Consider the following 288,358-nt stretch of genomic DNA (forward strand, 5'->3'; position numbering starts at 1 on the left):
AACTTCTTCTTGGTAGGGCACCATCCATCAATCACTTTCCTTCTTTCTTTATCATGTCATTGCTTCCTTTGTGGAAAGTGGCCTTCTTGTCACATATCAGGTTCTCTTTTGATCTGCTTATTCCTTGTAATCTTGTCTATGCTTCGGACTACTCTTCACATGGATGCTTCTTTGTTCTTGCTTGTTCCCATGCTTTGATCTAGTATCCCTTAATAACTTGATCCTAATATTTCTTCAACATTAAATGGTACATTTTTTGGATGGATTATTCACCATGATATCTTCGTAGATTAGAGTCAGTTGTATTCACCTTTCATATCTCCAAGGCCTTCATAGGTGTCAAGGGTCCTTTGATATTTTTCTTTTCTTAGTCAGAGTTGTCCTGCCTTCTTTCGGGAGTGTTACACTAAAAAATGTCACCATGACTACTTACAGTTAGTATGGCTCAAATCAACAGTCATGCTACCCTCTTAGGCAAGTCTTATGTCTCTGTTATCCATCTCAAACTCAAAGAAGAGAGAAAGTCTTGTAAAAAATATGTTTATCTCTGGGGTTGCAGGTTCTCTCTAGCCTTACCTGCAGGGACGCTGACCATGTTCACAAAAGGTGCGTCCTTGGACGCTCTGTATGTTAAGGGACAGGTGCGTCTTTCTGTAAAAGGCAAAATGCGCGAGTTTCATCTTAAAAAAGTTACTTGTGGTTACTTCTAGAACTTTCTAGAGGTCGGTTTGATGAATTGGATGCGCCTCCAGTTGGTTCATGTATCTCTATTAAGGGGGAACTTATCCCATCAATAAGGGAGCTATCCCACCCAAAGAGGGGGATTATCCCATTGATGGTGGACCTGAATAACCTCTTTACAGCACTATAAATAAAGACATTGAGCCAGAGGGAGGGGAGGTTGAAGCTATACATTTTCTTTGGGTAAATGCTGCAGGAATTAGGACTCCCATTTAGAACCTTGTGAGGAGAGATTGTCTTTGCTTGATTCTACTTGGAAGTGGGTGAGCTTTGTCAAAGTAGAGGAAAACCCTTGATGGACCCTGGGAGGAACTTGCACAACACCAAGGCCAGGTTGTAAGAGTTTCTTTGTTTCGTTATTAATACAAACTGGTTTATTTTTCTCAATAGCTTGTGTTAATGAGTTATTTCATGTGTTCCTTGGTCTGCATGTTGAATATATGTTTTATTATATGAGATGCAAGTGCTTGGTAATTGTTTGATTGTTTGTGGTTGCAGGAATTGACTTGAAGGAGGAGCTCATCCGGATCGGCAAGGACGGACTACAACAACCGCGTTTTGGAATAAGGTAAGCCTAAACACTTGTAGTTTTCATGTTTTAAAAGGTATATTTAGAGAAAGATCACTCCATTTTGTCTTGTTTGTCGCTAGAGAGTTTAGACTCCTAGGGAGGTCAGTTGTGTCCGCACAAACGACTTTTTCCGCCACGACAAATTGGCGACTCCGCTGGGGATACCATTGTTGAGAAAAGTCTTTTCCTTTATGTGAACTTTGCTTTGAGAATATTGGTTTATTTTTCTGGTTTTGGCTCTGTGATTCTGTCTCTGGGTGGGTTAGCTTAGGATTAGTTTTATTTTGGTTTTTCTTGAGTTTTTCAGACGGACGCACCCTCTGAGTACTGCACAGTGCGTCTTTGGACGCGCTGTTGCCGTTTGCACAGAGCGGGCCCGCGCCTGTTCTAACGGGTTGCCTGCGTCTTCCTGTAAAAATTTAGGAAAACTCCATTTTTGCCTTTTTTGCTCTTAGATTTTGTTTTTTCTTAGTTTTTTCTGCCCAGATTCATTAGTCCCTTGTCCAGAATCTTCACCTAAGCTTGTTCCTGCTCTTAGCTTTCATCAATTGGGTGTTTTGAGTCTCTTTCTTGAGAAATTCTTGATTTATTTTCCTTTGGTCATTACTTGGAGGTTTCTCTCAGTCTTTTCACAATTTTGCATCTTTTTGCTTTTGTTTTTGCAAAAAAATTTCCCCCTCATTCGCCGGGGGGGGCTAAATTGTGTATGAGTGTTAATCACCTTTGAGTGTTTTTATTTGATCTTTGGAACTCTCACCCAATTTTCTCAACTTGCACTTGATTGGTTCTTAGATCACATTAGAATCGTCTTGTGTTTGAGAATTCTCTTGCATAGATCACATTTGCATAATTAGAATTCTCATTTTCAGAATATGAATGAAAAATGTGCATAGATTACATTTGCATACTTTTCAAGTGAATTGTGCTTAGATTACAATTGCATAGTTTACATTCTGAAAAATCAATCGTAGATTTAGATCAGCTTTCTTTGATTTGAATTTACACAAAAATAAAAATAAAAATTGGTTTGGAATTGATTTGCATTAGTTTTTCTTGATGAAATTAGTGCATTAGAGAATTTGTTAAATTTTCTCTTAATGATCAATTTTTTGCATTGTTGGAAGTGAATGGAAACTCTCTCCTTACTTTAGTTAGGATTCATCGAATTGAAAGGATTGCATTATCATATTTGATTGCATTCAGTTGAGTCGGGTCATAACACCATTGGTTTCATCTCCATTTACCCCTTTGAGTAATAACAGCCTTAATAACACAGCGCTTAATTAAAATTCATTTAGTAATTTTTACATTTCTAGGGCTCTGAAACACCAACATAGCTTAGGCTAGGGTCTTGGAGTAGGTGAGTACTTAACTCTCCAAGACTACAAAACCAAACAGATAGTTTATCTTGAGTAGAATAAATCCAATTGTTTCAATTGCACTCTGGGAAAGCTCCTCTTAAAGGAGAAGCACGAGCTCGTGTCCGAACCAGTGAGGGGATCATTCCTCCCTCGTTGGGAACGACGCCAGACAGTACGTATTACAAACGGTAAACCTCGGATTAACCATTGTCGAGGAGCCAGGGGTCACTTATCGGTAAACCTTGGATTACTGTCAAGGAGCCGGTAAGGGGATTGAGCTTGTTACTCTGCCCTTGCGTGCTGTCGGAGTTTAGACTGTTCCCCCAGGTGTAATTGTTGTGATTGGTAACCTTAGTGACCATAATCTTTAGGATTCTACCCAAGGTGACGGTGGAGGGAAGGTCCCACTGTACCTGGAGCAGACGTCGGTTATACTCACTTGGATTTTCCGGGGGGTTCGCTTCACTTCGAGACGGTTAAAGTGGAGGAACTTGGTCCGGTCTATTCATTAAGCAGGTTACCGGGGTAACTGTTCCACCCACCACTTCTGTACTGAATTCGGCGATGTTGGACTTCATCACCAACTAGTGTTTTCGGTCCGGAAGGCTACTGTTTGTGTATGGTTGACTCCTAGATTTGATAGCGCGTGTTAATTTGTTTGTTTTTACTTTTAGAGACCATAGGTGTGAATTGTGAATTTTAGTTGTTAAGTGTGAATTGTGAATTGTTAATTTTAGTTTTAAATTGTTAATAAAATTCACTGAAGTTGAATATAATGGCAAATGTTCCGGAATTTATCAACCTAGGAACCCCTCCTAATGAGAATCCTAGTACTTTTCCTTACTTTGGAAATGTTGGTCCTCCTTATATGGCTACTTTGTCATTACCTGGATTTACAATAGGTTTACCGATATGGTTATTTTCAACTTCGTTGGCCCAAAATACTCCAATTGTTCCATCTCAACCGGATGCTTCACCTCAACAGAGTTCACCATCTCAACATCACCAACCTTCTGTTGACCCTTTACCTTCTTCGCCTAATTTTTCTTCCTCCATTTCTTCCTCTTCGCCTGGTAAAAGCCTTGATGCTAGTAACCATGAGGTTAAGAAGAAGAAGAAAGGGAAGAAGAAGAAGAAGAAGAAGAAGAAGCAAGATAAGAAAGAAGTCAACCAACCAACCATGGCTGTAAGTGTTAGTTGTGTTGAGGAAAATTCCGACATGCATCGTAAACCCAAATACCCTTGCAGGCTTTGTAAGGGTGACCACTTCCTTGTCAATTGTCCTGGTATTCCAAAGGTCTTGGAAGTATGGTCAGAAAAATCTCATCAACTTTCCATTGATCCATCAACCAGTGATAGTCAGGTTCCTGGGAAAAAGGGTAAAGTTAGGTTTCCTTGTAAGTTATGCAAAGGGAGTCATCAAACTCACATTTGCCCTCACATGGATGAAGCCTCAACATTGTTGGAAAACCTTACTGTTCCACAGCAAGAATTTCCAACTGGTTACCGTAAACTTTCTCCCAACCTACCGTCAACTGACGGAGTGATTGATCTAAATTCAAGTACAGTCGATCACACTCTCCCATTGGAGAGTGAAACTCATGTCACTCAGGTTGATGATCCATTAGTTGATCAAGTGGTCGATTCAATTTCACATTCGGTCGATCACACTCTCCTTTTCGAGAGTAAATTTCATACCGCTGATGTTCTTCTTGTTACATCGGATTCTTCTATGCCGGGGGGCATTTCACCTGTTTCTACAGAACCCCCTCCAAGTACTGAGGTCTTTTCCTTTGATTGGAATAGACTGACAGAACCTCGTCTTCCTTCCTCCATCCCTTTCCAAATCATTGTCAAGGCTGGTGGTAGGGACATACATCGTACTCAGGTAGATGAAGGTGCTTCTGTTAGTATTTTATCCTCAGCTGTTTGGAAAGCTTTGGGTTCCCCTCCGCTTGCGCCTATTACGCAGAATCTGAAAGCTTTTAACAGAACAATTAGTGAACCTTTAGGGATCCTTCCTAAGTTTTCTATTACCTTGGAAGGTAAAACTGTTTGTGTTGATCTTATGGTAGTTCGAGGTCCCTTGGATTTCAATTTACTCCTTGGGCGAGACTATGTTTATGCAATGAAAGCTATCGCATCGACACTCTTTCGCGTGATGTCTTTCCCTCACAATGGCAGTATTGTGACTGTAGACCAGCTTTCGTTCCCTAGTCTTTTTTCAACTACCAATAATATGACACCCCTAAATGTTCCTGATTCTAAAGTGGTATCTACCCTGCCACGGGTTAATTATGTGGCAACCGGTCCCATGATTTCAGTTACCGATGTAAGTGAGCCTCTCACTGTTTGCTCATCTTCCTTTGATTTAGCTCCGGTAATTGACATGGAAAACTCTATGGGATTACTTGAACACGATGTTCTTATCCCTTTTGAGTCCCTTGACATGTGTTCCTTCCCAAGAAGTATTCTTCCTTCGGATGAAGACCTCTTGGAAGCCATGATCAAGGTGTGTCCATTGACATGTCTTTCCTCCAGTTGGAAACCATGATCAATGTTACGAGGATAGTTTTTTCCTGTATCAACCTCGTTAAAAAATGAAATAGGCTAGCATGAGGACAGTTCTTTTACTGAGTCAACCTCATTAAAAAATGAATCAGCTAGATTTTAGGATATGTAGGTAGATTGTAGAAAGTAGGGTTTGAGGACAGTTCCTGTTACTGAGTCAACCTCATTAAAAAATGAATCAGGTTTGAGGATAGTTCCTGTTACTGAGTCAACCTCGTTAAAAAATGAATCAGGTATGAGGATAGTTCTTTTCTTGTGTCAACCTCTTTAAAAATGAAACAACTCCCTTTTCAAGTTAAATATTGAAAGTAAACCTTCATTTCATCCAGCCGGTTGAATGCAATGAAGCCTGGGGGGCATGTACCTCATTTCGCATCATTATGCTGGGGGCATGCGAACTTTTTGAGCATAGTTCCTTGTCTTGTGTCAAGCTCGTTAAAAAATGAAACAAGGGTAGGTTAAATAGGTAGATTGTAGAGTGTAGTCATGAGCATAGTTCCTTGTCTTGTGTCCAGCTCATTAAAAAATGAATCAAGGATTTTAGAGCATAGTTCCTTGTCTTGTGTCAAGCTCATTAAAAAATGAATCAAGGATTTTAGAGGACAGTTCCTTGTCTTGTGTCAAGCTCGTTAAAAAATGAATCAAGGTTTTTTAGAGTATAGTTTTTTGTTAGGTAGATTGTAGAAAGTAGTTATGAGCATAGTTCTTTGTCTTGTGTCAAGCTCACTAAAAAATGAAACAACTCCCACGAGTCTTTCCAAGATTTTGAAAGTAAAGCTTCATTCCATCCACCTAATTGAATGCAATGAAGCTTGGGGGGCATGTACCTTGATTTGCATCATTATGCCGGGGGCATGTGAACTTGTAACAAGCATAGTTTTTCGTTTCAAGCTTGTGTAAACATGAAACCGAATCCGAGCATAGTTCTTTTCCTGTGTCAAGCTCGTTTAAAAAATGAAACAAATCCTCCTCTACTTGAGTCGAGAGATTGACTAGATCTCGTAAATGTTAAGTTGTATATTTAGGTTAGTTGTTTCGGTGTTTTGCATAATTTTCTTACAGTTTTAGGTCAAAGTCTTTTAAATGATCTCGTCACTAAACCTTCATTTCATCCAAATGGTTGAATGAAATGAAGCTAGGGGGGCATGCACTCTAGCAGTTATGCTTAGGGGGCATCAAGCACAGTTTTATCTCTGTTTCAAGCTTGTGTAAAAATGAAACTACTCTGAAGCATAGTTTTTCTCTGTTTCAAGCTTTTGTAAAAATGAAACCTATCTCGAGTCAATTTCAGTTATTTTCAAGACTCGTTAAACTCATGAAAATACCGAGATTATTTTGCTATCTTTCATTCTCGTAAAACAAATGAAAATGCCGAGATCTTTCTGTCTTTTCCTACTCGTAAATTAAATTGAAAGTCGGCCATATGAGTACATTTTTATCATTTTTTCGAACTCGTTAAAACTTACGAAAACGTGAAAACCATGAGTACATTTTTATCCCTTTTTCGAACTCGTTAAAACTTACGAAAAAGTGAAACCTTGGAGTTCTCTTTTAAGCCCTTTTCAGACTCCTAAAACACGAAAAGATCGCCGAGTTTTTCTTTTAAACTCGTTAAAACGGAATTAAAAGACGGTCCCCTTATAGCCCTTTTCTGACCGTAAAAAACAGGAAAAGATTGCCAGGTTTTTGTCGTTTCAAACTCGATATGGAAATAAAACGACGTGTCCTTGATCGCTTTTTACTTTTCAGGTCAGTGGCACTAATTATGAAAGTACTCCTTGGTCGCAAGATCAAGCGGTTCCCCCAGGTATTATTTTCTACTTTTTCGGGCTTGAGGGACACAAATGTACGAAAAAGTTCAACATGGAGTCTCCTTTAGTTTTTTTAGACTCTCTAAAATTGAAAAACGCCGAGTTTCTCCTATACTGGGCTCGTTAAACTTTTACAGTAGAGGACCTGTTCAATTACAAACAGGAACGAACCACTCCTTCCTAGGGTTCGAATTTAAACTAGGTTGGACTCGTCCGAAGGATGAGCTTATAATCAAGCATATGTTATCCTCCTCAAGCTTGTTAAAAATAAAGAGGTACTTGCCAGAAATGGTGGGGGAAAAGAGAGAAGAATGAACCTGTTTGTTACCTTTTGTCTCAAAAGAAACTTTATTACCACTCTTGAACACGACACTTTTTCATTCACCTGGGTTGGGAAATCTTTTACCTCACAGTTGATCAAACCACTTTGAAAGTCTTTAACCGGGTTCCGGGGATTAACTTTGAGTTATTCGTCACCAAGCCATCTGTCGTGTCGTTATGTGTTCAAGAGGTCTGCAAGCAAAACTTTCATCTGCAAAATACTTGTCATCCATTTGACCATCCCTGAGTCAGTCCTCACAGCAACATTTCTTCAACTTGAACAATGATTTCGTGTTGCGGGCTTGCCTGCAACGGGTCGCTTTCTATCGACATCAGCACATTATCTAGAAAGATGACTTAGGAATCGACAGTACCTTGAAGTCTGCATGCATCAATGGCAGGTTTCTTGCCTTTGACGTCAGTTTACATCATTGACTTTCGATCAAAGGATTCCGTGAAGTGTTCGACATCAAAACATCTATTCACATTTCACGGGTTGTGCTTGGTACTTTGAGAACCATTGACATTACTGGTGGTCTCTCTCACGCTTGTTAACAGTTTACATCATCGACTGGTAATCAAGTGGTTTCTAACATGTTCGACATCAAATCATTTAATCACATGGCTAGAATCGTACCAATTCGGGAAGTGGAAGTGAAGACCCTGGATCTAGTTTCTACCATCCAGGCTGTGAGGAGTTTTGTATTCATTATCTATGTAGACTAATCATAAACAGATGGCTATGTCCATACTGTGTCTACAAAAGTCTATAAAAATGATGTACTGCAAGATCATTCCTGTATCAGAGTAGTTAGTCCATTAGTTAAAGTTTTGAATCTGAGTATGGGAATGCCTACCTCAGTGATGATATAATCTTATACATGTATTTTGTGTTGAAAATTGCAGGTTCCAACCAGGTCATCCACAAGACAATCCTTGAAATGATAAAGCGCTTCACCCTTCCTAGAATTACAAAACCCTAATCTATTCCAGGCTTCGCACTTTAGGGGGCAATCTGTTACACTAAAAAATGTCACCATGACTACTTACAGTTAGTATGGCTCAAATCAACAGTCATGCTACCCTCTTAGGCAAGTCTTATGCCTCTGTTATCCATCTCAAACTCAAAGAAGAGAGAAAGTCTTGTAAAAAATATGTTTATCTCTGGGGTCGCAGGTTCTCTCTAGCCTTACCTGCGGGGACGCTGACCATGTTCACAAAAGGTGCGTCCTTGGACGCTCTGTATGTTAAGGGACAGGTGCGTCCTTCTGTAAAAGGCAAAATGCGCGAGTTTCATCTTAAAAAAGTTACTTGTGGTTACTTCTAGAACTTTCTAGAGGTCGGTTTGATGAATTGGATGCGCCTCCAGTTGGTTCATGTATCTCTATTAAGGGGGAACTTATCCCATCAATAAGGGAGCTATCCCACCCAAAGAGGGGGATTATCCCATTGATGGTGGACCTGAATAACCTCTTTACAGCACTATAAATAAAGACATTGAGCCAGAGGGAGGGGAGGTTGAAGCTATACATTTTCTTTGGGTAAATGCTGCAGGAATTAGGACTCCCATTTAGAACCTTGTGAGGAGAGATTGTCTTTGCTTGATTCTACTTGGAAGTGGGTGAGCTTTGTCAAAGTAGAGGAAAACCCTTGATGGACCCTGGGAGGAACTTGCACAACACCAAGGCCAGGTTGTAAGAGTTTCTTTGTTTCGTTATTAATACAAACTGGTTTATTTTTCTCAATAGCTTGTGTTAATGAGTTATTTCATGTGTTCCTTGGTCTGCATGTTGAATATATGTTTTATTATATGAGATGCAAGTGCTTGGTAATTGTTTGATTGTTTGTGGTTGCAGGAATTGACTTGAAGGAGGAGCTCATCCGGATCGGCAAGGACGGACTACAACAATCGCGTTTTGGAATAAGGTAAGCCTAAACACTTGTAGTTTTCATGTTTTAAAAGGTATATTTAGAGAAAGATCACTCCATTTTGTCTTGTTTGTCGCTAGAGAGTTTAGACTCCTAGGGAGGTCAGTTGTGTCCGCACAAACGACTTTTTCCGCCACGACAGGGAGATGTCTTCAATGGATATTTGTTAGATAGTGATTCTTTGTGATCATGGTGTTCTTCACATGCTTGATCTATTTCTTCATTTTCTTCTTCATGGATAGATTAATCAACCACCTTATGCTCCTTGTGGGATCACTTCTTCATTTCTTGCTTCTATGACTAGCCAACGTTCCTTCTTCACTTGCTTCTTAGTCAACAATCTTATACTCCTTATGTGAATATTTCCTTTTGTTGACCTCCATTGCATTGTAGTACATTCCTCCGAGCATGTAATTGGTGAAATATATTCCTTCATACTTAATCATGTCATAGAACTATTTCCATAACTCGATAATATACAGATAATAACATGACTAAAATTTGATGCATATATACCTCATCTTGATTCTCTTTTGATCATCTTAACTTCATTTGGTTGTCCTTGATGTGGCCCTTCTTGCTTCATCTTAGATTGCATGCATATCATCCTTTTCTTGAATCCCATGAATGGGATTCCCAATGATACATCTGCTTTTGTTTATCAATCTTCTTTTAAAGATTCCATAATAGGACCTTGAAGAAGACCTTGCAAATGTTTCTTTCCTTTTGATGATGGAGGTCTTCTAATATTCTTAATCATGATCAATTTTATTTCATTTTGGATGAGGTCCTATACTAGGTATGCTCATTCTACAAGAATATCTTGAGTTATGTCTACCATGCTCCTATATTCTAGAAGATATTTCTAACCATGCATTTTATTTTATTTATAAATTCTCCTTCTACATGAGTATCTCAAACTCTATGTACAACATACTTCCAGATTCTAGAAGATGTTTCTAGCCATGAAATTTTATTCTATTCCTACATGCTCCTATACTACTCAAAACTTTGAAAAAAGACTTTAAGTAAATAAGTAGACTTAGTCATAGTAGAGATCCGGAGGAACTTCATTCTTTTTCTTCTTTTCTTCTTATTTCATTTCTTGAGTCACATGAGCTTATTCCCTTTTTATTTTGTTGTTGTTGTCCTTATTTAGTTTAGGAAAATTCCTTTTGTAGTGTCCATATCTTGGCATCCATAGCATTATATTTTGGACATATCTTTGTTGTTTGATCTTTGTGGACCAAATTTGCCAAATTTTCCCTTTCTCTTGGTCATGGTAGAAAATTCTTTCTCCTTTGATCCCACATATTCCTTTGCTTTAAGTCTTGTTTCCTCTATCTTGCATAGAAACCACATTTCACTTAGTGGGGTGGCTTCCTTCTTGGCATAAATGCTTGATGTGAAGTTGCCCCAATGCTCAGGTAGAGAATTGAGTACTCTGGTTGACATTTCTCTGTCATACATGACTTCCCCTAGCTCTTAAAGTTGATCCCTCATCTTAGAGATCTTCATGAAGTAGGGAGCTATTCCTTCCTTTGATATATTCATCTTGTATAACTCATTTCGAAGAGATATCACTTTCCAACTATGCTTACCGAGAATAGCTCTACTAGTTTATCATAGATTTCTTTTGATGTTTCAAGTTTGGAGACATAAGGAATGAGAGAGTATTTGATGGATTCTATTAGAATCCTTTGATCTCTTGTCTCATCCTTATTGTACTTGGCTAAGTCTTGAGTTTGTTCCTTAGCAAGGATAGTAAAATTCCCTTTGATGTGTTCTAGGAGTTCATTCTCCTTGAGAAGTAAATTAGTCCTCTTCTTCCATGCAAGAAAGTTATTGGTACCTATCAATTTATTTCTTTCCTTGCAAAAATACATTGATGTATATTCAGAAGCGTACATATACTTACCTTATATACTTTGATATGTATTAGACTTTATTTCTCCTTAAAGACTTGATGGCTGGACTTCCTTAGATCTTGATGTTCTCCAAGTTGCTTTCTCCAAGTGGGCTTTACTTGATGATGAGATTTGCTTAATGACTGGTAGCTTGATGTAGGTCCTTCTTTGATTTTCTCTTGTTGTAGGTGCCTTTGTGTAAGGTTCTTATTCTTTCTTTGTAGTCCTTCTTGATGAAAGATATATGGTATAACTTCTTGTCCTTGATGTGATAGAAAATTCTTGGCTTGATTCTTCAAGTTTTGTAGATGTCCTTCCTTGATGAGTGTTCTTGAGATTCCCTTTCCTTCATGTGTCACCTTAGCACTAATTCCATGTTGAAGAATCTAGGGCAATTTGGTGTAGAGTGATTCTTCGGCAGAAGATAACAATTTGTGAATTCTTTTTACAATTTGTCTTTCTTAGCTTAATCTTCTTATTCTCTTATTAATGCATGTGTGTGTGGTTCATCAAACTGCTATCAAAACATAAAACAAGAACATAAGATGTTGTCTCTCTGCCAGCGCCAAAATCTTTCTTCTCTTGAGAGGAAAACCCTTCAGTAAGTTTTCTCTTATTGAAGCTTCTTTCTTGATCAATACCAAACCATAGACCCTTGACCAAAAGATTCTCCAAGCACAAGTCAAGTCCTTCCTTTTCTCTACACTATCTCTCCCCAACACTTTGTCCACCTTCTTCCGACACTTTTTTCCCTGACACTTCATCCTCCTTACGACACTTCTTTCTTCCTTCCACTGTTAGTAGTCCTTCTAGAAGAGACACTTATCTTTTGTACTTAGTGAGATCGTTCGCCTAAGGATATTCCTTCCTTCTCTTGACCAATAGAGTTCCTTCTTGATGTATAGTTGTAGGATTTGTGTGACAACACTGCAGCCCTAATTCTCACACGTGTGATAGGTCTTGTTGATGTTATATGTCTCCTCTTTCCTTCGCTTGCAGACTTCCTTCTTCGCTTGGATAGGAGCCCTAGTAGGCCTAGTTTGTAGCCCAAATTATGAGAGATGAGAAAATTTGATGTTGTTGTTGTAGTGACCATAGAAAATCCTCCTTTTCCTCACACATGTGACTGCAATTCAACCTAAAACAATCCTTTAGACTTCGATTATATCTCCTCCTTCTTTGTTGCACTAGAGGCTCCTTTAAACTCGACTTTTCCACCTTTTATTTGACGTCACTTGCTCATTGATTTCAGAGATTATTGTGTTATATTTGGAGGAGTGGACAACCTCTATATATAGAGGATTGTACCTCCTTTAGGCCGACTTGGCTTCCTTTACTTCGATGGGGTGGTTTTAATGGTTCCATTTCTTCTTTTGATGGTGTCTTTGCTAGGAGGAGACTTGACTTTGTTTGGAGGTGACTTCTTTGACTCTTGTACATAATGTAACATACCCTTAAGGTCTTCGACATAATTCTTTTGACTCTTTGACTCACCTATAGCACTTTAACATGTGTTAGACCTACTTCAATGAGAAAGAAACTCATTGACATATATTATAAAAATAATATTTCTTTTCTTAAATAAATACAAATATCAAAAGTACATTTTTGAAGACCGAACCTACTTACATTTCCTTCAATACCCTCCACAGGGGCTTCACCGGGGGAGCAATACCATACCATGTGTGTTCATATTGGGGGATATATATTTAGAAAAAAATGACATAATATATTGAGCATATCATAGGGGGTAAAGGGTTTCTATATGTTGTGTATAAAAAATGGAACTCAAAGTTAATGAAAAATTATAAATGGGTATTAAAAATGCCAAATGAAAAAATGGATACCTACAATATCTAGTGAAAGTGGGGGTTTTTTAAATTGGGAAGGTGTATTGGGTTTGTATTGGTAGGGGGTTAAATAAAGAGATTTTTAGAGGTATTTTCCAATATGTAGACAAATTAAGGGTATTTATTAGTATGTCACGAATGCACGTGCTATGTCAAAGTTTCATTGAGTGAAGCCCCCGTGGTTCTCTCTTGCTGATATGTAGTATCTAAAATTGGAGGTTGCAAGGACTGCATTATTTCTGGAACCTGATGTTGAAGTACCCATAGTTCAAGTTCCCATTTTCCTTTATTTTCCAACCTCTCTATCTTCGGTTTCTTTAGGTGACTGTATGTATTTCAACCATTTTTTGAACTTTTATTAAGGGGCATAGATCCACAATTCTCCCTATGAGAAATTCATCTCCTTAAGAATTTTTTCCGCCTCTTGCAAAGCTAATATAGCATTGACTATAAATGTTCCAACTTCCTTTTTCAGCTTAAAAGTATCTTGTTGCTTCTTTGAGACAAAATGAATTTGGTTGGTCTCCATTTTTTTCCTAATATACTCTCGAGAAAATATTCTCTTAGTAAAAAAGGTTGGAAATTGATATGGTGAAGACTCAAAACAATTAACTATAATTTCAGTTTGGAGTTGTAAAAGATATCGATTACCTACTTTAGTATCTAGACCCAGTTGAAGAAGTTTCTTAATTTTAGGAAAAATCCTAGGAGGTGACTCTTCATGAATTACATAATAGAAAGAAAAAAACATGAAGTGGTTAATAAATTTAGAACATCCTAAATTTTGTGGCTTTTCCTAATTAAAGGGTTTTAATGAATAACTGAAGACGGATTCCCATAATCATCTTGTAGGTTTAAGTGTAAACTTGAAAATTGATCAACTTGAAAATATATAATAAATGCACAAGATAAGATTGAAATATTAAATATCTGGTTGCATTGGACTTGGTTAATTGGAATTTTATTACATTTTCTAAGTTTTCACTGTAATGCAAATATAATTAAGGGTTTGTTAATAGGGAAAATAGTAAACATGAAACCTAGTGTTGCTTCATCTACTATCATCTCATTGTCAAAACCCAAAAGTGAACACACCATAGAAATAACTTGTTTCAACATATCTGGAAAAAGTTTGGTTCTGTATGGTTGTGGGCTTTTAGGAAGGATGACATTTAGAGATAAATATCACTAAATCAAAGTTTCCTTTTCTTTAATTATTAACTCATGGTAGGATGAAATTAAGGATTCTTCCTGTAACAACTAAGTTTTAGGGGGTGTAGTTACTCTTAGCATTTCAAGAATTGATTCATAATTTATCATGAAGAGAGTGATATTATTCCTCAAAATGAGTATTCTTGCTTGGAACATAGTTTTGTGTACACCACATTACAAATTCGAGGAAAGGGTAGGTATGAGCAATGCAAAAATTGGCTGAATGGGATTCCCACGCATGAAAGTAATATTGGAGGTCATGGAAGTTAGAAAAATCTTGTTGATGTAAGTCATATAGGTAATACTAGGAGATAACATTGAAAAAAACATTAGTATCACGGTCTACTAGGCTCGATTATTCAATAGTTAAGGTACTGGTGGTTTCGAAAATTATAGGGTTTGAATTCTTCATTTTCCCTTTGCAAAAGAAAGGAAATGATATGATAAATAATTACAAAATTGATGATGATGACTGGAAAATTTGTATTTACTTTAGTTCAGTGACAACTTTCTGCACATAATTTGTTATATTTTCTCTCACAAAGTCTCGTCTTCTTGCTAACCGCAAATTGTGACAATTTACCTACCTTATTACCCTTTTATTCTCAAAGTTGAAAGTTTAGATACATGGCAGACATTGATTGGATGAAAAGAAATTGAAATCTACTTTCCCAAAAGTTTGAGGGTTATGTCAGCATATATCATGTTGACATCATCTACCATGTCACATGCCTTGTAAACTACCACATCAGGTGCCAGGTTAGTTGTTGTAGCTACTATGTTTGCTAACTCATCATCTTTGTTAGCACCTACCCTAAATTTCCTATCACTCCTCCTGACCACTGCATGTCCCATTGTCCATTCCACAATAGTGTTTTCTGACACCACCATTCCATTAGCAAAGCAGTTTCCAGGGGGGTCCTATGGTGGTTTTGGAATCATCTGTGGGGAGGGGGGAAAACCCAATACTTTGTTGACATGTCAAGATCACAATAGACTAATCAATTTCCATTTCGAACCCCCTTGCCCTATGTCTCCCCCTCTCTATTAACCACCGATGAATAAAAAGCATAGATCGATGAGCTCTCCATTAAATACGTGCACCAATATCAATAAATAAATAAATATATAATTATAATTATAATTTATCAAAGAAATTAAAGACTAAACCCTTACTTTTCAAATATTTAAAAACTTTATTTATTAAAAGCCTATTAAAAAATTCCTTACTATTTTTGAATATGTTATTATTAAGTATGATGATCATCCTCTTCAACTCTTTAGTGGCGAAACCCCAATTAATATATGATATATAATATAATTATATAGTACCATTAGAATATATGTGTTTTGGATAGGCATAAGTATTTAGGGAAATAAAAGGTTGTAACCTTAAGATATGAAGGTCTTATCAAATCCACCAAAATTAACTGAGATGATAGAAGAATCTACGATCAATAAGCATGCCATTCAAAAGTATTTAAATACAATATTTTATTAACAACAACTTAAATTAATTTATTTTCTTAAATATGCATTCAATTACCTAAATATCATAATGACATATAGCTATTACACTTAAACCCTTTTGATAATGGCTTATCTTAATTATATTCAAGTAAATGCCACTAGTCATATCAAATAATATTATTAGATATGATGATAGTATCAGTTTATCATCCCACCAATTAAATACATTATTGCTGGCATGGAAATCTTTGTGAAAACATATTCCAAGATTATGAAAATAAGTCTCTGGTCAACCTAGTGGGAGGGTTTCTATTACATCAAATGTTTCTTTTCTTCAATGCATTCTTATAAAAATGTATTGAATTTCCCAACATCTTATGAGTCGACAATGGTCATGGGTTCGGTGACATAATACCAACGCAATTAGTAACCAATGATAATCAAAATGAAGCTAAATCAAATGTCTCCCCATCCTTTGTGGCTTCCAAAAATCAATTAATTAAAATATTATGTATCTCATATTCAAAATAGTAATTTTTTACTACATGAGAGATTCTTGAATTACAAAGACCTATATATTAGCAAAACACTTTTATCATTGTTTGGAAAATCATATGTATAGTGTCATTTAATAAATCCAACTAGCCAAAATATTGTAGAGCAAGTCAAATTGATGCCCTTTTCATTTCATTTAGATTTAAAAGACTCGACATTAGCAATAAAATCTTCCAAAATCATCTACTAAATGCATCTTTAAAATTTGGTACTTATGTTTATTGATTTAAATATAATAGTTTGATCATTAAATGTCATAGAAAAAATTTATGTAGAGAATTCTCCACCATCTTTGTATGGACACATTTGGACTTGAGTTCACACATGCCAACACTCACAACACAATCAAACAATATATTTTTTGCAAAGATGAATCAACACAATCATGAAACATCACTACAAAAGAAATTGGTAAAACGGATAGCATTCCATCCACACTTATAAATAAATGCTTTATTTTGTATGTTAAAAATACATAGTCACTTGAAAGTGAGTAAAAATAGGATTAGGATGATATTTTGAGTTGACAATCAAGTGTAATGTTTTTTATTAAAATGTAACAAGGGGTTGGCACTCAAGTGTGAAATTTTTTACACCTAAAAAAATTGTTTGGTTATGGACTAGATGATGTTGTAATAAGTTATTATCTAAGTTCATTAAAGTTTGATATTTTTGTTAAATCTATGAGTATGTGGATCATGAAGTTTTAGAGGCAATAGTTAAGCTATGCCCTAATATATCATCTCTTTGTGAAGGGTTGGATAATCTTAATTTTCAGTCTATTAAAGTTAGGGAAATGATTTTAAAAGGCAAGTACTATTGAGATAGCTCAATTATGACACTAAAGGACCAAAATATATTGTTTGACACCATGTAAGAAAGGGAAAAGATCTAGGGCCTTGTCAATTAAGCTACATTATATGCCTTTGGAATTAGGGTTGCAAAAGGGCTCTTACCTTGATAGGAAACATGTTGTGGAGAATTATGGACATTAATGAGAAAGCAAGGTCTTTGGATAAAACATCCATGGCTAAGATTTGTGTGGAAATAAACTTAGGTGATGGGTTTCTACTTGGACTTGAAATTTTTAGAATAGGTAGATGACAAGGATAAACTATGTCAAGCTACTCTTCATATGTCCCATTGTCCATCTCTATAGCCCTTTTGAAGAACGTTTCTGAAAAAGGAAACTCTAGATAAAGAGGAAATTTTCAAAACAAGAATGGAGCAAGATGGCCAAGCCACCTTGAGACGTGATGATTTCATATAATCTAGGTAAAGGTTAGCTATTGCAAGAGGATATAGATAATTTCACATCAAAAACACCTTCTTCCTCTCGTGTTGTAAAAAATATTTAATGATATTTCCATATTAACATATACTTCTCCTTGTCCTAGGAAAGGACATATATTTGGGGTTGATTAAGGGGAGAGAATGATGTATGGACATAAATATGTTTAGCAAGTTCTAAATTCAAGAATAAAGAAATTACATTCACTAAAGTAATCCAAAAAGGTAGTCTTATTTGAAAAAGATAAAAAAACACACAATAATGCAACTGCATAGTGTGAGCAGTGTGGTCAGCAGTGAGAGCAGCGAGCAGTGAACAATGAGCAGTGTGAGAGCAGGGAGCTTTTATACAGCAAAAGTATCGAGCAGCGAGCAAGGAGCAACGATAACCTGAATAGCAAGGAGTAGTGCAAAGTAATCTTGGCATTTTATAGACCTACATATTTCTCGAAATAGGTTGGATGACAAATGCATTCAAACATGACAAAGAAACAAGAAATTTTAGAACATGTGGAGACAAATGATTTAGGACAATTGAAAATTGCCTCATACGCCAAAGTTGAGAGGTGGTTTTAGGTCAATGCCAAACAATATCGGGGCATTTTAAAATGAAGAATAGCCCATCTAAAATGGGAGCAAACAAGGAAGAAATGGCCTAAAAAGAAAAGTACTCGAGCCCTTCACAAAAAGCACTCAAACAAGTCTCCTCTAAAAGCATGTGGCAACAAGAATTCCAGAGGAAAAGTCATTGATGATTCTGCCTTATCTAGTCCCACATCCACACCTCTCACCTGGTCATCTGATCTTTATGTGAAAGAATTGTTAAATGAAAAACAAAGGTTGTAGGTTTTGGAAGCTAAAGGGCAGGAAAGAGATCATAAAATTCATATAATAATAGCTAAGAACAAGGCTTTAGCAGAAATCCATAAAGTTTTAAAAGAACAAGTGGCATTGCTACAGGAATCTCTCCTGATAGGGAAGACAAAATGGCAATGCATGAAGGCGGATGTGCAAAACATAAAGAAATATGTAGTGGAAAGTACAGAGGTGGTGAATGTGAAATCATCCCAGGATAAAGGGAAAATGATTGCCCAAATAAACAACCATGAAGAGAACGCAAGAGAAGAAACGAAAGGAGATTCCACCAAAGTTTCCAAAACTTAGGCTCAAGTTATTAGCAATTCTTCTAATAAGGAAGGAGAAACAAATATTCAGGTTGACAACATGCAAGATAGTGAAGTCAAGGAAAGACAAAATAGGGCAGCAAACATAATTATTAAAGGGGTGAAAGATTATGGGAAAAATGAATGTACTCTTGACCTTGCAAGAGACTTCTTGAAAGACAAGTTGCTATGGCAAGGACAAATATGCCAAGCACGGAGGGTGGGTAAGTTTAACGGGGAGAGAGCCTGGCCCATAAAATTCATTATGCCTAGCTTGCATGATAAATATATCATTCTAATCTAGAAACATCTCTTGAGGGGTTCTCATTTCTTCCTAGAAGAAGATTTAACTGTAAAACAACAGGAGGAAAGAAGGGAGGAAATTTTAAAGGTTAGGGAAACAAGAGATGAAGGCAAGAGAGCATGGATTTATAAAGGCAAAGTTGTGATAGTGCGATTTGGACCTCCTTCCAAAACAGAGCAGCAAGATGGTAACAAAGAAGAGGAAACAAACTCTTCAACAAGAAATCAGAAAGCAAGGTCAGTATGGGAAAGCAGGGACAAAGACTCAAATGTGAGTCTTGCATGTCAAAATAAATAACGATCAAGTCATACCCAAGTTTCCTTAAGATTAGTTTGTTTGGAATTGTAGAGGTTAACTGTGGAGACAAGGACTTGGGTTAGGGCCTATTGCGGAAGATAGAGACATAATTTGCCTCATAGAAACACATGAGCATGAAGGGTGCAAGACACCTCTGTTTGAAGGATACTGGAAGATGGCAGTGTGGAACAAGGAAGCAGGGAATGGAAAAGGGCACGGGGGCATCATGGTTTTAGTAAGGGAGAAAGAAGGTCGTCTCATTCAGTTAGAAAAAGAAGACTCAAATAAGCAATTCATTTGGCTTAAAATATCGGAAAATGGAAACCACATCAGAATTGCAACATGTTATTTTGCGTCGCGGGTTTCAAAAATCTACAAAGGTAGAGGGCTTGACCACAAAGATCCATTTTCAGCCTTAAAAGTAGATATTGCAACATATTTGCAGCTAGGTGAAGTCCTTATAGTGGGTGATCTCAATGCTAGGACTACAAGTGAGCAGGCTAGCATTCTTTGTTGTAAATATGATTGTGACCCTATTTGGCTTACAAAAGAAAGTAATCATCAGTGGGAAAGAATTTTAGAGGACAAGGGCTGCAATCTCTTTGGTGAACAATTTCTTACTCTATGTGGGGCCTTTGATTTAGTCATTTGTAATGGCTTGACTAGATGGGAAAAATCCGGTAATTTCACTTGCAATACTTACAATGGAGCAAGTGTGGTAGATTATGTAATTTTCTCGCATGGTTTGTCTGAGAAAATGGAGGAATTTTTATTGGAGATCAATTGTGGGACTTGAAATCAGATCACAAGCCAATTTATTTATGTTTCTCTTGGATTGGAAAGAAACAATTAGAGTCAAAAATTCAGCATGCCCAACAAAATTTCCCACATGACAGAATTATTTTAACCCCAGAAAATTGTAATACCTTCGAAATGATGCTAGAGAGGCTCTTTGAGAAGGAGAAAATTACAATTCACAGCCTTAATAGTCATGAATTAACACATTTAATTCAATGCACACTTGCAAAGTGCAAAAGAGAAAAAATTAAGAAGTCTGAAACAAACTGCTTTATAGTTAATGCTTGGTTTGACGAGGAATGCAAAAAGGCAAGGAGAATGTGGAAATAGTCAATCAAGGATATAATAAATATCAAAGCTTACAAGCAGTTATTAAGCAAGAAAAAGGTCGATTTCATGGTTTCAAGGAGGGAAGAACTAATCTTCCTTGGGAAAAATAATCCCAAATTATTTTGAAAGGAGCTCCAACCGAAAAAGATACAAATTGGAAATAATATTACAGCTTCTAAATGGTTTGACTATGCAAGACAACTCTATGAGCAGGTTCCCAAGGTTGACCCTCCCCCCTTGGACAACACTGATACTGAACTCTTCACGGTACAAGAGGTAGATATGGGTATCAAGAAGTTGGGTGTTGGAAAAGCAAAAGACTTAGTTGAACTCCAAGCAGAATATCTAAAGTGGGGATCAAAGATTCTTGCACCTCACATTACAAAAATCTTCAACAACATCATACAACAAGGCTCCCCACAGATTGGACAACTAGTCTGGCAATACCTCTTTTCAAGAGCGGTGACATCCATAATCCCTCCAATTATAGGACCATCATGATAAACCCTTTGTTTGCAAAGCTATTTGGAAGCATGCTAGAAAAAAAATTAGCAAGTGGGCAAAAGAAAGAGATAAGCGTGCTAAAGGGCAAGCAGGTTTTAGACCTAAACATTTCCCAGTTGATCATTGTATAACTTTAAGGCACATCATTGAAAAATTTTGGGAGAAAAAGGAAGAAGTCTTTTGTTGCTTTGTTGATTTCAGAAAAGTGTTTGACTCGGTTCCTAGGGATAAGCTTTGGCACAGAATGGAGGAACTTGGGGTTCCTAAACATTTGAGAGCAACTATGCATAGGTTGTATGAAGAGGTGAAAGTCAAAATTAGAACTTCAGCAAGAATTTTTGAAAGTTTTAGAAGCAATATCGGGGTCAAGCAAGGTTTCCCACTGTCTCCTACCCTTTTTTGTTTATATATCGACAAGCTTGAGGAGTGGTTAAATTCGCAGGGGGTGATGGTATCTATTTGGGCAAGTTTTTTATAAGGCTTATTTTGTATGTATATGACCTTATTTTGATTGCTAAATCAACTCTTGGTTTGCAAGAGCACTTACTATCCCTTGAGCATTTTTGTAGAAGTGTGGGGATGCAAGTCAATATCAGCAAAACAAAAGTAGTGGTTTTCTCTAAGAAAAGAAAACATAACCAACATAAGTTCTACTTTGAAGGAAACATTCTGGAAGAAGTTTCGGATTACAAATACCTCGGATTTGACTTCAACAAAAATCTAAGTTGGAATGGTTTTAGAAAGAAAAGAACTTTGAGGGGTTGGAAAGCATTTTATGCTTTTCAAAATAGGTGTAGAGAGGCAGAGTTATGGGACTGGAAAACCACTCAAACTCTTTTTGGGCTTCTAGTGATTCTGGTGATTCTCTATGGTTATGAACTATGGGCCAGCAGTACATCCGACATGCAGTGGAGACAAATTGAGAAAATTCAGAAGCGTTTGATTACAAGCAAATTTAAGATTAAAAGTGCAGTTCCTTATGATATCTTGTTAAGTGAAACAGGGACGGCTCCTATTGAAGCAATTGCTATGGTGCGAGTCATAAGGTATTTAAAAAAAATTGAGCAAATGCAAGAGGGTAGATGGCGTAAGGTTGTCTTTAATGATAGATTGTGCAAGAGCAAAAAAACTTGGATGTAGCAAAATAACAAATGGTTTAGTAAATGGGGTATTTTCTTGAATGCGTGTCCCATAAACAGAAAAGAGATAAAAGCTTTTGTTATAGAAAAGTTCCACAAGCGTACTTGGGATAAAGAGCTAGGAAGAAAGAAAAATTAATATATTGAAGTGTTTAATCCCACTCATAGTCATCAACCAAAAGCATACATAGAGGCCAATATCTATTGCAGAGCCAAAATTCTTATTGCTTAGTTAAAGACTAATTCTCATCAACTCCATTGTGAAACAGGGCGCTGGAAAAGGCCAAAGGAAGTGTGGGAGGCAAGAGTATGAATTTTTTGTTCGTCTCAAAAAGTGGAAACAGAAAAACATTTCATTTTAGAATGTGAGGCCTTTAAAGACAACACTAAAAGTTATGAAGATATGCTGGCAGCGAGCTCTTGGGATAATCTATTTATTGAGGGGTTTGTCGAGAAGCTGGGAGCATTTATTTTGAAGTTTCACAGAAAAGGGGCCAAATACATCAAGCAGATGAAGAAGCAATTTGTTTCATAGGCTATCTTTAGCCTTATGGGCATTAAAATAATTTCTTTCTTCTTCTTTCTTCCTTCTAAGAAGAATGTAATGAAAAAAAGGTTTCTATGAAGGTTACTTTACTGGAAAGTCAACAAACTACTCCTATTGAGAGGAAAGGTTAAGACAATAAGAAAAATGTAACTATCAATGAATTAATAAATTACCCCTATTGAAAAGAAAAGTTGGCACGGTAAGAAAATAGTTACTATCAATGAATTAATCTCAAACAAAGCTTAACCAACAAATTTTATAACATATTTGAAACAACAGTCCCGATGTTTCTTTTATCAAAGCTATACCATTATTATAGATTAAAACACTAGTTCACAATTACAATCAAACATTATACGATGAGAGTATAATGTGATACTCTCATAGCTCTTTGACTTACATTATACGATGAGAGTATAATGTGATATTCATAGCTCTTTGACGTGTGCTTACTCTTGACAGGATTAAAAAGCATAGTTCATTTTTATTGGCCACTCTTTTCTTATAAACAAACTTTGTTCAGCACAAGCCTTACACTCATGAGCCATTTTGGCCCTTGCAAACTAAGCATACTATATTTGCAACAAAGCCGAGAACAACGAACCAAATGTTATTTATAAAAATGTGGTTAAAACTTTATTTATTTATGGCATTTTCACTAAATTTATATCATTATTTATTTAATTAAACAACCATCAAACACTAGGGTAAAGTTTAATCATTTTATATTTTTTTTAATTTAATAATATAAACGCTGATTTTATATATATATATATATATGCTTAGTTTAATTTAGGTGTGGAATAGGTTTTTTTCATCAGAATTCATTAAAATTTGGCAATACAGTTTCAAGTTTTTTGTTGTTTAAAATACATTTTTAATGTATAAATGGATTCAACATTTTTGAAAGCCCGTGGAACACTCAAATTATGCAGATTAAACAATTTAAACTCAAGTTTTACAAATCTCTATTGGATTTCAACTAAAATTAACGAAAAAAATGGTCGTGAAAAATGTTATTTTGTTTATAAGTTACACTATACCTCTCTCTATATATGTAAGTTTAATTTTTATTTATTTTTATAAATTGTAATTGTTTAAATTTATTATTTTAATGTTTATTGGGTATAGAGTGGATGGTGACAAAATATTTTATGAAGATATTTTATGATGTGAAATTTATTGGTTCTAAATTCCATGAGCAAAAAACCGACCATGTTAAAGGTTGGTGTGACCCAGATAATATGCGATCCATAATAATTTTTGAAGGCTTAAAACTTCATTGATTTTGAAGACTTAAAATTTCATGGCTTAAAACTTCATAATTGTGAAAGCTTACAATTTCATAGACAAAAATCCAACTATCTTAAAAATTTGTGTGGCCCAATCTCCGAATAATTTTAAAAGTTTAAATACTCAAAACATTTAAATTATATTAATGTTCGCTTAATTTAACATAAATGTATTTAGAGTGAATAATTTTGAATACTTGCGGACAAAAATCAAATCATGATAAAAATTGATATGACCGGGATTAGATACGATGCCTCCATGAATTTGAAAACTTCATGGCGAAGCTAGGAAAGAGACAAATAATAATATAAACGGCCATTAATATAAATGGGGAATAAAGATGAATTTAAATTAAAGATAATCCAAGTGGGGAATAAGAGCGTATTAACAGTGAACAAAATTCGAGCATTTATTTTATTCGTTCCGTTCAAAGGGTCTATAATTTCATTTCAGATGATGAGGTTACTCAGAATTCAATTTGCAATTTCATTTCAGATGATGAGTTTACTCAGAATTCAATTTGCAGGCGAAGTGCTACTCTATATTTCTCTCCCAGGAAAGTTTTTTCAAGTGTGATTCAGTTGTTCAGAATGTGGGCGTTCTTCGTATTATCGATCGGCGTTGCCATCATTGGAGTGGCCCTCCTCTCCGTGCGCTCTTCTGAATTACAAGGTTGCCCTGTCAGGCAGCAGCCCCAATATGTATATGAGGACTGTTACAAGAAAGATGAGTCTGATAATGATTCTGATGATTAGTGTTCTGCAGATTCTAGATGTGTAATTAAGATTTTATCCTTTCTCCACTTGTAATATGTTTGAAGGTTTGAGGCATCACCGTGCCTTAAATTTTAAGTCTCCATTACATAAAGTGAAGGCAGGCTAGAATAACCTTGAGCTTGACATTGAACAAATGAATTACTCTACTGAATAATATTGGCCAAAAAGTCTTCATTGAAGAAATACCACTTCAATGTATTTTATGTCAAAGCTTTAACAGTGAAGAAATGAATTTGATATGCAGATATATGTGTATTTTATCTAAGCTTATCTTGGGATCCAATTTTCCACTTATAACCTCAATGTTGCTTTTGTAGTTCAGATATTTGATTTGAAGAATCTGTAATGGATAAGTCTGGTTTTATATTTTTTTAGTGATAATTTTGTAATTTTGAGGTTTATATATAATTTTATAATATATATATATATATATATATATATATATATAACTTTGAGGTATATATCTATATATAATTTGAGTGGGTTTAATCATCATGAATATGTTTTTTAATAAGAAGTGAAGGTGTAAAGTATGTATATTTTTATAGAATTTAGCATTTAAATTACTACAAAGGTGGATCTTTCTGCCACAAACAAGAGGATGTCATATACCAATTTGGTACCTAAATGACTGTAACATTAAATAATAATAATTTTAAATTATTAAATGTTAATTAATATTATTAATTTGTTATGTAAAAGCGAAGTCCTTACTTCACAAACAAAAAAAATCTCATACACTAATTTAGTGTCTAACTTAACATCAACCTTAAATAATAATAAATTTTAAAATATTTATTACCAATTAAAATCATTAAATTACTTTAATATCCAGTTAGATAAATCTATTCATGGCCAACCTATAATCTAGGACTAAACAAAAACAAAAGACTTTTAACTAAAGTTTATTTTCTTTAGATTAGAATTTGGTTGAGAAGGTTCTTTTATATGAGAATTTGGTTGAGAGAAGCCAAATAGCGTTTATTTAGGAATAGGATATGAGCTCACTAGTTGGAAGTGAAAGACTTTTTCTTTAATATTAGTACAAAGAAATTAATTTTGGATAGTTAAGGAATATAGTGTGAAGAAACTTATTAAATAGTCTCTAGCTTTTGTCTCAACAGGGATTATAGCAATCGTTTCGTTTTTTGCAATTTTAACCAAAGTTTCAAGAAAATGCTTAACATTCTTATTTTCCTGTAAATTCAAAAATAATATTGCAAGTTTCTGGAATTCTTATTTTTAATTTTCGATTGTCTGAGTGAGCTTTGATGGGACATAATTCCCCTGGAGGAGGGTGTTTTATTTTTTATATTTGTTGGTCATGACAAATAATTTTAAAATCGAAAATTAATTTTGTGAGCCGTCATTATGCCTGCCAGTAAGTGCTTTGACCACTATTATGTCACTGCTTTGTCCAATAATATAAACATTGGCATGGTTGTAAGTCCTTAAGTGCTTTGACCACTATTATGTCACTGCTTTGTCCAATAATATAAACATTGGCATGGTTGTAAGTCCTTTACATAGACGGACAAACGAATAAAAAAACTGAATAAATCTCCAATTAATATTATTATATTTCTTTGTATGAAACTTTCACTCTAAGGAGAAAACTTCCTCCACATAATAAAAACTGCATCGAAAGAAAGCTCTACATACCCATCTCTCTTAATAAGACCATCTCTTTTCGGTATGTGAACTTATGCTAATTAAAATTCTGCTTTTGAGTTTTGTTAATGAACTCTGCTTGGTACTGAATAATGAGAAAACGTGAGAATCTGGATTATTTTGGATAACTTGACAAGCTCAATCTGGGAAGGATGAGTATAGAGAAAAGAAAATTTTTGTGCATAGAATCGTTAAGTATATTGATCTTTGCAGAGGAAATGTTAAAATATATGCATGTATTTATGTTTTTTTTAATTTATTTCTGTAAATAATTTTTATTATTAAAAAAAAAATTACATTGATATCTATTATGAAAAAAAAGGGTTACGTTGATATGTAGTATAACCGGATCTTGACTTACCAAAACCCAACCAGCATGTATTTGTGTAGCATATGCATGCATATAATACTTCTGTAAAAAAACAATGTATGCGCATTTGATTTTGTTGGAAAGTGTGAATTGAAGATATACAAGTGGTAGTTGTTGATCATTTTTTTTGGATTGGTTGGAATATATGTGACTTATAAAATCATCTAAGGGTTCACACAAACTCCTAACAAACTTAAGACATGGTTGTTTTTTTTATTATTAACCAAATTATCACAAACTCCTAACAAACTTAAGCCATGGTTGTTTTTTTTTATTAATAACCAATTTATCACAAACTCCTAATTTTTCTTTATTAACAATCATTTATTAAAAGCTAAGGGTAAATATTTTAATTTTTTATTAAAAAACTAGTAATTAATTTTTTATCCTTTCTCCACTTGTAATATGTTTAAAGGTTCGAGGCATTACTGTGTCTTAAGTTTTGACTTTGTATTTTTTTTTTATTTTCTTGTTCATTTCATAAACTGAACGCAGACTAGAATAATAATCCTGAGCTTGACATTGAACAAATGAACTACACTATTGAATAATATTAGCGAAAAAAAACTTCATTGAAGAAATATCACTTCAAAATATTTTAGGTCAACTTTTAACATTGAAGAAATGAATTTGATATGCAGACATATGTGTATTTTATCTGAGCTTATCTTGCATCTAATTTTCTACTTGTAACGACGTTGTTTTTGTAGTTGAGCCATTTGCTTTAAAGAATTTGTAATCAGATAAGTATGGTTTTACATTTTTAATTTCAGTGAGAGTTTTATAATAATTTTATATATAATTTGAGTGGGTGTAGTTATCAAGAATATGTATTTCTTTATAAGATTAGGTGAGGGGTGTAAAGTATGTACAATTTTATAGATTTTAGCAATTAAATTACTACACAGAGGTGGATCTTTGTCCTATAACCAAGAGGATCTAATATACTAATTAAGTGAGTTCTCATCCAACAAACAAGAGGATCGCATATACCAATTTGGTGTCTAGCTTGACGATAACATTAAATAATAATAATTTTAAAATCTTTATTATTAATTAATATCATTAATTTGTCATATAGAGATAAGACCCTTGCTTCACAAACAAAAAAAGTCTCCTACACTAATTTAGTAGCTAACTTAACCTTAACCTTAAATGATAATAAACTATAAAATATTCATTACAAATTAATATCATTAAATTGCTTTAATATCCAATTAAATAAATCCATTCATGGCCAACCCATAGTCTATGACCACACAAAAGTTTCTTAACTAAAGTTTAGTTTCTCTTAGATTAGAATTTGGTGGGAAGATTATCTTATATGAGGATTTGGTTGAGAGAAGCCAAAGGGCATTCTTTTAGGAATAGGATATAAGCTCAATAGTTGGAATTGAGAATACCTTTTCTTTAATATCAGTACATAGAAGTTAACCTTGCTTAACGAAGGAATATAGAGTGAAGAAACCTATGGAATGGTCTATGGTCCAAATTTATAACGGTTGGCAATCATTATTAGTCCTTGCCTCACTAGAGACTATAACAATAGCCTTGCATCAAAGTGCCTTGAATTTCTAATATTTTTCTGATTTTTTTGCAATTTTAATCAAGTTTCTAGAAAATGCTTATATTCCTATTTTCCCATAAATTCAAAAATCTTTTTTTAATTTTCTGGAAATTTTATTTCTAATTATTAATTGGTTGAGTGAGCTCTAATGGGATATAATTCCCCTCGTGGAGGGTGTTTTATTTTTTATATTTGTCAGTGTCTGACAAATAATTTTAAAATTAAAAAAAGGTTAATTTTGTAAGTGGTCATTCTATCGGTGAGTGCTCTAACACTGGCATTATTATGCTACTGCTTTGTTCAATGACGCTAGAACTAGTGTGGTTGCAATCCCTTTACATAGATGGGATGGATGAAGGGGGTGCTAAATAAATATCCAATTATTATTATTATGTTTCCTTGTGTGGAGCTTCATAGTGCAAAAGAACTTCCTCCACACAGAAAAATCTCCACAGAAGGAAAGTTATTCAGACCCACTTATTACATCGTTCATCAATATATTGCAGTTATGGGTTTTGCAAAGCTAGAGAACATGATAAATAGTTTGTAGGTTATAGGGAGAGTGAGAATGGCTGCCACGTGGAAATGCAAACCAGACACATAAGCTCATATGCATACGTGAAGATCATGTCAGTCATTGTAGTTGGTAACTTATTTGGTACAGATAGAGACATATGGGAGATGGGGGCTAGACGAAGGGCTATGGCGAGAGCTAAAGGTTGTTTTCAATTCCTCACTTCCCCCAATCCAACATGTAACAACGAGAAGATGAAATTGATTTGTAAATGATCGATCTGGAAATAATGGATATTTATATAAATACCAATTCAAATGAAAATCCATGCATAAAGCGAGAACAATAACTATAAATAATAGAAAACTTTATTACACCAATAGTGTTCAACTTCCAGCCACAGTTAAGATTAGAAAATGCATGGATCAATTCATGGAGAAAAAGCACTTTTGGCCTCGGTTGGGTTGTTTCAACATAACCACTGCACACTGCCCTAGCCGAAATAAAATAAGAGCACCATAAGCACATTTTCCTAGTTGTTGGCTTAGGTTGGGCAACGACCTGCAAGCAGATCGCAGTCTCACACGAAGTGATTATGGGAGGTTGCAGACCCGGGTTTATGCAGCCTGAGGGATGTTGCGATGTGTGACACTTGTGTATTTTCTTTACGTTTTAATACTTATAAATTGTGTCACATATATCAACTACTTCACACTTATAAATTACTTCGCAAAATTACATTCATCACGTAAACATAACATAATTATCCATAAACTTCACTTCATTGAAAGAAAGTGCAGATATTAACCAAATAAACACATGAGATATAGATTTTACTGTGGTTCGTCCCATTGTGGGACTAAGTCCACAACAATTGTTGCTTATAATATAGAATTGCTACAACAAATAGTTCTTCCCTGTGCACACAACTGCAGACGGTCTATGCACTTAGCTCTTGACATAGGCCTCTGCGCACTCAGCTGCGGAGCCTTTCTCCTTTCTCTGAAGTACAGATTAACAAAATACAACCAAAAAACATAGATTTCTGATCAATACCCCTCCATTTTTATTATTCATGCCTATATATACTATTACATTGCTATATTACCATGGACCCGATACCATGGTTTCCAAACTACAAGGGACTATGGTCCAAAACCATCAACGTTTTACAATATTATATTCCTTTTACAAAAAGGGAGGGGCTTCGCCACGAAGCCCCCATACTATGCGGATAGTTTGTTGCGCAGTCTTTGTTGTGCTCCACTGCTCTACTAGGCAGTCCACTTCATACTCTCCGACATATTTTCTATTGCGTGCTCCACAAAACTCAGGTTTCTTGCCCAAAATCTGGCCAAGTTGGGTTGCGCCCAACATGCCCCCAACACTTACCTATGACTCATCCCGAGTCACTTAGTTTTTGTGCCTTTGATATTTTTTGCAATGTTGTTATAGGCCTGGTTGAACTGTTGGAGCACTTCTGACATTTGCTTATCCTCGCGACGTTATTCCTCCAACGACGCTTTTGTTACATGCTCTGCAACCTTCTATAGTAATGTTTCCTCCTTCTTTCGAATCTCCTGAAGCTTCTCATCTACTGTCTGCGAGAGTTAAAGGACCTCGTCTTGCCAAGGCTGAGTTATTTCTATCAATTTCTACTCTTCCCTCTTCAACTCTTCAATCCTCTTATACAGCACCTTCGCTTCATTGATCTTTGTGAACTCTTGTGATATAGGAAATGTCTTCCCAGCTGCTCGAATTTCCTCTAACTGTTGTTTCTTTTGCTGCATCTCCTCCTGTAGTTTACGAACATTTGGATCTTACTGCAGCGAAGTCCAAATATGCATACTCTTGTCTAGTAGTTTGTTGTATTCTGCTAATGCTACGGAGATGCTAACCATGAATAAATTTAATTCAACCTCCCTCTAGTCTCTTACATCCTGTGCCATGGTTGGCTGCAGCTTCAATTTGATCTCACTAATTTTGACTTCGTCTTCAAACTGTACCACGAAAACATTGTCTTTCTACTCCTTGATTGCAAGGCTAAGCTTTGTGACCTTTTCTTTTGCAGATTCCTCTTCGCGGACCTCCATGTCCAGGATTCCCTTGCATGTTGTTTCCACTGCATCCTTTAGCTGCTGATATTATTTTTCTATCTGATCTCTCTCTTGTATTGTTTGGTCGAGCTTTTGTGATAGCGTGACCCATTCCTTTTCCACCTGTATGTTGAGTTGCGATGTGCACTCTTCCCTTAGCTTCAATTCCTATGTAATCTATTCATGCAGCTTACATAACCTTGGCAGCGGCACTGCTGCGAAGTTCATATTTATGTTTCCACTCCTTGGCCTGCTGCTAAATTTCTGCTGATTCAAATTGTATAGCCCTTGCAAGTATCAATGTTAGCCTCGCTGCAAGGGTAGGCATGATCGACCTTCCTTCTGCAATCCTTTCATGTATTTGTGTAGGCTATCTAATTCACAATGCCAAAAGCTTCAACTCCGCAATCCTTTCCTACACACTTGTGATAAGCTCGTCATAGTGGTCTTCCACCATGTTCCATGATTTTTCTATGATCTCCAGAACCTTGTCTCCAATTTGGTCTAAATCTCCCTCAGTGAGAACCATTGGTGTGACCTCCTTTGACTTTTCCACCTTATGCTTCTTTTTGGCCTTGGAAGCTTTGCCCTGGCTCTTCCTTTTCTCCACATCAAATTTCTTTATTTTTTCCTTCTCTATCTGCTTCATCATATCCTTGCCTCCTTGAGGATCCTCTTCGTCATGATGTTCTTCTTCATAGTGTTCTTCTTCCTCTTCCTCTTGCTCTGTATTTTCCACTTCCTTTTCCATGGTGCGAAGTGTCTAACTCTTCTTATTATGTTGCGCTATCTCCTGCCTCCTCCAGCGGAGTCATCCAATCTGTAAGCCATGTCTACAGTACTTCTACTAGATCATCCTCTTTGACCATATATGGAAATGCATGACATTTCTTCTTCACGTCTCTGTGTGCCTGTATGTATAATCTATGAAAATCTGCCTTGAACCTTGCAACAACATTTTATTGTTTGTGCAAACTCGGTGAGAGGCACAGATACTAGTTTACAAGCATGTGTAGGTCCATCTGGTATAGTATAAAATATATCTTGCTTTCATGTGTGTGCGATGGTTGAGTGGTATGCCATAGCAAAGCGTACCTCATGACCTCACATACATCTTATTTTATCAGAGGAAACTGTGTATCCTCTGGTTCCTTCCATGTCAACATAGCAATGATCAATAGTAACTGAGCATAATGGAAAGATGTACCTTTCTCCTGGACCTTGCGGTAGTCGTCCAAGAATTCCTTTCATAAATGCGCAACACAATTATATAGGACGCCATTTGCGCACTACGTGGCTAAAGCCACCACCAATGTAGGGAATTCATTTGTGCAACACTTCCTCATACTTTTTCTAGCCAGAATATGTGCCACGAAGCAAAATTCTTAGTTGCTTATGGATTTTATGTCATAGCCCCTATTGCCTTTCACCAACCCATACTTATGCTTCATGCTTTCTGCCAAGGCACGGTCCTGGTCCTTCCCAATGAACTCCTCTGTGGGGTTCCGCCCTTGGTATGGTAATCTCATGATTCTCTATATTAACATTTGTTCTATGGGGATTTTATTCCCCATCCACAAGTGTCCACCATGTACTAACATCAACAATTGTTGAACACACGTTGTGTTTGATGAACTCCTGCTGAAGTGTGGTACATTTAACATATTGAGTAGTCCTGACTTCACCAACCCATTCACCCATCATTGTGGTTCTAATCTTGTCACTCTGCTATCTGGGTAGTGAATTTGCTACAAGTATCGGCTTTGCGCAAATTGCAGGTACTTCCCTCGGTCATTAAAATCATTATCTGTGAGTTTTAACTGCAAGATTTTTCCTAAAAGCTCTGCTTCAAACGACACATCCTCTGGTAATAGAGGTGTGAATGTCCCATACTTCACATCTTTGGCATCCTTTATAAGCTTAGCTTTTGGCTTCCTTGGCAAAAAATATGCGGGTAGAGGTGAGATGAACGTTGCAACACCTTCCTCTACCTGAATTTCCTCCACTTCTTCTTCAATGTCCACATACTGAGATTTCTTCTGAAGCTTCATAGCCTTGGCAGGCTTCTTGTCATTCTTTTCATGGTTCTAGCTTCCTTGGGTTGCTTCTGCCTCGGCGATTTCCACGGATTCTATTGCGGTGGTGCCACTACTTTGGGTGTTGTTGCTATGGGTGGTGCCATTGGTGATGTTGTGGGTCTATCAATTGTTGTTGTGGTGGCTGCTTCCATAACTCCTTCTATACCTTTCTCATTAAGAATCCAAAAAAATTCTTTAGTCGACAAGATATTCATGCAGGAAATCTATTGAACTGCTTCGCACGATTAATCTCTCAATATTTCGATTCAACAAAGTTATTAATCTGAGCGGGAGTCGACTATTTATAACAATTCGAGCGTTCGGACCTCATCATTAGATTTGATTTTGTCCTGATTATGTTCAAATTGCATCATTAAATGCATATCTATCATTAAAGTTTTCCAACTATAGTCTTAAATTAAACTTGACACATGTATTTCCCCTTTAATGGTCATATTTCTACTTTTCTGGCAAACTTCAACACATCCCCTACTATAGCGCACCTTTGTCTTACGCCGCGGCTTCCTGCGAACTTCAAAATATTTCTTATTGTAGCAAAGTAATTTCTTCATTGAATCTCTCTTTGTAGCGTAGTTTATAGTCCAATGTCCACTTTCAACTTCATGTGACACTAAGACTTTCCTTCTTTCTTCTTTAGGGTAAGTATTAGGGACATGTTTGTACATGTACAACTTCAATCTACTGCCATTTACTTTTCCTTTAATTAATTCTCCATTTAGCTTCGCTAACTGCACTATGCCTCCATCAGTGATATACTTAATAACATATGGGCCTAACCAAGGTGTTTTGAATTTCCCTGGGAATTTCACAAACTTACTATCATAGAGGAGAATAAGGTCTCCTACTTGAAACTTCTTTTGCTTAATTTTCTTGTCATGCCAAGCCTTTTCTGTTGATTTTTCACTTTTTGATGAAATCCTTCTATAAACATGTCTTCTTATAGAGCCAATAACTGTGACATTCTTTCTTCCATTATGTCAGGGTCTGCCATATTTGTAAAAGATACAATTCTTAGGCTAGGGACAATGTATTCCATGGGCATCACAACTTCTTACCCATAAACCAACCTAAATGGTGTCTGACGTGTCAAATTTTGCATGTAGTCCTATAAGCCCATAATACTGCTGGAATTCTAAGATCCCAATCATCCCTATTCACATTACATACCTTGGTCAGTGCATTCTTCAAAATTTTATTGAATTCTTCCATAGTTCCATTTTCCTGAGGATGATAAGGAGTTATTTTTTGTGGTAAACTTGAAATTCCTCAGTTAATGCTTCAGTGGTCTTATTCAAGAAATGTTACCCTTGGTCACTCATCAATATCTTTGGACACCCAAATCTGGACAGTATGTATTCAAAGATGAACTTCATAGCAGTTTCTGCGCTGCAATCCTTCATTGGCTATGCTTTGACCCACCTTGTCAAATAATCAGTTGTAGTGATTAGATACCTTTCACCAGTCCTTTTCCCTGGTGGATTGATAGGTCCAACAAAATCAATATCCCATTTTTCAAAAGCCTACAAAGTTACTTGTGGCACTAGTGGTGTCTCATATCTCCTTGAAGGTTTTCTTGTCCTTTGGTAGATATCACAAGCTCGAAAATACTCCTTTGCATCTTTGTGTAGTGTAGGGCACCATAGTCCTACTCTTAAAAAAAATTGCGCAGTAGCTTTCCCTGCATAATGTATACCAGTTGCACCACTATGAGTTTTTGTTAAAATTATGTCTTTCATGCTTAGGAACATACCTGTGCATTATTTCATCTGGTCCCATTTTATACAAATGTCCTTTTATTAGTGAAAAAACAGTTGTGCATTAGGAAGATTATCCTCTATATTCTTTGGTTCTTCTCCTATTTCTAACCTTGACAAATGATTAGGTCTAGAATTTAGTCTTCATGTCTTAACAACACCTTCAAAATCATACTCCTAAAATAATAATATCCATCTGCAAGTTTTTCCTCTTAAAACAGGCTTATTGACCAGGTAATTTAGTGTGGAGTAGTCTGTAAACATCTTAAAATGTGATCCCAACAAATAATGTCTGAATTTCTATAAAGCATATACTGTAGCTAGTCCTTCTCTTTATGTAGTTTTATAGTTCTTTTCTGCTTTAGATAGTTTCCTACTTGCAAAAGCTATAGGGTGATCGATTTCTCCCACACCAGGTTATGCCAACACCACTCCTAAAGCTATGCATGAAGCATCCACATGAACATGAAATTCCTTATTCCAATCTGGAAATGCCATTTTAGGAATAGTTACCATCATTTTTTTTAGTGTGTCAAGGATCTTTCGACATTCTTCGTTCCATAGGAAAGTAACATCTTTCTTCAGCAATTTTTCCATTGGCTCAATAATATGTGCATATCCTTTGATAATTATTTTGTAATATCCTATATGTCCCAAAGTGGTGTGAAGTTGTCTCACTGTTTTTGGGGGGGATAAATTCACAATAATAGCAATCTTTGCAGGATCCACCATCAATCCTTTCTTGCAAACAATATGTCCTAGCAATATACCAAAAGGTACACAGAATATGTACTTCTTAATATTCAGAGAAATTTGATATTGCATGCATGTGTCGAGCATCAACCTTAAGCTCGCAACATTTTTCTTCAATAACCCAAATACAATCCAGTCATCGAAGTATACTTTTAAGAACTTGTGAATATATTCTTTGAAAGCTACAACCACCACCCTTGAGAATATGGTAGGGGAATTCTATAGCGAAGGTAGTCTTATGTCGATCTTCTGGTGCAATTATGATCTGATGGTATCCTGAAAATTTGTCTGTTACTGAGTAGGGCTCCTGTCCACCTACATTATCCGACACTTCATCTGTAAAGGGTGTAGGGAAGGGATCATGCACACATGCATCATTTAATTTCCTTAGATCCACACAAATCCTGATTTCTCATTTAGCCTTATTTCCTTGGACTACCATGGGACTTACCCACTCTGATTCCTCCACAAGTTCAATGATCCTTGTTGCTATCACTTTATCTACTCTTCTTTTACTTTCTCCTTATATTTTGGATTCAATCTATAGGATCTTTGTTTGATAGGCTTCACATCAGGCTTTAAAGGAATCTTCATAACTCCCAAGTCTCCTACTATGCCCTTCATAACTGAGAACATAGTGAGGAATAACTATTGGTATTCATGCAAAAGAACTATCACTTTTCTGGCTGTTTGTTCATCCCAGTAATCTCCTATAGTTGGGAATTTTAGCTCATCTTCTGATCCTATATTCACCTTCCTTGTCTTTAATGGCTTTGTTATATCAAGCATTTATAATTCATGTCCATTCACTTCATGGTAGCCTTCATATTCTTCTATGTCAATATTGTCAGGGTCTTCATATTCTTCTACAACAATATTGTAACATTCTAGTACATTACGTAGCTGCGCAACCCAATCAGATTGCCAAGTGAGTGGATTTTCATTCTAAAAAATATCCTTCTAATCTTTCTGAAGGGTTGAATTTATATATAGACAATCATCCTCAAAGCTAAATGTCAATATAAACCCATCAACCATATTTTCCCAACTCATAGTACCATGTCGAAGTTTTGTTTCCAAGTACCTGTTTTGAGGAATTGTCTCCAATGTAAGGATGAACCCATGCACCCATTCTTCTTGTGGAATCTCCTTCCATGTTGTCATACAAAGCTAGATGTTCTCTCTAGGGTCTGTTTGACCATAATATTTATCTTCCAATTATGTTTCCACTTGACCAAACCTTATCCATATCAACCTTTGAAATTCCTTCCAAGTTCATGTTTTCTTCTTATGTGTACCCCACCATCTAGCAGGAGTAGCTCTTAGTGCTAGATCTAGAGCTAACAATATTCGACACTTTGGTACCTTTTCCTCATATTCTTCAAGAAAATTATTTATATTACCCAACCCATCATAAAAAGGTAAGTCACATACCTCAGTTGTCATACAACAAACTGCTTTAGTAATTTTTTCACATTGCCTTGTAGACACTTCATTTAACCTATTTTTCCAATTTTCCAATTCTTCTTATGAATCTGAAGTGCAGGAAATGTCTTGTTCCCAGCCCAGTTTTCCATCTGCAGTGGGATTATTCCTTTCTTCCTATTTAGTTGTTATCTGATAAATGTTGTCTATGTCTATTGCGTTGTACTCTTCTTTAATTGGTTCAGTATACCTTGCTCCTTCTGATGGATCTAATGGAACAATGAATCTCATATTGTTTCTTTCAAATATCATTTGCCTCTTCTTTAAGTTGATTATAGCCATGTTAGAAAATTCCCAATCTAGTCCAAGTAGTGCAGGCTAGGGGTTACCGTCATCCACAATTTATATCACTTCAAAGTCAGTGGTCATGCGCACCCCTTCAATGTCTACTGTAATGCTTGATAATCTTCCTAGAGGAACAATATTTTGTTGGCTCACAATTCTTAACTGAAGAGGTGACCATTGCAACTTCGGTTTACCCATTAATTCCCATGTTTTATTTGTCAAGATATTAGCTTCATATCCTAGATCTAAAATAACTTGGTCCGTGTCATATTCTCCTATTTGTGCACTAAGCCTCATTTCTTTTCTAGTCCTCTTTTGTCTATGTAAATTGTTAACTTTGTGCATCTCACTCTGCGGTACTTCTTTAGATGCACAATAATTTATCAATTCCTGAATTCCTTCTATAACTCTTTGATCTTGCAACAATTTCATACAAGTTTGAAGAAAAGATTTTAGAGTATCTACTTGATATGCTGCATATTGTTCCTGTATTGTCAGAGCTTGACATTGTGTCGAAGATGGTAGATCATAGTTATTCTTCTAAGTTTGTTGCGCGCTAGATGTCGAAGCTCCTGCACCCATAAAGCTTTGCTTCGCTTCCATAAAGACTTCTTTTTCCTTTTGAATATCAAACCCAGGGAATTTTTCAGTAGTCTTTCTTACCCCTGTAGCTTCGCCTTCCTTCTTCCCATCTTCTTTATCATCCCCAATCACAACTCCACTTCTTGTTACAATATTTATATGAGTTTCATCGCTCCTTGTGATCAGCCTCATCATTGGGTAATTATATGGGCCTTAATTCACCCCCTAGCTTAGTCAAACCAACTTTTCTCATAACTTATTACATGCTTTTGATTATATTTTGTTTATGAGGTGAGTTAGAGTTGGATATTATGCTTAGTGGACTAATATGCATGGAATGTAGGGTTAAAGGAGAAAATCAAGGAATTTTTGAAAATACTAAGGTCAAAACTCGAATGGGACAGGGGAGAGGGATTGTAGGAGGTAAATCCTCCTCATTTACTACTCCATTCAAATATTTTTCCATTCATCACATCAGCTCGGAGTGCAAACAGCTAAATCATGAGGATTAGAAGGCAATCGAGAAAGTGAGAGACAAAGCACAAGTTTATCTCAAGTTTGGGAGCTGAGCCTCCCTAATTTTAATGAAGTCATTGGAGACTTCATTTATATAAGTAGAGAGGCCTAGGACCTCAGTAGGATTCAGATTTTGATTGTAAAACTCTAAGCTATTTTCGAGCTGCAATACTTGTGAAAGGTCTATTGATGTAGTTTGTTGTTGTGGTAATAAGAATGAGTTTTGTTTTGAGCCAACACTGAGTTAACTCAGAGGGCTGAATCTATTGGGTAGGGAACCCACCCTAGCATCCAAGGCTCCTCTTTCTTGTACATGTATGTTTAGTGTAGTTTCAGAGCTTCATTGTTAATTTTCTTTTTAGATGTAATTCCATTACAAGTAGTGTAGATTAGATTGGTTGTTTATTAGTTTGCTTCCATTTGTGCCTGAATCCATTAGCAGGTTAGTAAGGATAAAAGGATCACCAAAAGGTTGTTAGTAGGTGTCTCGGCCTCACTTCCTCCCTCTGGAATCATGACTTGAGGAAGGGACCCTTAAGTAACCCCAAAAACACAGATTTCTAATTCTTTTATGAGCTTTGGAGTTTGATGTCTTTAAATTAGTATTTGGTTAGTTTTGCAAGGTAGATTTCCATTGTCATCTTTTTCATCTTCATTTCTGCATTAGATCTCATCCATGCTTTCATTCCTTTCAGCAACTTTCCTCATGCATAGTGTAGGCAATTAATTCATTAATTCTGCTTTTCTAGTTTATGAAAATGTTTCTTGTTTGCATAGACTTTTGGAAGATATACATGTTTTATGCAGAGCAGGTGCTTCAGGAGAAGACTAAGACTTCATATCCAGCAGACATCTTCCACTCCATCCATCTTATCCATCCCTTGTTTTCACCATCACCTTCACTAGTTTTTCATCATTTTTCATAGAAATTCTTCCAAGCACATTGAGCGAATCTAGCCATCTACTATCTTGGATGTTGACTTCTGAGTGATCCTAGACCTTCTCCCATTCCATTCCACCCACCACACACCTTTCCTAGGCCTTCCATCACCTATAACACCTCACATTTTTCTCTCGGCTGTATCTTGTAGGTTTATAGGGAATCCTGTAGGTTTCTTGTACATCCTGTAGGTTTTCTTGGAATAGCCTGTTTTAAGGCCGAATTGATGGAAAACCTCTAGGAAGTCACCAAAAGCCTCCTAAGGGTCCTCCACACCATCCAACCATCTCATAACCCTTCGAGCCATCCTCAAACATCCTCAATTCACCTGCCACATCAAGAGAAGCAATTAGTTTGCATACTTGATTTTTCATAAAAAGACAAAAATGCAAAAACAGATTTAGTTCAATCTATTTACTTGCACATTAGTAATGTTTGATGCTTCTTACTTCTATAACTTAGATAGTAGCATTTGGTTCATGTTGATTTAGCATTTCTGCCAAGCATAGTTTCTTAGTGTTTAATTAGGAAATGGTGAGAGTTAGCATTACAGGTCGACCTTCTCCATTATTGCAGTACAGTGGCTCTCTCTTAGAATAGATTTACCTTTCTTCCATCAAAGAATAAAGCTTCTTATGACTCCATATAAGTTTGGCTTGAAAACCTAGTGGTCTCTCACCAACTGAATAGTGACAACAGGAAGAACCATCACTTTTACTTGTGTATACAACACTGTCACCTCCAAGTTTGTACAAACCCCGGGTTGATAAAGTAAAGATGGTAACCCAGGAGTTGCAGCATCCTTGCTGCAATATTGGTGCTCATCAGTTTTTGGTGTCATTGGCGGGGAGGTGTCTGAGTAAAATTTGATTACTTCTTTCTTTTCTTATATTTCTTGTCTTCAATATTCTGCCATTAGTTTATTTATGCAAAAGTAATCTAGTTGTTTCCTTTCTTCCATTTTTCATTTTTTGCTTTCCTTTCCATTTTGCAAGAAAGATTTTAATTCAACAAATAGCTTTTTCATTCTGTTAGTAATCTTCATTCAATCAAAAATTTCAATTGTACAAAATACTTTCCAAGTTTGAAAAAATGCAAAACCAAACCAAAAATATTTACTTTCATGCCTCGTAGGAATAGGGACAAATTAGGGAAATTTTTTCCAAATACCCCCACTGGATTAGACAGCCAAGTTACCTTCCCTCTTCTTCGGTGGTTGTGAACTAGAGGAACCCTTAGGTGAGAAACCTGACATATTTGAGGAACCTACAGGGGGAAGAAGAAGAAGAAGAAGAAGAACCCATTTGTACTGAACCAATGGTTGAAAACAGAAATGACAGAGGGAATAGAGAGAGAGTTGAGGGTGCATTCTCCATCAGGGAAACCAATGAGGACACTAAGATGAAAAATATAAGCCCCTCTACCCAACCTCATTTCCATGGCCCGACCGCAGAGGACCCCGACACTTTCCTATTTGAGTTTGTTGTTATATGTCGAACCTATGACTACATAGATGATGAGAAAAAGTTAAAACTATTTCCATCTACCCTCAAGGATGCAACATTGCGTTGGTTCATGGGTTTACCTAGAGATAGCATCACAACTTGGGCTCAGATGTAGCAATCCTTAAACAACAAATATTGGGACTACTTTCGGTCAGAGGATTCTAAAGAGGAAATTTTTAGGATGAACATAGGCAATGATGAATCCCTAGAGGATTACGAAGAAATATTCCAGCTTAGTTACAAAAGGGCCAGGTGCACACTTGACCCTAAGTCACTAAGTTTGGTCCTACTTAGGGGAGTAAGGGAAGATATTTTGGATACCCTACATTTGTTAGCAGGAGGAGATATCTACCAATTACCCTATGAGGATATCAAGGCTATCTTCAGAAACCATTCTAGGGCATCTAGGAAAAAGGGTAGGGGTAGTCAACCTATGGCCAGTACACCGTCTTCCAACTCATCCATCAGGGGTGAAATTGGAAACATGCTAGAAGATTTCAAAAGTGAGATTCTGCAAACCCTTGCCTTACAAATGGACACCATGCACATTAAGAGGAAGTAGAGAGAGCCTTGGCCATTTTTTGTCCTAGATACAATAAGAGGCATCCTAGGAATGAATTTCCATTGAATTCTATTGAAATTTTCTCAATCTGTGAAGAAAACCACTCCACAGACAAGTGCCTTTATTTTCCTGCACTCAAATCTATATATCAAGGACATGAAGGGGTCATTGAGTAGCTCTGCTACATTAACCAAAGGAGACCTCATGGACCTAGACCATACCAGCAGGGCATGCAAGGGTCATCCCATGCATACTAAAACCCCAACCAAGCCATAGCCATTCCTTCTTGGGGACCCCCTGCTCATCCCTCCTGGTATACACCCCCTCCTTGGTCCTTTGCATCTCAATATCACTCCCAACCAACCAGCCAGTCATTTCGACCTTATGCTCTGCCACAAACGCAGTGGAATACACTACCCTAGGGGTGGAGGCCCCAATACAACAATTCTCCGGCTCTATTGCCTCCACCACCTGCCCAACCATAGATCCTACACTCTGTTCCACCCAAGCAACCCCATATGTCTGCCCAGCCAAATCTGAACCCGAACAACAGGCAGGCTCAACAAGTATATAGTGGAGAGACATCATATCCAACTTATGCTATGGAAATCCAAGAGATTAACCTAAGATCTGGGAGAGTTCTCCCGAATAAACAACCTCCACCTCCACCTCCACCTAGGGAGGTTGAGGAAGAAAGAGACGAAAGAAATCTTAAAGTGAATCCACCCTTTCCTGAGAGATTAGCCCAACCACTCCAGCCTACCGCAGAAGAGACTGAACTTTTGGGAGAATTGAAAAATCTATGTGTAAATATTCCACTTCTCCAAGAGATAAAATATGTTCCTATTTACATTAAGTTGATTAAGGGGAAGTGCTTCAAGCATCCAGGGAGGTGAAGAAGGGATGCCCCTACCATTAATGTCATTGGGTAGCTATTCGAATTAATGTTGGGGTAGGTAATCTATCCAAAATATTTGGACCCTGGAAGCCCTGTAGTAGATGTGCACATTGATCGATCTTGGGGCTGCCATTAATGTGATGACTAAGGACACCATGCTCAAGCCCAACCTCCAAGGTTCATTGAGGAAGACCACAATAGTTATGCAACTTGCAAACCGTTCAACAGTAACCCCTGAGGGGATTGCGGAGGATGTGATGGTCTCCATTGACTCTTGGGAGTACCATGTAGATTTCCTAGTTCTCAAGCCTAAGGCTAAGCTTACTAGTTACCCTCTCATCCTTGGGAGATCACGGTTGGCCACTATCGATGCTTACATTAGCTGCAGAGCTGGGAATATGACCATCAAGAATGGGCATATGTCCAAGCAGTTAGTCCTATACCCTCCTGCTCAACCTTCACTAGAGCATGATTTACCTTTATGGTTGGACGAGGAGGAAGAAGATGAAGTTTATTCCGCCCAACTTTATACTTTAGAAGCAACCATGGGAGGAGGACAGTGGGATGAGGATGACTTGATTGAACACCTACTCCAAAGTCCAACTCCCAGTTCATTGCCCTTAGAAGAAGTAGTAAAGGAAACCCAGAAAAATCATCCAATTGACTTATTCTTGGATGATTCCAACCCACTTTATGTTGAAACCATAGAATTCGGCCCAGAAAGAACCTTGAAAATCAATCCATCTCTTTCTGCTCTCCAAGAAGAGAAGTTATGCAACATGCTAAAGGAAAATCTAGAAGCATTCGCTTGGAGTTACAAAGAAATGAAGGGAGTACACCCCTTAGTGTGTACTCACCTCATATACATCAAATAAGGTTGCAAGCTGGTCTGACAACCCCAAAAGAGGATGAACCCAGCTCTTAAAGATATAGTCAAAGAAGAACTGCAAAAACTGTTGGATGCAGGATTCATTTACTGTATCTCTGATAGTGAGTGGGTCTCTCCTTTGGTGTTAGTTCCAAAGAAAAATGGTAAGTGGAGAATTTGTGTTGATTACAGGGAGTTGAACAAAGCCACAAAGAAGGATCGTTTCCCTCTACCCTTCATTGAACAAGTGCTAGATGGCTTGGCAGGGAAAAGGTTTTTCTCTTTCCTAGATGGATTCAGTGGGTACAACCAAATCCAGATCAACCCAGAAGACTAGGATAAAACCACCTTCACTTTTCCTTGGGGTACTTTTGCCTATAGGGTCCTTCCTTTTGGCCTATGCAATGCTCCTGCCACTTTCTGGAGAGCAGTCCTGAGTATTTTCGCCGAATTAGTTCATGATGCGGTGGAAATTTATATGGATGATTTTACACCTTATGGCTGTGATTTTCAAGAAGCTCTGTCTAACCTAGGAAAAATACTGCACAAATTCATTGAAATGAACCTATCTCTCAATCCTGAAAAATGTGAATTCTTGATGACTGTAGGGACCGTGCTAGGTCATTCAATATCTCAGCAAAGATTGTAGGTGGACCCAAACAAAATAGCTATCATCCAAAGGGTCCCGCCTCCTTAAAAGCAGAGAGATGTCAAAAGTTTCCTAGGGTTAGTTGGGTACTACCGAAAGTTCATAAAGGACTTCAGCAAGTTGGCCTCTCCTTTATTTGGTTTGTTGGCCAAGGACTTTAAGTTTATATGGTCAAAAAGATATCAAGAGGCCTTAGACAGCCTAAAGGGAAAGTTAACTAGTGCATTGATTCTCCAAAGCCCAAATTGGGCCCTCCCCTTTCATATTCATGTTGATGCCTCACACAAATCCATAGGAGTAGCCCTAGATTAGATAGATGAAAAATTGCCTTATACTATCTATTTTATTAGTAAGAATCTGTCAAAGGTTGAACTAAATTACACAGTGACCGAAAAGGAACTCCTCGTTGTTGTGCATTCATTGAACAAATTCAGGCATTATATTATAGGCTATCAAACATTTGTGCATATTGACCATGCTGCAATCAAATATTTAATAAACAAACCAGATGTGAATTCTCGGATTATAAAATGGTTACTTTTATTAGAGCAGTTTTATCTAACTATTGTTGATAAGCCTGGTAAGGAAAATGTTGTTGCAAACTTTTTTTCTAGAGTGAATTTGCCTACAGGTGAATAAGGAATGGTTGATGACCAGTTACCGGACGAGCACTTATTTTCTATTTCAGTTCTCTATTCATGGTTTGTTGATACAGAAAACTATTTGGTATCGGCACAGTTCCCACCATACTTGTCCTCCAAAGAAAAGAGCAAGATAGTAAGGAAAAGCGCCCCCTTCACTTGGATTGGGGGAAATCTCTTCAAACTTGGCCTAGATCCAATCTTGAGAAGGTGTGTTAGGTAGGAGGAAGTCTTTGTCATCCTTCTGACTTGTCATGATGGGCCTTGTGTTGGTCACTTTGCAGCAAAGAGGACATCATTCAAAGTGTTACAAGCAAGCTATTATTGGCCCACTCTTCATCAGGATGTGAAAAGATATACTAGTCAGTGTGATTGGTGCCAAAGGATGGGAAGGCCTACTCTAAGAGATTAAATTCCTCTATAGCCTCAAGTGACTTTCGAACCATTTGAAAAGTGGGGCATGGACTTCATTGAGCCTATTGATCCTCCTTCCGTGCAAAAATAGTACATCATTGTGTGCATTGATTATTTGACTAAGTGGGCTGAAACCAAGGCAATTAAGGCAGCAACAAAGGAGAAGGTGGCTGAATTCCTAAGGGAGAATGTATTCTACAAATTTGGGTACCCTAGAGAGCTGGTCACAGACCAAGGCAGCCAGTTTACCTCCAACATGATTGAATACTTTCTCATCCAGCACAAGATCAATCATAGAACCTCCACTCCCTATCATCCACAAGCTAATGGGCAAGTGGAGGTGACCAACAGAGCCTTAGAGGGCATCTTGACCAAAGTGGTAATCAGTAGCAAGAAGGATTGGGCAGATAGACTAGTTGAGGCCACGTGGGCCTATAATACCACATGGAGGACCACCACTAGATTCACACCCTATAATCTGGTCTATGGGAAAAGGGCCTTGTTGTCCATTGAATTTGAGTATAACACATTAAGGATGGCAACCCAACTAGACCAAGATCTCAACAGTGCATAAAAAGATATATTGCTCTAGTTGAATGGTTTGGATGAATTCAGAATGCAGGCCCTCCTACATACAGAGGTAGTTCAACTTCAGAGGAAGATCTGGCATGATAAAAACATCAAGGAGAAGCAATTTCAGGAAGGCAATTGGGCGTTGCTATATGATTCTAGGTATAAAGACTTCAAGGGCAAGTTAAGGACAAGATGGCTAGTACCTTATGTTGTAGAAATATGCCATGATAATGGTTCAGTTCAGATCAGAACTATATATGAAGAGGCCATCCCTTTACTTGTTAATGGACACCGATTGAAAATTTATAAGAGACCTTTATCAAAACAAGAGTTCATTGATGATATCAATAAAACAGTGATGATAGTGGAGCAAGTTTTAGCTCCTCCCTCATCAAATCACTGAGAAAAGAAAAAAGAAAAATAAGGACTCAGGTGAAAACCTCCATGAGGTGCCTAAGTCCCACCATTGGGTTGAAAGCCTCTTGGGGTGGCCCAGTGGTATCAAAAAAAAAAAGAGAGAGAAAAAAGATAATAAGAAAGATCCCTGGGTGAAAACCTCTCTTGAGGTGCCCAGGGAAAACAGCTAGGGTGAAAACCTCTCAGAGGCAGCCTAGTTGTTTTCCCAAAAAAAAAAAGAGAGAGAGAAATCATGAAATTTCCGTTTGCAAGTCACCAAGAAGGATGGTCAAAGCGCGAAGGAGGATCACAAAGAGGCCCCTGGCACTCACATTTTTATTTTACCACTCATTACCATTCATTCCTCCACCATTTCTATCATTGTTTTACTCCTTTACTTCAGTTTACAAAGGGACTGTGTTTTCTATAGGATCCCCTGTAAATCTACAGGATCCCCTAAAAACCTATAGGATGATCTTGTAGGAATTACAATGACCCAAAAATTCTACAGGAGGCATTCCTAAGGTAAGAAAATGACTTTATATGCCAATAAAATGCACCCCCTTCATCATTTAATCACAATACGTTGTCCACCATCATCACCCCTACACTCACCCTTAAAAACAAAATCAGTTTCAAGAATATTTTTTTTTTCTTTCTTCAAAAAGAAGGGAAACATGGAGGAATAGAGAGCATCACCTGAGTATTTCTTATTATCCACACTTGTAGCCTTTCTCTCCATCCATGTCACCATCCTCACAACCCCAACAAAAAGTATGATTAAGAGTTCTGAGGGAGAAGCAGCTAGAGGACATCCTGTAGGAAATCTTGTAGCAACCTATCCCATAGAATACCAATCATAACGGTAGCAAGCCTCTAGCGTGATGATCCAGGAGCTCCAAAGCAGCAACAACACCACCATATTCAACCACAGGTGCCTGCACAAACAAAGGAGTCATTAGCAAACAACAAGAGGAGAAAATGAATAGCATGCATCCAATACACACAGCAACACCTCTGGTCTTCGACAACTGTTCCAGAGCATTGGAAGCACAGTTAAGTATCCCGCTCGCTCTCTCATATGCATCATGTAGTCAAAAAAATGTAAGGGTTACAAGTAAGTTGGTTTGTAAGTGAAAAGGTGGCTAGTTAACTTGGCCACCTTCGTTTAGTCAACACATACACAACAGGGTGTCTTCTTACACGTGGCAATAGTCAACTCAAAGACAGAGAAGGAGAAGGACAAAAGCGGTTAAAACTACAAATGCATAAGGTGGGAGCTAATTACGAGGAGTGGGGAATGATGAGGTGGTAGTGGGGACCAACAGTCCAAAAATGGAAATGTACCTTTGTTTCCAGCACACCACCTCACCCTGAATAACCATAAGAGGAAATAATCAGCGTTCCCATGCTTTCATGCATTCACTCCCTCGAAGCTCACTCTCACAGGTCGCTCTTATACCCAGGCAGCCTACCGGAAGCAAAAATCCATCGATTTACTGCACAGGGATTCCTACAAGATCATGCACAGGAATTCCTACAGGAATTTCTACAAGATGATAGGAGGGTTTAATAGGAGGGATCCCAATAACACTTTGAGAATCCAACAACACCCCCAAGTGCTTGAAATCTTCACAAGACATAATTGGATGGGGTTTCTCAAAAAATTTAGATGGTATGATGATGAGGTGGCCTGAGAATTTTCTCTCTCCCTCTTTCCACTCACCAGGATCCATGCCACTGTTGTGATAAGAGGCCTCTCCATAGAACTCAACCCTGAGCTCATCAGCAGAGTCACCACACTTCCCCTAGGAATTCCATGGGGGAAAGAAGACAAAGGAGATAGCCAGGTTTCCAAAAGGAAATTCTTTTTAGAAGGTGAGGAACCCACTGAAGACAAAAATGGAGTAAGGATGGAAATTCTGCCATATCCATGGAATGAGGTAAGCTACCGATTGATCAAATACATTTCATGTGAGGGTAGGTATAGTGTGGTCTATGGCTATCATTTTATGCTTCTTGAAGAATTGAGATTTGGAGCAAAAACACCCCCTCACCAAAGGCTTAGCATACCATACTTCTTGCTGCAATCACTAATAGACTCAAGCATCAAAGTGCAGGAGGAAAATTCCCAACAGTTAGATCACCATGGGTTAATTAGGATCCTTATAGAAGATGCCCTCCAAAACCTCAGAATTCCTATAACATGGTTGGTTTTCAAAGACATGATAGCAGAGGATGACATCAAAGCTCTCACATATGATGTTAGTCCTACTATCAGTGAAGAGGGAGAGGAAAAGAATAAAGCAGAGGAAGAAGAAGTAAAGAAGGAAGAGGAGAAACAGAAGGAGATGAGGATGAGATGGATGAAGAAGGAGATGAAACAGAAGAAAATGAGGATGATGAAGAAACAGAGGAGGATGTTAAGGAGGACACTGATAAAGATGTTGAAGATCTACAAGAGGAAGAATAAAGGAATGGCATAGGTGAAGAAGGCAATGGAAAGGATGGGAAAGAAAACAAGGAGTCACCTAGGGTGTCTCCAAAACCCACGAAGAGAGAGGCGACAATTTCCCTCACTGCTCTTAGCACCCCCATCAAGCAAAAAGGAAAAAGATAGAGGCAGACACCCTTGTATTTTAGGACAAGGAAAATCACAAGAATAAGACAGGGGAAACCCCAAACATCAACCAAAATTCCCATTGTGATTGAAGACTCCCCTACACAAAAGGAGAAAATGCCTTCCCCTAAGTCTCCTATCACCTATGTGAGAAGGCCTACTACTAGAGCAACCTCCTCCAAGGGAAAGGCAATCCTACAGGATACACAGTAGAATCTATAGGAAGTAGAAGCAGTCCTATAAGATAATCTGCTGAACCTACAAGAGGCACAAAAATTGGAAATGGAGGTAGGGGAGCAGTAAGAAACTAAAGAAGAGGACCCATAGAAAAAAGAACCTAGACCCCAACCTAACCTAGACTCCTACTACAAGTTTATTGAAGGAGGTAGGGTCATACCTCAAAAAAATTCTATCCCACTGTTCTTCAAGCTTGAGAAGGAGAGGGCCAGAACTCACTGATGGATGCAGATTTCCAAATCAAAGGGGGTGGAAGACATTGGGCACATGGAGGAGAAACTCAAGGAAATGGGAAGAGATCTAAGTGGTTTGAGAGATAGGGATGCTATAATGAGAAACCAAATAGAGACAGAAAATGCATGGTTGAGAGGATAGCTGCAGGAAAGAGAGAATAAATTGGAATGTATGGACAGTCTCTCTTTGGAAGAAATCCAATGTAGGATGCCACCTAAATCATATTCCCTATAACTCAAAGAATAGTGGTTGCAGTTCTAGATTAAGACCCTAGCATAGAGAGGAACCATGCCATTTCAGGACTATAGGGAGTTCATTGATCTTTGTGATCATAGCACACTAGAAGATAGGGCCAAGATGGCTGAGTTTTATTTGCACAACATGGCCTTAACATACATGAATATATGGGACCCTAATGCCAAGCTAGGAGATTTACAATTGATGTCTTTGGCATCATGGATGAACCATGAGGAGTCAAGGGATGCAGAGATGAAGAAGATATTGGCAAGAGAGAAAATTGAATCTCTTGTGATCAGAGTTGAACAATTAAATCATATGGTCCTGACTAGTACCCATAATTTGATTGCAAATGATCCTTAGCTTGCACCTAGATATCTTGCTACCCAAGAGCAAGCAATTTCACATTTTGAGGACATGTTCAGGCTGTTAGGAGATGATAGCATACATGCTTGCTTGAGGAGATGGAACACACTGCCATATAGCTTAAAGATAAGGGAGTGCCACTCTCCTCAAAGGTTGAGAGAGGAACTAAACAGGACACCAATGTATAAGAAATCTATGCAAAGGCTAAAAGTCAATTGGATTGGCCTAAAACTCAGTCCACCACTACTCTTAGGGATGCTAGAAGGGAGAAAGGAAGAAGAAGAAAAGAGGAAATGGGAGGAGGTAGAAAAGAAAGCATGCTTCTATGAACAAGAAGAGGAGACCATAGTAGAGGCATGGGATGTTAGAGAGGTCACTAGATCCATGAAGGATATAGATATTGATTAAGTTGCTCAGAGGATGAGAAACACTTTCAGTAGGGGGGTGATGATGAGCCTCATCATTGGGTAATTATATGCGCCTTAATTCACCTCCTAGCTTAGTCAAACCAACTTTTCTCATAACTTATTACATGTTTTTTATTATATTTTATTTATGAGGTGAGTTAGAGTTGGATATTCTTCTTAGTGGACTAATATGCATTGAATGCAAGATTAAAGAAGAAAATCAAGGAATTTTGGCAAAGACTAAGGTTAGAAATTAGCTGGGACAAGGGAGAGGGATTGTAGGAGGTAGATTCTCCTCATTTACTACTCCTCCATTCGAATATTCCTCCATTCATCACATCAGCTCAGAGTGCAAACAACCAAATCGTGAGGATTAGAAGGCAGTCGAGCAAGTGAGAGACAAAGCACCAGTTTATCTCGAGTTTCGAAGCTAAGCCTCCCTAATTTTAAGGAATTCATTGGGGACTTTAGTTGTATAAGTAGAGAGGCCTAGGACCTCAATAGATTCAGATTTTGATTGTAAAACTCTAAGCTATTTTCGAGCTGCAATACTTGTGAAAGTTCTATTGATGTAATTTGTTGTTGTGGTAATAAGAATGAGTCTTGTTTTGAGACAACACTGAGTTAACTCAGAGGGTTGAAGCTCTTGGGTTAGGTCCAAGCATCCTCTTTCTTGAACATGTATGTTTAGTGTAGTTTCATAGCTTCATTGTTAATTTGCTTTTTAGATGTATTGCCATTACAAGTAGTGTAGATTAGATTGCTTGTTTATTAGTTTTCTTCCATTTATGCCTGAATCCAGTAGCAGGTTAGCAGGGATAAAAGGATCACCATAAGGTTTTTAGTAGGTGTCTCAGCCTCACTTCCTCCCTCTGGGATCATGACTTGAGGAAGGGACCCTTAAGCAGCCCCAAAAACACAGATTTCTAGTTCTTTTATGAGCATTGGAGTTTGTTGTCTTTAAATTAGTATTTAGTTAGTTTTGCAAGGTAGATTTCCATTGTCATCTTTTTCATCTTCATTTCTATAGTAGATCTCATCCATGCTTTCATTCCTTTCAGCAACCTTCCTCATGCATAGTGTAGGCAGTTAATTCATTAATTCTACTTTTCTAGTTTATGAAAATGTTTCTTGTTTGCATAGATTTTTGGAAGATATACATGTTTTATGTAGAGCAGGTGCTTCAGGAGGAGACTAAGACTTCATATCCAGCAGCCACCTTCCACTCCATCCACCTTAGCCATCCCTTGTTTTCACCATCACCTTCACTAGTTTTTCATCATTTTTCATAGAAATTCTTCCAATCATATTGAGCGAAACCAACCATCTACTATCTTGGATGTTGACTTCTGAGTGATCCTAGACCTTCTCCCACTCCATTCCACCCATCACACACCTTTCCTAGGCCTTCCATCACCTCCAACACCTCACATTTTTCTCTCGGCTGTATCCTGTAGGTTTACAGGGGATCCTGTAGGTTTCTAGTACATCGTGTAGGTTTTCTTGAAATAGCCTGTTTTAAGGCCGAATTGATGGAAAACCTCTAGGAAGTCACCAAAAGCCTCCTAGGTGTCCTCCATACCATCCAACCATCTCATAACCCTTCCATCCATCCTCAAACATCCTTAATTCACTTGCCACATCAATAGAAGCAATTAGTTTTCATACTTGATTTTGCATAAAAAGACAAAATAACAAAAATAGATTTAGCTCAGTCTCTTTACTTGCACATTAGTAATGTTTGATGCTTCTTACTTCTATAGCTTAGATAGTAGCATTTGGTTCATGTTGATTTAGCATTTCTGCCAAGCATAGTTTCTTAGTGGTTAATTAGGAAATGGTGTGATTTAGCATTACATGTTGACCTTCTCCATTATTGTAGTAGAGTGGATCTCTCTTAGAATAGATTTACCTTTCTTCCATCAAAGAATCAAGCTTCTTCTGACTTCATAGAAGTCTGGCTTGAAACCCTAGTGGTCTCTCGCCAACTGAACAATGACAATAGGCAAAACCATCACTTTTACTTGTGCCTACAACACCATCACCTCCAAGTTTGTATGAACCCCGGGTCGATAAAGTAAAGCTGGTAGCCCAGGAGTTGCAGCATCCTTACTGCAATAATGGCTCTCATCACCTTGGTTCCATAATATCATTTGGATGTTTTGTGTCAGTTTCTGGTTCCGCTTTTCTTGCATTTTTTCCATAAGTATTGGACATTCTTCAATTACGTGATCAAAATATTTGCAATACTTACATGTCATGGTAGGATTCTAACAATCTCTCGCGAAGTGTCCTTCCTGGGCACAATTATAGCAAATAATCTATCCTCTTCCTCAACCAGCTCCACCACCTCGACCTCAGCCTTGATAACCACCTTGACACTATGATGTCCATGTTCTTCATCTTGCATCCTATATGCATCAGCACTTAGATCTATGATTAGTTCATAAGTTCGGTAATTGTTTTCATCATGTCCCACTAATTTGCAGAACTTGCAATTCAGGTTCCTTGGAGTCTGTACGTACTTTTTCAACAGATAACATTCTTCAGCATGATGTTCACCCCTAGTTTTACATATCTCACACCATAAGTTGGATCCAGGCTTCAAGGGATTTCGTGCTCCATTAGCCATGTAGTTTTTGAAGAGAGGACATTGTTCCTTAAAACGGTCTTTTCCTTTATACTTTGCACACCATACTTCTCCTCAAACTTCTTTACTTTTCTTCATATCTTGTATTTGCAGAGTCAAATTTTCTAGCTGACTCTAGATCTGCTACATACCTGCATTGGTATCCCCTATTGGTGAAGCTTCTAACTTCATCGCAAGTTCTAAGGCTTCTGCTTGATTTTATATCTTCTATTGTGACAAAGGAAATATTTTATGTAGAAGCAGTGCAAGTATAAACCACTATTTATGTTGTTGCGAAGCTATTTTGAAGCTCACATGATCCAATAGTATCTCTAATCTTTGATCAAATTCCCAAACAGACTCAGTAGGCTTTTGTTTGATTTCTTTTAGCTCTGTGATGCACTACGACTTGGACTTCAGCTTCTTGTATTCTTTTATCAACGTTTTTTAAATGTCTGAAAATGGTATGTTCTGATTGCTCAAATAATTCATGTACCATATCAGCACTCTATCTTGAAATGTTGTAACAAGTTGCGCTTTCTTCATATTTTCATCATCGACTTGCTTCGAAGTCCATACTGCTTCGCATAAGAACCATAATTGCTCTAGATACTTTGATCCAATCCCTTTAAAAACATGCAACTTAATACCATCGGCCATATTTCTTCGCAGTGGGGTAGGGGGATTCGTAAGGGGAGGGGGGTAAGCGGTAGGGGGTGTTAAGGCTTGGTTTTTCCTAATTTTGACAGCTTTTCTAAACTTTAACTCTCCCATTTTGAACTATCCTTGACCCCTATTACACTTATTTTGGTTATAACATCTAGGTTTTGGCCAAAAGGGTGCTATATGCTTGAGGTATGCAGATTAACATAAAAAAGTGTCTTTTACCTTAATCTTAAGCATTCCTTAAGCTAGTTGTCTCCTTATTGAATTATCATGCCAACTAATCTAGAGTTCTTGTGCAGGTTTGTTTTGATTGGAAACAGTCCCGCATTTCCTACAGACAGCTCATGTGATCCTATTTCCTACGGATGCTCTGAAATTTCTGTAGATGTGGGTTTCCTGCAACCGCCCAGATTTCTTGAAGAAAAATTGGCGATTAGCTATGTTGCATTTATTTCCAAATCAAACGATAACATGGGTTTTGTGGGGAATTCATTGTACATGGATGCTATCGTATTGGTTGTTTTGAATCTGCCAACGAAACTACCAAGATTTGCAGACCTCTTCTCGTTGGTCGTATGAAGGAAAACTCCAACTATGTAACAAATTTTGTCTAATCCATGCTTTCAGTCATTGATTAGACTCAGTATAGATAATTTTGATACTTTGTACCAGTACTGTTAGCTAATAGCTCAGATTAGTATTTTTCTTTATTTTGAGCCACATAAAGGCTTTTGAACTTGTATAAATTCGACTCTATTTTATATTGTAACGGGTTGTTGGGTTGGATTCACTGATAGTATATATCATATTGTACTCGACTATGAAATTTTTAGATTAATATAATATTGTATGTTCTGTATATCTTACTGAGCAAGATCTTCTAATTTTGAAGGGGCTGTGAGTGAGGAGGGCCTCGTTTGCTCACAACCCCCTTAGTGTAGTGTGTGTATTTTAAATTTTGTTATGCAGTAATAATTTGTTTACATAGCTAATGTACTCTTTCTTATATATCAACATCAAATGATTGAATGATTAAGTTTCATGTTAATATGTTGATTTCATTTAATCAAGATTTGATTTACATTGTTGAGTGATTTCTTTAATTGATGTAAGTTTGATTTCTTATCTTTTCTAATCAACATTAGCAATACTAGAGTTGTAGAGGGATGTTTCAATCCACTCCATAGCCTTTTGCTGCTAAATGTTGATGCAGAAAAGAGGCATTAGTTATGTTTATGGTTGATTGGTTAGATTAGTAAGCACTCAAGGTATTAAGCTTGCATATATTTTGTGCAACATCTCACAAGCTTACCTGCCCTGGGTTAATGATTTATGTTGAAAAATTATAAGTCTATAATTTGACTCAACATTTTGGGGCCGTTGCCAAGGAGGTGCTAAGGGATAATACTAAAGTGTTTTAGTATTATGTATATTGTTTGAAATTTTCAAGAGTGGGGGAGTTGAAGTGGTAAGACGAAGGGAAAAGCCTTTGCACCTGCAAAAGTCATAAATTCGCCAAAGGCATGTCCTGATTGTTTGGTAAGTAGTTTTATTTGAATTTGTTTTCATAGTAGATGGTATGGTCTAATGTTAAAAAATGTATTTCGTGGTGGTGTGAGCAGCACTTCACTTACTAATACACTGGCAAGGAAAAATAAGTCTACAAGAAACAAGGCAGCAAGGGAAGAAGAGTCCAGACAGGAGGTCTGTGGTCCTGAAAAGAGCCCAGAACATATTCCTACTTCCATAGTAGCAACTTCTATAAGAAAATATTCTGTTGTTGCCCATTTCGAATCTCCCCACACAAGGAAGACAACATCTATGCTTAATGGGCAGCCTGAAAAGGAATTCCTCGTTAATCCTATTCAAGAACCATAATTTCAAACCATTGATTCTACAGAATCTATAGTTTAAAAAGGTCCTACTTCTTTTTGGTCTGGAATGGTTCATGAAGAGGGAATTGGCAATATAGATGGAGGATATGATGAGAAGGAAGAGGAACTAGTCACATTTGAATTCCCTATCAGGGAGATTGGTGGAGAAAATCAGATGAAGAACATTCCTCCCTCAGCCTTGCCTAACTTTTGTGAAGTCTTCGGTGAAGATCCTGATGCCTTTCTATTCGAGTTCGACATGTTATGCAGGATATATGACTATTCTTCCAATGCTCAGAAATTGAAGTTGTTTCCTGCAACACTGAAGGATGTAGCTCTTAGGTGGTTTATGGGGTTGGATTCAAACTCCATTACAACCTAGGATGAAATGAAAAAGGTATTCTTGAAGAAATATCAAGTTTATTGCAAGACTAGGGACCTCAGAGAGGAAATTTTTGGTATGATTCAAAAGGAGGGGGAGAGTCTTGAGGATTGGTTGGAAATATTTTAGTACAATCTGGAGAGATCTAAGATGAATCAACTAAGCAAGGACACCAAAAGAATAATTTTGCTCAGAGAAATCAGACCTGAATCTCTAGAAATTTTGAACTTAATGGGAGGAGGTGACATATCAAAGTTAGGATATGATGAGGTATGTGAGCTATGTTAACGATATTCAAGAGGAAATTATAAAATTGGAGGAGGAACAAGAGGTACTTCTTCCAGGTTTGTTAAGTCAGTTGCTGGAGTTGGAGTAACCAGAGCTGAAATGGGTAATCTATTTGAAAATTTTAAAACTGATATTCTCAGTACTTTATCTTCAAAAATAGATGTTTTGTAGGCTAAGAAGAAACAAGAGAAACAGGAGGAACTGGAGAGAGCCCTCGCTGTGTTCTGCTCGAAATGAAGGAAGAAGCATGCCTTGACGGAATGTCCTACAGATAGTATAGAGGTATGCTGAGTCTGTGAAGCTGAGCATTCCACTGATCAATGTCCTTCACTTCCTGAAAAAAAAAAGCAGCATATCTAGCAGACCAGGGGGCTTTCAATGCACTTTATGCAATGGCACCTCAAAGACCATGGTAACCACATGTTGTAGGTATGTCTCAATCGCACTATCAGGTTCCTTATACTCAGAATCAGATGTGGAATATTCCAATGCCCTGGCAACCTTGGCCTCCACAACAGCCTTGGCAGGGGAACTTCTCTTACCCTACTGCACAGAATTTTCCCTCTCAAAACTTTTATCCACCGCAGCCTGCACAACAACAAATTATTCAACCTCAACAACAACTTCAGTTGCCTACCACATCAAATCAACCTCATCCTATGCAAATTCCTGCCCAGCTAGTGTCTAACCCCAATAATAAAACCATCCAATCCGCTCACAACATTGGATTAGTCACTTATCCCACTTTTCCTACCTATTGTATTGCACCACAGTCATTGTAGGGAATTTGTGTTCCTATGTTACAAGAATTACCTGTGTCGCTATAGGAAATCCAGCTTAGATTCGAAAAAGTGGTGACTCGACTAAAAAGAATTGAAGAGATTGTGGAGGAAGATACTCTAGAAATGCTTGAAGTTGAAACTACACTTGAACCAACAAAACAATCTACTTCAAGGCCACAAGAACCTTCCTCATCCTATATGGTCCAGCATCGTTTTCCAAACAGGCTGGAAATGAAACTAAAACAGCTCGAGTTTGATCTTGTGTCTGAACTAAGAAATTTATGCATTAAGATCTCGTTACTGCAAGAAGTTAAGGATATCCTAATTTATGCAAAAACAGTGAAGGATCTATGTACCAAGAGGCCAGGAAGAGAAAAGAGAGAACTCTCTAGAATTCAAGTAGGTAGAAATCTTACAAGTTTAATGTCTACCAGATTTGTTACTGAAAAATGTGTAGACCTCAGAATCCCTGTGGTTACCAACTTTATCAATGGGCATCCCATAAAGAACGCTTTATTTGATTTGGGTGTAGCCATTAATGTGATGACTATGGAGACTTTATCTCGTATAGGATCCTTTGACTTATTACCTACTCCCACCATGTTAGAGTTAGCAGACAGGTCTAAGGTAAAGCTAAATGGGGTATTAGAGTACATTTTCATCTCATTAGATTCTTGGGAGTAAGTTGCAGATTTTTATTTTCTTCAACCCAAAACCAACTTAGGAGGGCATCCTTTGATCTTGGGAAGGCCGTGGTTAGCCGCGACAGATGCCTACATAGGGTGTCGGTCTGGAAACATGACCATCACTCATGGATATGAAACAAAACGCATTAATTTGTATCCCCCTACTCAACCCCTCTTAAGATTAGAAAATACACATTGGGTTGAGGAAGAAGAGCATGATTCAGAATGTACCTGACTAGTTTTGACAATAGCCCGAGCTATGAGCCTTAAAGAAAATCCAGAAGAAAATTTGATAAATTGTTGTATTTCTAATCCTGATTTTTTGTAGCAAGAATAAGGGTAGTCTAGTCATAATTTAGATATCATTACTAATATGTAGGATTTTCATAAACATAGTACAACATCCGAACTACATTTTGCCCTATTATCTGCATTTCCTGCATATTCCATGACTGAATGGGGGTGTAAGTTAGTTGAATTTTTTCCTAAAAGACCTTTAAATATTAATTCTACCTTAACCCATGAACAGGAAAAAACAGTTAATTCAAGCATTGCAAAATTTTTTAGACACATTTTCTTGGGAATATACAGATATAAGAGGCATTCACCTAGACACATGGATTCATCATATTTATGTAGAAGAAAATGTTAGGCCTATGAGACAACCACAAAGGAGGATGAACCTCGCTTTAAGGGAAATTGTGAAAGACGAATTGCAGAAATTGTTAAATGTAGGGTTAATCTATCCTATCTCAGATAGCCAGTGGGTATCTCCACTGGTTATGGTCCCAAAGAAGAATGGTAAATGGAGAGTGTTTGTATATTATAGGGAACTAAACAAGGCTACCTTAAAAGATCACTTTCCCTTCTGTTTTATAGATCAAGTGCTAGACACTTTAGCAGGGAAAAAGTATTTTTCCTTCCTAGATGGTTTCAGTGGTTACAATCAGATTAGGATAGCTCCAGAGGACCAAAAAAAGACAACATTCACATGTCCCTAGGGTACCTATGCACATAGGGTATGTCCATTTGGTCTATGCAATGCACCAACCACATTCTAGTGAGTGGTTCTTTGTATTTTATCTGACCTTTTACATGATTGCATAGAGGTCTATATGGATGATTTTACAGTTATGGGTGATGCTTTTGAAGAGGCTTTACATAATCTTGAGAAAGTTTTGCAAATATGTAGAGAAACTAATCTTTAGTTAAGAAATGAAAAATGTTTTATGATTATGACTAAAGGTATTGCTTTGGGTCATCAAGATTCTGCTACAGGAATTAAAGTTGGTTCGACAAAGATTCAAGTTATTGCAAATCTACCTCCACCAATTAATCAAAAGGGAGTTTGAAGTTTCGTTGGACATGTAGGCTACTACAAGAGGTTTGTTGAAAATTTTACAAAGGTAGCAAGTATCGGCTTTGTGCAAATTGCAGGTACTTCCTCCGGTCATTAAAATCATTATCTGTGAATTTTAGCTGTAGGATTTTTCCTAAAAGCTCTCCTTCAAATGACACATCCTCTGATAATAGAGGCATGAATGTCCCATACTTCGCATCTTTGGCATCCTTTACAAGCTTAGCTTTTGGCTTCCTTGGCGAAAAATATGCGGGTAGAGGTGAGATGAACATTGCAACACCTTCCTCCCCCTAAAGTTCATCCACTTCTTCTTCAATGTCAACATGTTGAGGTTTCTTCTGAAGCTTCACAGTCTTGGTAGGCTTCTTGTCATTCTTTCTCTTAGTTCTAGCTTCCTTGGGTTGATTCTGCCTTGGCGATTTCCACAGATTCTGTTGCAGTGGTACTGCTACTTTGGGTGTTGTTGCTACGGGTGGTGCCATTGGTGATTTTGTGGGTCTATCAATTGTTGATGCGGCAGCTGCTTCCATAACTCCTTCTATACCTTTCTCATTAAGAATCCAAAAAAATTCTTCAGTCGATAAGATATTCATGCAAGAAATCTATGCAACTGCTTCGCACGATTACTCTCTCAATCTCTCGATTCAACAAAGTTCTTAATCTTAGGGGGAGTCGACTATTTATAACAATTCTAGCCTTCAAACCTCATCATTAGATTTGATTTTGTCCTGATTATGTTCAAATTGCATCATTAAATGCATATCTATCATTAAAGTTTTCCAACTGTAGTCTTAAATTAAACTTGACGCGTGTATTTTCCCCTTTAATGGTCATATTTCTACTTTTCCAGCAAACTTCAACACGTCCCCTATTGTAGCACACCTTTGTCTTACGTCGTGGCTTCCTGTGAACTTCGACATATTTCTGATTGTAGCAAAGTAATTTCTTCATTGAATCTCTCTCTGTAACATAGTTTATAGTCCAATGTCCACTTTCAACTACATGTGACACTAAGACTTTCCTTATTTCTTCTTTAGGGTGAAGTATAAGGGACATGTTTGTCCATATACAACTTCAGTCTACTGCCATTTACTTTTCCTTTAATTAATTCTCCATTTAGCTTTGCTAACTACACTACGCCTCCATAAGTGATATACTTAATAATACATGGGCCTAACCAACGTGTTTTGAATTTCCTTAGGAATTTCACAAACTTACTATCATAGAGTAGAATAAGGTCTCCTACCTGAAGCTTCTTTTGCTTAATTTTCCTGTCATGGCAAGCCTTTTCTGTTGATTTTTCACTTATTGATGAAATCCTTCTATAAACATGTCTTCTTATAGAGCCAATAACTATGACATTCTTTCTTCCATTATGTCAGGGTCTGCCATATTTATAAAATCTACAATTCTTAGGCTAGGGACAATGTATTCCATGGGCATCACAACTTCTTAATACTGCTGGAATACATTGTCCCTAGCCCATAATACATTGTCAAGGAGATATGAGACACCACTAGTGCCACAAGTAACTTTGTAGGCTTTTGAAAAATGGGATAATGATTTTGTTGGACCTATCAATCCACTAGGGAAAAGGACTGGTGCGAGAGATTGTAGGAGGTAAATCCTCCTCATTTACTACTCCTCCATTCCAATATTCCTCCATTCATCAAATCATCTCGGAGTGCAAACAACTAAATCATGAGTTTGGGAGCCGAGCCTCCCTAATTTTAATGAAGTCACTAGGGACTTTAGTTGTATAAGTAGAGAGGCCTATGACCTCAGTAGGATTCGGGTTTTGATTGTAAAACTCTAAGCTATTTTCGAGCTGCAATACTTGTGAAAGTTATATTGATGTAATTTGTTGTTGTGGTAATAAGAATGAGTTTTGTTTTGAGCTAGCACTGAATTAGCTTAGAGGGCTAAAGCTATTGGGTTAGGGACCCACCCTAGCATCCAAGGCTCCTCTTTCTTGTACATGTATGTTTAGTTTAGTTTCATAGCTTCATTGTTAATTTTCTTTTTAGATGTAATGCCATTACAAGTAGTGTAGATTAGATTGGTTGTTTATTAGTTTGCTTCCATTTGTGCCTGACTCCATTAGTAGGTTAGTAGGGATAAAAGGATCACCATAAGGTTGTCAGTAGTTGTCTCGGCCTCACTTCCTCTCTCTGGAATCATGACTTGAGGAAGGGACCCTTAAGCAGCCCCAAAAACACAGATTTCAAGAGCGATGACATCAATAATCCCTCCAATTATAGGACCATCATGATAAACCCTTTGTTTGCAAAGCTATTTGGAAACATGCTAGAAAACAAAATTAGCAAGTGGGCAGAAGAAAGAGATAAGCGTGCTAAAGGGCAAGCAGGTTTTAGACCTAAACATTCCCCATTTGATCATTGTATAACTTTAGGCACATCATTGAAAAAGTTTGGGAGAAAAAGGAAGAAGTATTTTGTTGCTTTGTTGATTTCAGAAAAGTGTTTGACTCGGTTCCTAGGGATAAGCTTTGGAAAAGAATGGAGGAACTTGGGGTTCCTAAACATTTGAGAGCAGCTGTGCATAGGATGTATGAAGAGGTGAAAGTCAAAATTAGAACTTCAATAGGCATTTCTGAAAGTTTTAGAAGTGATATCGGGGTCAAGCAAGGTTGCCCATTATCTCCTACCCTTTTTGGTTTATATATCGACAAGTTTGAGGAGTGGTTAAATTTTCAAGGGGGTGATGGTATCTATTTGGGCAAGTTTGTTATAAAGCTTCTTTTGTATGCAAATGACCTTATTCTGATTTCTAAATCAGCTCTTGGTTTGCAAGAGAACTTACTATCCCTTGAGAATTTTTGTAGAAGTGTGGGGATGCAAGTCAATATCAGCGAAACAAAAGTAGTGGTCTTCTCTAAGAAAAGAAAACATAACCAACATAAGTTCTACTTTGAAGGCAACATTCTGGAAGAAGTTGCAGATTACAAATACCTTGGAATTGACTTCAACAAAAATCTAAGCGAGAATGGTTGTAGAAAGTAAAGAACTTTGGGGGGTTGGAAAGCATTTTATGCTTTTCAAAATAGGTGTAGAGAGGGAGAGTTATCGGACTGGAAAACCACTCAAACTCTTTTTGGGTTTCTAGTGATTCTGGAGATTCTCTATGGTTGTGAACTATGGGCTAGTAGTACATCCAACATGCAGTGGAGACAAATTGAGAAAATTCAGAAGCATTTGATTACAAACAAATTTAAGACTAAAAGTGAAGTTCCTTATGATATCTTGTTAAGTGAAACAGGGACTACTCCTATTGAAGCAATTGTTATGGTGTGAGTCATAAGGTATTTAAAAAAAATTGAGCAAAGGGAAGAGGGTAGATGACCTAAGGTTGTCTTTAATGATAGATTGTGCAAGAAGAAAAAAACTTGGATGCAACAAAATAACAAATGGTTTAGTAAATGGGGTATTTTCTTGAACGCGTGTCCCATAAACAGCAAAGAGATAAAAGCTTTTGTTATGGAAAAGTTCCACAAGTATACTTGGGATAAGGAGCTAGGAAGAAAGAAAAATTACTATATTGAATTGTTTAATCCCACTCATAGTCATCAACCAAAAGCATACATAGAGGCCAATATCTCTTGGAGAGCCAAAATTCTTATTGCTCAGTTAAACACTAATTCTCATCAACTTCATTGTGAAACAGGGCGCTGGAAAATGCCAAAGGAAGTATGGGAGGAAAGAGTATGCATTTTTTGTTCTTTTCAAAAAGTGGAAACAAAAAAACATTTCATTTTAGAATGTGAGGCCTTTAAAGACAACAAGGAAAGTTACTCAGATATGCTAGCAACTAGCGCTTGGGATAATCTATTTAGCGAGGGGTTTGTCTAGAAGCTGGGAGCATTTATTTTGAAGTTTCATGGAAAAAGGGACAAATACATCAAGCAAATGATGAAGCAATCTGTCTCATAGGCTATCTTTAGCCTCGTGGACATCAAAATAATTTCTTTCTTCTTCTTTCTTTCTTCTAAGAAGAATGTAACAAAAAAAGTACCTATGAAAGTTACTTTACTAGAAAGTTACTTTACTAGAAAGTCAACAAACTACCCGTATTGAGAGGAAAGGTTAAGACGGTAAGAAAATAGTGACTATCAATAAATTAATAAATAACACCTATTGAAAAAAAAAGATTGACAAACAAATTTTATAACATATTTGAAACAACAGTGCCGATGTTTCTTTTATCAAAGCTATACCATTATTATAGATTAAAACACTAGTTCACAATTACAATCAAACATTATACGATGAGAGCATAATGTGATACTCTCATAGCTCTTTGACTTGTGCTTACTCTTGATAGGATTAAAAAACATAGTTCATTTTTATTGGCCACTCCTTTCTTATAAACAAACTTTGTTCAGCCTAAGCCTTACACTCATGAGCCATTTTGGCCCTTGCAAACTAAGCATACTATATTTGCAACAAAGTCAAGCACAACGAACCAAATGTTATTTATAAAAATGTGGTTAAAACTTTATTTATTTATGGAATATTCACTAAATTTATATTATTATTTATTTAATTAGACAACCATCAGGCTCGTGAGGGTTTGGGTTAGGGTTTTAGGTTCTCTACAGGTCATAGTAACCATGCAAGGCTATCGTTAACCTGCATCTCTGTCGTTTACTACTCCGCCCTGTTCATCACCTTTCACCATACTGCGCTCTAGTTGACCTGTCGGGATCTTGGGGGGGTTATGCTGTTTCACTATCTCTCGGTTGACTACTTGTCGACGGTTTGTGTTACCTGCTGCAGACGGTCCGTTTCCTGTGCACTATTTTACTCTCCGTTTTTTCCTACTATCTGAGGTGTCCGCCGTTCCAAGAAGTAGCTGGCATCATGGAGGACCTTGAAGCCGTTGATTACTCTGAAGACCTGCTGGAGGGGGTCTCCATCTGGCGCTCCTCTTTCTCCACATCGGAAGGTATGTACAGCTCTGGCCTCACCGAGAATTACCCTTCATATTCCTTCGCGGAACCGTCACGGTTACAACCTGTGGTCCTCCTGGATGACCCCCCTACCTGGCCATCGCTTTCTACCCCCCCCGGCTCCCCGACAACCCTTGGTTTCGTTTCTGGATGTTTGAACCTTAACCCTGCTTTGGACCTCCCAGCGACTGGAGCATTTACCCGATCATTTTTTCCCCCATCGATTCCCTTGGTTTCGGTCAGTTTTACCCCTCAAGTCTCCTTCGCCCCTCCATCTGGCAGCTTTACAGCAGCTCCACCGCTCACTGGTTCCCTCCCTATCTCTGTGGGCATCCTTAACCCTCCCTCGTCTAACCCTTACCCACCCCCGGCTATTTCAGACCCTCCTCCGATCCAATCTCATAATCAGCTACCTCCTCAGGGAAATAAGAAGAAGTACAAGTGCTTCAAGTCCAAGGCGAACAATATCTTTCTCTGACTAGAAGAGGACATTCAGTGGGGAGAGACTATGGACTTCATTGACAGGGTACTGGTCGGGCACATCAGAGGTCGGAATTACACGGCCGCCCGCTTGAAGACCTGGGTAGCTGAGGTTTGGGCTCACCATCTGGTTGACATTCCCTTCATGCAAACTTTCATGAGGGGATGGTTCGCTTTGAGATTCGCTCGTGCCGACCCTACTAATTGGGTATTGTCCTCTTACTGGCATTTTGAACATGCCCCGGTGCTCCTCAAGCGATGGACGCCCCTCTTTGACCCTGAGATTGAGCAGATAGGCATTGAACCAGTTTGGATTCGACTCCCAGGCCTTCCCTACAACACCGGTCTGAAGACATCTTCTGACAGATTGGCAATGCGATAGGCTCCTACATGGATTATGATAAATCCTATCATCTCACATGCATGATGGCTTATGCACGGATTCTCATCAATCTGGACACCAGGGGCGGATTACAAGAATTCATTACTATCCAATGGAGGGACACATCTCGCAAACAGATCATTGATTATGAAGGTATTCCGTATCGCTATCGCAGATGCCACAAAGTGGGGCATTTATACAAGGATTGTCCTCTCCTTCATAAAATCAGGGAAAATGCATAGGGCTTGGAGACCGAACATCCTATGGGAAATCCCTCTTGGAAAAATAAATATAATGATCATGAGGAGCGCGACAAGGATGCAGGGGAGTCCCAAGGAACTCCTGATAAAGCGGACGCGGTCAAGGGTACCTCAGCTTCAAACCCTCCACCACCTCCTCCACAAGCAAGCACCGCTCCTGATCAGGAGGACAATTCGATGACGGGTATGTTACTTTCATCCTCCTCTCATATTCCTCTTGTGTCTAGCATATCTGATGTTATTGCATCTCATTCTATCAATTGCACATCTTCCCCCTATCGTCGCTCATGGCCTCCGTGGGTATACTTAGAACCCAGGACCTTGCTCCTCCCTCCTCCCTTATCTATTCCCTCCCCCTCCCCTCACCCGCCACTACCCCCTGCATTCCATCCCTGTCATCTTCCTCCCTCCCTTCCCACTCCATCCCCTCCCCCTCCATATCCCCCCGGTACTCACTCCGTTCCAGATCGAAGGAAAGAAGCTACGATGCGATTGGTCTGGACCCTGAGGCTACCCCTGTCTCCCATAAGATCTCAAGGGGCCGACCCTCATGCCTCATAAAAGCCAGACGCACAGGGGGAGAAGAAGTTAACCTCGAGCGACAACGAACCATTTACAGGGCCCTTAGAGATAGGAATGGCTCGCAGACTCATCCTTCATGAAGATCCTATCATTCAACTGCAGAGGGTTTGCTAGCCCGCCCAAAAAACTAGCGCTTAGAAGACTGCTCACCTCGTCTCAGACGGACATTATATTTTTACAAGAAATGCTCTGTTTAGCTGAACCTCTAATTCACACACTAAATTCCTGGCTGCCTAATTGGACCTTCCACGCTCTGGATGCGTCAGGGAGATCTGGGGGTTCTGCTATTGGGATAAGTAACAAAGCTTTGGAGATCAGGAACATTTGGGGAGGCAGAGGCTTCATTGGCTTGGATATTTTTGCCCAACCTATAGAGATGGAAATCCGCATTATGAATGTTTATTGTCCTTGTACAGACAGGGCAAACTTTTGGAGATCCTTACTGGACTCTGACCTTCTTCAGGCAGAAAACATCATTCTAGGAGGGGACTTCAACTTTTCTTTGGGTTTTAGTGAATCTTGGGGACATTCGGCCCAGGTAGACAACTTATCTGATACTATCTCTAACCTACTTGAGGAACATCAGTGGGTTGACATTCCATCTGCCTGGATTTAGTTTACTTGGACTAATAATTGATGAGCCCCAAATTTGGTAACTTGTTGGGCTAATTTGGCCTAATTATCATTGTTCAATCCTTCATTTTTCATAGCTTATGCATTATTTTTCAGTATGTTTATGTCATTTGTACAAATAAGGGTAGTCACTCTTCCTAGGTGGCTAACACGTGCTCATTTCAGGTTTTTTTTACACATGTTGGAGCAAAACTGAGCAATCATGGGCTGGAAGACAGCCAAGCTTGGGGTGAGGATTCGTAGGGGGGTTGTCTATGGCATTAAATAGCCTTCCTTGGGATCTTCATCCCCAACTCCGAGCTCCAAAGGCCACCGAAACTGGATCTAGAAGGCAGCGAAGCAGATTTTGGAAGAAGCTGTCTACTCACAGTTTGGGCAGCCAAGTCCCATAGATTTAGGAGGCCAGCTAGGGCCCTCATGGTGTATAAATGTTAAGGCCTCAGCCTTCGTGAGGGACTTTTGAAACCATTGCATTTTTTCACTACAGTGCTGCTAGCTTTACTTTGATCTCTTGTAGCCATTGTGGCATAACTCTTGACTTATGACTATTTTTTGATAATGAGAAGCAGTCCGATTTTATATCAACTCTGAGTTTCCTATAGGAGCCATAGCTCTCGGGGTTGGGCCCAACCTGAGAGCCTAGGGCCTCCTTCTTTGTACTGTTACCTTTCCTTTATGCATCGTTGTTCTCTTTTTATGCATTTGAAATGTATTTCTGTTGGGAAGATTTAGGTGTGTTGGTTAAATAGGTCACTGTTTATGAATAGAATTGCTTCAGATGTTTAAAATGGATTGGTAGGATAATAACAGGAAGAAGCTCCAAAAACTGGGTCAACAACACTCTCTGTTTCGCCTCATCCTTATGGGTTAGGGGCTGGAACTGAAGAAATAGTGCTGCCTTGACAAAAACACTAGTTTGCTTGACCATGCAATATTTAGTGTACATTTGCAGAAGTTAATTATGGGTTTAGATCTCTGAAATGTTCTCTGCAATTGATGTACATGGTTTTCTTTCCCAATAACACTGTTCTTCATTTGTTTTATTGACAGTTAGATTAGATTAGTTAGGACTTTGATTATTTGTAAGACGTTGTTGATTCGGTTAAATGTACATTGTGCAGGGCATATCGACCACTCTTTCATCCACCTAAGCCTCATCAGAGCCAGTTGTTCCATCTCCTAGCTAGGTTCCTCATCTCACATCTTTCCTCTTGCCCACGTAACCCTACCTTTTTGTGCAATCATTGTTCCAGCCTCCTTTGAGCCAATTTAGCCATCTACACCTTCTCGCCACTCCGTCCACCAGTCCTTGGGCCACTACCAGACCCATATCCTACCTCTATATCCATTCATGCATCTCCCCTCACTCACCCATCCACCAAAAATCCAATTTTTAACCATCCTGTAGAAATTTATGAGCATCCTGTAGAAATCCCTGAACTTCCTGTAGAACCCCTGCAGACTTCCTGTAGAAGCTCACAAATGAGGTTTCTTGAGAGCCAACTTTTTGAAACTCTCTGGAAGGGTGTTAGGGACTCCTTAGACCCTCTCTGAACCTTCCCGACCTCTTCCAAGCATTTCTCCTCCTTGATCCACCCCTGCACATTAAAAAGCCAGTCAAAGGCACATGCATGATAATTCTAATAACTTATTCAAAACTACAAAAAGATGTTTTCTTCAGGTAGAGGTAGTCTAGACACATGTATTTTACCTTCATAGAAGTAATGGCATTCCTTTCATTAGTTTGCGTTCTCTCCTTTGCATCAGTAGGACTAGCTGGTAGAATTAGGGGTTGCTAAGGTTTGCGTTACTTTTTGGCTTTCAGTTCTTTCCGCGAGTAGATTAACTTCCTTTGAGTTAGCTTTCATCCATCAGTTAAAAAGATTCTTCTAAGAGCTCATAGAAGTTGGCTTAAGCTCCTAGCGGACTTGTGCCAGCTGACCAAGTGACAGCTACGGCAAGAGCTAGTACTTGTGCATACAGCACCGTCGCTTCCAAGTTTGTTATGAACTATTAGGTTGATAAAATTAAAGAAGGGAGTTCCAGGAGTTGCATTGCAGCATTATTGCTGCAATATTGGGGCTCACCATCTTTGTGGCGTCGTTGCTGGGAAGCGTCAGAGTATTTGTGATTGCTGTTATTCTTCTATTTTTCTACTCTCACCTTCTGCTAAATAGTTTATTTCATTTCCATTCTGCAATTTCGTTTCTGCAAAAGTAAACTAGACACTTCCTGCTTTCATAGATTAGACTTTCAATTCTGCAAGCGTAACATAGAATTTCAATTTTGCAAGCGTAGTCTAGTATCTCTTTCTCGCAATTTGATTTCAGCAGAATAGATTAGACCTTTCCTGCTTTCATTTCAATTCCGCATTTTCATTCCCGCAAAATAGATTCTAGTTAGTTGCAATTCCATCTGTTTTAGTTTTGCAGGTACAAACAGAGAAAAAAACAAAAGCAATCAAAAGTCTTTCCATTTCATGCCTCGTAGGAACAGAGATAAAACCGGCAAATTCTTACCCAATACCCCCACCACATCACTGAGTCAACCTTCTCTCTTCTTTGGTGGCAGTGATCCAGAAGAACCTATAGGTGAACCTCCTGAGATATACGAAGATCCTATAATAGAAGAAGAGTTAGAGAACACTCCCTCTGAAGCCATGGCTGAAAACCGAAATGGTAGAAGGGAAGATGAGAGAATAGAAGGTGCCTTTCCCATCCGAGAGACCAATGGAGACATGAAAATGAAAAACATAAGCCCCTTCGCTTTACCTCACTTCCATGGGTTGACTACTGAAGACCCTGATACCTTCCTGTTTGAGTTTGTTGTCCTTTGTCGAACCTATGATTATACAGAAGATGAGCAAAAATTGAAACTCTTTCCCTCTACCCTCAAGGATGCAACACTATGCTGGTTCATGGGGTTACCTGGAAACAGTATCACCACTTGGGCTCAGATGTAACAAGCTTTGAATACCAAATACCGGGACTACTGTAGGTCCAAGGAAGCCAAGGGAGAAATCTTTCGGATGACCATGGGAAACGATGAGTCTTTAGAAGATTACGAGGAAAGGTTCCAACTTAGCTATAAACGGGCCAGGTGCACACTTGACCCTGAATCTCTAAAGCTGGTCCTGCTCCAAGGAGTCCCTGAAGACCTTCTAGATACCCTTCACATGCTAGCCGGAGGAGATATTTACCAACTACCTTATGAGGATATAAAGACTGTGTTTAGAAACCACTCTAGGGCAGCCCGGAAAAGAGGTAGGGGAAACTCACTTTCAACTAGTACTACTTTCTCCAAGCATGAGTTTGCTAATCAGCTGGAGGACCTCAAAAGCGAGGTGAGACAGACATTTCCATGCAACTTGATACATTCATAATCCAGCAAAAGAAAGAGGAAGCTGAGAGGGCTTTGGCCATCTTCTGTCCCAGGTGTACAAGGAAGCACCCTAAGAATGAGTGTCCATTGCACTCAGTAGAGGTATGTTTCATTTGTGAGGAGGACCACCCCACAAACAAATACCCAACCTTACCAGGATTTAAAGCCATATACCAAGGGACTGAGGCACCCACTGAACCTCTCTACTTCCTCAACCAAAGGAGGCCGCATGGACCTAGACCTTACCAGCAGGGGATGCAAGGGGCATCCCAAGCTTATTATAGCCCCAACCAATCTACTCCTATGCCTTCTTGGGGTCCCCCTACTCATCCTTCCTAGTTTACACCTCCTCCATGGTCTTACCCACCTCAATACCATCCTTAACCCACTACTCATTCGTTTCACTCACATGTTCAGCCACAGCCTCAGTGGAATGCACCTCAACCAGGGTGGAGGCCCCAGTACAACACTCCTCCTGCCATTTTGCCTCCACCATCGGCTCAACCACAACCATTACCTCCTGCTCCTCCAAGAAAACCCCAAATTCCTGCTCAACCGAACTCGAACCCCAACAACCGACAGGCCCAGCAGGTATATACTGGGGAAACAACATGCCCTACCTATGCTATGGAGATCCAGGAGATCAACCTACGATCCGAGAAGACTCTTCCAGATCGCCAACCTCCTCCCCCAGAGGATGAGGAAGATAAACAAGAAAGTGAACCCAAAGCCATTCCACCCTTTCCTGAGAGACTAACAGTAACCACACAACCCAACCCAGAAGAGAATGATCTTCTCAGAGAACTCAAACAGTTGTGTGTGAAGATACCACTTCTCCAGGCCATCAAATATGTACCGATATACAAAAAACTGGTTAAGGAAAAGTGTTTCAGGAACCCAGGCAGGCGAAAAAGAGATGCCTCAACTATCAATGTCATAGGGCAGCTGTCTGATCTTATGTTGGGGCAAGTAATCTGTCCAAAGTATTTGGATCCTGGGAGTCCTGCAGTTGATGTCCACATCAATGGCACCATCATACCTCACACCTTGATTGATCTAGGGGCTGCCATTAATGTGATGACCAGGGACACCATGCTCAAACTCAACCTTCAGGGTTCCTTAAGGAAGACCTCGACAGTCCTGCAGCTGACAGATTGCTCGACCATGACTCCTGAAGGGATTGTGGAGGATGTCTTGGTCTATGTTTACTCTTGGGAGTATCCTGCCGACTTCTTGGTCCTTCAACCAAAGGCAAAGCTTACTGGATACCCCCTTATTTTGGGAAGGCCTTGATTAGCCATTGTGGATGCTTACATAAGCTACTGAGCGGGAAACATGACCATCCAAAATGGTCCTATGTCCAAGCAACTAGTCCTATACCCTCCTGCCCAACCTCTGTTAGAGCATGACTTACCACTTTGGTTGGAAGAAGGAGAAGAGGATGAGGTATACTCTGCACCCTTGTGCACCTTAGAAACCATCAGGGGAGGTCCTCAAACCGGGGATGATTTAATTGAGACCTTGATTCAGAATCCACCTCCTAGTGCATTGTCCTTAGAGGAATTGGTGGAGGATACTCAAGCCAGTACCTTAGTGGACCTCTGTGTGACTGATCCAACCTCTCCCAGAGTTAAGAATGTGGAGTTTGGTCCCGAGAGAACTTTAAAGATCAGCTCCTCCCTATCCCCTTCGCAGGAAAAGGACCTGTGTAGCTTGCTGGCCAGTCATCTAGATGCTTTTTCTTGGAGCTATAAGGAGATGAAAGGAGTCCATCCTTCGGTCTATACCCATCACATCTACATTAAAGAAGATTGTAGACCGGTCAGGCAACCTTAGAGGAGAATGAATTCAGCCCTTAAGGACATTGTCAAAGAAGAATTGCAAAAATTGTTGGATGTAGGATTCATCTACCCCATCTCAGACAGTGAATAGGTTTCCCCTCTGGTGTTGGTACCCAAGAAAAATGGGAAGTGGAGGATCTGTGTGGACTACAGAGAACTGAGCAAAGCCACCAAGAAAGACCACTTCCCTCTGCCTTTCATAGATCAAGTGTTGGATGGACTGGCAGGAAAGAAGTTTTTCTCTTTCCTAGATGGGTTCAGCGGGTATAATCAAATCCAAATCAGCCCGGAGGACCAAGATAAGACCACCTTCACTTGTCCTTTGGGTACCTTTGCCTACCGAGTCCTTCCCTTTGGGCTATGCAACGCTCCTGCCACTTTCCAGAGAGCAGTATTGAGCATCTTTTCTCAGCTGGTCCATGATTCAGTGGAAATCTATATGGATGACTTCACTCCTTATGGGTCCAACTTCTAGGAAACATTGTCCAATCTGGGAAAAGTTCTAACCAAGTGCATTGAGATGAACCTGTCCCTCAGTCCTGAAAAATGTGAATTCCTGATGACTGAAGGGACCGTGCTAGGACATACCATTTCTCGCCAAGGATTACAGGTGGATCCTAACAAAATTGCTCTCATCAAAAAGGTTCCACCTCCTCAGAAGGTAAGAGATGTTCGGAGTTTCTTAGGCTTAGCAGGATATTATAGAAGATTCATTAAAGACTTCAGTAAGCTAGCCTCGCCATTGTTTGGCCTCTTAGCAAAAGATGTTGAGTTTAAATGGACTGACGACTGTCAGAGGGCTCTGAATGAACTAAAGGATAAGTTGGTGTCCGCCCCGATATTGAGAAGTCCAAACTGGGACCTACCTTTCCACATCCACATTGATGCCTCGAACAAAGCCATAGGGGTAGCCTTAGGAAAAGTTTAATCAAAACTTCCATATGCCATATACTTTATCAGCAAAAAATTATCCAAGGAAGAAATGAATTATACTGTAACTGAGAAAGAGTTCTTGGCCGTAGTCCATTCCTTGAACAAGTTCCGACACTACATCACTGGATATCAAACATTCATACATACTGATCATGCTGCAATTAGATATTTAATAAATAAACCTGATGTGAATTCTCGTATTATTAGATGGTTACTTTTGTTGCAGCAGTTTGATTTGAATATCGTTGACAAACCAGGTAAAGAAAATGTTGTTGCTGACTTCTTGTCTAGATTGGATTTACCTGCAGGTGAAGAGGGGACAGTGGATGACCAGATGCCAGATGAACATCTGTTCGCTATCTCAATACTCTCTCCCTGGTTTGCTGACATAGAAAATTACTTGGTCTCAGCACAGTTCCCTCCGCATCTATCCTCAAAGGAGAAGAGCAGAATCGTGGGGAAAAGTGCCTCATTCACTTGGATCGGGGGCAACCTGTTCAAACTTGGCCCTGATCAGATCTTCAGGCGTTGTGTAAGGGAGGAGGAAGTCTTTGACATCCTCCTAACCTGTCACGATGGGCCTTGTGGAGGAAATTTTGCAGCCAAGAGGACTGCCTTCAAAATTCTACAGGCAGGCTACTATTGGCCCACACTTCATCAAGATGTCAGAAGATATATTAGCCAATGTGACCGATGCCAAAGGATGGAGAAACCGACTCCAAGGGACGAAATGCCTCTCCAACCTCAAGTGACTCTTGAGCCATTTGAGAAGTGGGGTATGGATTTTGTGGGTCCTATCGACCCTCCTTCAAGGCAAAGGTCTTACATCATTGTGTGCACGGACTATCTGACAAAGTGAGCGGAAACCAAGGCAATAAAAGTAGCGACAGAAGAAAAGGTGGCTGAGTTTTTAAGAGAAAACATCTTCTACAAATTTGTCTACCCAAGAGAGTTAGTCACCAATCAAGGAAGCCAGTTCACCTCCAACTTAATTGAAGACTTGCTCGCTCATCAAAAGATCAAGCATAGGACTTCCACCCCATATCATTCTCAAGCAAATGGGCAGGTGGAAGTCACCAATAGAGCGTTAGAAGGGATTTTGACTAAGGTGGTGAGCAGCAGCAGAAAGGATTGGGCAGATCGCCTAGTTGAGGCCACTTGGGCTTACAACACCACCTGGAAGACCACAACCGGTTTCACACCTTATGAGTTGGTCTACGGGAAGAGAGCTTTGTTGTCAATCGAGTTCGAGTACAACACATTGAGGATGGCAGCTCAGCTGGACCTAGACCTCAGCCATGCTCAACAAGAAAGGTTATTGAAGCTGAATGGGTTAGATAAACACCAAATGCAGGCCCTCCTTCACTCAGAAGTGGTTCAACTTCAGAGGAAGATATGGCACGACCGGCACCTCAATGACAAAACAATTCTAGCCGGGAGATTGGGTGCTGCTGTATGATTCCAGACATAAGGATTTCAAGCGGAAGCTGAGGACAAGATGGCTAGGACCATATGCAGTGGAGAAGTGTAATGACAATGGTTCTGTCCTTATCCGGACCATTGATGAAGAAGCCATCCCCATGCTCGTCAATGGGCATCGACTAAAGATCTACAGGAAACCTCTTTTGAGGCAAGAGTTCATCAAAACTGTGGAAAAATTAGTGCTGGTCATAGAGAAGGGTTCTGCCTCTGTTTTGGACATACCCTGAGCATCAATAAAATAAAAAAAAAAAAAAATGCAAATAAAAAAAAAATCCTTGGGTGAAAACCTTTCTGAGGCGCCCAAGGCAGATGGTAGGGGTGAAAACCTCATTGAGGCGCTCCTGCTATCTCTCTGAAAAATAATTGGAACAAAAAGATCCTTGGGTGAAAACCTCTCTGAGGCGCCCAAGGAAGAATAGTAGGGGTGAAAACCTCATTGAGGTGCCCCTGCTGTCTCTTAAAAAAAAAAAACAAAAAGAAGAAACAAAAAGAAAGGAAAAGAAAAAGAGGAAGGAAGAAACAAAAAAAAACAGGCTTAATCTCTGGAAATTGTTGCAGGTTGTAGGCACACCATGCAAAAACGAGGCCTCTCAATTCAAGGACAAGGGTCCCTACCAGGCTACCAGGTGACCTCACATACACTCCCTCCATGAACACTCATTTTTTAAGGTTTGGACACAATCTGGTCATGGTTTAGCCTTCTACAAGAAGCTACAGGACTTTCTACAGGAAGTTCTGTATTTCTACAGGAAACATCCTGTAGAGCCTTTGGGCGGGCCAGGATCGATTATGAAGAAGAATTTAAAGCTTGAAGCCCATTGAGGAGGCATGCAACCGCTCTTTTCTTCCATCCTTCACCTCCTTTCACCACCATTGCTGCTATATGGCTGAATATACCTACACAGTCATCCCAGAACTTTGTTTTGTCAGAGAAAAAAAAAAAAAATTAGGAGGAAATAATGCATGCAGAGGCTCACACACTTTACCTGTCAAGGCAATCTCAGGACCCTGCACCTGTGAACGCGACTCAATTCTTTCGGCATGCACCCCAGGGGGAGAAACGACTACATGATGTCCTACAAGAATCCTGTAGCAGCTGATCCGGCTGGAGCACGTACCATGGAGACACCAGCAGCTCGTAAAACCGGTGCATGCAGCATACACCGTGAGGAAATCGGGTCTTAAGGCCTCATAGCCAGTAGCAGCAAGCAGATCCAGCATTCCTCGTCCTGAAGCCTGAAAAAATCCACGTCCACGGCTGCACAGGTAAGTGCCTAACCTTATTTCGTCAAATTACATAAGCTGTACTCTAAATGTGCACGACTGTGAGAATGAACGGATTGAACAAGTCGGGTAGCCATTCAACTAGCCACCACAACCAGTTCGACGGCCTCGTTGGATCCGAATGGCCTTGGTTATGTCGAAAAGACGGGAAATTGACACGTGGGAAGCGTCCAGTCAGAGAGAATCGGCAGTATAACAGGAATGGCGGTAGTGAATGTAGAGGGAAGGATTCAGCGGTCAGGGACATGCCGCGGAATGATGGTTGTGACGTCGGCCAATGGATCGACTGGGACAGCTCACCCCCGCGCCATGAATTCCGTAGCAATTCAAAATCAGCCGGCTAAATCACTTATGATACACTGCAGTCATTTACTCACAACCGTTTGGCAGCCGAGTACACGTCCTCAATCCTCTGAAGGTTGTTAGCCCGAGTTCTCGGCCTGTTCCAACGTCCTGTTGCTGCTCAGAAAGTCCAGAACCACTGTAACGTTCTCCAGAAGCCGTGCACGATTTCTACAGGAAGCTACGCTACAGGAAGCCCGGCATTGCGGGGAAGCTTGGACTGTTCACGTCGAGGGTGGCAATTCTTAGTGAGGTAGGCCTGAACATAACTTTCCCATGCAAATAATTCAAAAGGTGGTGAATTCGACGTGTTGAGAGTGTGAATCAAGTCTGTTTATGAATTCAAAAGTCGTTTTCTTATTGCTGCATGAAATTGTCGTCGTAGTCTGCATGCGAGATTTTCTCCAGGGTGTTGAATTAAAATTGAGCCACTGTCAAGGCTCACTAGTGGGAAATTGTGAATTTTATATGACTTTTTGCATAACAGAGACATAGCTCTGCGCTCTCTGTAGAAAAACCCCGAAGCTCTCCTTCTGTACATGAGCAGGCAAGTTCAGAACAACAAAAGAAAGTTTTTACCATGCCGGGAGGGTTCATTCGAAAAGAGCCTTCGGATTCCAAGAAATTACGGGAAACCCCTGAGGTGGTGGACTTGTTTTCCTGTGCACACTGGATGTCATTCTGTGACAAGCTTCAAGGTCACGATGACGAAATTACAGAAGAATTCCTAAGGTCCTTGAAGCCGAAGTCAAAGACATTGGCCGTTGTCAACTTCAGAGGATTGACCCTTAAACTCACCCCACAATTCATTAGGAGAGTAACTGATCTATCGATGGGGGTACCCTGGGATACGGAAGAGAGGAAATTGGGTCAGAAAGCTAAAAAAGAGTTCTTCTTGCCAGAGGAACAATTTTTAGAGGACAAGAATGGAGTTCAAAGAACTAGCCTATAGCCGTTCTGGAGTGAAGTCAGCCTCCAAATTATGAAGTATATTACGTGCGAGGGGCAATTTAGCATCGTGTATGGCTATCATTTCTGGTTGCTCACAGAACTCAGGCACCAAATGGACCTACCCTCAGAGAAAAAGTTGAGCATTCCTTACTTCCTCCTGCAGTCCATGATTGAGTGTGCCACCAAACTGAGAGAGGGAACGCCATACCAGCTAACCCATAATGGGCTTATCAAGCTCCTCGTGGAAGATGCACTCCACACTTACACCGTCCCTCTCTCCTGGGAAACTTTTCGGAATCTGTCTAAGGGTGATGACATCCGAATTTTGGCTGAGGAGCTCACTTCCTCCAGCAGCGAGGAGAAGGAGCACACTCAGGCAAAGAAGAAAGTTAAAGGACAAGAAACCTCGAGAAAAACACCAAAGAAAGAACAGAAGGGAACACAAGAAAAAAGCGAAGCTGCCAAAACAGGGGGTGGTAAAATTACTCCAACACCCAGGGAGAAAAGACTACAGAGCAGGGTAGAAAGGACTGAGAGAGTCCAAGCCAGTGAGGGCACCCCTAAGGCAGCCTCAGCCAAGCTAAAGGAAAAGGCACCCTCCGCCAAGCAGGCTAAAACAGTGCCATCTGCTTCTACAAAAAACCAAAAGGATATTTCTATAGGAAGTTTAAAAACGGCTTCTACAGGAAGCCAGAAACCAGCCACTATAGGACTTTCTACAGGAAGTCCGGAAAAAGGGAAGTAGAAGGAGAAATCAGCCGAAATTCTAGCTAGGGAGGCAGCAGCTATGCTGGCCACCCTAGGTACCTCTCCCAAGCCAAAGGAAAAATGAAAGAGAGAGACTCCTCTCTATTTCAAAGCGAGAAGAAGTGTAAGGATTAAAACCACCAGACCCCAACCTCCATCCAAAGACCCAATTACCATTGAAGACACCCCTACCTCACCAAAGGATAAGTCCCCCTCCAAAGCATCAGTCACTTATGAGCGGGGGAGCCCGAAGACATCTACCTGGAGGGAGAGAATGGAAAGATTGGCTTCAAAAACCTCTCTACAGGATGCTGAAGATGTTCTACAGGAAACATTGGCTAGGCTCAAGGAGACCGAAAGAATGGAAGGGGATGCAGCCAAATCACCAAAAAAGGAAGAAGAGGTAGAGCACATTATGGAACCTAGCCCCCAGCCTAGCTTGAGCTCTTATTATAACTATTTGGAGGCCGGAAAAATCATTCCATAGAAATTCACAGTGCCGCTCTTCTTTGCACTGGAGGAAGAAAGAGTGAGGACCCACACATGGATGAGAATAGCCAAGTCTAAAGGAGTAGCAGATATAGGTCCCTTGGAGGAACAACTCAAGGAGGAAAGAAGATAATTTGCTATGGCAAAACATGTGGGAAACTGCCAGTGAGTATTTCTACATGAAGAAAATGAGCAGCTCAAACGACAGCTACAGCTATAGGGACAGAGGAAAGAAGAGGACACAGCAGCCAAGGACACCACAGCAGAACCCCAAGAAAAAGAAGGAGTGCAAGATGATCTTGAGGAACTAAACCGGCAACTACAGGAAAGGGAATTGCAGGCAGGCATACAAATACAATCTCTAAAATAGCAGATGCAAGAAAAGGAGGCACAACTGGCCTGCATGGCCAGTTGGGAAATGGACGCTCTGCAATGTAGGCAGCCAGCCAAATCCTATGGCCTATACCTAAGAGATCAGTGGCTGCAATTCCAAATTAACACATTGGCACAGAGGGGTATCTCCCAAATCTAAAACCCCCAGCAGTTCATGGATTTATGTAACAGCGGTTCATTAGAAGACAAGGCCAAGCTATCAGAGTTCTACCTGCATAATTTGGTCCTTCCAAATGTAACCTCATGGGACCCCAACACAGCAGTAGGGGATATGCAGCTGATGGCAATGACCTCATGGTTAAACCACGAAGAAAAGAGAGCAGCAGAGGTCAAAAATGTCATGAACCGAGAACTACATGAACCACTGCTGATTAGAGCAGAGCCAGGGGACCCCACAGCATTGATATCAACCCACCAGCACCTAGCAACCAACTCTCAGGCTTTATTAGAGTACATGGATCGGCAGGCTCAGGCTATAGCACACTTCGAGGATATGGAGCGATTATTAGGGGACAATTGTGTGCATTCTTGCACCCGTAGGTGGAACACATTGTCCCACAACCTCAAAATCAGGGAATATCACACTCCAACTAGAATGAGGGAGGCCTTGGCATGAGTGCCTCCCTACAAGAAGTCTATGCAGAACCTCCAGGCCAGCTGGATCGGCCTCAAGCTAAGTCCACCTTTGCTTTTGGGATTGTTAGAAGGAAGCACAGAAGAAGAAGAGCATAAGCAGTGGGAAGAGGTGGAAAGGAAGGCTGGATTCCATGACAGTGAGGAGGATACTACTTCAGAAGCCTGGGATGTGAAGGTGGCGATTAAAGCAATGAAAGACGAGGAGTTGGACTAGTTGCTCAGAGGATCGGCAACCCTTTTAACAGGGGGGTGATGATGAGCCCCAAATTTGGTAACTTGTTGGGCTCATTTGGCCTAATTATCATTGTTCAATCCTTCATTTTTCATAGCTTATGCATTATTTTTTAGTATGTTTATGTCATTTGTACGAATAAGGGTAGTCACTCTTCCTAGGTGGCTAACACGTGCTCATTTCAGGTTTTTTTGACACATGTTGGAGCAAAACTGAGCAATCATGGGCTGGAAGACAGCCAAGCTTGGGGTGAGGATCCGTAAGGGGGTTGTCTATGGCATTAAATAGCCTTCCTCGGGATCTTCACCCCCAACTCCGAGCTCCAAAGGCCACCGAAACCGGATCTAGAAGGCAGCCAAGCAGATTTTGGAAGAAGCCGTCTACTCACAGTTTGGGCAGCCAAGTCCCATAGATTTAGGAGGCCAGCTAGGGCCCTCATGGTGTATAAATGTTAAGGCCTCAGCCTTCATGAAGGACTTTTGAAACCATTGCATATTTTGCACTACAGTGCTGCTAGCTTTACTCTATTCTCTTGTAGCCATTGTGGCATAACTCTTGACTTATGACTATTTTTTGATAATGAGAAGCAGTCCGATTTTATATCAACTCTGAGTTTCCTATAGGAGCCATAGCTCTCGGGGTTGGGCCCAACCTGAGAGCCTAGGGCCTCCTTCTTTGTATTGTTACCTTTCCTTTATGCATCGTTGTTCTCCTTTTATGCATTTGAAACGTATTTCTGTTGGGCAGATTTAGGTGTGTTGGTTAAATAGGTCACTGTTTATGAATAGAATTGCTTCAGATGTTTAAAATGGATTGGTAGGATAATAACAGGAAGAAGCTCCAAAAAAGGGGTCAACAACACTCTCTGTTTCGCCTCATCCTTATTGGATCAGGGGCTGGAACTGAAGAAACAGTGTTGCCCCAACAAAAACACTAGTTTGCTTGACCATGCAATCCTTAGTGTACTGTTTTCATTTGCAGAAGTTAATTATGGGTTTAGATCTCTGAATTGTTCTCTGCATGATTGATGTACATGGTTTTCTTTCCCAATAACACTGTTGTTCATTCGTTTTATTGACAGTTAGAGTAGATTAGCTAGGACTTTGATTATTTGTAAGACGTTGTTGATTCGGTTAAATGTACATTGTGCAGGGCATCTCGACCACTCTCTCATCCACCTAAGCCTCATCAGAGCTAGTTGTTCCATCTCCTATCTAGGTTCCTCATCTCACATTTGTCCTCTTGCCCACGTAACCCTACCTTTTTGTGCAATCATTGTTCCAGCCTCCTTTGAGCCAATTTAGCCATCTACACCTTCTCGCCACTCCATCCACTAGTCCCGGGCCACCTACCAGACCCCTATCCTACCTCCACATCCATTCATGCATCTCCCCTCACTCACCCATCCACCAAAAATCCAATTTTTAACCATCCTGTAGAAATTTCTGAACATCCTGTAGAAATCCCTGAACTTCTTGTAGAACCCCTGCAGACTTCCTGTAGAAGCTCAAAAATGAGGTTTCTTGAGAGCCAGACTTTGTGAAACTATCTGGAAGGGTGTTAGGGACTCCTTAGACCCTCTCTAAACCTTCTCGACCTCTTCCAAGCATTTCTCCTCCTTGATCCACCCCTGCACAGTAAAAACCCAGTCAAAGGCACGTGCATGATAATTCTAATAACTTATTCAAAACTACAAAAAGATGTTTTCTTCAGGGAGAGGTAGTCTAGACCACAGAGGACGGTTCGAAATGTCGATGCATAAAAATAATAAAATACGATGGATCCGGAAGATACAACCACACAGAGAGGATCATATTGAAGGCTTTAACAGGAAATTAACTGAACTAAAGAGGATCTCTAAAATTTGGGCTCACCAGAAATGTATGAATGATGACAACTCTTTGAGGGAGACAGAGAAGGCCATTGTTGCACATGAGGACACCTGTAACGGCACCTTCCCTACACCTGAGAGCAAAGAACTCTATACCTCCCACATTATGAAGTGCTCACAAATTCTGAAGGAAAGGGAAGAAAGCTGGATGCTCAGGAGTAGGGCAATATGGCTTACTAAAGGAGATGACAACACAAAGTTCTTTCATAAATTTGCCAACGGTCACAAAGCCATCAACACTATTTGGGAATTGCGCAATGATCAAGGACACTTAGTATCATCTCAGAGGGATCTGGCTAGATTAGCTATTGAGAATTTCAGGAGCATATACAAGGCACCTAGAGCTGCGAATATCATGGAAATCATGCGGGTGGCTGAACATTTCCCCAGATTCGTACAACAGGAAGACACGGAGGACCTGTTGATGGAAGTATCAAAGGAAGAGTTGGAGGCAACTATAAAATGGTTTAAGAAAGACAAGAGCCCTGGTCCAGATGGGTGGACCATTGAGTTTTACATAGCTTTTTTTGAGATCCTAGGGGATGACCTTCTCAAGATCGTGGAGAACTGCAGAAGGAGTGGCAGAATATCCCCGGCCATCAAATCCACCTTCATAGCCCTTATACCGAAATCAGACAATCCTGCCTCATTCAACGATTTTCATCCCATATCCCTTTGTAATTGTCTGTACAAGATTATTGCAAAGATCATCGCTAATCGCCTGAAGCCTATCCTCTCTCGACACATATCATCTGAACAATTTGCTTTCCTTCACCACAGACAGATTCATGAAGCCATTGCTACAGCACAGGAACTCCTCCACACTATGAAAATTAAAAAGCAGAAAGGTATGATACTTAAGGTGGACCTCTCAAAGGCCTTCGATAGAGCAAATTGGCTCTATATCAAACTATTGCTGACCCACCTAGGATTTCCTTATGCATATATCAAGTGGATTATGAGTTGTATAACAGATGTATCTTACAGTGTGCTACTTAATGGGGAAGCTACATCTTTCTTCAGCTCGGAGAGAGGACTCAGGCAGGGATGTCCACTCTCACCCTTACCTTTCTTACTTATCATGGAAGGATTAAGTAGGACTATTACATCTTCTCGCGATAGAAATCAAATGTCAGGCATCAAGATAACTAAGAATTTTTTCCTCACTCATCTATTGTTTGTTGATGACATTCTCATTTTTTAAATGGCAGTATTGGGGATACCACGGCCCTCCAGAACATCTTCAATCTTTTTCAACAAGCTACTGGGATGGTAATAAATGATAGTAAATCCACAATTACTACAGTTGGTTGCACACAACATGAGATCACATACACATCATAGCGCTTCCCTTTTACCTCTCTGAATCTGGCAGAAGGTATAAAATATCTAGGATTTAGATTAAAGCCTCACGGATACAGGATAGCGGACTGGACATGGCTCATTGTGAAAGTGGAAAAGAGACTTCAGGTATGGTACCATAAATACCTATCTCGGGCAGGCAGACTGATTCTCATCAAAGCTGTGATAGAAGCCACTCTAGTTTATTGGATGACCCTGGCTTGGATACCAAAAGGTATTTTGAACAGACTACAAAGTATATGCTGCAAATTCTTATGGAAGGATAATCAACCGGGTAAGCTTTTTGCCTGGGTCAAATGGGACACTATTGCAAAACCCAAGAGATGGGGAGGATGGGGCATCAAGAGGCTTGATCTATTTTCCAAAGCACTGGCGGCTAAGCTCGGCTGGCAGCTTATTACCACTAATAGTCTCTGGTCCCGAGTTGCACAAGTGAAGTATATCTGGCCTATGAATTTGATGGACTGCTTCAGACATCAACATGGAATGAGAAATAACATATCCAATATCTAGAAAGCGGTCATCTGTACACTTCCCCTCCTGCGTGAAGGAATTACGTGGCGTATCAAGGAGGACAATACTATTCGTATCGGTTTGGACCAGTGGGTAGGCTGTTGCAACGCACATAGACTATATGCAGACTTAATAAGGTATCTACATAGCAAGGGTATCACCCACGTCAAGCACATTGGTGACAATAACAACTCCTCTTTTCTTCAGCAGGCATGGATATCGGCTCGTGAATTGGACATCCCGGTTTAGTGGCAGCAGGAATGGCAGGACTACATGGATGCCCTTACCCAGGCACACATCCGTCTCACTGATGGACCGGATGAGATCATCTGGGCTTTTGCCAAACATGGTGTATATTCTCTGAAACAGGGGTATATTAGACTAATGGAACCTCACATGCCTCAGAACATTCTTCCAACTTGGAAATTACTCTGGAAGCTCAATGCAGCCCCCCGCTCTCGATTACTGATGTGGAACATCCTTTTTGACAAGATTCCTACAGGGACTAATCTGATGAAAAGATCATTTCATGGCCCATTCTGGTGCCACCTGTGTCGCAATGATGAAGAAAGCACAGAACATCTTTTTCTAAACTGCCCCACAGCAAAGGAATATTGGAACTCCATCATTGCTCACTATCCTTCCTTAAAAAACTGGCATGGGCACAATATTATGGATGCCTGGAATACATGGTGTCAAAATCACAATGGAAAAACCAAAAACATGCCTCTTCTTGTCTGTTGGTCATTATGGATTGCCCGCAACCAGTCTATATTCAACCACAGATCCCCCCATTGGCCTGCCATCTTGCTCCATACTATTGCTGATTTCGACCTTCTTCCAGCAGAGGATTCCAACACCCCTCTCCGCACCATCATACCTGAAATCATTGACAAATCTAAGCCCTGGGCATACTTCGATGGCTCTGTGCAGGAGGCGGGATGTGGGGGTGGAGCCATCCTTCACCTTAATGAAAATCATTGCTTCAAGATCCAAATTAATTTAGGCAGGGGAACTAATAACTTTGCTGAACTATGCACAACAAAACATATTATCCATTTTGCATTGCAAAAACATTGCAGACACCTACAGTTGTTTGGTGATTCTAAAATCGTTTGCAATTGGTTGAATGATGCATCACGCTACAATGCATTTTCATTGAGGCATATTTTAGAAGAATCTAAAAGATTGATTTCATCTTTTGACTCCTTTGTCTGTCGACACATTTACAGGGAGCAAAATATAGGGGCAGATCACCTATCCAAAGAGGCAACGCATAGACAAGGAAACGACTGGTTGATACAGGAAGAGATTGATGGGACCTACTACCAGCATTATCACAGACCATTTGAGGAACCTAGAGACAATGGGCTATAAGGCCCATACATATACAGACTATCCTTGTATTTACTGTACATATTTTACTTACTTGGTACTGGTTACAAACTAGTTTTGGATACTTAAAGTTTTTTTTCTCTCTGCGAAGAGCCGGATATAATTTTGATCTTGCTTTCTCTAGTCAGCAAGCAAGCATAGTCATAGTATAGTAGTTAACAGACTCCCTGCGTGGAGACACATCAGTTTTTCTTTTTGGTCAAAAGTTCATGAACTCGTCAGGCATCTCTGCCTCCATATGCATATGCACCTGGCATCTACAAAATGTAATTTCTTTATATCAATAGAAATTACAACTTTTTCCATGGGAAAAAAAAATTAGACAACTGTCAAACACTAGGGTAAAGTTTAATTATTTTATATATATATTTTAATTATATATATATATATATATATATATTAATTATTTTATATATATTTTTTAATTATATATATATATATATATATATATATATATATATATATATAGTTTAATTTCGCGTAGTCTAATGAGGCGGAGGAGTTGCCCGAAATGTTAAGGAAATTCCAGCCATATTTAGAGAAAAATCCAAGCTATAGTTGTTAAACTTCAAAATTTTACCTATCCTAGACATTTTTCATGGTGCTGAATCCATTTCCACCATCACGTAGTCTAATGAGGCGGAGGAGTTGCCCGAAATGTTAAGGAAATTCCAGCCATATTTAGAGAAAAATCCAAGCTATAGTTGTTAAACTTCAAAATTTTACCTATCCTAGACATTTTTCATGGTGCTGAATCCATTTCCACCATCAACAACACGATTCAAACACTGCCTCTACAAGATTTTTTGAATTTTTTTCCCCAGATTCCGACCACTTTTGGCCATCCAGGCAATTCCTCTGCCTCGTTAAACGACTCCGTTTAATTTATGTGTGAAATAGTTTTTTTCATTGGAATTTATTAAAATTTGGTAATACAGTTTCAAGTTTTTGGTTGTTGTTTAAAATACATTTTTAATGTATAAATGGATTCAACATCTTTGAAAGCCCGTGGAGCACTCAAATTATGCAGACTAAACAATTTAAACTCAAGTTTTACAAATCTCTATTGGATTTCAACTAAAATTAACCAAAAAAATGGTCGTGAAAAATGTTATTTTGTTCATAAGTTAGACTACAACTCTCTCTATATATGTAAGTTTAATTTTTATTTATTTTTATAAATTGTAATTGTTTAAATTTATTATTTTAATGTTTATTGCTTATAGAGTAGATGGCCACAAAATATTTTATGATGTGAAATTTATTGGTTCTAAATTCTATGGACAAAAATCCAACCATATTAAAAGTTAGTGTAACTCATGCGATCCATAATAATTTTTGAAAGCTTAAAACTTCATTGATTTTGAAGGCTTAAAATTTCATGGGTTAAAACTTCATTGATTGTGAAGGCTTAAAATTTCATAGACAACAATCCAACTATCTTAAAATTTGTGTGGCCCATCTCCGAATAATTTTAAAAGTTTAAATGCGCAAAACATTTAAATTATATTAATGTTGGCTTAATTTAACATAAATGTATTTAGAGTGAATAATTTTGAATACTTACGGACAAAAATCAAATCATGATAAAAGTTGATATGACCGGGATTAGATGCGATGCCTACATGAATTTGAAAACTTCATGGCGAAGCTAGGAAAGAGACAAATAATAATATAAACGGCCATTAATATAAATGGGGAATAAAGATGAATTTAAATTAAAGATAATCCAAGTGGGGAATAAGAGCGTATTAACAGTGAACAAAATTCGAGCATTTATTTTATTCGTTCCGTTCAAAGGGTCTATAATTTCATTTCAGATGATGAGGTTACTCAGAATTCAATTTGCAGGCCAAGTGCCACCCTATATTTCTCTCCCAGGAAAGTTGAAAAAAGTGTGATTCAGTTGTTCAGAATGTGGTCGTTTTTCGTATTATCGATCGGCGTTGCCATCATTGGAGTGGCCCTCCTCTCTGTGTGCTCTTCTGAATTACACAGGCAGCAGCCCCAATATGAATATGAGGACTGTTACAAGAAGGATGAGTCTGATAATGATTCTGATGATTAGTGTTCTGCAGATTCTAGATGAGTAATTAAGATTTTATCCTTTCTCCACTTGTAATACGTTTGAAGGTTTTAAGTCTCTATTACATAAAGTGAAGGCAGAGTAGAATAACCTTGAGCTTGACATTGAACAAATGAATTACTCTACTGAATAATATTGGTCAAAAAGTCTTCATTGAAGAAATACCACTTCAATGTATTTTATGTCAAAGCTTTAACAGTGAAGAAATGAATTTGATATGCAGAGATATGTGTATTTTATCTAAGCTTACTTTGGGATCCAATTTTCCACTTATAAGCTCAATGTTGCTTTTATATTTCAGATATTTGATTTGAAGAATTTGTAAGGGATAAGTTATTTGATTTGAAGAATCTGTAAGGGATAAGTCTGGTTTTATATTTTTTAGTGACAATTTTGTAATTTTGAGGTTTATATACAATTATATAACTTTAAAGTCTATATCTATATCTATACATAACTTTGAGGTATATATCTATATATAATTTGAGTGTGTTTAATCATCATGAATATGTGTTTTTTTGATAAGAAGTAAAGGGTGTAAAGTATGTACATTTTTATAGAATTTAGTAATTAAATTACTACAAAGGTGGATCTTTTTGCCACAAATAAGAGGATGTCATATACCAATTTGGCACCTAAATGGCTGTAACTTTAAATAATAATAATTTTAAATTATTAAATGTTAATTAATATTATTAATTTGTCATGTAAAAGCAAAACCCTTGCTTCACAAACAAAAAAATCTCATACACTAATTTAGTGTCTAACTTAACATCAACCTTAAATAATAATAAATTTTAAAATATTTATTGCCAATTAAAATCATTAAATTACTTTAATATCCAGTTAGATAAATCCATTCATGGTCAACCTATAATCTAGGACTAAACAAAAACAAAAGCCTTCTAACTAAAGTTTAGTTTCTTTAGATTAGAATTTGGTTGAGAAGGTTCTTTTATATGAGGATTTGGTTGAGAGAAGCCAAAGAACTGATTGAGAGAAGCCAAATAGCATTCATTTAAGAATAGGATATGAGCTCACTAGTTACTAGTTGGAAGTGAAAGATTTTTTCTTTAATATTAGTACAAAGAAGTTAACTTTGGATAGTTAAGGAATATAGAGTGAAGAAACTTATTAAATGGTCTTTAGCTTTTGTCCTAACAGGGATTATAGCAATCTTTATTTTGAGTTTTTTGCAATTTTAACCAAAGTTTCAAGAAAATGCTTAACATTTTTATTTTCCTGTAAATTCAAAAATAATATTGTAAATTTCTGGAATTCTTATTTCTAATTTTCGATTGGCTGAGTGAGCTCTGATTGGACATAATTCCCCTGCTGGAGGGTGTTTTATTTTTTATATTTTTTGGTCCTGACAAATAATTTTAAAATGGAAAATTAATTTTGTGAGCAGTCATTATGAGGGTGAGTGCTCTGACACTTGCATTATTATGTTTCTGCTTTGTCCAATAATATTAACACTGGCATGGTTGTAATTCCTTTACATAGACGGACAGACAAATAAAAAAACTAAATGAATCTCCAATTAATATTATTATATTTCTATATATGAAGCTTTCAATGTGCGCAGAAAACTTCCTGCGCATAGTAAAAACTCCGCGGAAGGAAAGCTCTGCATATCCATCTCTTAGTAAGACCATCCATCTCCATCCATCTCTTTGTGGTATGTGAACTTATGCTAATTAAAATTCTGCTTTTGGGTTTTGTTCGTGAACTCTGCTGGGTACTGAATAATGAGAAAACGTTAGAATCTGGATTATGTTGGATAACTTGAGAAGCTCAATCTGGGAAGGATGAGTATAGAGCTACAGAGAATCGTTAAGTATATTGATCTTTGCAGAGGAAATGTTAAAATATATGCATGTATTTATGTTTTTTTTTTAAATTTTATTTCTGTAAATAATTTTTATTATAAAAAAAATAAAAAATTACATTGATATCTATTATGAAAATAAAAATAAAAGGTTACATTGATATGCAGTATAAGCAGATCTTGACTTACTAAAACTCAACCAGCATGTATTTGTGTAGCATATGCATTCATATAATATTTCTGTAAAAAAAAATGTATGCGCATTTGATTTTGTTGGAAAGTGTGAATTGAAGATATAGAAGTGGTAGTTGTTGATTTGTTTTTTTGGATTGGTCGGTGTATATGTGACTTATAAAATTATCTATGGGTTCACACAAACTCCTAACAAACTTAAGATATGGTTGTTTTTTTTTATTATTAACCAATTTATCACAAACTCTTAACAAACTTAAGCCATGGTTGTTTTTTTTATTATTAATAACCAATTTATCACAAACTCCTAACAAACTTAAGACATGGTTGTTTTTTCTTTACTAACAACCAATTTATTAAAAGCTAAGGGTAAATATATTTTAATTTTTTTATTAGAAAGCTAGTAATTAATTTTTTATCCTTTCTCCACTTGTAATATGTTTAAAGGTTCGAGGCATCACTATGTCTTAAGTTTTGACTTTGTATTTTTTTTCGATTTTCTTGTTCATTTCATAAACGGAAGGCAGACTAAAATAATAATCCTGGGCTTGACATTGAACCAATAAATTACACTATTGAATAATATTAGCAAAAAAAAACCTTCATTGAAGAAATATCACTTCAAAATATTTTAGGTCAACTTTTAATATTGAAGAAATTAATTTGATATGCAGATATATGTGTATTTTATCTGAGCTTATCTTGCATCTAATTTTCTACTTATAACGACGTTGTTTTTGTAGTTGAGATATTTGATTTAAAGAATTTGTAATCAGATAAGTATGGTTTTACATTTTTAATTTCAGTGAGAGTTTTATAATAATTTTATATATAATTTGAGTGGGTGTAGTTATTAAGAATATGTATTTCTTTATAAGATTAGGTGAGGGGTGTAAAGTATGTATAATTTTATAGATTTTAGCAATTAAATTACTACACAAAGGTGGATCTTTGTCCTATAATCAAAAGATCTAATATACTAATTAAGTGAGTTCTCATCCAACAAACAAGAGGATCACATATATCAATTTGGTGTCTAGCTTGACGATAACATTAAATAATAATAATTTTAAAATCTTCATTATTAATTAATATCATTAATTTGTCATATAGAGATAAGCCCCTTGCTTCACAAACAAAAAAAGTCTCATACACTAATTTAGTAGCTAACTTAACCTTAACCTTAACCTTAAATAATAATAAACTATAAAATATTCATTACAAATTAATATCATTAAATTGCTTTAATATCCAATTAAATAAATCCATTAATGGCCAACCCATAATCTATGACCACACAAAAGTCTCTTAACTAAAGTCTTTTTTTAATTTTCTAGAAATTTTATTTCTAATTTTTAATTGGTTGAGTGAGCTCTGATGGGATATAATTCCCCTCGTGGAGGGTGTTTTACTTTTTATATTTGTCAGTGTCTAACAAATAATTTTAAAATTGAAAAAAGGTTAATTTTGTAAGTTGTCATTCTATCGTGAGTGCTCTAACACTGGCACTATTATGCTACTGCTTTGTTCAATGATGTTAGAACTAGCGTGGTTGCAATCCCTTTACGTAGATGGGATGGATGAAGGGGGTGCTAAATAAATATCCAATTAACATTATTATGTTTCCTTGTGTGGAGCTTCACAGTGCAAAAGAACTTCCTCCACACAAAAAAAGCTACACAGAAGGAAAGTTATTCAGACCCACTTATTACATCGTTCATCAATATATTGCAGTTATGGCTTGTGCAAAGCTAGAGAACATGATAAAGAGTTTGTAGGTTATAGGGAGAGTGAGAATGGTTGCCACGTGGAAATGCAAACCAGATACATGAGCTCATATGCATACGTGAAGATCATGCCAGTCGTTGTAGTTGGTAACTTATTTGGTACAGATAGAGACATATGGGAGATGGGGGCTAGACGAAGGTCCATAGCGAGAGCTAAAGGTTGTTTTCGATTCCTCACTTCCCCCAATCCAACATGTAACAACGAGAAGATGAAATTGATTTGTAAATGATCGATCTGGCAATAATGGATATTTATATAAATACCAATTCAAATGAAAATCCATGCATAAAGCGAGAACAATAACTATAAATAATAGAAAACTTGATTACACCAATAGTGATCAACTTGCAGCCACAGTTAAGATTAGAAAATGCATGGATCAATTCATGGAGAAAAAGCACTTTTGGCCTCGGTTGGGTTGTTTCAACATAACCACTGCACACTGCCCTAGCCGAAATAAAATAAGAGCACCATAAGCACATTGTCCTAGTTGTTGGCTTAGGTTGGGCAACGACTTGCAAGAAGATCGCAGTCTCACACGAAGTGATTATGGGAGGTTGCAGAACCAGGTTTATGCAGCCTAAGGGATGTTGCGATGTGTGACACTTGTGTATTTTCTTTACGTTTTAATACTTATAAATTGTGTCACATATATCAACTACTTCACACTTATAAATTACTTCGCAAAATTACATTCATCACGTAAACATAACATAATTATCCATAAACTTCACTGCACTGAAATAAAGTACAGATATTAACCAAATAAACACATGAGATATAGATTTTACTGTGGTTCGTCCCATTGTGGGACTAAGTCCACAATAATTGTTGCTTATAATATAGAATTGGTACAACAAATAGTTCTTCCCTGCGCACACAGTTGTAGACGGTCTATGCACTTAGCTCTTGACCTAGGCCTCTGTGCACTCAGCTGCGAAGCCTTTCTCCTTTCTCTGAAGTACAGATTAACAAAATACAACCAAAAAACATAGATTTTTGATCAATACCCCTCCATTTTTATTATTCATGCCTATATATACTATTACATCGCTATATTACCATGGACCCAATACCATGGTTTCCAAAATACAAAGGACTATGGTCCAAAACCATCAACGTTTTACAATATTATATTCCTTTTACAAAAAGGGAGGGGCTTCGCCGCGAAGCCCCCATACTATGCGAATAGTTTGTTGCACGGTCTTTGTTGTTCTCCACTGCTCTGCTACGCAGTCCACTTCATACTCTCCGACATATTTGCTACTGCGCGCTCCACATAACTCAGGTTTCTTGCCCAAAATCTGGCCAAGTTGGGTTGCGCCGAACATGCCCCCAACACTTACGTATGACTCATCCCGAGTCACTTAGTTGTTGTGCCTCTGATATTTTTTGCAATGTTGTTATAGGCCTGGTTGAACTGTTGGAGCACTTCTGACATTTTCTTATCCTCGCGATGTGATTCCTCCAACGACGCTTTTTTTACATGCTCTGCAACCTTCTATAATAATGTTTCCTCCTTCTTTCGAATCTCCTGAAGCTTCTCATCTACTATCTGCAAAGTTAAAGGACCTCGTCCTGCCAAGGCTGAGTTATTTCTATCAATTTCTACTCTTCCCTCTTCAGCTCTTCGATCCTCTTCTCAACAACTTCGCTTCATTGATCTTTGTGAGCTCTTGTGATATAGGAAATGTCTTCCCAACTACTCGAATTTCCTCTAACTGTTGTTTCTTTTGCTGCATCTCCTCCTGTAGCTTACGAACATTTGGATCTTACTGCAGTGAAGTCCAAATCAGCATACTCTCGTCTAGTAGTTTGTTGTATTCCGCTAATGCTACGGAGATGCTAACCATGAATAACTTTATGTCAACCTCCCTCTAGTCTCTTACATCCTGTGGCATGGTTGGCTGCAGCTTCAATTTGATCTCTCTGATTTTGACTTCGTCTTCAAACTGTACCACGAAAACATTGTCTTTCTACTCCTTGATTGCAAGGCTAAGCTTTGCAACCTTTTCTTTTGTAGATTCCTCTTCACGGACCTCCATGTCCAGAATTCCCTTGCATGTTGTTTCCACTGCATCCTTTAGCTGCTGATATTATTTTTCTATCTGATCTCTCTCTTGTATTGTTTGGTCGAATTTCTGTGACAGCGTGACCCATTCCTTTTCCACCTGTATGTTGAGTTGCGATGTATGCTCTTCCCTTAGCTTCAATTCCTATGTAATCTATTCATGCAGCTTACCTAACCTTGGCAGTGGCACTACTGCGAAGTTCATATTTATGTTTCCACTCCTTGGCCTGCTGCTGAATTTTTGCTGATTCAAATTGTAGAGCCCTTGCAAGTATCAATGTCAGCCTCGCTGCAAGGGTAGGCATGATCAACCTTCCTTCTGCAATCCTTTCATGTATTTGTGTAGGTTGTCTAATTCACAATTCAAAAAGCTTCAACTCCGCAATCCTTTCCTACACACTTGTGATAAGCTCTTCATAGTGATCTTCCACCATGTTCCACAATTTTGCTATGATCTCCAGAACCTTGTCTCCAATTTGGTCCAAATCTCCCTTAGTGAGAACCATTGGTGTGACCTCCTTTGACTTTTCCACCTTATGCTTCTTTCTGGCCTTGGAAGCTTCGCCCTGGCTCTTCCTTTTCTCCACAGCAAATTTCTTTGTTTTTCCTTCTCTATCTGCTTCATCATATCCTTGCCTCCTTGAGGATCCTCTTCGTCATGATGTTCTTCTTCATAGTTTTCTTCTTCCTCTTCCTCTTGCTCTATCTTTTCCACTTTCTTTTCCATGGTGCGAAGTGTCTAGCTCTTCTTATTATGTTGCGCTATCTCCTGCCTCCTCCAGCGAAGTCAACCAATCTGCAGGCCATGTTTGCACTACTTCTACTAGATCATCCTCTTTGACCATATATGGAAATGCATGACATTTCTTCTTCGCGTCTCTGTGTGCTTGTATGTATAATTTATGAAAATCTACCTTGAACCTTGCAAAAACATTGTACTATTTGTGCAAACTCGGTGAGAGGCGCAGATACTAGTTTACAAGCATTTGTAGGTCCATCTGGTATAGTATAAAATATATCTTGTTTTCGTGTGTGTGCGATGGTTGAGTGGTATGCCATAGCGAAGCGTACCTCACGGCCTCACATACATCTTATTTTATCAGAGGAAATTGTGTATCCTCTGGTTCCTTCCATGTCAACATAACAATGATCAATAGTAATTGGGCATAATGGAAAGATGTACCTTTCTCCTGGACCTTGTGGTAGTCGTCCAAGAATTCCTTTCATAAATGCGTAACCTAATTATATAGGACGCCATTTGCGCACTACGTGGCTAAAGCCACCACCAATGTAGGGAATTCATTTGTGCAACACTTCCTCATACTTTTTCTAGCTAGAATATTGCCACGAAGCAAAATTCTTAGTCGCTTATGGATTTTATGTCATAGCCCCTGTTGCCTTTCACCAACCCATACTTATGCTTCATGCTTTGTGCCAAGGCACAATCCTGGTCCTTCCCAATGAACTCCTCTGTGGGGTTCCGCCCTTGGTATGGTAATCTCGTGATTCTCTATATTAACATTTGGTCTATGGGGATTTTATTCCCCATCCACAAGTGTCCATCATGTACTAACATCAACAATTGTTGAACACACGTTGTGTTTGATGAACTCCTGCCGAAGTGTGGTACATTTAACATATTGAGCAGTCCTGACTTCACCAACCTATTCGCCCATCATTATCGTTCTAATCTTGTCACTCTGCTATATGGGTAGTGAACTTGCTGCAAGTATCGGCTTTGTGCAAAATGCAGGTACTTCCTTCGGTCATTAAAATCATTATCTGTGAATTTTAGCTGCGGGATTTTTCCTAAAAGCTCTCCTTCAAACGACACATCCTCTGGTAATAAAGGTGTGAATGTCCCATACTTTGCATCTTTGGCATCCTTTACAAGCTTAGCTTTTGGCTTCCTTGGCGAAAAATATGTGGGTAGAGGTGAGATGAATGTTGCAACACCTTCCTCTGCCTAAATTTCCTCCACTTCTTCTTCAATGTCAACCTACTGAGGTTTCTTCTGAAGCTTCATAGCCTTGGCAGGCTTCTTGTCGTTCTTTTTCTTGGTTCTAGCTTCCTTGGGTTGCTTCTACCTCTGGCGATTTCCACGGATTCTGTTGCGGTGGTGCCACTACTTTGGGTGTTGTTGTTATGGGTGGTGCCATTGGTGATGTTGTGGGTCTATCAATTGTTGTTGTGGCGGCTGCTTCCATAACTCTTTCTACACCTTTCTCATTAAGAATCCAAAAAAATTCTTCAGTCGACAAGATATTCATGCAAGAAATCTATGCAACTTCTTTGCATGATTAATCTCTCAATCTTTCGATTAAAAAAAGTTCTTAATCTGAGCGGGATTCGACTATTTATAATAATTCGAGCATTCAGACCTCATCATTACATTTGATTTTGTCCTGATTATGTTCAGATTGCATCATTAAATGCATATCTATCATTAAAGTTTTCCAACTGTAGTCTTAAATTAAACTTGACACATGTATTTTCCCCTTTAATGGTCATATTTCTACTTTTCTAGCAAACTTCAACACATCCCCTACTGTAGCGCACCTTTGTCTTACGTTGCGGCTTCCTACGAACTTCAACATATTTCTGATTGTAGCGACGTAATTTCTTCATTGAATCTCTCTTTGTAGCATAGTTTATAGTCCAATGTCCACTTTCAACTGCATGTGACACTAAGACTTTCCTTCTTTCTTCTTTAGGGTGAAGTATTAGGGACATGTTTGTCCATGTACAACTTCAATCTACTGCCATTTACTTTTCCTTTAATTAATTCTCCATTTAGCTTTGCTAACTGCACTATGCCTCCATCAGTGATATACTTAATAACATATGGGCCTAACCAAGGTGTTTTGAATTTCCTTGGGAATTTCACAAACTTACTATCATAGAGGAGAATAAGGTCTCCTACCTAAAACTTCTTTTGCTTAATTTTCTTGTCATGCCAAGCCTTTTCTGTTTATTTTTCACTTGTTGATGAAATCCTTCTATAAACATGTCTTCTTATAGAGCCAATAACTTTGACATTCTTTCTTCCATTATGTCAGGGTTTTCCATATTTGTAAAAGTTACAATTCTTAGGCTAGGGACAATGTATTCCATGGGCATCACAACTTCTTACCCATAAACCAACCTAAATGGTGTCTGACCTGTCAAATTTTTGCATGTAGTCCTATAAGCCCATAATACTGCTAGAATTCTAAGATCCCAATCATCCCTATTCACATTACATACCTTGGTCAGTGCATTCTTCAAAATTTTATTGAATTCTTCCATAGTTCCATTTTCCTGAGGATGATAAGGAGTTATTTTTTGTGGTAAACTTGAAATTCCTCAGTTAATGCTTCAATGGTCTTATTCAGGAAATGTGACCCTTGGTCACTCATCAATATCTTTGGACACCCAAATCTGGACAGTATGTATTCAAAGATGAACTTCATAGTAGTTTCTGCGCTGCAATCCTTCATTGGCTATGCTTTGACCCACCTTGTCAAATAATCAGTTGTAGTGATTAGATACCTCGCACTAGTCCTTTTCCCTGGTGGATTGATAGGTCCAACAAAATCAATATCCCATTTTTCAAAATCCTACAAAGTTACTTGTGGCACTAGTGGTGTCTCATATCTCCTTGAAGGTTTTCTTGTCCTTTGGCAGATATCACAAGCTCGACAATACTCCTTTGCATCTTTGTGTAGTGTAGGGCACAATAGTCTTACTCTTAAAAAAAATTGCGAGTAGCTTTCCCTGCATAATGTCTACCAGTTGCGCCACTATGAGTTTTTGTTAAAATTATATGTCTTTCATGCTTAGGAACATACCTGTGCATTATTTCATCTGGTCCATTTTATACAAATGTCCTTCTATTAGTGAAAAAACAATTGTGCATCAGGAAGATTATCATCTATATTCTTTGGTTCTTCTCCTATTTCTAACCTTGACAAATGATCAAGTCTAGAATTTAGTCTTCCTATCTTAACAACGCCTTCAAAATCATACTCCTAAAATAATAATATCCATCTGCAAATTTTTCCTCTTAAAATGGGCTTATTGACTAGGTACTTTAGTGTGGAGTAGTCTATAAACATCTTAAAATGTGATCCCAACAAATAATGTCTAAATTTCTATAAAGCATATACCGTAGCTAGTCCTTCTCTTTATGTAGTTGTATAGTTCTTTTCTGCTTTAGACAGTTTCCTACTTGCAAAAGCTATAGGGTGATTGATTTCTCCCACATCAGGTTGTGCCAACACCACTCCTAAAGCTATGCATGAAGCATCCACATGAACATGAAATTCCTTATTCCATTCTGGAAATGCCATTTTAGGAATAGTTACCATCATTTTTTTAGTGTGTCAAGGATCTTTCGACATTCTTTGTTCCATAGGAAAGTAACATCTTTCTTCAGAAATTTTTCCATTGGTGTAATAATATGTGCATATCCTTTGATAATTGTTTTGTAATATCCTATATGTCCCAAAGTGGTGTGGACTTGTCTCACTATTTTTGGGGGAGATAAATTCACAATAATAGCAATATTTGCAGGATCCACCATCAATCCTTTCTTGCAAACAACATGTCCTAGCAATGTACCAAAAGGTACACAGAATATGCACTTCTTAATATTCATAGAAATTTGATATTGCATGCATGTGTCGAGCATTAACCTTAAGCTCGCAACATGTTTCTTCAATAACCCAAATACAATCCAGTCATCGAAGTATACTTTTAAGAACTTGTGAATATATTCTTTGAAAGCTACAACCACCACTCTTGAGAATATGGTAGGGGAATTCTATAGCGAAGGTAGTCTTATGTCGATCTTCTGGTGCAATTATGATCTGATGGTATCCTGAAAATCTATTTGTTACTAAGTAGGGCTCCTGTCCACCTACATTATCCAACACTTCATCTGTAAAGGGTGTGGGGAAGGGATCATGCACACATGCATCATTTAATTTCCTTAGATCCACACAAATCCTGATTTCTCATTTAGCCTTCTTTTCTTGGACTACCATGGGACTTACCCACTCTGATTCCTCCACAAGTTCAATGATCCCTGCTGCTATCATTTTATCTAAGTCTTCTTTTACTTTCTCCTTATATTTTGGATTCAATCTATAGGTTCTTTGTTTGATAGGCTTCACATTAGGCTTTAAAGGAATCTTCATAACTCCCAAGTCTCCTACTATGCCCTTCATAACTGAGAACATAGTGGGAAATAACTCTTGGTATTCATGCAAAAGAACTATCACTTTTCTGGCTGTTTATTCATCCCAGTAATCTCCTATAGTTGGTAATTTTAGCTTATCTTCTAATCCTATATTCACCTTCCTTGTCTTTAATGGCTTTGTTATATCAGGCATTTATAATTCATGTCCATTCACTTCGTGGTAGCCTTCATATTCTGCTATGTCAATATTGTCAGGGTCTTCATATTCTTCTACAACAATATTGTAACATTCTAGTACATTATGTAGCTGCGCAACCCAATCAGGTTGCCAAGTGAGTGGATTTTCATTCTAAAAAATATCCATCTAAACTATCTGAAGGGTTGAATTTATATATATACAATCATCTTCAAAGCTAAATGTCAATATAAACCTGTCAACCATCTTTTCCCAACTCACAGTACCATGTCGAAGTTTTGTTTCCAAGTACCTGTTTTGAGGAATTGTCTCCAATGTATGGATGAACCCATGCACCCATTCTTCTTGTGGAATCTCCTTCCATGTTGTCATACAAAGTTAGATGTTCTCTCTAGGGTCTGTTTGACCATCATATTTATCTTCCAATTCTGTTTCTACCTGACCAAACCTTATCCATATCAACCTTTGACATTCCTTCCAAGTTCCTGTATTCTTCTTATGTGCACCCCCACCATCTAGTAGGAGTAGCTCTTAATGCTAGATCTAGAGCTAACAATATTCGACACTCTGGTAGCTTTTCCTCATATTCTTCAAGAATATTATTTATATTACCCAACCCATCATAAAAAGGTAAGTCACATACCTCAGTTGTCATACAACAAACTGCTTTAGTAATTTTTTCGCATTGCCTTTTAGACACTTCATTTAACCTATTTTTCCAATTTTCCAATTCTTCTTATGAATCTGAAGTGCAGGAAATGTCTTGTTCCCAGCCCAATTTTCCATCTGCAGTGGGATTATCCCTTTCTTCCTGTTTAGTTGTTATCTGATAAATGTTGTCTATGTCTATTGCGTTGTACTCTTCTTTAATTGGTTCAGTATACCTTTCTCCTTCTGATGGATCTAATGGAACAATGAATCTCATATTGTTTCTTTCAAATATCATTTGCCTCTTCTTTAAGTTGATTATAGCCATGTTAGAAAATGCCCAATCTAGTCCAAGTAGTGCAGGCTAGGGGTTACTGTCATCCACAATTTATATCACTTCAAAGTCAGTGGTCATGCGCACCCCTTCAATGTCTCCTGTAATGCCTGATAATCTTCCTAGAGGAACAATATTTTGTTGGGTCACCATTCTTAATTGAAGAGGTGACCATTGCAACTTCGGTTTACCCATTAATTCCCATGTTTTATTTGTCAAGATATTAGCTTCATACCTAGGTCTAAAATAACTTGGTCCATGTCATATTGTTAGGCCCCTATACTACTAGTGTAACCCCTTATTGTTATTAGTATAACCCACTTATTATATTGATGTACCCATGTAGTGCCCATATTGTTACTATTGTGCCCCATAGAAGCCCACTATTGTTATTATTATGCCCTTACATTATTATTGTTATGTCGGCTCTGATTATGTTATAACCCCTTAGACTCCTATATATAGAAAGGAGGTCTTTTCATTTGTATCATCCAAGAATTGTTCATTTATGTAATGTAAAGGAGGTTGCCCCCTCGAAGAGGCTTAATTCTAAGGCGTGGATCTATCTTTTCTATCTTTTCTTGAGTTGGTTTCATAACATTTGGTATCAAAGCTTTGGATTCTAGGGTTTCGCTGCTCCAAACAAGTTATCGTGGAATTTTCGCTATAACGTTTTTTTCTGTGACGTTTCAGAAGTCGCAAGAAAAACCCATTTGAGACGAATTGACGCTGAACCTTGGGTCCGAATTTCAGAGATTTTTACGCGATATTTTCGGAGATATGATCTGAGGAAGTTGGTCTTTTTGCATACTCCTAAATTACACTCAAAACAGGTGACCTGGGGAAAATCGTCATAACTTTCTTTCTGAGCATCGGATTGAAATTTTGTAAGAAGGTACAGAAAGAGGACGGACTGTAGTTTCTGTTTATATATTTTTCAGAGTCAAAGGTTGAAACAGTGACACGTGACACTTCATACAAGTTCGCTCTACTGAACTAGTCTATAATCCGGTCACTGCGGGAGATTGTGCATAACTCTTTCTTGGAGAATCCAATTTGGATCAGACTTGTGGCATTGGAAAGAGGACACAGAGGGCTACTATAGGTCACAATTTCAGAACTTAAAGAGCCGAAAGTACAGAGTTACAGTCGTTTCAAGGTAGAGCTCTTAAAATCAAGAAAAAGCAAGATGAGGAAGTTTGATGGCAAGGATCCGGTAAATTGGATACTTCAGATGGAGCAATATTTTGATATACATGGTGTACAACTGTTACAAAAGGTATGTATTGCATCTTCATATTTAGAACCAGATCAATTTTTATGGTACAAAGGGCTTTTTTCTCGTAAAAAACTTGTTACGTGGTCAATTTTCATGGAGGAAATGATAACACATTATGAGGATACAAAGAGCAACACCTTCTTTAGAGCAACACCACAACAATTGGAAAGAGTTTCTCCCAGCCTTCCACAACCTACAAGGGTTACACCACAACAATTGGAAGAAAAAAGAGAAAAAGGGCTTTGTTACAATTATGATAGCAAATGCACTAAAGGTCATAGGTGTGCTGAGAAGAAATTATTTTACATAGAATATGAAGAGGAGGAAGAAAAGGATCAAGAAACATCAAAAGAAGAGGATATACGTCAGGACACCACCCCAGAGAAAGAAGAAATGAATCAGACCATATCTTGTAAAGCATTGGCAAGAATTACCACTCCTCAAACTCTCAAGATAGAAGGACATATCAAGAAGAAAAAGGTGCAAGAAGTGAAAGATCACATCGAGAAAGAAGAAATGAATCCAACCATATCTTGTAATTCAGTGGATGAAATTACCACTCCTCAAACTATCAAGATAGAAGGACACATCAAGAAGAAAAATGTTCAAGAAGTGAAAGATCACATCGAGCATCAAGAAATGAATCCGACCATATCTTGTAAAGGACTGGAAGAAATTACCACTCCTCAAAAGATAGAAGGACATATCAAGAAGAAAAAGGTTCAAGGAGAGAAAGATCATATCGAGAATCAACAGCAAGTTCTCAAACTTTTAAAGGATAACGCCACTTCGGTGCAAAATCAAATGAAACAACAGGTAGATCAACATCATAGTGAAATTTTTTTTGATGTAAGTGATTGGGTATTTTTACTGCTACATCTCAAGCAAGCTATTTATGAGAAGGAAATGTTGGCAATACTACATGCACTTAAAAAATGGCGACCTTACCGAATGGCAAGACGCTTCAAGGATGAGGATGTGGAAGCATTGTTTTGTGCTATTTATATTATCCAACCAAACTGGATAAACGAAGCAACGGATGAATGAAAGAAGAACGAAGAAGTATGGCCACTTATTCAAAAGTTGCAAAAGATCCCAATTCAAGCAATATTGCCAGAAATTGAAGAGGAAGGAAAAATCATATTGGAACCTGGAGCAGTCACAGAAACAAGAACCCGACAGCTACGAAATCAATCAATTTCAGAGTATCTCATCAAGTGGAAGAACTTACCCGCTGAATATTCCACATGGGAGGACAAGAATTTTATATAGAAGCATCAAGAACTACTCAAGCGTTGAGGACAACGCTTTTTGAAGGAGAGGGGCATGTTAGGCCCCTATACTACTAGTGTAACCCCTTATTGTTATTAGTATAACCCACTTATTATATTGATGTACCCATGTAGTGCCCATATTGTTACTATTGTGCCCCATAGAAGCCCACTATTTTTATTATTATGCCCTTACATTATTATTGTTATGTCGGCTCTGATTATGTTATAACCCCTTAGACTCCTATATATAGAAAGGAGGTCTTTTCATTTGTATCATCCAAGAATTGTTCATTTATGTAATGTAAAGGAGGTTGCCCCCTCGAAGAGGCTTAATTCTAAGGCGTGGATCTATCTTTTCTATCTTTTCTTGAGTTGGTTTCATAACACATATTCTCCTATTTGTGCCCTAAGCCTCATTTCTTTTCTAGTCCTCTTTTGTCTATGTAAATTTTTAACTTTGTGCATCTCACTCTGCGGTACTTCTTTAGATGCACAAGAATTTATCAATTCCTGAAGTCCTTCTACAACTCTTTGATCTCACAACAATTTCATACAAGTTTGAAGAAAAGATTTTAGAGTATCTACTTGATATGCTGCATATTGTTCCTGTATTGTCAGAGCTTGACATTGTGTCGAAGATGGTAGATCATAGTTATTCTTCTAACTTTGTTGCGCGCTAGATGTCGAAGCTCCTACACCCATAAAGCTTCGCTTCACTTCCATAAATACTTCTTTTTCCTTTTGAATATCAAAACCATGGAATTTTTCAGTAGTCTTTCTTACCCATGTAGCTTCGACTTCCTTCTTCCCATCTTCTTTATCATCCCCAATCACAACTCTACTTCTTGTTACAATATTTATATGAGTTTCATCGGTCTTTGTGATCAGCCTCATCATTGGGTAATTATATGGGCCTTAATTCACCTCCTAGCTTAGTCAAACCAACTTTTCTCATAACTTATTACATGTTTTTGATTAGATTTTGTTTATGAGGTGAGTTAGAGTTGGATATTATGCTTAGTGGACTATGCATTGAATGCAGGATTAAAGGAGAAAATCAAGGAATTTTGGAAAATACTAAGGTCAAAACTCGAATGGGACAAGGGAGAGGGATTGTAGGAGGTAAATCCTCCTCATTTACTACTCCTCCATTCCAATATTCCTCCATTCATCACATCAGCTCGGAGTGAAAACAGCTAAATCATGAGGATTACAAGGCAATCGAGAAAGTGAGAGTCAAAGCACCAGTTTATCTCGAGTTTGGGAGCTGAGCCTCCCTAATTTTAATGAAGTCATTGGGGACTTCATTTGTATAAGTAGAGAGGCCTAGGACCTCAGTAGGATTCAACTTTTGAGTGTAAAAATCTAAGCTATTTTCGAGCTGCAATACTTGTGAAAGTTCTATTGATGTAATTCGTTGTTGTGGTAATAAGAATGAGTTTTGTTTTGAGCCAACACTGAGTTAACTCAGAGGGCTGAAGCTATTGGGTAGGGAACCCACCCTAGAATCCAAGGCTCCTCTTTCTTGTACATGTATGTTTAGTGTAGTTTCATAGCTTCATTGTTAATTTTCTTTTTAGATGTAATGCCATTACAAGTAGTGTAGATTAGATTGGTTGTTTATTAGTTTGCTTCCATTTGTGCCTGAATCCATTAGCAGGTTAGTAGGGATAAAAGGATCACCAAAAGGTTTTTAGTAGGTGTCTCAGCCTCACTTCCTCCCTCTGGAATCATGACTTGAGGAAGGGACCCTTAAGCAACCCCAAAAAGACAGATTTCTAGTTCTTTTATGAGCATTGGAGTTTGATGTCTTTAAATTAGTATTTGGTTAGTTTTTAAAGGTATATTTCCATTTTCATCTTTTTCATCTTCATTTATGCAGTAGATCTCATACATTCTTTCATTCCTTTCAGCAACTTTCCTCATGCATAGTGTAGGCAGTTAATTCATTAATTCTGCTTTTCTAGTTTATGAAAATGTTTCTTGTTTGCATAGATTTTTGGAAGATATACATGTTTTATGCAGAGCAGGTGCTTCAGGAGAAAACTAAGACTTCATATCCAGCAGGCATCTTCCACTCCATCCATCTTAGCCATCCCTTGTTTTCACCATCACCTTCACTAGTTTTTCATCATTTTTCATAGAAATTCTTCCAAGCACATTGAGCGAATCTAGCCATCTACTATCTTGGATGTTGACTTCTGAGTGATCCTATACCTTCTCTCATTCCATTCCACCCATCACACACCTTTCCTAGGCCTTCCATCACCTCCAACACCTCACATTTTTCTCTCGGCTGTATCCTGTAGGTTTACAGGGGATCTTATAGGTTTCTTGTACATCCTGTAGGTTTTCTTGAAATAGCCTGTTTTAAGGCTGAATTGATGGAAAACCTCTAGGAAGTCACCAAAAGCCTCCTAAGGGTCCTCCACACCATCCAACCATCTCATAACCCTTCGAGCCATCCTCAAACATCCTTAATTCACCTGCCACATCAAGAGAAGCAATTAGTTTGCATACTTGATTTTGCATAAAAAGACAAAAAAGCAAAAACAGATTTAGTTCAATCTATTTACTTGCACATTAGTAATGTTTGATGATTCTTACTTCTATAACTTAGATAGTAGCATTTGGTTCATGTTGATTTAGAATTTCTGCCAAGCATAGTTTGTTAGTGTTTAAATAGGAAATGGTGAGATTTAGCATTACAGGTCGACCTTCTCCATTATTGCAATACAGTGGCTCTCTCTTAGAATATATTTACCTTTCTTCCATCAAATAATAAAGCTTCTTCTGAATCCATAGAAGTTTGGCTTGAAACCCCAGTGGTCTCTCGCCAGTTGAATAGTGACAACAGGCAGAACCATCCTTGCTGCAATATTGGTGCTCATCACTTTTTGGCGTCATTGGCGGGGAGGTGTCTAAGTAAAATGTGATTAATTCTTTCTTTTCTTCTATTTCTTGTCTTCAATATTCTGCCATTAGTTTATTTATGCAAAAGTAATCTAGTTGTTTCCTTTCTTCCATTTTGCATCTGTTGCTTTCCTTTCCATTTTGCAAGAAATATTTTAATTCAAAAAATAGCTTTTTCATTCTATCAGTAATCTTCATTAAATCAACAATTTCAATTCTGCAAAGTACTTTCCAAGTTTGAAAAAATGCAAAACCAAATCAAAAATATTTACTTTCATGCATCGTAGGAATAGGGACAAATACTGCATTAAACAGCCAAATTACCTTCCCTCTTCTTCGGTGGCTGTGAACTAGAGGAACCCTTAGGTGAGAAACCTGACATATCTGAGGAACCTGCAGGGGAAGAAGAAGAAGAAGAACCCATTTGTACTGAACCAATGGTTGAAAACAAAAATGATAGAGGGAATAGAGAGAGAGTTGAGGGTGCCTTCTCCATCAGGGAAACCAATGAGGACACTAAGATGAAAAATATAAGCCCCTCTGCCTAACCTCATTTCCATGGCCTGACCACAGAGGACCCCGACACTTTCCTATTTGAGTTTGTTGTTATATGTCGAACCTATGACTACACAGATGATGAGAAAAGGTTAAAACTATTTCCATCTATCCTCAAGGATGCAGCATTGCGTTGGTTCATGGGTTTACCTGGAGATAACATCACAACTTGGGCTCAGATGTAGCAAGCCTTAAACAACAAATATTGGGACTACTTTTGGTCAGAGGATACTAAAGAGGAAATTTTTAGGATGACCATAGGCAATGATGAATCCCTCGAGGATTACGAAGAAAGATTCCAGCTTAGTTACAGAAAGGCCAGGTGCACACTTGACCCTGAGTCACTAAGTTTGGTCCTACTTAGGGGAGTAAGGGAAGATCTTTTGGATACCCTACATTTGTTAGCAGGAGGAGATATCTACCAATTACCCTATGAGGATATCAAGACTATCTTTAGAAACCATTCTAGGGTAGCTAGGAAAAAGGGTAGGGGTAGTAAACCTATGGTCAGTACACCGTCTTCCAACTCATTCATCAGGGGTGAAATTGGAAACATGCTGGAAGATTTCAAAAGTGAGATTCTGCAAAGCCTTGCCTTGCAAATGGACACCATGCACATTAAGAGGAAGTAAGAGGAAGTAGAGAGAGCCTTGGCCATTTTTTGTCCTAGATACAACAAGAGGCATCCTAGGAATGAATTTCCATTGAATTCTATTGAAATTTTCTCAATCTGTGAAGAAAACCACTCCACAGACAAGTGCCCTTCTTTTCCTGGACTCAAAGCTATATATCAAGGACATGAAGGGGTCTTTGAGCAGCTCTGCTACATTAACCAACGGAGACCTCATGGACCTAGACCATACCAGTAGGGCATGCAAGGGTCGTCCCATGCATATTACAACCCCAACCAAACCATAGCCATTCCTTCTTGGGGACCCCCTGCTCATCCTTCCTGGTCTACACCCCCTCCTTGGTCCTTTGCATCTCAATATCACTCCCAACCAGCCAGCCAGTCATTTCAACCTTATTCTTTGCCACAAACTCAGTGGAATACACCGCCCCAGGGGTGGAGGCCCCAATACAACAATTATCCAGCTCTATTGCCTCCACCACCTACCCAACCATAGCTCCTACACTTTGCTCCACCCAAGCAACCCCAGATTTTTGCCAAGCCAAATCTGAACCTGAACAACAGGCAGGCTCAATGAGTATATAGTGGAGAGACACCATATCTAGCTTATGCTATGGAAATCCAAGAGATTAACCTAAGATCTGGGAGAGTTCTCCTGGATAACGAACCTCCACCTCCACCTAGGGAGGTTGAGGAAGAAAGAGAGGAAAGAAATCTTAAAGTGAATCCACCCTTTCTTGAGAGATTAGCCCAACCACTCCAGCCTATCGCAGAAGACACTGAACTTCTGGGAGAATTGAAAATCTATGTGTAAATATTCCACTTCTCCAAGCGATAAAATATGTTCCTATTTACAATAAGTTGATTAAGGGGAAGTGCTTCAAGCATCCAGGGAGGCGAAGAAGGGATGCCCCTACCATTAATGTCATTGGGTAGCTATTTGAATTAATGTTGGGGTAGGTAATCTATCCAAAATATTTGGACCCTGGAAGCCCTGTAGTAGATGTGCACATTGATCGATCTTGGGGCTGCCATTAATGTGATGACTAAGGACACCATGCTCAAGCCCAACCTCCAAGGTTCATTGAGGAAGACCACAACAATTATGCAACTTGCAAACCGTTCGACGGTAACCCTTGAGGGGATTGTGGAGGATGTGATGGTCTCCATTGACTCTTGGGAGTACCATGTAGATTTCCTAGTTCTCTAGCCTAAGGCTAAGCTTACTAGTTACCTTCTCATCCTTGGGAGATCATGGTTCGCCACTGCCGATGCTTACATTAGCTGCAGAGTTGGGGATATGACCATCAAGAATGGGCATATGTCCAAGAAGTTAGTCCTATACCCTCCTGCTCAACCTTCACTAGAGCATGACTTACCTTTATGGTTGGACGAGGAGGAAGAAGATGAAGTTTATTCCGCCCAACTTTATACTTTAGAAGCAACCATGGGAGGAGGACAGTGGGATGAGGATGACTTGATTGAATACCTACTCCAAAGTCCAACTCCCAGTTCATTGCCCTTAGAAGAAGCAGTAAAGGAAACCCAGAAAAATCATCCAATTGACTTATGCTTGGACGATTCCAACCCACTCTGTGTCGAAACCATAGAATTCATCCTAGAAAGAACCTTGAAAATCAATCCATCTCTTTCTGCTCTCCAAGAAGAGAAGTTATGCAACATGCTAAAGGAAAATCTAGAGGCATTCGCTTGGAGTTACAAAGAAATGAAGGGAGTACACCCCTTAGTGTGTACTCACCACATATACATCAAATAAGGTTGCAAGCTGGTCTGACAACGCCAAAGGAAGATGAATCGAGCTCTTAAAGATATAGTCAAAGAATAACTGCAAAAACTATTGGATGCAGGATTCATTTACCCTATCTCCGATAGTGAGTGGGTCTCTCCTTTGGTGTTAGTTCCAAAGAAAAATGGTAAGTGGAGAATTTGTGTTGATTACAGGGAGTTGAACAAAGCCACAAAGAAGGACCATTTCCCTCTACCCTTCATTGAACAAGTGCTAGATGGCTTGGCAGGGAAAAGGTTTTTCTCTTTCCTAGATGGATTCAATGGGTACAACCAAATCTAGATCAACCCAGAAGACCAAGATAAAACCACCTTCACTTTTCCTTGGGGTACTTTTGCCTAGAGGGTCCTTCCTTTTGGCCTATGCAATGCTCGTGCCACTTTCTGGAGAGCAGTCCTGAGTATTTTCGTCGAATTAGTTCATGATGTGGTGGAAATTTATATGGATGATTTTATACCTTATCGCTGTGATTTTCAAGAAGCTCTATCCAACCTAGGAAAAATACTGCACAAATTCATTGAAATGAACCTATCTCTCAGTCCCGAAAAATGTGAATTATTGATGACTGTAGGGACCGTGCTAGGTCATTCAATATCTGAGCAAGGACTGTAAGTGGACCCAAACAAAATAGCTATCATCCAAAGGGTCCCACCTCCTCAAAAGCAGAGAGATGTCAAAAGTTTCCTAGGGTTAGTTGGGCACTACCGAAGGTTCATCAAGGACTTTAGCAAGTTGGCCTCTCCTTTATTTGGTTTTTTGGCCAAGGACTCTAAGTTTATATGGTCAAAAAGATGTCAAGAGGCCTTAGACATCCTAAAGGGAAAGTTAACCACTGCACCAATTCTCCGAGGCCCAAATTGGGCCCTCCCCTTTCATATTCATGTTGATGCCTCACACAAATCCATAGGAGTAGCCCTAGATTAGATAGATGAAAAATTGCCTTATACTATCTATTTTATTAGTAAGAATCTGTCAAAGGTTGAACTAAATTACACAGTGACCGAAAAGGAACTCTTGGTTGTTGTGCATTCATTGAACAAATTCAGGAATTATATTACAGGCTATCAAACATTTATGCATATTGACCATGCTGCAATCAAATATTTAATGAACAAACCAGATGTGAATTCTCGGATTATAGGATGGCTACTTTTATTACAGTAGTTTTATCTAACTATTGTTGATAAGCCTGGTAAGGAAAATGTTGTTGCAACTTTTTGTCTAGAGTGAATTTGCCTGCAGGTGAATAAGGAATGGTTGATGACCAGTTACCGGATGAGCACTTATTTTCTATTACAGTTCTCTATCCATGGTTTGCTGATACAACAAACTATTTGGTATTGACACAGTTCCCACCATACTTGTCCTCCAAAGAAAAGAGCAAGATAGTAAGGAAAAGCGCCCCCTTCACTTGGATTGGGGGAAATCTCTTCAAACTTGGCCCAGATCCAATCTTGAGAAGGTGTGTCAGGTAGGAGGAAGTCTTTGTCATCCTTCTGACCTGTCATGATGGGCCTTGTTGATCCGAATGGAAAATGGCATCAACCCATGGTACTCATCCACCCATATTATTCATCGACCCATGGAATTTACCCATGGTATTGTAAATGGCATCCGCCCATGGTATTGTAAAATCCACCCATGGTATTCATTCACCCATGGAATTTACCCATGGTATTGTAAATGGCATCTACCCATGGTATTGTAAAATCCACCCATGGTATTCATTCACCCATGGAATTGACCCGTGGTATTCTAACTGAAAAATACTATAAGTAACAAGTCACATTTTGTAAAAGGACAGATTGTCCGCCACAATGTAGCCTTTACAGTTATTATCGGTTTTAATAAAAACGTTTATTTGTGGTTTTGTTTATTGGGCATTCTCCTATTTTTCTTCTGGCAATGAAAGTTTTCAGATCTTGGGGGTCTCTCCTCCCAAGATCCATTTCAATCTTTTAGATCTTGGGGGCCTCCTCCCAAGATCTGAATCAGTGGTATCAGAGCAGGTTATGATTCCATGGGAACGAGGGTTTGATGCATGTTTCAGTTTCAAATTTTGCAGCAATATTCAACAAACTTCAGGCATGTGCTACAACCTCCACAGAGCACTTTCTTGGGTCAAGCAGGAAGAATTTTTCTTTTTTCATTTTTTTGCAGGATTTTTTTTTTTGGGCGGCGACTTTGCAGATCAGATCTGAAACATTTGGTACAAAATTTACAAAATCAAATGCCAGATCTGGATTCCTCTCGAAAAATCACCCAATTTCAAAAAAAAAATGGGTCAAATCAGAGTCCGGATGTGGGAGATATCGCTGATTTAAAATCCGCTATTTTATCAGAATTTTTGTGATGGCGGAACTGTTGCAGCACAAATCTGAGATCTCAGAGTGCCCAGATAAGGATTTCCATCACATGGGAAGATGCAAAATGGTCCTTCTGCTTCCAAAAACAGGTTATAATAAATATTCTAAGTTATATTGGCCGAGTTATGTCCATTTTAATTTTGGAGCAGCATTCAGAGTGGGTTTCCATTGGAGACATGCCCTCCCACCCCACTTTAGTAGGCACCTGCTTCAAATTCATCAGTTTCAACATAGCAGCAATCGGCTTGGGTTATTTGGAGATGTGCCCTCCCACCCCAGGCTATGTAGGCACCTGCTACTTCATCAGCAACCAACATCACGGTTGTGGGTCATCCACAAACCCACACTTCATCGAAGTCCATTTGCTAGGCCGTACACTGTTAGTATCACAGTTGGTCACAAGCATTACAGGGTATCTCTATCCTCGGATCTTTGTTCTTCATGGTTATGGGTCATCCACAAACCCACAGTTCATCGAAGTCCATTTTCTAGGCCACACACTGTCAGAATCACAGTTGGTCACAAGCATTACAGGGTATCTCTATCCTCGGATCTTCATTTACCAGGGTTTTGGGTTAACCACGTAAAACCCTTATCTTCAGTGGATCTTCATATTCAACAAAGGCTTTGCAGGAGGGAACTTTACGCAATGGGGACCATTACTTCTTAAGGAGGGAGGAATGATCCGAATGGAAAATGGCATCAACCCATGGTACTCATCCACCCATATTATTCATCGACCCATGGAATTTACCCATGGTATTGTAAATGGCATCCGCCCGTGGTATTGTAAAATCCACCCATGGTATTCATTCACCCATGGAATTTACCCATGGTATTGTAAATGGCATCTACCCATGGTATTGTAAATGGCATCTACCCATGGTATTGTAAAATCCACCCATGGTATTCATTCACTCGTGGAATTGACCCGTGGTATTCTCACTGAAAAATACTATAAGTAACAAGTCACATTTTGTAAAAGGATAGATTGTCCGCCACAATGTAGCCTTTACAGTTATTATCGGTTTTAATAAAAACGTTTCTTTGTGGTTTTGTTTATTGGGCATTCTCCTATTTTTCTTCTGGCAATGCAAGTTTTCAGATCTTGGGGGTCTCTCCTCCCAAGATCCATTTCAATCTTTTAGATCTTGGGGGCCTCCTCCCAAGATCCGGATCACTTGTGGAGGTCACTTTGCAACAAAGAGCACATCATTAAAAGTGTTACAAGCAAGCTATTATTGGCCCACTCTTCATCAGGATGTGAAAAGATATACTAGTCAGTGTGATCAGTGCCAAAGGATGGGAAGGCCTACTCTAAGAGATGAAATGCCTCTACAGCCTCAAGTGACTTTTGAGCCATTTGACAAGTGGGGCATGGACTTCATTGAGCCTATTGATCCTCCTTCCATGCAAAAACAATACATCATTGCGTGCATTGATTATTTGACTAAGTGGGCTGAAACCAAGGCAATTAAGGCAGCAACAAAGGAGAAGGTGGCTGAATTCCTAAGGGAGAATGTATTCTACAAATTTGGGTACCCTAGAGAGCTGGTCACAGACCAAGGCAGCTAGTTTACCTCCAACATGATTGAAGACTTGCTCATCCAGCACAAGATCAATCATAGAACCTCCACTCCCTATCATCCACAAGCTAATGGGCAAGTGGAGGTGACCAACAGAGCCTTAGAGGGCATCTTGACCAAAGTGGTAAGCAGTAGCAAGAATGATTGGGAAGATAGACTAGTTGAGGCCACTTGGGACTATAATACCACATGGAAGACCACCACTGGATTCACACCCTATAAGCTAGTCTATAGGAAAAGGGCCTTGTTGTCCATTGAATTTGAGTATAACACATTAAGGATGGCAGCCCAACTAGATCTAGATCTCAACAGTGCATAAAAAGAGAGATTTCTCTAGTTGAATGGTTTGGATGAATTCAGAATGCAGGCCCTCCTACATACAGAGGTATTTCAACTTCAAAGGAAGATCTGGCATGATAAAAACATCAAGGAGAAGCAATTTCAGGAAGGCAATTGAGCATTGCTATATGATTCTAGGTATAAAGACTTCAAGGGCAAGTTAAGGACAAGATGGCTAGTACCTTATGTTGTAGAAATATGCCATGATAATGGTTCAGTGCAGATTAGAACTATATATGAAGAGGCCATCCCTTTACTTGTTAATGGACACCGATTGAAAATTTACAAGAGACCTTTATCAAAATAAGAGTTCATTGATGATATCAATAAAACAGTGATGATAGTGGAGCAAGTTTTAGCTCCTCCCTCATCAAATCATTGAGAAAAGAAAAAAGAAAAATAAGCACTCAGGTGAAAACCTCCATGAGGTGCCTGAGTCCCATCATTGGGTTGAAAACCTCATGGGGCGGCCCAGTGGTATCAAAAAAGAGAGAGAGAGAGAGAAAATATAATAAGAAAGATCCCTGGGTGAAAACCTCTCTTGAGGCACCCAAGGCAAATAGCTAGGGTGAAAACCTCTCAGAGGCAGGCTAGTTGTTTTCCCAAAAAAAAAGAGAGAAAAATCATGAAATTTCCGTTTGAAAGTCACCAAGAAGGACGGTCAAAGCGAGGAGGAGGATCACAAAGAGGCCCTTGTCACTCACATTTTTATTTTTCCACTCATTACCATTCATTCCTCCACCATTTCTATCATTGTTTTAATCCTTTACTTCAATTTACAAAGGGATTGTGTTTTCTATAGGATCCCCTATAAATCTTCAGGATCCCCTAAAAACCTACAGGATGATCTTGTTGTTGAAAAGTGTGCAACAAGAAATGATTGTTGAGAATGCAACAAGATGATGGAGCTTAGTGAAAAGAGACGCCTTCACTAAGTGGGCCCGCAGGCAAATTATGGCGCAAGTTCTATTTTTGGATCCCATCAGGGATGCTCACAGCAGGAGTGACCACAGCAAGGATGATCACAGCATGAGTGACCACAGCAGGAGTGATCACAGTATGGGTGATCACAGTATGAGTGATCACAATATGAGTGATCACAGTATGAGTGATCAAAGTCTATTTTTAGATTGGCTGTCAAAAATAGAAAAGTCAAATATTATTGTCTCATAATAATATTTGGACTATAAACTTGATCTTATTCTCTTGGAGCACTTTAGGATGAGCTATGGATCTGGTACATGCAGATCCCAGAAGGAAATATGTGGTTACCTATGGGATGACTAATATTTGCATGCAGGACTTCAGTTAGAACTCAAGTGAGTTGAGTTTAGTGGACTGGAGGTGCAGTTGATGGAGTTGTGTTCAGTTTAACTTTGTTAAACTAGTTGTATTTAGTCTAACTGATCAATAGACTAGAGATGAGTTGGGTGAATTAGTTATTAATTAATTCACAAGTTATTAACTCATAATACAACTATAGAATACATCAGTTAACTTAGTTGCATGTCAGTGCATGTTCAGTTCAGCAAGGACAGGTGTTAGAGGATCAGATTGCTATCAGTTGTGACTATAGCTGTGCATGATGATTTGCACAATCAGAGGGATTGAGTATGCCAATGAATTGGCCAATACCAAGAATTGTAGCCTATGCTCACGTCCAACACAGTGTGAGTGATTATTTGCAGGTCAAATACGAGTTTAGTAAACCATTCTCATCAATTCTTGAGCAGGTATTGAGCTGTGGAGGTAGGCAAGCAGCGGGGGAGATTTGGAGATCAGATATGAGCTGTATTGTGTGTAGCATGTGGAGATAGTAATGAGTACTTGTGAGGAGTATTGTACTATGTATTGTTACATGATTCAATCACTATAATATACAGATAATTGGGGTTTTTAGCGAGATTCTTTCCCCGGGAAAATACTGTGTTGATATGTGTGATTGATGCTTCTATGTACACCTGTGAATGTTTCTGCTTTTGTAAATTGATGATCAACGTAGAGGAGGTTATGTATTATGCATGTTCCGCTTATAAGTGTATAATCAGGATAATATCTGTGAATATGTGTCATATTATTCAAAATTTCTACATGGTATCAGAGCTAGATAATTGTAGAAAATGTTTCTACATGGTATCAGAGCTGCTTGATTTGTAGAAGAGATTTTTACAGGATATCAAGCGAGGATTGATCATCTAATCTACTATTCAGGAAGTGTTTACATTCTATTTCTTCAGGCAGAGTCTGTAATCGGGCCAAGTAGCCTCTGGATTCATCCTTCTTTTGGAAGGTGAAATATCTGGTAAAAGCCCATACAGTCGATCTCTGTACAAGAAATATTGTGTTCTCACGAATCTTAGATCCGAGGCAGTTGAGTTGGTTGCTGGTGGAATTCGAATTTGCAGCAGTGTTTTCTTGGTGTCAAAACTCAGATGTCTTTCACAGGATTGCGATTGGAGTATGTCCTTGAGGGCAACTCAAACTATATTGCATGGAAGGACAGGATGGAGGCAGTATTGGATGATAACGGGCTGAAGGCGTTCATAGAGACGGATGTCCCAAAGCCTACTGATGCTACTCAAGTTGATGCTTGGCAAAAGAAGACCGCAAAATGTCGAAGGATTCTGTTGGAGGGCGTGAAGGATCACATTGTGTCCAGCCTGCATGGAAAGACTTCTCCATATCTATTCCAAAGCAAGAGCGATCAGAGGAAGCTGGCGCTCAAAGATAAACTCAGAAACATCAAATGCGAGAATGGTGACAGTATGCCCAAGTATCTCACTAAGTTCACTCAGTGTCGAGATGAGCTGGGAAGTGTGGGCGTTACTGTCGATGATGAGGACTTGGTGAGCTTGGCTCTCCTTGGTATTCCGAAGAGTTGGCATTCCTATCAGGACTTTGTCAATGGTCGGGAGAAATTGCCAGGATGGGAAAGACTGTTGTCAGATCTTGTGCAAGAGGAGATTAGATGGAGCACCAGAGGTGGTTCTTCATCCATGCAGGATGAGGAGAACTGTGCCTTAGCGAGTAAGGCGAAGAAGGGGAAGGGGAAGGTTTCTCTTTCCGAATCTAGTTCTTCTAATGATGGGAAGAAGGTTGACAAGGCGAAGGTGAGATGCTTTCGTTGTCATGAGTTGGGTCATTATGCTACTAATTGCCCAAATAAGAAGTCCAAGAAGGGATCCAGGGAAGGATCTGAAGGTGAGGCAGCCTCACTTGCTTCACAATTTGAGTTGGACTTCACACTCTTCGCATGCATGGTTTCATCCATGGTGGGAAGTGGTTGGTTTCTTGACAGTGGAGCTTCTTTCCACATGATCGGTGACAAGAGTGTGTTCAGTACTTTGGAGGAGAAAGATTTCCAGATGCACATAGCGAAGGGTAATGATGAGAAGTATAGTGTCTCAGGTGTAGGCACGGTTATTTTTCAGAGGGAGCATGGAGCTCGCCTTACCTTGACCGATGTCAAGTATGTACCAGGACTGAAGAGAAACTTGGTGTCGATCGCGATGTTGGAATACAGAGGCTATGATGTGGTCTTCAGTAAGGGAAAGGTTTTCCTTAGACACATCATCTCTAGACAGGTGAAGCAGATTGGTTCATGGGTCAAGAACCTGTATGCTCTTGAGGTTCAAGATGCATGCAAAGCCTTGAGCAGCGAGGCAACTGATGGAGACTTGGTGGTTGAGAGGGAGCGTATATTACCTCTTAACATGTAGAGCCAGAAGAAGTCTCGGACGATTGTGGAGGAGCCACGATTGGTGCAGCAGCTTCAGGAGGTTGTGGAGCAGCCACAACTAGAGAAGCTGAGAGGAGATCGATTAGAGACATCTACTCATCCAGAGACTTCTAGTAGGGGGAAACTTCGAGCTAGGTGGGCTGAGGGATCGCATGCAGCCATACCTCTAGGTAGGAGGTGGGGTGATGTGGATTGATCATCCCAAGGAGGAGGGGGAGGATCCTTGAGGTACCCAACCTCTTAGATGAGACCTTGCTACGGGAGCCCCGATGTGTAGTAGCAGGAACTGACTAATTGGGTAGAGACAGATGCGGATGGAGCGGCAGAGAGAGCGACAGTGCAGGGAATCCCAGGACAACGCATAACTAGCAGGCTACAGCAATGCGAGAGGCACAAGTGTTTTGCACAGTGCTAGGTGGCACAGAGAGGTGTGCAATGGTGCGAGATGCATGGAGATGTCACAGTAGTGCAGATGTCAGAGAGGGAGCACTTGTCAGCAGCAGGTAGAGCTTCGGCATCAGAGGATGTTTCTAGCCCAACAGGGAGGTTAGTTGGGAGGTGCAGTGCGGATGCAATGCTGGGAGATAGAACTAGCAGTAGCATAGATGCAGTTAGAGATCAAAGTGATAGAGGCTAGAGCAGTCAGATACTGAAGAGCACAGAGATGCAGAGTTTTTAGTCGACAGAGGCAATAGCAGTTGTTATAGACAATTTTGTGCCTTACAGCAACAAGCATGAATTGTCAATAATCCAAGGGATCCAAAGTTCCCTAAACATGATGTTCCTACCCCTAGAGGAACAAGGTCAGCAAACCAACAGCTCTCAGATCAGTTCTCCACCTGAAAACACTCAAAAACAAGCAATCCTGAAATCAAAGCAGGTGCTCCACTGGGTTTCTGCGCTGAAACACAACTGCTCCATGGTGTACCTGCGTTGCAAAGCAGGCAGAACAAAGCCCACCTGCGTTGGGCGAGTTTGGACATGTGGCAGAGTGAGTCATAGCTTTGGAATCTTCCAAAATTGACACTTGGATCAGGTATTTCGCCTTGTGATGAGTCAGAGGCTTTGTTTCTCCAAGTGGAAGCAAGGTTCACCAAGTGGACTCAAGAACTGAAGATCAACTAAAGATTAACTGAAGAGAGAGAGGACACAAGGCAGCTACACATCAGTTGAAAGCTGACTCATCCTTTCTCAGTTCATCTATATATTGAGCTCTCTCCTATGAGCTCAGGAGGCGGGAATTTTTGTGCAAAGTAATGCTATGCTGTTGGTTTCATTCTTGAGTTATTGGGTGATTGTTTGAGAGAGGTGAAGAAGAGAAATTCTTTCTGCTGGGAGGTGTTGCTGGGTTGGAGCCTGCAATGGTTGTAATCCTCTCAGAACCTTTATTTCTTCATTAATAAAAGCTATTGAGGTTCTTCTATGTGCTTTTGTTCAATTATATATTGTGATGATTGCATGTTTGGTTTACACTAATCCATGAACCAGTTATGATTGCATGCCTCTTGTAGTTTCCTTCTTTGTCACTGTGCAGGATCTCATTGTAGCTGGGCGAGCAGAAGGACAAAGAGCTAGGAACAAGCGGCCAAAGAGGAGAGTTTGGATTCGACATTAAGCGCAAGGCAACGGTTAGTGCTCTCTCCATCCTCTTTTGCTTTCATAAAGAAGTAAACTTTCATTAGTTTGTTTTACAATTGTTGCTAAGGAACTGTCACCCTTAGAGTGGGTTAGGGTCATCCGAGTCGGATACTTTTCCCTACAACAGCAGTCAGAGACTTTGATGACAGAGCAAGTGGACCGGCCAGATGTGTTGCATGGAGAACATTCCAGAGTTTCAAGATCGGGTTTGAGAGGAAGCCTTTCTTGTTGAGAGGTAGTGTTGAAAAGTGTGCAACAAGAAATTCTTGTTGAGAATGCAAAAAGATGATGGAGCTTAGTGAAAAGAGTCGCCTTCACTAAGTGGGCCCACAAGCAAATTATGGCACAAGTTCTATTTTTGGATCCCAGCAGGGATGATCACAGCAGGGATGATCACAGCAGGAGTGACCACAGCAGGAGTGATCATAGTATGAGTGATCACAGTATGGGTGATCACAGTATGGGTGATCACAGTATGAGTGATCAAAGTCTATTTTTAGGCTGGTTTTCAAAAATAGAAAAGTCAAATATTATTGTCTCATAATAATATTTGGACTATAAACTTGATCTTATTCTCTTGGAGCACTTCAGGATGAGCTACGGATGTGGTACATGCAGATCCTAGAAGGAAATACATGGTTACCTATGGGATGACTAATATTTGCATGCAGGACTTCAATTAGAACTCAAGTGAGTTGAGTTTAGTGGACTAGAGGTGCAGTTGATGGAGTTGTGTTCAGTTTAACTTTGTTAGACTAGTTGTATTTAGTCTAACTGATCAATAGACTAGAGATGAGTTGGGTGAATTAGTTTTAATTAATTCAAAAGTTATTAACTCATAATACAACTATATAATACATCAGTTAACTTAGTTGCATGTCATTGCATGTTCAGTTCAGCAGGGACAGGTGTTAGAGGATCACATTGCTATCAGTTGTGACTATAGTTGTGCATGATGATTTGCACAATCAGAAGGACTGAGTATGCCAATGAATTGGCCAATACCAAGAATTGTAGCCTGTGCTCACGTCCAACACAGTGTGAGTGATTATTTGCAGGTCAAATACGAGTTTGGTAAACCATTCTCATCAATTCTTGAGCAGGTATTGAGCTGTGGAGGCAGGCAAGCAGCAGGGGAGATTTGGAGATTAGATCTGAGTTGTATTGTGTGTAGCATGTGGAGATAATACTGAGTACTTGTGAGGAGTATTGTACTATGTATTTTTACATGATTCAATCACTATAATATATAGATAGTTGGGGTTTTTAGCGAGATGCTTTCCCCGGGAAAATACTGTGTTGATATGTGTGATTGATGCTTTTATGTACGCCTGTGAATGTTTCTGCTTCTGTAAATTGATGATCAACGTAGAGGAGGTTATTTATTATGCATGTTCCTCTTATAAGTGTATAATCAGGATAATCTCTGTGAATATGTGTCATATTATTCAAAATTTCTATACTTGTAGGAATTACAGTGACCCAAAAATTCTATAAGAGGCCTTCCTAAGGCAAGCAAATGACTTTATATGCCAATAAAATGCTCCCCCTTCATCATTCAATCACCATACCTTATCCACCATCATCACCTCTACACTCACCCTTAAAAACAAAATCAGTTTCAAGAATATTTTTTTTTCTTTCTTCAAAAAGAAGGGAAACATGGAGGAATAGAGAGCATCACTTGAGTATTCCTTATTATCCACACTCCTAGCCTTTCTCTCCATCCATCTCACCATCCTCACAACCCCAACAAAAAGTATGATTAAGAGTTTTGAGGGAGAAGCAGCTATAGGACATCCTGTAGGAAATCTTGTAGCAGCCTATCCCACAGAATACCAATCATAACGGCAGAAAGCCTCTAGCATGATGATCCAGGAGCTCCAACGAAACAACAACACCACCGTATTCAACCACAGGTGCCTGCACAAACAAATGAGTCATTAGGAAATAACAAGAGGAGAAAATGAATAGCATGCATCCAATACACACAGAAACACCTCTGGTCTTCGACAACTATTGCAGAGCATTGGCAGCACAGGTAAGTATCCCGCTCGCTCTCTCATATGCATCATGTAGTCAAAAAAATGTAAGGGTTACAAGTAAGTTGGTTTATAAGTGAAAAGGTGGCTAGTTAACTTGGACACCTTTGTTTAGTCAACACATACACAACAGGGTGTCCTCTTACACGTGGCAACAGTCAACTCAAAGATAGAGAGGGAGAAGGACAAAAGCGGTTAAAACTACAGATGCATAAGGTGGGAGCTAATTATGAGGAGTGGGGAATGTTGAGGTGGTAGTGGGGACTAACGGTCCAAAAATGGAAATGTACCTTTGCTGCCAGCACACCACCTCACCCTGAATAACCATAAGAGGAAATAGTCAACGTTCCCATGCATTCATGCATTCACTCCCTCGAAGCTCACTCTCACAGGTCGCTCTTATACCTAGGCAACCTACCGGAAGCAAAACTCCATCGATTTACTGCACAGGGATTCCTACAAGATCATGCACAGGAATTCCTACAGGAATTTCTAAAAGATGATAGGAGGGTTTAATAGGAGGGAGCCCAATAACACTGTGAGAATCCAACAACACACCCAAGTGCTTGAAATCTTCACAAGACATATTGGATGGGGTTTTTAAAAAAAATTAGAGGGTATGATGATGAGGTGGCCTGAGAATTTTCTCTCTCCCTCATTCCACTCACCAGGATACATGCCACTGTTGTGATAAGAGGCCTCTCCATAGAACTCAACCCTGGGCTCATCAGCGGAGTCACCACACTTCCCCTAGGAATTCCATGGGGGAAAGAAGACAAAGGAGATAGTCAGGTTTCCAAATGGAAATTCTTTTTATAAGGTGAGGAACCCACTGAAGACAAAAATGGAGTAAGGATGGAAAGTCTGCCATATCCATGGAATGAGGTAAGCTACCAAATGATCAAATACATTTCATGTGAGGGTAGGTATAGTGTGGTCTATGGCTATCATTTTATGCTTCTTGAAGAATTGAGATTTGGAGCAAAAACACCCCCTCACCAAAGGCTCAGCATACCATACTTCTTGCTGCAATCACTAATAGACTCAAGCATCAAAGTGCAGGAGGAAAATTCCCAACAGTTAGCTCACCATGGGTTAATTAGGATCCTTATAGAAGATGCCCTCCAAAACCTCAGAATTCCTATAACATGGTTAGTTTTCAAAGACATGCTAGCAGAGGATGACATCAAAGCTCTCACATATGATGTTAGTCCTACTGTCAGTGAAGAGGGAGAGGAAAATACTAAAGCAGAGGAAGAAGAAGTAAAGAAGGAAGAGGAAGAAACAGAAGGAGATGAGGATGAGATGGATGAAGAAGGAGATGAAACAGAAGAAAATGAGGATGATGAAGAAACAGAGGAGGATGTTAAGGAGGACACTGGTAAAGATGTTGAAGATCTACAAGAGGAAGAATAAAGGAATGACATAGGTGAAGAAGGCAATGGAAAGGAGGGGAAAGAAAACAAGGAGGAGTTACCTAGGGTGTCTCCAAAACCCACGAAGAGAGAGGCGAAAATTTCCCTCACTGCTCTTAGTACCCCCATCAAGCAAAAAAGCAAAAGACAGAGGTAGACACCCTTGTATTTTAGGACAAGGAAAATCACAAGAATAAGCCAGGGGAAACCCCAAACATCAACCAAAATTCCCATTGTGTTGAAGACTCCCCTACACAAAAGGAGAAAATGCCTTCCCCTAAGTCTCCTATCACCTATTTGAGAAGGCCTACTACTAGAGAAACCTCCTCCAAGGGAAAGGCAATCCTACAGGATACACAACAGAATCTATAGGAAGTAGAAGCAGTCCTATAAGATAATCCGCTGAACCTACAAGAGGCAAAAAAATTGGAAATGGAGGTAGGGGAGCAGTAAGAAACTAAGGAAGAGGACCCATAGACAAAAGAACTCAGACCCCAACCTAACCTAGAATCCTACTACAGGTTTATTGAAGGAGGCAGGGTGATACCTCAAAAAATTTCTATCCCACTGTTCTTCAAGCTTGAGAAGGAGAGGGCTAGAACTCACTGATGGATGTAGATTTCCAAATCAAAGGGGGTGGAAGACATTGGGCACATGGAGGAGAAACTCAAGGAAATGGGAAGAGAGCTAAGTGGTTTGAGAGATAGAGATGCTATTATGAGAAATCAAGTAGAGACAGAAAATGCATGGTTGAGAGGATAGCTGCAGGAAAGAGAGAGTCAATTGGCATGTATGGAAAATCTCTCTTTGGAAGAAATCCAATGTAGGATGCCACCTAAATCATATTCCCTATACCTCAAAGAATAGTGGCTATAGTTCTAGATCAAGACCCTAGCATAGAGAGGCACCATGCCATTTCAGGACTATAGGCAGTTCATTGATCTTTGTGATCATAGCACACTAGAAGATAGGGCCAAGATGGCTGAGTTTTATTTGCACAACATGGCCCTAACATACATGAATGTATGGGACCCTAATGCCAAGCTAGGAGATTTACAATTGATGTCTTTGGCATCATGGATGAACCATGAGGAGTCAAGGGCTACAGAGATGAAGAAGATATTGGCAAGAGATAAAACTGAATCTCTTGTGATCAGAGTTGAACAATTAAATCATATGGTCCTCATCAGTACCCATAATTTGATTGCAAATGATCCTCAGCTTGCACCTAGATATCTTGCTACCCAAGAGCAAGAAATTTCACATTTTGAGGACATGTTCAGGTTGTTAGGAGATGATAGCATACATGCTTGCCTGAGGAGATGGAACACACTGCCATATAGCTTAAAGATAAGGGAGTACCACTCTCCTCAAAGGTTGAGAGAGGCACTAATCAGGACACCCATGTATAAGAAATCTATGCAAAGGCTGAAAGTCAATTGGATTGGCCTAAAACTCAGTGCACCACTACTCTTAGGGATGCTAGAAGGGAGAAAGGAAGAAGAAGAAAAGAGGCAATGGGAGTAGGTAGAAAAAAAAGCATGCTTCTATGAACAAGAAGAGGAGACATAGCAGAGGCATGGGATGTCAGAGAGGCCACTAGAGCCATGAAGGATATAGATATTGATTAAGTTTCTCAGAGGATGAGAAACACTTTCAGTAGGGGTTGATGATGAGCCTCATCATTGGGTAATTATATGGGCCTTAATTCACTTCCTATCTTAGTCAAACCAAATTTTCTCATAACTTATTACATGTTTTTTATTATATTTTGTTTATGAGGTGAGTTAGAGTTGGATATTCTTCTTCGTGGACTAATATGCATTGAATGCAGGATTAAAGGAGAAAATCAAGGAATTTTGGCAAAGACTAAGGTCAGAACTTAGCTGGGACAAGGGAGAGGGATTGTAGGAGGTAGATTCTCCTCATTTACTACTCCATTCGAATATTCCTCCATTCATCACATCAGCTCAGAGTGCAAACAACCAAATCATGAGGATTAGAAGGCAGTCGAGAAAGTGAGAGATAAAGCACCAGTTTATCTTGAGTTTGAGAGCCAAGCCTCCCTAATTTTAAGGAATTCATTGGGGACTTTAGTTGTATAAGTAGAGAGGCCTAGGACCTCAATAGATTCAGATTTGATTGTAAAACTCTAAGCTATTTTTGAGCTGCAATACTTGTGAAAGTTCTATTGCTGTAATTTGTTGTTGTGGTAATAAGAATGAGTTTTGTTTTGAGACAACACTGAGTTAACTCAGAGGGTTGAAGCTCTTAGGTTAGGTCCAAGCATCCTCTTTCTTGTACATGTATGTGTTTGGTTCCAATTGATGATGTCAATTAGAGCTTAATTTAATGTCAACCCAGGAAGGTAAACTTAGAAGTGCTTATCTAAAATATATAGATCTAGAAAGATTTCTAATTTGTCCAAGATATTAAAGTCCCCTTACAAGAACATATTCATTAAGATCTCTTTCAATAACTAATCAAACCTAGATCTAACAATTGTTTTAGATTTATGATTCTCTTACAAGAACATATTCTACAAGATCTCTTCCAAAAATTAGATCATCTAATAAGAACTTAAAATCTGAAATGAAGTAAACCTAGATCTAATCATTGTATGAGATCTTATGGTTCTTTTACAAAAACACTTTCAAATAAGATCCTTCCAATATTATAACATTTAATAAAACTTGAAAGCTGAAATCAAACAAAAAAAACATAAAACAAATTATACCTAAAATAAGCAAATAAGCATGCAAGTGAGGCCATGGGGGCCCTCCATAACTCCACAAGCACACCACTTCAATGGAGACTCAAATGTAGAAGCAAAATTGAAGTATGATCCTTTATTCCAAAATCTCCATTACAAACCAACTCTAAGATTACAACTCTAAGCTTCTAAGATTACATACTTCAAAATTCTAAGATTACAAAAACTTCAAAATTACAAAACTTCAACATTCTAAGATTCTAAGATTCTAAGATTGCAAATGGAGGAGATTGTACTCCTATTTATACAATGGGATGAGTAACAAACTCATAGTGATCATCCACTAATCTCTCTTTTGGTTCCATAAATCTCTCAACCATCTAGACACATAACCCCCTTTTGTCGTTGATCTTCTCCATGAGATCATAATCTTCTCCATGAGGTTTATCTCTTCAAATTCGAATTTGATCCTTCAAGGCCACATAAAGGTGTCTTGGAAGCTTCCTTGGCACCTACACATGTCACAAAAACAACCCACTTTCCATATATAAAGTAAAATATATTATTTTCTAATATTTAATCAAGAATTTCTCTTAAAAATGCTTAAAATAAATAATATTTGGAAAATATAAATGAGACCCATTAATGGTGAATAATAGGGAAAATGGAGTGACAAGGTGGTGAATAGTGAGTGATATAATGGAAGCATAGGTGAAAAATGTATGGTAATGAGTGATATTTGTATGACATTTTTGGTGCCCAACAGTATGTTTAGTGTAGTTTCATAGCTTCATTGTTAATTTGCTTTTTAGATGTATTGCCATTACAAGTAGTGTAGATTAGATTGGTTGTTTATTAGTTTTCTTCTATTTATGCCTGACTCCAGTAGTAGGCTAGCAGGGATAAATGGATCACCATAAGGTTTTCAGTAGGTGTCTCGGCCTCACTTCCTCCCTCTGGGATCATGACTTGAGGAAGGGACCCTTAAGCAGCCCCAAAACACAGATTTCTAGTTCTTTTATGAGCTTTGGAGTTTGTTGTCTTTAAATTAGTATTTGGTTAGTTTTGCAAGGTAGATTTCCATTGTCATCTTTTTCATCTTCATTTCTATAGTAGATCTCATCCATGCTTTCATTCCTTTCAACAACTTTCCTCATGCATAGTGTAGGCAGTTAATTCATTAATTCTACTTTTCTAGTTTATGAAAATGTTTCTTGTTTGCATAGCTTTTTGGAAGATATACATGTTTTATGTAGAGCAGGTGCTTCAGGAGGATACTAAGACTTCATATCCAGTAGCCACCTTCCACTCCATCCACCTTAGCCATCCCTTGTTTTCACCATCACCTTCACTATTTTTTCATCATTTTTCATAGAAATTCTTCCAAGCACATTGAGCGAATCCAACCATCTACTATCTTTGATGTTGACTTCTGAGTGATCCTAGACCTTCTCCCACTCCATTCCACCCATCACACACCTTTCCTAGGCCTTCCATCACCTCCAACACCTCACATTTTTCTCTCGACTGTATCCTGTAGGTTTACAAGGGATCCTGTAGGTTTCTAGTACATCCTGTAGGTTTTCCTGAAATAGCCTGTTTTAAGGCCGAATTGATGGAAAACCTCTAGGAAGTCACCAAAAGCCTCCCAGGTGTCCTCCATACCATCCAACCATCTTATAACCCTTCCAACCATCCTCAAACATCTTTAATTCACCTGCCACATCAACAGAAGCAATTAATTTTCATACTTGATTTTGCATAAAAAGACAAAATAGCAAAAATAGATTTAGTTTAGTCTCTTTACTTGCACATTAGTAATGTTTGATGCTTCTTACTTCTATATCTTAGATAGTAGCATTTGGTTCATGTTGATTTAGCATTTCTGCCAAGCATAGTTTCTTAGTGGTTAATTAGGAAATGGTGTGATTTAGCATTACATGTTGACCTTCTCCATTATTGTAGTAGAGTGGCTCTCTCTTAGAATAGATTTACCTTTACTACATCAAAGAATCAAGCTTCTTTTGACTTCATAGAAGTCTGGCTTGAAACCCCAGTGGTCTCTCGCCAGCTGAACAATGAGAATAGGCAGAACCATCACTTTTACTTGTGTCTACAACACCATCACCTCCAAGTTTGTATGAACCCCGGGTTGATAAATTAAAGCTAGTAGCCCAGGAGTTGCAGCATCCTTACTGCAATAATGGCTCTCATCACCTTGGTTCCATAATCATCATTTGGATGTTTTGTTTCAGTTGCTGGTTCCTCTTTTCTTGCATTTTTTCCATAAGTATTGGACATTCTTCAATTACGTGATCAAAATATTTGCAATACTTACATGTCATGGTAGGATTCTAACAATCTCTTGCGAAGTGTCCTTCCTGGGCACAATTATAGCAAATAATCTATCCTCTTTCTCAACTAGCTCCACCACCTCGACCTCAGCCTTGATAACCACCTCGAAACTATGATGTCCATGTTCTTCATCTTGCATCCTAAATGCATCAACACTTAGATCCATGATTAGTTCATAAGTTCGACAATTGTTTTCATCATGTCCCACTAATTTGCAGAACTTGCAATTTAGGTTCCTTGGAGTCTGTACGTACTTTTGCAACAGATAACAGTCTCCAGCACGATGTTCACCCCTAGTTTTACATATCTCACACCATAAGTTGGATCCAGGCTTCAAGGGATTTCGTGCTCCACTAGCCATGTAGTTTTTGAAGAGAGGGCATTGTTCCTTAAAATGGTCTTCTCCTTTATACTTTGCACACCATACTTCTTCTCAAACTTCTTTACTTGTCTTCATATCTTGTATCTGCAGAGTCAAATTTTCTAGCTGACTCTAGATCTACTACATACCTGCATTGGTATCCCCTATTGGTGAAGCTTCTAACTTCATCGCAAGTTCTAAGGCTTCTGCTTGATTTTATATCTTCTATTGTGACAAAGGAAATCTTTTATGTAGAAACAGTGCAAGTATAAACCACTATTTATGTTGCTGCGAAGCTATTTTGAAGCTCACATGATCCAATAGTATCTCTAATCTTTGATCAAATTCCCAAACAGACTCAGTAGGCTTTTGTTTGATTTCTTTTAGCTCTGTGATGCACTACGACTTGGACTTCGGCTTCTTGAATTCTTTTATCAACGTTTTTTTAATGTCTGAAAATGGTATGTTCTGATTGCTCAAATAATTCATGTACCATGTCAGCACTCTATCTTGAAATGTTGTAACAAGTTGCGCTTTCTTCATATTTTCATCATCGACTTGCTTCGAAGTCCATATTGCTTCGCATAAGAACCATAATTTCTTTATATCCTTTGATCCAATCCCTTTAAAAACATGCAACTTAATACCATCGGCCATATTTCTTCGTAGTGGGGTAAGGGGATTCGTAAGGGGAGGGGGATAAGCGGTAGGGTGTGTTAAGGCTTGGTTTTGCCTAATTTTGACACCTTTTCTAAACTTTAACTCTCCCATTTTGAACTATCCTTGACCCCTATTACGCTTATTTCGATTATAACATCTAGGTTTTGGCCAAAAGGGTGCTATATGCTTGAGGTATGCAAATTAACATAAAAAAGTGTCTTTTACCTTAATCTTAAGCATTCCTTAAGCTAGTTGTCTCCTTATTGAATTATCATGCCAACTAATCTAGAGTTCTTGTGCAGGTTTGTTTTGATTCGAAACAGTCCCGCATTTCCTACAGACAGCTCATGTGATCCTATTTCCTACTGACGCTCTAAAATTCCTGTAGATGTGGGTTTCCTGCAACCGCCCAGATTTCTTGCAGCAAAATTGGCGATTAGCTATGTTCCATTTATTTCCAAATCAAACGATAACATGGGTTTTGTGGGGAATTCATCGTACATGGATGCTATCATATTGGTTGTTTTGAATCCGCCAACGAAACTACCCATATTTGCAGACCTCTTCTCGTTGGTCGTATGAAGGAAAACTCCAGCTATGTAACAAATTTTGTATAATCCATGCTTTCAGTCATTGATTAGACTCAGTATTGATCATTTTGATACTTTGTACCAGTACTGTTAGCTAATAGCTCAGATTAGTAGTTTTCTTTATTTTGAGCCACATATAGGCTTTTGAACTTGTATAAATTCGACTCTATTTTATATTGTAAGGGGTTGTTGGGTTGGATTCACTGATAGTATATATCATATTGTACTCGACTGTGAAATTTTTAGATTAATATAATATTATATGTTCTGTATATCTTACTGAGCAAGATCTTTCAATTTTGAAGGGGCTGTGAGTGAGGAGGGCCTCATTTGCTCACAACTCCCTTAGTGTAGTGTGTGTGTATTTTAAATTTTGTTATGCAGTAATAATTTGTTTACATAGCTAATGTACTCTTTCTTATATATCAACAGCAAATGATTGAATGATTAAGTTTCATGTTAATATGTTGATTTCATTTAATCAATATTTGATTTACATTCTTTAGTGATTTCTTTAATTGATGTAAGTTTGATTTCTTATCTTTTCTAATCAACATTAGCAATACTAGAGTTGTAGAGGGATGTTTCAATCCACTCCATAGCCTTTTGCTGCTAAATGTTGATGCAGAAAAGAGGCATTAGTTCTGTTTATGGTTGATTTCTTAGATTAGTAAGCACTCAAGGTATTAAGCCTGCATATATTTTGCACAACATCTCACAAGCTTACCTGCCCTGGGTTGATGATTTATGTTGAAAAATTATAAGTCTATAATTTGACTCAACATTTGTGGGCTATTGCTGAGGAGGTGCTAAGGGATAATGCTAAAGTGTTTTAGTATTATGTATATTGTTTGAAATTTTCAGGAGTGGGGGAGTTGAAGTGGTAAGACGAAGGGAAAAGCCTTTGCACCTGCAAAAGTCATAAATTCGCCAAAGGCATGTCCTGATTGTTTGGTAAGTAGTTTTATTTGAATTTGTTTTCATAGTAGATGGTATGGTCTAATATTTAAAAATGTCTTTCATGGTGGTGTGAGCAGCACTTCACTTACTAATACACTGGCAAGGAAAAATATGTCTACAAGAAACAAGGCAGCAAGGGAAGAAGAGTCCGGACAGGAGGTCTGTGGTCCTGAAAAGAGCCCAGAACATATTCCTTCTTCCATAGTAGCAACTTCTGTAGGAAAATATTCTTTTGTTGCCCATTTCGAATCTCCCCACACAAGGAAGACAACATCTATGCTTAATGGGCAGCCTGAAAAGGAATTCCTCATTAATCCTATTCAAGAACCATAATTTCAAACCATTGATTCTACAGAATCTATAGTTTACAAAGGTCCTACTTCTTTTTGGTCTGGAATGGTTCATGAAGAAGGAATTGGAAATATAGATGGAGGATATGATGAGAAGGAAGAGGAACTAGTCACATCTGAATTCCCTATCAGGGAGATTGGTGGAGAAAATCAGATGAAGAACATTCCTCCCTCAGCCTTGCCTAACTTTTGTGGAGTCTCCGGTGAAGATCTTGATGCCTTTTTGTTCGAGTTCAACATGTTATGCAGGATCTATGACTATTCTTCCAATGCTCAGAAATTGAAGTTTTTTCCTGCAACACTGAAGGATGTAGCTCTTAGGTGGTTTATGGGGTTGTATTCAAACTCCATTACAACCTAGGATGAAATGAAAAAAGTATTCTTGAAGAAATATCAAGTTTATTGCAAGATTAAGGACCTCAGAGAGGAAATTTTCGGCATGAATCAAAAGAAGGGGGAGAGTCTTGAGGATTGGGTGGAAATATTTCAGTACGATCTGAAGAGATCTAAGATGAATCAACTAAGCAAGGACACCAAAATAAAAATTTTGCTTAGAGAAATCAGACCCGAATCTCTAGAAATTTTGAACTTAATGGGAGGAGGTGACATATCAAAGTTAGGATATGATGAGGTATGTGAGCTATGTTAGCGATATTCAAGAGGAAATTATAAAATTGGAGGAGGAACTAGAGATACTTCTTCTAGGTTTGTTAAGTCAGTTGCTGGAGTTGGAGTAACCAGAGCTGAAATGGGTAATCTATTTGAAAATTTTAAAACTGATATTCTTAGTACTTTATCTTCAAAAATAGATGTTTTGTAGGCTAAGAAGAAACAACAGAAACAGGAGGAACTGGAGAAAGCCCTCGCTGTGTTCTGCTCGAAATGAAGGAAGAAGCATGCCTTGACGGAATGTCCTACAGATAGTATAGAGGTATGCTGAGTCTGTGAAGCTGAGTATTCCACTGATCAATGTCCTTCACTTCCTGAAAAAAAAAGCAGCATATCTAGCAGATTAGGGGGCTTTCAATGCACTTTATGCAATGGCACCTCAAAGACCATGGTAACCACGTGTTGAAGGTATGTCTCAATCGCACTATCAGGTTCCTTATACTCAGAATCAGATGTGGAATATTCCAATGCCCTGGCAACCTTGGCCTCCACAATAGCCTTGGCAGGGGAACTTCTCTTACCCTACAACACACAATTTTCCGTCTCAAAACTTTTATCCATCGCAGCCTGCACAACAACAACTTCAGTTTCCTGCCCCACCAAATCAACCTCGTCCTATGCAACTTCCTGCCCAGCCAGTGTCTAACCCCAATAATAAAACCATCCAATCCGCTCACAACATTGGATTGGTCACTTATCCCACTTTTCCTACCTACTGTATTGCACCACAGTCACTGTAGGAAATTTGTGTTCATGTGTTACAAGAATTTCCTGTGTCGCTATAGGAAATCCAGCTTAGATCCAGAAAAGTGGTGACTTGGCTAAAAAGAATTGAAGAGACTATGGAGGAAGATACTCTAGAAATGATTGAAGTTGAAACTACACCTGAACCAACAGAACAATCTACTTCAAGGCCACAAGAACCTTCCTCATCCTATATGGTCCAGCATCCTTTTCCAAATAGGTTGGAAATGAAACTAAAACAGATCGAGTTTGATATTGTGTCTGAACTAAGAAATCTATGCATTAAGATCACGTTACTGCAAGAAGTTAAGGCTATCCCAATTTATGAAAAAATAGTGAAGGAGCTATGTACCAAGAGGCCAGGAAGAGAAAAGAGAGAACTCTCTAGAATTCAAGTAGGTAGAAATCTTACAAGTTTAATGTCTACCAGATTTGTTACTGAAAAATGTGTAGACCTCAGAATCCCTATGGTTACCAACTTTATCAATGGGCATCCCATAAAGAACACTTTAATTGATTTGGGTGTAGCCATTAATGTGATGACTATGGAGACTTTATCTCGTATAGGATCCTTTGACTTATTACCTACTCCCACCATGTTAGAGTTAGCAGAGAGGTGTAAGGTAAAGCCAAAGGGGGTATTAGAGGACATTGTCATCTCATTAGATTCTTGGGAGTACATTGTAGATTTTTATTTTCTTCAACCCAAAACCAACTTAGGAGGGCATCCTTTGATCTTGGGAAGGTCGTGGTTAGCCGCGGCAGATGCCTACATAGGGTGTCGGTCTGGAAACATGACCATCACTCATGGATATGAAACAAAGCGCATTAATTTGTATCCCCCTGCTCAACCCCTCTTAAGATTAGAAAATACACATTGGGTTGAGGAAGAAGAGCATGATTCAGAATGTACCTGACTAGTTTTGACAATAGCCTGAGCTATGAGCCTTAAAGAAAATCCAGAAGAAAATTTGATAAATTGTTGTATTTCTAATCCTGATTTTTTGTAGCAAGAATAAGGGCAGTCTAGTCATAATTTAGATATCATTACTAATATGTAGGATTTTCATAAACATAGTACAACATCCAAACTACATTTTTCCCTATTATCTACATTTCCTGCATATTCCATGACTGAATGGGGGTGTAAGTTAGTTGAATTTTCTCCTAAAATACCTTTAAATATTAATTCTACCTTAACCCATGAATAGGAAAAAACAGTTAATTCAAGCATTGCAAAATTTTTTAGACACATTTTCTTGGGAATATACAGATATAAGAGGCATTCACCCAGACACATGGATTCATCATATTTATATAGAAGAAAATTTTAGGCCTATGAGACAACCACAAAGGAGGATGAACACCGCTTTAAGGGAAATTGTGAAAGACGAATTACAGAAATTGTTAAATGTAGGGTTCATCTATCCTATCTCAGATAGCCAGTGGGTATCTCCACTGGTTATGGTCCCAAAGAAGAATGGTAAATGGAGAGTGTTTGTATATTATAGGGAACTAAACAAGGCTACCTTAAAAGATCACTTTCCCTTCTGTTTTATAGATCAAGTGCTAGACACTTTAGCAGGGAAAAAGTATTTTTCCTTCCTAGATGGGTTCAGTGGTTACAATCAGATTAGGATAGCTCCAGAGGACCAAGAAAAGACAACATTCACATGTCCCTGGGGTACCTATGCATATAGGGTATTTCCATTTGGTCTATGCAATGCACCAACCACCTTCCAGTGAGTGGTTCTTGGTATTTTCTCTGACCTTTTGCATGATTGCGTAGAGGTCTATATGGATGATTTTACAGTTATGGGTGATGCTTTTGAAGAGGCTTTACATAATCTTGAGAAAGTTTTGCAAAGATTTAGAGAAACTAATCTTTCGTTAAGAAATGAAAAATGTTTTATGATTATGACTAAAGGTATTTCTTTGGGTCATCATGTTTCTGCTGTAGGAATTAAAGTTGGTCCGACAAAGATTCAAGTTATTGCAAATCTACCTCCACCAATTAATCAAAAGGGAGTTCGAAGTTTCCTTGGACATGTAGGCTACTACAAGAGGTTTGTTGAAAATTTTACAAAGGTAGCAAGTATCGACTTTGTGCAAATTGCAGGTACTTCCTTCGGTCATTAAAATCATTATCTGTGAATTTTAGCTGCAGGATTTTTCCTAAAAGCTCTCCTTCAAACGACACATCCTCTGGTAATAGAGGCGTGAATGTCCCACACTTCGCATCTTTGGCATCCTTTACAAGCTTAGCTTTTGGCTTCCTTGGCGAAAAATATACGGGTAGAGGTGAGATGAATGTTGCAACACCTTCCTCCGTCTGAATTTCGTCCACTTCTTCTTCAATGTCAACATGCTGAGGTTTCTTCTGAAGCTTCACAGTCTTGGTAGGCTTCTTGTCATTCCTTTTCTTAGTTCTAGCTTCCTTGGGTTGCTTATGCCTCGGCGATTTCCACAGATTCTGTTGCAGTGGTGCCGCTACTTTGGGTGTTGTTGCTACGGGTGGTGCCATTGGTGATGTTGTGGGTCTATCAATTGTTGCTGCGGCGGCTTCTTCCATAACTCCTTCTATACCTTTCTCATTAAGAATCCAAAAAAATTCTTCAGTCGACAAGATATTCATGCAAGAAATCTATGCAACTACTTCGCACGATTACTCTCTCAATCTCTCAATTCAACAAAGTTCTTAATCTGAGCGGGAGTTGACTATTTATAACAATTCCAGCCTTCAAACCTCATCATTAGATTTGATTTTGTCCTGATTATGTTCAAATTGCATCATTAAATGCATATCTATCATTAAATTTTTCCAATTGTAGTCTTAAATTAAACTTGACGCGTGTATTTTCCCCTTTAATGGTCATATTTCTACTTTTCCAGCAAACTTTGACACGTCCCCTACTGTAGCGCACCTTTGTCTTACGTTGTGGCTTCCTGCGAACTTCAACATATTTCTGATTGTAGCGAAGTAATTTCTTCATTGAATCTCTCTCTGTAACGTAGTTTATAGTCCAATGTCCACTTCCAACTGCATGTGACACTAAGACTTTCCTTCTTTCTTCTTTAGGGTGAAGTATTAGGGACATGTTTTTCCATGTACAACTTCAATCTACTACCATTTACTTTTCCCTTAATTAATTCTCCATTTAGCTTCACTAACTGCACTACGCCTCGATCAGTGATATACTTAATAACATATGGGCCTAACCAACGTGTTTTGAATTTCCCTAGGAATTTCACAAACTTACTATCGTAGAGGAGAATAAGTTCTCCTACCTGAAACGTCTTTTGCTTAATTTTCTTGTCATGCCAAGCCTTTTCTGTTGATTTTTCACTTATTGATGAAATCCTTCTATAAACTTATCTTCTTACAGAGCCAATAACTATGACATTCTTTCTTCCATTATGTCAGGGTCTGCCATGTTTGTAAAAGCTACAATTCTTAGGCTAGGGACAATGTATTCCACGGGCATCATAACTTCTTACCCATAAACCAACCTAAAGGGTGTTTGACCTGTCAAATTATTGCATGTAGTCCTATAAGCCCATAATACTGCTGGAATTCTAAGATCCCAATCATCCCTATTCACATTAGATACCTTGGTCAGTGCATTCTTCAAAGTTTTATTGAATTCTTCCATAGTTCCATTTTCTTGAGGATTATAAGGAGTTATTTTTTTGTGGTAAACTTGAAATTCTCAATTAATGCTTCAATGGCCTTATTCAGGAAATGTGACCCTTGCTCACTCATCAATATCTTTGGACGCCCAAATCTAGATAGTATGTATTCAAAGATGAACTTCACAGCAGTTTCTACACTGCAATCCTTCATTGTCTATGCTTTGACCCACCTTGTCAAATAATTAGTTGTAGTGATTAGATACCTTGCACCAGTCCTTTTCCCTGGTGGATTGATAGGTCCAACAAAATCATTATCCCATTTTTCAAAAGCCTACAAAGTTACTTGTGGCACTAGTGGTGTCTCATATCTCCTTGAAGGTTCTCCTATCCTTTGGCAGATATCACAAGCTCGACAATACTCCTTTGCATCTTTGTGTAGTGTAGGGCACCATAGTCCTGCTCTTAAAAAAATTGCGCAGTAGCTTTCCCTGCATAATTTCTACTAGTTGTGCCACTATGAGCTTTTGTTAAAATTATATGTCTTTCATGCTTAGGAACATACCTGCGCATTATTTCATCTGGTCCCATTTTATACAAATGTCCTTCTATCAGTGAAAAATTGTTGCCTTAACCACCAATTATTTCTTCTACTGCGTAGTGTATTCTGAAGGAGCCATCCCTATGGTTGAGAACTGAATAATATCAGTGAAGTGATCATTTGCTATCCTGATTGAAAATAGTTGTGCATCAGGAAGATTATCCTCTATATTCGTTGGTTCTTCTCCTATTTTTAACCTTGACAAATGATCAGGTCTAGAATATAGTCTTCCTGTCTTAACAACGCCTTCAAAATCATACTCCTAAAATAATAATATCCATCTACAAATTTTTCCCCTTAAAACGGGCTTATTGACCAGGTACTTTAGTGTGTAGTAGTCTGTAAACATCTTAAAATGTGATCCCAACAAATAATGTCTGAATTTCTGTAAAGCATATATCGTAGCTAGTCCTTCTCTTCATGTTGTTGTATAGTTCTTTTCTGCTTTAGACAGTTTCCTACTCGCAAAAGCTATAGGGTGATCGATTTCTCCCACACCAGGTTGTGACAACACCACTCCTAAAGCTATGCATGAAGCATCCACATGAATATGAAATTCCTTATTCCAATCTGGAAATACCATTTTAGGAATAGTTACCATCATCTTTTTTAGTGTGTCAAGGATCTTTTGGCATTCTTCGTTCCATAGGAAAGTAACATATTTTTTCAGAAATTTTTCCATAGGCGCAATAATATGTGCATATCCTTTGATAATTGTTTTGTAATATCCTATATGTCCCAAAGTGTGTGAAGTTGTCTCACTGTTTTTGGTGGGGATAAATTCACAATAATAGCAATCTTTGCAGGATCCACCATCAATCCTTTCTTGCAAACAATATGCCCTAGCAATATACCAAAAGGTACACAGAATATGCACTTCTTAATATTTAGAGAAATTTGATATTGCATGCATGTGTCGAGCATCAACCTTAAGCTCGCAACATGTTTCTTCAATAACCCAAATACAATCCAGTCATCGAAGTCTACTTCTAAGAACTTGTGAATATATTCTTTGAAAGCTACAACCACCACTCTTGAAAATATGGTAGGGGCATTCTTCAGTCTGAAAGGCATCATTCTATAGTGAAGGTAGTATTATGTCGATCTTCTGGTGCAATTATGATTTGATGGTATCCTGAAAATTTGTCTATTACTGAGTAGGGCTCCTTTCCACCTACATTATCCAACACTTCATCTGTAAAGGGTGTAGGGAAGGGATCATGCACACATGCATCATTTAATTTCCTTAGATCCACACAAATCTTGATTACTCATTTAGCCTTCTTTTATTGGACTACCATGGGACTTACCCACTCTGATTCCTCCACAAGTTCAATGATCCCCGCTGTTATCATTTTATTTGACCCTTCTTTTACTTTCTCCTTATATATTGGATTCAATCTATAGGATCTTTTTTTGATAGGCTTCACATCAGGCTTTAAAGGAATCTTCATAACTCCCAAGTCTCCTACTATGCCCTTCATATCTGAGAACATAGTGGGGAATAACTCTTGGTATTCATGCAAAAGAACTATCACTTTTCTGGTTGTTTGTTCATCCCAGTAATCTCCTATAGTTGTGAACTTTAGCTCATCTTCTGATCCTATATTCACCTTCCTTGTCCTTAATGGCTTTGTTATATCAGGCATTTATAATTCATGTCCATTCACTTCATGGTAGCCTTCATATTCTGCTATGTCAATATTGTGAGGGTCTTCATATTCTTCTACAACAATATTGTAACATTCTAGTACATTATGTAGCTGCGCAACCCAATCAGGTTGCCAAGTGAGTGGATTTTCGTTCTCAAAAATATTCTTATAAACTATTTGAAGGGTTGAATTTATATAGAGACCATCATCTTCAAAACTAAATGTCAATATAAACCCATCAACCATCTTTTCCCAACTCACAGTACCATGTCGAAGTTTTGTTTCCAAGTACCAGTTTTGAGGAATTGTCTCTAATGTATGGATGAACCCATGCACCCATTCTTCTTGTGGAATCTCCTTCCATGTCATCATACAAAGCTAGATGTTCTCTCTAGGGTCAGTTTGACCATCATATTTATCTTCCAATTCTGTTTCTACCTGACCAAACCTTATCCATATCAACCTTCAACATTCCTTCCAAGTTCCTGTATTCTTCTTATGTGTACCCCACCATATAGCAGGAGTAGCTCTTAATGCTAGATCTAGAGCTAAAAATATTCGACACTCTGGTACCTTTTCCTCATATTATTCAAGAAAATTATTTATATTACCCAACCCATCATAAAAAGGTAAGTCACATACCTCAGTTGTCATACAACAAACTGCTTTAGTAATTTTTTCGCATCGCCTTGTAGACACTTCATTTAACCTATTTTTCCAATTTTCCAATTCTTCTTATGAATATGAAGTGCAGGAAATGTCTTGTTCCCAGCCCAATTTTCCATCTGCAGTGGGATTATTCCATTCTTCCTATTTAGTTGTTATCTAATAAATGTTGTCTATGTCTATTGCGTTGTACTCTTATTTAACTGGTTCAGTATACCTTGCTCCTTCTGATGGATCTAATTGAACAATGAATCTCATATTTTTTCTTTCAAATATCATTTGCCTCTTCTTTAAGCTGATTATAGCCATGTTAGAAAATTCCCAATCTAGTCCAAGTAGTGTAGGCTAGGGGTTACTGTCATCCACAATTTATATCACTTCAAAGTCAGTGGTCATGCACACCCCTTCAATGTATACTGTAATGCGTGATAATCTTCCTAGAGGAACAATATTTTGTTGGTTCACCATTCTTAACTGAAGAGGTGACCATTGCAACTTCGGTTTACCCATTAATTCCCATGTTTTATTTGTCAGGATATTAGCTTCATATCCCAAATCTAAAATAACTTGGTCCATGTCATATTCTCCTATTTGTGCACTAAGCCTCATTTCTTTTCCAGTCCTCTTTTGTCTATGTAAATTGTTAATTTTGTGCATCTCACTCTGCTGTAATTCTTTAGATGCACAAGAATTTATCAATTCCTGAAGTCCTTCTACAACTCTTTGATCTTGCAACAATTTCATAAAAGTTTGAAGCAAAGATTTTAGAGTATCTACTTGATATGCTGCATATTGTTCCTGTATTGTCAGAGCTTGGCATTGTGTCAAAGATGGTAAATCATAGCTATTCTTCTAACTCTGTTGCATGCTAGATGTTGAATCTCTTGCACCCATAAAGCTTCGCTTCACTTCCATAAATACTTCTTTTTTCTTTTGAATATCAAACCCAGGGAATTTTTCAGTAGTCTTTCCTACCCATGTAGCTTTGACTTCCTTCTTCTCATCTTCTTTATCATCCCCAATCACAACTCCACTTCTTGTTACAATATTTATATGAGGTTCATCGGTCCTTGTGATCAACCTCATCAATGGGTAACTATATGGGCCTTAATTCACCTCCTAGCTTAGTCAAACCAACTTTTCTCATAACTCATTACATGTTTTTTATTATATTTTGTTTATGAGGTGAGTTAGAGTTGGATATTATGCTTAGTGGACTAATATGCATTGAATGCAGGATTAAAGGAGAAAATCAAGGAATTTTGGAAAATACTAAGGTCAAAACTCGAATGGGACAAGGGAGAGGGATTGTAGGAGGTAAATCCTCCTCATTTACTACTCCTCCATTCCAATATTCCTCCATTCATCAAATCAGCTCGGAGTGCAAACAGCTAAATCATGAGTTTGGGAGCCGAGCCTTCCTAATTTTAATGAAGTCACTAGGGACTTTAGTTGTATAAGTAGAGAGGCCTATGACCCTAGTAGGATTTGGATTTTGATTGTAAAACTCTAAGCTATTTTCGAGCTGCAATACTTGTGAAATTTCTATTGATGTAATTTGTTGTTGTGGTAATAAGAATGAGTTTTGTTTTGAGCCAGCACTGAATTAACTCAGAGGGCTAAAGCTATTGGGTTAGGGACCCACCCTAGCATCCAAGGCTCCTCTTACTTGTACATGTATGTTTAGTGTAGTTTCATAGCTTCATTGTTAATTTTCTTTTTAGAAGTAATGCCATTACAAGTAGTGTAGATTAGATTGGTTGTTTATTAGTTTTCTTCCATTTGTGCCTGACTCCATTAGTAGGTTAGTAGGGATAAAAGGATCACCATAAGGTTGTCAGTAGTTGTCTCGGCCTCACTTCCTCTCTCTGGAATCATGACTTGAGGAAGGGACCCTTAAGTAGCCCAAAAAACACAGATTTCAAGAGCGATGACATCAATAATCCCTCCAATTATAGGACCATCATGATAAACCCTTTGTTTGCAAAGCTATTTGGAAACATGCTAGAAAACAAAATTAGCAAGTGGGTAGAAGAAAGAGATAAGCGTGCTAAAGGGAAAGCAGGTTTTAGACCTAAACATTCCCCATTTGATCATTGTATAACTTTAGGCACATCATTGAAAAAGTTTGGGAGAAAAAGGAAGAAGTATTTTGTTGCTTTGTTGATTTCAGAAAAGCGTTTGACTTGGTTCCTAGGGATAAGCTTTGGCAAAGAATGGAGGAACTTGGGGTTCCTAAACATTTGAGAGCAGTTGTGCATAGGATGTATGAAGAGGTGAAAGTCAAAATTAGAACTTCAATAGGCATTTCTGAAAGTTTTAGAAGTGATATTGGGGTCAAGCAAAGTTGCCCATTGTCTCCTACCCTTTTTGGTTTATATATCAACAAGTTTGAGGAGTGGTTAAATTTGCAAGGGGATGATGGTATCTATTTGGGCAAGTTTGTTATAAATCTTCTTTTGTATGCAGATGACCTTATTTTGATTGCTAAATCGGCTCTTGGTTTGCAAGAGAACTTACTATCCCTTGAGCATTTTTGTAGAAGTGTGGGGATGTAAGTCAATATCAGCGAAACGAAATTAGTGGTCTTCTCTAAGAAAATAAAACATAACCAACATAAGTTCTACTTTGAAGGCAACATTCTGGAAGAAGTTGCAGATTACAAATACCTTGGAATTGACTTCAACAAAAATCTAAGCTAGAATGGTTGTAGAAATTAAAGAACTTTGGGGGGTTGGAAAGCATTTTATGCTTTTCAAAATAGGTGTAGAGAGGCAGAGTTATGGGATTGGAAAACCACTCAAACTCTTTTTGGGTTTCTAGTGATTCTGGTGCTTCTCTATGGTTGTGAACTATGGGCCAGTAGTACATCCAACATGCAGTGGAGACAAATTGAGAAAATTCAGAAGCATTTGATTACAAACAAATTTAAGATTAAAAGTGCAGTTCCTTATGATATCTTGTTAAGTGAAACAAGGACTGCTCCTATTGAAGCAATTGCTATGGTGCGAGTCATAAGGTATTTAAAAAAAATTGAGCAAATGGAAGAGGGTAGATGACCTAAGGTTTTGTTTAATGATAGATTGTGCAAGAGGAAAGAAACTTGGATGCAACAAAATAAAAAATGGTTTAGTAAATGGGGTATTTTCTTGAACGCTTGTCCCATAAACAGCAAAGAGATAAAAGCTTTTGTTATGGAAAAGTTCCACAAGTGTACTTGGGATAAGGAGCTAGGAAGAAAGAAAAATTACTATATTGAAGTGTTTAATCCCACTCATAGTCATCAACCAAAAGCATACATAGAGGCAAATATCTCTTGGAGATCCAAAATTCTTATTTCTCAGTTAAAGACTAATTCTCATCAACTTCGTTGTGAAACAGGGCACTGGAAAATGCCAAAGGAAGTGTGGAAGGAAAGAGTATGCATTTTTTGTTCTTCTCGAAAAGTGGAAACAAAAAAACATTTCATTTTAGAATGTGAGGCCTTTAAAGACAACAGGGAAAGTTACGCAGATACGTTGGCAGCTAGCGCTTGGGATAATCTATTTAGTGAGGGGTTTGTCGAGAAGCTGGGAGAATTTATTTTCAAGTTTCACGGAAAAAGGGACAAATACATCAAGCCAATGATGAAGCAATCTGTCTCATAGGCTATCTTTAGCCTCGTGGACGTCAAAATAATTTCTTTCTTCTTCTTTCTTTCTTCTAAGAAGAATGTAACAAAAAAAAGTACCTATGAAAGTTACTTTACTAGAAAGTCAACAAACTACCCGTATTGAGAGGAAAGGTTAAGACGGTAAGAAAATAGTGACTATCAATAAATTAATAAATTACCCCTATTGAAAAAAAAAGGTTGACAAACAAATTTTATAACATATTTGAAACAACAGTCCCGATGTTTCTTTTATCAAAGCTATAACATTATTATAGATTAAAACACTAGTTCACAATTACAATCAAACATTATATGATGAGAGTATAATGTGATACTTTCATAGCTCTTTGACTTGTGCTTACTCTTGATAGGATTAAAAATCATAGTTCATTTTTATTGGCCACTCCTTTCTTATAAACAAACTTTTTTCAGCCTAAGCCTTACACTCATGAGCCATTTTGGCCCTTGCAAACTAAGCATACTATATTTGCAACAAAGTCGAGCACAACGAACCAAATGTTATTTATAAAAATGTGGTTAAAACTTTATTTATTTATGGCATATTCACTAAATTTATATTATTATTTATTTAATTAGACAACCATCAGGCTCGCGAGGGTTTGGGTTAGGGTTTCAGGTTCTTTGCAGGTCACAGTAACCATGCAAGGCTATCGTTAACATGCATCTTCGTCGTTTACTACCGCGCCCCATTCGTCACCTTTCACCATACTACGCTTTGGTTGACCTACCGGGATCTTGGGGGGTTTATGATGTTTCCCTATCTCCCGGTTGACTACCCGTCGATGGTTTGTGTTACCTGCTGCAGACGGTCCGTTTCCTGTGCACTGTTTTACTCTCTGTTTTTTCCTGCTATCCGAGGTGACCGCCGTTCCAAGAAGAAGTTGGCGTCATGGAGGACCTTGAAGCCGTTCATTACTCTAAAGACCCACTAGAGGGGGTCTCCATCTGGCGCTCCTCTTTCTCCACATCAGAAGGTATGTACAACTCTGGCCTCATCGAGAATTACCCTTCATATTCCTTTGCAGAACCGTCATGGTTACAACTTGTGGTCCTCCCGAATGACCGCCCTACCTGGCCATCACTTTCTACCCCCCCCACTCCCCGGCAACCCTTGGTTGCATTTCCGGTTGTTTGAACCTTAACCCTGGTTTGGACCTCCCAGCGACTGGAGCATTTACCCCGCCATTTTTCCCCCATCGATTCCCTTAGTTTCAGTCGGTTTTACCCCTCAAGTCTCCTTCGCCCCTCCGTCCGGCAGCTTTACCGCAGTTCCACCGCTCGTTGGTTCCCTCCCTTGTCTAACCCTTACCCACCCCCGGCTGTTTCAGACCCTCCTCCGATCCGGTCTCATAATCAGCCACCTCCTCAGGGAACTAAGAAGAAGTACAAGTGCTTCAAGTCCAAGGCAGACAATATCTTTCTCAGACTAGAAGAGGACATTCATTGGGGAGAGACTATGGACTTCGTTGAGAGGGTACTAGTCGGGGGCATCAAAGGTCGGAATTACACAGCCGCCTGCTTGAAGACCTGGGCAACTGAGGTTTGGGGTCACCATCTGGTTGACATTCCCTTCGTGCAAACTTTCATGAGGGGATGGTTCACTTTGAGATTCGCTCGTGCTGACCATACCAATTGGGTATTGTCCTCTTACTGGCATTTTGAACACGCCTCGGTGCTCCTCAAGCGATGGACGCCCCTCTTTGACCCTGAGACTGAGCAGATAGGCATTGGACCAGTTTGGATTCGACTCCCAGGCCTTCCCCTGCAATACTGGTCTGAAGACATCTTCTGGCGGATTGGAAATGTGATAGGCTCCTACATGGATTATGATAAATCCTATCAGCTCACAGGCATGATGGCTTATGCACAAATTCTCATCAATCTGGACACCAGGGGCGGATTACAACAATTCATTACTATCCAATGGAGGGACACATCTCACAGACAGATCATTGACTATGAAGGTATTCCGTATCGTTGTCGCAGATGCCACAAAGTGGGGCATTTATACAAGGATTGTCCTCTCCTTCAGAAAATCATGGAAAATGCATAGGGCTTGGAGACCGAACATCCTATGGGAAATCCCTCTCGGCAAGATAAAGATAATGATCATGAGGAGCACGAAAAGGATGCAAGGGAGTCCCAAGGAACTCCTGATAAATCGGACGCGGTCAAGGGTACCTCAGCTTCAAACCCTCCACCGCCTCCTCCACAAGCAAGCACCGCTCCTGATCAGGAGGAAAATTCGATGCCGGGTATGTTACTTTCATCCTCCTCTCACATTCCTCCTGTGTCTAGCATATCTGATGTTATTGCATCTCATTCTATCAATTGCACATCTTCCCCCTATCATCGCTCATGGCCTCCGTGGGTATACTTAGAACCCAGGGCCTTGCTCCTCCCTCCTCCCTTATATGTTCCCTCCCCCTCCCCTCACCCGCCACTACCCCTTGAATTCCATCCCTGTCATCTTCCTCCCTCCCTTCCCACTCCATCTCCTCCCCCTTCATATCCCCCTGGTACTCACTCCGTTCTAGATCGAAGGAAAGAAGCTACAATGCGATTCGTGTGGACCTTGAGGCTACCCCTATCTCCCATAAGATCTCAGGGGGCCGACCCTCACGCCTCATAAAAGACAGACACAAAGTGGGAGAAGAAGTTGCCCTCGGGCAACAAAAAACCATTTACAGGGCCTTTAGAGCTAGGAATGGCCCGCAGAATCATCCTTCATGAAGATCCTATCATTCAACTGCAAAGGGTTTGCTAGCCTGCCCAAAAAACTAGCGCTTAGAAGACTGCTCACCTCGTCTCAGACGAACATTATATTTTTACAAGAAACGCCCTGTTTAGTTGAACCTTTAATTCACACACTAAATTCCTGGCTATCTCATTGGACCTTCCACGCTCGGGATGCGTCAGGGAGATCTGGGGTTTCTGCTATTGGGATAAGTAACAAAGCTTTGGAGATTAGGAACATTTGGGGAGGTAGAGGCTTCATTGGCTTGGATATTTTTTCCCACCCTATAGAGATGGAAACCTGCATTATGAATGTTTATGGTCCTTGTACAAACAAGGCAAACTTTTGGAGATCCTTACTGGACTCTGACCTTCTTCAGGCAGACAACATCATTCTAGGAGGGGACTTAAACTTTTCTTTGGGTTTTAGTGAATCTTGGGGACATTCGGCCTAGGTAGACAACTTATCTGATACTATCTCTAACCTACTTGAGGAACATCAGTGGGTGGACATTCCATCTGCCTGGATTCAGTTTACTTGGACTAATAATCACAGTGGTGATCGCAGTCTTGCCAGAAGACTTAACAGATTTCTCATCAAGGAAGCTTTCCTAAGCAGACTTCCTCGCATTCGTCAATGGGTTGGGACTGGAGGCATCTCAGATCATCGACCAATATTTTTGGAATTGGCCGATGCAAATCAGAAGATCAGGAGCCCCTTCAAATTTAATGCCTCTTGGCTAAAAGATCCTTCGTATATACAGATGGTTACTAACTATTGGCAGACCAACCCTATTCTGGACAGAGAGGATCATACTGAAGGCTTTATCAGGAAATTAACTGAACTAAAGAGGATCTCTAAAATTTGGGCTCACCAGAAACGTATGAATGATGACAACTCTCTGAGGGAGGCAGAGAGGGCCATTGCTACACATGAGGACACCTCTAACGGCACCTTCCCTACACCTGAGAGCAAAGAACTCTATACCTCCCACATTATGAAGCGCTCACAAATTCTGAAGGAAAGGGAAGAAAGCTGGAGGCTCAGGAGTAGGGAAATATGGCTTACCGAAGGAGATGACAACACAAAGTTATTTCATAAATTTGCCAATGGTTGCAAAGCCATCAAAACTATTTGGGAATTGCGCGATGATCAAGGACACTTAGTATCATCTCAGAGGGATCTGGCTAGATTAGCTATTGAGCATTTCAGGAGCATATACAAGGCGCCTAGAGCTGCGAACATCATGGAAATCATGCGGGTGGCTGAACATTTCCCCAAATTCGTACAACAAGAAGACACGGAGGACCTGTTGATGGAAGTATCAAAGGAAGCACTGGAGGAAACTATAAAATGGTTTAAGAAAGACAAGAGCCCTAGTCCAGATGGGTGGACCATTGAGTTTTACATAGCTTTTTTTTAGATCCTAGGGGATTACCTTCTCAAGGTCGTGGAGAACTACAAAAGGAGTGGCAGAATATCCTCGGCCATCAAATCCACCTTCATAGCCCTTATATTGAAATCAGAAAATCCTGCCTCATTCAACGATTTTCGTCCCATATCCCTTTGTAATTGTCAGTACAAGATTATTGCAAAGATCATCGCTAATCGCCTGAATCCTATCCTCTCTCGACACATATCATCTGAACAATTTGCTTTCCTTCACCACAAACAGATTCATGAAACCATTGCTATAGTGGAGGAACTCCTCCACACTATGTAAATTAAATAGCAGAAAGGTATGATACTTACGGTAGACCTCTCAAAGGCCTTCGATAGAGAAAATTGGCTCTATATCAGACTGTTGCTGACCCACCTAGGATTTCCTTATGCATATATCAAATGGATTATGAGCTGTATAACAGATGTATCTTACAGTGTGCTACTTAATGGGGAAGCTACATCTTTCTTCAGCTCAAAGAGAGGACTCAGGCAGGGATGTCCACTCTCACCCTTACTTTTCTTTCTTATCATGGAAGGATTAAGTAGGACTATTACATTTGCTTGCGATAGAAATCAACTGTCAGGCATCAATATAGCTGAGAATTTTTTCCTCACTCATCTATTGTTTGTTGATGAAATTCTCATTTTTTTAAATCGCAATATTGGGAATACCACGGCCCTCCAGAACATCTTCAATCTTTTTGAACAAGCTACTGGGATGGTAATAAATGATAGTAAATCCACGATTAAACAGTTGGTTGCACACAACATGAGATCACATACACATCACAATGCTTCCCTTTTACCTCTCTAAATCTGGCAGAAGGTATAAAATATCTGGGATTTAGATTAAAGCCTCTCGGCTATAGGATAGCGAACTGGACATGGCTCATTGCGAAAGTGGAAAAGAGACTTCAGGTATGGTACCATAAATACCTATCTCGGGCAGGCAGACTGATTCTCATCAAAGCTGTGATAGAAGCCACTCCAGTCTACTGGATGACCCTGGCTTGGATACCAAAAGGTATTTTGAACAGAATACAAAGTATATGCTGCAGATTCTTATGGAAGGGTAATCAACCGGGCAAGCTTTTCGCCTGGGTCAAATGGGACACTATTGCAAAACCCAAGAGATGGGGAGGATGGGGCATCAAGAGGCTTGATCTATTTTCCAAAGAACTGGCGGCTAAGCTCGGCTAGCAGATTATTACCACTAACAGTCTCTGGTCCCGAGTTTCACAAGCGAAGTATATCTAGCCTATGAATCTGATGGACTGGTTCAGACAGCAACATGGAATGATAAATAACATATCCAATATCTGGAAAGCGGTCATCTGTACACTTCCCCTCCTGTGTGAAGGCATTACGTGGCGTATCAAGGAGGGAAATGTTGTTCGTATCGGTATGGACCCGTCGGTAGGCTGTGGCAGTGCACATAGACTATCTGCAGACTTAATAAGGTATCTACATAGCAGGGGTATCACCCACATCAAGCACATTGGTGACAATAACAACTCCTCTTTTCTTCAGCAGGCATGGATATCGGCTCGTGAATTGGACATCCTGGTTCAGTGGCAGCAGGAATGGCAGGACTACACGGATGCCCTTACCCAGGCACACATCCATCTCACTGATGGACCGGATGAGATCATCTAGGCTTTTGCCAAACATGGTGTATATTCTCCGAAACAGGGGTATATTAGACTAATGGAACCTCACAGGCCTCAGAACATTCTTCCGACTTGGAAATTACTCTGGAAGCTCAAGGCAGCCCCCTGCTCTCGATTACTGATATGGAACATCCTTTTTGACAAGATTCCTACATGGAGTAATCTGATGAAACGATCGTTTCATGGCCCATTATGGTGCCACCTGTGTCGCAATGATGAAGAAAGCACAAAACATATTCTTCTAAACTGCCCCACAGCAAAGGAATACTGGAACTCCATCATTGCTCACTATCCTTCCTTAAAAAACTGGCATGGGCACAATATTATGGATGCCTGGAATACATGGTGTCAAAATCACAATGGAAAAACCAAAAACATGCCTCTTCTTGTCTATTGGTCATTATTGATTGCCCGCAACTAGTCCATATTCAACCATAGATCCCCCCATTGGCCTACCATCTTGCTCCATACTATTGTTGATTTCGACCTTCTTCCAGCAGAGGATTCCAACACCCCTCCCCGCACCATCATACCTAAAATCATTGATATCTTGAGAGCCTGTCACGATGAACCTTGTGGAGGAAATTTTACATACAAGCAGACAACTTACAAGATCCTCTGCTCATGTTACTATTGGCCAAGTCTTTTTAAAGAAGCAAAAGAGTATGTTTGGAAGTGTGATAGCTGCCAAAGAATGGGGCAGCCTGTACAAACAGACGAGATGCCTTTGAAGCCACAAGTTCTCATAGAACCTTTTGAGAGGTGGGCTCTTGATTTTTTAGGTCCCATCAACCCTATGTCCAAAGGTAAGAAGTATATTTTAGTTTGTACTGATTATGTTATGAAGTGGGTGGAGGCAAGAGCGCTACGTAGAGAAACCAACTCACAAAAAGATAGAAAAGATAGATCAATTCCTTAGAATTCAGCCTCTTCGAGGGGGCAACCTCCTTTACATTACACAAATGAACAACTCTTGGATGATACAAATGACTAAACCTCCCTTCTATATATAGGAGTCTAAGGGGTCACATTATAATCAAGCCGACATAACAATAATAACATTAAGGCACAAAAATAACAATAGTGGGTTTCTATGGGGCATACTAATAAAAATATGGGGACAATAGGGGCACAATAATAACAATAAGGGATACAATGACACTAGTAATGGGGGAATCACTAGTATTATAAGGGCCTAACATGCCCCTCTGCTTCTGAAAAGCATTGTCCTCAATGCTTGAGTAGTTCTGGATGTTTCTGTATAGAATTCTCATCCTCCTATGTGCAATCTTCAGCAGACAAGTTCCTCCCCTTGATGAGATACTTCGAAGTTGATCGATTTCGTAGCTATCGAGTTCTTGTTTCTGTGACTGCTTCTGGTTCCAATATGATTTTTCCTTCCTCATCAAGTTCTAGCAATATTGTTTGAACTGGGAGCTTGTCACCTATAACCTTCTTTAAACATGAAACACGAAAAACTGGGTGGACTCGGGAAGCTGTAGGAAGCTCCAATTTGTATGCCATAGTACCAATCTTTTGCAACACCTTGTACAAACCATAATACTTTGGTGATAATTTATTATCCTTCTTAGCTTGCTTGAGGGAAATTTGTTTATATGGTTGTAGCTGTAGGAATACCCCTTCACCTATATCAAAACTTCTTTCGCTGCAATGTTGATCTGTAGGTTTTAACCCCGTACAAAAATTACCTGCATACAAATTCTAAAACACAGAAAATAAACAATGCGAGAGCATAACACATAAAACACATATACATAGAGATTTTCCCCTAGATCCCAAAACCGAGATTACCACCTTGATTTTTCATTATGTTCCTTTCAATGTTATAATACATATTTATACATGTTGAAGCATCCAATACCATTGACTGAAAACCATTACGTCCAATACCATGGACCGAAAACCATCACGTCCAAAAACATGTGCGAAAATCATGCACAAAACCATAGGTGGGTCTGCCCAACCTAACATAGGGTCCAAAACCAAAAATTTTCGGGGTGCTGCCCTGGACCCCATAAAGTGGGGTTACAAGTATGCCTCAAACCCCCTGTGACCCCACCGCACCCCCCCCGCTACACAATTGGCGCAACGAAGGGGGGGCTCTATCCCCCCTCTAACCCCCCGATTAACTACATGGGCTAGTCGTGGAAAGAATATAACACAACCAAACATTCTCCCACTTTTTGTTTTCTGTCCACACGAGGCCACAAGATAGCTTAGTCATTTTTTCAGCCTTGAAATGCCCATTGTTTCTCTACACCAAGAGAACTTCTCAGAGCTCACAGATTTTGTTAATGCATCTGCAGTATTCTTCAAAGTATCCACCTTTACCAACAACACCTTTTTGCCTTCTATCATATCCCTCACAAAGTGATACTAAACATCAATGTGATTTTTCTTTGAATGATATGCAGGTTTCTTTGCCAAGAAAATTGCACTTTGGCTGTCACAGTCCACCCGTATAGCTTCTTGTACTAACCCCATACTTGAACACAATCCCTACAACCAAATTGCTTCCTTTCTTGCATGAGTGGCTGCCATGTATTCTACCTCTGTAGTTGATAGTGACACTACAGATTGTTTCTTACTCATCCAACTGATTACACATCCAAATAGGTTAAACACATACCCACTTGTAGATCTTCGCTGATCCAGATCTCCAGCCTAGTCTACATCAACAAAGCCATGGATATCCAACACTCTATCCAATCCTGGTCTTCCTTCGTAGCACAAACCATAATCACTAGTGCCACGCAAATACTTGAAAAGCCACTTCACTGCTATCCAATGCTCCTTCCCTGGTTTTGACATAAACCTACTCAATACTCCCACTGCATGTGCAATGTCTGGTCTAGTACAGACCATTGCATACATCAGGCTACCGACTGCACTTGCATATGGAACACAGGACATGTCCTCTTCCTCTTCTTGTGTCTTGGGACACTGTTCAACAGATAACCTCACACCTACAGGAATATGAACCTTCACCGGTTTACTATCCTGCATATTAAACCACTGCAATATTGTCTCGACATACTTCCTATGGCTTAACCAGAGCTTCCTCTTTGCTCGATCTCTTTTAATTTCCATTCCCAAAATATAGTTTGCAACACCAAGGTCTTTCATGTCAATTTGGAGGAAAATTGGGTCTTCAAATCCTGGATAATTTCTTTGTCATTTCCAACCAGCAACATATCATCCACATACAAGACCACATAAATAACATGGTCACCAATTAATCTAAAATACACACAGTGATCTGCTTTGCTTCTGGTGAAGCCAAGTCCCCGTATAAATGTATCAAATTTCTGATACCACACCCTTGGTGACTGTTTTAACCCATACATAGACTTCTTTAACTTGCATACCAGTTCTTTCTTACCCTCCACCGCAAAGCCTTTAGGTTGCTTCATGTAGATTTCCTCTTCCAAATCCCCATGAAGAAATGTTGTCTTCACATCCATCTGTTCTACCTCAAAATCAAAAGTAGCATCAACAGATAAAAGTAATATAATAGAGGTTACCTTGGCAACAAGAGAAAAAATATCACCAAAATCAATTCTCGACACCTGGGAATAACCTTTTGCTACCAACCGAGCTTTGTATTTCTCCACTTTTCCTTCTACATTTGTCTTCTTTTTGAACACCCATTTGCTACCAATGGGTTTCCTTCCAGCCGACAACTCCACCAGATCCCAAGCCTCATTTTTGTGAAAAGATGCCATTTCATCATCCATGGCCTATTTCCAGAGTTTTCCATCCTTTGAATCCATTGCTTCCTTCACAGTTCTAGGATCATCATTAGTAACAGACAAAGAAAAATTTGAACAAAAAGCAGATGGACTATACCTTTCTGGCTGCCCTCTTTCTCGAACTGATCTTCTCACATCCAAAGTTTGTGGCTCTTCATCTTCTGATTCCTCCTCTGTTGTAGAGTCTGATTCTTCCTCCTTTAGCTCAAAATCTATCTTCTCAGGTTACTTTAGTTGGATTTCATGTTTAATAACATCTTTCACCTCTCTGAACACCACATCTCGGTTGTACACAACCTTCCTTGTTACTGGGTTCCAAAGCTTATAACCCTTTAAACCATCCTTATACCCAATAAAGATGCACTTTTTAGATTTACTATCCAACTTGGTTCGTTTCACCTTTGGAACATGTACATATGCATCACATCCAAATACCCTCAGATGTGAAAGCGAGGGTTTCTTACCAGTCCATACTTCTTGTGGAGTCTTATCCTCCAACACTGATGAAGGTGACCTATTGACCAGGTAACATGCAGTATCCACCACCTCTGCCCAGAATTCCTATCCTAACCCGACACCACTGAGCATGCTTCTTGCCCTTTCCATCAATGTCTTGTTCATTCTTTCTGCAACTCCATTTTGCTGAGGTGTATATGGAGTAGTCTTCTATCGTGCTATACCACACTTCTTACAGAATTCTTCAAATTCCTTGCTGCAAAATTCTCCACCATTATCTGTCCTCGGCACCTTTATCTTCTTCTCTGTCTGGTTTTCCACCTGAGCCTTAAATTCTTTAAACCTGTCAAAGACTTCAGATTTCTTCTTAAGGAAATATATCCATATATTCCTTGAGAAGTCATCTATAAATGATACATAGTACACATACTTACCCAGTGATGGAACCTTCACAGGTCCAAACACATCACTGTGCACAAGCTCTAATATCTGTTTTGCCCTCTTACTACTAGAGAGGAAACTCACCCGATTCTGCTTCCTATCTACACAATTTTCACAGAAATAAAAATCCAAAGAGCTATTACTCATACCTTCTACCATACCTTTGCCATGAAGTATTCAAAGACCCTTCTCTCCAATATGTCCAAGCCTTTGATGCCACAACATGGTCTTCTCTCCAAAGACCACTAGATTTTCTACTCCACTTTCAGGAACCACAAAACTGTTGTACCCATCAACAACAATGTTACCTTGCAGCTTGTACAAAGTTCCAATCCGAACTCCCCGCATCAATACCAATGCTCCCTGAACCATCTTGCAGGTATCCTTCTCGAACAATGTTTTTACACCTGCATCATCCAACTTGCTTACAAAAATCAGATTTCTGGACAATGCAGGAATATGCAGAACACCCGGAAGTGTTATAACCCTTCCACCTTGCAACTTCAATTTTACTTTTCTGCAACCAATGATTCTAGCCTTCCTGTCATCCCCCAAGAAGAGATCACCACCATTGTATTTCTCATACTCGCAAAAACCACTCTCTATGGGGAGTGAAGTAAAAGGATGCACCTGAGTCAATCAACCATGCCTCATGATCTACATGTGTACTTGAAGAAGCCAAGTACACATCCCCACCTTCATCTGAGGTGGTTTTCTCCTCTGCAAAAGGAGCCTCATCAGTTCCCTTTCTTTTGTCAGGAGCTTTAGATTTATAGTCCCTTTTGTAGTGGCCTTCCTTTCCGCATTTCTAGAACACCACCTTTACAGGTTTTCCTAGAGATTTAGATCTCCCACTCGATGACTTATTTTTGTTTCTATTCTGGGGCCGTCCTCGTACAGACAAGGCATCACCATTCTAGATCTCCATATTTTTCCGTCTCATCTCCTCCATCAGCAAGACTGAGACTATTTCATAAAACTGCAAGGCACTTGCATTGCTACCTATTGCAATAACCAGACTATCCCTCGAATCTGGTAGAGAACACAATAAACTAATGCACTTATCTTCATCTAAAATTTTAATATCAACAGATGCTAACTGACTTACCATAGTATTAAATGCGTTCAGATGCTCTGTTACCGGGTCTCCATCTTTCATCCTCAGGTTATACAACCTTTTCCGCAGGAATAATTTATTCACCAGAGACTTAGATTGGTACAAAGTCCCTAACTTGTCCCACAAAACCTTCGCCGTAGCTTCCCTTGATACATTCAGCAATACTAAATCTAAGACACACAATTATATTGTGCTCTTTGCCTTTCAATCCAACTTCTTCCATTCTTCATCAGACACTCCCATTGGTTTAGTACCTGGATCTACGGCGATCCACTGATCTTTATCCACCAACAGATCCTCCATCTTGAGTTTCTACAACTCAAAACTCTGACCATTAAATTTCTTGATCTCTATCTTTCCACTGCTTGCCATGTTCTTTCACCAACAGAATCGATCTCGCAGATCTTCCACCGAACAGGGTCTACCACAGGCCCGAGTGAAACCCCTCAGCAACAAAGGTGTCCCCTTGAATCCAAAACTACTCTGATACCAAATGTAGGTTTTAACCCCGTACAAAAATTACCTGCATACGAATTCTAAAACAAAAAAAATAAATAATTCAAGAGCATAACACATAAAACACATATACACAGAGATTTTACCCTGGATCCCAAAATCGGGACTACGAGCTTGATTTTTCATTATGTTCCTTTCAATGTTATGACGCATATTTATACATGTCGAAGCATCCAATACAATGGACCGAAAACCATCGCGTCCAAAAACATGTGTGAAAATCATGCACAATACCATAGGTGGGTCCGCCCAACCTAACATAGGGTCCAAAACCAAAATTTTCTGAGGCGTTGCCCTGGACCCCATAAAGTGGGGTTACGGGTATGCCTCAAACCCCCTGTAACCCCCCCCCGGCTACACAATTGGAACAATGAAGCGGTGGCTCCACCCCACCTCTAACCCCCGAGTTAACTACATGGGCTAGTCATGGAAAGCATATGACACAACCCAACATGATCTACCTGTTGTTTCATTCTATTTTGCGCCAATGTGAGGTTATCCTTTAAGAGTTGGAGAACTTGTTGTTGATGCTCGATGTGATGTTCCACTGCTTGAACCTTAGAATTTTCTCTTAAATATGATGTGATGGATGGTGGATGATATCCATAAAGTGCCATAAATGGGGTCATTTTTGCTGCAGTATGGAAGGAAGTGTTATACCGACATTCAGCCAGAGGTGACCATTTGACCCATTGTGTCTGTTTATCAGATACAAAGCAATGAAGATATCCTTCCAAACATTTGTTTACTATCTCAGTTTCCCCATGAGATTGAGGATGATAAGATGAGCTATGAGTTAACTGAGTACTCAGACAAGAAAATAATTCTGTCCAAAAATTTCTAGTGAAAATGGGATCTCTGTCGCTTACAATAATCTTTGGGTTTCCATGTAACTTTTGAATTGTTTCCATAAATGCAGTAGAAACTGTACTGGCTTTAAATGGATGTGATAATGCAAAAAAGTGTGCATACTTGGTAAGTCTGTCAACTACCACCATGATAACACTGTTTCCCTCGGACTTGGGTAAACCTGTGATAAAATCCATTGAAACCTCCTCCCAACGTTGGCTTGGAATGGATAAAGGTTGTAATAGACCTGGGGTCTTAATTGTTTCAGCTTTATTTTGTTGGAAAACCAAACATTCCACCACAAAATTTTGAATATATGATTTAAGGCCATCCCAAAAAATTCCTTCTTAACCCTATGGTAAGTTTTTTAAAATCTTGAGTGCCCTCCTAAGGGAGAAGTGTGCAATTCCATAAGAATCTTTTGTTTGAGTTGGGAATTCTTACATAGGTATAAGCGATCTTTGTACCATAACGAATCATTTTTCCAGCTAAATGTATCAGATGTACTGGGATCTTGTTGTAACTTTCGAATGAGTACCCACACTTCTTCGTCATTTTTCCATTCCTCCCTTGCTTTGTTTATCCAATCTGGTTGGATAATAGAAATGGCACACAACAATGCTTCCACATCCTCATCATTTCTTGAGAGTGCATCTACCACAACATTTTGCTTCCCTTTTTTGTAGATGATTTCAAAGTCATAACCCAACATCTTTGTGACCCATTTTTGTTGCTCTTCAAAGGATAATCTTTGTTCTAAAAATTATTTAAGACTATCATGATCCATTTTTACCTTGAAGTGTCTTCCCATTAGGTAGGGTTGCCATTTCTTAAGTGCATGTAGTATTGCCAACATTTCCTTCTCATAAATAGCTTTGTGTAAATACTTTCCCTTGATTGGACGACTTTCTAAAGCAATGGGTCTTTCATCTTGCATTAAAATGGCACCAATTCCATTTCCTGAAGCATCACATTCCACAATAAAGGTTTTTGTGAAGTCCGGCGTAGCTAAGACTAGTGCTTGGAACATTGCTCTTTAAGAAGTTTGAAGGCCTTTGTTGCTTTTGGAGTCCATGAAAATGCATCTTTCTTCAATAATGTTGTTAGAGGTGCTGCTATTCTCCCATAATGCTTAACAAACTTGCGATAGTACCTTGTCAACCCGAGAAATCCTTGCAGATGTTTTATGTATGTGGGGATTTTTCATTCCTTAATGGCTTTAATTTTTCTAGGGTCTACCTTAACACCTTCATGAGATAAAATATGACCCAGATATTCCACCTATTGTACTCCAAAGAAACATTTGGAGCTTGTTGCATATGATTGTTTCCCCTCCAATAGTTTGAGCACCTTGTCAACATGTTCAACATGATCCTTCCAAGACTTGCTGTAGATTAGTATATCACCAAAAAATACTAACACAAATTTTCTAAGGAAGGGTTTGAAAATGGAATTAATCAAACCTTGAAATGTAGAAGGTGCATTGGTAAGGCCAAAAGGCATGACCAAAAATTCATAATGACCCTCATGAGTTCTAAATGTTGTTTTTGGAATGTCTTCAGTCTTCATTCTGATTTGATGATATCCTAAATGAAGATCCAACTTGGTGAAGTAAATTGATCCATGCAATTCATCCAATAATTCATCAATGACAGGAATGGAAAATTTATTTTTAATAGTGAGCTTGTTGAGATCCCTATAATCCAGACAAATGCGCCATGATCCATCCTTCTTGTGCACCAATACTACTGGAGTAGAGAAAGAACTTTGACTAGGTTGAATTATACCAACCTCTAGCATTTCTGCAACCATACATTCAATTTCACTCTTTTGGGCATAGGGATATCTATACGGGTTGATGGTTGGAGTAACACTTCCTGGAATCAAATGAATAGCATGATCATGATGATGAATAGGTGGGAGACCTTTGGGAGTCTCAAATACCTTGGAATGATTGTCCAAGACTTTTTGGAGATCTGGAGAAATAGATGATTTCGATGTGGGAACCTCTAGCGAACATAATTGTGAAATTACACCTCATTGTTCCTTCTTTAAAAGCTTTGTCATACCGTTAGAGCTGATTATCTTTCCCGATTTCCCTGCAATACCCCTTAATTCAACTTCCTTTCCTTCCGCACAAAATTTCATGAAAAGTTCTTGAAAATTAAAAGCTATTGTACCGAAGGATTGTAGCCATTGGACTCTTAGTACAACATCAGCACTACCCATTGGGATGGAAAGCATTGGGCTATTCAATACATATTCTCCCATGGATAGCTTGATATTATGGCACCTTCCAGAGAAATTTATGGTTCCTCCACTTGCAACCATCACTTGACACTTCGGTGCTGGATATAGGAATAAATTCAATTCCTTTGCTATCTTACAATGAATAAAATTATTGGTACTTCCCGAATCAATCAACAATATTACCTTTTTCTTCTTGATATGTCCTTCTATCTTGATAGTTTGAGGAGTGGTAATTCCAGCCAATGCATTACAAGATATGATCGGATTCATTTCTTCTTTATCTAGGATTTTTTCCTAGAGTATATCCTCTTCTTTTGACATTTCTTGTTCCTTTTCTTCCTCCTCTTCCCAATCTATGTAGAATAATTTCTTCTCAGCACACTTATGACCTTTAGTGTATTTGCTATCACAATTGTAACAAAGCCCTTTTTCTCTTTTTTCTTCCAACCATTGTGGTGTCAACCTTATAATTTGTGGAAGGGTAGGGGAAACAACACTTCCATATTTATAGTTGTGAGTGCTAGGCTTCTTGGTTGCCATAATTTTGCTTTCCATTTTTCTTGCTAACCTGAATGCATTCGCCAATGAATTAGGTTCCCAGAGGCGAACCTCATGTTGGATATTATCCTTTAAAGTCCCTATGAACACATCAATCCTATGCTCCTCTGGAAAATCTTTTACCCTTATGTTCAATTTTTGGAGTCCTCAATGTGCTCCATCATTGAACCCTTTTGTTTGAGATTTATCAATTGGCTAAAAAAGGTGTTTCTTTTTGTATCCTCATAATGTGCTATCATTTCTTTCGTAAAAATTGCCCAAGTTTCAATTTGTTTACAAGAGCAAAGCCATCGATACCATACAAACTAATTTCGCTCCAAATATAAAGTTTCAATACATACCTTTTGTGTGTTTTTCACATTATGGAGATCGAAAAATTGCTCCATCTATAGTATCCATGTTCCAGGATCCTTGCCATCAAACTTCCTCATATCGATTTTTGCAACATGGTGGGTCTTCAATCCAACATTAGAGTCTATGAAATCATGATTAACATTTCTTTTATTTTCATCATGAGTTTCCTTTACTACCCTTTCACCATTAGTGACCATTTCTTGTAGCAACGTATTCAAATTTATCTTCAATTCTTCAATCTTATTACCCATGCCATTCATCTTCGCGTCCATGCCATTCATCTTAGCTTTCATGCCATCCATCTTAGCTTCCATCTTAACTTTCATTCCATTCATATTAGCTTCCACACCATTTATCTTGGCTTCATTTACCTTTAGTGAGAGTGAAATTTGTTGTACATGGTCTTGTAATTTTGATATATCATGTTGCATATCTTCCTCTTCTTCATGAGTCATGCTAGAGCTTTTAGGTTTCTTACTAGATGTTTCTATTTTCTTTCTTCGGGGCATTAATTAATGTTAATAATTCTTCACTATTACCTTTGAATTCCTTCAAAGTAATTTTTCAAACCAATCTTATGCAAAATAAAATAAAATAAAAAAAAAAAAAAAAAAAAAAAAAAAAAAAAAAAACTACACACCTTTTTTTTTCACTTTGTAATAGCTCGATATTGAATGTATTGTATCTCTGTAACTGCGGATCTTGAATATCTAAAATTTTGTCCTACGGTAGCCCTTTGAGCCCTCTTTCTAACCCCGCAATTCTAATCAATATTGGATTCTCCAAGGAAGAGTTATGCCAAATATCTCACAGTGGCCTGATTATAAACTAGTTCAGTAGAACGAACTTGTACGATGTGTCACTGTTTCGACCTTAGTACCTGAAACTGATACATAGAAAACTAAAGGCCGTCCTGTTTTTGAAGCTTCTTATGAAATTTCAATCTGATGCTCAAAACCAAAGTTATGATGCATTTCCCAAAGTCACCCGTTTGGAATGTAATTCGAGAGTCTGCAAAAACCCTAAATTCCTCATATCATATCTCTGCAAATATAGCAATAAAAGCTCTGAAATTCAGACACGAAGTTTAGAACAATTTCAGCTCAAATGGGTTTTGTTTGTAGCTTCTGAAACGTCACAAAAAAAAATTATAGCAAAAATGCCACGATGTCCTGTTTGGAGCAGCGAAACCCTAAAATATAAAGCTCTGATACCAAATGTTAGGAAACCATCTCACAAAAAGATAGAAAAGATAGATCAATGCCTTAGAATTCAGCCTCTTCGAGGGGGAAACCTCCTTTACGTTACGCAAATGAAAAATTCTTGGATGATACAAATGACTAAACCTCCCTTCTATATATAGGAGTTTAAGGGGTCATAATATAATCAAGCCGACATAACAGTAATAACATAAGGGCACAAAAATAACAATAGTAGGTTTCTATGGGGCATACTAATAACAATACGGGGACAATATGGGCACAATAATAACAATAAGGGATACAATGACAATAGTAATGGGGGGGATCACTAGTATTATAGGGGCCTAACAGTGTTCCCCTTACTTTTCATCTAATAATAAAAAAAAAAAATATTAGGAACAACGTTGATTACTCTTGGATTAGGGGAGAGATCTTTTTTATTGGACCTGATTTGATTATTCACAGGTGTGTCCGGGAAGATGGGATCTATGATACCTTGAGAGCCTGTCATAATGAACCTTGTGGAGGACATTTGGCAGAAAAGTGGACAACTTACAAGATCCTTTGCTCATGTTACTATTGGACAAGTCTTTTTAAAGAAGTAAAAGAGTATGTCCAGAAGTGTGATAGCTGCCAGAGAATGGGGTGGCCTGTATAATCAGACGAGATGCCTTTGCAGCCACAAGTTCTCATAGAACCTTTTGAGAGGTGGGCTCTTGATTTTGTAGGTCCCATCAACCCTATGTCCAAAGGTAAGAAGTATATTTTAGTTTGTACTAATTATGTTACGAAGTGGGTGGAGGCAAGAGCACTACCTAGAGAAATGAAGAAAGAAGTGGTAGATTTTATTTTCTCTGATATTTTTGTAAGATTTTGGGTACCTAGGGAGATAGTTACTGATCAAGGTATTTAGTTTGTGTCAAAGCTTATGCAGGGAATTGTGTAGAAATATTAGATTACTCATCAGAAGTCCACCCCTTATCATCCACAGGCCAATGGGCAGGTGGAATCAACAAATAAGGTGTTGGAGACAATCCTTACTAAGACAGTTAAATAAGAAGGATTGGTCTGACCGACTTCCTGAATCATTGTGGGATTACAGGATCACATGGAGAAATACCATTGGCTTCTCTCCGTATGAATTGGTGTATGCAAAACAATTATTATTGCCCATTGAATTTCAGATAAGAACTTTGAAGATGGTAACAGATTTGGGTATAGACCTTGATGAAGCTCAACAACAGAGAATCTTGTAGCTTAATGAGTTGGATGAGATTAGGCAAGATTCTTTTCAGGATACTGACCTGATTCAATAACAATGGGCTAAATGGCACAAAGGATACATTAAAAAGAAGTAGTTCAAAGAGGGGGACTTGACATTTTTGTATGATTCAAAATTTAAGAACTTTAAGGGGAAATTTAACACACATTGGCTAGGCCCCTATGAAATTGAGAAAGTTTTTGATAATGGATCTGTTCAGGAAAAAACCATTGATGATGGGAATGTTGCCTTCTTGGTGAATGGGAACTGACTCAAGCTATATCAAAACCTCAATCTAAGGAGGAATTTGTGGAAGAAATTGTGAAGAAAAGAGAGCTGGAGATGGTGAGAGAAGGAGTCATTCCTTCCACTATCTCTTCTCGATTTCCTACTGACATAATGAGCTCACTCTTATCCTCATTGTTCTCTATAAATCATGAGAGGAATGCCTATTTGGTATAACTGTATTCTTTTTTTTGGGCACAGTGGACTAGTCACAAAAAAGGAGCCCCCTTGGAGTCTTCTTTTTCAAGTATTTCAGACTCTCTAAAATTGAAATTTGGCGAGCATGGATTGCCCTCAGCTCGTTAAAACTAAAGGTTAGTAGATCCTCTGGGATCCTCTCAATAATTTTTTTTAGTTAATTTGGGATTGCTCATGTTGGACTGATGTGGGATTTCTTAAGGCCCTCCTTCCAACAATCTTGGCCCATCGACATCAGCAAATTATCTGGGTGCAAGATCAAAGTCTTATGATGGGTTGAAGCTCGTATGCCCTAATGACAGGCTATCTTGTCAATAGCAATGGAGAATCACTATGTCTCCTTGACTGTTGGATCCTAAAGGGGGTTTCGACAATAGCTCATAAATTCACACCCAATAGGATGCATCAAGGTACCTTGGTCCTCACTCTCATTAATGGTGACGGGCCCTGCTTTGGTTAACAGTTGACCTTAATGGCTGGTAATCCAATGAGATCGTTGCGCATTTGACATCAGCACCTTTACTCATTTGCAATGAACTGTATGCAAATGAGGGAGAAGCGTTTTTTCCGGTAGGAGAATTTCCTGCAGAATGTTTAGCAGTGCCAGTTCCATTTCCTCAAGAATGTTCAGTAGTCAAAGTTCCATTTCTTGCAGCAACACCCTGGTTTTCTGAAAAACAAGAGTCATAGACCAAACATTAGCTTAAATTAATTGATAAAGTGCTGATAAAATTTATTACTAGTCGAGGTCATGAATTATGAGACCATACATCATATTTACTTGTTAAGTGGGGTTATCATTTCAAGGACAAGCACACGTCATCCAAGAACTGGACCGTTGGAAGGTAAGATCGGTAAGGTACAGCCAGTGATAGGACACTTGAGGTAAGAGGTAATTGACGCTTTAATTTTAAAACATCTGTATGATTTCAAGCGATGGATACCCTTGCGGAAAAATGCGGCCATAAACAACTACATCATAAATATAGCTCCATGCTCGATTATCATGATTCTGACATGATCGGTGGACGTACTATCCATATCCTTCTGCAAGTCGAATCATGATGATAATCATGATCACAGCCTATTTCTCAAAATCTTCATGCTTTCCGATATTTCCCATATTAGCCCTCCCTTGTCGTGCGATCCTTTGCAAAAGCTTAGCACGACATTTCTGAGAATTGCATGCATCTTATATCTCTCATTTTTCACCATGTCGAAGTTGCGTGCGCCTGTCTGCTTCGACCTGCAAGGCCCTGAAATGCTGGAAGCCAACCCTCACAATAAGGTGACATTGGAGAAAGCGAAGTAGCTACCATTGTTTCAAAAATTCAACGGCCACAATTCAGAGGTTACGAAATCTTTTGCCTTGATTTTGAATGGCAACAAAGCTCAAGTCGGGAATGTCCAATTCAGGTTAACTGAGGGTTTGGTGGCTCGGGTATGCGAAATTCCATAGGAAGGGGAGCATAGGTTTAAAAATCAATGTTTCAACAAGGGTATGTGTGTGTCCTTCCTCTGGAAGGAGCATTTAGACCCTGACTGGAGAAAGGGGATTTCACAGGACTTCCTGAGAAGTAATTATCAACACCTGTTATTTTTCCTGCAGAAGTATATAACATTTGAAGGTCGCTTTGGGCTCACATTCTTATTTCACATTCGACCCCTCACACATTTTCATGACAATCCATTGAATTTTCTATATTATTTGAGAATGTCTCTGATGAATATGTCGACGATCACTAAGGAAAGGGGAGCCAATTTGGAGGAAAACCTCTATCACCATGGGTTGGTGAAAATTATCCTGGTAGAGGTTTTGAAGGAAAAGAAGAAGATGTGGGAGGCGTTTTTGGCTGAGAATTATTTTGTAGGGGATGAAGACTCTAATTCTTCAGAGTCCACGGAGGAAACGCCAGGGAAAAATAAAAGAAGAAGCCACAAACTCGTGGGCCGTCGATGAAAGAGGAAGAAAAAGATGAAGAAGTGGTGGTGACTAGGGAGACTGTGGGTAAAAAGCGTAAGTCAAAGGGCACTTCCACCTTTGCTAAGATATTTACTAGGAGCCAGGTTGTTCATCTGGCTATAAAGGATATTGCAGAAGCATAGGTGCTGCCCGAGACAACTGACAAAAAGAAGAAAAAACATCACTGACCGCCCAAAGGAAAGGAAAAGATAGAGTCAGTTGAATTCATTGTTGAAGTAGTAATGTCCTTCTAGGATTCCCCGCTGCATGGAAGTGGAAATGACACAACAGAATAACAACAAGAAAAGGAGGACCTTGGTTCGCCCCAATATTTCCAAGAATATCATAAAGGGGAAGTAACTCCCAAGAAAAAGTGTTCTCTACAAGAATTGGAGGAGATTATCACTGAGCTCACTATTTCAGAATGAGCTTTGAGAAAGGAGAATGAGACCCTGAAGGAAAATAGCCTGCACATGTAGAAAGAACATGAGGAATGGGTTCAGAAGGCAGCCCGAATCATGAAGAAGAAGAAGGCTCAAATTGATCATCTGAAGAAGAAAAATGAATTATACAAGGGTCAGATTCTTACAGAATCTAATGGTAACCAATTGGACCAGTTGGCAGAGGTAGCAGATCAGTTGGTTGCAGTAGCTACAACCCAAGACAAGGAATTATTTCCTCTTTTTGGAAGGTGCAACATTTTTTCTTGCATAAGGGACATGCAACAAGCTAGGTGTGGGGGAGATGTTGAGGTTTGGTTTTGCCTAATTTTGACACCTTTTCTAGACTTTACCTCTCCCATTTTTAACTATCCTGGAACCCTATTATGCTTATTTCGGTTATAACATCTAGGTTTTGGCCAAAAGGGTACTATACGCTTGAGATATGTAAATTAATATTAAAAAGTGTCTTTTACGTTAATCTTAAGCATTCCTTAAGCTAGCTGTCTCCTTATTGAATTATCATGGCAACTAATATAGAGTTCTTGTGCATATTTGTTTTGATTCGAAACAGTCCCGCATTTCCTACAGAAAACTCGTGCGATCCTATTTCCTGCAGACGCTATGAAATTCCTGTAGACACAAATTTCCTGCAACTGCGCAGATTTCCTGCAGCAAAATTGGCAGTTATCTATGTGCCGCTTATTTCTAGATCAAAGGAGAACATGGGTTTTGTGGGGAATTCATCATACATGAATGCTATCCTATTGGTTGTTTCGAATCCGCCAATGAAACCTCCTAGATTTTCATACCTCTTCTCATTGGTCGTATGAAGGAAAACTCCAACTATGTAACGAATTTATTCTAATCCATGCTTTCAGTTGTGGATTAGATTCAGTATAGCTAATTTTGATACTTTGTACCAGTATTATTAGCTAATAGCTTGGATTAGTAGTTTTGCTTATTTCGAGCCACATATGGGCTTTTGAACTTGTATAAATTTGACTCTATTTTATATTGTAAGGGGTTGTTGGGTTGGCTTTGCTAATAGTATATATCAGATTGTACTCGACTGTCAAATTTTTAGATTAATATAATATTATATGTTCTGTCTATCTTATTGAGCAAGATCTTCTAATTTTGAAGTGGTTGTGAGTGAGGGAGGGCCCCCTTTGCTCACAACTCCCTTAGTGTAGTGTGTGTGTATTTTAAATCCTTTTATGCAGTAATAATTTGTTTACACAAATAATGTACTCTTTCTGATATATTAGTAGCAAATGATTGAATGATTAAGTTTCATGTTAATATGTTGATTTAATTTAATCAAGATTTGATTTACATTGTTGAGTGATTTCTTTAATTGATGTAAGTTTGATTTCTTATCTTTTCTAATCAACATCAGCAATACCAGAGTTTTAGAGGGATGTTTCAATCCATTCCATAGCCTTTTGCTGCTAAATGTTGATGCAGAAAAGAGGCATTAGTTCTGTGTATGGTTGACTGGTTAGATTAGTAAGCACTCAAGGTATTAAGCCTGCACATATTTTATGCATCATCTCACAAGCTTACCTACCCTGGGTTGATGATTTATGTTGAAAAATTATAAGTCTATAATTTGACTCAATAGGGGGGTTAGGAGGGGTAGGGGGATGGGGAAAACTAGAAATACCTTGATTATTACTTGATTCTGGCTACGAAAAAATTTTAAGTTGGACCTTGGCCATGAGATCTCTTTCTAGTGTCTATTCTATATCTTTTTCCACTTCACGTTGTTCAAATTTATTCTTTGGATTGTAGAAAATTTGTGATAGGTTAACCCGATAATGCAATATAAATCAAAGCATAATACTATAACCTACTTCTACTATCAATTTGCGGAAGCTTAAAGATTGAGCTAAACAATATAACCAGAGGAAGAAGAATCAATGGCACAATAAACATGAAAATACTTTGGGGAAAGCCTTAGCTAAAAACCCCACACTATTGTATTATCATACATGTGGAAATAAATAGGAATTATACAAAGCCTTAGCCCTCACAGCTAGCCAGCTCTCAGTACAATCCTCACAGATGCTCATAGGCAATCTTGGCTTCTCTCCAACCTTCCTCTCTGCCCTCCAAGCTCCTATTTCCTTGTGCTATTCCTTGTGGATGATTTGTCTATTACCAAGTGGAAAACCAAGCCTTCAAAACTGCACAATCCTCAAGGATGAATCCTTGACTGCATGCATGAGTTTTCTCCATGAGAAAACACATGCAACTAATAATACACTGTCCTTGAACATTTATCTCAACTGGGTCTTTCTCAGAATAAATAGGCATGAATTTCTGATGAGGGAATCTTCATTTAACTAGAGTAGCACTAGTTGAGTGCATTAATGCATCAACTGACTGTTAACTCACTATTAGTTCCTCAAACAGTTTGGAACTAATTTAACTGGAATTAACTCAGTAAACTGAGTTAACTAATTACAACTCAAATATAACTCAATCTTATCTCCTTAATTTAAGGGATAACTCTTGCATGACTTCAGAAATACTTCTAACTTGAATTTATCCAACTAATTAATTTAAAATAAATAAATTAATTATTTTCAAGTAGCTGTTAAGACTAAATTCGATTTTAATTCACAATTTAATTCAAGGACAAATTAAATTGGAATATTCTTGTTGCCATATTTCAACACTCCCTCTCAACAAGAAAGGGATTATCTACCACCTCGATCTTGTCTCTATGGAACTTGAATTTACACTTTGACAATCTCTTTGTCAAAATGTCAGCATCTTACTCCTCTGTCGAAATATACTGCACCAACATGATCCTCCTTGCTACACAGTCTCTGAGATGATGATACCGGATGTCGATGTGCTTAGACCTATCACAAAATATTGTATTCTCAGAGAGTTTGTTACAACTCTGATTATCACAATAGATCACAGTTGGATCCATCCTCTGATCAAAAAAACCAACTAGGATTTTCTGCATCCAGATGGCCTCACATGTTGCCTGACTTGCAGCCATGTATTTTGCCTCTGCCGAGCTGAGTGCAACCGACCTCTGTTTCCTGCTATACCAAGAAACTGCCGCTGACCCAAGGTTGAAAATCCATCCTGATGTGCTCTTCCAATATGATGGACTCCCTACCCAATCTGCATCAGTGAAGCCCTATAGCGTCACTCCCTCTATCCGTCTATGCCATAATCCATATTGAGATGTGCCTCTGAGGTATCTCAATACATGCTTTGTCGCCTTCCAAAAAATCTTGGTAGGCTAAACCATCACTTGACTTAGTTGGTTCATCGCATAGCACAAATCTGGTTGTGTGTTCACTAAGTACATTAGTGAACCCACAAGCTGCCTGTACACAATAGCCTCTACCACTTCTCTTGAAGTAGCAACCTCCTTCCTCCAGTTACCTGCTAGAGGAGTCTGCATGGGCTTGCACTTCTCCATGTGGAATCTCTTGAGTAGCTCATTGGCATACTTGCCCTGAGACACAAACAACTCCCCATCCTTCCACCACCTTTCCATGCCAAGGAAGTAATGCATGAGACCCATGTCTTTCATCTCGAATTCTCTTGCAAAGTCCTCCTTGCAAGACATGATCAACTGATCATCACCAGTCAATATGAGATCATAAACATAAAGTACGATTATCAACATCTTACCTTTCACCATGATGTGGTACAGGTTCGCATCTGCTTCACTCTTTGTGAAGCCCAACCCAGTGAAGTAGTTGTCCATCCTGGTGTACCAAGCACGAGGTGCTTGCTTCAGCCTGTACACTTCTCTTTTGAGTCGACACACATATGACTCATGATCGAAGGTCTCAAAACCTTCCAGTTGCTCTATGTACATCTCTTCCTCAATCTGGTCATTGAGGAATTCAGTCTTCACATCCATCTGATGGATCTTCCAACCCATCTGTGCTGATAGGTCCAACATAGATCCGATAGGTGAGTACCTTATGACAGGAGAAAAAGTCTCATCATAGTCAATCCCCTCGACTTGTGAAAAGCCACGGGAAACAAATCTTTCCTTATGCTTCTCCACACTACAATCAGCATCTTGCTTTACCTTGTAAATCCAATGGGAAGTCACAACTAACTTGTTCTCCGGTCTCGAAACCACGTCCCAAAAACTGTTACGAACTATGGAGTCATACTCCTCCACCATAGCATCAACCCAAATTGGTTGCTACACTACTTCCTCAAAGGAAGATGGCTTGGTCTCAACACATTCCCCAGTAAGGGCCATGTATCTAGTGTACCTCTCAGGTGACCTCCTTTTTCTGTGCTGAGAAGATGGTTCTCCCACATTCTCTCTCGCATCCTACAACAATATGTCAGCTTCTCTTGTGCGCTTCCATCCATCTCTGGAAGACTATGCTTGAGTGGATGTCTACACTCCTAGAACCTCTGCATGCAGCTGCTCCGCATCAGTCTGAGGCTCCTCCTCCTTAGGATCCAATAGTTCCTCCACAGCCTGTAGTTGGAGCTCCCTCTCAAGGAAAACTCCCATGGCCTTCTCCTTATCAAACTTGAGATCTCTGCGAACCACTGTCCTCCGACTGGTAGGCAAGTACATCTGATAATTGTGAGGTGTATCAGTGTACCCCACAAATATCCCCAACTCTGATGTCGGCTGAAGCTTCTTCCGTGCATCCTTTGTCACATGGCAATATACCGATGAGCCAAAGATCCTGAAGTGACCCACATCTGGTCTCTTATTGGAGAAAGCTTCCTCTGGTGTCTTCATCCCAAGTATGTGATGCGAGCTTCTATTCTGAAAATAGACTGCTGTGTTACATGCCTCAACCCATAAGTGAAGTGGTAGGCCTTGGTCATGCAACATTTCCCGTGCTTCCCCTACAATATTTTTGTTCTTCCTCTCGGCCACCCCATTCTGCTGTGGGTTATGAGGTTCCATCAACTCTCGTTTAATTCCTTCTGCTGCATAGAATTCCTTAAACTATTGAGAGACATTTTCTCCGCCATTATCGCTTCTCAAGGCCTTGATCTTCTTCCCTGACTCTTTCTCGACCAAAGCTTTGAACTCACAAAACTTTGTGAAAGTTTGTTCCTTCTTCTACATGAAATAAATCCAGCATTTATGAGAATAGTCATCAATGAAAATCACATAATACCTTTGCTTCGTTGTGAATGCTATCGAGAATGGTCCACACAAATTAGTATGAACTCACTCTAAGATAGCCTCTACTCAACTGTCTCGATCATGAAAGGAAGACTTGGTGTACTTTCCCAAGGTACAACCTTTGCATGTGTCAACTTGCTCAAGTTTACATTTTGAAAGTCCTGTAGAATCTGCTACATTATCTTCAAAGCCCCATGATGCAAATGGCCCAATCGCCCGTGCCACAACTCGCCAATGTCTTGGCTTTGCACCAATTCTACTTTTGTACTCAATGTTGCACAATCATCTACCTCTAGTTTATAGAGATTCTTCACCCGAATGCCTATTGGTCCTTCTTCTACATGAAATAAATCCAGCATTTATGAGAATAGTCATCAATTAAAATCACATAATACCTTTGCTTCGTTGTGAATGCCGTCGACAATGGTCCACACAAATTAGTATGAACTCACTCTAAGATAGCCTCTACTCGACTGTCTCGATCATGAAAGGAAGACTTGGTGTACCTTCCCAAGGTACAACCTTTGCATGTGTCAACTTGCTCAAGTTTACCTTTGGAAAGTCCTATAGATATTTGTTGCATTATCTTCAAAGCCCCATGATGAAAATGGCCCAATCGCCCGTGCCACAACTCGCCAATGTCTTGGCTTTGCACCAATTCTGCTTTTGTACTCAATGTTGCACAATCATCTACCTCTAGTTTATATAGATTCTTCACCCGAATCCCTATCCTCTTGGTCTGACCCATGGCTATGTGTCTTAGGAACGCCTTTCCTTTACTGAAGACAACATCATAGCCTTTGTCCTCCAACATCGTGATCGATACCAAGTTCTTCTTCAGTCCAGGCACATACATCACATCTATTAAGGTGAGAGGAGCTCCATGCTCCCTCTGAAAAGCAATCATGCCCATTCCTGAAACACTATACCTTCCATCGTCACCCATCTCTATGCACATCTTGAGGTCTTTCTCCTCCAAGGCACTGAATAAATTTTTATCACCGGTCATGTGGAATGGGGCTCCACTGTCAAGATACCAAACACAACCCATCATTGATGACACCATGCATGCGATGAGGGTAAAGTCCATTTCAAACTGAGAGGCTAATGCCTCACTTTCCGATCCTTTCTTGGACATCTTCGATGGGAAATTAGTCGCATAATGTCCCATATTGTGACAATTAAAGCATCTTACTTTAGACATGTCACCCTTCTTCCCTCCGTGAGAAGAATTCAATTTGAAATGTGAAGCCTTCCCCTTCCCTTTCCTTGGCTTACTTGCTAAGGCTAGATTTTCTTCATCATCATTCTTGGATGAAGAACCATCTTGTGTGCTCCTCCTAATCTCTTCCTGCATAAGATCTGACCACAGTCATTCCCAATCCAGCAGTTTCTCCCTTCCATTCACAGAGTCCTAGTAGCTATTCCAACTCTTTGGAAGACTAAGGAGAGAGAGGCTCACCATATCATCATCGACAGTAGTTATTCCCACACTGCCAATCTCATCTCTGTAGGTGGTTAGCTTGTTTAGAGGAAATAGTATTTCCCTTCTCAATCTTGATTTTTTGAAGCTTATCCTTGAGCACCAATTTCCTCCGGTCACTACTGTTCTGGTAGAGGTCCTTCAATGTCTTCCACATTGAAAATGGAGTATCCTTCCCATGGAGACTTTAGAAAATATGGTCTCGAACTCCCTCATGTTGGAAATAATACTGAGAGGGGGGGTGAATCAGTATTAGCAAGTCAATAATATTTCATTTACATATTTTGATTCATATACGCTACTTCAGTTAATGATACTTGCATGTATATGCAACTGTATATAAGGAAACTAGTGTATACCCTCTAAACTTATAATTTAGTTAATTCTTCATAAGTTGATCTTTAATCTGTGCATCAGAACCATATAAACAGTAACCAAGAGCAGTAAAAATAGAACAGACAGTCACACACATGAACACAAGATATAAGGTGGAAACCCAATGTGGGTGAAAACCACCTGCTATAATCGTCTCTATCTTTCTTTTAATAAGAAACTTCTTTTTACAATATTTTGTACTGGTGCAGTCTTATACTAGTACACAAGCTTCTACCTGTAGAAGGCTACAACCTTCTCTCATTCTCCATCTTCTCCTGGAAGGGAGCTACAACCCCCTAGCTCTTGTACTAGCTTATGTACTAGTATGTAGGTGTTGACCTACAGAAGGCTACAACCTTCTCTTTTCTTCCAGGGACCACGTTTCATAAATTTTTAGACTGGATCCATCAATAACATCAATCAAACATCAAATATATCTGCATCAACCAATCTCCTTTGCACCAACCAAAAACTGAATCAAACAATCACTTCTCTGAATGTTGTAACCAGAATACAGTAACAGTAACCAGAACCCAAGCTAGAACCCAGAACACTGCAACAGTAATTAGAAGTAGCTAAAGCATATTTTATGAGGTGTACGCTACTTCAATGTGATGAACTTGCGTGCATATGCACTTGTATCAAGGCAAACCTGCATATACACACTTTTGAAATGTTGAACCGATGTGTATACGTGCCTTTGCTATAAGGAACCTACTACAGATCTGTAAATGATGATTTAACCTTTACAATTATTCAGATATCAGATATACCCAAATCATAATATTTACAGATTACGACATGCGCCAATTATTAAGATAAAAGATCAAAACCGCACAAAGATACTTCTCTTCAAGCCTTAAGATCTTGACCCATCAATAGAACTTATCCTTCATCAAACGCTCAGGTTCATCCTTGATTCAGATCCAGCTATGCACCATAACCCAATAATCAATAATCTAGATCTTTCTCTTCATTAGATATGCAATTCATAAGTTCCTTTTCCTAATGATCTTCTCCTCCTTTTATAGTCCTAGGCCTTACTCAATACCATGGTCCAAAACCACTTAGAATCAATACCTTGGTCCAAATACCTGGGATCAACACTTCAGACAAGATACCTTGGACCAATACCATGGGTCACAATACCATGGTCCAAATACCACAGACCAAAACCAAGTTTTCCAACATGTACATGCCTTTCCTTTTGTGAAAGTTCATGTGTACGCTCATACGTGCCTTTTGATCTGCTAACCCGCTTGTACACACGGCTTGGTCAATGGGAACCTGCGTATACCTTTCTTTCTTCATTCTGTGAGCCTGAATTGTGATCTGTGATCTGTGAGAGTTTCCATCAAGGAAAACACTTGTGTCTGTGTCATAATGCCAACAATCTCCCCCTTTGGACTTGATGGAACCTCCAAGTCACTCTGCCCCTTTGTCATCAAGGGCAAAGGGTTATGCTCCCCCTGAGTACATGTTGAATTCTCTAATATGCTAAAGTGTGTTGTCGATGCTCCCCCTGACTGTAAGCAAGGTCTGCAAAAAAAGGATGTTCTACAAGAAGAACATGACTCTATTCATCATAAATGACATTCCTATCACCAAATATTCATACATACATCCATCTCCCATGGGGATATACCAAGATTGACTCATCCAACCAACCAAGTGGGGATATACCAAATGTTTATACATGACAAAACAAGAACATTACATCATCCATCCCATGCATAGTGGGGAAACAAAATAGGTCGTTACATGACCTTGATAATAAAAGATATACATGACATAGAGACAAAATATTTAAAACAAGATTATGATAGTTATCAGCAACTATCATTAGCAGCATCTGTCAATCACCATCCAGACCAGCAACCATGATCTCCCTCTGCACTTGTTCCACCTGAAAAAATAACTGTGAAATTGTACCAAGATCTTCTAAGATAATACCAACAATGCATTATTAGAAGTATATGCTCCCCCTGAACTTGTGCCAGATGGTCACTGTCAGACCCATATCAGAGTCTTTTCATCCTGAATCTGGCCCACTATTTTTCTTCAAACCAACATATACACAACTGTATCCACAGTAACCAGTGTATGTATGTGGATACGCTTCATGAAACTCGCGTACAACCACTGTTCTCTGAACCAGATAGGTTTCAACAGCAAGATGATGCATCAACTACTCCTAGCTTCTGTTTGAGATATTCAAATGTCTCTCTGGGCAGTGGTTTGGTGAATATATTAGCAACCTGTTCCTTGGAGGGAAGATACTCCAATTTGACCTTTTGTTCAAGCACTTGTTCACAGAGAAAATGATATTTGATAGGTATGTGCTTGGTCTTGGAATGCATGACTAGATTCTTTGAAACACTGATTGCACTTGTATTATCACATAGAATGCAGATGGGTGGAGTACAGGTGATCTAAATGTCTTGCAATGTTTGCATCATCCAAAGGAGTTGTGTGTAGCAAGATGCAGTAGCCACATATTCTGCTTCAGCTGTAGATAATGCAATTGAACTTTATTTCTTGCTGAACCAAGATACTAATCTGGAACCCATATAAAATGCACCACCACTAGTGCTTTTTCTGTCATCCACACTTCCTGCCCAATCTGCTTCTATATATGCATGAAGTGTAAGATTTGTATCCCTAGGATACCATAAAACAAAGTTCTGTGTTCCTTGAAGATATTTGAAAATCCTTTTGACTGCCTGAAGGTGTGATTCCTTTGGATTTGCTTGGAATATTCCAACTATTCCCACTGCATGCATGATGTCTAGTCGAGTACCTATTAGATAAAGCAGACTGCCAATCATGGATCTGTAGGTTGGTTGATGTACTGCTGTTGATTCATCATTTGAACTAAGACCGCATCCTGTTATCATAGGTGTACATACTGGTTTAGAATCTTCCATGACATATTTTTTCAAGATCTGGTTGAGATACTTGGTTTGTGATAGAAAAATACCATCTTTATTTTGTTGAACTTGTAAACCAAGAAAATATGTGAGTTCACCAAGTAGGGACATTTCAAATTCTTTCTGCATTACCAAAGAAAAGTTTTGACTCATGGCTTCTTCATTGATACCAAAAATGATATCATCAACATACACAACAAGTATTAGCAATTTATCATTGTCAATCTTTGTATATAGATTGCTATCAGCTGATCCTTTTGAAAAACCTTGTTGATGGAGGTATTTGTCAAGACGATAGTACCAGGCCCTTGGAGCTTGTTTTAGAACATAGAGATCCTTTATGAGTCTGCATACAATTTTTGGATCATTTCCAAGGATGAATCCATCTAGTTTCTCAATATATACTTCTTCTTCTAAGTCTCCATTACGAAAGGCAAATTTTACATCCATTTGGTATACTTTGAAGTTCTGAAAGCTAGAAAAAGCAAGGAACATTCTTATGGCTTCAAGTCTAGCAATAGGTGCAAAATTTTCTTCAAAATCTATACCTTCTTGTTGAGCATATCCTTTACAAACAAGTCTAGCCTTGCTTCTAATAACTTCTCCATTTTCATTCAGCTTGTTTTTGAATATCCATTTGGTTCCTATGATATTCTTATCATGAGGTCTAGGAACTAATTCCCAAGTATTGTTCTTTTCAATTTTCTCAAGCTCTTAATTCATGGCCTTGACCCAACATTCATCTTTACATGCTTCATGTACATTTTGAGGTTCAATGGTGGAAAGCAATGCTAGATAGCTTGAAGCTTCTGTAATAATAATTCTTGTCTGCACACCTGCCTCTTTCTGTCCCAAAATTTGAGTCTCTGGATTATTTTTCTAAACATATCTGGATGGAGTCTTTTCTTCTACCATTGTCTGTTCTTCTGGTGCTTCATTGGTTTCTTCTTCATAATTAGTTTGATTTGATGTGGAAGGATAATCCTCATCTTCTTCATAATCTTCGATTTTTACTTGCTTTGGATTTTGCCTGCTTCATTAACCACAACATCAATACTTTCAACAATTTTTCTAAGTCTTTTATTATAACACTTATATCCTTTACTTCGGGAAGAGTAACCAAGGAGAATGCCTTCATCTGCTCTAGGTTCAAACTTTCCAAGGTTTTCATCAGTCCTTTTGATGTAACATTTACTTCAAAAAACTTTGAAGTATTTTACAGCATGAGTCTTACCATACCAAAGTTCATGTGGAGTTTGAGTGTTGATTACCCGAATGTTTGCTTTGTTGAGAATAGTGACTGCAATAAATGTAGCTTCACCCCAGAAGGTTGCAAGAGTTCCAGACTCATATAGCATGGCACGATCCATTTTTTGAACAGTTCTGTTCATTCTTTCTACCACTCCATTTTGCTAATGAGTCCTTGCGGTAGATAATTCCCTTTTTATTCCATGTTCTTCACAAAAGTCAGAGAATTCATCCGAGGTAAATTCCCCTCCTCGATCAGACCTGAGACATTTGATTTTTCGATCTGAATCATTTTCAACCAATGCTTTGAAGGCTTTGAACTTTTCAAATGCTTCATATTTATGCTTTAGAAGTCCTATCCAACACATTCTGGAAAAGTCGTCAATGAACAATATAAAGTATTCTTCTCCACGAGGTGACTTTTTCCTTGATGGACCACATAAATCAGTATGAACAAGTTCAAGAGGCTTACTAGCTGATCCTTCCTTCTCAGGGAAATGAGCTCTGGTTTGCTTACCAAATTGACATGATTTGCATATTGTATTTTCTGGAATACTGATATCTGGAAGATCACGAACAACCTTGTATCTGCATGCTTTTCTTATTTGAGAGAAGCTTAGATGCCCCAATCTTCTGTGCCATAGCCAGTGTTCATCATTTTTGCTTAGGTAGCACTATTGTTGTCCTCCCTTGAGTATGTATAGGTTATTTGGAGTTATTATACCTTTGATTACTATTTCTCCTGTATCATGCTCATGAACAACACATCCATTTGATCGAAATACTACCTTATTTCCTTGATCACACATTTGACTGACACTCAATAGATTATGCTTTAGACCATCAACATACATAACATTCCCAGCTTTAACCTTTTATTTTAAGAGAATAGAGCCTTTACCTTTTATGACTGCAGGAGCGTCATTTCCAAATGAGACCTTCTTTTCCTTTTTTAAGGCATTATATGACTGAAGTTTTTCTTTATCACCTGTCATGTGTTTCGAGCATCCACTGTCGATGTACCACTGATTTTCTTTTCCTTCTGCATACAAGGCTATAGCACATCTTTCTGTTTGCGGTTCTTTCTTTCTCCATGTTTTGGGGCCTAATGAAGTTTTCTCCTTCTGAGATGTTTGCCAAAATTTACTCCTGCATTCAAAATCTTCATGATCGAAGTTGTTACAGATAGAGCATTCTATTTCATTTTCAAGAGCATAAAAGTTATTTTAGGTCCTTTTCATGATCCCAGTCACATTCCTTTGATTTCGTGCTTCTCTAGTCATGATGGTCTTGTAAGCAACACATTGAGTAGCTTTGTGTCCAAAGTTATGAAATGAAAAACATTGGCCATTAAAGAAATTCTTGCGATTATCGAACCTACTGACCTGGTGATTGTAGTTTCCATTGACATTCATTCTTGAAGGAAATTGAGTATGATTTACGTAAGGTTGGTTGTAGCTTTTGTTCATCCTTGAAGTAGATTGAACCCGATGCCTTTGCTGAAGATTGTCAAACTGTTCACTTCTCCTTGCTACATCAAGATAGATTTTGGAGGTTGATGTCTTTTGTGCTTGAGATGCTTCTTCAGTATATCCAAGACCTGTCTTTATCAGAGGACAACACTGCACTTTGATGATTTCATCTAAAGTTTCTGATCCTTTAGCAAATCTAAGATTGAGAACTATTGTTTTCTCAATATCTTTTCTTAGACCCACAATTTCACATTCTAATTTTTTATTGTGTTTTTCCCTTTCAACAAGTTGGAATGTCAGAGTATCTATAATCATATTCTTTTCTTCTAAACAAATTTTAATTTTAGAAATTTCTTCATAAAGACCATCTTCATCTAAAGCATCCAAGAAATCATCATCTTCAAAAGCCATCAAAAGTCTATAGTCATTATCATGTTCATCTTCATCACTATTTGATAAATCATTGCTATCTTCATGTGTATAATAGATCTTCTTACTTACATTCTGTTTTCTATTCCATTTTGTTGGTTCCTTATCTTTATCATGCTTATCTTTATGAGGACATTTGGCTGCATAATGACCAACTCTTCCACAAGCAAAGAATTTGAAAGGTAGCTTACCTCTGAATCTTCCAGAACCCCGTTGAAGGTTCTTGACAAAGTTTGCTTCTTCCTCTCCTTCTGAAATATGTCTTGATTCATTGAGTTCTTCTCTTCCTGAAGCTTTGAATGTGGCTTCTCTCATATCTAATGGACCCCCTTTTCTCATTTCGAAAGCAGATAGGATTCCGTGCAGTTGTGTCATAGTAATACTCTGAAGATTTTGCTTTTCCTCTATGGCAGAAACTTTTGATTCAAACTTAGAAGACAAGGATCTTAAAACCTTTTCAACTACAGTAACTTCTTTTATCTCTTCACCCAAGTTTTTCATGCGATTAAAAATCTCATCTATACGTAAGAAGTAATTAGTTATACTTTCATAATTGTGCATTTTGAGAGTTTCATATTGAATTCTGAGAGATTGTAGTTTTGCACGTTTTACCTAATCGTCTCCTTCATAGCTTAGAATGATATTGTCCCATATTTCTTTGGTGATTTTGAGCTGCATAACCTTGACAAATTCTGATTGTGATAGACTCCCCAATAATGTATTGACAGCCTTGGCATTTGTTTCATACTGCTTTTTACCTGCCGTATCTATAGGAATTGCTGATGGAAATGTGTATCCTCCTTCCATGATTTCCCAAAAATCTGTTCCAAGAGATTGAAGATAGGCTATGGTTCTTACCTTCCAATAGACGAAGTTTCTCCCATCAAATATTGGTGGTCTAATGGATCCCTCTCTTTCGTAGGTATTCATGATGATAGATCTTCCTTCAAGTGATCAAGCTTCTTCTGAATGACTTGCTATGATACCAATTGTTGGAAATAATACTGAGAGGGGGGTGAATCAGTATTAGCAAGTCAATAATATTTCATTTCCATATTCTGATTCATATACGCTACTTCAGTTAATGAAACTTGCGTGTATACGCAACTGTATATAAGGAAACTAGCGTATACCCTCTAAACTTATAATTTAGTTAATTCTTCATAATTTGATCTTTAATCTGTGCATCAGAACCATATAAACTGTAACCATGAGCAGTAAAAATAGAACAGACAGTCACACACATGAACACAAGATATAAGGTGGAAACCCAATGTGGGTGAAAACCACCTGCTGCAATCGTCTCTATCTTTCTTTTAATAAGAAACTTCTTTTTACAATATTTTGTATTGGTGCAGTCTTATACCTGTACGCAGGCTTCTACCTGTAGCAGGCTACAACCTTCTCTCGTTCTCTAGCTTCTCCTAGAAGGGAGCTAAAACCCCCTAGCTCTTGTACTAGCTGATGTACTAATACGTAGGTGCTGACCTACAGAAGGCTACAACCTTCTCTTTTCTTCCAGGGACCATGTTTCATAAATTTTCAGACTGGATCCATCAATAACATCAATCAAACATCAAATATATCTACATCAACCAATCTCCTTTGCACCAACAAAAAACTGAATCAAACAATCACTTCTCTTAATGTTGTAAGTAGAATACAGTAACAGTAACCAGAACAAAAGCCAGATCCCAAAACACTGCAACAGTAATCAGAAGTAGCTAAAGCATATTTTATGAGGTGTATGATACTTCAATGTGATGAACTTGCGTGCATATGCACTTGTATCAAGGCAAACCTGCATATACGCACTTTTGAAATGCCGAACCAGTGTGTATATGTGCCTTTGCTATAAGGAACCTGCGTACAGATTTGTAAATGATGATTTAACCTTTACAATTATTCAAATATCAGATATACCCAGGTCATCATATTTACAAATTACGAAATGCGCCAATTATTAAGATAAAAGATCAAAACCACACAAAAATACTTCTCTTCAAGCCTTAAGATCTTCACCCATCAATAGAACTTATCCTTCATCAAATGCTCAGGTTCATCCTTGATTCAGATCTAGCTATGCACCATAACCCAATAACCGGTAATCTAGATCTTGCTCTTCATTAGATATGCAATTCGTAAGTGCCTTTTCCTAATGATCTTCTCCTCCTTTTATAGTCCTAGGCCTTACTCAATACCATGGTCCAAAACCACTTAGAATCAATACCTTGGTCCAAATACCTGGGATCAATTCTTCGGACGAGATACCTTGGACCAATACCATGGGTCACAATACCATGGTCCAAATACCATGGACCAAAACCAAGTTTTCCAACATGTACATGCCTTTCCTTTCGTGAAAGTGTGTGTGTACGCTCATATGCGCCTTTTGGTCTGCTAACTTGTTTGTACACATGGCTTGGTCAATGGGAACCTACGTATACCTTTCTTTCTTCATTCTGTGAGCCTGAACTATGATCTGTCATCTGTGAAAGTTGCCATCAAGGAAAACACCTGTTGCCTGTGTCATAATGCCAACACCTCAAGGATGATCCCTCTCGCCTTCACCACACACTTCTTCCACTCAACCAACTCTTGTGCATTAGTTGAAGTTGGCTTTGGGATTTCTTGATCAATGAATTCTTCAAGCCATTTCCTTCTAATACAGCCTCCATTCTATCTTTCCATGCTATGTAATTCAACCTACCTTCCAAGGCATACTCAAGTCTCAATCCATAGAACGCCATTGGCCAACCTTGAAGTATGATATGAATTTGATTTGCACCTGCAACCTCAAACTTCAAACTTCTAATTCTCTTCTTAGTATACTATTCATAGCTCTGATACCATGTAGAAAATATGTGATAGATTAACCCAATAATGCAATATAAATCAAAGCAGAACACTATAACCTACTTCTACTATCAATTTGTAGAAGCTTAAAGATTGAGCTAAACAATATAACCAAAAGAAGAAGAATCAATGGCACAATACACATGAAAATAGTTTGGGGAAAGCCTTAGCTAAAATCCCCACACTATTATATTATCATACATGGCGGAAATACATAGGAATTATACAAAGCCTTAGCTCTCATAGCTAGCCAGCTCTCAATACAATCCTCACATATGCTCACAGGAAATATTGGCTTCTCTCCAACCTTCCTCTCTGCCCTCCAAGCTCCTATTTCCTTGCGTTGTTCCTTATGGATGATTTGTCTATTACCAAGTGGAAAACCAAGCCTTCAAAACTATGCAATCCTCAAGGATGAATCCTTGACTGCATGCATGAGTTTTCTCCATGAGAAAACACATGCAACTGATAGTACATTGTCCTTGAACATTTATCTCAACTGGCTCTTTCTCAGAATAGACATGCATGAGTTTCTAATGAGGGAATCTTTAGTTAACTGGAGTAGCACTAGTTGAGTGCATTAATGCATCAACTAACTGTTAACTCACTATCAGTTCCTCAAAGAGTTTGGAACTAATTTAATTGGACTTAACTTAGTAAACTAAGTTAACTAATTACAACTCAAATATAACTCAGTCTTATGTCCTTAATTTAAGGGATAACTCTTGCATGACTTCAGAAAGACTTCTAACTTGAATTTCTCCAACTAATTAATTGAAAATAAATAAATTAATTATTTTCAAGTAGCTGTTAAGACTAAATTCAATTTTAATTCACAATTTAATTCAAGGACAAATTAAATTGGAATATTCTTTTTGCATATTTCAACATGGATCTTCTCCAAAACATAAGTAACTAATAGTCTGATTGCATCTGTAAAATCCCCTTTTCACACAAAATCATCTTAATCTAAAGGTTCAGATATTTCAAGAACCTCACGATCCTTTGAAAAATTTTAGTTCTACTTCACTATAGGACACAATCAAATCTACTACAAACACAGTAATGAATCCTCCCAAGATGACGTCAATCCATAAATCAACAACTCTTGAGATCCTATTGTTGGTGTTCTTGAGTTGTTGTATTAATTCAGGATTCCACTCCTTAGGTTTGTCTTCTTTAAACGGTCTTTTCTCTCAGTAAACCTTGATATCCACTCATATAGCTCCACATGGAAGAAGCTGAAGAAGATTTTGTATTAATCTTAAAAAATATACTGAATCTCCAACTACATTCTAGTTGACAAATGAGGGTTTCTATTCTCTTTTTCTGTGAATATTCATTCCTTCTGTTCTACCCAATCTTGGATTTCTTTCGTCGACAGATGCCACATAAACATCCCTCAAGCAGATCTCGATCCTCACAATGGAACCATTTGTTGGCTTAGGTTGGGCTGACCCAGGTTTAGATTTTACTGCGCACCAAAAAAACCCTCAACCACTAGCCCTCTCGGCAACGACCTGCAAGCAGATCGTAGTCTCACCTGAAGAGATTATGGGAGGTTGCAGAACCAGGCTTCTGCAACCTAAGGATGCTAGATGTGGCACTTTTGTATTTTCTTTATTATTTAATACTTATAAATTTCTTCACATATATCAACTACTTCGCACTTATGGATTACTTCACAGAAATACATTCATCACTTAAATATAACAAAATTATCCATAAACTTCATAGTATTGAAATAAAGTGCAGATATTAAGCCAATAAACACATGAGACACAAATTTTATCATGGTTCATCCCAATGTGGGACTATATCCACAAGAACTTTTGCTTATAATATAGAATTGGTACATCAAATAGTTCTTCCCTGCACACACAATTGCAGGGTTTCTATGCACTCAGTTGCAGACCTAGGCCTCCACACAGTTAGCTGCAGAGCCTTTATCCTTTCTCTGAAGTACAGATCAACAGAATACAACCATAAAACGTAGATTTCTGATCAATACCCTCCTTCTTCTTTATTACTCATCCCTATTTATAATATTACATCGAGGGATTACATTACTACATTACCATGGACCCGATACCATGGTTTCCAAAATACAATTGAATATGATCCAACACCATCAACTTCTTACAATATTATATTCTTTTTACAAAATGGGGGAGGCTTCGCCACGGAGCCCCCATACTACGCAGTGAGTTTGTTGTACGGTCTTCGTTGTGCTTTGTTGCTCTACTGCGCAGTCCACTTCGTACTCCACGACATCTTTTCTACTGCATACTACAAAAAACTTGGGTTTCTTGCCCAAAATCTACCCAAAATATGGCCAAGTTGGGCCCTGCCCAACACTAGTTGCTACCCTGTCATTTTAGTGCAAGAATTAAAAAATACGAAAAGGGTTAGTTCACATAAGAAAAAAAATTTTGGCCTCAAACACAACTATGGGGAGTGCAAAGGAAGTTCATTGTACAAAATGTAGAGAAGTTCATTATGTGGAAGGACATCCACATTCCAGACTATTGATTTCAGAGGGAAACAAAAGAGCATTACTTAATCACAGAAAACAGAATAGAGATAAAAGAACAAATAAATGGAGAACATAAATCACACTTAACATTGCTTAACAGGCCTTGGCCTTAGCTTGCCTTCCAAGGGTTAGGAAAATAAAAATTTATAGATGAGCATAGAGCTGATAGGAATAAGTTGTTGGAAAATACTTGGTGGGGGGAGGGGGGGGTGAATCAATATTCCTTAGCAATTAGCACTTTTAAATATTTTGAGAGCATTATTTAATCTTCAATTATTATTAATGTTTATGCAGTAACAACAGTGAATAAAAGAACACATGAGGCACAAAAATTTTATGTGGAAAACCCCCTCCGGGTCAAAAATCACCAAACTCTTTTCTAATAATTCTTTCATCTTCAACTCCAATTGAAAATAAATCTCCCAACTTCCTAGAATCTAGAAAAACATTCTTCTCTAGCTCCCACTGGATGGATGCTCCAACGAACGAGATTCTTCAATAGTCAACTGAACGAACGCCCCAACACCCAATGAGCTACAACTCACCCTAGCACCACCCTACCACCCTGAAGTTTTCATAGGCTTGAACCTGTTGGTGACTTCATGCACCAACCTAGCACCACCCTACCACCCTAAAGTAGAATAAAAGAAGAATGGACTCCCGTACCAAGGAAAATGGTCCACTTTACAATGATATAGAATGATGTAGAATAAAAAGACACACTAGACCATAACCCCAACTATGACACAACCACCTAATGATGATCCTAGTCCTCCCGACGCTGCCTCTTCAACTCTTCGTAGATAGACACTTGTACAAGTTTTACAATGATGCTTTTACAATGACTCTGTACAATGATACTTTTACAATGATTCTATGCAATACTTCCCACTTGAAGACTTCATGTGGTGAACTTCTTGTTGATATTCTACACCTTGATTGCTACTTTTGTCATGCTACCCTTTCTCACTCTTCATAACATTAGATTATGCATTGAGTCTTCTCTTGATGAATATATAATACTTGCAAAAAGTCTTCAAAGAAATACCCATGACATGATAATAGCAAAACTTACCTCATCCTGCAGAACATATGTCATTGGTAAACAAAAACAACAAATTAGAATACAAAGAAACTAATGCAATCAAGAGATGAACATGCATATATAGAATATACTTACCTGTAGCTTACCTTTGCTGCATCCTTTTTCTGCACCTTGCTCTTTGCTGCCCTAGAAAGTCTAGTCCTTTGCACCCCTTGACAACACTTGATATAGTTTTTCTTGCCTTCTAGGAGCACGATATTTAATCTGATGTATCTCTACGATTTCAGATCCCAAACATGTGATCTTCAGTCCTGTAGAAGCCCTATGAGTCTTAATTCCAATACCATAGGTCTGACCCGATTTGGACTCTTCAAGGCAAAGTTATGCCCAATCTCTCACAATGACCTAATTATGGACTAGTTCCGTAGAGTGAATTTTTACGACGTACCACGTGTCACTGTTTCCTCCTTCGGCTCTGAAATTGATACACAAAAAAATACAGTTTGTACATTGTCCACCACTTTTTACAGAATTCCAATCCTCTTCTCTGAGAGAGAGTTATGATGATTTTCCCAAGGTCACTTCTTTGAGATGAAATTCAGCAGCCTGCAAAAACCCTATCTTCCACAGATCATATCTTCGAAAATATAGTGAACCAAGATCTGAAATTTGGTCATGATGTTCATCGGGATGGTGAATCAAATGGGTTTTAATTCCAGAATCTAAGACTTCGCAAAAATGAAGTTATAGCAAAAATGACATGATCACTACATTTGGAGGATATATGAGATTTCTTTTTATAGAGTTGAGAGGAGCTTCTATATAGAAAGTTGGAGGGATTTCAGGAGCTTAAAAAATTATTAATTATTGACTATTCAATGACCAAAACCAATTATGAGTTCCATGCCACAACCCCATAGGGTTTTATCCCACTAACTAGGGTTACTAACTTCAAACATGAGTATCTCTCAAACTATGAAGAATTACTTAGCGTGCCATATATCAACGGAAAAACATCTCGACGAGTAGAATATATCTAGAGGATCCTTGACTTAAAATAGAGTAAGTTTTCAAGTCAAAATTCCCTTGCAAGATCAGGGTAGCCCCCGGTGCTACTTGGGTTGACATCAATGACAACCTCAGATCATCTTTAGATCAACAATCTCCCCCTTTTGCATTCATGGCAACACAAGTACTCCCCCTACGATCAGGGCAAATCTTCCTACTAAATTCTCTCCCCCTTTGACACATAACCATCCTGCAGACCTGTACACACTTCCACTCCCCCTTTATTTTCTGAATAAGGAAAATCTAGTGAGAACTTGGGAGAATCCCAAGCTTCTGGCGAAGATATTCAAATACTTCACGAGGTAAAGGTTTAGTGAAGATATCAACGATTTGTTCTTTTGTACCAACATATTCACGTTTTATATTCTTTTCAGCAACTTGTTCTCTAACAAAATGATATTTTATCGGAATGTGTTTTGTTTTGAATGCATGACAGGATTCTTAGAGATGCTGATGGCACTAGTGTTATCAAAGAAGATGGGAATAGGCTCACTGAATTGTACTTGAATATCTTGAAAAGTTTGTTTCATCTAAAGGACTTGAGTACAAAAAGTTGTCGTTGCAATGTATTCTGCTTTCGCTGTAGATAACGAGATTGAGGTTTGTGTTTTGCTCAACCATGATACGAGACAACCACCTAGATAGAATGCTGCTCCACTACTCTTATGATCATCAATTCTTGCTGCCCAATCTGCATCTATGAAGGCTTGAATAATGAGATTGTTGCCCTTGGGATACCACAAGCCATATTTTTTTGTGACCTTTAAATATCGAAGAATTCTTTTGACGGAAATAATATGTGATTCATTTGGTGTTGCTTGGAATCTTGCTACTTGTCCAACTACTTGCATAACATCTGGTCGGGAGGCTATTACATATAGAAGACTACCAATCATGGATCTGTACAACCTCTGATCCACATCCTTAGATGAGTCGTCTATGCTCAATTTGCAACCTGTTACCATCGGAGTAAGGACGAGATGTTCCATTTCGAATTTCTTGATCATTTCCTTGATGTACTTGGCTTCACATATAAATATTCCTTTCTCTTGCTGAGATATTTGAAGCCCTAATAAGTATGTCAACTCACCAAGTAAATACATCTCAAACTCACTTTGCATATTTGTAGCAAATTTCTTACTTAGTCGATCATCATTGCTACCAAATATTATATCATCCACATATACCTTAACGACTGTTAAATTATCCTTATCTATTTGTACTTAATGATTGTTATCAGCAGTACCTTTCTTGAACCCTTGTTGACGTAGATATCTGTCAAGACCATCATACCATGCTCTGGGATCCTACTTAAGACCATATAGAGCCTTCTTTAACCTGCAAACGTAGTCTTATTTTTCTGATAGTAGAAAACCTTCAGGTTATTTGATGTAAACTTCTTCTTCTAATTCTCCATTCAGAAATGTTGACTTAACATCCATTTGGTAGACTTTTATTTTTCTTGAGCATGCATAGGCGAGAAACATCCAGATGGCTTCCATTCTAGCAACCGGTGCAAATGTTTCATCGAAATCAATTCCTTCCACTTGTGCAAAGCTTTTTCAAACCAATCTTGCTTTGTTTCTGGTAACCTGTCCATCTACATTCAATTTGTTCCTAAACACCCATTTAGTCCCAATGACAATTTTATCTTTTGGTTGTGGAACTAATTTCCAGGTGTTATTCTTCTCTATTTGATCCTATTCTTCATTCATGGCTACTACCCAAAGTTCATTCTGGTTGGCTTCCTCAAAACTACTAGGCTCAAAGGTTGCTAGAAAAGCAAAGTGAGTTTGTTGTGATGAACGAAGTTGTCGACCTTTTCTTGTTCCAATTCCTTCATTTATGTCACCAGTGATTTGATTTGATGGATGGTTCTTTTGAATCCATTCTTTGTTTCTCTTTGGAGGAGCTTGTTGTTGTTGTTCATGTATATCTTGTTGATAATTATTTACTTCTTCCTAGTTGACAGTTGTTTCTTGTTCTAGAATTTTCTCTGTACCTTTTTCAGCCTCTATCTAAAGCTTCAAAGATTCTAGATCCTCACCATTTTTCGTTAGAACACTATCTTCATCAAATGTAACATTTATGCTCTCCACTATTTGTTTTCCTCTTAGAATATAGCATTTATAGGCTTTTCTTTTGCGTGAGTAACCAACAAACATACCTTCACCAACACGCGATTCAAACTTACCCAACTTTTAATCTTCTCTTTTGATATAACATTTTCTTCTGAAGATTCTAAAATATTTTACATTAGCCGGTTTTCCTTTCCATAATTCATATGGGGTCTTATTGCAATTATTTCTGAGAAGACTTCTGTTGATAATGAAGGCTGTCATATCAATTTCTTGAACCCAAATTTTTTCATCCAATTTTGAGTCCTTCAGCATTGTTCTACCCATTTCCTATATGGTTCTGTTCTTTCTTTCAACAACTCCATTTTGCTGAGGTGTTCGTGCTATTCAAAATTGTCTTTTTATTCCATTTTTGTCACAGTATTGCTGAAATAATTTGGTAGTGAATTCTTCGCCATTATCTGATCTTAGATACTTTATTTTTAAATTAGTTCATTTTCGACCAACTCCTTGTATATCATAAAGCACTCAAATGCTTTAGATTTTTTCTTTAGGAAACTAACGACTGTCATCCTGGTATAGTCATCTATCACTAACATGAAATATAATTCTCCATATAAGCCTTTTGTTCCCATAGGACCACATAGATCAGTATGTATCAATTCCAATGGATGTGATTCAAAGTGTTCTTTTGTTTTAAATCCACATTTTGTCTACTTGCCATGCCGACAGGCCTCACATAGTGTGTTGGAAGGTTTTGAGATTTTCGGCATTTCTCGTACTGCTTCCTTTTTACTTATCCTGACAAGATTGTCAAAGTTTATGTGACCCATTTGTTTGTGTCATAACCATCTTTCATCTTCTTTAGCTAGTAGACATGCTTTAGTTGCTTCATCCAGAACATATATGTCGTTTGGAGCTCGACTTGATGTAGCCACAATTTTACCATACCTTCCTTTCCTGATTTCACATTTTGTGGAGTTGAATAGCATTGTGTGTCCTTGATCACACATTTTTCCAACACTGAGCAGACTGTGATTCATGTTTTCCACCAATAGAACATTCTTGGCTATAGCATCTTCGCTTTCGAGACTAACGGTACCTGATCCTATAACATTTGAAGATCCATCATTTCCAAAGGACACAGTTCCATCCTTCTTCTCTTTTAAAGATACAAATTTCTTTCTATCTCCAGTAAGATGCATTGAGAAACTGCTATCAACATACCACACATCTTTGTTGTTTTGAGCCTTGAGAGTTAGAGCACAATTAACAATGTTCTTCTTCTTCCATGTTCATTCGTTCTGTGGCTTCAAAGATTCCTCTGGAGGATTTTCAAGTCTGCAGTCTCTAGCTATGTGTCCAAAGTTTTGACATTTGTAACATTCAATATTACTTCTTGAATGTTCAAATCTATTGATGTTTCGTTGAGCCCTAGGAGGTTCATATTTGACAAATCTCCTAGAATTGTATTGGTTCCTAGGGTATGTGCGACATTCTACAACTTTATGACCAAATTTTCCACATGAATAACAATAGCCATGAAAAATATGTTGGTACCTGGATGGAAATCTTCTTCGAGGACTTGTCTTCCAGAGCTGTTCTTCCGAATCTTGTCCAATGAAGTCTACATGCATGTCAGATCTCATAAGTTCATTGTATTTTGTTGTAGAAGGTCCTACTTCTTCTTCTTTGTAACCAAGGTCAGTTCTGAAGTTGTAAGATCGGTGATTGTTGATGATTTCTTCCAATGCCCTTGAGCTATTGGCATATTTTTGGACAATTTTTCCCTTCTTCACTTCGTTACACAGTGAGACTACTTCGGCTTCTGATGCTTCCCTTTCTCGATTGCTTTCTTCAAAATTCTTTTGAAGTGACTCTTCAATACATTTGTGTTCTTCAGCTTCAATTTTGAGACCTCGAACTTGTTCTTCAAGAGTGTTGGAATGGATCTTCTCAGCCTTAAGCTCTTTTATAAGCTTGATTACCTCCTTAGAAAATTCTTCTATGGTCAACCCTTCTTCTTCGTTGTTTGATACCTCTTGTTTATTGTGCTTGGCCATAAAAAATGCTCTCTCAGTGGCTTCTTCTTCACTGTCATTATCTTCATCGGATGATGAGTTATCTTCTTTAGAGAGAAAGTTCTTTTTGAATCCTTTCTTCTTGCCTTACTTGTTGAAGTTCTTAAAGCCTTTCTTTCTTTATGAGTTTCCACCACTTCTGTTCAGACATTTTGCTACGAAATTCTCAACCTCACCACAACTGAAACATATCAATGGAAGTTTACCTTTGAATTTTCCCTTACCAATTTTTAGTTTTCTCGTAAAGTAAGCATATTCTCCATCTAAAAAAACTTCTTCATCATCTTCCTTTTCTTCACACTTGCAAGTGCAGGTGCAGGTCTTTACCTTTGAAGGTTGTTTGTCCTTATTGGTTTTCTTGGATGCAGCGAACACAGTTTCTAGATGCGAAGTACCCTCATCTTCATCAAGTCTCATTTCATATGCTATGAGAAGAACATGTAATTCCTCTTTGCTGAGTTTGTCCAGATTTACATTGTATTCTAAGACCGATACCTTTGGGTTGAATCTTCCAGGTAACGTTATAAGAATCTTTCGTATAATAGTCTTCTCATCAACGGGCTCTCCTAATCCTTCTAGAGTGTTGGTTATTTCATCAACGTGTTGGAAGTATGCAACAATGTTGTCATTTTCTTTCATTCTGAGTTGCTCAAATTTTTCTCTATAGATTTGAAGCTTTTCTTCTTTGACATTTGAGTCACCCGCATATATATTCTCAAGCTTGTCCCATACATTTTTGGCGGTTTTACAACCCAACACCTTATGATAAGTAGATTCAATAAGTCCACTAATAATAATATTCTTTTCTTTTGCATCATTTACCAAATTATTCTTACCTTGTTCATCCGCGGTTGGTGTAAAGGCATTTTGAATTGTGTCCCATACTTCGTAACCTTGCACCAAGAGATAGACCTCCATTCTTCCTTTCCAAAGTGCATAATCATTTCCATTGAATAGAGGTACACCATTTTTGGTATGCTCCATGATCTCCTTCTAGTTGTTAAATTGCTATTGAAGGAACCAAGCTCTGATACCAATTGTTGGAAAATACTGAGAGGGGGGGGGGGGTTGGGGGTGAATCAGTATTCCTTAGCAATTAGCACTTTTAAATCTTTTCATAGCATTATTTAATCTTCAATTATCATTAATGCTTATGCAGTAAAAACAATGAATAAAAGTACACATGATGCACAAAAATTTTAGGTGGAAAACCCCCTTCGAGTCAAAATCCACCAAATGCATTTCTAATAATTCTTTAATCTTCAACTCCAATTAAAAAGAAAGCTCCAACTTCATAGAATCTAGAAAAGCATTCTTCTCCAGCTCCCACTGGATGGACACTCCAACGCCCGAGATTCTTTAGTAGTCAACTAAACGGATGCCCCAACACCCAATGAGCTACAACTCACCCTAGCACCACCCTACCACCCTGAAGTTTTCACAGGCTTGAACCTGTTGGTGACTTCATGCACCAACCTAGCACCACTCTACCACCCTAAAGTAGAATAAAAGAAGAATGGACTCCCATACCAGGGAAAATGGTCCACTTTACAATGATATAGAATGATGCAGAAGAAAAATACACACTGGACCATAACCCCAATTATGACACAACCACCTAATGATGATACTAGACCTCCTGACACTGCCTCTTCAACTCTTCACAGATAGACATTTGCACAACTTTTACAATGATGATTTTACAATGACTCTGTACAATGATACTTTTACAATGCTTGTATGCAGTGCTTCCCACTTGAAGACTTCATGTGGTGAACTTCTTGCTGATATTCTGCACCTTGATTACTGCTCTTGTCATGCTACCCTTTCTCACTCTTCAGAACATTAGATTATGAATTGAGTCTTCTCTTGATGAATATATAATACCCGCAAAAAGTCTTCAAAGAAATACCCATGACATGATAATATCAAAACTTGCCTCATCCTGCAGAACATATGTTAGTGCTAAACAAAAACAACAAATTAGAATACAAAGAAACTAATGCAATTAAGAGATGAACATACATATACAGAAGATACTTACTTGTAGCTTACCTCTGCTGCGTCATTTTTCTACACCTTGCTCTTTTCTGCCCTAGAAAATCTAGTCCTTTGCACCCCTTGACAACACTTGATATAGTTTTTCTTGCCTTCTAGGAGCATGATATTTAATCTGATGTATCTCTACGATTTCAGATCCCCAACATGTGATCTTAGGTCATGTAGAAACCCTCTGAGTCTTCTTTCCAATGCCACAGGTTTGACCCGATTTTGACTCTTCAAGACAAGGTTATGCCCAATCTCTCACAATGACCTAATTATGGACTAGTTCAGTAGAGCGAACTTGTATGACGTACCACGTGTCAATGTTTCCTCCTTTGGCTCTGAAATTGATACATAGAAAGCTACAATCCGTGCATTGTTCGTCACTTTTTACATAATTCCAATCCTCTTCTCTGAGAGAGGGTTATGACGATTTTCCCAAGCTCACTTCTTTAGGATGAAATTCGGTAGCCTACAAAAACCCTAACTTCCACAGATCATATATCCAAAAATATAGCAAACCAAGATCTAAAATTTAGTCACAACGTTCATTAGGATTGCGAATTAGATGGGTGTTAATTTTAGAATCTAAAACTTTGCAGAAATGAAGTTACAGCAAACATTCCACGATCACTACATTTGGAGGATATATGAGATTTCTTTTTGTAAAGTTGAGAGGGGCTTCTATATAGAAAGTTGGAGGGATTTTAGGAGCTTAAAAAAATGTTAATTATTGACTATTCAATGACCAAAACCAATTATGAGTGCCATGCCACAACCCCATAGGGCTTTAGCCCACTAACTGGGGTTACTAATTTCAAACATGAATATCTCTCAAACTGTGAACAATTACTTGGCATGCCATATATCAACGGAAACATCTTGACAAGTAGAATCTACCTAGAAGATCCTTGACTCAAAATAGAGTAAGTTGTCAAGTCAAAATTCCCTTGCAAGATCAGGGCAACCCTTGATGTTGCATGGGTTTTCATCAATGACAACCTCATATCATCTTTAGATTGTTGGGTTGTATTATATTCTTTCCATGACTAGCCCACATAGTTAACTGGGGGGTTAGAGGGGGGGCAGAGCCCCCCTTTGTTGCGCTGATTGTGTAGTGGGGAGGGGGGGGGGGTCACAGGGGGTTTGAGGTGTACCCGTAACCCCACTTTATGGGGTCCGAGGCAGCGCCCCGGAAAATTTTGGTTTTGGACCCTATGTTAGGAAGGGCGGACCCACCTATCGTTTTGTGCATGATTTTCGCACATGTTTTTGGACGTGATGGTTTTAGGTCCATGGAATTGGATGCTTCGGCATGTATAAATATGTATTATAACATTGAAAGGAACATAATGAAAAATCAAGCTGGTAGTCCTGGTTTTGGGATCCAAGGGAAAATCTCTGTGTATATGTGTTTTATGTGTTATGCTCTGAAATTGCTTATTTTCTGAGTTTTAGAATTCGTACGCAGGTAATTTTTGTACGGGATTAAAACCTACATTTGGTATCATAGTAGTTTTGCCTTCAAGGGGACGCCTTTGTTGCTGAGGGGTTTCACTCAGGCCTGTGGTAGACCCTATTCAGTGGGAGATCTGCGAGATCGATTCTGGTGGTGAAAGAAGATGGCAAGCAATGGAAAGATAGAGATCAAGAAATTTAATGGTTAGAGTTTTGAGTTGTGGAAACTCAACATGGAGGATCTGTTGGTGGATAAAGATCAGTGGATCACAGTAGATCTAAGTACTAAACCAACGGGAGTGTCCGATGAAGAATGGAATAAGTTGGATTGGAAGGCAAAGAGCACAATACGATTGTGTGTCTCAGATTCAGTATTGCTGAATGTATCAGGGGAAGCTATAGTGAAGGCTTTGTGGGACAAGTTAGGGACTTTGTACCAATCTAAGTCTCTAGTGAATAAATTGTTCCTGCAGAAAAAGCTTTATAACATGAGGATGAAAGATGGAGACTCGGTGACAGAGCATCTGAACGCATTTAATACTGTGGTAAGTCAATTAGCATCTGTTGATATTAAAATTTCAGATGAAGATGAGTGCATCAGTTTGTTGTGTTCTCTACCAGATTCATGGGATAGTCTGGTTATTGTAATAGGTAGCAATGTAGTTGCCTTGCAGTTTGATGAAATAGTCTTAGCTTGGCTGATGGAGGAGATGAGACGGAAAAATATAGAGAGCCAGAATGGTGATGCCTTGTTTGTACAAGGACGGTCCTAGAACAGAAACAAAAATAAGTCATCGAGTGGGAGATATAAATCTAGAGGGAGATCTAAATCTCCAGGAAAACTTGTAAAGGTTGTGTGCTGGAAATGCGGAAAGGAAGGCCACTTTAAAAGGGACTGTAAATCTAAAGCTCCTGACAAAGGAAAGGGATCTGATGAGGCTCCTTCTGTAGAGGCGAAAACAACTTCAGATGAAGGTGGGGATGTGTACGTGGCTTCTTCAAGTACACATCTAGATCATGAGGCATGGTTGATTAACTCAGGTGCATCCTTTCACTTCACTCCCCATAGAGAGTGGTTCTGCAAGTATGAGAAATATGATGGTGGTGATGTCTTGTTCGGGGATGACAGGAAGGCTATAATCGTTGGTCGCGGAAATTAAAGTTGAAGTTGCAAGGTGGAAGGGTTAGAATACTTCCGGGTGTTCTGCATATTCCTACATTACCCAAAAATCTGATTTCTGTAAGCAAGCTGGATGATGCAAGTGTAAAAATATTATTCGAGAAGGATACCTGCAAAATAGTTCAAGGAGCACTGGTATTGATGCGGGGAGTTCAGATTGGAACTCTGTACAAGCTGCAAGGTAGCACTGTTATTGATGGGTGCAACAGTTATGTGGTTCCTGAAACTGGAGTAGAAAATCTAGTGGTCTCTGGAGAAAAGACCATGTTGTGGCATCAAAGGCTTGGACATATTGGAGAGAAGGGCCTTCGAATACTTCATGGTAAAGGTATGGTAGAAGGTATGAATAATAGCTCTCTGGATTTTGATTTCTGTGAAAATTGTGTATATGGGAAGCAGAATCGGGTGAGTTTCCCCTCTGGTAGTAGGAGGGTGAGACAGATATTAGAGCTTGTGCACAGTGATGTGTTTGGACCTGTGAATGTTCCATCACTGGGTAAGTCTGTGTACTATGTATCATTTATAGATGACTTCTCAAGGAATACATGGATATATTTCCTTAAGAAGAAATCTGAAGTCTTTGACAGGTTTAAAGAATTTAAGGCTCTCGTGCAAAATCAGACAGAGAAGAAGATAAAGGTGTTGAGGACAGATAATGGTGGAGAGTTTTGCAGCAAGGAATTTGAAGAATTCTGTAAGAAGTGTGGTATAGAATGATAGAAGACTACTCCATATACACCTCAAAAAAATGGAGTTGCAGAAAGAATGAATAAGACATTGATGGAAAGGGCAAGAAGCATGCTCAGTGGTGCCAGGTTAGGACAGGAATTCTGGGTAGAGGCGGTGGATACTGCATGTTACCCGGTCAACAGTTCACCTTCATCAGCGTTGGAGGATAAGACTCCACAAGAGGTATGGACTAGTAAGAAACCCTCTCTTTCACATCTAAGGGTATTTGGATGTGATGCATATGTACAGGATAAACGAACCAAGTTGGATAGTAAATCTGAAAAGTGCATCTTTATTGGGTATAAGGATGGTTTAAAGGGGTATAAGCTTTGGAACCCAGTCACACGGAAGGTTGTGTACAACCGAGATGTGGTGTTCAAAGAGGTAAAAGATGTTATTAAACATGAATTCCAACCAAAGGAACCTGAGAAGATAGAGTTTGAGGTTAAGGAGGAAGAATCGGACTCTACAGAAGAGGAGGAATGAGAAGATGAAGAGCCACAAACTCCAGGTTTGAGAAGATCAATTCAAGAAAGAAGGCAGCTAGAAAGGTATAGTCCATCTACTTTCTGTTCAAATTTTTCTTTATCTATTACTAACGATGATCCCAGAACTGTGAAGGAAGCAGTGGATTCAGAGGATGGAAAACTCTGGAAAGAGGCCATGGTTGATGAAATGGCATCTTTGCAAAAAAATGAGGCTTGGGATCTGGTGGAGTTGTCGGCTGGAAGGAAACCCATTGGCAGCAAATGGGTGTTCAAGAAGAAGACAAATGTAGAAGGAAAGGTGGAGAAATAAAAAGCTCAGTTGGTATCAAAAGGTTATTCCCAGGTGCCGGGAATTGATTTTGGTGATATTTTTTCTCCTGTTGCCAAGGTAACTTCTATTAGATTACTTTTATCTGTTGCTACTACTTTTGATTTTGAGGTAGAACAGATGGATGTGAAGACATAATTTCTTCATGGGGATTTGGAAGAGGAAATATACGTGAAGCAACTTGAAGGCTTTGCAGTGAAGGGTAAGAAAGAATTGGTATGCAAGTTAAAGAAGTCTCTGTATGGGTTAAAACAGATGTGGTATCAGAAATTTGATACATTTATACGGGGGTGTAGCTTCACCAGAAGAAAAGAAAATCACCGTGTGTATTTTAAATTAATTGGCGACCATGTTATTTATCTGTTCTTGTATGTGGATGATATGTTGTTGGTTGGAAATGACAAAGAAATTATCCAGGATTTGAAGACCCAATTTTCCTCCAAATTCGACATGAAAGATGTTGGTGCTGCAAACTATATTTTTGGCATGGAAATTAAAAGAGATCGGGCAAAGAGGAAGCTCTGGTTAAACCAGAGGATGTATGTTGAGACAATAATGCATAGGTTTAATATGCAGGATAGTAAACCGGTGAAGGTTCCTATTCCTGTAGGTGTGAGGTTTTCTGCTGAACATTGTCCCAAGACATAAGAAGAGGAAGAGGACATGTCCCGTGTTCCATATGCAAGTGCAGTCGGTAGCCTGATGTATGCAATTCTCTATACTAGACCAGACATTGCACATGCCGTGGGAGTATTGAGCAGGTTTATGTCAAAACTAGGGAAGGAGCACTGGACAGCAGTGAAGTGGGTTTTCAGGTATTTGCGTGGCACTAGTGATTATGGTTTGTGCTACCAAGGAAGATCAGGATTGGACAAAATTTTGGATATTTGTGGCTTTGTTGATGCAGACTAGGCTGGATATCTAGATCAGAGAAGATCTACAAGTGGGTATGTGTTTAACCTATTTGGAGGTGCAGTCAGTTGGATGAGTAAGAAATAATCTATAGTGGCACTATCAACTACAGAGGCAGAATACATGGCAGCCACTCACGCAAGCAAGGAAGCAGTTTGGTTGTAGAGATTGTGTTCAAGTATGGGGTTAATACATGGAGCTATAAGGATAGACTGTGACAACCAAAGTGCAATTTTCTTGGCAAAGAACCCCACATATCATTCAAAGACAAAGCACATTGATGTTCAGTATCACTTTGTGAGGGATATGATAGAAGACAAAAAGGTGTTGCTGGTAAAGGTGGAAACTTTGAATAATACTGCAGATGCATTGAAAAAATCTGTGAGCTTTAAGAAGTTCTCTTGGTGTAGAGAGACAATGGGAATTTCAGGGCTGGAAAAATGACTAGGCTTTCTTGTGGCCCCCTGTGGAGAGATAACAACAAGTGGGAGAATGTTGGGTTGTGTTATATTCTTTCCACGACTAGCCCATGTAGTTAACTGGGGGCTTGGAGGGGGTGGGGTGGAATCCCCCTTCGTTGCACCAATTGTGTAGCGGGGAGTGACAAGGGGTTTGAGGTGTACCAGTAACCCCACTTTATGGGGTCCGAGGTAGCACCCCAGAAAATTTTGGTTTTGGACGCTATGTTAGGAAGGGCAAACCCACCTATAGTTTTTTGCATGATTTTCATACATGTTTTTGGACGCGATGGTTTTCGGTCCATGGTATTGGATTCTTTGGCATGTATAAATATGTATTATAACATTGAAAGGAACATAATGAAAAATCAAGCTGGTAGTCCCGGTTTTGGGATCCGGGGGAAAATCTCTGTGTATATGTGTTTTATGTGTTATGCTCTCGCATTGTTTATTTTCTGTGTTTTAGAATTCGTATGTAGGTAATTTCTGTACGGGGTTAAAACCTACATAGATCAACATAAGCTACATGTTAAACTCATGCGAAATAGATGGGTGGTGTGGTAGGTTGTCATTGGTGGCATTGGTGGCAGACAGCTAAGGACGACACTGAAGTTGGCATGGGCAGTGGATGACTGAGGATGGTTCTAAAGTCGATGTGGGCGACGGACGACTGAGGACAACATGGTCGGTGTAGAAATTCGACTTCACATTTAACATTCTCCCACTTGAAGCGAAATGAATAATCTTGAATCAAGTCACAATGATTTCTACCACGCCTCTACATATCTCATGTTTATTTATTGGTAGAATCTTTGTAAACATATTAGCAGAGTTCCTATCTATATGGATCCTTTCCAAGGATAACTTCCCTTACTCCAACACATGCCAGATCCAATGATACCTTAATTCAATGTGCTTGGTTTTTGAGTGAAATGTTGGGTTTTTAGCCAAGTGAATGGCACTCTGACTATCACAATATAACACATATGTGTCATGCTTTATTCCTATCACTCCTAGGAATCGTTGCATACACAACATTTCTTTACAAGCTTCTGTTGTAGCTATGTACCTTGCCTCTGTTGTAGAGAGAGCTAACATTCTTTACAGCCTTGACACCCAAGATATTGTTGCTTCTGCAAATGTTTACAAATAACAAGTATTGGACTTTCTGGTGTCCATGTCTCTAGCAACATCTTCATTTATAAATCCTTCAAGCACAGTCTTATTATGACCAAAACATAAACAATAATGACTAGTACCCTTAAGATACCTCAAAATCCATTTTACTCCTTGCCAATGTTGTTTTCCTAGATTGGCAAGGAACATTCTCACTACTCCCACTGAATATGTAATGTTTGGTCATGTACATACCATGGCATACATCAAGCTGCCAACTGCTGAAGCATAAGGAATCCTGCTCATCTCTTCCTTCTCCTTGTCATCACTAGGACATAATTCAGTACTCAGCTTGAAGTGGGCTTCAAGGGGCATATCAACTAGCTTGTCATCCTTCATATTAAACCTATCAAGTGCCTTCTTAATATATTTTTCTTGTGACAACATAAAACTTTTGTTTTTCCTATCGTGCATGATCCTCATGCCCAGTATCTATTAAGTTGGACCCAAATCCTTCATTGCAAATTTGTTGGCCAAAACCTTCTTCAACCTATTGATCATATTCTTATCATTCCCAACAATCAACATGTCTTCCACATCTAACAGTAATATGATATACTTTCCTTGATCATACATATTGATATAGACACAATGGTTAGCTTCTAGCCTATGAAAACCATGTTCAACATGAATGAATCAAATTTCTTGTACGATTGTTGAGGTGCCCGTTTTAACCCATAGAGGCTCTTCTTCAACCTACAAACAAGGTTTTCTTTTCCTTTTTCTATGAAGCCTTCTGGATGCTCCATATAAATTTCTCCCTCCAATTCACCATGAAGGAAAGTAGTTTTTACATTTAACTGTTCACATTCTAAGTCTAAAGCAGTAACAAGACCAATAATGACTCTAATGGATGAAATTTTAACAAGAGATGAGAAAATTTCAGTGAAGTTAATACCTTCCTTTTGGGAAAATTCCTTCACCACCAGCCTTGCTTTATACCTCACCTTCTTTTCATCACCTTCATGCTTAATCCCATAAAACCATTTGTTTTGTGGAGAATTTCTTCCTTTTGGGAGATTTACCAACTCCCAAGTTTTATTTTCCAGCAAAGAGTTCATTTCTTCCTCCATTGCTTTATTCTATTTTTTACTATTCTCAATTTTACAAGCTTCTTGAAAATAACCAGGCTCACCTTCATCAGTCAATAATATACAGTTTGAAGGGGGATACCTTTGTGGAGTCTTATGAGGCATAGAAGATCTGTGAACCAACTGTGGTGGTGCATTATCAGGTTGAATCTCCTATAAAGGTTCCTGCAAGATTCCTTCTTCTTGGTGTTCATCATTTTCCACTTGCAATCCTTCCTGCTCCTGAATTTGTTGTCCATTTTCTTGCATTGGTTGGATGTCTTCATGCTGCTCTTCAAACCTGTCAATCACTTTCTTTACCTCCAGTTCACCTATGTTCCTCTTAAACATTTCCGAATCATTAAATATAACATCCCTGCTTCTAATAATTTTATGTTTGACTAGATCCCATAGATGATAACCAAATTCTTCATCTTCATATCCCCAAAAAATGCATTTCATATATTTATCATCTAACTTAGTTCTATTTTATTTGGGAATATGCACAAATGCTTCACATCCAAAGATTTTCAAATGAGAATAATTCAACTTATTACTATTCCAAACTTCTTCAGGGATGCCACCATCCAAGGCTGTAATTGGTTGATTTATAAGATAACAGGTTGTCCTTACAACTTCTCCCAAAAAATGCTTCTCCAAACCAGAATTAGACAACATACTTCTCATATTTTCCATAATGGTGTGATTCCTCCTTTCTGAGACACCATTTTGTTGAGGAGTACCAGGTGTTGTCGCTTTTTCTAGCACCTGTAGTGCAACTGCTTCAGGAGATATGGAAAGCTTCCTAGAGACAGCCTCTTGGTTGATTGTAGACCAATGCCTAGGATATCTTAGATAGAGTTATTTGGAATTTGATTAGTGAGGCTTTCTGCTGCACTCCAATTGTCACGTAGTTGGAAAAAGAGAATAAAGGGGGCTTGGTTCAATATCCCTTCATTAAGGTAGAATCAAGCCAATACATGGATCCAAATGTTCAGGGGGTAAATCGGGCCAACCTCAAAGAGAAATATTTGGTTTTGGTGGTCGACACACAACAACATGCAACTTAATATTGACGTTGTAGTAAAGTGAAGAGGAGAAAAGGAAGGAGGGAATTTGGTGCGTAGGGATGATTGCAATGTAGAATCCTAAGCCATGATGTTCCAATAGAAATATGGAAGAGGGAGGAGATGAAAGAGCGGAAAGAGTGGAGCGCAAATTAAGGTTTCATGCCATATACCTCATGGGTACCTTTATCACCAAACAACATGAGTAAATCTGTGCTCATACAGGTATTGTAGGTTAATCGAATAACACAAGTAAATCTTCCTTGTACACAGGTATTGTAGGTTATAGACTAACACAAGTAAATATGTCTTATACACAAGTATTGTTCACTATTTAGAAACCTAGATAAATCCATGAATTAGAGAGAAACCAACAACTTCATTACACTATTTCAAAGAAAAAAAAACAAATATGAAATGAGATTTACAAAGAGGAAGCATACTGTGCATTGGTCTGCTTGGAATCACCAAAATAGTTTCGTTAATACTTGAAGGGTCTAAATAACCAGTCCATTACATTCAGTAGTGTATCTCTCTAGTCCCTCATGAATAGGCAATTAAAACCAAAGTGGAATCACAGAATTTGGACCACTGTGGGTGCAGAATTCTGGAATCTTTATTAAGTGTTGCTTCCTCCCTTTTATAAGGAGAGGAGGATCTTGGAAATTAATTTCAAAAATATCTTAGCATGAGCATCCAACTTTCTGTTAGACTAGTTGCCTCAGGCGTGCAAGGCGTTGTCACCCCAAAATGATTTCATTCGGATTTCATTTCGTTCTTGGAAATATAGAAATTACAGAAAAATAGAAACAAAGGAAATTGAATGATGATGGAGGAAAATATCATTCCGCGATTCATGTGAATGCCCCTGATTAGGCCACGTCTCTGCGACAATGTTTCCTTCTAGATGCTCTATTGGTTCTCGTCACTTATGGCTTAACTATCTAGATTCACCACTCTCTGGACTTGGTATTGATCAACTGTGCTTGCTTGTCACAGAGCAGAAGCAAAGTTTGTCTGGGTATTCCTTTACATTTATGACTAAGTTGAGCTCCATGTTGAGGCATTGAGTCTTCTTGAGTCCCCATACTGATTCATCACTGCACCATGCCTTCATTCAATGCCTCAGCTATCGACCCATCCTCCCTCAAAGCCCTGTACCATACTATCATGGCATCGTTATATCAGGACTTTTGCTCTAAAAGGCATTATAGAACAATGAGTTTTGATCTCCTTTGGCCCCCTTTGGTTTAGCCCCTTTATGCCTTTCTTCTCATATGATTGGGGGGCTATGACTTGGGGCTTATCCCTAAGGCATTAGAGCCTGTATACCCTTGTCCGTGAGTCTTTTTCCTTTTATAAAGTGTTTTGTACCCTTTTCCTTTAAGTTCCTCTAGCGACTGCACACTTAGCCAAATATCGGAGCTCCTCTACATTGGAGGTTTCTAGTCATGGATTTTATATTGGAGCCGCAACATGTCTACGATCTCCAATTGCGATAGCCCTTTAGTGCTCGACCTTTGGTTTTTTATGCCTTTGTGATCGCAGACTAGCCCCCCACATTGGAGCCCCTTTATCACACTTTACCATGTGTGCACTACGTTACAAAGTGTCTATAAGCCTCAATCTTTGATTTGAGATTACCGATGTGACATCATCACTACCACATGGCACTTCTTGAGTGGTGACACGTGTCACCCAGATATGCCCTCTTTGGACCCTTGAAAATTCCAAATCTGCATACCACGTGTCCTCAGTACTGCCATGTCATGATGACGTCAGACGCCACGTGGATATATCAGGACCAATAGTATTCCACCACGTGGCCTTCTAGAGGAGAGAGAAAAGGCCCATCCACCCTTGGTTTTTTGCTAATTTCCTTTGTAAATTGTTTTTGGACTTTCCCAGTGATTTGTAATATCGACATATTCTCCCTGTGATTTCTTAAGAGTGTTGGAATATCATCGATTTCTTATTTATGACATATTTGTGTTGTTGTGATCGTTGATTCACCCTATTGATATGCCTAATCGCTAATCGACGAAATGCTTCTGCTATTGCACTATACTTTGAAACCCCCGATCTCCTATTTGCGATATCGGCAATCATTGATCGTTGATTTCACTCCAAACCTCTGATTGCCTCATAATATCCTGATCCTCCAATTTGCAATTTTTGATATGCTCCCAGACCTCCTATATGAGATTTGTGATATGCTCGTGGACCTCCAATATGCTCTTCTCCTTCATTTCAAAGGCAACAAAACCCCTCAACTTCAACAGGACATATCTTCTAATCCAGAAGTCCATTTTTGGGCCTCCGCATACCATTGGAAAGCTTATTCCAAGAACTATCCAATGGATAGGTTCCGATTTAGCCTTGATATATTTCATGGCTTTTAATATGGCTTTAAAATTCACTACTCTTTGGCACTTTGGACATCTGAAAACACATTTTGTAGTGAGTGACAACATTGGCTCCAACTAGGGACAGTGCCTTGCTGGAAGGGTGTTGAGAACCTGTAGACCAGTAGACTTCACCATTGGGCATGGAGTTAAAAATATAATGAACTTATACAACCATAAAATCTCCATGAAACTTTATTCACGGAGAGTCATTTCCTCATCAAACTAAAATGTAGAAAAATAAATTCTACCAACTGGAAAGTAAATGCTCAACTAGTGAGCTTATTTATATATAATTCCTACTTACGTATAGGGCATCAATTCACCTAAGTGAGTTCAAACCTCCTATTACGCCAACCCATCATCATAGTACTGGACCTTATGCCATTATGTTGTTGGAGTCAACAAATAAAACATGCATACACCACTAGCCCCAAACAAATATTTGAGGCTCATTTCTTTTGATCTTCTCCACGAACCTTCTAATTTGGATGCGTTCTTGAAAATTAGTGACTAAAATAGGCATGCACCATGAAAAATCTACAGACAAAAGTTTTGATACATACCCCAGGGACGACATCTATTGATGACCAAGGAATGTTGTCATGTAGTCAACTACTAGGTCATAGAACTGACGAAACAAAATTGCAACTACCTCATTTTCTTGAAAGGTCCACTGACCTATATCCTCTTGGTTAGGGTAGCCACAAACACTACTTGGCTCTTTTCCTTTTCATAGATGGGCCAGGAGGGGGAAGGTGACTTCTCTTCCTTGAGGACTTCGGGTCTAAAGCAATTTGGATCTAAAGGCCCCTTCCCCTTGTCAGCGAGCTTGGGAGGCTCTTTGGAGGAAGTGCCTTTGTTTTGGTCGTGCCCTCTTGACATCATTCTAGACGACCGAAGAACATTTCTCTTGTGCAGCTAAGCCATCATGAAATCAAAGAACTACTTGCAGCAATCATCCATCTCATCATCATTTAACATTGCATAAAGATCATCCTTCTCTTCTTCATGCGTCCTAACTTCTTGTTCTTCATCAGAGAAAGAGGAATATTGTCGTCAAAGGTTTATACTTTCTAACTCCAGTTTTATCAGTTTATATAAGGAGTTATTTATTGAGTTGTCCATCACTTCTATCGTCTCTTCGATGTATTCACAATGTAGTTTCTAGAGTGTTTACAATTAATATCCAGATAGGGGAGTTGCCATGATGTTTATAATGAAATTCAGACAGTGAAGTCGCCAAGGTGAGAGATATTCAACCCACACTTCCCTTGTTCACCTAATAGAGGGAATGTAAAGATTTGTTACCCGACAACAGCGCCAGAAAGATGTTGTCGCTTTTTCTAGCACCTTTAGCACAAGTGCTTCAAGAGATATGGAAATCTTCCTAGAGGCAACCTCTGGTTTGATTGTAGACAAGTGCCTAGGACATCTTAGATAGAGGAGTGCTTTGGAAGTTGATCAGTGAGGCTTTCTGCTGCACTCCAATTGTCACATAGTTGGAAAAAGAGAATAAAGGGGGCTTGGTTCAATAGCCCTTCATCAAGGTAGACTCAAGCCAATACATGAATCCAAATGTTCAGGGGGTAAATCAGGCCAACCTCAAAGAGAAATGTCTCATTCTGGTGGCCGACACACAACAACATGAAACTTAATATTGACGTTGTAGTAAACTTAAGAGGATAAAAGGGAGGAGGAATTTTGGTATGTAGGGTTGATTGCAATGCAGAATCCTAAGCCACGATGTTCCAACAGAAATATGGAAGAGAGAGGAGATGAAACAGTGAAAAGAGTGGAGTGCAAATTAAGGTTTCATGCCATATACCTCATGGGTATCTTTATCACCAAACAACATGAGTAAATTTTTTCTCATACAAGTACTGTAGGTTAATCGAATAACACAAGTAAATATGTCCTATACAAAGGTACTATAGGTTATAGACTAACACAAGTAAATATGTCTTATACACAGGTATTGTTCGTTATTTAGTAGCCTAGATAAATCCATGAATCAGAGAGAAATCGATAGCGTCATTACAAAATTTCAGAGAAAGAAAAACACATATGAAATGTGTTGAAAATGCAAAAAGATGATGGAGCTTAGTGAAAAGAAGTCGCCTTCACAAAGTGGGCCCGCAGGCTATTTTTGGCGCAAAGTCTATTTTTAGACATATGGATCATGGTCTATGAGTTGCAGGATGCTATTTATGGATGATTGGTCATGTTGGTAAAAATATATGGACTTATATTTTTAGACATATGGGCGGAGTCTATTTTTGGACTGCTAGTCTAAAAATAGAACAATCGAATATTAATAGATCTTTAATAATATTTGGACTATAAACATTATCTTATCCTCTTACAGCACTTCAGTTCGAGCTACGGATGTGGCACATGCAACTGCCAGAAGGAAATACACTTTTCTTATGGGTTAGCTGAGCTATTGCATGATGGACTTCAGTTAGAACTCAAGTGGTTGAGTTTGGTGGAGTTGATTGAGGAGTTGATGGAGTTGTGTTCAGTTTGACTTAGTTGAACTAGTTGTATTTAGTCTAACTGCCAAATACACTAGTGATGACTGATGTGAATTAATTATTAATTAATTCACTAATTATTAACTCATAAATCAACTAAAGAATACATCAGTTAACTCAGTGCATGGACAGTTCAGTGGAGACAAGTGTTAGAGGTGGGTGAAAGGGTGAGACTACTATCAGTTGTGACTATAGTTGTGCATGAGATTTGCACAATCATTGATTGAGATTGCCAATGAGGATTGCGCAATACAACCAAAGGGAAAACGAGCTTGGATCAGATCTATTCTCAACTTGGATTGCGTAGTAGAGGCAGGCAAACAGTGGAGGAGATTTGAACCTGTGACTTGATTCAGATCTGAGCTAGTTTGTGTGTAGCAGGTGGAGATAGTATTGAGTACTTGTGAGGAGTATTGTACTATGTATTGTTACATGTTCTCTATCATCATAATATATAGATAGTCGGGGGTTTTCAATTGTATGCTTTCCCCATTACATACTGTGTTGATATGTGTGATTGATGTTTCAATGTGCGCATGCGATTGTTTTAATTCCGCAAATTGATGATCAATGGTAGAGGAGGTTATGTATTATGCATGCATTCCGCAAATAGTGTATAATCAGGATAATATCTGTGAATAAGTGTTATATTATTCAAAATTTCTACATGGTATCAGAGCTAGATAATTTGTAGAAAAAGTTCTACATGGTGTCGGAGCGAAGTTGATCATCAGATCTATTATTCAGAAAGTGATTACATTTTATTTCTTCAGGCAGAATCTGTAATCGGGCTAGGTAGCCTCTGGATTCATCCTTCTTTTGGAAGGTGAGATATCCGGTAAATTCCTATACAGTCAATCTCTGTATGAGAAATACTTTGTTCTCACGAATTTTAGATCAGAAGTGGTTGAATTTTGAGCTGGTGGAATTCGAATTTGTACCAGTGTTTTCTTGGTGTCGAAGTTGAAATGTCTTTCAACAGATTTCGATTGGAGTATGCCCTTGAAGGCAGCTCGAATTATATTGCATGGAAAGACAGGATGGAGACAATGTTAGATGACAATGGGTTGAAGGAGTTCATAGATGCTGAGGTCCCAAAGCCTACTAATGTTGCTCACTTTGAGGCTTGGCAAAAGAAGACAGCAAAGTGTCGAAGGATTCTGTTGGAGGGCGTGAAAGATCGCATTGTATCCAGCCTGCATGAGGCTTCTCCATACTTGATGTGGAAAGTATTGACAGATTTATTCCAAAGCAAGAGCAACCAGAGGAAGTTGGTGCTCAAGGATAAACTCATAAACATTATTTGTGAGAAAGGAGACAGTATGCCCAAGTATCTCACGAAGTTCACCCAATGCCGGGATGAGTTGGGAAGTGTGGGGGTGACTGTCGATGATGAGGACTTGGTGAGCTTGGCTCTCCTTGGTCTTCCGAAGAGTTGGCATTCCTATCAGGACTCTGTCAATGGTCGGGAGAAATTTCTAGGATGGGAGAGACTTTGGTCTGATCTTGTGCAAGAGGAGATCAGGCGGAATACTAGGGACGGATCTTCATCAAAGGCATCTGATGAAGAAAATTGCGCTTTGGCTGCCAAAGCAAAGAAGGGGAAGAACAAGAAAGCTTCTCATTCCGGTGCGAAAGGCAAGAAGCAGGACATGTCCAAGGTGAAGTGATTTCACTGTCACCAGCATGGACATTATGCCACAAATTGTCCGCAGAAGAAGAAAAATAAGCAAGCTGCTAGATCTGCAACGGGAGAGGCCTTAGCCTTGCAGTTTGAGCTGGATTTTTCGTTGATCGCATGCTTGGTATCAAGTGTGATGGGATCTGTATGGTTCTTGGATAGTGGTGCGTCTTTTCACATGATAGGAGATGTTTTCTGATCTGGATGAGAAACATCTTGGAGTGCACATCGAGATGGGCGATGATGGTAGATACAATGCGACCGGTATCGGTACCATTTCCTTTGAGAGGGAGTCTGGTAAACCCTTCGTATTGAAGGAAATGATGCATGTTCCAGGATTGAAGAAGGATCTTATCTCTGTGGCAATGTTAGAAGACAAGGGATATGATGTTGTCTTCAGCGAGGGAAAGGCTTTCCTGCGCAGTAAGACAACTGGAGAAACCCGGAAGATAGGGGTTCGAGTCAAGAACCTTTATCAATTGCATGTAGATGGTTGCGCATCAATGGCATGCAAGGAAGAAGGATTGGTGAGCCGGGATGATGGCGAGCTGTGGCACTGGAGATTGGGCCACCTTCACCATGGAGCCTTTAAGATACTACAGCAGATTTCTACTGGGCTTCTTAAAGGCACTCTTGCGCAGTCAGATTAGTGCAAGGAGTGTACTTTGGGAAAATTTGTGAAAGCCGCCTTTCACAAGAAGGATAGTCGTGCCACGACAATCCTTGAGAGAATTCACACAGACGTGTGTGGACCTTTCTCAGTAGCTTCGACAGAAAAGCACAAGTACTATGTGATCTTTGTTGATGATTTCTCTCGAAAGTGCTGGATCTTCTTCATGCAGAAGAAGAGCGAGACATACTCAAAGTTCTGTGAGTTCAAAGCACTGGTTGAGAAGGAATTAGGGAAGAAGGTGAAGGCTCTTAGGAGGGAAAATGGTGGTGAATTCATCTCTCACGAGTTCAAGGACTTTTGCATCGCAGAAGGGATTCGAAGAGAGCTCATAGCTCCCCATAACCCACAGCCGAACGGGGTTGCTGAGCGGAAGAACAGAATGATCGTGGGTGCTGCACAGGCAATGTTGCATGATCAGGGCCTACCCCTTCACTTGTGGGCGGAGGCATGCAATAATGCAGTATATGTGCAGAACCGTTGTCCTCACAAGATACTTGGCATGAGTACACCCGAGGAGGCTTATTCTGGTAAGAAGCCTGATATTTCCCATTTGAGGATTTTTGGTTCTCCTGTTTACATGCATGTGACGAAGGATGCCAGGAAGAAGCTGGAGCCTACCGCAGAGGTTGGGATATTTGTGGGGTACACTGATACGCCCCACAACTATCGTGTGTATTTGCTAGACAGTCGCAAGATTGTTGTGTGACGGGATATCAAATTTCAGGAGGTGTACATAGAGCAGCCCGAAGGTTTTGAGATCTTCAGTAGTGAGTCGCATGTGTGCAGGCTCAAGAGAGCGTTGTATGGGTTGAAACAAGCACCTCGTGCTTGGCACACATGGATAGACAGACCGGACTTGGATTCTCCAAGAGTGAGGCGGATACTAACCTATACTAGATTGTGGTGGAGGGTAAGTTGCTGATCATTGTACTTTATGTAGATGATTTGATTTTGACAAGAGATGAGCTGTTGATACTTTCATGCAAGGAGGATCTTGCTAGAGAGTTTGAGATGAAGGACTTGGGCCTCCTTCATTATTTCTTGGGATTGGAAATTTGGCAGTGCAGTGATGGACTATTTGTTTCTCAGGGTAAGTATGCCCGGGAGATACTGGAGAAGTTCAACATGCATGGCTGCAAGCCTGTTGATACTCCTCTTCCTGGAGGTTGGAGGAAGGAGGATGCTACTTCAGTAGAGGTAGTGGATGCCATTGTTTATCGAGAGTTGGTGGGGTCGCTTATGTATCTGGTCAATACACGACCCGATATATGTTATGCTGTTAACCAGCTTTCACAAGCTATGGTTAAGCCAACCAAGCTCTTCTGGAAGGCAGGCAAGCATGTATTGTGTTATCTTAGAGGCACATCGGGATATGGATTGTGGTACAGACATGAGGATGAGGTGAAGCTATGTGGCTTCACGGATGCAGATTGGGCAGGGAGCTCAACAGACAGAAAGAGCACATCTGGATGGATCTTCAGTATCGGGTCGACAGTAGTTTCTTGGTACAACAGGAAGTAGAGATCTGTGGCACTCAGTTCAACAGAGGTCGAGTATATGGCAGCAAGTTTGGCTACATGCGAGGCTATATGGATGAGGGAGATTCTGGTCAGTTGTTCGGGTCACACTTGGAGCCTACTGTGATTTATTGTGATAACCAGAGTTGAATTAAACTCTCGGCTAATCCAGTATTTCATGATAGATCTAAGCACATTGACATCAAATACCATCATATCAGAGATTGTGTGCAGCGGAGAATCATGCTACTTTCATACATTCCCACGGAGGATCAGGATGTTGATATCTTGACGAAGGCGCTCACCAGGAGCAAATTCGAATACCACAGAGGCAGGATAGGGGTTGCAGATAATCCATATCTTGTTGAGAGGGAGTGTTGAAAATGCAACAAGATGATGGAGCTTAGTGAAAAGAAGTCGCCTTCACTAAGTGGGCCCGCAGGCTATTTTTGGCGCAAAGCCTATTTTTAGACATATGGATCATGGTCTATGAGTTGCAGGATGCTATTTATGGATGATTGGTCATGTTGGTAAAAATATATGGACTTCTATTTTTAGACATATGGGCAGAGTCTATTTTTAGTCTGCCAGTCTAAAAATAGAACAGTCGAATATTATTAGCTCTTAATAATATTTGGACTATAAACATTATCTTATCCTCTTACAACACTTCAGTTCGAGCTATGGATGTGGCACATGCAACTTCCAGAAGGAAATACGCTTTTCTTATGGGTTAGTTGAGCTATTGCATGATGGACTTCAGTTAGAACTCAAGTGATTGATTTTGGTGGAGTTGATTGAGGAGTTGATGGAGTTGTGTTCAGTTTGACTTAGTCTAACTGCCAAATACGCCAGTGATGAGTGATGTGAATTAATTATTAATTAATTCACTAATTATTAACTCATAAATCAACTAAAGCATACATCAGTTAACTCAATGCATGGACAGTTCAATGGAGACAAGTGTTAGAGGTGGGTGAAAGGGTGAGACTACTATCAGTTGTGACTATAGATGTGCATGAGATTTGCACAATCATTGATTGAGATTGCCAATGAGGATTGCGCAGTACAACCAAAGGGAAAACGAGCTTGGATCAGATCTATTCTCAACTTGGATTGCACAGTAGAGGCAAGGAAACAGTGGAGGAGATTTGAACCTGTGACTTGATTCAGATCTGAGCTAGTTTGTGTGTAGCAGGTGGAGATAGTACTGACTACTTGTGAGGAGTATTGTACTATGTATTGTTACATGTTCTCTATCATCATAATATATAGATAGTTGGGGGTTTTCAGCGGTATGCTTTCCCCATTACATACTGTGTTGATATGTGTGATTGATGTTTCAATGTGCGCATGCGATTGTTTTAATTCCGCAAATTGATGATCAATGGTAGAGGAGGTTATGTATTATGCATGAATTCCGCAAATAGTGTATAATCAGGATAATCTCTGTGAATAAGTGTTATATTATTCAAAATTTCTACAAAATGAGATTGACAAAGAGGAAACATATTGCGCATTGATCTGCTTGGAATCACCAAAATAGTTTCATTAATACTCGAAGGGTCCAAATAACCAATCCATTACATTCAACGGTGTATCGTTCTAGTCCCTCATGAACATGCAATTAGCATTAGGGGAATTTTGAGGTCTAAAATGGGCCTCCTAAGAAAAATGTACAACCAAAATAAACTTTATAAGAACCAATAGGATTCAAGATGATGATGTCAACCATGGGGGATGATTCACCATTTTTGGAGTAAACAAGTAAAAGGATTAAAAAATAATAAAATAATAAAACTACTTTTTCAACTCATATTTTAAACGTATCTCCCTAAGGTTTTACTAAAATTTCAAGCGGGAGTACTTGTTGGATGGAAAATTTAATTCCTCATCCAAGGATTACCCATGTTGCATATTTTCGATGGACTCTACTATAAGAAAAATGATAAATACATGAAGAAATGTGATTGCAATCACGTTTTTCATGTATTTCTCATTTTTTTTTGTAACAGGGTCCATTGAAAGTATCCAAAATGAGTACTCCTTGGATGAGGAATCAAATTGTGCATCCAACGAGTGTTTCCACTTGAAATTTGAGTAAACCCATAGGGAGATAAGTTGAAAATATAAGTTGAAAAAATATTTTTTCCTTTTTTCCCTCTAAAATTTGATGATATAATATAATATTGTTTTATTATTTGTACTATTATTTTATAATTTCCTTAGGAGGCCCATTTTAGACCCCAAAACTCCCCTAATGAAGCCAAGTGGAATCATAGAATTTGGACCATTGCGGGTGCAGAATTCCAGAACCTCTATTAAGTATTTTTTCCTCCCTTTTATAAGGAGAGGGAGATCTTGGAAATTAATTTCACACGGTCGTTCTTTCGGTCACTCGGTATTGGTCACTCGGTATCGACTTCTTAGGGGTCACTCACTATTCATATGGTGAGGGATACGCTAAAAACTGAGTTTTCTACCTCGATGGGAATCATACTTGGACCTTCCGACAAATAAATACCGGCCGGCTCACAGACCTGAACTTTCATATCTTCTTTCTTTGCATAAGGCCGCCATCACCAGCAGGGTGAGCCTGTCGAACTCTCGACAATAGGAGAGGTAAGATGCAAGAAGCGGTTTACAAGAGCTATCCATGCGCATACAGTGATACACAGTCCAAATGTATATAAATCCTCCCTCCGTAACACAAAAGTAATATTATAACAAAAATATTGAAATAGATAAAGAACCAACATATGGCATGTATAATTAAGAAGTAACCTGCATTCACCAGAGCCTTACATTACACTTTAGGAATTCTTCTGGGTAGGTTACCTTTATTACTTGGATTTAAGAGCCTCAGGATACGATTGGACTCATTAGAACCAACCCATTGGCTAGGAAAACCCCTACCTTACCTTTCATTTTACAGATCCGAGTTTTATCGATCTAGGCAACAAGGAATTAGCTTTCTAAATGACTACTCACCCTTGGAGGGTATAGAATCCTGAACAAAAGCACGTGTTTGCACCTATAACTTGTGAGAAATAACAAGAAATAAAACCAATTACCTTCAGGCTGAGATCTTTTACACCTGAACAATCAATTCAATTATAATTATATATATATATATATTTTTTTGTTTTGAAGGTGATGCTCCCCCCTAAGCCATACTGGAAGAAGTACCTGTGGCCCTACTGCTGTCGGGAAAACCGGCCAACAAACAGTGAGCCACAACTCAGCTTGCTTTCGCATGTGGGTGGCCCATGCAGGGCAACGACATGCACATCCTCTTGGGGATCAGAACTCTGATGGGTGGCCTGGAAAGGCAACACCCTCGCCATTGAACCACAAACCCAGCGGCATTTATATATTTTTATAAATGAACCATAATAATATATATTTCTTGGAAAGTACCATACTAATAAAAGATTCGTTTTCGTATTATAAAACATATATGAGAGGCACTAAAATGTTGTTCTGCAAACTATCCGCGTGATCATGCCTCTGTTCGGCCTTAACAACTGATTCACTTTGTATTGTGCTGAAATTACTCATTTTCTTGATGGAACTGTTCTATTTAACATAAATAGATGATTCTAAGATGCTCCTCGCATACACTTTTCGCACTAGCATACCTCTGACGCCAAAAGTCTAGAGTCCCCATACAGAGCCCAAACAAAAATTATTTTCATAAGCAGATACCATGGTTTAGTGGCATTGGTTAAATCATATTCAATTCACTCTAATGTCAGCCCTGGCCAACTGTCGTTGACATCTGGGTTTTGGTCAACAATTCAGTTCCTGAGGATTCTCATCGCAGGATACTACAAACAACCCCAATGCTAGGGCTAAACGCATCAAGATGGTTTTCACCAAGTAGCAAGGGACTAGGGCTAATCGTGGTCCCCATCCAACCACGATCCATTTAAACCAGGTTTGAACTACTTTTTCAACTCATATTTTAAACGTATCTCCCTAAGGTTTTACTAAAATTTCGAGCGAGAGTACTTGTTGGATGGAAAATTTAATTCCTCATCCAAGGATTACCCATGTTGCATATTTTCGATGGACTCTACTATAAGAAAAATGATAAATACATGAAGAAATGTGATTGCAATCACGTTTTTCATGTATTTCTCATTTTTTTTTGTAACAGGGTCCATTGAAAGTATCCAAATGAGTACTCCTTGGATGAGGAATCAAATTGTGCATCCAACGAGTGTTTCCACTTGAAATTTGAGTAAACCCATAGGGAGATAAGTTGAAAATATAAGTTGAAAAAATATTTTTTCCTTTTTTCCCTCTAAAATTTGATGATATAATATAATATTGTTTTATTATTTGTACTATTATTTTATAATTTCCTTAGGAGGCCCATTTTAGACCCCAAAACTCCCATAATGAAGCCAAGTGGAATCATAGAATTTGGACCATTGCGGGTGCAGAATTCTAGAACCTCTATTAAGTATTTTTTCCTCCCTTTTATAAGGAGAGGGAGATCTTGGAAATTAATTTCACAAATATCTCAGCCTAAGCATCTAGATGTCTGCTAGACTAGCTTTCTCTGCATGCAAGGCTCTGTCACCCCAAATGATTATATTTAGATTTGATTTTGTTCTTGGAAATATAGAAATTACAAAATTATAGAAATTATAGAAAAAATAGAAGCAAAGGAAACTGCATTATGATGGAGGAAAATATCATTATGTGATTCCTGTGAAGGCCCCTTATCAGAACATGTCTCTACCACAATGTGTCCCTCTAGCTACTCTGCTGGTTCATGTCTCTTTCACCGTAATTGTCTAGATTTGCGATATTAGCGATCAATGATCGTTGATTTCACCCCAAACCTTCAATTGCCTCATCTCTGCCTGATCCTTCAATTTTCGATTCGCAATATGCTCTTAGACCTCTGATATGAAATTTTTGATATGCCCCTAGACCTCCAATATTCTCTTCTCCTTCCTTTCAAAGGCAACAAAACCCCTCAACTTCAACATGCCATATCTTCTGATTCAGAAGCCCATTTTTAGGCCTCCATATACCGTTGGAAATCTTATTCCGAGCACAATCCAATGGAGAGGGTTTGATTTAGCTTTGAGAGCTTCTATGGCTTGGAATATGGATTCAAAATTCACTTCTATTTGGCACTTTGGACAACTGAAAACACATTTTGCAGTGAATGACAACACCAGGCACAATCTTCTCATGCTTTATGCCAAACTTGTTACAATATTCCTTCAATGCATTTGAGAAATATTCTCCACCATTATCTCTTCATAAACATTTGATAAATTTCTTAGTCTCTCTTTCAACAACAACATGGAATTTTTGAAATATTCCAAACACTTCACTTTTACTTTTCATAGGGTAGGCCCAAACCTTCTTGGATGAATCATCTATAAATGTTACAAAATATGATGCTCCTCTTAATAACTTGATGTTAACAGAACCAAACACATCTGAGTGTATCAATTCTAACAATTTTTTATTTCTTTCATGGCCAAATCTAAGGAATGAAACCCTTCTTTATCTACCATATATACAATGCTCACAAAGATGAAGATTGTAGGATTTAAAACCTGGAAATAAATTTTTACCAAGAAGGATTTTTAAGCCCTTCTCGCTCATGTGACCCAAATTCTTATGCCACATATTTGTTGAATTTCTTTCTTTTATGATTTTCCTATCATTTCCTTCAATGTGTATAATGTTCCTGTCTTGGGTCCTTTAGCCATGACCAATGCTCATTTGCTAATTTTCCAGCCTCCTTTTCCAAAGCTTGTGGAATAGCCTTCATCATCTAGTCGTCCCATAGAGATCAAAATCATGCGCATTTATGGTACATGCATAGCCTATTTCAACAATATATCTTGTCCATCCTTCATCTTGATCTGGACATCTCCCACTGCAACAATATTGCAAAAATTATTATTCCCCAAATGCACTCTACCATAATCACCAGGATTATATGCAACAAACTATCTTTGCATGGGGTTACATGGTGAGATGCCCCAGAGTCAAGGATCAAATCAAAGCTACTACTAGATGTATATAAACATGCATCTTCTACTGAAACAGTAAATAACAAATCACCATATGTGACTACAGCAGTAGTCTCACCTTCATTTGTGTTCGATGACTTGTGATTTGTACTAGTCGATTTCTAATCCTTTTGTCCTTTCTTCCAGCCTCGACATTCTTTCTTCATGTGCCCGAGTTTACCACAATGAAAGAAAATGATCTTGCCCCTTCTTGATTTTGATCCACCTCTCGATCTTGAATGCCTTTGTTGGCCTCAATCAATTCTCCTACCATGATAAGCTAAAGCTTCTCCTCCTTGGTTTTCCGCAATTGACTTGCATTGCAGCTCCTCATTCATTAAACTTGAGGGTCCCTGTAGTTGTTGAAGTGCTATCTACAATTAAATTTTCCCAACTAGCTGGCATAGAACACATTAACAAAATAGTTATAATTTCATCATCTAGAATGATTTTAACAGAGGCAAGCTGACTAGTAATAATATTGAATTCATTCAAGTGCTCAGCAGTTGAAGCACCCTCCTTCACCTTGAGATTATAAAGCTTCTTCATCAATAACACTTTGTTTGATGTCATTTTCTTCTCATATATATCATGGAGCTTCTTTCATAATCCTTCTGCTGTCTTTTCTCTGGACACATTGAAATACACATTATTTGATAGGTATTGGCAGATTGTTGCAATCGCTTTTCTATCTAGATTATTCCACTCTTCATCCGTCATCAATGAGGATTTCTTTGTTGTGCCCTCAATCGACAAATATTGATCCTTTAAAATCAGTATATCCTCCATCTGTGATTTCCATAGGGAAAAAATTAGCCCCGCTAAACTTCTCCATATCAGTAACTGTTGTCTCCATCCTTAATAAAATTCACACCCACAAAAACAAAACTCCACTTAAAGCTTATTACACCCTTTTAAAATAGATTTCCAAAACAAAATCAACCTCCTTTTAAAATTTTCATCTAGCAAAAGATCATAATCATAAAACATATATAAATATATATGTTTCAATTTATTTATAAAATGTATATAATTATAAAACATACTCCTTTAATTTCATGTGCCATGAAAAAAAAATACTAACGTGTAAGGAATGAAATATAATTATAAATTGCCTTCATTCAACGATCTTCTTTAATTTGTTGCATGGACAAGTCAAACAATCTGACAAAGACTTCAAAATATTGTGATTTCATCTTCAAATGACAGCAGATCCTTAACCAAACATAAATTCCGAAAGGTTGAACCACGCGCAAATCCCTTAGTGACAGGCTGAACCAATCTTTCACTAAGAAAACAGATCAACTTCAACTAAATGCTCCTCATCCATTCCACTCTTCACGTAGCTCTTGGCTCGGCAGCGCAACACTTCACCTATGTAGATGAGTAGGAAGCGAACACCAACGTCCAAAACTACTTTAAGCATCGACCTACATTGTTTAGGCTTCACTTCTTCACATCAGGCGGTTCCTTTGCAGGCAGGACACCAATGCTCCTGCGAGCTCACTTTACATATGACCTCACACAACATTCACATGATTTCACCAATCTTGGTGTCCGCCACATACAACCTCACATCTCCGTAACACTACAACTAAGCCGAACCCCTCGGCTGTGATACTAGTTGTTGATTTAAGAGGGAAACAACAAAGCATTACTCAATCACAGATAACAAAACAGAGATAAAAGAACAAATAACTGGAGAAAATAAATCACACGTAACATTGTATTGTTGGAAGTAATGCTTCCATGTCACGTGTAGTTTTCATTGTGAGTCCCTAGATGTCAGTGTAGAAGCGGTTGATTACTATGTAATCAGTTGAAGTCATGATCTAGATGTATCGAAGTTAGTGTGTTATGTCCTATATATATGTAGTTGTTGTGATGAATAATAATGTAGTGTGTTATTTGTATTCTGTAAAATCTCACTCTCTCCACATCTCTTAGTGTCTAACATGGTATTAGAGCCTGTTCTGGCATGATTCCCTTACAGCAAGGCCAGGAAAATGATAGATTCTTGAGCTTTAATGCTTTGTAAAATATATAGAGTGTGTGAAATAATGTGTGAAATTTTTTATATTCTTTATACTGGTGTGTTTTGTGTGGATCATTTATCTATGTGGAGACATAAAGTGATTTGCAGGTAGAATCTCCGTTGAGTTTGTAGATCTTCCATCATTTGTTACACAGCGATATGCGGCTACTAAGGTCTGGAATGCCCGTTGAATATTAGAGTAAGAGTCATGTCGTTTGGAGCTGTGGGTGAAGTCACTCTCAAGATGTACATAGCTATGTGGGATATTGTCATTTTCCTGCCTGCATGAAGGAATAGTCAACCTGCCATTTTTTGTGCATATTTTGTTTGACCAATCACAAATATGAAAGTCAATCATGTTGCTTGCTCCAAGTTTAAGAGGCTATCTGGATCCGACGGTAGCCAGGTTTCCCTCAAAGTTTTCTAGAAATGAGAAGAACTGGATCTTGTTTGAATACCAACGATGCCTGATACCTTTGGTCGATCCAGGCTCTCTAATCCAGCACTCTAATGAGTTAATTCTCCAACCCATCTGCCATACCTCTCGCTGCCACCTACAAGATGAATTCTTCTCAACGTGACATCCACTTTCCCGCATCTAAAGGTGTAAATAGACTTTCCTTTCACAAAGAAGAAGATGGAGAAAAGAATACCAAAAGTGCCCACACAAAAACATGTTGTTGTTGGCGTGACTTGGCCTTCTCATGGCGACCATTTTGCAATAGGGGAATTACCTTTGAGCTCGGCGATGACTGCATTCTTACCAGCATACCTCTGGTTTTCCCTTCCTCACCTTACCTTCATCACATTCTCGGGCCTTCCCTCACCTGCTTTGATAATGATCATTGTTATAGTAGCTCAAATGCCCGTGTCCCTCTTCTCTTTCATGAGACATGCGAGAAGCATCAAATTTCATTTTGATTATTGCAGGCTCACTAAAAATTGGGTGACAGAGCTTGGAAAATGTGAATCCCTTTCACCACATTTTTAGGCTTGGTGGGTAGGATCTAAAAATTTTCTATCAGGATATCACTCACTATCTCAATTCCTTCCTCGAGGATACGTCTGCCAATTTCATTTCCATCACACCAAAGAGGAATGTGAATTGTTGCTAATAGACAACATTGTGGAAATATTATTGATTGTCGTGTTTGTGGGGATCACAGTTTAGTTCTTCTCTCGCTGGAGTGTAGTTGATTATGAGAACACGTCTTCCGTCGTTTCATGTGGAGAGGCGTAAAGTGAATATTGCATCTCCGAAGATATTGTGACCGCGAAAGACTTTGCTGCTGGGAAATCACAGAGATTTCTCTATCAACTTTATAGTTTTGGTTCATTTTTCGATTATTGTCCATTTGTTTCAAATTTTTTGATATTGTGTCCAAGTTTATGGTGGCAGTGGATGTCTTCTATAGACCTTGTATTGGTTCAATGATTTAGTGTTTAATTTGAGTCTTTATTTAAGGTTTTATACGTAAAGTTATGGTGATTCTATTGTAATTATATGAAAGACCAGTTAATGAAAAACAAAAAGCATCTTTGAAGTTAATGGTTCTCGACGTTCCTAGGTGCCGAGAGAATACATCATTGATTTGGTTATGTTGAGTTTGTTATATGTTAATGTATTTTGTCGTTCTTTGATGCTTCAAGAACATTAGTTACCGGTTTTCTTTATATGTATAAAAGTGTATATGTCAAAAATTTCAGTTGTATGATGGACTCATGGACAAGCTCAGTGCATAGAAAACTTACCTATATAACTTGAAGTATGTATTTCGATGCATACTACTGAGATGGAAGCATGTCCATAGAGATATTCAGTATCTAGGCTATTCTTTAGGGTAGTCAAGAAGTGTCAATTGTACAAAGTTCATCAACGATGGTGAGAGGAAATTATGTTTTAAATAGAGGTCAAGTGACAGCTCGAAGATGTGGTGGTGAAGAAATAATGATTTTTGCCAGATTCCAGAGTGGATGTGAGTGATGATGAAGACCAGTCACAAAAATATCATATTGTTGTTGTAATATGTGTTTCCAATGTTTTCCATGTAAGCATTAAGAGAGGGTGCTGAAAGTAATGCTTCCATTTCATGTGTAGTTGTCATTGTCAATCCCTAGGCATTAGTCTAAAAATTGTTGATCACTATGTAATGAGTTGGAGTCATGATCTAAATGTGTCAAAGTCAGTGTGTTATGTCCTATATATGTAGTTGTTGTGATGAATAATAATATAGTGTGTGCGATTTGTATTGTGTAAAATCTTGCTCTCCGCATAGGTCAGTTTCTAACATGCATAACAAGGCTTGGCATTGTCTTGCCTTTTAAGGCTCAGGTAAATACAAATTTATAGATGAGAACAAAGCTGATAGGAATAAGCTACATATTAAATTCACACAAAACAGATGGGTGGTGTGGTAGGTTGTTGTCGGTGGCATGGGTGGCAGACGGCTGAGGATGATGCCGAAGTTGACGTAGGCGGCGGACGACTGAGGACGGTATGGTCGGTGCTGAAATTTGGCTTCACGTTTAATACAGACAATGAAATTCCTCTGCATAATTGGCACTGCCCAAAAACGAGGGCAGAAGTGTGGGTGTTGCCTTTGTACTCCATATCCTCGAACATTACCATGAAAACCATTAAAAATCACACTTAGACCATTAAAAATTACACTCAGGCTCAAGGTTTGTAGTCACACACGTTCCTTGAATTCGACCCACAATATTGTCGACATGGGCGATTATGGGAACTTGTGCTCCTTTTGTGACAACGTCACACTTAACTAGTAGGGTTCCGAATTTGCCCGCCTATGAAGAGGAGTTGTTCAAAACTTCAATCCCGCAACTCGAAAGGTCGTTACGTTGTTTCCACTTAAATTATCATGCATGTAAAACATCAAATTCATATTAGCCTAAATGTGCTTTGAATTTGTGTTTTCCGAATTGGAATTTGTGTATCTAAACATTGACTAAAGCGCTCTGGCTTCGCCATAATCTACTAAAAGGTTTTTTTTTGGGCTACCCCTAAATTGCTGGAATTACAGTTTTTATGTCATAAGTTGTTTCAGAACCCTAAAAAATACCTCATCGAATGCAACACAATGGAACAAGCCATGAACATGTCGTAAAAAATTCAAAGGAGCGTAGTCCAAATATGAAGGAGCCTATATACGGTACTAGATGCAAATTTTTTAAGGGATTAATCATTTTAACTTTAAACGTAATTTAATAATAATCTCACTAATCAATTTGTCAGGGTGTGAAAGTGTGGCCATCTAAGTTGTTGTTGCCGAATTTCAAAGGTACTCAATTCTTTTATTTTGTTAATATTGGGTTCATAGATGTCACCGAATTTCAAAGGTATTTTATAAGGCGGTTTATGATTCTCTTTATAACAATAGATCTGGGTGGAAACAGACAATATTTGTTTCAATCTCGGATAAACAAGGGTGGGTCAAGACAGAACGATTTCTAACTTATTCAAATATAAATGGTCTCTTCAATTTTCCAAGGAGAATGGGGGAATTTACAGTGGAAATTGCATGAGTCAATTTCTGTCACTTTCTCTCTCTTGTCTGTGTGGTAAGAGAGATGATTATAGTAAGTAGTTCTTTCATCCTACTCTCCACGTACAAAAAACACACGCGTAAATCCTTGCATAGAAAACTCCACTGCATGAGTCACTCGAAATGTATACAATCTTGTCACAAGCATAAATGGGTTCAGCATGATGTTTTTTCTTATTTGAACATTCATGTTATGCAAAGTTTAGGAGACAAACTGTGCCATCCATTCAAATGAAAAGTTGTGCATTTTAGTCGTTGCGCGAAAGACAATAGCACCTACGAAATATCTATTGTCGAGGCTCTGAGGACCTGTGGGAAGATGAAGCCATAACTTCAATTGAAGTGCAGTTGTTGCCTGACAATAAAGTGAGGACTTTTGTCAAGGAAATTGGGTAGCATTTGCTCATAATAAGGGAAAGTCGTACCGAAACAAAACCTTACTCTATAATTTGATGGTTGTCTGCAGGTGTGTGGAGAAGGGTGATTTCTTCGCACTTCTATGAACTCCCACACATGCACTTGGTTAACAACCATGCGTGGGAGTGTGGAGAATTGTGGGTCTCCTGTTGCCATTTACGCTTGAAGAAGAAGCCATTGCCTTTCCCATCCCCTTGCACATTATAGCTATAGTTGTTTCAACCCTTTCCCAATCTAGGCAAGAGCAAGTTTATTTTTAATGCATTTCATGTTTCAATGGTCATTTATGAGGGTTACCACAAGCATTTAGTGTAAATTACTTTTTGAATGATTGATGAATTTGATTAAAAAACACATGGAGTTTACCAATAATGGGTTATAAATTTTTGCATTGTATGAACCACCATCGTAGCTATATATTATAAATTTTACTGAGAGGTTTATTCCTCCAATGAAAAAAAGCTTCCTTTCATTGATGCAATTTGGATTCAATGTATTATTTGTGAGCTAAGTTCATTGTGCAGACTTCATTGTTACATATTCATGAGCCTTTAAACTCTCATTGAAGTTTTAAAATTTAATTTCTCAGGTGAATGTGAAGGTGAAGATAGTTTTCTCCGAAGAAAATTTCTGGGGTTTATATTCACAGATGAGCTAATTTTCCACGTTTTTTCCAAAAAAAACATTTGTTATTTTCCATTTTTCCTAAGAGTGATTCACCCAAATTTTATAGGAGAAAATTATTTAACCTTAAAAATCACCAAAAATTTGTAGAGACTATAAAATCATTAGAAATTTAAATATTTTTATAAAAAATATCACCAAACATTTTACAGTTTGCATAATAGGGACTAGTAAGATTCTCCAAGATTTCTAATCTTTACAAAAAAAAAATCCATCTTTGAAATTTTCCATGGTTATAAAAAATATCACCAAAGATTTTACAATTTGCATAATAGGGACTAGTAAGATTCTCCAAGGTTTCTAAACTTTACAAAAAAAAAATTCCATCCTTGAAATTTTCTGTGGTTTCCTCTGCATTATTTGCTACCATAGTTGTTGAAGCAGAAAAGGCACAAACAACATGGGTCATCTTGGACAAGTATATTTTTGTCCCTTGTACTTCGAAAATTTTAGGACTATGAACTATGAATCTCTTAAAAAATAAATTATCACTTAGCTTGGGTTTTAAAATATCTCCCCTTCGAAGTTTCAGGATTACTATGAAGTGAACTTAATGGTGTTGTCCTGCTTCGTACAGAGCTCCACACTCCCACACAATGAGCTAAGTTCATTGTGTAAAGCTCCACACTTTGTTGTTGCATATTTATGAGTCTTTAAACTATCGTTGAAGTTTGTGCGGAGAGGTTTGTGTGGAGAGATTTCACTGTGCGGAGAGCTTTGTGTAGAGAGATTTGTGCAGATAGTTTTCATTGTGTGGAGAGAAACTTATTGAAATATAGGGTGATACTCTTGTTTGTTTTTGTCTAGGGAATTTTTTGCTAGCATATTCTCAAGTTTGTGGTGTGGAGATCTGAGGAGGTTGAAAAGTTTAAATCTCATTGAAATATCAGTTGAATCTCTTATTGGTTACAGATTCTAAATTGGTGGACCAAGATTTGTTATATTTGTTTGTCCCTGCTTAGTTTAGTTGTCTCAAATGATAGACTTGTATCTAGTAAAGAAGACTATGCCTTGGGTTGTCGGCTTTATGTTTACCTTTGTATGCTTGGGAGTTTATAATCTACAGGGAAGAGATCATGAAATTCTCTATTATCTACTCCTCATGTAGGGAGTCATAGACCTCTACGACTATAATGTTAGTGCGTGGAGGATTTTGTTATAGGAGAACATTTTTGGGTTGTGTTATATTCTTTCCATGACTAGCCTACGTATCCAACCGGGGGGTTAGAGGGGGGGCAAAGCTCCCCGTTCGTTGTGGCGATTGTGTAATGGGGGCATCACAGGGGGGGACGGCAGCACCCCCTATCCGTGAGGTTTGAGGGGGGCGGGTAGCTCCCCTCTACGGGGTCTAGGGCAGTGCCCCGGGGAAATTTTTTTGGGACCCTATATTAGATTGGGCAGAACTACCTATGGTTTTTTACATGGTTTTTGCACATGATTTTGGATGCGATGGTTTTTGGTCCATGGTTTTGGACATGATGGTTTTCGGTCCATGGTTTTAGATGCTTCGGCATGTATAAATATGTATTGTAACATTGAAAGGAACATAATGAAAAATTAAGGTGGTAGTCTCGGTTTTGGGATCCAGGGGAAAATCTCTGTGTATATGTGTTTTTTTGTGTTATGCTCTCGCATTTTTTATTTTCTGTGTTTTAAAATTCATATGTAGGTAATTTATGTACAGGGTTAAAACCTACATTTGGTATCAGAGTAGTTTTGGCTTCAAGGGAATTCCTTTGTTGTTGAGGGGTTTCGCTCAGGCCTATGGTAGACCCTGTTCAGTGGGAGATCTGTGGGATCGATTCTGGTGGTGAAAGAAGATGGTGAGCAGTGGAAAGATAGAGATCAAGAAATTTAATGGTCAGATTTTTGAGTTGTGGAAACTCAAGATGGAGGATCTATTGGTGGATAAAGATCAGTAGATCGCAGTAGATCTGGGTACTAAACCAATGGGAGTGTAAGATGAAGAATGGAAGAAGTTGGATCGGAAGGCAAAGAGCACAATATGATTGTGTGTCTCAAATTCAGTATTGCTGAATGTATCGGGGGAAGCTACAGCTAAGGCTTTGTGGGACAAGTTAGGGACTTTGTACCAATCTAAGTCTCTAGTGAATAAATTGTTCTTGCGGAAAAAGTTGTATAACTTGAGGATGAAAGATGAGGACTCGGTGGCAGAGCATCTGAACACATTTAATACTGTGGCAAGTCAGTTATTATCTGTTGATATTAAAATTTCAGATGAAGATAAGTGCATCAGTTTGTTGTGTTCTCTACCAGATTCGTGGGATAGTCTAGTTATTGCAATAGGTAGCAATGATACTGCCTTGCAGTTTGATGAAATAGTCTCATTTTTGCTGATGGAGAATATGAGATGGAAAAATATGGAGAGCCAGAATGGTGATTCCTTGTCTATACGAGGACGATCCCATAACATAAACAAGAATAATTCATCAAGTGGGAGATCTATATCTAGAAGGAGATATAAATCTCCAGGAAAACATGTAAAGATAGTTTGCTAGAAATGAAGAAAGGAAGGGCACTAGAAAAGAGACTGTAAATCTAAAGCTCCTGACAAAGGAAAGGGATCTGATGATGCTCCTTCTGTAGAGGCAAAAACCTCCTCAAACGAAGGTGGGGATGTGTACTTGGCTTCTTCAAGTACACATGTAGATCATGAGGCATGGTTGATTGACTCAGGTGCATCCTTTCACTTCACTCCCCATAGAGAGTGGTTCTGTGAGTATGAGAAATATGATGGTGGTGATGTCTTCTTAAGGGATGATAGGAAGGCTAGAATCGTTGGTAGTGGAAAAGTAAAGTTGAAGTTGCAAGGTGGAAGAGTTAGAACACTTCCGGGTGTTCTGCATATTCATACATTGACCAGAAATCTGATTTCTGTAAGCAAGCTGGATGATGCAGGTGTAAAAACAGTGTTCGAGAAAGATAATTGCAAGATGGTTCGGGGAGCACTGGTATTGATGCGGGGAGTTCAAATTGGAACTCTGTACAAGCTGCAAGGTAGCATTTTTATTGATGGGTGTAGCAGTTCTGTGGTTCCTGAAAGTGGAGAAGAAAATTTAGTGGTCTCTAGAGAGAAGACCATGTTGTGGCATCAAAGGCTTGGACATATTGGAGAGAAGGGTCTCTAAATACTTCACGGTAAAGGTATGGTAGAAGGTATGAATAATTTCTCTCTGGATTTTGATTTCTGTGAAAACTATGTATATGGGAAGCAGAATCAGGTGAGTTTCCCCTCTGGTGCTAAGAGGGCGAAACAAATATTAGAGCTTGTGCACAATGATGTGTTTGGTCTTGTGAAGGTTCCATCACTGGGTAAGTTTGTGTACTATGTATCATTTATAGATGACTTCTCAAGGAATAAATGGATATATTTACTTAAGAAGAAATTTGAAACCTTTGACAGGTTTAAAGAATTTAAGGCTATGGTGGAAAATTAGACAGAGAAGAAGATAAAGGTGCTAAGGACAGATAAGGGCGGAGAGTTTCGCAGTAAGGAATTTGAAGAATTCTGTAAGAAGCATGGTATAGCACGACAGAAGACTACTCCATATACACCTGAGCAAAATGGAGTTGCAAAAAGAATGAACAAGACGTTGATGGAAAGAGCAAGAAGCATGCTCAGTGGTGCTAGGTTAGGACAGGAATTCTAGGCAGAGGCAGTGGAGACAACATGTTACCTAGTCAACAAATCACCTTCATCAGCGTTGGAGGATAAGACTCCACAAGAGGTATGGACTGGTAAGAAACCCTCTCTTTCACATCTGAGGGTATTTGGATGTGATGCATATGTACATGTTCCAAAGGAGAAAAGAACCAAGTTGGATATTAAATCTTAAAAGTGCATCTTTATTGGGTATAAGGATGGTTTAAAGGGTTATAAGCTTTGGAACCCAGTAAAAAGGAAGGTTGTGTACAGCCGAGATGTGGTGTTCAAAGAGGTGAAATATGTTATTAAACATGGAATCCAACCAAAGGAACCTGAGAAGATAGAGTTTGAGCTTAAGGAGGAAGAATCAAACTCTACAGGAGAAGAGGGATCAGAAGATGAAGAGCCACAAACTCCGAGTATGAGAAGATCAGTTCGAGAAAGAAGGAAGTCATAAAGGTATAGTCCATCTGCTTTCTGTTCAAATTTTTCTTTATCTATTACTGATGATGATCCCAAAAATGTGAAGGAAGTAGTAGATTCAAAGGATGGAAAACTATGGAAAGAGGCCATGGTTGATGAAATGGCATCTTTGCACAAAAATGAGGCTTGGGATCTGGTGGAGTTATCGGCTGGAAGGAAACCCATTGGCAGCAAATGGGTGTTCAAGAAGAAGACAAATGCAAAAGGAAAGGTGGAGAAATACAAATCTCGGTTGGTAGCAAAAGGTTATTCCCAGGTGCCAGGAATTGATTTTGGTGATATTTTTTCTCCTGTTGCCAAGGTAGCTTCTATTAGATTACTTTTATCTGTTGTTGCTACTTTTGATTTTCAGGTAGAACAAATGGATGTGAAGACAACATTTCTTCATGGGGATCTAGAAGAGGAGATCTACATGAAGCAACCTGAAGGTTTTGTGGTGAAGGGTAAGAAAGAACTGGTATGCAAGTTAAAGAAGTCTATGTATGGATTAAAACAGCCACCAAGGATGTGGTATTAGAAATTTGATACATTTATACGGGGACTTAGCTTCACCAGAAGCAAAGGAGATCACTGTATGTATTTTAAATTAATTGGTGACCGTGTTATTTATCTGTTTTTGTATGTGGATGATATGTTGCTGGTTGGAAATGACAAATAAATTATCCAGGATTTGAAGACCCGATTGTCCTCCAAGTTCGACATAAAGATCTTGGTGCTGCAAAATATATTTTGGGCATGGAAATTAAAAGAGATCGGGCAAATAGGAAGCTCTGGTTAAACCAGTGGAAGTATGTCGAGACGATACTGCAAAGCTTTAATATGCAGGATAGTAAACCGGTGAAGGTTCTTATTCTTGTAGGTGTGAAGTTATTTGTTGAACAGTGTCCCAAGGCACAAGAAGAGGAAGAGGACATGTCCTGTGTTCCATATGGAAGTGCAGTCAGTAGCCTGATGTATGCAATGGTCTATACTAGACCAGACATTGCACAAGCAGTGGGAGTATTGAGCAGGTTTATGTCAAAACCAGGAAAGGAGCATTGGATAGTAGTGAAGCGGGTTTTCAGGTGTTTTTGCGTGGCACTAGTGATTATGGTTTGTGCTACTAAGGAATACTAGGATTGGAGAGTGTTGGATATTCATGGCTTTGTTGATGCGGACTGGGCTGGAGATCTGGATCAGAGAAGATCTATAAGTGGGTATGTGTTTAACCTATTTGGAGGTGTAGTCAGTTGGATGAGTAAGAAACAAGCTGTAGTGGCACTATCAACTATAGAGGTAGAATACATGGCAGCCACTCATGCAAGCAAGGAAGCAGTTTGGTTGTAGAGATTGTGTTCAAGTATGGGGTTGGTACAGGGAGCTATAAGGATAGACGGTGACAGCCAAAGTGCAATTTTCTTGGCAAAGAACCCTACTTATCATTCAAATACAAAACACATTGATGTTCAATATCACTTTGTGAGGGATATGATAGAAGACAAAAAGGTGTTGCTGGTAAAGGTGGAGACTTTGAAGAATATTTCAGATGCATTGACAAAATCTATGAGCTCTGAGAAATTATCGATGTAGAGAAACAGTGGGCGTTGCAGGGCTAGATAAATGACTAAGCTCTCTTGTGGCCCCTATGGAAAGAAAACAACAAGTGGGAGAATGTTGGGTTGTGTTATATTCTTTCCACAACTAGCCTACGTAGTTACCCGGGAGGTTAGAGGGGGGGCGGAGCCCCCCCTTCGTTTCACCGATTGTGCAGCGAGGGGGTCACAGGGGGGGTTTGAGGGGGGCGGGTAGCCCCTCTCTACGGGGTCCATGGCAGTGCCCCGAGGAAATTTTTTTTGGACCCTATATTAGATTGGGCGGACCTACCTATGGTTTTGTGCATGGTTTTCGCATATGGTTTTGGACGTGATGGTTTTCGGTCCATGGTTTTGGACGCGATAGTTTTTTGTCCATGGTATTGGATGCTTCGGGATGTATAAATATGTATTGTAACATTGAAAGGAACATAATGAAAAATCAAATTGGTAGTCCCGGTTTTGGGATCTAGGGGAAAATCTCTGTGTATATGTGTTTTTATGTGTTATGCTCTCGCATTGTTTATTTTCTGTGTTTTAGAATTCGTATGCAAGTAATTTTTGTACGGGATTAAAACCTACAAACATTACAATAGAAGGAGCCAATTGTGAAACAATGGCCTTGGTTACCCATTTGAATTCATCATGTTCAATGCATTATAATTGGCAATTTGAGTACTTAGTTGTTTAAGTTAACCCATGCTAGCTCTCAAAAATTTCTTAATACTTTCCTTTTCGTGAAGAACAATTAGATATGATTCTTTGTTTAAGTACAATAGATATAAAGTTGTCAAAACCATGCCACATAGTCTGATATCTATGTTTAAGTATAGTAGGTGTAAAGTTTTCAACACCATGTCAGTACCCCCTAGTGTGGAATTCAATCAGTTAATGGATAAAATTAATCATCTTCAAGAAGAAATCATTTCTATTCAAATGAGGCATAATTAAATGGTCTTCAGTTTGACCACTATTATGGAGTTGTTGTTCGAACATAGAACCTTCATGCATAGAAATGAGGATGAGCTCTCTAATCTCTGATAGGAAATTGAGGGACTTCAATTTCCTATTGACATGCATACTTCAAATCCCTCTTTCTCCAGTAATGACATAAGTACAGTAGCACACAACTTACATGATCTCACTGTAACATTGTCCCCTCGAAGGGGGGATTAGAGTTGGGTGATGACATTCCTCTAATAGACTTAACATGTTAGTTTGCAAATGTTTCCATATTTTGTATGTTTTTTGGTGTCTATATGCATATAGGAATAGTAGCTTGGATATAAAGGACCAATTTTTTTTGGCATAGTGGGAAATATTCCATGGGTAATTAGAAATGTAAATCATCAAATGGAATTTCCCTTCTTTTGATGTATTTTTTTCTTCCACAACACATATTTTCAATAATATAAAAGTCCTCACTCATGTTTAATAAATAAAGGAATAGAAAAATACAAAATCTATATAAATTGGGTTTTGTTCTACTCACATAAACTCATAGTGGGGGCTTTGCATGTTCTCTTTGATTGTTCCTTCAATAGTCACATAGATCTATAACAGAATAAATATCACTAACTTATAGCACTATTGATGGGTCCCATCAATAAGTATATTTTGAGGCCCATTGTGCTATCCTCCAGTGCTTAAATTCTCTTTTTCTCACATTAATTTATATTTTTTAGCCATAATGTGCTTAGTAGGAAGACTAAAAGGTGATTGTCATATTTCATGGCCTAATGTGGTTAATATCTAGGAAAAAGAAGAATTTTTGGATACATTTACTATGCAGGAGTACGATGGAGGCATTTAGAGAGAATATAGGGGGTTTGTCCACTAAATTAACTCTCCAACTCGACTTGAGTCCCAAGATTCCTCACTAACAGCTCGAACTCCACTAGTAGGCGATGAACTCAATTGCATGCAAGGACCTAAGGGGACTAGATCCAGTAATTTTGAGGTTTTGGAGGGAAGTAGTCCTACTTTCAAGGGAGTTTCCCTCAGTCATCTTTTGTATAAGAAAACGAGCCCAAGGGCTTGTTAGGATTCGAATTTTGGGAGATCTAGGAAAATTTATTTGAAACCAAGTGCTCAATACTGTTATTTCCATTTTTATGTGATGTATCTGAACTCTATTTTCTATTAATGAAAGGTTTATTGTGTTTATACATATGAATTATCTTAGGAGTGTTGAAACCCTTGGGGGGCTCAACCCAAAAGCTTTAGTCCCTCTCTTCTATTTTCTTTTTGTTCTTGTTTAATTTGTTGTATTTCTTTCCTTTTTAGGCAAAAATTAGATTGAAAAGTTGTAGTTGCAGGCCTGACTACCACCTCTCCTTTTCGATGTGTGGTTGCAAAACCTACAACAAGCCAAAAATACATGTTTGCTTTATTTTGAAAGTTACTAGGATTTGGTTCATGGTTTCTTGTATACTTTGTTTCTGCATTCTAGAAGATACAACCATGTCCCTGCATAAGGATTAGATGCATGTTGTAAGTTAGAATAGTTCTTATAGTAATCAACTCATCCTTTCCATCTTGATTTGTTTTGTTGCAACTTGACCACTAGGTTGATGCTCTTTCCAAGAATAAATAGGAGTTGATTGTTGGGCTATAGGAACTATCAATGATTTGCAGTGACTAGCACATTTCATCTTACATCCACTTTGTCATTTCACTTCTCCCCCGTTATCCGTAATATTGTTCCTAAAATTTGCCAATGAGATCATCTTTTCAAGGTCATTGGGGGACACCGTGGGCATGTATCTCTATTCAAGATGGGCCTCTCAGGGGTGCTAACTTGGTAAAAGGCTTTGTATATCCTCCACACACCTTCATTGATCTGAATTTAAATAGGAACACAAAAAATTATAGATATAACCATAAATACAGAGATGCAGCAGAAATAATGCTTCATTTCATTAATGTAAATTACTAAAATATGCTTACAAATAGAAATGGAAATAAACTAGCTAGGGCGATGGTAGCTTATCTCTAAGAAGACATGTGGCAGATACATGCCTCTAAATTGTGTTACAATGAGGCTTGAAGGCCTATTTACTATTGAGAAATAATGGAAAAAAACTAAACATCCAAAAACCTAACCCTAGGAGATGAAACGCCAAACTGTGGGCCCCGTTTTGGGTAAATTGGTACATAAACTTCCCGAGGTCGTAACTTTGGCATACAATCTCTATTTGACATGCACAATACCTCATTAGAAATATATATCCGCGAACTACAAATTTTGGAAGAGGAACATCAGTCCATGGACCCATCTTACTTCCATTTTTCCCAAAAAATGTCGTTTAGGGCCTTAAAACGGCTCCGAAAGTTCAAGACCCGAAAAACTGCTAAAAATAGTAAATTGTGCTACAAATAAGGAAACTAAAAAACTGAAAGAGATAGTTTTGGGGATCCAAGTGGGATAGGTGGGTGGCCACCAACATCTACCTGGATCATTCCTCCCTCCTTAGGAAGCAATCGTCCCCATTGCATTGAGTTTCTCCATCTTCTAAACTTGGTCCCTGGTGAGTTGTTCTGCAATCTCTGATGTGTCTAGTAATGGTGGGAAGCATGGTCGAGCGAATTCCACATTGAACACTCGGTGCAAGCGAAGGAATGGGGGAATGTTGTGCTCCAAAGAATTGTTTCCCACAACCTTGGTAATGGTGTAAGGACCATGTCGAAGTGGTATGAGATTCTGATGGGCTCTTGTAAGGCATTATTTCTGCAGATGCAGCGAGACTTTGTTGCCCACTTGAAACTTGTGTGGTACCTGATGCTGATCATGTCGTTGTTTGTACTTGGAATTTTCTAGAATGGAGTGGCGATAGATTGACTTGTTGGGTAGAGGTTCTCTGGGAATCAGATCGAATGAATGTTTGACCTGACAGCGCAACGGTACCCTTGTGGGTGAGGAGAAGATGTTCCCATGTTCTTTCATGACTGTATCCCTCTGCTGTTGCTGCTGCATGGAGGAACCCTTCGCGATGGTCATGGATGTGGCAATGATCTTCCCTTTACCTTGGGAACGAACCAAATAGAAAATCAATTTTCTAGTCTAGGAGATGAGATTGATGTATTTATTAGCAGTGATTAAAGAGGTGGTGGTAGGTGGGGCTACCTCTGGTATCCTGTATAATGAATTACCAAAAGAAATAATAACAATGCGAGGCCTTGACTCATACATAGCATGTCACCTCCATAAGTATGGTTGGCCTAATAGTACATCACAAACATCAAGAGGTGCAATATCACACAATACCTCATCTGTGAAGGACTTGATGCTGTAGGGAACGCAGCACTGCTGGCGGACTCAGAGATCTCATCCTTGCTGAAGTCACCCAATACTATATGGCTGCGGGTGTGGTGTAGTCGATAGGCCCAACTGCTTCACGACCTCTGCTGAAATGAGGTTCTTTTGGCTCCCACTGTCAATAATGAATTGCAGCAGTGAACCCTTCACCCACATTTGTGAGTGGAAAAGTCGCTCCCCCTCCTCTGGATCTTTGAGCTCATTCTTCTAGATCTTGGTGGTGGCAACAGTGGAGTTGGGCTCCACATTAATTATCTGCTTCCCTTTGCCATTCCCCTTGTCAGGTTCTAACTCAGGGTCGGAACATGCATCTGATTTTGACGCCTTCAACTCGGCCACCAGCCACTGATTGGTCCGACACTCACTTGTGTTGTGAGTAGGGATTTTATGGAGCTGGCACCACTTTCCCGTGTCCTTCTTTGACTTCGTGGTGTTGTTATTTTCTTGTGGCTTTGATGGGTTGTCTTGGGTCACACCACCTTGGCTTTGTCCTTTGTTCTTCGGATTCGCAGATCCAAAGTCTTGCTTCTTTTGTTTAAACTTCTGCTTGATTTTGACAGTGTATAGGTATGTCGTGCTGAGCAAGGAGATGTTCAAGAACTCCATCTCATCCTAGATGTATCTATCTAGGTAGCCGCGGTATTTTAGTACCAAATGCAGCTCAGAATCCTTGATACCAAACTATCTGTGAAGGGTATGAAAAACATTTGTGAACTCAGGCACATCTTGGTCCCTTCCCTGCCGCAGTGTGGTCCACTTTATGTATTTGTCCTCATAGCTTTTGACAGGGTAATACTGCTCCTTGATGGTGTCTCGAAATGAATTCCAAGTGGGAGCGGTTGAAAAAAGTGTGTTTGTACTTTCATCCTTCTACTCGCAGTAGGTTTCCCACCAGTCCTTGACGTGGGGGGCTGCTTTGAGAAGTACAAAAGTGATCTTTTGCTGGCTGGAAAAATCATGAACAGAAAAATACCCTTCTAACATATTTAACCATTTATCTACAACATCTGTATCTATCTGACCCCCGAATATGGTGATTTCAAAATTAACTTGTACCTTAAAGGGTGTGACGTTTCCAGAGTAGCTGTTGGAAGCTTATGTGTCGCGCTTGGGTAGCTGCTGAAGGATCTGGGCAAAGTTTTCCATCATTGCATTCCTTTTTCGCTCGAGGGCTTCTTCAAGCAATATTTTGATAGGATCTCCTGCCCCCTCATCTTTCTTTTCATCCGCCATGGGAGGCCGTCGGGATTTGCAGGGCTGGTCTTGCAAAGGTTCGACCAGTTCAAGCCCTAACTCTTTATGTTGGCATTATGGCACAGGATTGGAGCTATGGCACAGGTGTTGTCCTTGATGGCAACTCTCTTTGGTAACAGATCTCAGTTCAGGCTTTCAGAATGAAGGAAAAGACATATACGCAGGTTCATCTAGACAAAGACGTGTATACACACGGATTAGACATTTCAAAGGCGCGTATGTGTATACACGCACTTTCATGCAAGGAAAAGCGCGTATATGTTGGATAACTTACCTTTGGTCCGTGGTAGTTAGTCCTTGGTATTTGAACATATGGTTTTGGACCATGGTACCTCATCAGAAGTGTTGATCCCAGGAATTGGGTCCGTGGTATTGGTTTATTTTGGTTTTGGACCGTAGTATTGTGGAAGGCCTAAAACTATAAAAGAGGAAGGAGATCATGTGGCAAAAGATCATCTGAATTATTGTTGAATATCTGATAAAGTGCTAGATCTGGAATATTGGTAATTGGGTTACGGTGCAGATCTGGATCTGAATGAAGGAGGAACCTTAGCGCAAAGAGAAGGATAAGTTCTCTTGATGGATCATAATCTTTAAGCTTGAATGATAGTATCTCTGTATGATTTTGATCTGTTACATGTGGTGCTTGCTTGATCTATAAAACTAATAATCTGGGTTAATTGGTATTATCTGAAAGAGCGAATTATTTTTATAGATCTATACGTAGGTTCAGTGAAGCGAAGGCGCGGATATACACTGGTTCAGTGAAGGAAAATAGCGTATACGCAGGTTGTTCCATACGCAGAAGCGTATGCACGCAGGTTACATGTTATTAAAGTAGCGTATATATTTTGAGTTGTGATCTTGTTGCTTCTGTTTATTGCTGCAGTGTTCTAGGTTCAAATTTGGTGTGTGGTTACTGTTACTGTGATCTGGGTACAGTCGTCAGAGAAGTGTTTATTTTGATTAAGTTTTGATTGGTGAAAAGGTGATTGGGTGATGCAGAAATTCTTGATGTTTGATTGATGCTATTTGTGGATCCAGTCTGAAAATTTATGAAACGTGGTCCCTGAAAGAAAGAGAAGGTTGTAGCCTTCTGTAGGCCAGCACCTACGTACTAGTATCTTGGCTAGTGCAAGAGCTAAGGGGGTTGTAGCTCCCTTCCAAGAGAAGCTGGAAAACGAGAGAGAGTTGTAGCTCTTTGCAGGTTGCAGTTTGCGTACTGGTAAAGGATTGCACCAGTACAATTGTAAAAAGAAGTTTCTAATTAAAGAAAAGATAGAGACGAATTGCAGCAGGTGGTTTTCACCCACATTGGGTTTCCACCTTATATCTTGTGTTCTTGTGTGTGATTGTCTTTCTTCTCTGTTTACTAGTTAGTTGATGCTTAAATACAGATTAACAATCAACATCAAAAAGATAAAGTAAATTAAAGGGTTTGCATTGTATACGCGGGTTTCCTTCTGTATAGTTGCGTATATACGCAGGTTCAATTAACTGATGTAGTGTATATCATTTGATTTTGAAAAAGGAATAATTGACTTGATAATACTGATTCACCCCCCCCCCCCCCCAGTGTTATTTCCAACAATTGGTTTCAGAGCAGGTCCTTTAGAAGAAGCTTGATCGCTTGAAGGAAGATCATTCATCATGAGCAACTACGAGAGGGAAGCATCAATCAAGCCATTGATTTTTGATGGGACAAACTTTGTATATTGGAAGGTAAGAGTTACTGCATATCTTCAATCTCTTGGTATAGAAGTCTGGGATATCATAGAAACAGGGTATACTTTTCCATCAGCAACTCCTACAGATCTAGCTAAGAAGAAGAAATATGAAACAAATGCAAAGGCGGTCAATACTCTATTAGTATGCCTATCTCAATCAGAATTTGTCAAGGTTATTGCAGTTTAAATCCGCAAAAGAAATATGGGACAAGATTGTACTGAGCTATCAAGGAGATGATCATGTAAAACGAGCAAAACTTCAAACCCTCATAATTCAGTATGAAAATCTCAAAATGTACAATGATGAAAGTGTGGCTAACTATTTTCTTTGTGTAGATGAGATTGCTAATTGTATGAAAAACTTGGGTGAAGAAATAAAAAAGGCTGTTGTGGTTGAAAAAGTTCTAAGATCTCTGTTCCCTAGGTTTGAATCTAAAGTTTCTACAATAGAAGAAAAAGAGAATCTACAAAACCTTAAAATGTCACAGCTGCATGGAATTCTAACTGCTTATGAAATGAGAAAAGGAGGTCCATCAGACAGGAGAGAAGCTGCCTTCAAGGCCTACGGCAAAGGAGATTACTATGAGTCGGGACACGTGTTAGAAGAAGAAGAAGAATCAAATTTTGTCAAAAATCTTCAACGGGGTGCTGGACGATTCCGAGGTAAGTTACCTTTCAAATGCTTTTCTTGTGGAAGAGTCAGTCACTATGCTGCCAAATGTCCTCATAAGGATAAGATTGACAAGGGGAAGGAACTTATTAGATGGAACAAGAAACTGAATGCAAATAAGAAAAGCTATTACACTCATGAAGATAGTGATGGACTTTCAAATAGTGACGAAGATGAACGAGGTAATGATTATAAACTTTTAATGGCTTTTGAAGATGATGATTACATAGATGCTATAGATGGAGAATATTTTTATGAAGAGATTTCTAATCTCAAAATTTGCTTAGAAGAGAAAAATGTGATTATTGATTCTCTGCAATGTCAACTGGCTGAAAGGGAAAAACATCTTGAAAAATTGGAATGTGAAATTGTTGGTCTTAGAAAAGAGATTGAGAAAACAAAATCTCTTAATCTTAAATTTGTTAAAGGATCTGAAACTCTGGATGAGATCATCAATGTGCAACGTTCTCCACTAATCAAGACAGGTCTGGGATATAATGGAGAAGCATCTCAAGCATCAACCTCCAAAAGTTATCTTGATGCAACAAGGAGGAGCGAGAAAAGGCCTAATAGAAATCATCAGGTAAATTAGGGACAGATTACCTCAAGAACGAACAAAGACTATCAAGAAAATCGGGGGCAAACTACCTTAAGGACAAATAGAAGCTACAACCAGCCACAGGTAAAATCTTCCCAATTTGCCTCAAGAATGGATGTTGGTAGAAACTACAATTGGTTGGATGATAGATTTGATAATCGCAGAAGTTTCTTCAATGGGCAATGTTTCTCTTGCCATAACTTTGGTCACAAAGCAGCTCAATGTGTTGCCTATAAGACAATCATGACTAGAGAAGCTCAAAAACAAAGAAGTATGTCTGGAATCACGAAGAGGACCTATAACAATTTTTCTACCCTTGAAAGTGAAATTGAATGTTCTATTTGTAATAACTTCGATCATGAAGAGTCTCAATGCAGGAGCAGGTTTCAGAAGACAACTCAGAAGGAACAAACCCCGAATGCCAGAACATGGAGAATGAAGGAACCACAACCAGAAATATGTGGGATAGCTTTTTATGCAAAAGGACATGAAAATCTATGGTACATCGACAGTGGATGTTCGAAGCATATGATAGGTGATAAAGAAAAACTTGAATCATATAGTATGTTAGAAAAGGGAAAGAAAGTCTCTTTTGGAAATGATACCCCTGCAGTCATAAAAGGAAAAGGCACTGCTCATTTGAAAGAAAGGGTCAAAGCTGGAAACGTTTTGTATATTGATGGCTTGAAGCATAATCTCCTGAGTGTCAGTCAGATGTGCGATCAAGGAACTGAGGTAATATTTCGATCAAATGGATGTAGTGTTCGTGATCTTGATACAGGAAAAACAATGATCAAAGGCAGAAGAACTCCAAATAACTTATACATATTTGAAGAAGGACAACAACAATGCTATTTGAGCAAGGATGATGAACACTGGTTATGGCACCGGAGGTTGGGGCATCTAAGCTTTTCACAAAGAAGGAAAGCATGCAAATATCAAGCAATTCGTGGTCTCCCAGATATCAAAATTCCAGACAACACCATATGTAAATCATGTCAGTTTGGTAAACAAACCAGAACCAACTTCCCTGAGAAGGAAGGCTCAGCCAACAGGCCTCTTGAACTAGTCCATACAGATGTATGTGGTCCATTTAGGACAAGGTCACCTCGAGGAGAAGAATAATTTATATTATTCATTGACGACTTCACCAGGATGGTTTGGTTAGGACTTATGAAACACAAGGACGAAGCATTCGAAAAATTCAAATCTTTCAAAGCCTTGTCTAAAAATGAATCAGACCACAAAAGTAAGTGTCTTAGGTCTGACAGAGGTGGGGAGTTTACCTCAAATGAATTTTTCGATTTCTGTGAAGAACATGGAATAAGAAGGGAATTTTCTACAGCTAGGACTCCTCAGCAAAATGGAGTGGTGGAAAGGATGAACAGAACGATCCAACAAATGGCTCGTGCTATGCTTGATGAATCTGGAACTCCTGCAACCTTCTAGGGTGAAGCTGCATTTGTTGCGGTTGTTATTCTCAACAAAACAAATGTCCGAGTGAACAACACTCAAACTCCTCATGAGCTCTGGTATGGTGAGACTCCTTCGGTAAAGCATTTCAAAATTTTTGGAAGCAAATGCTATATTAAGAACAATGATGAACATCTTGGCAAACTTGAACCTAGAGCAGATGAAGGCATTCTCCTTGGTTATTCTCCCCACAGCAAGGCATATAAATGTTACAATAAAAGGCTTGGAAGAATTGTTGACAGCATTGATGTAGTGGTTGATGAAAAAGGATACATTCCTAGGCAAGTAAATTATGAAAATATCGAAGAGGGTGAAGACTACTCTCCAAATCAAACTGATGATGAAGAACAACCTCAAGAGGCATCAGAGGAACAGATAAGGATAGAAGAAAAGACTCCATCCAGGTACGTTCAGAAGAATCATCCAGAATCTCAGATTTTGGGGCAGAAAGAGGTAGGTGTACAAACAAGAAGAACAATTGCAGAACCCTCAAGCTATTTGGCATTGCTCTCCTCCACTGAGCCACAAAATGTAAAAGAGGCATGCAAAGATGAATGCTGGGTCAAGGCAATGGATGAAGAACTTGAGCAGATCGAAAAGAACAACACTTGGGAGTTGGTTCCTAGACCAAAAGATAAGAATATCATAGGGACAAAATGGATCTTTAAAAATAAGTTGAATGAAAATGGAGAAGTAATCAGAAACAAGGCCAGACTTGTGTGTAAAGGGTATGCTCAACAAGAAGGAATAGAATTTGAAGAAACTTTTTCCTGTTGCAGGACTTGAGGCCATCCGAATGTTCCTTTCTCTCTCAAGCTTTCAGAAGTTCAAAGTATTTCAAATGGACGTGAAATCAGCCTTTCTGAATGGAGATTTAGAAGAAGAAGTATACATTGAGCAGCCAGATGGTTTCATTCTTGGGAATGATCCAAATCTTGTATGCAAACTGAAAAAGGCACTCTATGGTCTTAAACAGGCTCCAAGGGCTTGGTACTACCGTTTGGACAAATACCTTCATCAACAAGGTTTTTCAAAAGGATCAGCAAATAGCAATCTTTATATAAAAATTGAAAATGACAAATTGTTAATACTTGTTGTGTATGTAGATGATATTATCTTTGGCAGCAATGAAGAAGCTATGAGTCAAAGCTTTGACTTGGTGATGCAGAAAGAATTCGAAATGTCTTTGCTTGGAGAACTGACATACTTTCTTGGATTGCAAATCCAACAAAATAAAGGTGGTATCTTCTTGTCTCAAATCAAGTACCTCAAGCAGATTCTGAAGAAGTATGGCATGGAAGATTCGAAACCAGTATGTACTCCTATGATTACGGGATGCAATCTCAGTGCAAATGATGAATCAACAGCAGTACATCAACCAACCTATAGATCTATGATTGGAAGTCTACTTTATTTGACAGGTACCCGACCAGACATCATGCATGCAGTGGGAATAGTTGGAAGATTTCAGGCAAATCCAAAGGAAACTCATCTTCAGGCAGTGAAGAGAATTTTCAAGTATCTTCAAGGAACTCAAAACTATGGCTTATGGTATCCTAGAGATACAGATCTCACTCTTCATGCTTATATAGATGCAGATTGGGCTGGAAGCGTGGATGACAGGAAGAGCACAAGTGGTGGTGCATTCTTTATGGGTTCTAGATTAGTATCTTGGTTCAGCAAGAAACAGAGTTCGATTTCTTTATCTACAGCTGAAGCGGAATATGTGGCTACTGCATCTTGTTGCACTCAACTTCTTTGGATGATGCAAACCTTGCAAGACTTTCAAATCACTTGTACACCACCTATCTCCATCTTGTGTGATAATACAAGTGCAATCAGCATTTCAAAGAACCCAGTCATGCATTCAAAGACCAAGCACATACCGATCAAGTATCACTTTCTCCGGGAACAAGTGTTGGAACAAAAGGTCAAATTGGAGTATGTTCCTTCTAAGGAACAAGTTGTTGATATTCTCACCAAACCATTGCCCAGGGAGACATTTGAATACCTCAGACAGAAGCTGGGAGTAGTTGATGCATCATCTTGCTGTTAAAACTCGTCTGTTTCAGAGAAAAATGGGTGTACGCGAGTTGCCTGAGGAGGATCCGCGTACATACCCCGGTTTGTGCAGAGACAGTCGCGTATATGGAGGTTTGATGGATATTAGTAGGGACAGGCTCTGGTTGAAGATATTCTGATATGGGTATGACAGAGACCATCCGGCACAGGTTCAGGGGGAGCAGATAATCTTCTAATAATGCATTGTTGGCATTATCTTAGAAGCTTTTGGTTCTAGTTCATAGCTATTGTTGGTTTCAGATGGAACAGAGGCAGAGGGAGAACAGAAGGAAATCTTGGTTGCTGATCAGAATGGTGATTGACAGATGCTGCTGCTATCAGTTATTGGTGACTTTCATAAGTCATGTATCTCTTCTATGGTATTTCTTTATGGTGTCAAGTTCATGTAACGGCCTATTTTGGTTTCCCCACTATGCCTGGGATGAACATGTAATGAACTTGGTTGTCATCTGTAAATTTCTGATGTATCCCCACTTGGTTGGGTGGATGATCCCCACTTGGTTGGGTGATGGATGTATGTATTGAGTCTTTTGGTGATAGGAAGGTCTTTCATGATGTATATGTCTTGGTTCTTCTTGAAGAACATCTTTTGCAGATCTTGCCTACAGTCAGGGGGAGCATGGTCAGCACAGCAGGGCAGAATTTTCAGCATGTACTCAGGGGGAGCACAACCCTTTGCCCTTGATGTCAAAGGGGGAGAATGACTTTGAGGATTTTGGGTTGCCATCAAGTCCAAAGGGGGAGATTGTTGGCATTATGGCACAGGATTGGAGCTATGGCACAGGTGTTGTCCTTGATGGCAACTCTCTTTGGTAACAGATCTCAGTTCAGGCTTTCAGAATGAAGGAAAAGACATATACGCAGGTTCATCTAGACGAAGACACGTATACACGCGGGTTAGACATTTCAAAGGCACGTATGCATATACATGCACTTTCATGCAAGGAAAAGTGCGTATATAATGCAGAACTTACCTTTGGTCCGTGGTAGTTAGTCCTTGGTATTTGAACCTATGGTTTTGGACCATGGTACCTCGTCAGAAGTGTTGATCCCAGGAATTGGGTCCGTGGTATTGGTTTATTATGGTTTTGGACCGTGGTATTGTGGAAGGCCTAAAACTATAAAAGAGGAAGGAGATCATGTGGCAAAAGATCATCTGAATTATTGTTGAATATCTGATAAAGTGCTAGATCTGGAATACTGGTAATTGGGTTATGGTGCAAATCTGGATCTGAATGAAGGAGGAACCTTAGCGCAAAGAGAAGGATAAGTTCTCTTGATGGATCATAATCTTTAAGCTTGAATGATAGTATCTCTGTATGATTTTGATCTATTACATGTGGCACTTGTTTGATCTATAAAATTGATAATCTGGGTTAATTGGTGTTATCTGAAAGAGAGAATTATTTTTATAGACCTATACGTAGGTTCAGTGAAGTGAAGGTGCGGATATACGCTGGTTCAGTGAAGGAAAATAGCGTATGCGCAGGTTGTTCCATATGCAGAAGCGTATGCACGCAGGTTACAGGTTATTAAAGTAGCGTATATATTTTGAGTTGTGATCTTGTTGCTTCTGTTTATTGCTGCAGTGTTCTGGGTTCAGATTTGGTGTGTGGTTACTGTTATTGTGATCTGGGTACAGTCGTCAGAGAAGTGTTTATTTTGATTCAGTTTTGATTGGTGAAAAGGTGATTGGGTGATGCAGAAAGTCTTGATGTTTGATTGATGCTATTTGTGGATCCAGTCTGAAAATTTATGAAACGTGGTCCCTGAAAGAAAGAGAAGGTTGTAGCCTTCTGTAGGCCAACACCTACGTACTAGTATCTTGGCTAGTGCAAGAGCTAAGGGGGTTGTAGCTTCCTTCTAGGAGAAGCTGGAAAACGAGAGAGAGTTGTAGCTCTCTGCAGGTTGCAGCCTGCGTACAGGTAAAGGACTGCACCAGTACAATCGTAAAAAGAAGTTTCTAATTAAAGAAAAGATAGAGACGAATTGCAGCAGGTGGTTTTCACCCACATTGGGTTTCCACCTGATATCTTGTGTTCTTGTGTGCGATTGTCTTTCTTCTCTGTTTTATTGTTTCTGGTTACTGGTTAGTTGATGCTTAAATACAGATTAACAATCAACATCAGAAAGATAAATTAAATTAAAGGGTTCGCATTGTATACGCGGTTTTCCTTCTGTATAGTTGCGTATATACACAGGTTCAATTAACTGAAGTAGCGTATATCATTTGATTTTGAAAAAGGAATAATTGAATTAATAATACTGATTCACCCCCCCCCTCTCAGTATTATTTCCAACACTTTATATCGCGACCTTGTCGGGGACATGAAAAGAAAAACAGAGAAAGAGCAGACCATTTTGATACCACTAATCCGGATTTAAATAGGAACGCAAAAAATTACAGATATAACCATAAATACAGAGATGCAACAGAAATAATGCTTCATTTCATTGATGTAGAACACTGAAATATGCTTACAAACAGAAATGGAAATAAACTAGCTAGGGCGATGGTAGCTTATCTCTGAGAAGAGATGTGGCAGATACATGCCTCTCAACTGTGTTACAATGAGGCCTGAAGGCCTATTTACTATTGAGAAACAATGGAAAACCCTAAACATCTAAAAACCTAACCCTAGGAGATGAAACGCCAAACTGTGGGCCCCGTTTTGGGTAATCTATTATATACCTAGGGGGGATAATATGGGGTACCAAGGGAGGTACACAAGGTAATAATGTAATAATGGGATGGGCCATAGTAATAAATAAGGTGGTTAACCCATGTCATGTAAGGGACCACAAGTAGTTAATAATAATGTAATGGGCCCATGGTATTAGTTGATGGTATGAGGGAACCATGGTAATGACCCATGGTATTGTATGTATGAGGCCTATATAGAGGCTAGAGACTCCACATGGGAGATAGTGAAGAATTATTGTATGAACAGGCATATGGCTTGTGGAGTGTTCTCCTTCTTTAAGGAGTGAATGTATGGTGTTGCCCTACCTTAAGGGTTTGATAATAAAGAGAATCATTTCTATCTATTTCTATCTTGTTATTCTTGGGTATATTTATATTTTGGTATCAGATCTATTCTCATATATCTTTTGGATCAGATCTACAACAATTGGTATCAGAGCACTTTCTTGGGCAAACCGTGGAGAATTTTTTTTTTTTTTTTGCAGGGATTTTTGGGTGGCGAAATTTCAGATCATATATGTACATTTTGGTGACATATCTATAGAATCTAATTATAGATCTGTATTCCTTGTGAAAAAATACCCAAATTAAAAAAAAAAAATCAGTTGAATCGGAGTCCGGATGAAGGAGATATCGCTGATTTAAAAATCAGTGGGGTTGCAAACAATTTTTAGGACAGCAAATTTGCGGCGCAGATCTAGAAGTCCTGGTGCTAGATCTGCAATATCTAATTGTAGATCTGGAATCTTTGTGAAAAAACACATGATTTCAAAAAAAAAATCAGTCGAATCGGGGTCTGGATGAGGAAGATATCGCTGAATTAAAATAAGCTCTTTTTGCTGAAAGTTTGGGTGACGGCGGGAGAGTAGCAGCGCAGATCTGAAATTTCAAGTGCCTGGATCAAGATTTCTACCACATGGGCAGATGCAGAGTGGTTGTTCCATTTCTAAAAATTGGTTATAATAGAGATTCTGAGCAATATTGACGGATCTGTGACCATTTCAAATTTTCACCAATATTTTTGTGATGGCGGGCCTAGATCGGAGTTCGAGGGACTTGTATATATTTGATGGCCCTCATCCAGTTAAATGGCTAGAACAAATGGAGGAATATTTCAAATAGCAATACATCTATGATTATGAGAGACAGTTGAGCAGGGGAAAAATGTATTGGACCTTGAAAGATGCAAATGGTGGCACGGGCATCAACATTCCAATGGAAGGTTTTTGACTTGGGATGCCTTCAAAAAAGCTCTTATAGAGCGCTTTGACCGTAAATCAAATCTTGTGGATAAGCACACACAGACAGACACACAGCCTAGCAAAGATTTTATTTTTACAGGAAAGAAGGAAACCAAGGAACCAAAAGGGTTATTTTTGGCTGGTATCTCTGTATTGCAGGTTCATGGATTGATTCAGAAGGAGAAAATCATTGTGTCTATCAATCCGAGTTGCAAACAAAATCTTATAAATGTCAACTTGGCAAAGAAATTGCAAGTCCCAGCAAAACAAATTGAACATACACAGGTTGATGATAAGGATGTTCAAATCTATAAGGATTTGAAGCTTTCTATGGATAAGTATGTGTTTCATGGTGATTTTTATGCTTCAAATATGGATAACATGGATGTTGTTTTGGGATACCCTTGGATGGAATCCGTGGGTACTATCAATATTAATGTGCAGAAGAAATTCCTAAAGCTATGGTATAAAAAGAAGAAAATTACATTACAGGATATTTCCATCCATAAAAGGTAGAGCACATGGAGGCTGAAGCAGAAGATGTTCAAGGGACTGACATATCAGATGATGAGCCTTTGATGATCGACAATCAAACACAAACAGAGGCTTCAGAAGAAAAGGTTACAGGTGATGATACATCAGAGGAGGGCTCAGTGGTTGAAGTCATATTGAAAAAAAAGACACCACAACAGGCACCACAGCAGGGTGAAGTCAAGCAAAAGCCATCGTGGGTTAAAACTTCAACATATCATCACCCACATCACCCCGCAAGACAACCATCATGGAAACCAAGTAGTCACATGATGGATAGAAAGGAGAGACGATCCACCTACTACACATCAACACAGAAGAGCTACCACGGTCAACTTCCATCTCAAGCGAGCGAGGCACCAGCGAGATCGAGGGTTCACCTTTCTCTTGGATGGCTAGATGCACGTGCATGGTATCAGTGGACTACTCTTTTTAGTAGATCTTATTATTTGTGTTCTTCCCATGTTTCGGGGACGAAACATGCTTAGGGGGGTGGAATGTTATATACCTAGGGGGGATAATATGGGGTACCAAGGGAGGTACCCAAGGTAATAATGTAATAATGGGATGGGCCATAGTAATAAATAAGGTGGTTAACCCATGTCATGTAAGGGACCACAAGTAGTTAATAATAATGTAATGGGCCCATGGTATTAGTTGATGGTATGAGGAAACCATGGTAATGATGCATAGTATTGTATGTATGAGGCCTATATAGAGGCTAGAGACTCCACATGGAGGAGATGAAGAGAAGTATTATTATATGAACAGGCATATGGCTTGTGGAGTGTTCTCCTTCCTTAAGGAGTGAATGTATGGTGTTGCCCTACCTTAAGGGTTTGATAATAAAGAGAATCATTTCTATCTATTTCTATCTTGTTATTCTTGGGTATATTTATATTTTGGTATCAGAGCTATTCTCATATATCTTTTGGATCAGATCTACAACAATTGGTATCAGAGCACTTTCTTGGGCAAACCGTGGAGAATTTTTTTTTTTTTTTTGTAGATCTGATACCAATTGTTGTAGATCTGGTCCAAAAGATATATGAGAATAGCTCTGATACCAAAATATAAATATACCCAAGAATAACAAGATAGAAATAGATATAAATGATTCTCTTTATTATCAAACCCTTAAGGTAGGGCAACACCATACATTCACTCCTTAAGGAAGGAGAACACTCCACAAACCATATGCCTGTTCATACAATAATACTTCTCTTCATCTCTCCATGTGGAGTCTCTAGCCTCTATATAGGCCTCATACATACAATACCATGCATCATTACCATGGTTTCCTCATACCATCAACTAATACCATGGGCCCATTACATTATTATTAACTACTTGTGGTCCCTTACATGACATGGGTTAACAACCTTATTTATTACTATGGCTCATCCCATTATTACATTATTACCTTGGGTACCTCCCTTGGTACCCCATATTATCCCCCCTAGGTATATAACATAATTTGATACATCAACTTCCCGGGGTCGTAACTTTGGCATACGATCTTCGTTTGACGTGCACAATATCTCGTTAGAAAGATCTATTTGAACAACTTTGGGGATAGCAACAATGTTGATCCCAGTTTTCCCAAAAAAAACGTTGTTTAGGGCCTCAAAACGAATCCAGAACTTTAGGACCCAAAAAACTACCAAAAATAGTAAATTGTGCTACAAATAAGGAAACTGAAATACTGAAAGAGACAATTGTGGGGGTCCAAATGGGATAGGTGGGTGGCCACCAACATCCACCTAGATCATTCATCCACCTTTTCCCACCTCTAGCACATCTTTTATGCCCTCAAGATGCTCTCAGATCTAATCCTATAGCAAAATAGGGAAATCCTGTAGCAATCCTGAGTATCCTCTAGCAGCCATGGGTATCCTGTAACATTGTCTAAACTCGGCCAATTTTTTCTCAAAACCTTTAACTTTTCATTTTTGGATTTAATAATGACCTCCAAGCCTTGAATCCATGGTTGGGGAGGATCAAAGACCACTCTAGACCCATTCCTCCTTCACTACAAGCACATATTAAATTTTAGTAGAGTTATGATTTACATGTTGCAAATAGAATGTTGATTTGATTCTTGCAAGTAGAATAACATGGTTGGTTTCTGCAATTAGCATAGATCTTTACTTCCTGCAATTGTAATTAGTCATTACATATGATGATTCATTTATGCAATTAGTGTAGTCCTTTCCTTCCTGCAATGGTAGTTAGTCTTTGCATTTGATGAATGATACGTTTCCTTCTACAAATAGGATAATGTCTTTAGAGTATATTCTTGTCTCCTCATGCAAGTTTTCTTTCAATCTAGTTGAAGGAGTGGTCTATGTATGCCTTGATCTGATTCAATGATTAAAGGTGACATGATTAGAGCTTGATCTATAGTGCATATAACATTGTGACCTCTAAGTTTGTATGAATCTTGGATTGATAATTAAAGTTGGTAGCCCTAGGAGTCTCAAGATTCTTGATGAGATACTGGGTTTCATCATCTATAATTTCCAAAATCCCATCAAAATCCAATGTGATGCTTAAATCGGGCTAGTTTAGAGCCCAAGATCATTAATACATGGTCCTTTAGTATCCCAAAGGTCCCTTCATGCATGGGAATTCTCAGTGGGATTCAACTCCATTCACACTTGGGCCTAGTTTTAATGAAGTTGCAAAAGGACCTATAAATACAAGGCCATGGGTGATTATTTGGGAAGATAAGTAATATTATTGTTATTTGGCCAGTTTTTGCTAAGAGTTATAACTCTCAAGAAATTTCATGTATTGACATTATCACTTGGAAATCTTTTCACCATTGAATGATATCATGAACTTATTGACTTGGAGAGTGAAAACCAACAAAGGAACAAGAAAGACCTGCATTAAGAGGATTGGAGAAGGTTGACCTTACTTAACCCAGTCCTCTTTTGTATCTCCTTTGAATACCAGCAAATCTTTCCTCCATCGATAATCAAATAAAGAGCTTGCTTCCTCTTATTTTTGTTCTTATGTGTTTTTGTCTACTTGCATGTTGATCCATTCATTTCAATTTCCCAAGCTATATTTTTTTTGTGTTGACCTTAACCATATATTTTGTATTATGTTGGTATATCTCCTTCGACAACAAGTGGTATTTTAATCAATCACTTAATAAATCCCAACAAACACCAACAACTATTTAATTCTATCATATGAGGGATTATCTATTAGAAGTGTTATATCTCCAAGTCTCTAAGTGAAATTTTCACAAATTTATAAGGCTCTTAAATAATTTTCATGCTATGAATTAATAACAAAGTCACACATGCCCGTAATACCACATTATGAATCTCGAAAAAGATGTTATCAGTATCCTAGTTAAATAATAGAGATGCTCACTTAACATCTTTCTCTCCATAATTCTTGATTACCCTCTCCTTTTTATCAATCATTAAACCTACCTTACTCACCCTATGGGCCACCTAGGGACCTTATCAATTCTAATGCTTAATAATTGGTCTACCTATTTACATGAGCCTACATTCGTGCACCTCTTACATAATGCGAAAGTAGTTATCTCAAAAATTACTACATAATTCATCTTATGATAGTGAAATATTGTCCCCATGATGATGATCATGATGCACGTTGAGATTATAATTGGTATGTTAGACCTTGAGAAATGTGATAGATACAGATTACTAGGATTTAATTAAAATTCTATTTATGTGCTCGAAAATCATTAAAATATCATAATAGCTTCAATAACTAGAAGGTAAGAAAGGTCATATCATGATAAGCAATTTGAAATTATGATATGATTTGGGAATATGCAAGGCACTCTAAGAGAGTTATTTTCATATTAAAATAATCCATGTGGATATCAGTGGCCACCCACCTCTTCTACTAATTTAACGATTCTCGATCTTCTTGGTAGTTTTTCCATGGTTTTTTGGGTCCCAAACTTCCTAGGTCATTTTGAGGCCTAAATGATGTTTTTTGGTTCTTTAGGGGGCTAGCAGTTGCCATGGAATTCCCTAGACCCAAACAAAAGTTGTATTCCTTAGATATTTCTTTCCAACGAGCTATTGTCTACCCCAAATGTACATTGCATGAAAAATTTGCACCCTCAGGAAGTCGATGTACCAACTAACCACCTTAGGTCTTGCAAATCTTTTGGCACTTCATCTTCGAGGGTTGGGGTTTTGGACCTACAAGTTTCTTTATTTATGTTGAAATTTCATGCTTTCATCCTCTTGTAATATATTTTTGTGAATTCATGTGGTTTCCATCTCTCTCTATTTAGCTAGGTTATGTTCTACAATAGTTTGTTATTTTATTTATAAAGAGAAGTTGGTTTTTCACTATATTTTATGCTCTCTACTAAATTTATCTACATGTGTGTTTAATTTCCTTTCATACATTTACTTTCATTCCTTATAAAACCCGGATTAGTGGTATCAAAGCAATCTACTCATTGTTGTTTCTCGATGTATGTCCCCAACAATGTCAGGATACAAAGAGTTGGCTTTGAAGCCAGTTTCACTTAGGCATGATCATTCTAGCCAAACTAAGTGGCATCCCATCATAGATAATAGAGTGGGAAAACTTATGAATTTATTTCTCATGGGAGCACTCGCATGATAGAGGAATGAGATGATGGACAAGTTTCCCCAATCCTTCAACGACTACCAACAACAACCAAGGAACCATCAACAAGTAGAAATTTTTTGAGGTAGAACACCCTGCAAGGTACAAGTGAACTTTGATATTCCCTTATTTAAAGGCCAAACATATGAAAATGCTTTGGATAAATGGTTAAATTTGTTAGAGGGCTATTACTCTATGCAAAAAGTTTCCAATAATGAAAATATCATGTTCACACTCCTTAAATCCCTTCCCCACATCAAATATGGTGGGAAGGTTACTGGGCGAGACATAACAAAGATAAGTTTGCAACATTCAAGGTAGTACCCACTTGGGTCACTTTTGTTGATTCCCTCAAGGAGGAATTCTACCTTGTATAGAACTATGAGGACCAGTACATAATATGGACAACTCTATGATGGGAGAGAGACCAAATGATGCTGGAGTACACCAATATTTTCCATACCTTGTGCTCAAAGCTTAATATCAAATACTCCAATCAACACTTGGTTTTGAAATATGGTAGTGGTCTACACAATTACATCCAAATAGAGATGGATTTATTGGAAATACCATCACTGAGAACCACTTACCAATATACTGTCAAAATTGAGCAGAAATTGAAGCAGAGGAATAAGAAAGAGTTCAAGCCTATAAATCATCCACAACAAAAGCCTAGAAAAAGTGTCCCTAACTTGCATAACAGGTAATGGGAATACAAAGAAGCACCTTGAAAAGTGATTTGAGTTCCACAAAATCCCTTGGCACAAAACTGATGAACATTTCTTCAAATGTAATCATTTGTGTTGAACTTAAAGAAAAAGAAGCAAAATCTAGCTCGAATTTTGATTTTGAATATGATAAAGGAAAGTAGATCATAAATGCATAACCAAGTGCTACCATTGTGACCAAAATGATCCAAGTATAAGAGTTAGAGGATCCTAAGGAAAGGGAGTTCCTCTTCCATTCATAGATTTGGGTGAAGCAGACCCACTACATTTCATTATTGAAAGTGGAAGCTAAAGAAACCTTATCTAAATTGAGGTCATCAAAAAATTGATGTTGTTGATAATGCCACACTCCCAACCATACACCATTGGTTTGTTGAGTGATGGATGAGATATCTATGTCATCCAACAATTTCACTTATCCTATGGCATCAAGCCCTTCAAAGATGAGGTATTGTATGGTGTTACCCCACTTGGAATTTGGGATGTTATTTTAGGACAACTTTATATGTGGAAATATCATGCTATTTTTTAATCACATCCCTATAGTGTCATTGTTACTCTAGTTCTTTATCTCTATAAAGTACAAAATTTAGTTCTAACTATCGTAATTTCATTCATCTCTGCAAACCAATGCCAAAAAGTCATCTCTCATGTTGAAAATTTTATCCTCTTCATGGCTTAGTTAGAAGGTGAAAGGAAATTCATTGTGACAATCATAGCCTTAACACGGGGCCTCTTTACACAACAGAAGCAAGTGGAAAAGATTTTATAAGCATATGAAGATATATTCTCATCACCTTTAGGGGTGCCTCTACACTTCTAGATCAAACACTTAATTAACTTAATTCTTGGTGTTCCTTTATCTAATGGCCTAGTATATAGATTATCTCTCCTCGAGAATGAGGAAATAAAACATTAGATTCATGAGATCATCCAAAAGGGCCACATTTGATTGAACTCCTCACCTTGTCAGAGCCCAATTTTGTTGGCGTAAAATAAGGATAGGACATGGAGACTGTATTAATTATAGAGCCTTGAATAAAATCATTGTCAAGAATAGATACTCAATCCCATAAATTACAATCTTCTTGATAAAATTAAGGATGCCAAGTTATTTAGTAATATTGATCTAAATTCAATCTACCAATAGGTCCTGATTGAACAAATCGATGTATGGAAGACAACCGTCAAATCTAAAGAAGGAATTTTTTAGTGGCCAATCATGTGTTGGAATCATGATTTCTATTACACCAAAACCCACAGGTGTTAGTAAACAGACACATCTCCAAAGTTAACATATCCACGAGAGGCGGTTAAGAACATGTCACAAAACACATGAAGAGCGTTGGTTTATCCAATATCCAACAATATCCCCCCCAACGCGAGTCGGGTGTGATTCAAAATCGAGACCTTTGGCTCTGATACCAATTGTTGGAATCATGATCGGCATTACACCAAAACCCACAGTTGTTAGTAAATGGACACATTTCTAGAGTTAACGGATCCATGAGAGATGGTTAAGAACATGTCACGAAACACGCAGGGAGCATTGCTTTATCCAATGTACAACATCATTTCCTCTGGCTTCACTAATACTCCAATAATGTTCATGAAGATGATTGATGGTATCGTGCAACCATTCACAAACTCTTTTGTGGTTCTATATTTGGATGACGTCGTCATCTTCAACAAAACCTAGGAAGATCATTTGTAACATATTCAATAGGTCATGAGCACCCTACAACAATGAAAGTTATATGATGATATAGACAAATTCTCATTTGGCATGTAATGAATTTAGTAATTGGGTTACATCATGGATAAACATGGGTTGCATGTGGACCGATTCAGGATCCAATTCATTCTATATTAGGCTAGCCTCGATGACACTAATAGAACTCCACAACTTCTTAGGCCTTGTTAACTTTTGTTGAAGGTTCGTGTTGGGGTTCTCTCATATTTCTTGTCCCTTAACGCAAGTTACCAAGGGTGGGGCTAAAGAAAATTCTTCTTGGTATAAATAACAACAAAATTAATTTAAGGGTCTAAAACACTATCTATGATATACACCAATCCTCACCTTTCCAGACCTAAAACGACCATTTGAGATTTAGATAGATGCCTCTAGATATGCTATTACTTTAGTCCTCACTTAGCAGGACATTCGGTGGCCTATCATTGAAAAACACTCTTTGATACTATCAAGAGATGCCCCAACTATAGCAAGGGGTTATACTCCATTGTGTAGGCATGTTGACAATGGAAGCATTATTTTCTAGGGAAGAAGAGTATCATCCACACTTATCACAAGCCTTTGGAATTCATGCACACACAAGGAACATTATAGAATGTCTATCATCATAAATGGTCCACATACCTACAAAAACTTCAACCTGAACATCAAGTATAAGAAGGATATTAGGTCAACCATGTTGGACACTACCTCAAACGACCCCATTTGTGGCTCTAACTAAATTTATTAAGTCTTATGGGCACGAGACCTCTGGGTGGCCACAATTATACAATAATGACTCTAAATTCTTTATTTCATATCAAATGTTGATTGTAGGTAAAAAAGTTCTTGATTTTCACCTATAAGATGCACTCTTATACTACCTAGCCCACCTTTGTGTTCCATCAAGCGAGCATGCCAAGAAGATTTGGGAGGAACATTATAGTCAAATGGCAGGGAAATTTGGTGTGGAGGAGCCAATAATAATACTTCAAAAGTATTTCTATTGGCCAAATTTTGGACGGGACATCCACCAATATATCACATCTTGCACTATTTGTGCCACTGCTAAACCAACCATCAAGAAGTAGGGGTTTTACACTCATTTACATACACCAAAAAATCCCTTAGATTCAATTTCCATACATTACATGTCAAGTTTACCCTCCACCAAGCATGGTAAAAATTGTTGTGTTTATCATTGTTGATTGGTTATCTAAGAGGGACATTTTGGCACTATGAAACAAGAGTATCATAGCTAAATCCATTACTGATCTGGGAACTCTTCAGCTACTAGAATTAACCAAGATCTTTTACTTTTGTGATGTTAGAAAAATTGAATGTGAAAGAGTATGAAAAAACCACATGTGCATGTTTGAAGGAAGAGGAAACATAATGACTACCATCAAATCAAAGAACACACACACATTGATAATGGAGTTCACCCAGTGTGGGTTACGTCTCCAGGCCCGGTTTCAAGAGTGGGGAGGTCGCTTCATTAAATGTTGCAAGATGATGATGATTACATGGTACATTCTTTATCATTACAAGGATAAATTCCCTCCACCAGAGTGGCATGTCTCTCCACAAGACGTTATCCTATAGGATCTATCACTCATATGGGCCCACCTTTAGCATGACAATATAATAAATTATCACATGACGTGGCATACAATTATCCTTCAACATAATGGTAATAAGGATCTCAACAACAAAATCATCATCTTAGCAAATAAAAAGAAATACATGGCATCACTACATCATATATCTCCACTTTCATGGATGGGCTGAAAATGAAAAGCTCTAATGATGAAATGGACTGCATTGTTGAATTCATGGCGCAAAATTGTGTTAAATGACTATAAACTTGGCCCCTTTCTGACATTATCAAAATCTGGACCCTTGAGAATCTCGAAGATTCCTCCAAAGATTCCTTCCTGGAGATGGGCGAAAAATCTCCTACTTGGATGAAAATTTTGAGCACACCACTATGCTCCTTGTGAAATTATGATAAAAATGGCTATAAAGTTGGCATCATTCTGCCTCTATAAAAAATCAGCCTCCAAGGGAATCTTTTAGATTCCTCAAGATTCTGCAAAGATTACTCATTGTTGGCGGCTTGAAATTATGTTGCTCAGATGAAGAAATAGACCACACCATATCATTCCTTGTGAAATGTTGGTTCGTTTGAGTATACACTTGGCATGATCTTGTGACTGTGAATTTTTTCCCTCTAGAGAATCTTTTAGATTCCTCATTGATTCTGCATAGAATATTTTGTGGAATATTCCCCTAAAATATTATCTATTTAGAAAGATGTGCCCAGCCTCGGCGTAATTTCTCCTCTGGGTTCCACATCCACTCTCTCTCCTCCTCCAGGTGGATGATGAAGTACTAGTTAAATGGCCCTTAGCGGGCGGATTTCCCAACAAGGTCACTGGACAAGTTGGTAAGTTTCCCCGGTTCATACAGACCCTACCCGGGTTCAAACCTCCATGGTGCTATTTTAATAAGTGGTTGTTTGAAATGGCATGTTTTTTTTATTTAAATCTAGTGCGTAATGTTTTTTTGTTATATAGTGATGGGTTCACATTATTATGTGACGTCGTCGGTCGCGGGCCAGGCCGATGTGGGTTCGACACCTGTCGGCCTTGACTTATGTGTAACAACCATGTTGGATGGGCTTTGGGTGGGTCCCGAGTTAGAGTTTTAGGCCCCGACCAGTTGTTATGACTGATGGCGAGGGTGGCAGCCTGTCACCCCCTTTTTAATATATTCTTTTGTTATGACTGATGGTGGGGGTGGCAGCCTGTCACCCCCTCATTAGAGGTTGCCACAGGGCCCTATTTGACCAAGAATTTGACCGACCATCTACTGAGCATACGAACTTAGATTTGAGTGGCATTCACGTTGTTGGAATCAATATGACGAGCACTACAATCTAGTCATGGTTTGGGTGAAGTCCGAGAACTCTGATTTTTGAGATTTTCCAAAGCCACTTCTGAATTCTAAGCATTTATGGAGCCACCTGGATCATTCCTCCCCATTTAGGAGACTTTAGTCCTCTAAAATCATGAACATAATCAACAACGACTATGTTACATTGTCTACACAACAAGTGTCCTGACATGTCACACTTCCTTCTCCTTCACCCTTGTTCTTCAGAGCCATAAGTGATGAACCAACACCTGCATCCTCTGCAAAATTTTAGTACAATCTTTGCAAATTACATGACCAATCATCACCCAAGCATCTCCATACTTTCCAGGAGTTTATAACACACACTTTGTGGTCAAGTTTACATCATAATAGAAACCATTACCCTAGCTATCAACAAAAATGCCAAAAACATTATCGTTGCTTTATTAAGCAATGGAAAACACATCATCACTTTTACAATTATTCGCAACACATGATTTACAAAATGCGTACATGACAAACTACCATATCTAGTAAAACCATCTCTTACTCAACAAAGTGAAACACCAGGAATGTGGCAGATTCACTTGTTGAACATCTTCACCAGCTAGTTTCTTCATAGGTTCTTTTTGGGTCTGGTCTGACACATGGCTCTTTGGTGTCTATCTCTATTGTAATGATTGCAAAAAGTATTCTTCCTCCACACCTGCTTAATCTTATTCCTTACTTGATGTGGAGAAGGCCTTTCATGCCTCATCCTCTTTCTTACTTCCATTATCTTCCAGCACTGAGCAACAACATGGTTATGCAAACCACAAAAACTACATGGTTTTCTATGACATGATTTATGTTCATCGTAAAATTATTCTTGTAATCAAAATGATATTTAGAATACTGAGACTTTTATACCTCTCTTGATTTTCTCTAGTGCAACCCTAGCGATGAGAGCTTTCCTTAGCTCTTCCTCTGCAATGTGCATTGTCATGGGAGGATTGTGATGCGTTCCAATCATCATCTTTCCCTTATGGTTTCAACAATGCCTTGGAAGATTCTACTACCTTCAAGCACTCTTCTTTAGTGTATCCCATCTTAGTAAGGAGTCTCAGGTCGATTCCTGAAATGGGTACCTCAAGGCATCATGTGAAAATGAAACTGAAGAACAATCAACATTGTTTACCTCAGTTGTCGATTCCGAAGCAGATGATGATGGCTTCGCTAAGCCTTCATTGCACTTCAAATTTTCCAAGGCCTCTTCCATGGCTTGTAACTGAAGTTGTAATATCTGCTTCTCCTTTTTTTCTTCTCGTAGAAGTCTCCTCAATTCAACATTCTCTGCTTGAAGGCTCTAATTTATATCCTGATTTGAATGATGAGATGATGGTGATGAAGAAGAATGTTCACTTGAGGAGGTAGATGGAGCATCGTCCTCTGCCCTTTATTTCTCCTCTCTTGCCATTTTCTCCTCATAATTTACATACATTAAATCTACCATGTGTGCCATCATGAGGAGGTCCTCGTAGAGATCTTTTTTGTTCTCTATTTCCCTTCTTTTTTCACATTCAATCATTTACACTCACAATCTGCATCAACAAGAAGACTGTTCTAATACCAAACTTGATCCGGGAACTCTTTAGCTATCAGAATTAACCAATATCTTTTACTTTTGTGATGTTATCATAATTTCCTGTGAAAGAGTATGAAAAAACCACATGTGCATGTTTTAAGGAAGAGGAAACATAATGACGATCATCAAATCAAAGAACACACACACATTGATAATGAAGTTCACCCAATGTGGGTTACATCTACGGGCCCAGTGTCAAGAGTGGGGAGGCCGCTTCATTAAATGTTACAAGATGATGATGAGTACATGGTATATTATTTATCATTACAAGTAACTAGAGTGGCATGTCTCTCCCTAAGACGTTCTCCTATATAAACTCTCATTCATTTGGGCCCTCCTTCAGCATGACAAGTTAATAAATTCTCAGATGACATGGCATACAAGTATCCTTCAACATAATGGTAACAAGGATCTCAATAAAAAAATCATCATCTCAGTGAATCCAAAGAAAGACATGGCATCACTGCATCATATACCTCCACTTTCGGGGATGGCCTAAAAATGCGAAGCTTTGCTGACAAAATGGACTGCACCATTAAATTCGTGGCGCAAAATCATGTCAAATGACTATAAACTTGGCCCCTTTTTGACACGGTTAAAAGTTGAACCCTCGAGAATCTCGAAGATTCCCCTAAAAATTTCTTCTTGGAGATGGGCAAAAAATCCATTGCTCATATGAAAATTTGGAGCGCACCACTACGCTCCTTTTGCAATTCTGAGAAAAATGACTATAAAGTCGGCTTCATTTCGCCTCTGTCAAAAATCAGCCTCCAAGGGAATCTTAGATTCCTCAAGATTCTGCAAAGATTCCTCACTACTGACTACTTGAATCTACTACTCATATGAGGAAACGAACCACATCATCATGTTTCCTATGAAATTCTGGTTCAGTTGAGTATAACTTGGGATGATTCTGTCACTGTGAATTTTTGCTCTCCAAGGAATCTTTTAGATTCCTCACTGATTTTGCATGGAATATTCTAGGGAATATTCCCATAGAATATTCTCTATCTCAAAATTCATGCCCAACCTGGCCGCACTTCCTCCTCCGAGTTCCACACGCTCACTCTCTCCCCCTTCGGGTGAATGATGAAGTACTAGTTAAATAGCCCTTGGCAGGCGGATTTCCCAACAAGGTCGTTGGGAAAGTTAGTAAGTTTTGCTGGTTCGTATGGGCCCCGCTTGGGTTCAAAGAACCGTGGTGCTATTTTAATAAGCGACAGTTTGAAATGTCACATTTTTTATATTCAAATGTGGCACGTAATGTTTGTTTGTTATATGGTTATGGGTTGGCGCCATTATGTGAGGTCACCAGTTGCGGGCCAGCACGGGTTTGACACCCGCCGACCTTAGCTTATGTGTAACGACCATTATGGGTGGGCCATGGGCAGGGTCCCAGGTCAGATCTATGAGTCTCGACCCATTGTTATGACCATTGGCACAGGTGGTGGGGGTGGCAGCCTCTCGTCCCCTTTTTAAAATATATTTTTTTGTTTTATAAAAAAAAAAATAGTCAAAAAATTTCAACTGATTTTTGGGGTATACGAAAAAAATTAATGAGGTGACAAATTTTCCCATTCCGGCGGTCAGAATCCTTGCGCCAGATAATTCCAAATTGTTGCCTTGTCAGTGGCTTCCACTGGGCCTTGTTTGACCAAAACTTTGACGAGCCATATCTTTGAGCATACAAACTCAGATTTTAGTGTCATTCATGTCGTTGCAATCAGGACTATGAGCACTACGATCTGGTCTTGGTTTGGATGAAATCTGATAACTTTGACTTTTCAGCTTTTCCAAAGCCGATTCTGAATTATGGGCATTTCTGGAGCCACCTGGATCATTTACTAAACTCTTTTCTTACTATTTTTGGGTTCATTTTGGACTACCTCATAACATTATTTTTTACAGGGATAGTAGGTTCTTGAATACCTCTTTGTCCACCCTATGGTCTCCAATGGATACCAAGTTGACCAAATCAACCACTTTCATCCCCAAACAAATGGACAAACATAAGTGGTCAACAAGATGATTGTGCATAGCTTGCGCATGTAGAACTCTAAGAATCTACTTACATGGGATGAAATCCTTCCATATGTTAAACATAATCATAATAAATCCCTCCACAATTCTATTAGCCACAGTCATTTCCACGTATACCCTGGGTTCCAACCATTCGTCTCAATTGACGTATCTCTTCCCATTACATCTGCACCAATATATTCCTTCCATTCTCAAGCCAAGGCATATAGAGTGACCAAATTTGTTGAATGGATCCAACACCTCCAACAATAGGTTCAGGATATCCTACAAAAGGCAATGCCAGCTATAAGTAGTGACATGACTAGCATTTGTTCCCTCACAAGTTTCATGTTGTTGATAAGGTGTGGTTGCATTTATAAAAAGAGTGTCTTACGGGACCCTATAGGAAGCTCAAACCACTCCAACATAGCCCTTTCACAATCACAAATGTTGTGGGTGAAAATGATTTTGAATTGAGTATTCACCCTTTCCTTGGTTTGTACACAATATTTAATGTGGAGTTGCTTCAACCACATTGTCCACCTTTCTTGGAAACCTCAGAGGAAGTTGAGTAATTGGAGCCCACATAACTCAATCATGATTGCATTAAATATACTATAACATATAATATCATGGATACCAAGATTAAGAACACTCGCCAACAAATCATACAAATTTATTGGGCTTTCAAAGTAGGGGAGCTTCTTCACTAAGGAAAATGGCTTACTAGGAGTCAAATTCAGCAGAAGTTTCCTCATCTGGTGAGAAACATTGATGCAATGGAGGAAATTAGTTCCTAAGGGCAAGGACTCATCCAGGTAGATATTGGTGGCCATCCACCTCTTCCACTAACTCAAAGGTTCTCTATCTTCTTGGCATATTTTCTATATTTTTTTAGGTCCCAAACTTTTGGGGCCATTTTGAGACACTAAATGATGTTTTCTTGGCTAATCTAGGGGCAAAGGTTTCTATTTCATTCCTTACCCAAAATTTGTGGTCCCTGAACATTTCTTTCCAAAAACCTATTGTGCACCCCAAATGGACATTGTATGCAAAAGTTGCGCCCTCAAGATGATGCACTAACTAACCACCATGGGGTCCGCAAATCTTTTGGCGGTTCATCTTCTATGGTTAGGGTTTTGGACCAATAGGGTTATTTATTTATGTTAAATGGTCATTCTTTCATTAGGGGAATTTTGAGGTCTAAAATGGGCCTCCTAAGGAAATTATATAATAATAGTGGAAATAATAAAATAATATTACATTACATCATCAAATTTTAGAGGGAAAAAAGAAAAACTATTTTTTCAACTCGTATTTTCAACTTATCTCCCTATGGGTTTACTCAAATTTGCAAAATTTGATTCATCATCCAAGGATTACCCATGTTGCATACTTTCGATGGACCCTGCTACATGAAAAATGATAAATACATGATAATCACGTTTTTTCATGTATTTATCATTTTTCATGTAGCAGGGTCCATCGAAAGTATGCAACATGGGCACTCCTTGGATGAGGAATTACATTTTGCATCCAACGAGTACTCCCACTCGAAATTTTAGTAAAATCTTAGGGAGATAAGTAGAAAAATACGAGTTGAAAAAGTAGTTTTATTATTTTATTATTTTTTTAATATTTTTACTTTTTTACTCTGAAATGGTGAATCATCCCCCATGGTTGACATCATCATCTTGAATCCTATTGGTTCTTATAAAGTTTATTTTTATTGTACATTTTTCTTAGGAGGCCCATTTTAGACCTCAAAATTCCCCTAATGCAAGCTCTTATAATATAATATTGTGAATGCATGTAGGCACCATCTCTCTCTCTCTCTCTCTCTAGAAATAGATACCGCCATTCTAGCTAGCTTGTGTTTTATAACACTTTGTTATTTTATTTATTAATAGAAGTTGGGTTTTCAATATATTACTATGCTCTTTTCTATATTTCTTAATGTATGTGTTTTAATTCCTTTCCCTCCTTTCATTTCATTCCTTGTACAACCACGATCATCAACTCTCTCAATATCACAAAGGTATCAGATTCATTCATCACATTATGTTTTGAGAATTATCCAACGCCAAGTTTTACTATGTAACTCATGAGAGTTTGTCCTTATTTAAGTAGGTTTATTTTTATTCTTTATGATATTCAAAACATAGAGATGCTTTTGTTCTTCTAAATTATCATTGACTATCTCCTTATAGTATCCTAATTTTCTTTTATCCTCTAATTCTTTGAAATGCCATATATTCTACTTTGATTTAGATGTAATAATTTTTTTAGTGTACCACTTCTTACTTTGGTCCCCAATAATTTAGCCAAGGCTTGGCATCTCTATGCCATCCACATTTGAGCTAACCCCTACCAACTTGAAAGTCATTTCGATAAATTATTTTCTCGATTCTTCGATAACGTAATTATGTCTATAATGAGGGAAGAAATGCATAATTACATATAATCATAGGGTTGTTTTCTGTTAAAGTGTAATTACATATATAATGACTAGAAGAAATAGAAGAAGTTCATGAAATTGATCAATGATTTGATAACATAATTATAGTAATTTTCATTGAATTTTGAAGACATTTTGGGGAGTCTCTTGTCATCCATGTTATTTATTATATTATCATACTTTAAGTATTTAATCATTTATGTGCTCTTAATGGGGGGAAGGCTCACTTTTGTAAAGATGATGTGATATAGTGTAAATTTTCCTTTAATTGTAAAATAATAAGTTATCAAATTCTTTGGGATCTCTTTTATATTTCTCCAAAATTATTTAGAAATACCACATCCCCAAGCTTCACATCTATATAATATAGCATAAATAATAAGAATCTCCCAAAGAAAAAGCTTATTCCATAGTTAAAATTCTCTTAATTTACAATTGTTTTCAAACCCATACTAAAATTTTAACCCTCCATTCATCTTCTACTACTACTCCAAAACTCTTTAGAAATACCACATCCCCAAACTTCACATCTATACAATATAGCATAAATAATAAGAATCTCCAAAAAAAAAAAAAAATTATTCCATAGTTAAAATTCCCTTAATTTACAATTGTTTTCAAACCCATACCAAAATTTTACTACTACTACTACTATAATGGTTTTATGATATTTCCCTTATACACATTATAATTTAAGAATTCTTAAAATGTTTTATAATGGCTTTATGATCATATTTTCTATAGAATATAATTATAAATTTTACACGTACAATTTTACTTAAAAAATTAATTTTTTTATTAAATTTATGTGATTAAAAAAATATATAAGTTATATTTATTATTTTAGTGGAAACAATATTGAAAAAAACTTTGAATTAAGTAACTACACATTTGTAAAAGATTATTACAAATATCTTTGACTAAAATTATTTTATTGTGTCAAGAGAAGCATTTTGGTGCGAATAGGAGCATTATACAACCCGTTATGAGGGTGATGTGTGATTCCATTCATGCTCAACGTAAAGTTGACACATGTCCTTTTAAAATTAATAATAATAATAATAATAATAATAATAATAAATAAATAAATAATATATAAATAAAAATTAGTTAATAAGAAAACAATGTTGGCTTGAGTAATATTTCATTAATAAGAAAACATTATTTTTGGAGTGTAGAACATGAAGAAAGGTTTCCACCTCGAGGGGTTGTTGGGAATCACAAATTACTTGCGGGGTGAATCTGTAATTAATAATTTTTCCTTGTTTTATGTTGATAATTTAAATTTTTAATTGCATACAATCAAACAACACATGAGATACCAAGATTCACATACATTTGAACACAATGATTTATGTGGAAACCCTTCCAAGAGAAAAGCCACAAAAGTTTGTTTTTGTATTATGATGTGAATCTAAAGCACCTACCGAGATTACATCACTAATTTGTGAGCACCTACTCATAGAAGGCTCCAACCCCCTCCAAATCAGCAAGCCCAAACTTTCCTAGAGGAACCAAACTCTTATAAATGCAAGATCCTACCTGCTTCAACCAACTATGTTTCATACAATTTTCAAGCTGATAAAAATGGCATAGTTCATTATTACAAAAAAAAGTGACTTGATTTGTTGTCTTTCTACAACTCTCTCTCATTTGTTTTTCACACCACACTCAGATGCCTTTGTCTCTTCTCCATCTTGTTTGTTATACTCTCTGCACTTCACTCAACATACTCAACATTGGCACACACCCATATAGATTATTCTATGCAAATCGCTTCATTTTTCCATTCTATTTCAACTCATACACAACTTATGCACACACACAGCCCCCACTGATCCAAGTGGATGTAGAGAGACACATAGTTCAAAGAGGGCTAAGGAGAAGCTCAAAAATAAAAGTGTTCATATTTCAATGAAACTAGGTTCAGATCAAAGAACTCTTCACAAGCTTTCCAACAGTGTAAACGACACTTCAATCTGACATCGTATGTGAAAGTTATGGTCAGTCAAAGTTTTGGTCAACTTGGCCCATTAGCTAAATTTGGTGGAGCGCCAACTAAATTTGGAGCCCAACTAAATCTGGTAGAGCTGTTAAATTTGGAAGCCACTAACAAGGAAACAATTTGGCACTTTGCGGTGATGGTTTTCGGCGACCGAACAGGCGAAATTGTCACCTACTTAATTTTTCTGGTGACCCTTAAAATTTGTTGGTGGGCCACCACCCCCACCACCCCCACCTATATATATATGTGTGTGTGTGTTTGTTTAGGGGGGGGATCACCATTGGCAAACCCGCCACCCAACCAACCGTTCCACATATTAATAAATATAATGGTCGGCGCTGGCATGAGTTGAACCCGCCCAATTGGTCGTCGACCCATCCGTCGGTAGCCCCCCAATGGCCCCCACATTTAAACATACTCCAAATAAATAAAAAAACCATGGTTGACTATTCTCGGGAGGCCGCGAGGTTGGAACTCGGGCCTTCCCCCTCCAAACTTAGTCGCCCAACCATCAGACCACAAGTGGGCTATTAAAATCAATGCTCAAAATTTTATATAAAAGCCCAGGATTTTACCATTCACCAGGCAGTGAAGGAGAGCGTGCATGGAACCTAGAGTGTGCATGGAAATTGAGGATCAGAACCTTGACACAGGAAAATATGCCAAGAATCTAAAAGATTCCCTTGATGCCAAATTTTCACAGTGTCGAAATTAGGTTGATTTTATACTCAACTTAATCAAAATTTCTCGAGGAGTCTGGTGCTGCAGACGAATTTTTAATTTGAGAAATGCATTTTCTAGAGACAAAATGTTAAAGGTAGAACCATGATGTAGGAATCTGCATGGAATCTAAAATATTCTCTGGATGCCACTTTTGAAGGTGACAAAACTAGGCCTACTTTATACTCATTTTTCTCAATTTTTCACCAATAACGTGATGATGTGATCATATTCTTCATATGAGCAGTCAAATTTTAGATAAAACGCGAGAAGGAATCTTTGAGATTCCAGGGAGCCCAAATTTAATTGAGTCAGAAAGGGGTCGAGTTTACAATTATTTTCATGATTTTTCACCAGGAAATCAATGGTGTAGTCCATTTCTTCAGCATAGGTGTGCATTTTTAGGTCATCCTCAGAAGTGGAGGTATAAGGAGTCTTTTGTACATGCATGTAATTTGATTTTGCATAAGATTAATGAAAGAAGCCCTTAGCCTCCCCACATTACGCAAGGCCCGAAGACGTAACCCACACAGGCTAAACTTCGTTATCAACTTGTGTTGTGTCTTTGCTTCTCATGGTTTTCATTTATTTCTGCTTCTTTTATGTGAATGCATCTTATGGTTACATGCCCTTTTGAAATGAAATTATGTATGCAGCTTTGAACTGAAAAGATCTGGATGAAGTTTGGTATCAGAGCGGGTCTTCTGTTGATGTGAATTGTATGTATATGATAACCAGGGAAAAAATCCAAAGAGGTGATGGAAAAATTAAATCCTTTGATCCAGAAGCAGGGCATGCAGCACGAAGATGGAAAATGGTATATGAATATGCTCAGTTGGAGTAAGAGTGAAACTATCGCAAGGCCTTCTACGCCATGGCATAAAAAGTGCGCAAATTGTTTGCTGAGTATGAGAAGACAACAACGAAACTAGAGAAGAAGGACCAGATGATCATGCCTCGGTGAATCATTAAGGAGGAGGAGAAAAGCCTCTTAAACGCCCCTCTCCTTCTTCCAATGTAAGTTCTTCTTCTTACTCTTCTCGTCCTTTTAAAGGTAGAAAATCTCATAAAAAGCCCTTTTTCAAGCTCGATGTCAAATTTGATCTACCTGTGTTTAGTGGAGAATCTAATGCAGAAAATATAAATAACTGGATCAGACAGGTTAAAGTATATTACTGCATACAATGAATCAAAGAGGATGAAGCCAAGATCTAGCTAGCATCCCTTCGAGTGAGTGGCACTGCTCTCGTTTGGTGTGAAGGCAAGATGCAGAAAGGTGGTAAGAGTAGTTGTAAAAGAAATTCATCTTGTTCTGAGTTTGTTTTTTCTTTAAGAGGACAATTTTACCCATTGGGTTACAGACATAAGGCTATGATGGAATGGCAACATTTGAAACAAAGTAAAGGTCAAATTGTTCAGAATTTTATAGAGGAGTCTAAGAAACAAGCATTACCATTGAATGTTCCACTAAACTCTCCTGAGACGTTGATGAAATATATTGGCTCTTTCCGTAGTTATTTGCATCATTCCTTGTTATTATTTGAACCTAAAACTCTTAATGAAGCTAGTGTGAAGGTTGTACATCTTGAAAGTAGGGGGAAGCATGAGCAAGATGACCACCCAAAGAGGATAGTAGTAGCTGAGAGAAAGGAAGCAAAGCCCTCTTGTACTCATTGTGAGAAAGAAGGGCATGATGAGGAACGTTGTTGGAAACGACATTCGAAATTGAGGCCAAAGAGGAATGGAAGGAAGGAGAATAAAAATACAATTGCAAGTGCGCAACAAGACCAAAAATCTTAATCAAATGATGATGAGAAGATCACAATTGCAGGATTTGCAGGTTTTGGACCAATTGACCTAGGATTGGACTCAGGTGATGAAATAAAGATTGTAGTCCTTGGGATTGGAGAAGATGGACCTATCAAATTGGGTTTTGATTTGGGCGATGAGGCAAAGATTTCAGCGGATTTTTTGTCAAAAATGGGGAGGGCAAAAAACACTACATGGCTTCAAGAATTCGAAGAGATTAACCAAAGCATTCAGGCAAAGAATGTTGAACTAAGGAGACTCCTACAAGAAGTAAAGAAGGAGAAACAAAGGTTACAACATCAGCTACAATTCAAGGAGGAGGCCTTAGAAAATTTGCAACATGACAAGCTTGAAGTAAAAAGTGATTCTTCAATTTCATGCTCTTTTTATGATGATGATTTCGTTACTTTTGAGAAACATACTACATGAATTGGATCAAAATTTTCTAAAAAGATGAGTTTTCAAGGAAAGGGACTCGACATTAATTTCCAAGGCATTGTGAATCCCATCAAAGTGGAGGAATTGCCTCATCATGCAGTACTTGGATATATCAGAAAAGAGGTTGGAGAATGCTCCAATACCACCAGTGACCGACCAACAATGGATGATGGGAGCACCTCTTCACATTCTAGTGATAGTGAGGATTCCACGGGCACTTATCAGAGGCACACCAGGAATAAGCATTTCAAGGCGATCCATAAAGTTTGGAGGAGAAAGAATCATTGTAGTCACTGCAACAAGGATGGACATTGGAAAGCCGCATGTTAGATACTCCATGACCAGAAGGCACCTATGAAGGAACCAGCTAGTGAATATGTTCAACAAGCGAATCAACCACAAGGAGATGACCTATTCATTTTATTGAGTGAGAGATGGTTTTATTAGATATAGTAGCTTTTCATGCTCACATTTTGTAAATCACATATTGTGAAATGATTGTAAAAGTGATGAAATGTTTTCCATCACTTATGAATGAAACATGATGATATTTTTGGCCCTTTTGTTGATAACTTAGGTATGGTTTCTATTGTGATTTTGATGTAAACTTGACAAAAGAGTGTGTTATAAACTCTTTTCAAGTATGGGGTTGTTTGGGTCATTATTGGACTTGTATTAAGAACATATAATTTGCAAATAATGTACTACATATTTTCATTGAATGTAGATGTCAAATCATCACTTATGGCTCTGAATACCAAAGGTGAAGGAGAAGGAAGTGTGGACTGTCAAGGCACTTGTTGTACGGATAAGGGGGTATAGCAAATTTCAGATTATGTTCATGATTTTGGAGGACCAAAAACTTTTCAGTGGGGAGGAATGATCCAAGTGGATCCAAAGAGACTTAGAGATCAAAGAGGGCTTACGAAAAGCTCAAAAATAGAAGTTATTGGATTTAAAGGAAACTAGGGTCAGATCTACAAGCACATTGCAAGCTTTCCAACGGTGCAAACGACACCACAATCCAACATCGTATGTGAAAGTTATGGCCAGCCAAAGTTTTGGTCAACTTGGCCCATTGTCTAAATTTGGTGGAGTGCCAAATAAATCTAGAAGAACTACTAAATTTGGTGGCCACTAACTAGGTAACAATTGTTCACTTTGTAGCGAAGATTTCTGGTGGTCGGAATGGGAGAAATTGTCGCCTACTTAATCTTTTGGGGACACTTAAAATTCGTTCAATGGTTTTTTACCATTCTCCTTTTAATATAAAAAAAGTAATAATGTGGAGTGGTAGTCCACCAACCCCCCCACCTCCCCCCTGCCCCAACCATACATATATATAACAAAAATGGAGGTGGGTTGCCATTGGTAGCCCCGCCACCCAACCAACCATTCCACATATTAATAAATATAACACTGGGGGCTAGCAGGAGTCGAACTCGCTCAGTTGGTCATCGGTCAGTCTGACGACATCCCCCGAATGTCCCCCACATTTAAACATACACCAAATAAAATAAAAACCGTTGTTGACTATTTTTGGGAGGTCGTGGGGTTGGAACCCAGGCCTACCCCCTCTAAATTCAGTCACTCAACTATCACGCCACAAGTGGGTCGTTAAAATCAATTCCCGAAATTTTATATAAAAACCCAACATTTTAGCATTCACCGGGAAGTGAAGGAGAGCATGCACAGAACCCAGAGCAATCATGGAAACTGAGGAGTGGAACCCTGACGTAGGGGAATATGCTAGGAATCTGAAAGATTCCCTGATGCCAATTTTTCATAGTGTCAGAATTAAGCCGATTTTATACTCAAATTAATCGAAATTTCGCCAAGAGTCTGGTGGTGCAGATGGATTTATGATCTAAACAACGTATTTTCCAAATACATAATTTTGAATGTGGAACCATGATGCAGGAATCTGCATGGAATCTAAAAGATTCCATGGAGGTCAATTTTTGAAGGTGATAGAACTAGGACAACTTTATACTATTTTTTCTTAGTTTTTCACCAATAACATGATGATGTGATCAGATACTTCATCTAAGCAGCCGAATTTCAGAAAACCCACAAGAAAAAATATTTAGGGAATCTTTGAGATTCCTGGGAGCCCAAATTTGACCGAGTTAGAAAGGGGTCAAGTTTACAGTAATTTTTCATGATTTTTCACCTGAAATTCAATGTTACATTCCATTTCTTTAGCATAGGTGTGCATTTTCAGGCCATCCCCGAAACTGGTTGTGTAAGGTGTCTTTTGTACATGCATGTAATTTGAATGAGTTGAAAATTTATGAAAGAGGCCTCCCCACATTAAGCAGGGCCCAAAGACATAACCCACACTAGGTGAAATTTGTTATCTACTTGTTTGTATCTTTTCTTCTCATGGTTTTCATTTATTTCCATTTCTTTTATGTGAATGCATCTTAGTTACATACCTATTTTAAATGCAATTGTGTATGCATCTTTTAAATGAAAATATCTGGATCACCCACTCACTATCCTATCAATAGAATAAGAATAATCTCACTACTACACTATACAGGGAGTATCCTCCAACTCTGTCACATAGTTCGAGAACCACATTAAATGAATAAGATCTTATAGGGAAGTAAACAGTCGAGCATGAAACAAGTGATATAAATTCATAATATGTTTTCTTGCACGATAGCAGCGATCCTTAAATTATCATCATGGCTTCCTTTTCCAATTAATTGATCACAATTTCTAATCATAGTTTTTCAACTAACACTGAATTCTTAGTCTAAATTGTTTGAAGCTTGTCCTCCATTATTATTTGTTTGAGAATAGAGGAAGTTCGTTACTGAAACAAATGTGTTTCACCAACTGTATTAAATATGATCTATTGCATTCAACCAGTGAAGTTCAATTCCATGTCATGTTTGTTATTCTAGCCTAAAATTATGATATAACATGCTTGATTTAATTATTTTAGTATATCACAATTTTTAACAACATCAATATCTATATCTCCAAAATTAGCTAACCACCAGATTCAACAAATGCAGCCAAATATGGCATTCTACACTCTTAATGACTTAACACCGTGTGCCCAAGGGGCTAGAACCAAAGCCCTAACTAATGAGTGCTTAAAAAAATAGCTCAAGGGTCAGGAGGTCTTTAAGTGTGAAGGTAGTCCGACTACCCGATCACTAACTAACCATAGTATCATGCACTTGAGTCTTTCCTATGTTGGGGTCCACACTGGTCGAGAGGTTGGGGGGTCAACCCATTTCTGCTATGCACCAACCCTTTTTCCCTTGACTAGCTTGAAGGCCCTGACTAGCTTGAACTGCTAGGCTACGAGCCTTTTTTTCCTTTGTTTTTGGGTGTGCAACTTGTTCATTGTCGAAGCTCGAGAAAATCAAATAAATAGGAAAAATTTAATAACACGACCTCCTAACACAATCTTCAAGGTATCTGCCACATCATCGTGTTGACTTCATACCTACATCATCGTGGCATCATCAATGCCTACGTGGTACCACATGTCACCCAAAAAATAAGCCACTTAGGCACCTAAAAGGTCCAAATATGCATTGCATGTGTCACATGCCTATGGTGCCATATCACTTGGTGCTAACATCATCTCACCACTATGGTTTCCACATCATCATCTTGTTTATCATCATCAGCCAACAAAACTATGCCATGTGTCCTGCCATTATTGGTCTATGTTATCATGTGTCATGTTCCAGTCTATGCCCATGACGAGACAACCTCATGACTAGCTCAACTTCTTCAAAAATCCACCTAAGTCTGAAATTTATTTAACAAATAAATGTTTTATAAAAAAACAAATTATGAGCAGATAACCACTAGAGAAACACCAAGGCACCATAATTTCTTGTGTATTTAGATTCACTCGAAATCAACTAGTCACAAAAAGCACCTTTTTTTGAATATTTTCATGTATACATAACTACTCAAAACACAATTTAAAACAAATTATTCAAACTAATAATTATCTTATAACCATAAATTTATAATTAAATAGTATATAATATGATTAATATTACAGGACACGACTATAGAGTCTGACTGTGAGGGGCATTGTGACAATATATGTACACTTCTCATTGTATTAGACAATAATCTCTCAGAGTGTGATATCCATCTAACGAAATGTACTACCAGAGGCCATTGTGAGATTGCAATTTTTTCTTTTATTCGACCATGGTGATATATTTTCTTGGGCCTTAGTGTTCCGCTTCCTTAATGTTTTGACACTGCTCACAGCCAGCACCTTCATTCAACCAAGTGAGGTACTCATCTTGGAATTTTGAATACTCTTTTCTCCACATCCAATATGATGTTGTATCAATCTCATGTTCCTAAAAACATAGGTCATAATAGACAAGAAATTTTATCGTGGGAAAAATCATCTCCGAATTCAAGGAACATGACTCTTTTAGGACAAGCAATAAGGAGATTTTTTACATTGATTTTTTCTTTTCATTTCTTTTCACAAGTTATCTACTGTCTGATATTCTTAGCATGTAACTTAGTTGGTATCATTGTGCCTAAGCTTTTCTTGAAGATTTAATACTAAGTTCCTAAGGTGTTAATTTCTATGGTAACGTTTTATTTTCTTTGTTTATATAGGTCATCTGGCCGCATAGTGTCCACTATCGCCTAACTAAAAACTATTGCCCAACTGAAGAAAACTTGTTTGAGTTTCTTCCTTTTCTAGGGAAAAAATGGCATTGAAATTATTGATGTTAAGGTATATGTCATATAAATCCTCTATAGTCTACTTTAGTTTATATTCCAATATTCATTGTCTTTGATGTTTTATACTCTACATTGTATCTTCTTTCATTTTCATAAGATGAACTCAATATTGATAGTAAGAAGCAGGAATTGAAGAAAGAGAACAATAACACTGGAGTAAAAAAGGCAAAAAGAGAGAGAAGAGAACCAGTCTAGTGATGCTCATAAAGCCAATATCTCGCATGAGACACACACATACAAACTGATGGTCAAGTTTTTAGAGTTGGTGAATTCACCCACAATGCTTTCGCAAAATAATGATAGTGTTTTGAAGTGATGAAACACTATTTCATGTGTGAATTGTAGTCCAACCAATATTAAGTTGAAAACTCATATTGTAATACTTGAAAATTCATATAATATAATTTACATGGTTGAAATTATTTATAGTTGTATTTGATATTATTTAGTATTGTAATAAACATATGTAACTTTGTGTTTTCACATTAAATGAACATGTGCATTGTATGGCATTTTTTTAATCTAGTCACAAAATCATACTAATTGATTTATGTTGACTAATAATGAATACATAAAATCAATCTAAAACTACTAAATTAATAGTTCATATTAATTAATGATGAACACAAATAAAATGAATATATGACTAAATTAGTCGTTTATAATAATTATTAATGAAAGTAAATGAAATGAATATAAACTACTAAATTAGTCATTTATATAATGAATATGAAACTACCAAACAAAGATAAATGAATACTGCAATGATAAATTTGTGATTATAAATGACGACTAAATTTTGCATATACACGAATATTAGTAGCTAATTTACAATATTTTATAACATGACAAAAAATTAGTCATATTTATTTGGTCATTAATTGGTTTCAAACGATGACTAAAATTTGCATATATATGACTATTAGTAGCTAATTTACATTATCTTATAACATGACCAACATTTTGGTCATTAATTGGCTTTCTCGGATGATCATATAGTAATATATTTTTTTGTATATTTGGTCATTAATTGTGACAATTAATGACTAAATAAATGACTAAATTAATGGCCAAATTTATGACTAAATATACTACTAGATGATAGAATTGAGATAACCAATTAATGACTAAGTTACAAATGACTAAAATTTGGTCGCGTTATAAGATACTGTAAATTAACTACTACTGGTCACCAACTGAAAATGGTCCCTTATATGCAAATTTTAGTCCTTTTTTTAGTAACTAATTAGTCATTTTGTACTAGTGAAGGTCTATGCCGAACCTTAAGGCTTGTAACTTTGCCAAAAATTCACTTGGCCATAACTCCAACATCCATTGGAGTTTTCCAAGTTTCCTTATACCATTGGAAGGTACTTCCAAGATATATCCATTTGAGCACATTGTAAAAGAAAATGAGAAGATCCACTGAGGAAAAGGTTCCTCCAAATACTGGGCCATCCAACCATCATAGATATAATATTTTTAACTTCCTCCCTTATCATTCTATTATGATGGTTCTCTAAAAAGAACTGCAGTTACCAAAGGACTCCCCCTAAAATTGACATCAATGAAACCACCAGATTTGACATCAATGAAACCACCATGGAACCACCAGATTTGACATCAATGAAAACAATTTTCCGAACAATATCCCCCTTTGGACATGATGGATACCTTTTCAAACATTTTTGTAACATTGATGGATAAAACAAGTAGCAACACTCCCCCTGTCATATTTCAAACCTTCTCTTCTTGTAAACACTCCCCTTGAACTATCATATTTACAATTTTTCTTTAGCCATAGCTCCCCCTTGGATGTTTTCATTTCACATGTTTGGGCAACTGCTCCCCCTTGGATGTTTTCTTACACAATGTTTGGGCCACTACCCCCCCTTTGACATCAATGGTAAAGGATAGCACCATCACCAACTGAAACCATGACCAGATTTGATGCTCATATCTTGTAACCTACACGTTAAATTATTCACCATCATAAGTAGTCGTGCACCATTACTTGAGCTAAGTCAATTATATGTTGTAAATACTACTTTGAGTTTTTTCCTAATATATTCAAATGGCTCCCACAATAGGGACTTTGTAAATATATCTACAGGATACTCATTAGTGGCCACATAATCAAGATGAAAAACATTAACAATAACCTATTCTCTCAAGAAATGATATTTGATTGGAATATGTTTTGTCTTTTAATGAATAAAATTGTTTTTGGAGATGTTGATAGAATGAGTTTTGTCACACAGGATTGAGATTGGTTCATTTAATTCAAACTTGATTTTTTTTAGTGTCTTCTTCATCCAAAGAATTTGAGTGCAACAAGTGGTTGCAGCTATGTATTCAGCTTATGTTGTAGCTAGAGAGATTGAGTCCTGCTTTTTCTTAGCCAAGATACAAGACATTCCCCCAAGAAAAATGATACTCTAGAGATAATTTTCTTGTCATCAATGCTACCAGCCCGATCAAAATCAATGTGAGCTTTAAATTGAAATAGTTATCTCTAGCATACCACAAACCAAAGTCTATTTTGCCTTGTAAATATTTGCAAATTCTCTTCACCACACTGACATGGATTTCTTTGGGTCTTGCTTGAAATATGGACACCAATCCCACTGCTTGCATTATGTTTGGTTGTGAAGCAGTTAGATACAACAAGCTTCCAATCATTAATTTGTAGGTTGTTTGATTCATAAGAGGAGATTTATCCTCTTTATTTAGCTTATAGCAAATCACAAAGGGGGTACAAACTAGATTGCAATCTTCCATCCCAATTTTATTCAAATTTTACTTTAGATACTTGGATTGAGAGATGAAGATAACCCTTTTAGACTAGGTAATCTACAATCTAAGGAAGAAGGACATCTCCCCTATCATTGACATTTCAAAGTATTTTTGCATTACCTGAGAAAATTGCTTTGCCATATGTTCAATATCATTGCCAAAGATAATATCATTTACATAAGCCACAATAATTAGCAAGTGATCATCTTCAAATTTAATGTACAAATTTCTATCAATAGTCCCTCTCTTCAAACCTTTCATTTGGAAATATTTGTCTAGTCTAACGTATTGTGCTCCTGAAGATTGTTTCACCATGTACAAAGCCTTTTTCAATCTGTAAACATAATCCTTATTCTCTAAGAGAAAAAAACCTTCTATTTGTTCTACATATACTTCTTCTTCTAAATATCTATTGAGGAAGGTTGATTTTACATCCATTTGATGTACCTTAATATTCTTATGACTAGAAATATATAAAAACATTCTAATGGCTTCGATTCCTGCTACTGGTGAAAATGTTTCTTCAAAGTATATTCCTTCTATTTGTGCGTAACCCTTGCAGATGAGTCTTGCTTTATTTCTTAAGACTTTTCCTTCCTCATTTAGCTTATTCTTGAAAACCCATTTGGTGTCAATAGTATTTTCACCCTTGGGTCTGGGGACAAGCTCCCAAGTGTCATTTTTCTCAATTTGGTCCAACTCTTCATTCATTTATTTCACCCAAAACTTTTCTTCACTAGCCTAATTAATATTTTTGGGCTCAATTCGTGAGACTAGGGTAAGATTTGCATGACTATGATTACCAATAAATTTCCTTCTAGTTTGGACATTGAGCCTTCGATCACCAATTATTTGAATTTATTGGTGTTTTTTTGTACATACCTCAATGGGGTCTTCTACCTTTATGATGTATATTATTTTTCATATTCTTCTTCAACTTCTTCTTCTTCTTGATCTGCATACCTAAGATCGGGATCCTCCTCATCATATGACTTCTCATTTTCTTTCGACTTCACCTAGTGAGTTGGCATTTCATCAACAATAACTTTGATGCAATATTCGACCATTTTAGTCCTCTTGTTGAAGCATTTGTAACCTTTTCTCTTTGACTAAATATCCAAGGAATATACCCTCATCAGCTTGAGAGTCAAAATTTCCAAGGTCTTTATCATTTCTCTTGATATAACATTTACTCCCAAATACCTTTAAACTTTTTACATATGTTGGTTTTCCATTCCATAACTCATAATGGGTTTTATCACTATTAGGCATTAGTTGTGTTCTATTTGCTAAGTAAACAACTTCTTATGACACCCCTGGTATGTTTCCCCCCTAATTTTCGTAATGTAATGATATTTGGTATTATAAAATAATATATTATATGTGATGGCTTGAATTGTGGGACCACAGATCCATGATTTAAGAAGGAAGCAAAAAGATAAACCCAAGTGGGGTTAGTTGGAACCTTTAATTAATTTTATGGTGAAAATAATAAGAAAAAGAAGAGAAAGAGTCCAAGATGAACATAGAAAGACACCTTGAGGAAATGATAAAAAGACGAATGCACAACATTTTGAAGTAAAGCTGGAAAAGAATATTAGTTGATGTAGTGGGATTCCCTAAAAGAGGAAAATTGTGACCAAACATGCAAGAGAGTTCAGATGAAATGGGAATGAGTGTTTGTCAAGGACTGGCTAAGAAACCACTCAAGGTGCTAGCTAGGACTGATAAACCATAGGAGGGTTCTTTCTGAGAGAGAGCTAATAAACCACCCATGGTGATTACTATGGGTTGATAAACCACTCTTAGAGTGCTTTCCACAATTTCTAAACCACCCATTGTTGTGAATTCTCGTACGCTTGACTATTTGATAAACCATACAATGACATGTGTATTTCCAATCCTCTATGGACTGATTATGGTTTCCTACTAAATCTAATGAAAATAAACTCTCTTAGATCATGGATCTAGCTTGGGGTTGACTATTGTAAGTAAATATAGTTGCAGTAAGTCTATGGTTGGGTGGAAAACTGAAGTCCCACCTTCAATTTTCCCTTTCTCTATATTGAAAATGAAATGCATTAAGTTGAGAGGTGTGAAATTAAAAAAATTCTCTGTGGAAATTGATGTGTAGCTCTAAATGATGTTGCATTGTTGTATGATGTTGCTGCATAATTGTATTAGATGAAATTATTTGATTTCTATGGTTCCTTGTATGAAATTTTGTCATGCCTCTATGAGTTAATTCATGCCTGTGAATTATGTATTAATGGCTAATACATGGCCCTAAATATCAACATGAGATTCCCTCTTTCTCGTATGGAAGAGAGACGTTGAATGCCTCGGCAAAAATTCCCAAAAATGAGTTTGTTTCTATGTTATTTCAAAGCACGCATTATGCCCTGCATGGCCTAAGTATGAAAGATATGGAGAGATCTCTATTAAATGTTGCATGCCTATAGTAAAACTAAAGTGGCCATCAAGCCCTAATTTTCAAAATGGGAGCCTATGATGAATATCGTTTCTACTATGCAAAATTATAATAAATGCATTTAATGTTTGGCTTGACCAAGACCATAATAAGCTCAAGAGGGGTTTCACCTTACAAAATTATTTGTACACAGGGGAAATTCCCTTGACAAGGCTCGAATAATATGTATTTATAATGTATGTTGCATTAGGTTGGGCTAGATCCCATAAACGACTAAAGCAAGTTCCATTTTAGAGACTTGTTGGTGTTGGCTTGAAGCTTCAGAGGTCTTTTGCTACCCAAAAACCTTATCACTAGAGGGAATGATCTCTTGAATCTTGGATTTCTACATGGCCAGTCCGATGACCAAGCATAGGAAGAACATGACTTTGGCATTAGACGAGGAATTGTGTATTTTGAGTGATTAAAATGTTTCCTATCCCATAACCTTTTTCCTCAAAGTTTTAATGGGGGGCACACAAGGTAGTACCAGAGATTTTACTCTCGGGGAGACGTGGCATAAGGGGTCCAACTTGAAAGAGGTTCAGGGGAGGGAATGTATCATAATTCTAAGCAAGTATGAGTAGGAAAGGGGGGAGCCAGCATTATTATATATTTAATATATTACAGCCAAAACCAAAGCGATGTGACATCGATGGAGCCCGCGGAGAGGCCAAACCCCAACAAATGAGCACTTGGCATATGTTGATGAGCCATTGGATAAAGCAATGATTGGGTGGGTGACGTCACCTTGAAGATTCCAAAAGAGTCTCGCAATAGAAATATTAGATATTTTTTGTCTCGAGATAGAGAAAATTGACAGAAAAGGGGACCGTCAATAGACAAAAGGGAATCTTTGTCCCGCTCCCCTGACCCCAATGTTTTCATTTTGTGTGTCTTATGAAATCCTCGAGGTTTTACTCCCAAGGTGAGGTGGCATAAAAGGATGGGGACCCGTGCCATGTGAGTATAATGAGTGAGAGAAAGTCGATATATATATATAATTTCATTTTTTGATAGTATGAAGGAGTTGAAAACCTAAGTCTTGAAGGAAATCTGGGTCGTTGATATTTTGAGAATCCTCTATCATTGGATGGACCCCATAAGTATTACTCTAGAGGACTCAAATGGAGTCTTTACTTGGAACTTGTGATATTTATATCTCAGGATGATGTGGTGTGTGGGCATGTTCATTCATGAAACCTTTGTAATAAAAAGAAACCCTAGCGCATAGGAAACCCCATATCACCCCAGCAATTTCCAACGAAGGCTCCCTACCGTTGTTGTAAAATTTATCAAAGGGAAACTCCTGAGATTTTATCCTCAGGACAATGTGGCCTTGAGGGCCCCACTTGACTTATTATAGTTTTGATTTGTAATGAGTATGAAGGGGAGGGGGGGTTATATTATAACATATATGTACGTTATATGTAATATCCATGTGGAATGAGGATCCTCAGTATTGAACGCCATGAACAAGTTGGAAGATGACCTATGGGATATGATTTGGATGCCATGTGGGCTCCACATGGAGGCTACATAGGTGCCACGTGGTAGGCCAAAATGCCTTGGCAAGAAGTTAATAGGCTAAATCTTTGAATGGAAATATATTTTTATCTGGGAGTCGTATCAAGGTAAATTTGATATCATTGGAAATATATTGACGAGACGAATGTAGGTATGATATCCATTTTGATTTTTGAAGAGTTCGATAAAAATACAAAAAAAATTAGACCCCATTTACATAACCAAAGCCTTGGAGTTTGAGTCAATTGAGTAACTACCCTTTTATACCCTTAGTAGGGACTAGGGATAGTAGGGGGTGTGTTACAAAGTGGTAGCAGAGCTCTAGGTTCAAGCACTAGACATGGAAAGTCTCACATGCATGTTCTTGATGAATTCTTGAGATGCTTGATCTACTAGATTTCCTTTTTGCTAACATACATATGATGGTGTTGAAACTACAAATTACTGAAATGTATGGTTTTATGGAACTGTTGATTGAATATTATTTATGTGTTAACTAAAATTTGGTGTTTCAGATCAATATAGACCAAAGTGATGAGAATATATGCTTTTTTTCTTTCCTTTTCTAGTTGGCTAACATCCATGTGTGTGTAAAAGTAGATTGATAGGCATTAAGATACAATAAGAAAGATAAATAATGAGTAGAAGATTTGAATAGTATGGTGTGAACCGAACCCAATAATGCTCGAAAGAAGATTTAGTCGGGAAGATGAAAGAAGAGGACAATCCTGAATTGATGGACACTCGTAGAAGTCTAAGAGTGGAGATCAAAAGTTGCAAGGTAAACAACGAAAAGATTATTAGAGAGCAAGAAAAATTGAATTCCATATTAATGCAAAAGTTATCAAACTTACAAAGAAAAAGACAACAAGAGATTGGTACCATCAATATGAATAGGTATAATCCTAAGGATAGATCACTAGAAATCCAAAAGCATGAGTTTAATAATAAGAAGGCAGAAGGAAACCAATCAATAAATAGGTATAGACATGTAGAGGGAGGAACAGTTCTGCTCAGCACACCAAAAAGAGAATCAAGCATCCCTAACAGATCATCAAATTGTGCAGACAAGAGACATTATCATCAAAAGAATAGTAGGAGGATTCCCATGCTAGAGGAATTCAAGAAAGAAAAACCCTATAACTTTGATGCAACAGTAAATAAAGAAAAATATGTGGAGGCTTGGCTCTTGGGAATAAAGAAGTACTTTAGATTGTGTGATCATTATTCTAAGAACATGAAGGTAAGGGTCACTATCTTCTGCATGAAGGGACAAGTTGATATATGGTGGGAATATTTGAATAAAATCAAAAGCATTAGAGACGAGATGACATGGAGGATGTTTGAAAAGTAATTTCGAGCAAAGTACCTATTCGAGAAATATTATGACAACAGAGCCAAGGAATTCTATGAATACAAACTAGGGCAGATGACACCTGAGGAGTATACCAACAAATTCTGGGAAATACTAAGGTATGTGTCTTACAACAAAGATGAGAAGAATAAAATCTAAAGGTATGTCAACGGATTACTACATTAATGCTGAGATATAATAGAATTTGATGAACCCAAGGCTCTGAAGGAATTTATTCTGAAGACCAAGCATTTTTATGAACATTCTAAGCATAATACTAAGATCTGGACTGATTGGAAGAAGAAAGGAAAAAGAGGAGGACAAAGAACCTCAAGATATAAGCAAGGAGGACAGGGTGGAAAGTTTAATAACCTCACAAAAAGTGAATACAAGCAAAATTCCACAATCAACATAAATATATCTCAAAAATCAGTGAATGAGTAAGGTGAAGGATCCAGGAAGGGGAACATACAATACTGGGAATTTAGATAAAACCATTTGCAAATAAATTGTCCCCCGTTGCAGAAGATTTGCAAGAAGTTATATAACGTGCAAGAGGAAACAAATATGAATGATGTGGCCCAGAGCATCCCCAGGATATATGATGCATTGGATAATAGGTATGTAGACCAGCAAGTAACGATCATTCAAATGGAAACTATGGTCAAAAACTCACTAGTATCAATTTTAATTGAGCCAACATCTAATTTCAACTATTATTATCCTTGAGATTATAGAAAATGTGATTTTCCAAAGAAAACCAATGAGAAATCATGGCTTGTGAAGCTAGCCACTAGGACAAAGAGACGGATAACAAATATAGTTGAGTATTTTACCATAGAAATTGAGGGCATCACTACTATAGAAAGATTAAATTTACTGTCATTGGGATCATACAATGTCCTGATAGGTATGGATTGGTTGGAAGCCCACAAGGTGAAGGTGGATTGTTATGAAAAAGTGTTGGAGTGCCTTAGCAACAAATGTGAACCAATAACATTGCAATGTATTAAGAGGCCAATAACACTCAAAATGATCTCAACAATGCAAGTAAAGCACTAGAGTAGAAAAGGCTATGCCCTTATCCCATCTAGATAATCAAGGAGAAAGGGGTCAGTGTAGATCCCTTAACAAATTTCCCAATGCTAACACATTACAAAGATGTATTTCTGGATGAGTTTCTAGGACTATCACCCTGTTGATGGTGCTAGACCCGCCAACATTCAAGGGATCTCCCTGATATGAAGCCCCAACTAGGCCTCACACCATTTGGAGTAGAAGTCCTAGTAGTGGATGGTAATGTAATGCCTTGACCGCGGAAATGTGTAGAGGATAGTATGATAACTTTGTGTGAGAGAAAGTGTGTCACTGTGTGGAGAGTCAAGTGTGATGCATGAAGGTTCCAACACATGAAGGAAAAAGGAAGTGTGCCCCTTGGAAGTTTGTATTAGTACACATCTTGAAAGGAACACATGAGTGAAATGACATCACAAGCTAAGATATAGAATATTCCACAAGCTAAAGTGATGAGTTAATCCAACAACACGCATTCAACAAGATTCAAAGAAAATCAAACAAAATAGTTTACCAGGATATGCATAAGTTAAATAACATACATTTCCAATACAACAAGAATAGTGCTACTATATTAAAAACATATGAATGAAAGTGTGTTGGCTCTAATTTTATTATTATAAGTGAAAGTTCCACCCATACATACACCATTGATTTCCACTAGCCCCAATAGTGGAACATTACAGTCAAGAACACTTGCTCCTCCAAAGAAGTATACTCGCTGTACAGTATGGAGAAACCAAGGCTCTTCACAATAACCCCAAGCTCTTTCTAAGCCTAAGCCTAGCCAAAATCTTGGCTCCCAAAAGCCTGTTACATGACTTATGAGGTTCTATTTATAACAATAAGGGGTGACTCTTCAACTCCCCTTTGTGACCCTTGGACTACCCTCATGACTCTTCAACTTCTTTACAAAATGACACATTGCATTACATGATGACTTTTCATATTCGAATATTTACACTTGGAATTTCACTTATAACATAATTAAAACTAATATTACATTTTCCACTCATACCCATATGAGACAAAATAGGGTAGAGACAACTTGATAGCCTAATAAGACATAACACTATGATGTTGGAGTTTGGGATAAGTCTAGCTCAACAACCTCCACTTGCTGCTTCTTAGTCACATATTGGTGCCAAGATTGGTATTATGCGATGGTGTCCCTAAACTGTTTAACAATGTCTTGCTGGAAGCGGACTCTAGCCTCCATGGCATCTAGGTACACTGTCTTGGAACCTATGTCCAACTCATTCTGAAGCATGAGCAACATTGTTTTGACTTTGACAGGACCATCGATGAACTTTTTCATGTTGTGTGTGTTCAACTCCAAGTATTCCCTTGTGTCCTCTTGTCTTAGCTGCTCGGAGTACTCTTCGACATCCAAACTACTATACAATCACACATATGAGGATTGTGTTCTATCAATGAATGAGTCGAGCTACTTTTTATTCAGAATCAACATTCGAACCTTCGTTTTCTCTAACTCTACCCATGGCTTCATTTTCTCCAATAAGTCAAGCGTGGGCCCTTTGAACCACATTGTCCACTCTTGTACATAGGCGATGGAATCATGTATGTTTTTTAGAGTTTTAACAAAATCTTTGCTATGTTGTTGTAATCAATGCAATAAGACAACTACTCTATGCATGGTGACAAACTCATCATAGAGCTTCCACACGGTTTCTCTAAATGTTGATACTTCAACAAGATGACCCCTAATGTAGAAGCTACATTCGACATTTTTTATCAGAGTTGTTCTTCCTCTTACTTGGCAACCTACAAGTTCTTTTCCAATTGCTAATTCTTGGTCGTCAAATACTGAAAATTTGATCTTGTTGCTCCTGCATAGGCAAAGTTGGCTTTGAAAATGGTAGTTGTATTCTTCCTGGTGTCTGACACTATCACCCTTTCTTTGATGAATGCGGGTGATGTGTGATCATCCAAAAAGTGCTTCCTTCACTCTTGTACAATCCTATTATGGAACTCAGCGAATGATATATTGTACACATCCACAACTAGATCATCATCAAGGATAACATCATCTTCTTGCTCACTCGGGCTGGCTCTATTGTTGGAGGTGGTGGAGACTGAGAGATGACTTGTGGTGCTCTTGGAATTAGGTCAACATCTTCATGTTGCGACTCTTGTTCCAACTCCATGTCTGTCACTTCAATCAATTGCTCAATCTGTCTAGCAAGCTCTTGATCCTGCATCTATTCACCTTCCTCCTTAGCTACAGGATGTTCCGATTCTTCAACCTATATCTACATTGTTTCATCTGTCATCACGCCTTTCCTTTATTTTTCTTCCTGCTTCTCTCCTCCTCATTCTCTCCTCCTCAACTCCTTTTCTTCCTTAAACTTCTTCTCTGTCTCCTGCAGCTTCAGTTCTACTTCCTGCAACCTCTCCTTTTGTCTCTTCCTCTACTCTACTCTCTTCGTATGTTTCTCCCTCTTTAATTCCACTGCCAAATCTTCCTTCACGATAATAGGATCTACTATCATTTTGTAGCTTTTATCTACCTCTTGACTATCAACAACCTTCCTCTTTCCCTTGTCTTTCACAGGATTGCTACCTTCTATTGTTGTTGTTGTTGCTTCCAGAGTTGTTGTTTGTGGAGCAGTATTCAAATTCCTTGCTATACTGACTGACTCATTAAGTCTGGAGGCATTGTAGTAGTACCTCCAAGCATCCTCCTATGGCCATTGAAATGCCTCGTTGATCCACAGAAAGTAGATTCTCATACAATGGTCCTTGAAAATATTGTGGGGATCATATGGATTAAAGTATTTGGTGTTGAACTCAAATTTCACTATGTCCTTAGCCTCGACATCTGCATCTTTCATGTTCTTAATCTCGTATAATCTGATCTGCAAAGGAAGAGTGGGCCATGGTGCTTTCTTCTTCCTATGCGGTGCTACTGACAACCCTGTAGTGAGGTGGTATGATACTTCTTACATGATCAGTTTGTCAGTGACATACCTTGGTAAGACATACGGTAGATTCTCTCCACCAAACATTTTGATGAAGGTGCCACTTGGTGATTCATGCCAATCTGCAATGTCTACTATCAACTCCATTACTTCTCGAGACATGCAAGGTGGACCTTCCTCAAATATAAGCTTCTATAGCAGGGTGATAAAGTGGTCAGCTAGTCATGCCATTACTCCTCGATGACTACATTTGGAAAGCAACTTGCAATAGATGTTCAAGGCAATCTCTCGTGGTGTACATGTTCAGTTCATGCCAGGGAATTTTTGTTGTGAACAAATTGCATCCAGTAAGTATGTGGACATTTAAAACCTTGTTCACTCATCCTTGCATGGATTCTGATCCTTAGCCACATAGGACTTCAATTTTTGAGCCAACATATCTGACCAGTTGAATGGCCTCCCATCACTCACCAACTAGTCCAGTAAGACTTCCCACCCTTCAAGAAAGGTTTATGTGCTCTCTTTACCATATATTCTGCAAGAAAATATGATCAAGAACTCATAAGCCTTCCTGAGGGGATCTGTATTGTAAAAATGGGTGGGTGTCTACTGAAAATTTGATGGCTCTTTCACCCAGTGCTTGACAATGTCTCTCATGTTCACACAGCTATGGGTGGCATAAAAGAGTGAGTCCATGCGCTTCACTAACTCAGGAAAGAGATACATCTGTTGAAAGTCTTTTTCCCTGAAGGTGAAAAGGTTCTTCCTACTGTCACTGCTCAAATTCATAGTTTGTTCATACATATGTGATACATTTCGGCTGATGATGTCCATACATGGGAAGGCGAGGTACCTACATGCAACCTTGCATAGCCTTGATTGTCGGATGCTAAGATAGACCTGCTGGCCCTCCAAATATGCCTCAAATTACTTTGCAAAAGTGTCTCTGATCTGTTTCCATCTCAGTGTTGTTCCCTTCTCTATAAACAACTGAGTATCTACATACACCAGTAAATCAACTGATGTCTTCTCAACAGTATTACTCTCAGTGGTTTCCTTTGATGTAGCTCTCTTTGATTCCATGTTAACTGTGACTGCTAGAGAGATGCTCAACAATTGTTGTACCTATGGGAAAGAGAGGACACTTATTTAAACCAAATGTCAATTTAAAGAAAAACAACTTCAAGGCAAGTTCAAGAAGCAAGTCGGGCACTAGAAGTGAGGGATTGCACATTTTTTCTTGGCAAAGGTGACTGAATTATTGTGGGAAGTTTGCACTACGTAGTCCCAGCAGCTAAGGTGGAAGCTTGATGACTGGAAATGACCAATTCACAGTTCGGCCTGGGTAAAGGTTTGGGAGAGACTGCGCTCAATGGCCTAGCTAGGAGGCTAGCTCCTGGAACTGTGCACTGTGTTGTTGGAGCCATCTTAAGCTATGCTCTGTGCAGTGTGTAGTTGGAGCCAAATTAGGCTATGCTCTGTGAAATTCCATAGGCCAGGTTTGTGGCTTGAGCCTCCATATTTCACAATGCAAACCGTGGAAAGTGAGATCCGGGCAAGGGAAACCCAAATAGGCCCAAGGGAAGTGTGAAAAACAAGCAAATATGGGAGATAGTGTGAAGCTGAGTACATATCTAACTAAGTGTATATGCATGCATGTGAAACAAGTGCAGCAATTGATTAAATGGAAGGAAAATGAAGAATGTGAAGAGAGTCACTGCAATGCCAACCATTGGTGTAAAAACAGGAAAACTGATGCAACACTTGGGAAAGGAAATCTATAACTTCAAAAAACACTTCTATGAGTTAAAACGGTTTAAAACTCTAGCAACTACAAAGAGAAATAAGTGAAACAACACTCACACAAGCCAAACAACAAAAAGAGATAGAAAAAGCAGCAAAAGACGACAAAAGCAAAACTCACTGGGAAAAGCGATGATGATCACACCAAAGGCTCCTTGATCTCCTAGGGAATGCTAGATATCCAATATTGAATGTGAAAATGATCTCTAACAACGTCGATTAAATAGATTTGTACAAATTATGGCTTATGTCATGCATGCCTAAAATCAAGGAAAAAGTGACACTTGGAAGAAATTTCTAAAAATAGCTCAAGTGCCTCCTTCAGAATACTAAAAATATATCCCTATTTTTTAGGGATATTTTTTTTTCTTTTTTCCTTTTTTCGAGGAAACTTGCCATGCATGTTACTGATAAAGACAACGTAGTTCCAGGAACTTGGAAACTTTCCAGCTCAGTGCACTATGCATTTCTTGATCTCAATGAGGGTTGCAAAATGTATGGTCTCAGTGCTAGGATTCCCCCTCATGACTATGCATTTTCTAAGCTCAAGGATCACTGGCAGTCAGGAATACGTAATTCCCAATAGCAAGGCTTGTTTCCCTTAAGAATTGCATAATTTCAGGGGGCAAGCCCAAAACTATTGTGGGACCAAGTCAGGAGATCAACTTGTGAGTTAGAAAATCAAATAAGTAAGCCAACACAAGCCAAACTGAAAGGATAAGTCTCAGTCGGAGCATGAATAGCTGGATCAATGCGAGATGAGCTACTGAGGTTAAAAAGGAAGGCTCCAAAATCAAAGCATAGGAAAACATTTGGAGGGTGGTTGTAGCTACTACAAAACGCCCATAAGAGATATTGAATTCACCATCGAGTTGATCCTAGGAACATCATCAACAACGAAAGTACCCTATCCTATGAGCACCCTTGAACTCATGGATTTAAAGTTTTAATTGAAGGAATTGATGGAGAAGTGATAAATATGGCCTAGCATTTCACCGTGGGGAGTCCCATCACTCTTTGTAAAAAAGAAAGATGGAACATTGTGTATGTGCATACATTATTGGAAGCTAAACAAAGCCTCTGTGAAAAATAAGTACCCATTGCCCATAATTTACGATCTATTCGACCAATTGAGAGGGGATGTTGTGTTTTCCAAGCTTGACTTAAGGACTAGAGACCACTAGGTCAGGATCAAAGAAGAATACATTCATAAAACCACGTTCATGACTAGGTATGGCCACTATGAATTTACTGTAATACCATTCGGGCTTACAAATGCTTCAACAACCTTTATGTGCCTAATGATAATGTGCTCAGACCATACTTGGAAAAATTTGTGATGGTGTTTTTGGATGACATCCTGGTGTATTCAAAGAATGAAAAGGAGCATGAGGACCACCCGAGAGTTGTTCTACAGCTACTCAAAGAGAACACATTATATTCCAAACTCATCATCTGTGAGTTATTCCAAAATCAAGCTCACTACTTGGAGCATGTGATATCAAAAGGAGTTGTTGTGGACCCAGAGAAGATCATAGCGATAATGGAATGAACCATGCCCCTAAATGTGACAGAGGTTAGATTATTTATGGGGTTGGATGGTTAGTACCGAAAGTCGATTTGAAACTTCTCAAAAATTGGGCATCCTATCACTGCATTACAAAGAAAAGGAGTGAAATTTAAGTGGACTCATGAATGTGCAGCTACTTTTGAGAAACTGAAGAAGTTACTCACCTATTCACCTATTTTGAGAATAACTAATCCAAAGAAAGAATTTTAGTCTGCGCCAATACATGTAAGGAGCCATCTGGTGGAGTCCTGATGAAAGAAGAACATGTGATCTACTATGAATCCAGAAATTTGAATGAACATGAAACAAACTATATCACTTATGACTTGGAGCTGGCAGCCATTGTGCATGCACTAAAAATATGGATGAATTACTTATTGGATAGGATATTTGTGTTGATGAAATATCATGGTGGATTAAAATACTTGTTTGAACAGCCCAAAATAAATGCCAGAAAAGCTAGATGGTTAGCATTGATCAATGAGTTTGACTTTAAAATTAAGTATATCAAAGGAAAGAAGAATAAGGTGGAAAATGCACTTAGCAAAAGTTTGCAATAGATTCACCTAGTAGCCATAATAACTTGTTGATTTTAAATCAAGGAGACGATTAAAGAGGGACTTATAAATGATGAACATTACCAATTTGTGAAGAAGTGTTGGAAGGAACAACCAGATGGATCAGTGAGCAAAAGCTACCAACTTAGTGACAATGGAATAATAATATTCAAGAACAAGAAATATGTTCCCAATGAAAAGGATTTAAGGAATCTTATCATGGATGAATTCCATAAAATACATTACTCGGGTCACCCTGGATATTAAAAGATGATGGCAACCTTGAAGAAGACACATTTTTGGCCAGGAATGAAGAAATATATTGCAGAATACCTTGCAAAATGTTTGGAATCTCAACAAGTGAAGGTGGAATTCATGTATCCAGCTAGACTTCTACAACCAATCCCAATTTTAGAATGGAAATGGGAGGACATATCCATGGACTTCATTATAGGATTTCCTAGGACATCTAGATAACATGATGTTATCATGGTGGTAGTGGATAAGTTGAGCAAGGAAACCCACTTTATAGTTGTTAAGTCTACTCATAAATCGGTAGACATAGCCCTTATCTTCATGGAAGAGATAATGAGGTTGCATGGAGTACCCAAAAAGATAATATCAAACAAAGATTCCAAGTTCACTTCAAAATTTTGGAAATCAATTTCCATTGGTCTTGGAACCCAACTAGCCTTGAGCACAACATACAATCCTTAGAATGATGGTCAAACAGAGAGAGTAAATATAATATTGGAATACATGCTAAGGATGTAAGTGATGCATTAACCGATAAAGTGGGAAGACTATCTTCTAATGGTAGAATTTGCGTACAACAATGACTATCGATAATCATTGGAAATGAGTCCCTTTGAGGTCCTTTATGGAAAGAAATGCAACACCCCTATCAGTGAGGATGATCCAGTAAATAGAGTAATTGTCAGGCTATATCTACTACAAGAAATGGAGCAGGAAATGATCAAGATCGGGAAAAAATTAGAAGTAGCCTAGGATAGGTAGAAAAGTTATGCAGACCAACAGAGACTACATAAAGAGTTTCAAGTGGGAGAGAATGTTTATCTATGTATTAATCCAAATAAAAGATCATTAAAAATGGGCTCATGTGCCAATTTGTAACCCACATGCAACAGGTCATTCCATATATTGGAGAGAGTGGGGTCAGTGGTCTGCATATTGGCCTTGCCACCCACAGTGAAAGATCAAAATGCTTTTCATGTTTCCTTGCTTAAGAAATATGTTCATGACACTGATCATGTTATTGACTGGTTTGTGATACAGGTGGAACTAGAGGGATATTTCCAACAAAAACTATTGTGCATCCTAGATCAAGGAAAAATCTTGCTCCACAATAGAACAATAGAGTAGGTCAAGGTGCAATGGAAGCACTTTGGGCTTAATGAAGCCACTTGGGGGGTGCAATGGAAGCACTTTGGGCTTGATGAATACACCTGAGATATGGTTGAGAAAATAAGGGTGCAATACCAATGTTTTGTTGTTGAATAAAGATATGTATGAACTGTATGTAAAAATCACCTTTTTTAATTTCATGTGCTCATAAGAACACTAAGTACGGTGCTCCCTTTAAGGGGGTGGGGTTTGTGACACCCATGGTATCTTTCTCCCCCAAATTTTGTAATGTAATAATACTTTACATTAACAAAGAATATATTATATGTAATGGCCTAAAGTCTGGGACTACATAATCATGATCTAAGAAGGAAGAGAAAAGATAAACCCAGGTGGGGTTAGTTGGCACCTTTAATTAAATTTATGGTGCAAATAATAAGAAAAAGAAGAGGAAGAGTCCAAGAGGAACATGGAAAGAAACCATGAGGAATGATAAGAAGACAAATGCACAACATTGTGGGGTTGGACCTCTTCTGGGTGAAGCTCATGAGTAAATATGGAAAAATTTATCAACTAAGGGAATGGGATTCCCTAAAAGTGGAAAATTATGACCATGAGTGCAAGAGGGTTCAGAGGAAATGGGAATGAGTGCTTGCCAAGGACTGGTTGAGAAACCACTCAGGTTGCTCGGTATGGCTGAAAAACCATACGAAAAGGGGTTCTTCCTTAGAGAGAGTTGATTAACCACGTAGGGTGCTTGTTGTAGGATTAGAAACCACTCTTAAAGTGCTTGACACAGCTGATAAACCACCCATTATTGTGAAATTTGTTGTGCTTGACTAACTGATAAAGTACCCAATGACATGTGTATTTCCTATCCTCTAAGGACCGATTATGGCTTCCTTCTAAATCTATTGAAAAGAAATTTACTTAGATCATGGAATTGGCTTGGAAGTGATTATTATAAGTAAATTTCGTTGTAGTAAGTCTATGGTTGGGTGGAAAACTTAAGTCCCACCTTCAGTTTACCCTTTCTTTGTACTATAAATGAAATGTACTAAGATGAGAGGTGTGAAATTAAAAAAATTCTATGTGGAAATTGATGTGTAGCTACGAATGATGTTGCATTGTTGTGTGATGTTGGTGCATGATTGTATTGGATTAAGTTCTTGAATTCCTATGGTTTTCCTTATTAAATTTGTCATGCATCTATGAGCTAGATGCCTAAATTTATCTAATTAATCTATATGGAGTGCATTTTGTATTAATGGCTGATAAATGGCTCTAAATTTCGGAAAGGGATGCACTCTTTCCTATGCAAGAGAGAGAGGTTGAATCCCTGGATAAATCTTCTCAAAAATGGGTTAGTTTTTGTGTTCTTTCATAGCATTCATTATGGCCTATATTCCCAAGTATGAAAGAGATGTACACATATCTATTAAATGTTACATGCCTATAGTAAAAATAAATTTACCATAAACCCCTAATTTTAAAAATACTAACCTAGGATGGATATCTTTGATACTAGTATATAAATGCATTTAAGGTCTGGGTAGGCCAACACTGTAATAAGCTTAGCAGGGATTTCACCCTACACAAGTATTTGTACACAATAGAAAGGACCTTGGTAGGGTTCGAACAATATGTATATATACATGTATGCCACGCTTGGTTGGGTTGGAGCCCATAAACCATTGGAGTGATTATCGCTTTCGATTCATGTTGGTTAAGGCTTGAAGCTTTAATACTAAGCATGCAGATTTATTTCGCAACCAAAAAACCTTTGCACTAGAGGGAGTGATCTCTTGAATATTAGCTTTCCACATGACCGGTGTTGTGACCAAGCATATAGGGAGAATGAGACTTTGGCATTATACAAGTAAATGAGGATGTGAAGTAATGAGCCCATTTCCTATCCTAAAACTTTTTTCCCATAATTTTTAATGGTGGGCGCACAAGGTAACCCCCAATATTTTACTCCCAGGGTGACGTGGCATAAGGGGGGCCACTTGAAAGAGGTGTGGAGAGGGGTCGTATCATAAGTATAATCCTATATGAGTTGAAAAAGGGTAATCCTATATTATTATATATTTAATATATTATGGTTGAGAAAAAAGCAATGGTGTGTCAATGGAGCCCGCAGAGGGGCCAAATCCTAACCAATGAGCACTTGAAACCTGTTGACGAACCATTAGACATAGTGATGATGAGGTGGGTGATGTCACCCAAGAGATTCCAAAAGAGTCTCACAATAGAACTCCTGGCAACTTTTTGTCTTAGGATAGAGAAAATTTACAAAAAGGGGGGAACATCAATAGACAGAAGGGAATCTTCATCCCACTCCCCTCCCCTGACCCCGGTGTTTTCGTTTTGTGCATATGATTAAATCCCTGGGGTTTTATTCTCGAGGTGATGTTGCATCAAAGGAGGGGGACCCACACCATGTGAGGATAATTAGTGAGAGAAGGTTGCCATATATATATAGATAGATAGATAGATATAAGTTCATTTTTTGACAACACGCGAGACTTGAAAACCTAAGTCCCATAGGAAATATGGGTTGTTGGGTATTTTGAGAAGCCTCTGTTGTTCGATGAACCCCAAAAGTATTACCCCAGAGGTTTCGAAGGGGTTCTTTGCTTGGAACATCCAAAATTTATTTCTCAGGATGATGTGGCATGTGGACCCTGTTATCACTCAGGTTGTTCCCTTTGACTCCTAAGGGAATACGGCCGAGGTAACCACAAACCAATCTTTGGACTGCAGGTCCTAGCCTACCTGCAGTCAGAGAGGGCTCTCTCTTTATGATTTAGCTTTGTTTAGGTGTGATTTTAGGCTAGATATGAGTGCATGAGTTTGATTTAAGTTTGGTGGGATGGTTGATGTTTTTCAAACAAAGTTGGCATGCAAAGTGTAAGAAGTTCAAACCATTGGGCATGGAGTCAATGAATGTGAACTGATGGGTGTGTTTCTTTGGTAGAAGAGAGGAATACAGAGCAGGATAGCTACACATAGAACAATCTTTAATGCTGGAAATGAGATGAAATGGAGGTCAGGGGATGAGAGGCAATGAAGGATCTTTCATTCAGCCAACAGAGGGAAAGTGAATGAAGACTATGTAGGAGCAATGAAGGATTCCTAAACAGCATTCAGAAATGAGAGAACTAGCTTAAACATGATCAATAAAGTATTCATATCCATGACTAATTCAGAAGAAAACATAGAAAAATCACAGAAATTGAGCACAGAGTACAGTTAAGTAACATCTGAGCTATTCTTTCTTTCTGCAACTTAGATCATGATACATAGATGATATAGACACATAGAAACTGAAAACAGAGGTAAGAAAGACTTATTGAACCATGAGGAAGCACGAGAAATCCATATTAAGCTCTTCAGCCATTAAAACCACAACCAGCCAGTTCAGAAGCAAACATTCCAGCAATCTTTGTTCATAAAGTTCTCAAAATATACAGCGCAAGTCTAGAATGAGAAAACAACCAACCAACCAACCCTTAATACATAGCTGAGGGTGGTATATATAAGAAAAATATCTACAAACACAGATCTGATAGCAGATCTGGGAAATAACTCTCTTTAACCTAACTTATCCTGAACTAAATGCAACAAATATCTATTTAGCTGCGCTGGAGGCAACAACATTCAAAATGAGTTAATATGGTGTCCTTGGTGGCTCGGTGCAGTGTTTCTGCAATAACTGTGCCTTTAATCTCGTATCTGCACCTCTTAGGCGGTTCTGCTGTTTTTAGGTGGCTTTAATGTGCACTGATCTCGATCTGATGAGCCTTAATGGGCCTTTACTGCTTCTTTGACTTGGATGGAGGCCTCTTTATTGCTTATCTGCCTTGGAAATAAATATTTCCACTGAAAAACATTAACTGATACTCTCTGTCGCAACTCTGATACACTTTAACACTGAATCAGGGCCTTTTCTCTCCACCGATACTCTTTAATTGTCAAATCACCCCTTTTCTACTAATTTAATGCAAAAATAATTGCTGCAATGATTTTCGTGGCCTTTGGAATGCTATCGGCGCTTGGCCGATCAAAATAATGCTTAATCTGAAGAAAAACTGCAAAAATGGAGGAGGACCGCATGCTGATAACTGTGCTGGGCCGAGGCTGGCTTCCTGAAGCAATACTGGACTTTGAGCGATCCAAAATAATTAAAAAATGCTATATTTCCTTTGACTGGGCGCGCGCAGGCGCAGCTGTGAAAAAAGCGCAAAAATGGCCTTTTTTCCTTTTACACATAAAAGACCCATTTCTATGCAAAATTCGTGAAAAAACTGAGCAGGAGCGACATTGTAGCTAGGATTAAATCCTGGCCGTTGGATCACGGGAAGGCAGATCCAATGGCTGGCGCACAATCGGAGATCGGCGATCGGTGGATCCCAAACCACAAGGCCTCTGAAAAAGCGATGGACCCGTGGACCCGAAATGCTTTATAGGCCCACTTTTTATTGATTTCGTGTCTGGCCCATCGGCGAACCCTTATCGGGGGATTTATAATGAAACGGGTCCGCGAACCCGAAATTCCCTTCAAAATTGTTCTTTATAGTATTTTGGCTCCGGATATGGAGCGTACAGTACCAACCTTTGCGGACCCGAA

At 38.5% G+C, this 288,358-nt stretch overlaps 2 protein-coding genes across 2 annotated transcripts; both read left to right on the top strand.

The window, feature by feature from the left end:
- Positions 1–140,816: 140,816 nt before the first annotated feature.
- LOC149262071 (uncharacterized) lies at positions 140,817–141,413 on the top strand. Its single transcript, XM_089374271.1, has one exon. The coding sequence runs from the start codon at positions 140,817–140,819 to the stop codon at positions 141,411–141,413; it is 597 nt and encodes a 198-aa protein (XP_089230397.1).
- Positions 141,414–141,434: 21 nt separating this feature from the next.
- On the top strand, positions 141,435–143,520 carry LOC149262072 (uncharacterized). The gene is made up of 2 exons (XM_089374283.1): positions 141,435–141,731; positions 142,600–143,520. Exons 1-2 carry the CDS (start codon positions 141,435–141,437, stop codon positions 143,518–143,520), a joined length of 1,218 nt encoding a protein of 405 aa, XP_089230409.1.
- Positions 143,521–288,358: the final 144,838 nt, after the last annotated feature.

This window comes from Pinus tabuliformis, chromosome 6, assembly GCF_031772625.1.
Source record: "Pinus tabuliformis cultivar Carrire ecotype Pingquan chromosome 6, CPIR1, whole genome shotgun sequence".
Lineage (NCBI taxonomy): Eukaryota > Viridiplantae > Streptophyta > Pinopsida > Pinales > Pinaceae > Pinus > Pinus tabuliformis.

Coding starts and splice junctions, on each gene's coding strand:
- LOC149262072 (XM_089374283.1), top strand. CDS start 141,435: ATGGGAAATCCCTCTCGGCAAGATAAAGATAATGATCATGAGGAGCAC. Junction 141,732..142,599: donor ATCGCTCATGGCCTCCGTGG/GTATACTTAGAA, acceptor GAGGAACATCAG/TGGGTGGACATTCCATCTGC.
- LOC149262071 (XM_089374271.1), top strand. CDS start 140,817: ATGGACTTCGTTGAGAGGGTACTAGTCGGGGGCATCAAAGGTCGGAAT.